General features: G+C 42.7%; 12 protein-coding genes across 26 annotated transcripts; 5 read left to right on the forward strand and 7 right to left on the reverse strand.

The window, feature by feature from the left end:
* Window positions 1-6,883: 6,883 nt before the first annotated feature.
* Window positions 6,884-33,350, forward strand: LOC308115043 (vinculin). Its single transcript, XM_080472380.1, has 21 exons — window positions 6,884-7,253; window positions 18,385-18,455; window positions 20,534-20,684; window positions 21,525-21,633; window positions 21,857-21,979; window positions 22,090-22,250; window positions 25,312-25,402; window positions 25,507-25,654; window positions 26,224-26,377; window positions 26,477-26,652; window positions 27,308-27,498; window positions 27,997-28,196; window positions 28,743-28,871; window positions 28,972-29,121; window positions 29,282-29,390; window positions 29,481-29,783; window positions 29,873-29,997; window positions 30,100-30,285; window positions 31,395-31,598; window positions 31,690-31,794; window positions 31,885-33,350. Exons 1-21 carry the CDS (start codon window positions 7,086-7,088, stop codon window positions 32,029-32,031), a joined length of 3,201 nt encoding a protein of 1,066 aa, XP_080328506.1. The 5' UTR covers window positions 6,884-7,085; the 3' UTR covers window positions 32,032-33,350.
* A 278-nt stretch (window positions 33,351-33,628) lies between these two features.
* adkb (adenosine kinase b) lies at window positions 33,629-156,405 on the forward strand. 2 transcript variants are annotated; one of them, XM_080458843.1, is made up of 11 exons: window positions 33,629-34,031; window positions 37,306-37,380; window positions 37,491-37,544; window positions 51,689-51,767; window positions 85,261-85,433; window positions 88,847-88,955; window positions 120,124-120,294; window positions 138,937-138,972; window positions 145,489-145,603; window positions 154,743-154,829; window positions 155,131-156,405. In XM_080458843.1, the coding sequence occupies exons 1-11, from the start codon at window positions 33,988-33,990 to the stop codon at window positions 155,253-155,255; spliced, it is 1,068 nt and encodes a 355-aa protein (XP_080314969.1). In that variant the 5' UTR covers window positions 33,629-33,987; the 3' UTR covers window positions 155,256-156,405. The 2 variants fall into 2 exon arrangements, with proteins under 2 accessions (XP_080314969.1, XP_080314970.1); XM_080458844.1 differs by lacking the exon at window positions 33,629-34,031 and adding an exon at window positions 36,547-36,665.
* A 3,500-nt stretch (window positions 156,406-159,905) lies between these two features.
* Window positions 159,906-184,984, forward strand: kat6b (K(lysine) acetyltransferase 6B). 4 transcript variants are annotated; one of them, XM_080474823.1, is made up of 17 exons: window positions 159,906-160,218; window positions 162,359-163,223; window positions 166,934-167,042; window positions 169,424-169,539; window positions 169,764-169,845; window positions 170,348-170,477; window positions 172,037-172,998; window positions 174,162-174,283; window positions 175,392-175,504; window positions 175,634-175,775; window positions 175,921-176,082; window positions 176,587-176,680; window positions 178,221-178,452; window positions 178,738-178,897; window positions 179,322-179,612; window positions 180,416-180,704; window positions 180,831-184,984. In XM_080474823.1, exons 2-17 carry the CDS (start codon window positions 162,606-162,608, stop codon window positions 183,656-183,658), a joined length of 6,450 nt encoding a protein of 2,149 aa, XP_080330949.1. In that variant the 5' UTR covers window positions 159,906-160,218; window positions 162,359-162,605; the 3' UTR covers window positions 183,659-184,984. The 4 variants fall into 4 exon arrangements, with proteins under 4 accessions (XP_080330949.1, XP_080330951.1, XP_080330948.1 ...); XM_080474825.1 differs by having other exon boundaries at window positions 172,037-172,092; XM_080474822.1 differs by lacking the exon at window positions 159,906-160,218 and adding an exon at window positions 161,463-161,733.
* Window positions 184,985-185,580: 596 nt separating this feature from the next.
* dusp29 (dual specificity phosphatase 29) lies at window positions 185,581-186,925 on the reverse strand. Its single transcript, XM_080474207.1, has 4 exons — window positions 186,810-186,925; window positions 186,431-186,650; window positions 186,118-186,341; window positions 185,581-186,038 (listed from the first exon to the last, which is right to left on the reverse strand). The coding sequence occupies exons 2-4, from the start codon at window positions 186,610-186,612 to the stop codon at window positions 185,824-185,826; spliced, it is 621 nt and encodes a 206-aa protein (XP_080330333.1). The 5' UTR covers window positions 186,613-186,650; window positions 186,810-186,925; the 3' UTR covers window positions 185,581-185,823.
* Window positions 186,926-189,703: 2,778 nt separating this feature from the next.
* On the reverse strand, window positions 189,704-191,415 carry LOC308114802 (dual specificity phosphatase 29-like; the record flags this gene model as incomplete). The annotated part of the gene is made up of 3 exons (XM_080471985.1): window positions 189,704-190,162; window positions 190,817-191,034; window positions 191,288-191,415. 3 exons carry the CDS (start codon window positions 191,413-191,415, stop codon window positions 189,963-189,965), a joined length of 546 nt encoding a protein of 181 aa, XP_080328111.1. The 3' UTR covers window positions 189,704-189,962.
* Window positions 191,416-191,847: 432 nt separating this feature from the next.
* LOC308114773 (dual specificity phosphatase 29) lies at window positions 191,848-197,779 on the reverse strand. 2 transcript variants are annotated; one of them, XM_080471929.1, is made up of 4 exons: window positions 197,501-197,779; window positions 195,701-195,888; window positions 194,688-194,908; window positions 191,848-193,937 (listed from the first exon to the last, which is right to left on the reverse strand). In XM_080471929.1, exons 2-4 carry the CDS (start codon window positions 195,853-195,855, stop codon window positions 193,711-193,713), a joined length of 603 nt encoding a protein of 200 aa, XP_080328055.1. In that variant the 5' UTR covers window positions 195,856-195,888; window positions 197,501-197,779; the 3' UTR covers window positions 191,848-193,710. The 2 variants fall into 2 exon arrangements, with proteins under 2 accessions (XP_080328055.1, XP_080328056.1); XM_080471930.1 differs by having other exon boundaries at window positions 195,701-196,044; window positions 197,501-197,587.
* Window positions 197,780-197,840: 61 nt separating this feature from the next.
* Window positions 197,841-201,043, reverse strand: LOC308114783 (dual specificity protein phosphatase 13A-like). Of its 2 annotated transcripts, XM_080471951.1 has the most exons (4): window positions 200,758-201,043; window positions 200,525-200,562; window positions 200,345-200,428; window positions 197,990-199,865 (listed from the first exon to the last, which is right to left on the reverse strand). In XM_080471951.1, exons 1-4 carry the CDS (start codon window positions 200,883-200,885, stop codon window positions 199,654-199,656), a joined length of 462 nt encoding a protein of 153 aa, XP_080328077.1. In that variant the 5' UTR covers window positions 200,886-201,043; the 3' UTR covers window positions 197,990-199,653. The 2 variants fall into 2 exon arrangements, with proteins under 2 accessions (XP_080328076.1, XP_080328077.1); XM_080471950.1 differs by having other exon boundaries at window positions 197,841-199,865; window positions 200,345-200,562; window positions 200,758-200,993.
* samd8 (sterile alpha motif domain containing 8) lies at window positions 199,905-211,093 on the forward strand. 4 transcript variants are annotated; one of them, XM_080471822.1, is made up of 6 exons: window positions 199,905-200,157; window positions 206,378-206,953; window positions 208,321-208,416; window positions 208,504-208,621; window positions 208,698-208,848; window positions 209,472-211,093. In XM_080471822.1, exons 2-6 carry the CDS (start codon window positions 206,397-206,399, stop codon window positions 209,774-209,776), a joined length of 1,227 nt encoding a protein of 408 aa, XP_080327948.1. In that variant the 5' UTR covers window positions 199,905-200,157; window positions 206,378-206,396; the 3' UTR covers window positions 209,777-211,093. The 4 variants fall into 4 exon arrangements, with proteins under 4 accessions (XP_080327948.1, XP_080327947.1, XP_080327945.1 ...); XM_080471821.1 differs by lacking the exon at window positions 199,905-200,157 and adding an exon at window positions 204,490-204,622 and having other exon boundaries at window positions 209,472-211,091; XM_080471819.1 differs by lacking the exon at window positions 199,905-200,157 and adding an exon at window positions 204,507-204,669 and having other exon boundaries at window positions 209,472-211,091.
* LOC308114793 (dual specificity protein phosphatase 13A-like) lies at window positions 202,711-204,180 on the reverse strand. Its single transcript, XM_080471973.1, has 3 exons — window positions 203,977-204,180; window positions 203,668-203,885; window positions 202,711-203,593 (listed from the first exon to the last, which is right to left on the reverse strand). Exons 1-3 carry the CDS (start codon window positions 204,108-204,110, stop codon window positions 203,388-203,390), a joined length of 558 nt encoding a protein of 185 aa, XP_080328099.1. The 5' UTR covers window positions 204,111-204,180; the 3' UTR covers window positions 202,711-203,387.
* Window positions 211,094-211,892: 799 nt separating the features above from the next.
* On the forward strand, window positions 211,893-216,168 carry LOC308114739 (non-selective voltage-gated ion channel VDAC2-like). 4 transcript variants are annotated; one of them, XM_080471858.1, is made up of 9 exons: window positions 211,893-212,069; window positions 212,882-212,977; window positions 213,093-213,142; window positions 213,907-214,059; window positions 214,149-214,201; window positions 214,280-214,507; window positions 214,608-214,758; window positions 215,175-215,232; window positions 215,342-216,168. In XM_080471858.1, the coding sequence occupies exons 2-9, from the start codon at window positions 212,911-212,913 to the stop codon at window positions 215,431-215,433; spliced, it is 852 nt and encodes a 283-aa protein (XP_080327984.1). In that variant the 5' UTR covers window positions 211,893-212,069; window positions 212,882-212,910; the 3' UTR covers window positions 215,434-216,168. The 4 variants fall into 4 exon arrangements, with proteins under 4 accessions (XP_080327984.1, XP_080327983.1, XP_080327986.1 ...); XM_080471857.1 differs by having other exon boundaries at window positions 211,894-212,046; XM_080471860.1 differs by having other exon boundaries at window positions 211,919-212,069; window positions 212,906-212,977.
* On the reverse strand, window positions 215,758-220,850 carry LOC308114760 (catechol O-methyltransferase domain-containing protein 1-like). Of its 3 annotated transcripts, XM_080471898.1 has the most exons (8): window positions 220,412-220,606; window positions 220,243-220,301; window positions 218,866-218,990; window positions 218,668-218,773; window positions 217,206-217,324; window positions 217,040-217,094; window positions 216,763-216,896; window positions 215,758-216,648 (listed from the first exon to the last, which is right to left on the reverse strand). In XM_080471898.1, the coding sequence occupies exons 3-8, from the start codon at window positions 218,968-218,970 to the stop codon at window positions 216,496-216,498; spliced, it is 672 nt and encodes a 223-aa protein (XP_080328024.1). In that variant the 5' UTR covers window positions 218,971-218,990; window positions 220,243-220,301; window positions 220,412-220,606; the 3' UTR covers window positions 215,758-216,495. The 3 variants fall into 3 exon arrangements, with proteins under 3 accessions (XP_080328024.1, XP_080328022.1, XP_080328023.1); XM_080471896.1 differs by lacking the exon at window positions 220,243-220,301 and having other exon boundaries at window positions 220,576-220,850; XM_080471897.1 differs by having other exon boundaries at window positions 220,243-220,412.
* Window positions 220,851-250,803: 29,953 nt separating this feature from the next.
* On the reverse strand, window positions 250,804-253,528 carry LOC308115477 (zinc finger protein 503-like). The gene is made up of 2 exons (XM_080473022.1): window positions 253,078-253,528; window positions 250,804-252,471 (listed from the first exon to the last, which is right to left on the reverse strand). Exons 1-2 carry the CDS (start codon window positions 253,330-253,332, stop codon window positions 251,035-251,037), a joined length of 1,692 nt encoding a protein of 563 aa, XP_080329148.1. The 5' UTR covers window positions 253,333-253,528; the 3' UTR covers window positions 250,804-251,034.
* Between the last annotated feature and the right edge of the window lie 33,577 nt (window positions 253,529-287,105).

The raw sequence follows: 287,105 nt of genomic DNA on the forward strand, positions 1-287,105 counted from the left end.
GAGTCCGTTGGGATTGGCTGCATGCAGCATCCCGCTAAGTTAAATGAAGCGACATGGAAGATGGATGGATTATTCCCAGAGATCCGCAGGACCACTGCAACATCACAAAACGGAGCCGTTTCTAACATCACTTTGATATGAACCATGGTGACATCGTGTTGTGATGCAATTTTCATTTTGGCTGCAGCAAAAAAATAAAAACACTGGGTGTATTTTTAATACATATAAATATTCTTTATATATATATATATATATATAAATTGTGTTATTTTGTGTTATGTTGTGGCCAGCAGGGGAAAGCAAAACAAAGGGTAAATAATATAACAACGGTATAACTGTATGTCATCGCCTTGTTTAGGTTACACTTTCTCTGGCAAACCCAAGCGGAGCTATTTTCAATATTCCTGTCCAGCAAACACGAGGGGGTGTTCACACTCATTTGGAGTGGAGCTTTTTTGTCCACACAACAAACCCAGTCAGGTATCCACTCGTCCTTCATCTCTCTTCACTCCATCAACTCTTGTGGGAAATGCCTGCCTCTTTTGCTGCGAGATGCCGCGCATATGTCCACCAGCAAAACACCATCTTTGCCCATTTGCCATTTGTCATTTGACCCAATGTTGCTGTGAAAATAGCTTTTGAGTAGCACGTACACACACACACACACACACACCACACACACACACACACACACACACTAGAGCAGGGTCCTGGAACCGGCGCTCCTCAACAGAATGCAGCTGCTATAAATATCATTAATTACACTTTTATTTCTGCCATAATGTCAAACTGTGAAAAGCTCCTATTAAAAAAAATCACCTGCGACAGCTTAGCTGCAACAGCAGATGGCTTGACAAAATATGTGAGGTCGCAGAAAGCATAAATATTATTCTTACTTAAGTTCTGCTTGATGAAGTTACAGATATCTCTGGTGTGGGAGAACACTCTTGGGTGTTAATTGAAAGAACAATATTTGTAATAGCCTCAATTTTGACATCACGAATATCTTCTTTGTGTGCGAAACGGGAAAAAAACCAAACTGCACCAGTAAAGCTGTCAAATGAGAAAACCACCAGGCACAAATGTCCCGTTCAGTCACATCCTTTAAATTTGAACCTAGACTAATAAACATGCATCATGATGTTGATCCCAAATATAAAAGAAATCTAATGTGAAATTCCAACGTTGTATTTCAGATTTATGCCCGCCAATTTACCCAGATCACAGCCCATAATGCCCTGAAACACCTGCATATTTCAAATGCGAAGATACCTCATAAAAACCGCTTGACAGAATTTTTATTTCTGCGTTACGCACGGGAACAATATACCGTCTCAGTGTGCGGTGAGATGATGTCACACACACACCACAGTCCACCAAGAACAGGATTTACAGTCTGTGCCAGCTTGTTTTTACTGTGCCTCGTATTCCACGATACACAGAAGTTGCTGTGCCTAAATCCTGGGGTACATGACGGCTGGTGTTAAGCTTTGCATCTGAAGCAGTGAAGATGAGGACATTTGCTGCGAAATTTCTTCATCTCAACGTTCACGTCCACAGAATGCTCCTCTTCCAACCTTGCCGGCAGTTTTACATCTTTACAGGCGTTTGTGTTAATGGCTCGCTGAAGCCTATTGATTTTTATTTTTTTAATGCCATACAGATGTAAGAATTAAAAGCACAGTGTGTTCGAGTTTAAAGTTTGCTCGCTGCAGCTTTAATGAAGCACTAAACCTTAGGACCCCGTTAATCAGCCACTACGCACCAGAAAGTCTCACTGCACAGTCAGATAAGCGCTTTAACCACAAAACAACCCCGAGTCACATTGACGACAGCCGCACACACGTGGGTACAATAGGTCTGAAAATAGAAGCGTCATCAAGGGGTATTAGAATTTCATACAAGCAGCGAGTAGTTTTGGGTCCTCGTGTTTTTTTGGATGCAGCTCGTTGTCACGGGAGATGACAATGCTCCTGAGTCAGACACCTCCAGCAAGGCTTTCTTGCTGAGTCTGTCCTGCCGGATGACGCAATAAAGTAAATCATAAGCCATGACTGCATACTCACTGGGATGGAAAAGGTATTTAATCATTTATTTTCACCGGGGGAAGAAAAAAAAAAAAAAAAAGAATTCTATTTGAAATACTGGAAAGGCACATTTTGAGCAAGAAATGTTGGTGAAAAAGTGAAAAACAGTTTGAAAAATAAATTCACAGATGCTAGAAATAATACAGACTACTGGAGAAATGACTTATTTTCTGTTCAAGTCGCCCACAGCGATCCTGGGAAAATCTGAATAGTAACATTCTGTCTGATATTCTAAATGTTTGTAGTCTTAAAAAGGGAAATGTTTAATCGGCTGGATGAAGTTGTGGCCTTTTCTCTGGAGAGTTTTACTATGACTTATCTATTTATATGCATTAGTGCCCCCATGTGGTTTTCTAACATACAACATATTGCATTTATATCCTCTTTCCCCTGCTGCACTGCTTCCCTTCTGTTTGTCCAGCACAGCATTTCTTTAAATAATCTGTAAACATCAACACTCATAAGAGCAACTCTAACATGCAAACGTCATTTTCTAAAAGGATTTAAAAAAAATAAAAAAATGACATGAAGGTGCATTACAACACAATAATTGCTGCTCATCCTCAAGTGAATTGGTTTAAACCTCGTTGTGTCCCGTCACCAAAATATTGATTTACATGTAATTTAGTTTTCTGTTCATGAGCTGAAAAACTTCACCCAGTTTAAAAATAGAACTGGCAAAAAATAAAAGAGGACGACCTATTGTGTAATGATCCGTTCCTCCTTTTTTTGCTTGTCTCGCCACACATAAGCAGGCATCATCAGAAATTAAATCATTTACTCATTTAAGAGTGTATTTTTTTCCAGCTCACTCTGTTCTTTACATATAGTACCAAAGTGCCATTGTCTCACCCTGGAAAGCTGATGTCTGGATTTCAAAACAAAAGCCAGTGAAGCTATTTGACTTTGCTTTGAGTCTTTCTCCTCAGAGAAGTGGAAAACACGTCAAGTCACTCGAAGTGTCGTCTCACAGAAAGAAATCAAATAAGTGAATGTTTTGAAAAGTTCCGTTTTATTTTTTATTTTTTACAAAGCCTTGTCTTCTCTGTCCAGTCTTGTATTTTGACAATGTCGCCACATTTCTGGAATCACTTTGATGGTTTCTCTTTTTTTTTTTTATTAGATTGACAATCATTAAACAGATTAAGAATCCAGTTTTTATCAAATCAATTCTTACTTTTAGCAACAATTCTGATTGACAAACTGCATCAAGTTTCATTTAAAATTTTACATAATCATTCGGTAAAACGTGCAAATTGTGTTCCTCAACATGTTTTACAATAAATATATTGATGTATTCACTTTTGTAGAGTTGTCGCTTTTATTTTATGTGGAATATAACTGTCAAAGTTGGAAAATCCTATGCTACTAATAAAAAGGGCGGTGTATTATCATGGAGTTAGTCTTATAAACAGTTTTGTGGTCCCACTGAATCATGGCAGTATGGTATTAAATGATGATAAAAAAAAAACATCCTGTGTCAAAGCGCTTTCTGTGAAACAGTGAGAAAGTTATTGATGTGCGGATCTGGAACAAGTTTGTTGGTAAATTATCTTTGAACAAAAGCCGATGGAAAGAGTTAATAAATAAACTGTTAATAAAGTTTTGGAAGAGCAAAGGTTTTTACTCAAAAGCACCTGATGGGACACTGATTGTTGATCTTTGTTTATGTAATCCTCTTGAAGTCAGATTAAAGCAGATTGAATATCTCGAGGCACAAATCGCCGTCTGCTCTGAAGTTGGCAAGATTTGATTTGTGCATGTTAAGAATGTTTGACACTAGAATCTCGAGCCGACACAAGAAACTGTCCATTGCTTTCATTTTTGACAGCTTTGTCTTCGGTGTGCTTAAGTACGGTGGCTTATTGGTTCCCTGGTAACATTTTGACAAATGAAATCAGCCTCTGAGGCGCTTCAAAGAAAAAAGGTTTGGAGCCACTTAAATGTAGTGAAATCAATCCCTTGGTTTTGAGATTCCATGGAGCCTCATTATGTTACAGTTTCCCAGGGGTGAGATAAACCTTCAAAACAAAATCAATTTAAAGGGAATGAAATGAGTAGATCTTTGTGATAACGTGCCAACTTCCACCACCATTCGTTCCACTCACTGTAATTCCCGCTTAACACCACAGGGTGGCGACAAATGCTTGTGGAGATTGAAAGTGAAAAGAAACACAAACGCACGCGCGTACACACACACACACACACACCACATTCCCAAAATAGCAATGAAACTACTTCCCAGTAGTTTATACTTGTTATGAATTCTAATCAACTGATTTAAAAAAAAAAAAAAAACCTAAGTTGATTCAATTTGAATGTCCCTTCAAATCTATGAAATACACACAAACTACTGTTGCTGCCACTAAAATACCTTGTCCCAGCAGGACCCTGTCGGGTGTCTTATCAGCCGAGGAGTGGGACAGTAGGGGAAGGTGTGGACCGGACCACCCATCTGGAGCGGCTCTGGACATTCCAGCGTAGAGGCAGGGGAAGGCCTCGTCAGTAACTGGAGAGCTTACAGCAAACAGCAGGTCATCTTTGATGTCTATATTCAGGGTGGACTCATACACACAGAACACTTATCTGATTTTCTTTTTTTCACAAAAGCAGGGTGGAAATAAAAAGTATACAAATGGGTTCGACAATGTCGTGTGTTGGGGGGGGGGGGGTTGTGTTAATGTGCTTGAAGTTGGGATTTCTGAGCTCTGCATTGACATTCAGCATAGTCACCCTTTCACAAAAAAGGAAAGCATATCATCCCCCCTGTATGTTTACACAAGGGTTCAGACGGAGTAACTTCCTCGATTCTTTCTTTTTGGCGTCTTCCTTTTTAGGCAATGGACCGCTGCCTCCGAGCGCCTCTTGGGATTCTGTGGGAATTCCTGAGCTGATTTGCTTGGCAGTTGGTTTACAGGCCCTAAATGTTGTTGTTTTTTCAGGGTGTGAGATTGAGACGGAGGAGGAATTGGGAAAAAATGCAGCATATATGCCATTGACAGCCATTTGTAAATACTTGAGAGTGTACATGCTGCTTAATGAGTGTGAGAAACACTGAGACAATCATTTTGGGGGGGTCACTGCAACTGCTAAGATGCTGTGTAATTTCAGTTTTGGTACCATGTGCATTTTTTTTTCTATCACTGGAACCAAAGTGAGATGAGACAGATTGTTTTATAATGACAGGATTATAAAAATAGCTCAGAGAATACTCATTAATCAAGGGTAGATTATGAGATAAAGCGTTGTGTTAGCACACACGTGAAACCCTACTCATGTTCCTCAAGGGACAGAAAACATCATGTAATTGTTTATGTTGTATTTTTGTCTGTAATATTTGTTTTGTGTGTCTTTATGGTAGAATTGTGGTTCTGTGTGATTGTTTCAATCTGTTTTATTAGATTGTATGAATCTGTTTATCATTGTTTTATGTCTCTTTTTGTCATTTTATCATTGTGGTAGTTTGAATTTCAGACTTCGTTGTTGTTTCTCTGCATTCATTCTGTCTCTTTGTTGTTATTTTATATCATCCAGTCGTTTTTGCTTCAAGCGATCATTATGCAAGGAGGTATTTTATCTAAATTTGTTGTGTGTTCAGTTTGTGCCATTCATTTGTCATTTCATACCTCTGTATTGCTTATGTGTTTGTGTACGATTTATATCTTCTCATCTTAGTTTTTGATTTGATTTGAAAAATAACTTACTGCGTGGTTATTCTTTGTGACTGTATGGTTGTGTGTGTATTTGATGTAGTTTTAAGTTTGCCTGTGATCATTGTGTTTGTCTGTTTTTGTTGTTTTGAATCATTCTGTAGTTTTTTTCTGTATTTTTAGTCACAACATATATACTGTAGTATATACTGTAGTATATACTGTAGTTTTGTGTTTCTATGGGCTTTTTAGATTTATTTTAAGTGGTCATTTCGAGCTTCCTTGTGGTTGTTTGTGTCTCTCAGTGGTGATTCTCTATTGTAGTTTTATGTTTCTGTAATTTCTGCTTTTGGTTTTCATATTGTGGCTGTGAGTCTTTTACGTGTTTTCTTTTTATTTCTTTGTGCTGATTCTGTATCTTTCCAATCATTGTATGATTATTTTCTATGATAATGTAGTTTTTTTTTTTCTTGTTTTAGCAAAACAATTTCTTTGCATATATATTAATTGTATTTACGGCTACTTTCTGTCTTTGTATGGGTATTTTACATTCTGAGTTTCTTTGTGGACATTTTGTCCCATCTTCTATCATGGTTTATGTTGATTTCTGGTAACACTGTGTCACTGTGTGGTTATTTTCAAGGTCTTTAGGGCAGTAATGTGTTTGCATGTGATCTTCTTAAGTTGATTTTATTGCTGTCCTTATTGATGGTAGTTTCAGTCAGTGACTCTGCATTACTGTTTTCTTTTTTTCCCCTTTTTTTTTTTTATAACACTTTCATCTTAAAATACAGACATGAGAGGTGATTCTTTTTTTTTTTTTAACAAAATAAAATGGTGCATAGTTTCTTTTTTAAAATACGAAATGACATACTAGCCCATTTGTCTGCAGAGAGGTGAGCTTTCTCCGCGGTCCGGGCCCGGGACTTGTTAATCTACAGACTGGAATCCCTCTCCTCACGAGCAGCAGACACATATTTCCCTTTTTAGGACATGAGGCTCTATTACGTAATTTTGGGAGCACTCGAAGCTCGAGCGAACTCGCCTGTGTGGAAGTGGGCGGGGTTTTACGCAGAGCGGCAGCGCCGCCGACCAATCGGGGGGCCGAGAAGAACGACCCTGTCGCGTGCTGATTGGTCAGAGGGCAGAAAACGTTGGTTGAGTGTGTCGCGTATGACGGCAGTAGTTGTAGTCTTGAAACCGGAGGGAGAAAGTGTCCTGGAGAGAAGAACGTCTGTCGGGACGGGTTCAGGATTCTGCAGCGGGACTCGAGGGGAACGGGAAAAAAAAAAACTGCCTCCAGGTGGTGGAAGATTTACTCGGGATAGTGAACTAAAAGTTTGTCACCATGCCGGTTTTTCACACGAAGACGATAGAAAGTATCCTGGAGCCGGTGGCTCAGCAGATATCCCATCTGGTGATCATGCACGAGGAAGGTGAAGTTGACGGGAAAGGTATCCCGGATCTGTCGGCGCCGGTCGCCGCCGTGCAGGCGGCCGTGAGCAACCTGGTCCGGGTGAGTAAACTAAAGTCCCCCCCCCCCCCTTCGTCAGTGAAACTGTGGTGAAACTGTGCGGCTGCTGGTGGTGGTGGTGGTGGAGCCTACCTGTCGCTTTGTCTCACCTACCCCCCCCCCCCCCCCCCCCCCCCTCTCTATTTAAACTAATAACTCACTATATGCCTGTTTTTCCCGTGTGTACTAACAAAGAACCCACTAAGCACGCTGCTTATCAAACTTTCTAAAAGTTAATTCATTCGGGGCAAAGGGCAGTGACGCCCTTTCCCCCTCTAAATCATGCCCTGCCTCCTCTGGAGCCTCCGGCTGCCGTGAAGCAGGTACTGAAGCAGGAAACTGCGAATCACTTTAGGATTTAATCACATTACACAGCTGCACCACCCTAGAAAACTCATTTTTATTAGTATATAACCAGTAATATAGATATCAGTCGTTACCATCGTAATGGAAGGTCATTAATACCTCAGTGTTGGGGATAATCACAGGAATTATGGGCTGTTGTGGTGTCCAGATTACAGAATGGAGCTCGAGATCCAAAGTTTACTGGTTTTAATTCCAGTGCTCACATTTGATCAAAGTGGATCCGTGAACAAGGCCCTCGCCCCAGACTGCTCTACTGGGCCACTCCCATCATGTGTAGTTACTATGAATAGTTTTTGTGAAGTGCAGAGAAGTGATTTACTTCACAGGGCATCTTTAATCTCTCGAAAGGGTTAGTCGATACCAACTGAGTTGAAATTGTTAGTAATCTGGATGGAATAGTTTTGGTTGATGTGATATGAATGTTTTTGAATAGAGAAAATACATTTTCATCATGAAACGGAATCTGGGGCAATCAAATCTTTACATTTTGTGACCTGGTCAGCAATTTCAGGGCGTGTTCACAGTTTCCCATTTGATCCGGACCAAAGTTCTCTTCAGGAAATAAAAAAAAACAACCAACTATTTAGTTTGGGCTACATGAAATCTCCCACGAACTCTGAACCGGATATAACAAGCGATCTCTGGTCCCCTTAAAATGCCAGGTCTCGCTTCGCTTGCAAACTATCTTTCTGTATATATATATATATATATATATATATATATTGCGGTTATTTGTGGCTACTGATTAGCCACAAGCTAATTAGCCTAGCCACCAGGGGATAAAGCGGCGGGACTTCAGGTTTCGGTCTGGACCAATCGACGAGCCGTGCTTCTTCTTTACTTCCTCTCTGGTCGGTGTTTGTTTTGGGCGACAGCGCCCCCAAACGAGCAGCTGTTGTAATTGCGTGACATTTTCCAGGCAGTTTGATCTGGTCTAAAAAGTGAATGTGAACGTCACCCGGACCAAATGAAGGTTCTCTTTCTGACTTTATCAGCAATAAAACGGTCTCGAACACTTTAAAGTGTTTATCTCATAATTTACTCACGAACATGACGGAATCTGATTGGTTTGATGTCCTCAGCGAAGATGCATGAAGGATAGATAAAATTATATCTATTGGTTCATTACGGTACTTGGAGAGTTTAAAATGAAATTGTGAGCATGTTTAAAGGCTAATAGGTATAGGCTAATCGTTTTACCAGAGTTAAATTAGTGATAGTTCTTAGTGGGGATGCACCATACTGGTATCGGTGCATCCTTAGTTTTCACTTGCTCTTTTCCCTCAAAGTGCTCAAATTACTTAAGGTACTTGGTGCCACACAAACCAATTAAAATGCCATCAAGCCTGTTAATTATGCATTTTCAAAGTGTCTTTGAAAAACCTTTTGATTGCTCGCACACCCTTGTCCAGTTTCAGTTGTGGTTTCAAGTATTTTAAGAATCATAACTGATGTAGCCACAGTGGCGCTCGTCAGAACCACGTCAACCACACGGTGTCGTTTCCGGCTCAAACTTTATCCTGAAGCACAAACCAACACATGGTAAAGAGTGTTGCAGAGGAAACTGGGACATATCGGGAGCCTGTCAGATACTGTGTTTACTGTGTAAAGAGAGCGACTGATAGAAGTGGAATTCAGGCAGGCAGGGTTCCTGTGCGTTCTCCACTCTGTCAGCCTGGTTGGGTCCCGACCCAGTGGCACTGGTGCAACCATGAAAGAATCTTTAATTTAGAGGGATTGGCTATACTGCCCGCAATTGATTAATTACGGTAGTTGTTGCGTAATCGTTTGAAGTTGACTTCTTTTGTTGCCCGTTTTCTTTCAGTGCCCACTCTCAATCTACAGCTCTGCACCCATTGTGTCCATTATTTCCATGTCTACACTCTCCAGGCTTCCTTCCTGTGTGGAGCATTCGCGAGGTGTTTAGGTGACGTGTGTTACTTGTATTTTTGACAGAAGCCACTCTATACCAAACCAAACAGCTGGATCACAGTTTTTAATGTGCCGTCACATAGACCATTTTGCCAACACCTAATAAAACCCTAAAGCCCGAACTAGTGTGAAAATTCCCCAGCTAATTATATCTTGAGTTCGTAATCGAAGGTAGCAACTAGTGTTTAGGAGACGTGTGTGGGACAAGGGAATAGAGCTGTAAAGGATAGCACACGTACTTAAGACTTGTTTAAAGTTGGGCTGAGAGACAACCAGATCAACGCCACATTTCAAATTATGCCCTTACAAAACCGTGTGCACTGCAAAAGTCAGTGTTGCTTTCACAGCTAATTTGTATAGAATTAATTATTCAGCATGCCATCATTACACATATATTTCTCCCCAAAGCTGTTGTTTTGCCTCACTCCAAAAAGGACCGTATTGTTTATAGTATCTTAATTTGACTGCGTCAGACTCAGAATTTGTCACTCAGAGCAAATAATGCTTTACTTAGTAAGATATTTGAATGGACTTTCTCAAGATGTTTAGGGTGACCGTGACGCGCAAAGAGAAAAGCCAACTTAGGATCTTAATCATAGATATCGTTCATGCAATCTTTACAAAATAGGTCTACCAAAGGCCAACTTAGGAACAAAAAACAATTTCTTTTAGTGTGTCAATTACAAAGGAATGCTGCGATCATGTTTACATATATTTCAACCCTGTATCGACGCTGTTTTCCAACAGAATAATACAATAAATCTGCTGTACATGACATGTACATTCATGTCGCTTGAATGTAAATTACAACTTCTACCAGCTCAAGAACGCAAGTGTCATTTCTCCAAAACAAGGCTGTTTATATAGCATATTAAAAAATCTATTCAAATTTGACTTACTGATTTGAAGGGAAGCAGAATTCTGATAAAGTCAGAAAATAAAAGAATTCAGACACTTTCTTTTTAAGCTGGCCCAGATCCTCTGTAACATGTCATGCTACAATAAAATGCATACTCAACTGTCTCCCACTCGCTTGATTCAGGCTCTTTGCACATTTCTGAACTGTGATCAGACGTTTCCAGCAGTGACCTAATTGAATCCATGAGTAATCTGTAATCATTTCCAGTTGCTGTAGTGACGTTACAGCACCGACAATGTTATGAGATCACAGAAGTCAAAGATCAGATCTTCTGGTCTCCGTCCCATGAGTCATACATTGAAAAGCTTAAATAAGAAAATTAACCCCTTGTGAGGCCCGTATGTTTGACGTTCTGTCACAACGTTTCCCCACTCTTTTATAATCTTGCTTGTGTAAGGTCGTCAGTTTTCACCAATGAAATTTTGTGCACTCATAATTTCTGCACCTGCTAATTTACATGATTCTGTTCAAGCGATTACTTTGGGAGTGAATTATTGCGAAGGAGTCTCTTGTACCAGAGAAGGATGTTTCTCTACAGTGTTGTCTGGGCGAGGTCGTGAATCTGTTTACCTCATTGTCCGTTTGCCAGGGAACAACACATTAAACAGACTTCCTCTTCTATGTGTTCTGTCTCAGGATGCCACCAAAAGCTTAAATACCTCTAATAAGGTGGATTAGCCTGAAATTCTGAAAGAAAGTGGATTACAAGCCATTGTGTCTTTCAACCTGCATATTGTGATGGTTGCTGGTTTTACCAAATCATAAGAATCAGTCATAAAAACCTGTACTTAATGAAGGTTGTGCACGACTGTCTTATGCATGAAGTCCATTGGTTTTTGGTCGGCTGTCTTTATTATGGTCTTCCTTAAAGGCAGAATGTGTTTTCCTCCATGACATCTCATAGTAATTGAATCTCAGAAAGGTTTTGCCACTGGCTATTGAATGAATCACAAGATTACAAAGTTTACCTTTAATAATGTCTTTACTCATTGAATTAAAAAGGGCAATTATCACAAACTTTTTTATTTCAGAGGAGCAGTCTGTTTATGTTTACACTTGGCTTGAAGAATCTTATTGGCTTTCTGCACGGGAACCAAGGCTTACGCTCAACGTGCAGGTGGCTTAGACAAACAAGTTGCTCCTGCAGCACGTTTTCCAGGCAACAAATGGAAGCAGAGATTTCTGGAAGCTCTTGGATGATTGAATTTGTCTTGTGAGATCTGCTGCAGATGTGTAAATTGTTAATTAGACAGGCACTAATCTTATTATTCCAGATGCTTGGAGATAAAAGTGGATCTTGTTCACGCACTATAAGAGTAGCGCGACCACGGATTATTGGAGGTCATGTATGTGTATTTAACCAGACCCTTCAGTAATGTTGAACATCTGACTTGTTGTTTCACATCGGGACAATGAGGTGGACCTCAATTAAAGATGAATGTCAGGAATGTGAAGCTGGAATGTATCCCCGCTCTCAGGGGGGTTGGGCTGATCCTCTTCAATGTGCAACTTTACTCAGATATTGAATTGAATCAGTGAACTATGTTTCCCAGGGAGAAGCTGGAGTTCACATGACCAGAGGAAGGTCTGCGTTGAATCTGTCTTTGACCCATGAAGCCTGAACCGGTCTTACCCCTCAAGCAGGAGCTGACTGCTGTACTGCTGTATTGTCTGGTTACAATAGTTTGAGAACGTTTGTGGTCGTGTTTGAGCAATAACTATGACTGGTTTGTTGCAGCAATACCATGAAGTTCAAACTACATTGAAAGGGAAACAAAAAAACTCCCAAAGCACTCGATGTTTTCTCTTCAATGTTATTGTATTGTTCTTTCCTGGTTTTGTTTCACATGTATTTGGTTTCAGTTTGAAAATCAGGCTATGCTGTTATATACTCGTGTAACATTGTGAGGAAAATGGTTTGTGTTAGTTAGAGACGTGATGATATTGGATGTACAATATTTGTCCTACTCAAGCCTGCTAGTGCGAGCGGTCAGCCTTTAGTGTCCACTTCACAGGCCTGTTGTACTTCATTGTTTTTCCAGCTGCTTTTTATAGGCACAGGATAAAAAAAGATTGCTTGCCAGTGATGAGCCCTGGAACTGATGAAGTCGTTGGAGTGTTTTTCTGTCTTTTCCCGGTTTGCATGTCATTTGACTTCTAGAGGTATTACTATGATCCTCACACTCTTTTGTTTGCAAATGTGAAAGAACCCCCCCCCCCCCCCCCCCCCCCCCGTTTTCTGCAACATTGCTGCTGTTGCAAAATTCCCGCTGTCCTTTACGCAACACCCCAAAAAATGTGGTTTCTCAAAGGTGCTCTCTGCAGTGGTGCAAAAAATATGACGGTACACTCTTTACTCATTCTGCACAAAACATCCCTTTCTTTACACTTTTTTAACAACTTACTCAATGTTGTTGTTTTATTGTTTTGTTTTTTTACAGATGAGAGAAATACAGCAGATGTAAGATATAGTATTTGAGGACCTTTGGTTTAATCTGTGTCTGATGATCGTTTCAGAAATCTTTTTCAGATAGGAAACAAATACTTAGTTTTGCAAAAGTGCTTTGAAGTCATACAGAACAAAGCACTTCCTATTACCTTGTAGTTAAGCTGCCTTTAATTTATTGAGGGACTCGACGGCATGAATGAAATTGCTGTTCACAGTTAGATTCTGTCATCTTGGCAACATATGTGTGCGTTGTCCCCGGTGATATGCATTGTTGTGGGATGAATTCATGCAGCATATTTTCAGTCTCATTAGAGTTTGTCAGGATAAAAGTCACAGAATAGTAAGTTGAAGAGGAAGTGCAGGAAGCCAAGTCAGGAAGACCCGGCAGCTGCCGGCTCCACTCGGAGCACGAGTCCAAGCCAGACGAGGGAAGCCCCCCCTCCATTTGTCAGTGGGGCGTTGAAAGCTTCAGACCTGGACGAAAGATACAATGGGTCAGAGCTAGTGATAAACAGCAACACGTGATCTAATATGCTGGTGTTTTCTAACTCTTAACAGACAAAATACAGCATAAAGTCTCTCCTCACGCTGTGGTATTTATATATGATGCAAATTCCTTTGCCTGGTGTCCAACTGTTTCCTCATAATAATTGTGAACTGCATAAAATGTAATTTGTTTTTATTTCTGCTCGACAACATGAAGGTATAATGTGCCCCTCGGGGCCCCTAGTCTGGAAATGACTGCTCACTTGTGACCTGCTTTATTGACTCACTCGTCTTTTTTTAAGCGGAGGATTCACTGGGACGAGTGCCGCTCCCCTCTAACCCCTGCACAAGCTGCCAGAGTCCTGCAACATGAGACAGACAGTTGTGGTGTATGCTCTCTGGTTGCAGAGGCTGGCTCCCCACAGCCATGCAGGACATTTGATTTGTGACTTTCATCACCTCTGATGCCCCATATGAAGCTACGACCTGAACTCAGGAAAAAAAAAAAAAAAGGGAGAGACGCCACTTCCTGACAGAGGCATCATAGTGACCCTGACCTTCAGTGTAACCTCTCTGCTTCCCCTCTGAGTCATTATTAGTCAACAGCCACTTGATATCTCAGAATGCAGGACTGGCTGGTTCCCGGACTATTGATCAAAGCTAATGGAGTGCTACGCCTTTAAATTCTCATCGGATTACAGTGCAAAGTCACTTGGTTGGACTCATCTTATACAATGAGGAAATAAACCCCCATTGGGATTTAAATACAGTTTATTTTAAAGCATTTTCTGCTGTTGAGGACATTTCTTGTCAGGATTTCACCGGTGGGAGACATCTGTGGTCACCATGACCAACATGGCATTGAGCTAAAACTGCCTCACATATGAAAGGCAGGCTGTGTCTTGGCAGCTTTGAGGCCTTCAGAGCGGCCTTTCTTCTCCTGGCAGAGCGATGGCCCACTGTCGACAAAGACGAGTCTGTTCGGAAGGAGCAGCCACTTTATCAAGCTACTTCACAGAACAGGGTTCCTACACGGCGCTCACGGGTTCCGAGAGGAGTGCCAGTGTTTCCACTCCAGACACAAATGGTAAATGAGACTGACTTCCAGAAGAGTTGCCACAGCAGCTTGGAAGAAGATGACACGAAGGCAGTGCGTGGTTTTAAACAGCTGCTCTTCCTGGACACCGGCATGGTGACTTGCTAGTGTTTTACAGTTTTTACCAGTTTTGTCTCACTGCTGATCCAACATCTTTGGTTGACTGGTCGTACAAGAGTTGAAGGTGTCAATTTCAGCCGTGGGAACTATGGGCATTTTCACTTCCTCTCATAAGAGAGTAATGAAAGCTTTTTTTTCAAAACCAAAGACACAGATGAATTGAGGGAGAAATTACTGTTTTGCGAAACATTGTCAATGGTGGCATTAGAGGGGATGTGTTTGTAAATCATGACAAGGTCTCAGAATAGGAAGCAAGGCCACACATCACAGACTGCTTGACAACACCCGTAATAAACTTTGGTCATAGTTCTATTTTTACAGCAAATTGAATCGCTGCTGCAGGCTGGTTCTGATTTTCAGACAACAGACAAGAGGCTCAATCAGGGAAGTAGGCATTATGGGAAAAACAACAATGACCTGTTGAGTCCAGGACTGAATCATCTTGGTTTCTGGGACTTTCTGCAGGGAGATTATGACTCAGGGCTTGTTAAATGGCCTCCACAGTGTTACCCATGTTGGATCATACCGTCTGTGCTCCGGTCATGTTTAAACTTGACTTGTGCAAATAAATCTCAGTCATGTCTGAAAAGTTCTGTAAGGTTGACGCAAACAAGTGTGGCAGGTTTTTCATTTCCTACGTCGCAGCACTTCATGTTTTTTTCTCCCTCAATGTTTACGTGTCAGGAGCTGATAATATCTGGTTCCTACTAGGAAGTTGGGAGTTGTCTTACGATGCTGCTTGTGTTTTCCAAGCAGCTCTTTGAACTAAACTTTCAATTGCTTGATCTGAATTTTTAATTGGCCTGCTAAGCTTGTTGATGACGGGTACGTTGTACGTCTCAAAATGTTGGAGCTGGACATGAAGATAAGGTTTGAAATTTGGTGAAGTAAGTCTGGACTGAAACGGCTTCCTGATGAAGAATCTTTTTCTTCTTTTTTTAAATGATATAAAACAAAGTGAAAGCGATTTGAAACCAAAAGTGGAACATGACGGGCTTCAGTTGTTCTTGTTCAGTCCAGTTTGTTTCCGAGCAGTCGGCATGTTCCCTGCCACCTCGCTCAGAGATGGACAGCCTCCTGTGCTAAGCTGTACTTTTAGTCTGGCACAACCTTTGGCCCTAATTTATAACCCCTCTGTAATTTAGAGTCCCTCAGGTCCAGTGAAAAGAGACTGAGGAGATGGATGTCTGCTCTGCTTCTTTACTGCCTCCACGTCAACCCCGTGGAATCTCTCTGCTGCTTCCCGGAGTCGGACACGTTTACAAACTCCCTGGAAACACACGCTATACATCACCAAGCCACACCCAAATAAACCAAATACAATTTGGATCCTATTTTCTTTGTAGTTCTGCTTTGCTGTATTTAATCAATCAGTTATTCCATTGAAATTGAACTAATATGTCATCTTACATCAGTTTAGTTTGACATTCTTTCAAAACTCAAAATGTATATCTTCAACCTGATTATTTAATGATGTTAACAGAAACATTAATCGTGTCCAGCTTGCAGGTATAAGAGCTGAGATATTTTTGGCAGTTACCAATGCTGAAACTGTGAGCTGTTACTAAATTATATTTGACAGAGCGGTAATAACAGTGAATGACATTTTTACCATATAAGTTGTAGTTGTCAAAATACTCACGTGACAGTCAAATGTAATACTTTGCCACTGAATGGCGAAGCTGCAAGTGTAGCCGTGTCATTGTGGTCGCTCTTACACCCACTGCAGCTCGGTGTGAGTAGTGTCCTGTCCAGAGCTGTTGTCATGGTGGGGGAGGTGAGTCATTTTGGCATTTAAAGGAAAGGAGAGGCGTTCAGCTGCTTTACACATCATAACTGTTCAGAGGTCTGGTAACCCCCCCCACCCCCCCCTCCAACTCCACAGCTGTCTCTTTAAAATAATTGTTCATGAGGTAAATTGACCGATTTTGTCGGAAAAACTGAGCGAGCAAAGCTCCGTCAGGAGAACGCCGCGGCCACAAAGTCATAACTCATGCATTTGACATCCTATTGATGTATGAAATGAGCTCAAATTACACGGACACTTTGGAGAAGAACACCAGTTTGACTATAAGTGAGCTGGCTGAGCCTCTCCCAGTCTTGTGAAACTTGGTAGTGGAGCAAGAAATGCTGACGGAGGCAAATACAGATGAATGATGAATCGGGACTGTTGCTCACTTCTTGATTTAACTGACATGTATTTAACAAAGGAATAACTTGTGAACATATTATCTAATTATCTCTGGAGTAATTCAAAAACGAGGTCCACTGGTACATTGTGAAAATGTAATCGTAGCTGATAACAGACACCAAACTCTGCACCTCTTAAAAATGACCACAGTACAAAGAAACAAAAATTGGCTTTCCACTTACATTTGTACAACATACTGTATAGTAATTTTTATTTATAGAGTATCTCACAAAGTGCAGTCAAAATTGCTTTTATTTTAAAGTAGAAAGAAAATTGAATGAATAAATAAAACTTGACATTAAAAGCTAAAATAACTGATAAGATGGTGATTGAAAAGATAACTAACACACAATGAAACTCAAGATTGAAAGCACAAGGTAGCATAAAAAATGTAATTATAAAGTGCTTTAAAAGCTAATTAAAATACGACATTTGAGGTCAAGCATAAAAGCCAGTGGGCTAATTGAACGCCTGGCCATAAAAATACATCTTAGAAACACAACTGTGTTTCCTTATATGAGCTAAAAAATTAGGTTCCAAACCACGGAGCATTAAAACAAAATGTCATCATACATTTTTCTATTTCATTTATTATATACTGAGCAGACCCGTTCCAGAAGATCTGACAACACGATTTTTATATCCCCAAAGTAGAAGTCAAAGAAGGTGGAGAGCTATAAAAATAATGAAAGATTCTGAAGTTTAGAACTGGAGCGATGCGATCTCATTCAGAATGTTGTGAGGACTCAACATATTAAGCATTTACTATGACACATAATGAAAGTGGAACATGCTTTGAGAGATGGTATATATATAATTAAGTCGGCAGAACAGGTGGGAAACACTCGTGCATAGTCTCTAGTTCCTGCACGCCACAGAGCGGACTGGTTTTGTGCCTAATAACTGGCTTGATTTTAAGAAACTGAGATTGTTCTTCTGCAAAAGCCCATTTTTCTGGCCATATTAAATCAAATTTTCCATCATCAATAAGAAGCGCTTTATACAAATGGTGTTTCTAAGTCTCATTGAGTTTAATATTTAAGTGAAAGTTTGAACAAATGTGACATAACATAAGAAATAGAATGTACATTTTGCCACAACACTCTACTTGTGTATGATACTGAGATGGTGATGTGAATTCTGTGTATCACATCAGTGAGGCATTGGCTCAGATTGGAATTATATTGCTTACTATTCTCACTGTGTTCCTCCTGCTTGGTTTTAATGCTTTCCTGTCTCAGCCCTCCTGTGACTCTAAATATTGTAATACGACTCTGATTGTGCAGCCTCTGTGACGACGCTATAATGGACCGACGATCTGTATTTTTTTCCAGTGCGTACCGGGACAGGCGCCGGCCCCATGCAACCCTGATTTTAATCACAAAATAATAAATGTTCAGAGCTAAAACTCTGTTTCAAACATACTGGATTTGTCAAGTTAATTAGAATGAGGACCAAATATGATAAATGTTGAGGGGAAAAACGCCATGCTGTTTTATCATTTCTTTTTTCATTTACTTTAAATGCAATGTCACAAATGAACCGTATCTGATCTTGTGCATTTTATTTTTTCAGGTGGGAAAGGAGACTGTGCAAACCACTGAGGACCAGATCATGAAAAGGGACATGGCGCCGGCTTTCATCAAGTAAGCAGCCGAAGATCTATTGGAAGACTTCAAATTCTTCCAATGTCAATATGCTGTATAATGTTTAGCTGGAATACTGTATTTGGAACCCACCGGCCTCTCTTTGGCTCTCTTTCTCTCTTTTATCTGTTGCAGTCGTGGCTGGTTGGGCCCTGGCAAAGGTCAGACATGGCATGTTAAGTGCCTCCAAGTCTTGCCCTGGTGTAACATAAATACTTTGTGATCTGAGAGGAGTTGCAGGGCCACAAACTTTTATAAGACCTCATTAAAGTTGCTCGCTGCTGCTTTCTGTTCATGGCTACATAAAAAAAAAAAGTTGAAATATATAGTTTAGAAATATCAATGTTTTACCGACATGTTTCTTGCTCTGGTTCACCTTGGATCACCTAAAATCTTTCATTTGTGCTGAGCTGCTGTCTGTTGCAGTCCTTCATTGATTTGTAATAGATGACAGCTTACAGTCTCAGGAGGGGGGGGGGGGGGGTGCTGGGAGCTGGGAGCCCCCAAGGTCAGGGATGAAACACACTGACGGGTTCAGGTCGTCGGGCTCAACACATTTGGCGCCTCAAAGTCACATCGTCACCCTGTCGTCATCCATCAGCACATGTGCTGGAATGCGTCCCCGTCACTAAATATAGTGTCTGTCGGGGGTCCGGTTAATGCATGGCCGGTTTTCAGTAGTGCACGCTGAAGGACACTACTGGCTCGCTCCCTGATGAAACGCGGCCGTCAACCTCGATGTCATGCATTTACATTGGCCGCTGTCTTTCGGGAGACTTGATCCTCCACAAGGGCTGGAACTGAGCTCCTTTTGTCCGACCTCCTCGTAGCATCTAAAAATGTGGGAAATAGCTAAATTGTTCCCTAGTTACTGAGGCAGCACTTGGCCTGGAGGCCAGAGTAGGAAGTCGGTGAACTGTGGGAATCGGAACATGTGTCGTTCCCTGGCTTGCTGCCTGTGTCTATGTGCGAAATGGCTGTTGAGATAGTATGCAGGTGGCATGTATGACGCTGGATCAAATGGCTGAGCCTGTGGTTTTTGCTGCTCTGGAGTTGAGTGAGCGCATCACAACTAGGAGGCAACTGTCAGTCTTGAGTTTCTGGGGAAGTAGGGGTTAAATTGGGCCAGAGCTCACCTCTCACAAGGCATCCGGTTCAAACAAGCCAACCTCTGGGTCAGGACTTCAATAGAAATACATTGACTTTATGTCGTCCACCATCACATCTTCACCTCATTGCATCGTCTGCGCAGTATATGACATGATAAAACTGGAATGGCCAGCTCTTTAACTAAAAATAACTTGACTAGATGTCTTCCCGATATTTCAGTTGCAGTTTAACAGTTTCTTTTAAATATTTTCATGGTCAGTAACAACATTATCATGCTGCATCTGAGTCTTGAAGGAAATTGTCGACATAAATCACCTTTTAATTTACTGAGTGTAGTTTAAAAAAAAATACATATGCGTGTTTTTGTGTGTGTCATGCTGAAGCTTTATGCACACTGTAGTTTTCTACTTTCATACTGTACATTGTAATTCAGAGAGGAAGCTGCCTCTTTGGGTTATGATGATTATGATCAGAGGAAGTTTCACTTTATCGTCCTTTTAGCAGAGTTGTACTCATACTTCGTCTTCCTCACTGTTGAATACCATCCGACCAACTACAGTTCTGTCTAATCATGGCCAGTCATTTAAATATATGATGTTAGTATCTCAAATTAAAACCATGTAGAAATATTAATTTCTCCCAATTTAACCCCTGCATGTAACGTGGTGTGGAACCGTTTCTTCTGAGGTTCACACCTTGTCGAGGTCTCTGCATAAACTGTGATGACAAGCTTTTAGCAATGAGAGAACAGTCTTCTGTCACCAGCAGTAACTGTGTGTCATGGCTCGCTGGATCTCAAAGCTTTCATTCGCCTCTGCTGTAGGCAATTTGCTGTTTCCACTTCTGATTGTCTATGTGGCTTCTGAAAGGCTTTTTGTCACCAGCATGACTTTTATTTTAATTTTTTATTTTCCTTTGTGAGCATTTAAAATCTGGTGTTCAGCTCAGTCATTTTCTGCTTTCCTCAGAGTGGAGAACGCATGCACGAAGCTGGTGCAGGCTGCCTCCATGCTCAAAGCCGACCCGTACTCCGTTCCTGCCCGGGATTACCTCATCGATGGCTCTCGGGGCATCCTTTCTGGGACGTCTGACCTGCTCCTGACCTTTGATGAGGCTGAGGTATTCATCCATTTCTTATTTCGTTTGTCAGCAGACGTCTGCTGAACTGAAATTCAACGTCCATCCGCCGGATGGACGTTGAATTTATTCCAGTGGACAGCATTTGCATGACGGCTTCCTGCTCTATACAGGATGTGCTTGTGTTCCAGATGTCAGAAGCATATGTGAGCTGCATGATAGCTTAGTGATCACTCTTTCCTACTACTGTACTAGAGCTGAGCTGAGCTGAGCTAAAAAAAAAAAAAAAGACTAGGAAATGGGCGTTTGAGTCTGACAGAAGACCGCTGATCCAGGCTCTTTTGATATAAGTGCAGGTTCTTTTCCTGGAATTCTTTTGGGTGCTACAGTACCCAAGCAGAAGGCAGCGAGGAAGATGAATGAACTGCAGATGTCAGTGAAACTCCACGTTTCCTACTGAAACACCTTCCATATCTTACACAAGGTGGAAGAATCATCAACCCAGCACATCCCTCTTTTCCTCTCAGGGATGGAGAGTTAAATAACAAAAGTTGCTGCTCAGCATTCCGGAGGCGGACGATGGGCAACCCGGCACTGTCTGCGACAGTCTGCAGGAGTCATCAGTCAGCAGTGCCGTCATGTTTCCCCAATGCAGCTCAGGGATTACTATGTATAGAGTAGTGGTGACCCCAGCGGTCCACATAAAGCTGGGAGTGAGGCAGACAAAGACGCTGGAATGTCAGCAGGCAGCGATATCAGAGTGTAATTGGAGAGAATCTGATGGGGAGGGGGTTGCTGTGTTTGCATAATTACTTTCCTCTGGGACTGCATCACTCTTTTTGAATGAGCTCTTGTTGTGTGTTTATTGCACCATGATCACAGGTCCGGAAAATAATCCGCGTGTGCAAAGGCATCCTGGAGTATCTGACCGTGGCCGAAGTGGTGGAGTCCATGGAGGACTTGATAACTTACACAAAGAACCTGGGACCAGGTCAGTCTGTGGAGGGCATACTCTTGTATATTGTCTCTTGTCATACTCTGATCCATCTAAGCTTATATGCTCCATCTCTTCCTGGTAGATATTATTTTATACATCTTTAGCAATATGTATTTATTTTATTGGAAGGTGTAAATAATAAATATAAATGCATACCAAACACATAGCATAGTTTTGTTTCTTTTCTTTTCACACTTGTTTTGCTGCTTCTGCTCAGGCATGACAAAGATGGCGAAGATGATTGACGAGCGACAGCAGGAGCTCACACACCAGGAGCACCGTGTGATGCTGGTCAACTCCATGAACACAGTCAAAGAGCTGCTGCCCATCCTCATCTCAGGTACTCACACACACACGACCCGCACAGAGAGGAGATTCTGACAAAACGCATCACGTGGATTTAAATCGTCATGTTCAGAGGTTTATTGTCGCCTCTGTTATGAACGTCAGGCATCAAGATTTTTGTGACAACGAAGACGTCTGGCAGCCAGGGTGTGGAAGAGGCCTTAAAGAACCGGAACTTCACCTTTGAGAAGATGAGCGCCGAGATAAACGAGATCATTAGAGTGCTGCAGCTCACATCCTGGGACGAGGACGCGTGGGCCAACAAGGTGGGTTTGTTTTCTCCCCTCAGTTTGTTTATGGCCGTAAAATCTTGCTGGCACACGCTTATATTCTACAGTTATTATCCACGAGGGAGCCGCAACTTTGTCGGTCTTTAAACTGCTTAAAGGGCTCAAACTTTATTTTTGTCTACCCTGTCAAAAACCCAAAAGTAGTCCAAATTAAAAAATGTTTTATATGAAGTTTTGAAATGGTATTCACTTTTACTAAAGGCAAGAATAAACCAGAGACATTGACTCTTCCCATAACACTGCTGACACAGTGGGAATTGAGCAGTGAATACAAAGCTGAGTCCACACAATTGATCAAGTCATGGTAGTTTCAATTGTGTTTCATTATATTTAGTTTGTAATGGTCCATATAATTTATTTAATCAAAATGACCTTATTCATGTTTTGGCCAGTGTGGTTAATGCTTTTGTTTATTTGAATCTGTTCATCCGATAATTATGAAGTCATGCTTTAACCTGCTCTCAGTAACGAGCTGTTGGGTCAGTGAAAATGAAAAGAAAAGCAATAAGTAGAGAGTTAAACCATGTATTTTTGATAAAACATGCATTTTTAGAAGAGATCTTTTTTATATCGCACAATAAGATAATGAACTCAACTTGAGTGCTAAATCAGAAATGTAGCTGTTGTGACATATTTAGATTTTAATTTACCAGATATTTCAAATGAATGCTGCCCCATACAGCTGCTGACGGTAATTTCTTTGAATGTGAATCACATTAGGAAGCCTGGCATTCAACAGGAAGTGACTACTTGTGAGAATTGTGGTGTTGGGCGGGGTGCCGTGTTCGGGGGTTCAGACTCCGCGAGGTGATGCTCATCCTCCTTGACTTTGAAAACAACTGATTTATGTTTTTCATCTCTGCACGTTATCCCTCTCCTGCGACTCCAGAAAATGTCTCTTCGCTGCGCAGCGTCTGTCCTCCGTCTCAGGATCTTTCTGTTGCGCTCAGTTGGCATGTCTAGCTGGATGTCTGTATTTATGTCATTCTTCCTTTTCTTTTCAACGTTTCTTTCTCCCTTCACCCCCTGTAGAAGGTAAGCCTTGCCTCTGTCGCCCCGGCAGCATGTCTGACAGATGAGTGTGCTGTCTTTGTGCTTTGTGGTGCACTTGTGTGATTCTCAGTAGAGAGGCAGCTCAGAGGTTAACTTGGAAGAAATTGTCAGAGTTGTTTCCTTCTACTGATGAAGCTGTGTTTTTGCAGGTTGGACTGTTGAAATCGTGACTTTTTTTTGGATCTCTTTTGTTTCATAACATGGGATTGTGAACCAGTTTCTGTGTGTGTGTCCTCCTTCCCACGTCGTCTCAACCTTGGTATATCCTTTAGCTGGCCGGCGTATTGATTGACCTGACTCATGCTGTATGGATTCTGTTGTCATGAAGGAGAATTCCCCCTGAGTGTTCATCTCTTGCCATGAACGTCGGGTTTCTCCTGCAGGAGGAGCACACACAGAAAATGTGATCTGAACATTTTAGTTTTGTTTTAATGCATTAACAATGCACCTTTTGTTTTCACGAACATAAAAGATGCACTCTCATTTCTATCATTACTAACGTCTCAAACTGTGGCCCATCTCATTCCAGCCATTCCCACCCAGTGTGTGGGTTAAACTCTGTAATAAAGGTGTTTCCTATAGACCTGAAAACACACACTCCGACATACACACACGGTAACTCCATGAGAGCAGCTGCATGTTGAGCATGTTTGAACAGTAAACTAATACTTCCACGACATCGCTTAACACCTCAGTACTTCCTGTAGCCCCCCCCCAGAGCCGCACCCCCTCCACTCTGTCAGCTCCATACTCCCAGCTACGCAAACACGTTCCTTCACTTTCGATTCAACAAGGCCGTTTTTGGGGAGGGCTTTGTCATGTTTCACGAGTGTCTTTCAAGAGAAGCGTCAGTGGTTTGATTGAAAACTTTTTCTGGTTGCTGTGATAAATAGTCAAGATCCTGATTCATGAGTTTATTTAAAAAAAACAAAAAAAAACAAAAGCTAATACCACCGCTCATCTGGTCGTCGTTCATCTGATATGCTCCCCTGCTTTGCTGTGTCCCACAGGGCTGCTTTGTTTTTCCAAACCGCGGCAATGAGATGGCTCATTGTTGAGTTAGTCCCTGTTGGACAGATTGTTGTATTTCCATCCACTCTGGTTGAGATACAATGAAGAATCGTTTGGCTTTCATAGTGTGACACGCTCTTTATTGACAATGAAACAAATGGATGGAAACCGCATGCTCTACATGGTTGTGGCTGACGGATTATAGCCATTGATGAGTATGGATTTTGCTGAGTGTTTGTTTTGAGATAATAAAAATAATAATGGGGTTCAATCATGAAAACGAGCACAGCTGAAGGAGTTCAGGAGAAACTGAATGAGAATTAAGAGGCTTCATTCTCAGTTTAAGTTATCATGACTTGGTTTCTGTATATATTATCTGTTAACATCATCTATACAGCTCATACTATTTACTTTAATATCTTGTACATATCAAAACTGAATTTAACCCTTCATAAGGCTTGTTACTATATTTGGTAACTTCTTTAACTAATTACTGAGATGATGACAATCATAAAAATGATAATTTGTCACACTGAAAAAGGATATAATGTTTTGCATATATATTGGCCCAATGTGACTAATTTATTTATTTTTGTGTGTGTAAAGGACACAAGTAGTAGGACAAAGGCTTCCAAAGTACAAAGTCAGTCTTTCTTAAAACCAGTGAGACATTTTGCAATTTAGGAAATTTCTTAGGTGGAAGTGGGAATTTTTATTTTTGGTCAATTTGGTGTTCAAAAGACTCTGTTTTATACAAATGGCAGGTGAATGTGTTTCTCTGCATTAAATTAGAATATCCTTTTATCACACTTTGGGGTTTATATTCAAGGGATTCAATGAGTGCCCTTTAAAGGGTTGATGGAGAGAAAATGTGTTCCTGGGATGATTAAAAACATTGATCTCATCCTTAGTTTTCTTAGTTTTATTGATTTCCTCTAAGATATTCAGTATTACTGTTGTTTGAAACCCAAAGGACACCGAGGCCATGAAGAGGGCTCTGGGGCTCATCGATTCCAAGATGGCTCAGGCAAAGAACTGGCTGAGGGATCCGAATGCTCAACCAGGTAATAAACATCCGTCTCCTCCAACTTTACTCTGTTGTCGCTATTCTGCACACATGGGCTTGCTGATGTCCTAATTCAATTGACCCACGTGTTTATGTTTGTAGGCGATCCAGGCGAGCAGGCAATCCGGCAGATCCTCGACGAGGCCGGTAAAGTGGGTGAACTCTGTGCAGGGAAGGAGCGCAGAGATATCCTGGGCACAGCCAAGACTCTGGGTCAGATGACTGACCAGGTTTCTGAGATGAGGGCCAGGTATATAAATGATAACATCAGAACTAAACATCGCTTTGTGTCTCTGTGCAACAGGATAACTCCTCTTCAAGATCGCACAATCCATATTTTTCGAATAGACACCATTCTCCCTTGGTACAGATATTTGTTTGATATTTTAAGAAAAAAACTTCCCTTTCATACAATCGTTTTTCCTCCCCCGAAGGATAGCTTGTGTGAGTCAGTAAGCGTTTTCCACAGGATTATCGTGTGTAAGAGTGGAAGTGATATCCCTCTCATATGAAATGAGATTGTCACCAGAGACCCAGAGTCATGCTCGATTAAAAGCAGCTGTCTGGTATTAATCCATAATCTACTTAAACTCCTGGTACTGTTACTCCTCTGAAAACTGAGAAATGCCTCTGAGCCTCGTCTGAGAATAGAGGCTTTAAGTTAGGAAGTGCTATTCTTAACTAGGAGGGAGACCATAAGGCTGGAGCTTTGGTGGAAATAAACATGTTCATTACAGAACTGCTGTGTGTGGCCTTTAAAGGAATACCAATGCAGCAGTTAATGGCATCCATGTGTTTGCTTTGTCCCCCCCCCACCAGAGGTCAAGGAGCATCCCCAGCTGCCATGCAGAAGGCGCAGCAGGTTTCTCAGGGGCTGGATGTGCTCACAGGCAAGGTGGGAAATGCCGCTCGTAAACTGGAGGCCATGACAAACTCCAAGCAGGTCATCGCAAAAAGGATTGATGCGGCGCAGGTGAGTATGTGGACGATTGAATGAAAAGCTTCCAAAACATGACATTAAACCCAATGATGTGATGTGGTTGTTTTTTTGGGTTTTGTCTTTTTTCCACAGAACTGGCTGGCAGACCCCAACGGCGGCCCAGAGGGAGAGGAGAACATCAAGGCCCTGCTCACTGAGGCCAAAAAGATTGCAGACATGTGTGAGGATCCTAAAGAGAGAGATGACATATTGCGCTCCATTGGCGAGATCGCCGCCATGACTGCCAAACTGTCTGATCTCAGAAGACAGTAAGTAATCGCCTCCTGAAATATGAAGCCCATTTATGCTGAAATTGTTCCCCCAGTTCAAGCTCGAGGTGAACAGTCTCCTGAACGCAGCTGGTTCAAATTCAATACTTGAATTATTACTCTTCAGTCATCATCCCAGTCCCTTCGGTTGAGCTCAGTTGATGGAAAACCGTATTGATGTTTTCTTCTACTTATGCAGGAGAAATTGAAACAGGTGTGGGTTTTCAGTTCAGACATCAGAGTCGGTCTGTATCCTCATCATCCATTCATTCATCCATACATTCGCTTTATCCAGGTCATATCCAGGCGCTGGAGCCGATCCTAACTGTCGAGACGGACAATCACACACATGTACAAACACCCGTATGAGTGATTTAGAGTCACAAATTAATATTAAACACATGATGTTTTTGGACTGTGGTAGGAAACTGGAGTAGTGACAGAAAATTCCATCTTCTCGAGATGACATGAGAAATCTTTGGGTCTTTGCCTGGAATTGAAAGAAAAAAAAAAAAGTTAACCTGGCCATGTTGGAGAACTGCTTCGGGTTTGGACGAAACTGAAAAGTGTGAATATGCACTTCGTGAAATTGACTTAACCTACACCTTCCAAATGTTTCTGTTGAATAAAGTTGATGTTTTTTAATTCCTTTCAGGGGTAAAGGTGACACGCCGGAGGCCAGAGCTTTAGCCAAACAGATCGCCACAGCTCTGCAGAACCTGCAGTCCAAGACCAACAAAGCCGTGGCCAACAGCAGGCCTGCGAAGGCGGCGGTTCACTTGGAGGGGAAGATCGAACAGGCCCAGCGCTGGATCGACAATCCCACTATGGATGACAGTGGTGTGGGTGAGTCTGGTTCCCATCGTCCCCATCTTTATTGTCTCTTTTTTGTGTTTCTCCCAAACTCCTTCGCATTCCTTCCACCCCTCCTGTGGTGTAACTGCGGAGCGTGCACTTTGTGGACACGTTCCTTTATAAAGCATGCAGCATTCCTCAGCAATCTCGCGACCTTGTTGTGCTTTTGTACAATAGAGCTGGAGCTGACAGCCTTACAGTCAGTTCCCTGTTGCTGATAAAAGCAACCAGTGAAATTCTAAAATGACCTCGCAGGCTATTATCTACACAAGGTGACCAAATTCAACATTTCCTTTGACAAGCTGACTTTGCATCAAGCTAAAGGTACAACTGGAGCAGTGATGTGAAAAGTGTTCAGGGGCATTTCCCAGTTTATTGTTGTGCTTATTCTGGTGCTTTTTTTTTTCACCGTTTTTAGACATGCACTGAAGTGATAGATGGAGAAGAGCAGTGAACTGATGAATTTTGACATTTGTGTGTGTCCTTTAGGCCAGGCCGCCATCCGTGGCCTGGTGGCAGAGGGCCGGCGGCTGGCCAACGCTCTGCCAGGCCCGGGCAGGCAGGAGCTGCTGGGGAAGTGTGAGCGGGTGGAGCAGCTCATGGCCCAGCTGGCCGACCTGGCAGCCCGCGGTGAAGGGGACTCCCCTCAGGCACGTGCTGTGGCTCAGCAGCTCCAGGAGGCCTTGAAAGTAAGACGGCTCAATCATCCTCATTCAGCTTCACAGTGGACGTCACGGTTCAGATGTGGAGACAAACACCCCCCTCTGCTGGTCAGCAGTGGTACAACATATCCAACAATCTGTAGGCTCTTTTGCTGAAGACCTCAGCTCAGCATCAGCAATGATCGACATGCAGCACTTGAGATGAATTTTCTATGGAAAACTATTTCTAATTATGATCACAACACTCTCAAACAAACAAACCCAAACATATTATCGGCACACTGGCTGACACAAACCCCTGAAATTTAACCTATTAAAGGTTTCTGGTTTGTTATCACTAATAACTGAATATCTCATCTGATTGGATGTGACCTTCATGTTTCTAAAGTTTAGATTTTCACGCTACTTTCTAAGTTCTAAACACCAGAAAAATCTAAAGTAGTAACCATTTTAAAATCTGCGACACTCCCTGCAGCTGTGATCACATTCTAATCTGTACATTATGGAATGAACATCAGATTTTATAACCTCAGTAAGTCTTCTGGTCGTAACCCCTCTTCGTCCTCCTCCCAGGAGTTGAAGGGAAAGATGCAGGAAGCGATGACTCAGGAAGTGTCCGACATCTTCAGTGATACAACCACCCCCATCAAGCTGCTGGCAGTGGCCGCCACCGCCCCACTCGACGTCCCCAACAGAGACGAGGTCGGTGCTCCGCTCGCTGCAGCGAGCCTCCTCCACTGCTGTTGTGATACTTCCAGTTCCAAAAACCCACTGGATAATTGTTGTATTTGATCATGTGTAGGTCTTTGAGGATCGAGCTGCCAACTTTGAGAACCACGCCAATAAGCTTGGCACCACCGCAGAGAAGGCTGCTGCTGTTGGCACCGCGAACAAGAGCACGGTGGAGGGAATCCAGGCTGCCGTCAAGTCAACAAGAGACTTAACACCACAAGTATGTCATGGCTGAGTGTTTGTGTTTATGTCTCCCCTCCAACTCTGCATTGTGAGCTTCAATATTTCTCGTTTCTTCAGCCAAAGGTTTAGTAATTGTCGGTGGACTGAAATTAATTGCCTCGATTATTTAAAAAAAAACAAAAAAACATTTTTTTTAGGTGGTGTCTGCAGCCCGTATTCTACTAAGAAACCCTGGAAACCAAGCTGCGTATGAGCACTTTGAAACAATGAAGAATCAGTGGATTGATAATGTGGAGAAGATGACGGGTAAGAAGATCCTGTGAAAGTTCTGATCACAGGTAAACGATGAATACTGCTTCCCTTCGTAATATTCTCGTGCTCGCTCTGGTTGTTTAGGGCTGGTGGATGAAGCCATCGATACCAAATCTCTACTGGATGCCTCAGAGGAGGCGATAAAGAAGGACCTGGATAAGTGCAGAGTGGCTATGGACAATTACCAGCCTCAGATGCTGGTAGCCGGCGCCACCAGCATCGCCCGCAGAGCCAACCGCATCCTGCTGGTGGCCAAACGAGAGGTGGAGAATTCCGAGGACCCCAAATTTAGAGAGATGGTGAAAGCAGCATCTGATGAACTGAGCCAAACGATCTCCCCGATGGTGATGGACGCCAAGGCTGTGGCTGGGAATATCCACGATCAGAGTAGGTTGACTCTGCTGGCAGCTCAGGCGATCAGTTGAATGTGTGTGGAACCTGTTGACGAGTGGTGATGCATGTGTTTGGATTCCCAGGTCTCCATAAAGGCTTCCTGGATTCAGGTTTTAAGATCCTCAGCGCAGTAGCAAAGGTCAGGGAGGCCTTCCAGCCTCAAGAGCCGGACTTCCCACCACCTCCTCCTGACCTGGATCAGCTGAATGTGAGAAATACAACTTTCCATCACGGCTGCTTTGGCAGCGTTTCCAGAATGATCATTGTGTTGTAGCCGCCAAAGCAAAACCACTGCTTCATGTGTGTCCAGCTGAACGACGAGGCAGCGCCTCCTAAGCCTCCTCTTCCCGAGGGCGAGGTTCCTCCCCCCAGGCCTCCCCCGCCAGAGGAGAAGGACGAGGAGTTCCCCGAGCAGAAGGCTGGTGACATGGTCAACGAGCCCATGATGGTGGCCGCCCGGCAGCTTCACGATGAAGCTCGCAAATGGTCCAGCAAAGTAAGTCTGCGCTGGAAACACGAGCACTGGTACTGCGCCAGAGGTCATTATACTCTACACCAGTGGTATTTTTGGCTTCAAGTACTTTAAAAAGTATTCAATGGCATAAAATTGGTTACTTTAATAAAACTCTCTACACAATAACCGAAGAGCAAACTACAGCTGACATATTCTACGGTTGCTCTTCTGGATTACAGTTAGACTAATATGTGTACGAGATCTTGGAAATAACTTCAAAAGTTTACCTTCATTTACCTGCAAAGGATTTATAATACATTCTGAAAGTATCTAGAGCACGAGTGGCTCTACAGCCCGTCTGCGGTGGCTTCCTGGCAAAATGTGATTGTAATAAACATCTGTTATTACACACCAGACTGAATTTCCAAATGACTGATATTTCAGCATAAAATGTCTTTAAATTCAAAACAAGTAAAACAAAATCCGTCGGTGTTTTTGAAAAGGAGTGAATCTGCTAAAACACAGCAAAAATAAATAATCGAATAAAACCATTTCTGTATTGTACTGTGGAAACTTCAGACAGTTTTTGTAAATATGGCAAAACTTTATCCTCTGTATTATCTTCAAAGTAAAGGTTGAACATGTTTGGATGTTATTCAGTAGAAAGTGACAGAACTGTCTGTTGCTCATGAAGGTTTGCAGAACTTCGGTCTGGACGTCATGAAGTTTTTTTATTTTTTTTAAGGAACCTGAACAAGTTTAAATGTGCAAAGAAAAATCAGCTTGAATTTAAATGTCATCCTTTTGTGACGATTCGTCAACTTGCTAAATACTACAGATTGTCAAAAGAAACACACGTTCTCCATTTGCAGCTCATGATTTCTCTTTGACCTTTGACCTGCTGAACGTCTGATGAGCCGCATCGTTTCTCTTCAGATGAATGTTCAGTCTCGTGATTCTTCTTACTGACTTTTACTGAGACATCATGATCTCTTCTGAGTCGCTGTTGTTTTGTCCCTGATTCTTGGTGAATCCCCAGTGAATGAATTAAAAAAAATAATAATAATCTCTGGCCGTGTTTCTTGTTTCTTTTTTCATAATGTTGAGAAAAGACGATGTAACATTGATTATGTTCTCCTGGCGCCACGTAGGGAAACGACATCATTGGTGCTGCCAAGCGAATGGCTCTGCTCATGGCGGAGATGTCCCGTCTGGTGCGCGGAGGCAGTGGAAACAAGCGCGCCCTCATCCAGTGCGCCAAGGACATCGCCAAGGCCTCTGATGAGGTCACCCGGCTGGCCAAGGAGGTGGCCAAGCAGTGCACCGACAAGCGTATCCGGACCAACCTGCTCCAGGTCGGTGCTGCCGGGCCTTCTTTCAAGGGGCTTGTTGTTGTTTTTTAATCATTTCCTTCATCGTCTGACTTTTCCCTTTGCTTTGTTTAAGGTGTGTGAGCGCATTCCCACCATCAGCACTCAGTTGAAAATCCTGTCCACAGTCAAAGCCACCATGCTGGGTCGCACCAACATCAGTGAGGAAGAGTCGGAGCAGGTGAGCGCCGCTTCTTTAACGTGTCCGATTCTTCAGAAACGCCTCGTTTCAGCCTCCCTCATCATCTTGCGTTCATCTCCTCTGTGACAGGCGACCGAGATGCTGGTCCACAACGCTCAGAACCTGATGCAGTCTGTGAAGGAGACGGTCAGGGAGGCCGAGGCCGCGTCCATTAAGATCCGGACAGACGCAGGTTTCACCCTCCACTGGGTCAGGAAGACCCCCTGGTACCAGTAAGAGAAGGGTCCGACTGGCCCTCCGCTTCATGCTGGTTCTGTCCTGCCGTCCAGGAGGACGACCAATGGACAGATGCTTTATGAGAGCCGTCATGTCAGAGCCCCTCATCCTAATCCGGGCAAAGTCCCTCTCTTCGTCCCACGTCCTGTCTAACAGTTGCTGTTCTGGTAGAACGTAAACGACGGGACCATCGGTGCAGGTTTATGGTTGAGAGTTTTACTGGGATCGATTTCTTTTTCTAAAGTGTGTACAAACTACGTTTCAAATCCCGGGATTATATATATATTGCCATTGGGTATGAATATTGATTATTTTTGGTTCCTGCCCCCCCCCCCTCACCCCGAGACTTTTCTGTCTCTGTACTGATAATTGTATGATTCACTTTCAGTAAGATAAGCACATGAACGTGAGAAGGTGTTACAAGTACATTATAGGCCCAACCTCTGCACACGCGTCCTATATTCAGTGATCTAACGTCTGTTTACACTATTCTGCATTATGAGGAGCGAAAGAGAAACACTGCTCAGTTGGAGTCTTTCTACGTTTATCTGCCAAAGACTTTTAACCATGATCCTCCGAGTGTCTGTCGTCTTCATATTTGAGTTAAAGGGCTAGTTTTTAGTTGTATAATGATTAAAAACCTACTGAACGTTCTGCCTACAGCCAGCGAAGCCTTCAAGTTTTTTGCGTTTCGACTCACTCTAGCAATGTCTAACATGTTGCATTGAGATTATATGACCAGGCTCGTGCTGCTCTGAGCTTTACCAGCTTGTCTGAGGAGGCTCGTCCCCGCCTGCTGTTATTTCTTCTCGTTTCTTTTCCTTCTCTCTGTTGGTTATATATGAATCGCACTCGTCTCCCAGGTAGTCAGTCGTCCAGCCGACGGGTCTCCTTTACAGCCTCTCGTTTGTCTCCACACTAAAAAATAAACAGCCACTGTCTTGTGGCAACTCTAGAAGAGACTTTGGAATACCTGTAATCTCGCTGTAAATGTTTCTGTGTACCGACTGGTGTGCCTTGTGAACTAAACTTTTATTTGTAACTGATAGTTTCTGTCTTTCGGGATGTTTTTGTATAATTTCTACCAGATGGCGTTTTGTTGGACTTGTTGGTGTACACGGTTCTTCTTTAACGCTCCACCCTATTCATGCCTTTTCCTTGTAGTCAAATTCTGCTCTATGCAAACTATGAAAAAGTTAGATTTTTAAAAAAAATATATCTGACAATTATGCAATTTAGTTGGGCTAAAAGATGGGCCTGAACATCGTTTTGCTTGGGCATTGTTCACCATTTTGTAATAAAGCATTTTATAGCACTTGGAGGTGTGTTTGCTGTGTGTTTTCTGCTCTCGCTTTTAACTTAACTTACCTGCATAAACTTACTGGGTTTGAGAATCTGAATTTGTATCTGTACTTGGTTGCAATTTATGGTTATATGGTTTGAATAGAGTACAAATGAAATGCTGCATACAGTACCCATAATACTACCCAATCTGTTTTCTGATAATTATCCTATTTTCTATCCTAATTGTACCAGACTAAATCACGATTACTAGGATTTTCTCAAGTTTATTCAAGGTTATATGAGTCAAGTTTATGAAACACGCCGTTTGTATTGTGGACAGATAAGATCTTGACAATATGTCTCGTTTCTTCTCCATGTTTGATTACAGCTAAAATCATTGTGTGGTTTTATATTCATGACCTGTGGACATTATTGCTGGAGATGACTGGAGAGAGAACCATCTCTGGTGCACATTGCCCGGGCCGGGACACGGTATCCGTGTGATCTGCTCTCCATCCATGAACGTAAATCGCTCATTTCTCCCCGGGAGTGCATGCTGAGGACGGGACTCCTCCACCAGCCCGAGTCCGAGAGGGAAGGAAGCTGCAGCCTCTCCACCCTGAAACACCAACCAGGTGCTTCCCTGGATCCAGCGTGTCGTGACGGACAACGATGTCTGACCAGGAAGCGTCCGCAGCGAGGACGACGGCGTTGAGGTACCGGAGCTGTCATGTCAGTGTTTACCGGCGATGATGCGCGGAGCTCCGGTAAGGGGGGAGCTAACGGCTAGCGCCGGATTCATTCCACGGAGGTGAACTACCAGCAGGGGGAAGGAGGAGGTGCGGCCGCTCGCACAGCCGCTAAAAACCGCTTTTAACTCGGTTTATTACACAGATCGCTCGGTTCAACACCGACACGAATCGCCGCGAGCTGCAGGCTGAAGGTCCATCACATGACTGGGGCACGAACACCGCCGTTACACCTCTCCATTTATAACTGTAAAATCGTGTTTGCTGGCGTTTAAATTGCAGCAAAGGGTCGCTTTCAACGATGATCGTGTGCAATTGAACGTGGCAAGGTGATGAATTAATCCTGCACGACCGCAGATTACAGTTTTTCTTAAAAAATAAATTGATTTCAGGTGTCATAACGTGAAACGTTGAATATATTGAATAGCAAACAAACCGTGCAAATGCAACACTTATACTAAAGCTGTTAAAATGTCTTGATGCACAAGGATTACATATTTGATTCGTGCATTTAGTGTCTTCATCCATATCATGAATCCATATCATTTATTGTAAGATTTGCAGCGCTGTGAGGGACCTAGGATGTGACTCTTGTTGACATTAATGTCCCAGCTTGAATCCGTGAGGCGTTCAAGTGACTCACGTAAAAGACAAACACCGGTAATGAATTCCCACCGTACACTCCTGAGCACTGCAAAATATTAGTTTTTTCCAATTTAATGCAGTTCAGCACAACTGCAAACAAGATGACACATGTTCGTACAGCTCGATTGAAGCTATATCTTGGTCTTAATGAAGAATAAAATAACCTTTTTCCAAGAGGGTCAAAATGTACATGAATTATTTAGTGACGCATGAGAATCACAGCATGCTTAAGTAACTAAATGGCTATAAATTAAATGCATTAAATCAAAATCTATGTTTTAATCATTTCAACCTTAATGTGCACTTTGTTTTAAATTACATAAAGACTACATGTAGCTGATATTGGGTTCAATATGATTAATAGACCTTCTCGCTGTCATGGCTTTTGTTGGAAACTTGCTGAAGACAGGCGAGGCTGCCGGTTGACCATGTCTGCCTGAGATTGCTCAAGTATATGTAATGTGGCAGCTGATAAATTCAACTGCACAGAGGAGTGAACTCCGATAAAGCGGAGTTTTTATTTTCTGTTTCACAATTTCTTACATCGGCACCACAGTTGAGATCTGTAGCTTTACTGTGTAATATACAAGTTGAACCAGGACATGTAAATCATGACAAGATGAACTGATTATTTTGAGGACGTCATACTGAGACAGAAAAGACCTTTCAGAGAAATCACTACCAATATCATGCTTGATGGGACTCTCAAGTGACAGAGTAATAGTGACACGTGCTCACAGATTGTGCTGCAAAATGACTAGTCAACATCTTGAGACCTGAAATGAAAACATTAAACACTTTCACCTCTATTAAAAACTGAAATACAAATTACATATGAAAATGAAATTGCATTAGTATTTAAGGTAGTATCCCAGCAGCTATGAAGTAACCTACTTTCCTAAAAAATAATGTGGATGATTATTATGTTAATGTAGAGACTTCCTTTAAATGTGAGTGTGTTATTAAACTAACACTAACATTTGACCTGTTAAAGATTTAGACCAAACAGACACAAGCATCCCTATATAAGATTCATATCGTTGCACCTGTTTGGTGTGTGTATATTTAGATTACTTTAGATTGTCATTTGAACCCAGAAGATCAGATAACAAACAATAAGTGTGATTAAACAAACATTTTAATAGTTCCGACTGGTTTACTGATAAATAGATAATCCAGTGGCGAAAGTCAAGTCAAATGGATCTTTATTGTCAATTCTGTTGTAGATACAAGACGCGCAGTGGAGTCAACATTACGTCTCGCTTGCACTCCTATGATGTAGACGTATAACATCAAAAATAGAAATAAGAGAATAGAGGATATAGATGAAGGAAATGAGTGCAAAAAGAGTTATATATGGAAGTTGAAAAGAAAATCCAAAATGTGCAATATATAATAGAATGTAGTCTTAGAGTAAGTTATGATTGTAGTCTGTGTTGCACGTTTTGTTTTATTAGTTATTTTTATTCTGTATTAATAAAAACCAACAACCTAAAAACCAGCCAAATGTCAATAAAACATACTGAATGCATTTGATAAATTAAAATAAATATGACTGGTATTTATTTTAGGTCGATTTCATTATATATGCACTTTTAAAACAAAGAAACATTGCATAGGACAACAAAATCATTATATGTCCAAAGACGATGCCTATCACACGTGATGAGCGCACGCGGGTTCTACGAGTTTGTTACAGTTGGTTTCTTCCGATTGGCCTTAAAGGCAGCATGGGACGCTTCACTGTAACTGGTGCTCACGCAAGCCAATCACATCTCTCGAACACACCGAGTCCCGCCCACTTCCTGCTCCGCCGAGCCGGGGTTGGTCAAAGGGCAGCGACACTTCCTGTAGTGAGAAACCACGTTGCTTTGACAGAAGGGAGGAAGCTGAGGAGCATTTTACTTTCACTCTGAGCTGCCGCTGACTTTTTCCTGACAACATGCCAACTCCGAGGTGAGATCGTGCTTAAATATCCCGCCGTGAAGAATTCCGCTGTTGGCTTTGTGCGGCGTGTACTCGCATTACTGGCAGAGGAATGTATTGGGTTGCGATTCCAAGCTGCTGCGGACTGTCGCTTCCTTCCTGTTAATGTATTTCATTTTATGAAAGTTGTACAGCATGTGACTGTTGTCTGGGGTAGACTTTGGTTTAGGTCATCTTATATGATATAAACAAAGTGAAATGACTAACTCAAAGGAAGTCAAGTGTAATAACATTTTATTGACTTGGTTTTTGTTGACACACAAGCCACACAAATCAGTATATATCAATAAAGTCATCTATTTATTTGATCACAGCGAGAACCCCCCCAAAAAAGTCCTCTCTCCTCTTTTTCTGACAGTCACAAATTTCCATTCTTTATTCTGTCAAGAGCCTCATGTTTATTTTCTCCACCCCTGTTGAGAGATGCTCAGATAAAACTAAAGAAAACCAAATCAGACTGTGAGATTTGACTGAACCTGTAAAAGCTTCCAAACTATTTAATTCAGCAAATAGGAAACAGATGATTTTGTGTGTCTGTGTGACAACAGGCTGTTTGTTTCCTGGTCAGTGGGAGTTTGTGGCTGAATACAATGTTTTTGTCTCTCCACAGTACAAACATGCTGTTCGGGATGGGGAATCCCTTGCTCGACATTTCAGCCGTCGTGGACAAAGATTTCCTTGACAAGTAAGCCCCAAATGTTTTTTGTTTTTCCTCGTATCGGCTCTGCTCCATGTCTTATACGTCCAAACACATTCCCCTTTTTTCAGTGACTAATCTTTACTCTTCCTGAACAGGTATGGACTAAAGCCCAACGACCAGATCCTGGCTGAGGACAAACACAAAGCCTTGTGAGTTAAAACCTCACTGGGGTGTCACACTTACTCAACACAAAGTGTTCAGAATCACCTCAAGCCAATTAAGGAATGCTCTGGCTATTTGCATCACACTACTACCATCTTGACAGTGTAAGCTGGGCTCAAAATAACCCCGTCATAAATCAGCCAGAGTGAGTGTGAGCGAGGACTAAATACACCAACATCTGTTTTTAATACTGAATCTGGGCCAAACCACAACAAAACACCCACTTTGTTTGCTATGGAATTGTCTGAATTAATACTAAATCCACATGTTTTGATACTGACCACATTATTATTATTATTATTATTATTATTATTATTATTATTATTATTATTAACATCTGAACAAACAGCTCCCACAGTAATACTATAGCTTTCCTCCAACTGTCCCTGAATACAGCCCGTACCTTTTTAGAATACATATTTAAAATAAAGTACGGTTAATTAGGAAAACCTATTTTTAATTTCTGCCGAACCTTTTATCTCCCATTTCTCCTTTTGTTTGTAACAAATTTAACTTCCACATGTTCCATATTTAAGACATGATGCCAATATTTCCAATCGTATGTTTGTAATGGTCATAATACAATAATTAGTTTGGTAAAATTAGGGATTGAATTATATTTTGAGCATCATCTTGGTAGCATTATGTCTTATTGGACCTCAAATCTGCCAAAGCTTTAGATAAGGTTGATAGTTATTAATTTTCCCACAATTGGTCGTAACAAACAGGGAATGATTGAAACACTTAGAAGGAAAGGAGATTTTAACTTGCCAATGTTTGTTGGTTTTTATTTATTCTATCCAACATATTTCACAATTTATGACTGAACATATCCTGTACATGGAATTCACTTCCTTCTGGGTTTAAATCATCTCAATCATTATACAATCCTTTATGGTCTCCGGTGTTCATGTGCTGTTTCCACCCAACGGATTGGAAATAAAAGCAGTTTTGCCAAAGCAAAGGAGCAAAACACAACTGCATCCAGTCTCTTAATACTTTCCACAAATGACAGATATCTTGCATCGTTTTAATGAAAAGCACAAAGACAAAGATATATGGCAGATTTATATCACGTTTCCTTTTCTACAAATAAACCGATTCTCTGTTATTTTGAAGTAATAACCTTCACTGTAATTTTATATGCGATGCTTCTGATGTTTGTATATTGATTAGCCAGTATTCAAACCGCCGTCCTACTTCAGGTCCACTATTTTCAGCAGTTTATGCTTTTACTTAGGCGAGGTCGGTCGTTTTGAGCTGATACGCTGCTGCAGAGGATTTCATTGCTTCACACTTGGACACATCCGCACCTCCAAGCCGTCCACTCATATCTGATGAAGGTGATAACGGTGCTCTTATCGGCCCGGCCTCTGAGCGCCTCGTCTCCCAACAGTTTAGTGTTAAAGGAGTGTTGGGATTTATGTTTGGTCATTTCCTCAACAGAAGTCATTGATTACTGAACAAGTATTTGAGGACTTCCCGTTTGGTTTACCTTTAGTTACTGCTGCTTTGCAGCCTTAGTTTTTGGCGATTCATTTATTCAGAACTGATGGAGTCCTATGAGCGAATATTGTCTCTTCTGAGCACTAATGTATTTGCAGTTCACTAACCAGGCCACAGAAATGGAACCCCGACACTTAAAGTGCAGACTTAACCAAAGGAGACGGATTCATTAGACAGACTATTTCCATGTTTGCATCCCCATTGATTAGGTTTCACATGTTTTCAAATGATCACAAACTGACTGGAGGTCGTTGTCCGTTCTCACCTTGTGCCACATGGTTTCACAGTGCGGGGCTTTTCTTTTTTAAAACTTGGAGATCTGTAAAGAAAGTTGTGGAAGCGGTCTCTGCATAAACCAGACTAGAGAATGCATGGCTGGTGGATTAGCAATCATATTTTAGATTTTTATCTGATGACTGGAGTTATAAAGTTTTGTTCTTGTAAGGGAGTGTCCGGTGGATGAATATGAAGAAGCATAAAAAAAAAAAAAGACTGTATTGATGATAAAAAAGTGTGGCTATTGCCTATACAGTATAGAGACAGATCAGTACATTAGATCGTCTGTACCTCACAATAGCACACCTTGTCAGGTCTTGTTTCTTGACAAAAGGACACACGTGACCTTGGGCGGCGGCGGTGGCGGCGGCGGCGGCACAAAGCAGCATCATCAGCAGTGTTGTTCTCCTTCAGCACAAAGGCAGCGGCGTTATCTTTAGCCCCGCAGACACTGTTCTCTCCACATTCTGCACAAGGTCAGGGCAGGATTAGCATGCGGCTTTGTTGGTTAATTCCCGCCACAATGCATTTCAATGCATGTCCCCTTCAATGCCCCCCCCCCCCCCCCCCCCACACACAGACGTGTTCGCCATGGCGCGGGTCAGTTCGTATCTTGACAAATGTGTGCGGTCTGGATGGCGGTCGGCGCCGCCGCGCTCTGAGCCTTCTGAAACGCGGCTCGGCGAGTGAAACTCAACGAGACGCGGTGTAATGTGCAAGAAAAGGTCATTCCCAAAGTCACCGGTCGGTAGAGAGAGATGAACAACTCAGCTGAGGTGTTGTGACAAATAACTTCATTACTAAGAAGAAAAAGGCCTCGATAGACTTGGGAGTTCCGTCAACTAACACTATTGCTGTGCTGCTGAATCCACAGAGTGGAACACAATTCATTTTTTTTCTTCCTCCATCACCCTGGTGGGAGAGAGATCATTGGATGCAGTGCACTGTGGCCATGCCTGAATTCAATTATCTAGTCACAGCAGAGTCCATCTAATCCTGTTGTGGCTGAGAAATTGCCTGCTGTACAGTAGAACCCATCTACATCCCGGTTAGTGCTCCCTGGAGACCTCGGGTTTGTTTCTTCACACAATGAGTCACAGCCGTGACTCCTCGTGTGCCTTTAGTTGTATTTTTAAATACAATATGGAGCTGAAATGATCATTTGAGGGCGGCTCGGTGGTGTAGTGGTTTGGACTCTTGCTTCACAGCAAGGAAATCCCCGGTTTGAGTGCAGGCTTTCTGTGCGTGTGTGTGGGAGTTTCTCCGAACTTCCCCTCAGTCCAAACACATCGGTTTGAGGTTAGTTGGTGGGTCTAAATTGTCCATCTAAATTTACGTGTCATCAGTTTCCACAACTGGCTAAAGCAGTATAGAAGACCGATAGTAAGTTGTTCCACATTTTTCCTTTGTTGAGATCAGAACCATTATACAGTTTTGGTTTATGTCAATCTATTGAAAGTATTATGTGGCTCATCGAAACACATGTATTAGTTGTCACATAGAACTCAACTAACTAAAAATTAAAAGGATAACGTGAAAAGTATACCGTTAACGACTTCAGATGTGAATAAAACTTGATTTTCTTCCTCTACATATAGTTAGATATTCGTTATGCCGCATCCTCATTCTGCTGCAGTTGAATTCGAACGAGTTCCCACACACTCAGCCAAGACTTAAAGGAATGTACCATCAGGGGTAATTGTTGACGTTATCAGACAGTTATTTATAATTGCTTCGCTGTGCGAAGCTACAATTATCTATACATAAATATAAGAAATACTCATTAAACTTCTTGATGCAAGTTTGTTAGAAATACATCCATATGACGTCTCTCGTAAACATTAGTGAATGTTGAATTATCAGATCACATTCACGGATTCTGGTTGAAAATATCCCATTTTATCTTCTGTGAATAAATCCACCACTCTTTCCTATACTCTTCTTTACACACACAGATCCTTTCGCCGTGTTAGTATCTCGTGATTCAGATAGTCGTCATGTAGCCGGCGGCCAAGCAAGTACAACAATCGGTTCAATGAAACGCACACCACAAGCAAAAGTACATTATCACACCAACTAGGAAAATGTGCAGAATTCAATAAAAAGGTATAGAACTAGTTCGATCCTGTCACTTTCACTTCATATCAGGGATTGATACAAACGTTGGTAGACGGAGGAAACGTTGATGTAATCGTTACTTGTCATTCTGCAGTATTTCCTGCATGAGCGACTGTGGTCGACGCAGGGTCTCGTACTGTAGTGGCTTCACTTCACATGATATTTCCACTGTGGTTTGGTGGGCCGCAGCTGAAAGCGCCAATCTCCGGCACATGCTGGTTTCTCAGGTGGAAAGACTCTCGTCTGTTTAAAAACACGAGAGGAAACCAACAAACCAGAGCGCTCTGTGTGACTTCCTCTCTGCCCCTTTAAGACTCGATAAAGTCTCTCTTCTGGTTGTTGCTGCTGCCATCATGTGGTTGGAACTCAGACTTTGATCGCTGCCAGTCAGGGATCTTTCATATGGACTTTACTGACGTGCTCAGGCACATTCTGTCTCCATCACAGATGTTTCCGAGAGCAAATTCACACTACTTGTGCATTATTCACCTTCTTTTATAACATTTTTCTAGTTGTACAGATTTCCCTTTATCTTGCTTCCTGCTGAAATGTTCTGTCCCAACTATGTCACCTTTTTCTCAGTTGTGATTTTAACATTGCTTTGCAGAACAAGGGGCAGACCCCTTCCATGTCCAGCAGGGGGCAACAAGGGCCTGCTGTTTCTACCCCAAGAAGTCTCAGTAGGAAACAACATGTCAACATAATGAAAACACGCCTCTTTCTGCAGGAGATTATAATGTGGGCAAATAGACATTTTATTTCTGGATAACTAGGCATTACAAGTACTTTTAAAAGGCACAGCTTGTTCGCCAGCCACCCTCCTAGAATTACTAACTATGTCATATTAGAGGTGGTAATTATTAGTGTTGCAGTGAGCGCATCGTCACCTCAGAGGTGGATAACAAAACATCAGTCGGATCCCGAATATTAGTGTCGTTCAAACATTTGTTTTATGACTCCCACTGTCCAATGATAATTAATTGTTTACTTTCTCATCTCGGGATGATGGCGTGACTCTTTTCAGAGGTTGTTTGCTCACAGCAATTAAGTTCATCAGCGCTCATCCCCTCTCCTCCTCCCTCTGTGTTCCCCCCCCCCCCCCCCCCCCCCCCCATGTCTCCCTCCTTTTCTCTGTTTCTCTGTGCTAAATGCAGATTAGCAGCGTCACAATTGCATCCAGAATGAGAGTAAACTCCTCATTATGCCGTGTGACCCTCTGCTGCATGAATAATTCAGGGCTGCAGCGTTAGTGGCTGGCTGTTATTAGCATTCGAGAGAGAGGGAGAGAGGGGAAGAGAGAGAGAGAGAGAGAGAGAGAGAGAGAGAGAGAGAGAGAGAGAGAGAGAGAGAGGTGGGAGGCTCATATCACTGACAGGGCTGACTCAGGGGGATCAGCGCTGGATTGAGACACACATCACACACACATCATCGCACGACACAGGAGATCAGTAGAGGTGCCTCTCCACTTGCACACCCTGCTGTCTGTGTACATCTTACACACCCCTGCTGCTGCCATGCAGCTCAATCTGCTTACTGAAAAGAAAAACAACAAAGGCCTCTCTCACTGAGTACATGCTAAACACTCTGGCCCCTGGGTGTGTGTGTGTGTGTGTGTGTGTGTGTGATGGATCCCGCTCTGTAAACACACTTGACTCTCCCCATCTTTTTTCATTATATATCTCTCTCCCTCTTTTTAAAAAAAATAAAAAAATAAAAAAATGTATAATTTAATTTTGTAATGAAGCAAATTGCGAGTGCTAGAATGCCCCAGTGGAGTTATCCAAGTGTGTCATGAAGAGAAACACTCCTCGTGTGTGTGTGTGTGTGTGTGTGTGTGTGTGTGTGTGTGTGTGTTCACATGCAAGCATGCGTGCAGAAGCTGCATGTGCTTGCCATGGTGCCACTTCACTGGATGTACATGCTTGACTGAGTGTGTAGACACATTACACCCTCCCTCCCCTCCATTCGTTTTATTTCCCAGCTCCCTTGTCTGTTGCTAAGGCTGAGTGCTGTACCACAGTACTTAAACTCACCTTTGCAGGCCGCTAGAGGAAGGAGGAGGAGAGAAGAGGGCGGCAGCGGGAGGAGGGGGGGTGGGGGGGTCAGTACGTCCGGCTCCCTCCTGCTGCTGAGGACAAAGGTCACGGGCCTGCATCCATCAGCTAACCTCCCAGCCAAAGAGAGAGAGCAGAGATTAATGGCACTCAACTGGTAATTGAGACATCAGAAACATGTTCAGCCGCCAGCCGTGCCGCTCTTGATGTTTTATTGATAAGCATGAATCTGACGATTTGGGGCGCTTGCATAAATCCGGCGTGCTCGCCAGAGCCGGCACTCAACTGTAAGAAATGTGGATCTAGACCTTGTGAATTATAAAACAAGACAACTTTTTTTTTTTTTTTTTCTTTCTTCAAGTCGTTTGAACAGGAGACATCCGATCCGCTTGTCTTTTGACGGGAGAGGTGAACGTCCCCACGGCGCCGGCTGACTCCGCGGCGTTTCAAAAGCACACACACATGCTGCATCATGAGAGATGGCTGATGCAATCATAATTAAACCTCGTCCTCTCCAGAGCTGCAAATACCTCCCTCTTGTTGATGGCAGCTGCCAGCAGGTGGTGCCAGAAGGAAACATCACAAGTCAAAGGGGGTGTAACAAACATAGTGTACATCTCTGTATCTCTGTGCATGTGTACGCACCCCCCCCCCCCCCCCCCCCCCTCTCCCCCGCTCTCTCCCCTCCTCTCCCTCCAACTCCCCCTTTTAAAGAGCATTTTATAATTAAAATGTGGGCGTCTCAGCCAGTACATACAGCATGTTCAGTTCAGAAAAGCATGCTCAGGGCTATTTTTAGTCATCTTTGATCCCCAGCAGCCACACAGGAAAAAGCCACTGATGGCAGCAGCCCTTCTGCATGTAGGCTAGTTAGTGTACTCTCTGAGCCGATCATTTTTCTTACACCTTGCCTTGTGCGGGGGCAGAGATGGGAGGCCCGACTGGTGAGTAGCAATGCTCCCTGTGTGTTTAAAGTTCACACTGGGCCATATGGTCCCCACAGCAGGGGGTGTTGGTGGAATTATTCACATGGAGCGCGCTGAATCGCCAAGATCCTGGTATCAACCTCCAAGATAAGGGGAATGTCTCAAAGGCTTTGTGCTCGGGCATCAAATCTCAATCCTCAAGAGAACACCAGAAGCCCCATCCCTTGCTTACACACTCCCTCTTCCCACTCCTCTCTCTCTCATAGCCTCACACACACACACACACACACACACACTCTCACACTCCCGTTTCCCACATCCACACAGTACAGTGTGACAAACAACGCCACCCTCAGCAGCGTGAAGCCAAAAACCTGTGACATTTTAGAGGGAAATAATATGAACTCATCCTCCATGACCAGATTTTGCCCCCACCACCTAATCCTTGAGTGCAGCCTAATTAAGTACAAACAGCAGTCCTCAGCTGATGCCAACAAATGGGCTGCTGCTCCTGCGGTGGCTTCTGCATCGGCCGATTATTAAAGGGATGCACACATTTGTTGTTTCTGCATTCTAATGCAATTACTCACCCATTATGACCATGTAATCGTGCAGTCATTAATTGCGCATACGGTCTATAATGCAAAAGAAAAAGGGCGGCGGGGGGGGGGGTTGAAATCGTGGCATTTTTTCACACGGGCAGTATTTCTCAGCTGCGTAGGGATTTGTCCAAATGGATTGAGATACCTGAACAGCGGCGATATCGTAATGCTTTTGAGCGAATCAACATTCATCCCTCACTGTAGTCTATTAGAAGATGTCAGAGGACGAGAACAAGGCCTCGCTCGCTGTTTGAATCATGACTCATTTGTGTTCAGTACTTTTATGCGCCTCATTCTTCGCCATCTATTCCCATCCTGCCCTAATGTTCCACTGATAAGAATGTCCTATTCATTCTGCGTTCCTCACCGGTTGCTACACAGAGGCGAAGCGAGAGAGAGAGAGAGAGAGAGAGAGAGAGAGGGAGAGACTCTACAGGCATTGAATGAAAAGCACATCTATTTCTGAGAGGGAGCGCGAGCATGGTAGAAGATAATTATTGATTTGAAATAAGAAAAGATAAGGCTCAACCTTGAGCAGCCTGGTGATAGCACACAGAACAGAATAATTAATGGGCCTGTCTTGTGTCGGGACAAGCTTTCACACTGAGACGAGCGTATTGATTTTAAACAGATAAACTGCGTAACCCTTTGTGAAGGGTTTGACAAACAATTTAATTGGGGGGGAAAAAACAACAATATTCCTCACCCTTTCCATCTCCCTTTCATCACGTCCCCGAGCTGTTTTTCCTCCGCCTGACCTATGGAAACAATTACTGTGCATCAGGCCTTGTACTGCCTCCAGACTACCAAGGAAGGCTGGTGTAGGATGCACACACTGATTGGGGAATCCAATCAATGGTGGAACCTGTCCCCTTTCCAGATGCCGGCGTTGAAAGTGGGATTACCGGAGCCTTTTAGCTGCGTCGCCCCATTCTCCGCTTCTGTCACACAAGAGAGGAAAGATGGATCTGCCTGTTTAAACGTACCTGCCCGCTAGAGTTAAAGCAGGGATAATTTACTGTTCCTGTACGACCCTCCTCCTTCCTAATCCCCAAGGAGAGCGGCAAAGAAGCCCCAGTCCTCTCACTCCTTCCCTTGCCCTCCCCTGATTAGTGATAGGGGCCGTTTGATCATGTTTCCCTGCCTGTCCTTGTGATTTGTAAGCTGTTTAAACGTGAACGAGGCAATTAAATAAGGACGAACGGCGCGTAGGAGAGTGGGTGCCGCGGTGATCATTAACGATGAATTACCCTGGTGTGCACTCAAACGCTCGGGAGGACTTTCAGGCAGACCACTCCCGAGGATCCAGATCCAATCTAGCCATTGATTAACAGAGACTTGTTCTTCCTGCAAAATCACTCGACGGGGATTTTAGGGCACTCATCCGGTCTTATCGAGATAGGCTAACATCAAAGGCGAATGAAGAGGGATTGGGTAAATGGGCTCGCCTTGCCCTCCGTGTAAGAGACTTAGAGGAGCAAATCTTGAATTATTGCCTCATGTAAATAATCTACTCGGCATGTTTTTTTGGGGAGGTGAGAGGGGAACTCATGAGTCACTTGGTGTGGAGAACACTCAAAGTACTTTTGAAGCTCTCATATTTCCCTTGATGGGAAACAACGGTGGGGGCCTCCATCCCCAGGAATGTAAACAACACGATGTTCCTGACTTGTTTGATCTGCCCCAACAGTTTGAACGCGCTAAGCTGGGGAGACGTGGAGCTCTTTGGTTTTCAAGAAGGACTCTCCATATTCTTAGATTGCAAATATTGTATTGGGTGGCCTAATTTTTTCTAATTTGAATGCGATTTGATTTCAGCTGAATAAATAAGTGCTGCTATTAGTCTCGGAATGGGAGGTATGAAATTGAAAAATTGCACACTGCCTTTTCGTAAAGAGTGGTATTTAACCAGCGTGTCAGCGGCAGCCTCGTATAAAGCGCATGTTATATAACGCAGGCTGACCATACATTTGTGGAATGCACGGCATAGCTGGAATTGCATTGCTCTGCCATTGAACAACACTAGCAGGTTTTAAAAGCAGAGGTTACTGGCTGAGGACATTTTGTTCAAAACAATTTCTTTTTCTCTGCTCCCTCCCATCGCAGAGTGAGCTCAGGCTGCAGTAGATGGAAAGGGATTTTCTCTCCCTAAATGGCCATGGGGGCCGTTTACGGTGTCACTACTATGGGATCACATGATGTTTGAGGGTGTAAAGGTCTCGAGGCAGCTGCTCCTTTTCGGATGGGATTTTCGAGGCGTCCAAGAGCAGGGCCCCATGCTGTCTGCACTGAAAGGTGGAGCAAATACTTCTAGCATGGGGGGGTGGGGGGGTGGAATAAAAAAAAAAGAAAAACCCTGCTGAAATCCTCAGAAGCTGTGTGTCTATTTAAAATGGGTTCTGGAGTCCCTCGGCTGCCTTCATGTTATAAACACCCACAGTGCTCAAATTCTTCTTTTGTCAAGGAGTCATAACAGGTGTCTCAGGAAAGATTTTTTTTTTTTTTTCCCCGGTTAGCATATTTTCCACTTGCATGGAAAGTTTTTTTTTTTTTTTTCCTTTATTAGGAACATTCTGCCCTGGGTAGACCCCTCGCCTTGAGACATGATATGCAGACTTTCTTTGAAGCAGTAAAGGTTACTTTCACACTCGCTCAAAATTCGGCCATGCCTAGTTAAACCAGGTTGTGCTCAAGTATTGAACACCTCTGGGAGACATGTGTTGGTAAGCCACGATGTGCTCTGCATGCAGATGGCTCCCGTCTGTGGCGACTGGGGCTGAACGATATGAGGCGAACATGCAGTAACGATATGATTAGTGACGAATACAAACACTTATGCAGACGATGTTAATGTCTTTCGTTGTTGAGATTTTTTTACATACAAATAACGGTGTTGTTTTTCTTGTAATTTACACTAGCTGTGTTGATGTATTTTAAAATATATTTATTTCTTAATGTTTGGTTTTTTTTTTTTGGCCATTTTTTCTTGGTTTTTGTACTTTTGTGTCAATTAATAATAAAAACAATAAAACATTTATTGCAATTTTTTTATGAATGAATTTCAATTAATAAATTTTTTCATATTTGCGTTTCCATGATTTTGTTCATTTGAATCAACTTTTCACATTAATATTTATCGTGCATGTTAATATCACTATAATAGTATATATATATATACAGACAATACAGATAAAAACTTTCTGTGTTCAATCCTGAAGTTCAAACTAGTTCCCCCCCATAAAACACGCAGCCTTTGACTTCCCCTGTGTATTCTTGTTTCCAACCTTAAAAAGAATTAAATCTGCATACCAGAGTCTTTACATAACAAACGTCCCTTGGGATTACTCCCAAGCCTTTTCTTTCCTCAGCAATTCCTCGTACTCAGTTAATTTGAGGTGAAATTACTCGCATTAGTCAGACTGGTATGGCGCACCTTGAACTATTTAGCATGTCATTGGATTTTTTCCCCCCCCTGATGTAAATACACTTGCAAATGGACAGTCTTCAATGTACGGCTGAGAGGGGGAAAGAGCCAAAGACCTCTTAATATAGCGTATCATCTTGACTGCAGTTAGGTCAATTACCTTAGCGGGGTGGACACGTTTATATAGTCAGCCTCCTGGGAGGCTGTTTGTGTGAACGATGTGGAGAATACACATTATTCATGTTCTCAGCTACCCAGATAAAGGCTCTATCTCGCAGCGAAGCTCGGCTTTGCATCACGTTACGCCTCGGCATCGAAGCTATTGATGTTTTGAAATGGCAATATTATGGGAAAATACAAAAAAAAAAAAAAAATGATAGAACTGCTTTCAGTATAGCACTGTAGACCCAAGGGTGTTCCTGTGGTTTATGTTTGAAAATGCAGCGATTGTTTACTCCCCGCTCCCCAATGTAATGTCTGTTTTCTTGACTCATTGTGTTTAGTCTGTTCGAGCTGTTTCTAAACTTCGCTGTACAATTCAGACATCAAACATTTAATCAGATGTGGTCTCTCCCTCAGCAAGTTATATGCGAATAAGGTTTTCTACACGGGGAAAATTGTAAAAACTTGTTTTTCTAATTGCTCTGAAAACATCACCTAAGAAAAAAAAAAAAAAACAAAGTCCCTGCCTATCTCTGCCAAGTATAAGATGAATAGTTTCTTTCATTGCATGCATCTCCTTGAGGAAGGAGTTCAAGTTCCTCAGAAATAACTCTCACTGCTCATCTTGCTTTAATACTGTGCAGCTAACTACAACCATCTGTGAACAATGTTCCTCTTTTGCTTTTATCAAGCTGACATTTAGACCCCAACTGCGTCTTTTCAACTCCAGCAACATTTGTGGTCAAGTATCCTACTTAACAAAATCCAGCATTGGCTTGATGTGTGTGTGTGTTTTTTTTGTTTTTTTCCCTCATCCTCTTTTTCTTTCATGGCAGTTCAAATAAACAACTTGCACCTGGAGTGTCACAGCTGAAGGAGGGCAAAGATGCATGCCACATTTAAGTCGATCATATTTCTATGATTACGCACTGTTGTCTCATTTACTGCTGGGAAAGACGGAAAGAAAGCATTCTGTTGACAGGCGTCCCAGACAAGCAATCAAACAATCCTATAAAAAAAAAGAAGAAATGTATTTGTTTTGTTATCCTACAATTGAGACTGTGGGGAAATTAGTTTCCTAGTGAGCAGAGAGGAATGCGTAGTTCGTTTGAAGTGATGCAGAAGTGTTTAAAGCCGATCGAAATAAGTGATTAAAAGGAGCGTATGTGTTGAAATGGCAGCAGTTTTGTCGAACGTTGGGAATAATTTATTTTATGTGTGGAAGCCAGAACATTTCTCATCTTATTTTACCTTCCGCTCAAAAGCATCAATTAGGACAGGATGACCCGAGTGGAATAGGTTTGATGTTTGTAACCATAAAACTTTATGGTGGATATTTAAAAAAAAAAAAAAAAACAGAAAACATACTCGTCTGCGTACAATAAATGTAGTGTGACCGTAAATTGTACATCCTGAGTTTTATTTCTTCCTTCTCTTGCCTGACTTATGTGATTACGAGCTTGTTTGTCTCTTTTCTCAAAGCAGCAGTAGAGCAGCGCCGCTGGAGGCGGCCATGTTGTTTGTTGTCATGTTAAAATTAGAATTTTGGAAATGCGATGTTTGCAAGTGGGAACGATCCCAGTTCCCAGGTGTATGGAAGCAGCATTAGTAGTACAGACTTGACCGAAACGTTTTTAAAAATTTGTGATCGCAAAGGGTGATTAAAAGGAAAAACTAGCTTGCGGCTAGTATTGGCTAAAGTAGCAACAGAAGGATTGAATACACGTGAATTCAAGTGAAAACAAAAACGCTTATTTATGTTTTGTGGGTCTGTTTACGCGACATTCGACGCCCAGAGCCACTGAAGCACAACTTTTTGAAAACGCTCCGACTCCATCGCTGTGTAGGCGGCGCAAAATGCAACTTTTCTGCCTCCGCTACCACTGCACATACGCACCATGGCAAAAGTAAATGGTTGTTCTGCTCATGCACGAGTAGATAGTCAATTACAACAATGGCGGCCTTCTGAGTCTCATGACTCCTGGTCCAGATTCTTCTCAAAGCCCTCACCCAAGTGGTTCTTACCAACCAGTTTTCATGCATATTGTAATGCTAATATGCTAATGCAGGTTGCAACAGTTTAAATCCAACAGTGTCTTTTCCTTTTCCTTTGTTATTGTTTTTTATCAGCAACAAAGATAATTGTTTGTATTTTCAGCTGCTAAATGCTCATTTCAGTTCCATGGTTGGTTGCTATATTTGTCTGTGTGATTTTAGAGCTTGTTAACACGACTCAAATTCTTCAATTTTATTTATTTTTTAACCCTGAAGCTGAAAAAAGCTTTCTAAACACAGCAACTTCAAATAATTGATGTGAGACTAAACTGAAACAGCCACTTTACGGACCTTAAAACCAATCCAAACTCAATTACATCCCCAAAAAACAGTTTTTTTTCCATGGCTGCCATCCACATACTTTGCTCTGCTGCTCATCCCACAAATGCATGTTCCTTTCAAACGTGGCCAGATTAGTTAGCAAATTTTATATTGGCCATGGTTTATTGTCATCAAATATTTAAATTAATAATCTATCAAAAAATAAAATTCCATCACAGGTTTTGCATCGGTTATGTGCTGTAAAGACGGAAACAAATGTTTTGACCGCCATCCAACCGATATTTTTTTGGTGTGTGGCTCTTACATGTTTTTGCATGCATGGGTTAATTCTCAGGATAATCTAATTTCCTTCCACAGTCGAAAAAACCCCGCATTTGAGGTTAATCAGTGGCTCTAAATTGTATGTAGGTGTGAATGTGTGTGTCTGGGATTCCCCTGTGATGAGCATGTCACCTGTCCAGGGTGTACATTGTCTTCTGAAACACCTTATGTATATTCTGTAAATGAGATATTTCTTTTCTAATTGGATTGATTATGACGTTGCCTCCAGGAAGCAGCCATAGTTATAATAGAGTCTCAGATATAAGTCCTGTTTTTAAATGGTCTTGCTTACATTCGCCTTTCAGCATGCTATGTTGGCAAAAGGGAAAGTTACAGTGGAATTTGGTGTCACTTACTTATCAACTCTTTTTTTTTTTTTTTTTCCCACCCACCTGTTTCTTTCAGATTTGATGAAATCGTCAAGAGGACCAAAGTTGAATACCACGCCGGTGGCTCTACCCAGAACTCAGTGAAAATTGCTCAGGTTAGTCCTCACTGGCCCTCTGCTGTGTGTCTTAGTGTGTTTTGAATATACAGTGGTATGCTTGTAACCTTCGATTTGTCAGGCTGGCAGCTCTGGGAATACAGAGCATCGCTGCATGCCACGTTGACGCATTACAGTTTGAGCTGTTGTGAATTCATCAGACCTGCTGTGGAAGAGGAGAAAGGCGGGGAGGATTAATAATATTTGCAGTGTTATCTAGTTGGCCTAATTTCCTGAGACATATCAAACATCAATTAGAGAGAATTACAAGTAGATGCAATTAATATGTCACAACAAATTATATCAAACAAATGCTGATCTTCTCCCCGACTGTTAGACAGATTCGAGCATCTGAAAGAAATTGATGATTGTCCAAATCTGAAATGGCAATCTGAACTTTAGAAGATTATTCACTGTATTTTTTTTTTTTTTTTTAAGTGAGTGCAGTACGACTCAGAATTTGACATGCAGTGATTAGCTGCTGATAAGGCTTTGGTCTGCTCACAATAAACAAAGAAAAAAAACCCCAGCTGAAAAATGATTCTCTTCCAAGGAGGAGAAATGAGTGCAGAAGCTAATTGAGAGGCTGATGTCTGTGAAAACGCAGAGTCTTTCTTGTGTGTGGTTTTTTTTTGTTTGTATGTGTCAGCGCCGCGTGTAGCACGCACGCGTTTTTCTGTGTGTTTAGCACAAGATAGATGCCAATGAGGGAACAAGAAAGCAGGCAGGCAGGCAGGCCCCCGGGCTGCCACCATCTCCATGCTTTGGAGACGGTAAACATCCTTTAAAAGGAGACGCGGAGCGGTGCACCTCCATACAAACACTCTTTAATTATCCAGATCAGAAGCGTTTGCATAAACCTCAGTCACTCAGACATTAACTATCAACTTCATTGTTTTTTTTCCTCCACTCTTTTTTTTTTATTTTTTTTTTTTAAATCTTCTATGTTTGGTGCATTTCAATAAAATAAAATAAAAAAAATTCACCTGAGCTCACCTCTTCTTGAGCTAAAGCCATAGCTTCATTTCAGCCTGCCCCAGTTAAGATATAGCCCTTCACAGTGATTTTTCATGTTTTATTTAAGAAGACACTGAAGGAATTGACCCCGAGCCGCATATCGGCTCTCTTGTGAAATCAGATGGAGAAGGAGATTTTCATTGCTGGCCTTTGCCGGAGAAAGAGCCGTCACGGCCCGTGTGCCCTCTGAGAAGCATTCAGTCTACTAAATTGCTCTCATAATGGTGTGACAGGCCCCAGACAAATGTTATTCTCCTCTGTTTATTTGGATATTTACCCCCTTCAGAGGGAAGATGTAGAGCTGATTCTGAAATGCTCAAGATAACAAGAGTATTTTCGTCCCACACCCAGAAGTCTCAGAAACAGTTTCTGTCAATATATACCTTGAAGCACTGACTTTTCCACATTTCACTTTCAGGTGAGGGTGTTCTTTTATGAAAAATGTATAATGCATAACCGGCTCCCAGATTATCACATTGTAGCACCTGCAATATGTGAAACTTCAAACCCCGCTGTATTGTGGAAGCTGAACCTTCAAACACGAATGATATGCACTGCAGCACTGAATCCACATCAAAGGGGCCCAGTGACTAAATGAGATGCTCGATCCAGGGCAGGTTTGCTCAGGAGCACCATCGCCGCTGGAGGAGAGAGAGGAGCGTTCAGGGGCTTTTGCGCGGGAATCGCTGCACACGCTGGGAAAACCCAGGGTGTGGGAGGATCAATGCTTTCGCCAGTAGAACTCGTACTTCCCTCCAAAACCCAGCCGCCTCATCGGAGTCTCTAATAGGTTAAACGCCGCCGCTTCGCACGAGCTGGGATTTCTGCACTATCAAGGAAAACCTAAACCTCGGCTTTAAGAAGACGCAGAATCGATGTTAATTGGATTTAGTCAAATGAGAATTGACTGAGCCGAAGCTTAGATGGATAAGTATTGTTTTCCTCTAACTGCCATCTCTGCCCCACCGTTTGATTGAAATCGCCCGTTTTAGCATTTAGCATCAGTACCTCCACTGCCTGTAACAGACCTGACTTCATTTTTTTTTTTTCATGCATTATAGCTTCTGCCTCTGCTTATCCATATTCAAATCACACGTTATGACAAACTACAAGTCCCACAGTAGATGTATCATCACATTTGTACTTCCTTAGCTTTGCACCAGTGCTTCTCAATAAGCCTCAGATCTTGTCTGGATCTAGTCAGCGAGGGTTACAAGCTTGTATGCAGAGCTCTCTGGCTCTGATACTTGAGGAGAAAAAGAAAAAAAAAAAAAAAATGCAACGATAGAAGTGGGTTGGAGGTTGTTGCCTTTGCCCTGGCTCTAACAAACACCATGCCCTGAAGGGGCATCCAACATAAAGGCTTACCTACTGGATGTTGCAGGGCTGTAAGGTAACAAAAACCTGCCCAGTGTTGCCTGCTCACATACAGCCTTCACACATCAAAGGGCTGCTGCTCAGATCGGACACGGCAGGAAACAACAATCTTATTTTATTTTTTTATTTTTTTAAGTTATTTACAAAGTTGAAGGAGTGGTGGGGGGGAGTCGTTGCCTTTTCTGAACACGTGATCCAGAATTGGGTGCCACTGAGCATGTTTATCACAGGTGACAGAAGCGGTGGGGGGAGTGGGCTGACTGGAGGGCTGTATCAAGAAGCACAGTCAATTCATTTAGACAGAACATCAAAGTCCTCCAACAGCTCCTTAGGGCCCAGAGATTGAAGTCTGAGCAGAGACAGGCTCATAGGGAGTTATAGCTGCTGCCAGGGAAGTAGATCCCGCTCTGAGTGCCTCGTGTAAACCGTGCATTCTCATTATGATCCTCACAAATCAACACCATTGACATATTGTGTTTCTTTGCAGTGTAAGCAGGCTTTGTATGCGCTCACCAAAGGGACAAATTGCTTCGTCTAAGTGCCTGAGCAGTAAATGCGTCGCAAAAAGTTACGATTGAGTGTGTTCGCACTCCTTTTATTTAGATTTTTGCGCCATTTCTGGAACTCCGCATCATCAATTTCACTGAGATGTCTGAACTATTGTTTGGAAAATAAAGGCTTTTGAAAAATCTGCTGTTTCTGTCATGGTCGTGATGCCTGTTTAACATTTCCTCAGACTTGGTCAATCGTTGAAGGGGTGAATGGGGCCCAGCCTCAGTTTGTTGGCTCGGAGCTCCTAATTGAAAACGCATGTGCACCACACTGCAGAGAAGTTGTATTTAAAAAACAGAAAAATCCCACAGCACTACTTGAGCTTGAAAATGGTCCTCACCAGCTCATATTTTGTAGGAGAACACTTAAACCGGGCTTGATGTCTCATTGAAGGCTGTGACTTATTTCTCAGGGCAGAAATATTCCATGACCTAATGTTTGGCTTTTACAGCTCGTTTTGTTAAATAAATAAAGAATAGCAGCAACTTGCCTCCATTTGAAAGGGCTAAATGAAGAAATGCCTACGTCTGGTACCACTTAAGGGAAACAGGACAGTTAAGGAGAAATAGTGGAGCTTTTGTGTTGAAACTGTGTAACCGAATGTTCAGAAAAAAGCCTCCGTTTCTTAACTTTCTTTCCAGCGTGCTTGGTGATCGCCATTAAAACAAATATCCTTTATGTATGAATGTGTTCTCAGAGCTTTAGAGACTTTAAATCTTTGTCCGCTACTGAGATTTCTGTGCATTTTTTTTTGGGGGGGTCTTTTGATCACGTTCAGTGAGCTTGTAGTCGGATAGATCGCGGCACAGCTGTGCCGAAATGAGCACGCTAATGACCGATTAAAACCCGAACCCTGGTGGGCCTTTGAGTTTCACGCCACAGAAATCAACCCTCTCAAGTATGCGCCTGTTGTTAAAGCAAAAGCCTCTTGTTTGTTTTAAGACAGGTTAATTGCGAAAGCGCGGTTAGCACTCGCTCCGAGCAGTTTTATGGCACCGGGGTCTTGTCGTTTCCTTCCCATTACGAAGCAGTGAAAGGTCACAGTCTGTTAAGCTTCTTGTGAGAGATGCATGAAACCGAATGGAATTTTTCTCTTTCTACCCCCTTCCTCTTCCTCGTTCCCGTCTCCGCTCATTCTAGACATTCCAGGTGTGCAAGTGTGCACTTCAGGTGTGTGTGTGTGTGTGTGTGTGTGGGGCGAGGATACATTGTTTTCCTCAGCATAAGCAGTGGAAGCAACGAACGCCTCATTCGCTTTGATGAGCGACGTGTTCATGCGTGGGCTTCAATGTCACCCGCCATGAGGCAGCTGTGAAGTCGCGGCTCATGTCTGTGGTGCCATTTACTCAATGATGAAGTGGGGAGATCTCCGTCGGTTCCACATTCACCTCCCCTCTCCACGCATGTATGTACACCCTCTCCTCGCCTGAGCAAGTGTTCCTCCCACATCCACGGTATTGTGACGGTACGCCGCGGCTAATACCCGCGTGCATTAAATCTCAAGCCCTGTGATCACAATCATAAAGGCTGACTGGGTGATTATGCACGACTTTGTCATCACAGGGATTTAACTGCTGATGGCCCTTTTCGCACGGCGGCGCCTTCCTCCTTGTGTTTTCCCAAATTTGACTTTCACAGGAGAAAATGATGCGTTTGATTTAATTTTCTCCTCAGATGTGCAGGGAGCTTGTTGCCCGGGCAAGAAATGGCACAGATTGCCATATAGGTGACATATTACCATCCCCGTTGAAGTTAATTTGCCGTCAAATTTGCGACTTAATTTAAGCTGCCAAAGGGAAGACGTGGGGAGTAGATTGTAACTCATAAGTATGCATTGGAAAGAGTGTTGATTAACATTGAGGGCTCGAGAGACAGACACACTCAATGTGTATCATCTGGCCTCAGAGGCTGGCAGTGGAATTGAATGTGATATCTTGCATAACGTGTCCTTGCTTTAAGTCCTTGGTTCCAGGCTCAGGAAGAAAGGCGGCACCATTGGCTTGCTTGCGTCCTGCTTGGCCGTCGCACAGTTGCCCGGGCTCGAGGCGAGCTCTGAGTGAAATCTGAAAGGACTCGCGAAACAGACAGTAGTCTACATATCTGGCAGCGTCCCTTTATGTCAAATTACAGAATGATATTTTGCACAGAACACTTGGTACGCCTGCCACGTCGCTGGGCACTGCATTTAAAAGCAGGCATCTGTGTGTTTGGGGCAGAGGAGGGAGGGTGGAAAAGAAAAAGAAGTGGTGCTCGCATGGCTGTGGAGCAGTCTGAGAGCTTTTCAGACTGTAAACAATGGTTCATTAAACAAAACTATTGTTGGAGTCATCTGCTGACACAGGTCAAGTAACTGGTGAATGAAAGAATGATTGTGCATTTTACACAACTGCTCTACATTTTCATATGACTCTCGAGCGATGCCCCTCTCTCATATTTCCCCACAGAGTGTCTGTGGCAGTAGTTTTTATTTGGCACATTCTCAGCGTGCTCCCACTCTTGCGGTTGAAGTGTTGCATAGCAACTGAGGAAAAACAGCTTTAAATATTTTGGTTAAAAAGGTTTTAAGAAAATAAAGAACAGCCTGCAATTACTGTTCATTTTTCCCCGAGTTCATAAGTTTAAGGAGCCCGTTCTATTGTGCCAAGTAATAAATGAAATACCAAATTAGGCTTTGTGTGTTGGCTTGGAAAAACTGACAAACGGTATGTCTAGAATACTTTGTCCTCTCGTGCCAATTCAGTTATTCATCTATAGCTGTTTTGTTTATCGAGTAAACGCTGGCAGCTGTCTGCACCTTCGCTAATTCACAACTGTTTTGAAACAAAGCTCGCGGTAGTTTTCGGAGTGCAGCCCGGCTCCATTCTTTTTATTTTTTTTTATTTTCTCTTCAAGCCAGCCGAGTATATCTTTGACAGGATGGAAAATGTGTAGGTGAGTGCAAATTTGAAGTGATGTGCCTCAGGAAAGCGGATGGGGATGGAGCGACGGGGATGGGGGCGCATGTGGAGAGAGAGAAGGCTGGATGACGCACAGCAGGTGACAGACAGACACTAATAGTAATGGCTCTTATCAGTGCTTCGCTCGCTCCCTCTTTTCACATGGGCTCTGACATCCTCCTCCTACTCCACCCCCTCCATCTAGCAGGGGGTGTTGGGAGCTCGCTGGGTTGTGCAGCCCGCTCAGACGGAAAGAGCCTGCCAAACACCGGTCCCCTCACATATAAATTGCATCATTAACATCGCCTAGATTATTCCAAGCTCTCCCACCGGGTTTATGGCAGCAACCGGCTCAACTTAACTGTTTGACTCACTGAAGACATTCGGGTTTCCTCGGTGAGCTGTGCTTAGATCCGCCGTGAAAAACGCCCGTCCCATTCTCTCTGAAGGTTTTAAACAAATCCAGAGGAAATCTCGTCTGTTTCTTTTCACTCACGGCAGCTTAACATATAGTCTAATGTGCCTTATTTGTCTGCGTTCGACTTGTCGCTCATTTTCACCATCACTGATAGTAACCACAACCCTTCCTGCGTGACAACAGACGACTCAAGTTTTGACGAGATTGAAATCAGTATCACGGAATTAATAGTCGTGCAAAGTGCCCACAATTTATAGGAATTGTTAATAAATAATCCAGCATAGTTTCAGTATAGCGAGAAACTTTTCTTTAATATTGAAAAGGTCCCTAAAAGTTTTTGTGTGTTTATTGTTGTAAAAAAGTCATGTTGTAGTTAGTACTCTTACCTCATAGTGAGAAGGTCCTGGATTCAAGTCCGAGTTGGTGTGTGTGGGTTTCCTCCGCGTACTTTATCCTGGATAAAGCTCAAGAAAAGATGCATGGTCAATACACATGAACACTAACCGCCATTGAAAGTAAGTCCTTCACTGTATTCTGTATCATAAAACACTTTAGAATTTTGATTAGTTTTTTTTCCTAAATATGACGTCTATCAAAAGTTTAACTGATGTCCAATTAAAAACAAAACTTCTTAGTTTAGAATGAAACACAGCTACATATTCAAGCAATTCAATCTTTGACTTCACCCAACAACATTCCACCTTCTGCATATTCTTGTTGATCCTTTTTGGATTACTTTATAAAAACTAAAAACAAAGTGTGTTAACTAAAATCTTCACATGTACAACTTGTAAGTAACTCAAACTTTAATTCTAGTTTTAAGTTGGGTTGTGTTACATAATGTGAGAATTGTATTATATGCTGCAATGGATGGAGTACAGATTATAATTATGCATGAAACAAACATCAATATTAACAGCATATTTAGTCAATTGGTTCCTCTACATGCACATTGAGGACGCTGTCTTGGGATTTAGGGAAACATTAATGAGAGTAATATAATCAGCGAACAGCTGAAGTCATTTTCCATACACCAAATGCGACTTGAGCCTTTCCTGCTAATTGCCCCAAGTGATATAAGACAATCTGTGATCCTTCGCACCTCAGAAAGTGGCCCCTAAGCGCAGTTGACATCAGCAGCAAAGCTGGATGAAGCTTCGTCCTCAGATCAGTTGGCAATTAACTCTGTAATTACTATCCGGGGTCGAGGTTAAGCTCGGAGTTAAAGGTTGGGGCAGCAAACATTTTTATATGATCCTCTTACTCTATTATCCTTTCTCACTGCTACAAGGTTTTACCTCATGGGGAGAATACATTACATAAAGCCCCTTGGCAATTACTCCTCAATGAATATCTTCATGGTGTATAGTCCATATGATTAATCTGGAATCTCCTCTGCCCCCCCCCCCCCCCCCCCCCCCCCCCAGTCCCCCCCCCCCAACTGCAGGCCAGGCTCTGCTTACCATGCAAGTTTCATTTTCACCTGAACAAATGGCTCCTTTAGACAAAAAGTGCCAACCTTTTACTTTTACTGGCTTCTCGGGAAAGGAGACAGAAAAAAAAAAAACCAGGTGGAGGGAACAACCTAATGCAGCAATAACAGATATCCCAACAAGAGAAAAAGGTGGGATGGGGTCAGTGTGGTTTGTGGTGGGCGGGGGTGAGTTTTTTTGGATTGGAGACGCTTAATAGTGTTGAATAAAGGAACATTTATTTTTGTGCTTCGGCCTGTAACAGCCTCAGGAAATAGCTCAGTCTCTTGATCGGGAGCAAATCCTATTAACTTACAGTGCTCTCACTCAGGGTAATGGGCTCCACCTTGAGACTTGGGAGAACACTTTTTCCCTCTGACACACTGATACCGGTGTCTGGAGGGCTCTGCGTTGGGTAGTCTAACACTTGGGCAGAGACTAATCAAGTCAAACAATCTGCCGGGCCGGAGCAACACAGAGTGGGGATGTTGATATCCAGCGAGCTCATTCAACAGGCCCCTTCACACGTTCCTAACCCAATACCAAAGGATCAGTGCATGGGATCAGTTCAAGATCAGGTTATTCGAGCCCCTGAGAATTGTAAAGTGATCCCGGAGCAGCTTTTGCTTTCTCAGGAGTGATCAGAGCTGTCGGTTCTGTTATAGACTGCTAGGGCCAGGGCCAAAGGGAACTCCTGGGGTCTCCATTTATTTCTGCCCGGCGAGGGAAGGACTGCAAATCTGTGAAAGTGTTTGTGCTGTGTGTGTGTGTGTGTGTGTGTGTGTGTGTGTGTGTGTGTGTGTGTGTGTGTTTGCAGGAGAAAGTGAGAAAGGAGAAACTCAATTTACAGTGTGCGGGTAACCGCCATCCCAGAGCCAATTGGTAGAGAAACGGCAATATCTTTTAGTAAAAAAAACAAAAAGGGGTACCTCTAGTTTATTATTTTCTGTCAGGAATCTGATGTTTCAGAAATGACTGTAGTTAGTTTAAAGCCGCCACATACTGTAATTACCTTACTGCGAGAACCTCCGGAGAAATGTGAGCTCTCTATCAAAGCATAACTACTCCAATTAAAAGACTGCACTGGATTGAAAATCACCTTTGTGGGTGGCAACAGACTTTTTCCTCTTGCTGAAAAGCATCGAAGTGCTCATTTCCGAACACATCCCTCATGGGTTCTTTTTTTGTTTTGTCTGGTTTTTTGTTTTTGCATTTCCACCTTTTGGAACCCTTTTAAAGTCTCATTTAAACATGTCCTGAACGTGGCCGTGCCTCTTGCCATGTGACTCCACTGATGGATCGCCTTAGTCTGAGCCCTCTCATAAATCCATGTTCAATGGCATGTTCTTCTCCTGTCACCATTACCCCTTGTGCCTGCTGTCATCCAGCTGTCTAATGTCTGCAGAGTTACAGTGCGCACCTGTCACATACAATTTATGGCATGCAGTTTGTTGTGTACCATGGGAGTTCTAGTTTCTTAAGAACTTTTTTTTTTTTTTTTTTTCGTACGTTTGATGCAATCTGTACTAAGGATGTATGATTTGGTTTTTTTTTTTTTCCTCCATCTTATGAGATACTTTCAACTTAAACTCCGTCTTTAATTGAATGATTGCTGTTGATATAGCTGGTTATTTAAGTTCCCATCTTTTTTATTTGAAAAAAGATAAAGAAAATAAAAGTGGATCATAACTCCGAATTTAACAGTCTATTCAATGTAACATTTGTTATGTTAGAAACTAAAATACGTCATTTCTTTCTTTCAAGAACCTCATTAAATATGTTCAGCAAGCAAGAAACAAATAGGTGCATTTGCTGGCGATATAAGAATGTTCAGTGATGATGAATAACATTATTTACATATTATATTGTGAGACGCAGCAGTTTGTATAACACACTCAGTAAAAATACTCCCACATGCTGGTGTGGTAAAGCCCCCCCCCCCAAGCCAACCGAATATTTCTGCCTGAAACCATGTTAAATATATCGGTCCAGGTAAAAATAAAATAAAAAAATCCTCCTAATACCAGCCAAACGTTATTGGCTGTTGCATAGACCGTTTCTGTCAGGTTATCATTCCTGGCCCGAGCCACAAACTACTCTGTGTTGAGACGTTTTACCAGAATTACCAGACTCATTTTGGTTGACGGCGATCGCCCGTGCATACGTCTCAATTTGATTAAGCCATTCCCCCAGACCGATCAGATTGTGAGTGAGGCATTGTCTCAATGTTCAAAGCAAAAGCTATTTTTTTTTTTTCTTTGCTCCTCAAGCACTGACAAATTGGACATACCCGGTTTTCTCCTTTGGACAATGACATCAGTTGGCTTGCGACGAGCCGTCGCTGGCTTTGTTTGATATGATAAAAGGAAGTGAATGCACAGCAATTAGATATTTGTTCTGTGTTATTGTTGCACGACTGCGCCACCGCTGCTTGTGCTCTCAGCTAGGATTATCGCCCCTAAGAGGGGGAAGCATTACAAAATGACAGCCTCTCATGTCGAACAAGTCAAGCTGATTCAGTGAATATTGAAGAGGTTCCCACCACATGTTCTCCTGCATGTTAAGGGAGCAGTGTTAACCTTGTTTTGATTTGCATCTCCTTAGCAATTAAGATAATATGTCGTAATTAGAATTTTAATGTACCGCTGTGAGATTTCTGATAATTATACAGAATTCTCTGCGGTGATTTTCTCTTTGCCTGCTTGTCTTCACAGATGAATTCATGGCTGATTAGATCAGTGCTCTAATCAGATTTGAGTTACAATGTAAAATATCTCCCCGCATGTTTCTGCCGGGCTGAGTTACTCCGTGTAACTGTGAAGCACTTAACGTGGCAACACATACGTTCGGCAGTTCACAATTTCTACAAGCGACACGAGTTCAGATAGAACGCCGAGGTGGAACTCCATCCTGTCAGTTCTGTGTAATTAGGTTAAAGACTGGTTAGTTGAGTTACAGGGTTGCAAGGTTGTCTGAAATCAGTCCCTCCTTCACTCCTGCACTACTTCACATAACGAGACGGATATGTGGGACTTTAGAGCTATGCTCTATCACGACAGCTGTGCGATTGCTTACATATTTTAATTATTTTTTTCCCATGTTTGGTTACCAAAAAGGGTTTTTTTTGGGGGGGGGGGGGGGGAGTCATGACAGCAGTGAAGTGATTGTGAGTGAATCATTGATCTTTCATTGTGTCTCAGGAACACATTTCTTCTTCTCAACATGTCTTCGTCTGAGCCACAGATAGAAGAAGCGGTGACCTTTCGGGAGTGCAGCAGTATGGATTCAGGAATAGTAATGGCCCTCTTGTCAGACTGACTGGTCCTGGAGTATTGAATGGATTGACGGACAACGATTAAGGTTGAGGAGCTTATTTTCCCCGAGCAGCAACGTCTTCAGCTCATACATGATACCTCAAGAACAAATGACAACATCAATTTCAGATGTTTAGAAGCATAGTAGCTCATTTCTATGACTATCAATACACTTCTTTTTTTCCCCCGTTTGGTTCATGTGTTCTCGTTTGAATGCGATCTTCTAGACCAGAGGGGGACAATGGTGCCGCTTGTATTCAAATTGTTCCTGCTTCAGCACACAGAACGATTGATAATGAGCTGATCATTATAATCAGGTAGGTGTGCTGAAGTGAGGGCTGTGCTGTTCAGGACCAGGAATGGCGTTCAGGAACAAGTTTAGGTCCATTTTCAGACCAACTTTGGGTTATTTGTAGGCCTCTATGATGTTTATATTGAGGTAACTGCAGATGGAATTGAGGCATGAAAATAATATTGACTTACAAAAGTAGAATCATGAGGAATGTGTGTATTTAATGTTAATATTTTAAACCTATGAACGTTTTTCACACTTTGCGATTGTCCGGATAGTGCCCTCCCCGCAGGCATAGCCACAGATGCTTGACCATGAGGACGCCGCAGTCCAAACTGCCCGAGCTATCGCAAGCATCTTGTCTTGTAACTAAAGCCCCGTTTATGTTTTCAAGTGAAAACAGAAAACTTGTTGTGTTTTAGGAGTCGGAGCTCAGGGTGCTCAGAAAACGTAATCTCACTGAAATGCTGTAGTAAATACTTCTTCTGCACGTCTGTAAATAGATGGACAATAACAACAGTGTTTCCTCCAGAGTGTCATGACTCCCAGTCCATATTCTCCTTGGACTTGGTAGTTTTATATTCAAGTCGCCAGTAAGGGCAATACAACTTCATCGTCTGTCCATACAAATGTCTGTGTACTCCCCGTTGTTGATGTTTAGAGCTCATTGTTGACTGTGTGCATGTGTGTGTGGTTTGATTCCAGAAACAACCAACAGCGCCTACTTGTGGCCTGGCATGCTACCCTTCTCTTTTTCAGCGTTTCTGCCATTTTCATGTAAACGAACATCATTTCCCGAATGTTGCCATGTAAATGCGAAACCTTTCTGAAAACTCCAAAACTATGCTTTTTCCCCTGAAACATCTAAACACGTCCTCAGTCTCAAATCAGATCATAGGTTCATTAACTGGAGTGATTCTCAAACTGGTGCACAAGCGCTTTTGGCTGCATTTTTTTTAAGTGAGTGTAGGAAATAATCAACATTAAAGTATCTTAGCACCTCTGACGTGGCTCGCAGGTTACTACTGCATACACCTCGGTGGAGGCTGGTGGCGCCAGCAAGACGGTGTAAACCCAAAACATTGAGCTCACCTGTGTGGGAGTTTGCTGTTTTCAGCACCGTGGTGTCGTCCCACTCCAATGTACTGAAGGTTGGAAATCCTCTGGACCTTTAAGTGGCTGTTATAATTCCACTGTGTGGTTGTGGTGGCGGCGGCGGCGGCGGTGGCGGCCTCCTCCTCATATTAGAATTTAACGTGTCCCTTCTGTGAACTTCCCATAGCTAATTGGTTAAGCCTCAGGATAATGTCACACCTGCCCAAGTCTTCTCAGGTGGGAAAAGGTTTAAGACCCTGCGCCGACCAACTTGATGCATTGGAAAACAATAATGTCAAACGCACAGCCTCTGGTAAAGCATATGTCTAAGAAGTTACAAAACGTTGTGACGGGAAAAATACCAGGATGAAAAATAATTGATGTCTTGTGTATAGATGACTTTTATTAGATAGAATTGGTGGGGGGGGGGGGAAACACTCAAAATAAATACTACAAAAACTGAATTTGACAAAAGATAAAACAGATTTCACTGGGCCCCACGGTTTGGCTGAGTTATTTACAAAGTGTGATCATAAGACTCTTAAACCCACCAAACACAGAGGACGACAGATGTCAGAACCACAGTTTCCTCGCAGCAAGTTTTTGTTGTTTGTTTGGACTCCTTTTATAAATTTGATATGTAATCGTTCGCTCACAGGTGGTGAAAGCAACACCGTAATAATCCCGCAAGCATATTTAGCTTGGCACAGCTTTGATGAGGAAGTTATGGAACTTTTCTTCACCTAATATGCTCTATAACGCTGGCAGGTATTCTGCCTGGTGACATGATTTTGTTGCAGTGCTGAAAAAGACGACGGAAACTCAAAGGAATCTGGACTTAAATGCTAAATCTTTTTCTCATTGTACACGTCTGGATGGGGAAGAAACTGCAACATCGGTCTGTTTACAACTGTAGTTCTCCATTATCCACCTGTAATGCAGCTATACTCACTGGCTGATTCTCACAATATTGCAACTGCTTAATAAACATTTATGAAAAATGATGAAATTGAACGTCTCTAGTTTAGTTTCCGTGTCTCGTCCCTCAAATTTATACGTGCCGAATCCATTTCAGATGTTTTTTTTTGTCTTTTAGTTGATGAAACAGACATTTAAGAATTAAAATAAGGTTTTCCCACTCGGATTAGTCCCCGGTCCCCACAGTGCGACACGAGGCTCATTCCACATAATGCATATTTCATCAGTATAGCCAACCTCAGTGCATTATACAACTATCCTTGTTTGTTGTGTGTCTGCCCGTGTTTTCACATTGCTGTTTCCTAGCTGCTTGTTTTTATTCAGCATGAGACGGCAGCCAATATTCCCCTTGGCCTTTTCACTACAACAGTACAAACCAGTCAATATTGGCAGGAGAATATTTTCCTGCCCCAAGTTGCCACAGTATCAATACTCGAGGACGATAACAGGGTCCAGGGTAAATGAACAGAGATCTGCAAAGAAAAACTAAACCTGAGACCTCTTTGTGGTGCGAAATTGGCCACCACAAAGGAATTAATGACGGATCCTTCCAGCATAATTGTCTAATTATGCCGGGCAGATGGGGCACTGCTTTAACTAGGACACATTGTGCTACCTCTCCAGACTCTCCACAACAAAAGGCAAACCAGTGTGACAGCCTCTTCAGCAGTGAGTGGGAGGGAGAGTGAAAGAAAGAAAATGGAGAGAGTGGAGGAGAGGAGGAGGAGGAGGGGAGGAGAAAAAAAAACTGGGTCTGTCACCAAGCCATTCCTCCACTCGATATGTTACCACAGAAACAAATGTATGGTGTAAACACTGCGTGGATCACAGCTCCTGGGAGGTGAATCACTGCAGTGTAATGAGGTTGGTTTACATGCTGCTTCTCAGCTTCCCACCCAGGCTAACTCAATACTTAAACCCTCTAATTAAAGAGAATCGTCCACTCGATAATTGATCACATCGGTTGCCTCGGCATACGCCTTCACCGTGCGGCTTCATGCCACTGTTTATTAGAGCTGTCTGCCTGCTTTGTCTCCGGGGAAGGAAGCGAGATGCAGGGGAAGGGGCGGGAGGGATGGAGTAAAGGTAAACATGTAAAGAAATCAAACTCTCTGCACTTGCATGGTGCTGCTAAATTGGCTGCAGAATGTCACTGTACACTCTGTGTCCCCCCGGGGGCATTCAGAAACTTCTGTGCATGTCATGCAGCATAAATACGGCTGACGACTTATTCAGAAGACGTTAAGCTGTTACAACACTGAAGAGACTGTCTCTCAATCACAGTTTTTCTTTTTTTTTTTTTCTCACTGATGAGCTCCTTGTGGAGCCTGTTTCATTTGTTTTTGCGAATTTAAATCGGCTTCCATTGGTATTCCGAAGTTGCAGTTTTATAGAAGCCTGTTGCTGCAAGTATTATTTCCTTTTGTTACAGAGAAGAACATTAATTGGATGTATACAATGCACAAATACAGCAAATGATGCAAATTTATACAATTGTACTTGCTGTGTTTTTATTAATATGCAATTTAAAGCGGGCACAGTTATGGGTGCAGCAGTTGGTAGCTTATAATTAAGAGTCATAATTAGTTGCTGTACAACAGCTAATAGTGTAAAGTGTATTATGAGAGCCCACTGAGAGTTTTTAATTGTATGACTGAGAGTGAAATAAGGCATATATGAACTTCATTTCATTGAATGTTTGTCCTACATGCGGAATTAGTTATATATATGTATATATATTAGGATAAATGGTCTAAATATGTGCATGCATTAGATTGTGGTGTAACAACAATAAGAAATGTATATGCATATTTTTTTTTCTTTGCACTCGGCTCCTAATGTGCTCTAGTGCCTCGTCAGATGGGTGTTATTGACCCACGTTATCTTTACCTCTGCGGTTTATTGCTTTGTTTTGAAGCAGTCAGACAGGAAGTGACAGGACTGACTATTGAGCATCTTCAGCACCTCTGACTTATAGATTTCCTCCGACTCCCCGTGCTGTGGGGTAATTGCTGAGTTTCAGAAATTGATTTATGGAAAGTAAATGTGTCATCAAGGCTCAGACCTGAACCGCGGGGGTCGGTGGATTGACAGTGTTGAAGGGTGAGGTGACAGAAGAAGAAATAGAGGCTGCTTGAGGACCGAAACCGACAGTAGCGTGTGTTTGTGGTTAATGGGTCTGGAGTAAATACGTGGAGAGCAGATAGAGCAGGTTGTTATGGTTTATGCACCTCCAGAATATGGCCCGCCAGCCACAACCAGCCCGTCGGAGAGGGGGCTATTGTCCACAAGAACACTGGGTAAAAATTCTAAAGAAAACTCTTTTAATTTAAAAAAAAAAACAAAAACAAAATTGTTCTCTCCATTTATTTCCACTGCAGATTGAACTATTTCAGTAAGATTAGTAATATAATACAATGCAGAGATCAGCGGAGGGAAAGTTGTGATAAAAGCAGAAGTAACTTTAGTCAAAGTATTTAATTTCTGACATTAATTTTCAAATTGAATGTAATGACTGCAGTGAAATAGGTGCAAGTACAGCAAATTTGTTGAGCTAAAATGTACTTCTTGATGTTGAGAGTAGATTTTCGAGTTAATCATGCGAGTGAAAAGGTGGCACTTCGGCTTCGCTCAGATGTTCAAATACGTTGAGGCTGTTTTTGATGTTGTGTGTAGACCGGGTGGAGGGGAGGAAACCTCCATCTCCCCCCTGCATACTGCATCCCGGAGATCAGCGGTGTAGAATTAAAAAGTTACTTTATCACCGGAAAGGTACCGTTGACATTAGACGTGCATCCTGGATTCTGCAGATATTTTGTGCATTAAGAATCTTTAGCTACGCATAAAGACAAAACGGTGCAGCAGAAGTCATTTCTGATCTTTCAGCAGATTTCGAGAACTAAGTCAAAGCACCAATTTGTTGCATTTATGGACGGATTTTTTTGTTAAATTTGCAATTATTTTTAAAATTCAACTTTTATGAAAAGCACTTTAAGTATGCAGTCGTTGGTATTTAATGGTCAACGTGTCATCAATTATTAGTGGAGCCCACTTCAGGTCAAATGGGGGCTGCATGTATTATAATGAGTTCAACATTTTCTTTAATGTGAGTCAGTTTGGTGAAGATGTACTATAAAAGTCGCTCTATTGAGGTCATTTGTCTCTGAAAGGTTTTCAGTTTGTTTATTCAGTTTATTTTATTTATCTGTCTTCATCCAAACAACACTTTAGATTTGTTTCATCCTGGATATCTGCACTAAAAGAAGTTACTTTTCACTTTAGAAGAGGTAAAATTGTAATGTTTTAAAATATTTTCTGCTCGTGTCATTAATTGATGAAATCTGCTACCAAACGTGCAAAAGAGGAGCAACTTGCTGTAATTGAGACGTATTCATCCGATTGACTTTTTTGAATGACTCGAGTCACTATTATTAGTTTTACTCTATAAGTTGCATCTCATTTGTATTTATGAGCTTCACGGTCACCTACCCTCGACCTCAGGCAAATAATTACAGTTTTCCTTGGCTTGATGTTTTCGTACAAAATGATCGGATCACACTGTCATGTCTCCGTTGGCGGCCGCCCATTTGGCACCTCACCAAAGAGAAACATATTATTACAAAGTGGGTGTAACTTCCTCATGCCAATCACAAAGTGCTGCTTTGGCATTTCTGAATTCCTGCGGCTGGCAGCTCCTCACGATTTCTCTTGACAGTCTTTTAAAGACGACTGCTGGGGTTTTCCCATTATTAACAAGTATTTAAAATGACTGTACAAAAAAAAATTTGAAACCCTGGCATGCGTGATGGAGTCAGGTACAACAGAGGCTTGTGGTTTTTATTTTATTTAATTTTTTTCTTGGCACGTTGTCTTTTGACTCCAGGCAGAAGTAATAAAGTCCAACACAGAAGCGCGCGATGCGTCCTCAAAGCATCAACGCCGCGCCGAGAAACACTTGAAAGCTGGAAAGCAGTCAGATCAGGCGGCGTGTAATCCTCTAATCCACAGAACATCATCATTGTGAAATATGATTTGAGTAATACGTGGTGAAATGTGTCTCACATTAATAATAGAAACCTGCATCTGTGGGTTCAGGATCAAAATAGACAAGACAATCGTGGCATATGCACTATGTGTTCGATTTAATTCCACCGCAGCAACTCACGAGAAAATGTCATCTGTAGTTATTAGGGAATGTGTGGAGACGCTCTGTGTTTCTCTTTCTGTCAACAAATCCCACAAAATTAACAACAAATTGATCCTGTTAGCTGGCATTGTCTGTCAAGGCAAAGCCTCTTCTAACTTCTTTCTCTGCCCGCGTTGCACCTTTCCTGCATTGAGTCACACGGTTGCTAATACAAGATGCTGGAGAATTGCTGTAGTGGAAATTCACCGGAACAATCGACCAACAAATGCACTCGTGTGAACGTTTATTTATACAACGTTGTCATCTTATGGCTCTTACCATCCCAATGAAATGGAGAGGGAGCGATTAACGGGCAGTGCCACTCGGGTAAGGATAACAGTGGAGAGGAAAAACTCTGTTTTAGCAGGACGAGACCTTCAGACTCAGATGTGGCAGCCATCTGCCTCGGCTGGTCGGAGACGGGGGGGATAGAAAAGATAGAAGAGTACCGACGAGGGAAAAGTCAACAACAAACATCGAGGCCCGTGACCTTGTTTTCAATTTTCATAAAAGAATTGCTAACTATATTTCAGAGTCTTTTGATCTGCGGCTAAAAAAGAGAAGAAAAGCCAAAAATAAAGTTTCCCTGTTGGAAGTTTCAAAAAAATAACAAGGTAAGTTTTTCTTGTGAAACTGTGAACACAATCATGGGATTTAGGATTTTATCAGGCTTCTGATTAAGCGGTTTAAATCAACCAAAGGTGTTTTTCAGACCAGACAGTCGGATATCAAAGAGACAATACCAGCTGTTTAATTGCTCCGCTTCTACACTCCTCCCATTATTGAGACGATAAGAGATGATGATCAACGCTGTCTCCTCGTCCCCCCGGTATGACCTGGATAGACCTGACATTTGACCGGTTCATTCGGGGGTCTGCAGATCACATCCATCACCAACATGTTCCTCTGACTTCTGGGTCCTCCGTCACACCAGGAGCTCAATCTGAAGCCTCGGATTTAAGATGGCTCCACTTTTTCATGCCTATTTCCTTGTGTTCTGAACCGTGCATCTTGTTCATAGAATTAACTTGAATAATATTCTAGGTTCTATTGATGGAGATGCACAATAAAAGGGTAATGAATACCACTGTTCTTTTGAAGTCAAGGACATTTGGGTTTGTGATGTGAAACACCACTCTTCTTTCCAACGTGATACCAAGTATTCCCAATATTTCAAAATGGATTCAATAGCAATACTTTGTACAAAAGCTGAATGAAGTGAGGGTAACTTCAAGGTTATGTGGTAAGAGAAAGGAGTTAAAAGTTTTTTTTCTTTCATATTATGAGCAATTGAAAAGACCTCAAGGCAAACGGCGCTTGTTATTCTTCATCTTCGCTCCAAACATAGCTGCGTTAATGGTCAGCCTTCATCTCGGGGGACATTAATACAGCCGCTTTAACTTCATTAATCATAAGAAGAAGAAGCAGTTCAGACAACCAGCAGGAAATAATTACACATTATAAAATAAGTACATAGAGACTGTTGGTATTTCAACAAGGGAATCGTTCCAAAAACACACAAGGTATCGCAACTGTCAGTGTTTTGTTATCAAGCTGCACATCATTAATGTGGGTTTCTTTGGGGGAACTGCTGGCAGCGATGAGAACTTAATGCTGGTTTAGTGGGCTAAGCACTAAAAAGGAGTTTGCATATTCTCCTTGTGCATGGGATTTCTTGTGGTTTTCCGACTTCCTCCCACAATCCTAAAACAGGCCGGTTATTGGATAACCTCAAAGTATTTCACCCGATGTCAGCTGGGATCGGCTCCAGCTCCCCCTGAACCTGAAGAGATGGATGAAGTGCAGCTATGAATTTGATGACAGTTGTTGTTATTTGTTGACAGATTTTTTCAACTGCCCTTCCTTCCTTTGCCTATAAAGGCCTTTGGGGGCCTTTCACATGTATGGCAATAACCGAGCTGATGTTCTAGGACACGACTCTTAAATTAAAGATATAATATGTATGACAGGTTTTCTTTATTATTATTATTTTTCAGTAGTTGGTGTATAGCTCTGTGTAAGACGCCTTCAGAACAATTGAAGTTTATCTCTTTGTGTATGTCGTCTTTCTGCAGAGGCTCCAAAGTGAAGTTAAGTTTATTGAACTTGGCATCACTCCGCGCTCATTGGTTTAATTTCAAGGGTGCGAGAGAGAGACGGAAGCACTTCGCCATGGCTCCGAGCAGATCCTGTGCGCCGTGTTATTGTAGTGGTGACCTTGGTTCTTCTCTAAAAGCCTTCTGTCGGTGCAGATTCTTACAGGCACACAGCCCTGTAGTGTTGGCGGAAAACTCATTGAGTCTGCTCCGCCAAAGCCAACAGGGCAGAAGGGTGCAGGTGTTGCACTGAAATTGGTTTGCTTTTTGCTTAAAAAGTAAAGTGCGCTTCACCCAGAATGGCTCCCTCTCCAAACAGGCTCTGTAACCAGAGTCTGCTCGCTGTGCTTCGCTTTGGGGTTATGGTTTCCCTGGAATTAAGAAGTCTGTTTACACTGAGCGAAACAAATATGTGAATTGGATTTTGATACTAGACTGTATATATTTGGGTTATGAAAACTGCTCAGACTGTGATATGTGGCCATTCCAGTAAATATGTGTGTGGGAGGAGAAGTTAGGTGAATCAGGCTTGGCTGATGCTCAGTTTTTAAAGATTATTATGCGACTGTGATTTCAAGGAGAAAATAGCCTGAATGAGATCGAATTCTGTTTTCTTGGCAGAAGGGAAGGCTTGTTGGCACACAAGACAATATCTAAATAGAAATCACATTTTTCACTCAAGTTAGATTTAGCTGGAGTACACTGTCCTCCTTTCTGGCTCGGAAACTTTGCCATCTAAAAATGTTGAAGTCGTTGCTGCTCAGTTTCATTATTTTAAAGTTATCGGTGCGCCGGCTGTTCTATCTGGCGAGGAGAATCCATTTGGTAGTACTGTGTACGTAACGCCAATCTGCCCCAGACCTTAGTTTCTTCTCCTAACCTGCAAAGCATTAAATAGGTCAGTAATATTTCCCCTCTTCCTCTTTTTTTTTTTTTTTTCTTCTTTCTTTAATTCTGTGGGGTTTGTGAAAGCGTGCGGGACACAGAACCAAATCATTAGCATGGATGGAATCCAGAGCATTAATGGTAACCAGGCAGAGTCGAATGACATTGTTATTGCAGCCGTTCCCGGGAAAGTGAGGGGAGCCGAAAATTTATATTTGATTTATAGCAGGGTTTGAATTTATGTTCCAACTCTCAATAGGAAAGTAAGTGATCTTCGCCCGGCTTCTCGCAGGAGAGGGGCCCACGGCATCTGGTGCTGGAAACATCTCTGTATCAAACAGTTTCTTCTAGTTTCTCTTTGCACTGCTTAACCACCAAGAATTTACACCTGTAGGGGGATATAGTATTACTGTGTTTATTGGACTGGATTCAAGTCTGAGCCTTGAGAAATTATCAGACGAGTGAAATAAGCTGCTCTTTGTGGGGAAACGTTGTGCAACAGGCTTCTCCACGCACTTTATTTTTGTTGTGCTCAAACTGATTACCTGCTATTTGCTGCCATGCTATTCATGATTGTGGCGATGGAGCTAAGTCATTATTTACCTTCGTTTATTGTTGTTCTGAATTGTATTTAATGGCTTGGATGTCTGCGCAGTATTGCGAGGACTATAGCATGGATATAAAGATCTTTGATTTGTTCAGCTCAAGTGTGGTTATTTATTGAGAGATCTTCCTCCAGCAGCACAGAAATATACTGCTCACTGTCACTGCCAGTGTGCGTTTGAATCCTCGGAACATCGTATCTTTGCATTATTATCTGCTTGAAATGATGATACAAATACCATTCTTTATGGTTTGGTAATAACTGCCTTATTTTTCATGGGGACGCAGAGCATTATTTATCACTGGCAGTGTTCATGGGGATTAATGATGCATAACTCTGTTGGAGTTGTCTGGCGTACAGCACCAGCCGAAGGAATCTGGAAGGTTATCAGAGCAATAAATCCCAAGTTTTTCTCCGTTGTTTGTCACGATGCACTGCAGCAGCCAGTAGTTATGATGGTTCCAGCTCTCCCCGCTCTGTAAGCCGTCAGGAAAATAACACAACTTGTTTAAGCTGCCAGTTGATAAGGTGGAATTTGATCGCAAAACCTCAAAGTTCAAAGCGAGCAACCGTGTTTTGTTTTTTTTCCGTCTTCTTCTTCTTCTTCTCCTTCTTTCTAAATCTCATCCCTATTACTTCGACTGTGTCTGCTTCCAACCGGATGATGGGGTGCGGATAAGGAGCGCGCCGCACACTCCCCACCTCTGATGTTCGTTCTTGGCAGCGAGAACGCGAGCACAGTCTGTTCAGCCTCGCATTTTAACTGTTTTGTCAATTGCCGTCATCCAATTCTGTTATGTCTATAAAGTGAAAATTAAATTAGGTGTGCAGATTGTTACACAAGTTCAATCTATACCCTCCCAGCACCACCCCTTCTTTCATCATGGCTTATTTTCTCTGTTTAATTTATTGACTAAATTGCCCCTTTAACTTGTCAAGCAGGAGGAAGCCATCCATGCATTGTCCATGATCCGGGCAGAGAGGAAGATTCAGTCAATTAGTGCAATGATGGAGCCTTTACTGCGGTGAGCTCACTGATTGAATGGCATCCTTCTCAAGGTCAGGCCCGAGCTAAGAGCTATTTTCTGCTTACCTGTGCAGCCAGCCGGCCACAGAATCTGCACACAAACTGCCTTTACACGGGCGAGCTTAGTAAGCGGAGAAGCTCATCACTGATATTTCCAGCTGGTAACATAAAGAGGAACCTCTGCGCCTGCAGAAAAGGACACAAAGGCATGAGTAATATGATAAGTGGGATCTTACTACAGTGCGTAAAGACATTTGGAATGTTGTTTTTTTGATCTGCGCCAAGGGCCGAACCGTATCCTCCCATTGTGTCCCTGTCAAAGTAAACCGCCGTGTTTAATGTGAATCGTTTTGCTGACCGAACGTGCAGACTGGGTCAGAGGTCAAGCTGGGAGCACAGCTGTTTCGTCTGCTTTTTTTTTTTTTTTTTTTTTGATGATGAATGTGAAGTGTCAGCTGTTTGGGGCCCGATTTCCTCGAAAACACAGGCTAATATAACGTAGCACGACCGCCATCATTTGCTGTCTTAACGTTTGCAGACCAGCATCAAATGTGTTTAAATAACCGTTAAACCGTGCTAAAGCGCGATCCAACGGTGCATCAATTTTCAAGACTAGGAATAAGAATAACGAGGATATCTGAGATGTGCTGCTTCTGCTGAGTGATCCTTGCTCATCACTCTGCAGATGATAAACTGTGACACAAAGCGCAGTCATAGCGCTCATTAGAGCCCGCTCCCTCCCTGCAGTGATGTTTTGAAGTGAATTTTTTCTGCACTGCCACGTTGAATTTAGCCGGGCCTGACCTGTGCGGAGCCTTCAACCGGGGCTGTCGTTTAGCGTATGTTTGCGGAATAAAAAAAAAAAAAAAAAGAAGAAGAGAGAAATCTCTTGGGGAACATGGATCACCCGCACTGTCACCGTATCCGAGGGGGGCGCTGCCACCTCCGCGAGATCAAAGCACCGTGCAAATCCACCACACTGCGTCGAGAGGGGAGTGGTGGAAGCGGAGGCCAGAACGGATTCACCTGTGCAGGGGCCGCCCACAGCTGCGCTCCTACCAGCTGGAGCCCTCGGACCACAGATAGGATTAGAGGCTTTAGCTGCAAAGGTCCCTCATCATCTCTCTGCCCGGACCTTGTGCGGCAACAACCCCTGCAAACACAAATGCCATTTTATGGTCGCTTAATAACGGCCTCATCCTCACTTCATACGCGCTCACACTCCGTAAATCAGCTCATGTGCTTTTATAGCCGCTATTGTCTCTGCAGATAAAGAGGACAACCCAGCAGCCTGGGACTCCCAGCCCATGAATCTGGTGTGGAGGCATTTATTTTTTCTTTTTCTTGCCACCCCCCCCTACATCCCCATCCTCAGATTAGTATCACTGAACAGCCCGCCATTGTGATGCTGCTCCCTGGCTTCTGTATCCCAGCTCAGCCCCTCATGCCTGCCAGGTAAACCCGTCTGCCTCTCTGTTGCCGCGATAGGGGAGTTTGGCTCTGACTGACTGAAACAACATCACCTTGTTTATCCTGTAAATAATTCACCCCTTCCGGGCAACAGAAACAAAATCAAGGTTGTGTGTTTAACAAGGGAGGCGAGGAATGAGAGGAGCCAGGGAAGTAAAAAAAAAAAAAAAAAAAAAGAGAGAAAAATCAGGTGTTTCCTTTTTAGATAAACTTGGCGCCTGGAGACAGCGACACATCCCTGATTCCTATGCAGCGCGAAGATGCTGCAGTGAGATGTGTTAGGTGTGCGAGTGTGTGTGTGTGTGGGGAGGGAGGGGGAGAGAGGTGTGGAGGGGGTTTTATTTTGTGTGCTCACTGAACTTGCCCTTTGATAGCTCTCTGAAGAGGGTGCAGCGATACTGTTGGGGGACATTCTTGTCGCGTTTAACATCAGAACCTATGGAGTGTGTCGGCGCGTCATCCGGTGTGATGCTCATCATCGGGGGCTGTTCCTGGGAGCTGTCACCTCCCCTCTCCGTGACACGCGCGTTGTGTGTGTGCGTGGACATGCGAGATGCCTTCGTTTGTTTGGATGTTTTGTGTTGTCAAGCATCGCTTCTCCCCCTGGGTTAGTGTACCAGTGTGTACAAAAGACAGACTGTTTACCCCCCCCCCCCCCCTCCTTCTCGTCGTTGTTGCAGACCGACACTTTTAATCCATTTGTTATAATTCACTTGGTGCATAAAAGAAAATTAGACAATCACACCAGAAATGCTAGAAAACACCAGAAAATCACTTGGCTGAAACAGGAGCGATTGCAATCAAATATTAGAGAGAGAGAGAAAAAAAAAAAGCAAATAATTTTCTTCTGAAAAGTGTAATGACATTGTTGCAGCTGTCTCTACTGCTGCTTTTCTTGGCAGCGGTTTGAAAATTTCGCATTACGGTTAATGTGATTAAAATGATCAGTGTGATCAGTACGATCATGGCGTTGTCAAATTCAACCGTGAATGTTCTCAAATTAGACTGAAATATTAGACTTTATACTGGCACGTCTCAAAAAATACATTGGAAAAGTTAATTTTCCCTTTGATTCAAATATGTTTTTGATTCTGTATGATTGTAGACTATTAATAAAAAATGTTGCTCAAAATTATATGGAATTACCGAAGGTTTGGACATTTTTTCCCCTATTTTAACAAAACCACATAATTATCCAAATTCAAATTAAAAGAAACGCTTGAAACTTTTTAAGTCATCCCCTTCACTATTAACTTAGTTTGAGTCATCAGAGTCAACCTCCTACACATGTTTATGACAATATATGTTATATCTTTAAGGAGTTTCTGGAGTCCAAATAATCAAGAACTAAGGATTGCAGAGGAAACCACTGATGGTATGAGTGCAGTCGAAAGTGTTGTTTTTTTAAAGAATTTTCCTTTGAGCTTGTTCAGCAGACAAGTAACGATCCTCATTCAAACCCATTTTCACACTTTAGACCTGTAAGAGAAAAAAATAAGAGAAAGTTCGGTTGGTTCTCATAAAATCTATATTTTGAGCTTCTATCTCTAATGGAATTGCCAAAGACCAATGTTTTTAATCTTTTTCATGAAATGGTGGTTTTGTACTATAATTAAAATTTCACCCCGTAGACGCCAGTTTTGATCATATAACATGAACAGTTTTTTTTAAAAAGAAAAACATGATAATCAAAGAGAATTTAAAAACTGCCCATATTTTTACGATGAAAGGACCAAAAAAAAAAAAAATTACAACACAGGAGCATTTACTACAACATTCATGATCTATTCTGACGAGAGGTTAAAACAAAGTAAAACCAGTTCAGATTGGTTTGCAGCCATGAAGGATTCCCTTTGTTCTATAAAAGAACCCCATCACAGTTTGTATTATTTTGCAAAACTTCACGAAGTTTGCGGCGGAAAAACTGCACGCAAGAATAATATTTTTCACTTTAGTTTGAAGGGTCTGGGGTCATTGAGGTTACACCAGAAGTCTGTGGTACAAAACTCGGAATAAACAGTTAGAACATATCTAAAATGTCACACACAGTTGAGATACAGTGGATATAGATAATCCTCAAAAATGTTGAAGTTGAATAAAAATGTTTATAATGTATAGGGGGATAAAAACAATAGCCAACTCTATCTTAGTGAATCTACATACATTTTCTGAACAGGGCACAAGATTTTCAATATTTTAATAAGTACAAGTTGAAGAAACTATCATTGGTAGTCCATTATTGAATATTGACCTAATATACCATATAGACAAAACTCCCCAATTGTTTCTTCCGGCAGCAATCATCCAAGATGTATTTAAAATAAAAATACAAGGCTACATTATCATCCACAGATCTTTGTTTTGTGCCCTTAAAAATAACACACTTTGCGTCTTAGGTGGGAATCAGCCATGAAATGACTGTTCCTTGATTAATTATGTAATCCTGTTGTGGCCTCGAGTGCATTTGGCAAACAGTGGCTGATGCAAATTGATTTGCATTCGCACAATATTTTAAAGCAAAGTGTCTAATGAGGAAAATGTTTCACCATTATGCTTTAGTTCCCACAAAAACAGGTTGTTGTGGCGGCACATGGCAGATTTAAAGATCGGAGCGTGAACGAATAGGACACCAATACCGAATTTGATTGATAAATCGGCAATAGGATTATTAATGTTTGATGTGTGATTGGCTCAACTCGTTAAAAAAATGTGATGTGGTCATCACTTAGGATGATTTATAGAGATAAACATAACGAAACTCTGATTCCATGAGCTTTTTAAAGGTTGAGACGGAGTTCTGTGATCCTCTGTTGTTGCTAAATAGTGTCAAAACAATAGAAAATGATTCATTGTCCAAACACTCGCAGATTGCAAAGCACATTTGAGCATCAGCAGAACATCAGTCAGCTTTATGTTGTCCTGCAGCCAGAGCCGAAAGCCGCGTGACAACTGTGAAACATCCATTACAAAGGCAGACTTGAGTAGTGATACACCAAGCCTCCCACCATGCTGGTGTGTCAGCGAGGGACAAGCCAGGCTACGAACAAAGACGGCCAGGATCTGGGTATTTGAAGCTGATATTGGGCTGGTTTCCCGTCGGGCTACATGCTATGCCTCCCCCTTTGAGTGTTGATTGCAGACAGGAGAATGTGGTTGACTGATCTGAAAGGAAATTACTGGAGAGAGAGCTTATCCATGCCTTTGACTGATAATCAGCTCATTATCGTGTTGATCATTTACAGCTCTCCCTCTCGCCCGCTCTCTATTCTTTTAGCTGTGTCACTGAAGCAGAGCACAGAGACTTTTAATGGCTTGGCATGGAGCCCGCTGTGCTGAGGCAGAGTTAAAACGACCACGCTAGCCCTGGCTAGTCTCCACTTTTACACAGTACAGGTCCCCACCCCACTTATCAACTCTCCCAGGGAAAGGGGGGCGGGGGGGGGGGGGGGGGGGGGGATTTAAGAAAAAACAACAACAGCGACAACAACATATGCAACCCCGCGACGCGAGCCGTGCCCTAGCACCCCAACATGGCTAACTGTGCATGAAATTGAACTGATTGGAGTTATTGACCAGAAGGCTCCAGCCCCTCGGAGGACGGGAGGCGGGGGGGGGGGGGATGGTGCGGGCGGCTTGTGTGTTACCTGATTGAGTGAAAAATCCTCGGCCGGTTGCTTTGATGCCAGGCACTTTACAGGAAAGAGTGATTTAATGGAAGCTGCCAGACCTCATCAATGTCAGTGCTGGCGGTGAGGACCCTCGGCTCCAGCACTGCTTCATATAAAATCGCTCGCTATGACAGGTCCTGATGGACACATGTTTGCTAGTTGTTTTAACTACACAGTAAAAAGAAACACTGACATCAGCCTCCACCTCTGACTCCAGAAAAGAGGCTGTGGAGCGAGGAGAGGCTGTTAGCGGCCTCACCGCCGTGCAGCACCCCTCTCCTATTTTGGGCGTCTCTAAATAGCCCTATTGAATTCTTGCTGAGGTTGATAAGCCTATAATTAATGTGACCATCATTAGGCATGGTCGTGTTCCTCCCAAGAGGAACCCGCTGGTGAGGTGAGTCGAGGAGACTTCTCCTCTGTTCCCGTTGTGAAGGAGTGGCGTGAGAAGTTGAAAGGAAGTGACGGCCGGCCAGATTTCCCCCCCGTGACGTGCAGGAGGCGCCACTTTGTTGTCAACCAGCAGGATAACGCACGGCGTCATCTATCAACTCCCCGCAAAAAGCCCGCTGTGCCACGTCTTCAGTAGATCTGAATTGCATTGGAATTGCATCATTAATAGAGCAGAAATGATTCCCAGCAACTCCGGGAGAATACATTGACCCCTGAGGGAGACTAGAAACAAGACAATGTTTTTACAGGAGGAAAATCTAAGTAGAGGTCCCATTACCACTTCATCAATATACAGCAGCAAGTGGGAGAGAAGATGCGAGGAGGGAGGAAAAGGAGGTGGGGGACAAAAAAAAAAAAAAGGCGAGGGAATGTAATGGCTTATAGTGCTAATGGCAGTCTGAGCACTCAAGTCCCAAACATTCAGCCGCCTCATCTCATCTGGGCTGTGTAATTGCCCTCCTGGAAGCTGCCACGCAAGGCGGCTGCCTCCGAAGTGAAGAGTGGCAGCTGCTGGATGTTGAGGAGCAGGCTGGGGTCAGCTCCCCAAGTGAGGCTCCTTGCAACCACGAGATGTCATAATTAATAGCTATCTGGGCACCCTGGGGCACCACATTTTAGGTGTGTAGGGCTGGATGGGATTATTTGGCTAAATTGGAAGTCAAAATGCTCGATTTATTCTGTGCTTAACATAATGTATACTTATCATCACTTTGCCTGTAGCGAGTAAGTGTAGCATGTCACCCCCACCCCCCCCCCCACACTCTTGCTTTTCATGGATGTTTTCCTCTTGTTTGTATTTCGTTTCTCTGCCTGCATCTAATCGTACCTAGAGATATGTTGCTGGTGTATCATGGGAACCTATTAATCTTTGGGGACTAGCGTTCTCCCTAGTTAAGTAAATATACATGAGCTGCTGTGCGAGATACAAGCTCCCAGCACCTTCATGAAAATCTGTTACTCTCTCTCTTCCTGTCTTCCTCACTCTCTCACCCTCTCTCTCTTGCTCTTTCTCTCCCTAACATGCCGCCTGGGGGCAAATCTCACTCTGTCTCATCTGCTGCTTAATTTCACTGGAGCGGCCCTCAGTAATGAAGCGCCTTGATGTACATTTGCCAATTTCTGCCTCTGCCACTGCGATATAATTGGGATGTGACTAAGCATGAATACCCAGCACAGGGTTGGTTGACCTCTCGGCGACCCCGCGAATCGCGCTTTTGTCATAATGGCGGTATTATCTCACATAATCTGGGAATGGAGAGGGATTGTCTGCAGGGTGCCAGGGATGGAAATGAATTGATATAACTCCTTGCTCCTGTGCGCCACAGCGGAGGGGGATAAAGAGTGCGAGATACATTTTTTTACATGATCATAATGAAGACATTTTCTTCTTATCTATTGCCGCTTTGTGTTTATTGGAGTAGGAGAGCAGCTTCTGGCAAACGCTGGTGCGGGTTTTTTTTAGGGAAGGGAGGGAGATTTGATGCTGTCGCAGGAGAGAGGATTTGTGTGTGTGTGTGTGTGTGTGTGTGTGTGTGTGTGTGTGTGTGTGTGTGTGTGTGTGTGTGTGTGTGTGTGTGTGTGTGTGTGTGTGTGTGTGTGTGTGTGTGTGTGTGTGTGTGTGTGTGTGTGTGTGTGTGTGTGTGTGTGTGTGTGTGTGTGTCAGCCTTGTCCCTGTGTGGGTGCACCGTGTGCTCACATGTTAGTGTGTATGTGTGTCTGTTAATGACCCTGTAAAATGACAAGCTAAGCTGGCAGTGAGAGTACAGCCGACGGTCAGAGAGAGGGTGGAGGAGGTGGAGGTGGAGGAGGTGGGAGAGTTCAGATGGAGGTGTGGGGAAGGAGGGCAGGAGGGAAATAGAAAAAAAAGAAAGAGGGAGCATGGTTGTGAGGTGGGTGGTTGCTGTGATTCACCATGCTGTCATCAGAGGGACTGAGGCCCCTGAGTGGCCCTCTATATTCCCACCTGAGAGGCTTGCAAATGGAGGGGCCGCGCTGTCATTATTTACAGCCCGCAGCTCCTAACCTTGGATTCGGAGCTCATCACAGCGCAGGGAAAATCAGATTGGACTTGACGTGTACCCGAGCCAGTGACCTTGATAAGTGCGAGGTGCCTGCAGCAAGAGGTTGGGGAAGAAGAGCTCGGATTTGTGCGTACGTGTGTTGTTTGTGTGTTTGTGCTTTTCCACCAGGTTGGGGTAGTGTGTGTGTGTGCGTGCGTGCGTGCGTGCGTGCGTGCGTACGTGCGTGCGTGCGTGCGTACGTGCGTGCGTGCGTGCGTGGCATCGCTGAACTATGACTCAAGATGACACGTGGAAGGGCCGCTCGTGGGCCAGCAGGGATACAGCAGACATACGAGCCATTGGGACTGTTCACTTTACAAGGCGCAGTGCTGATTAGAATAGTCGATTAATTCATTTGCATTTCAACAGAGAATCAACTGTTGTGATTTATTTTAACTGAATATCAGCTTAAAATGTACCTGTCGTAGTTAAGAGGTATAAAAGTGAACTCGAGGTGAATTTAGGTTGACGTAGCCATACTGGGGGGGGGGGGACGACGAAGTTACTGAACCATAACCGAGAGGTGGGGGCAGCGAGCATCGCTGGTTTGAATCCTACCGTCGATAGGTCACCGCTGTGGGTCCCTGAACAAAGCCTTTCACCTCAAACTGCACAGGTTTGATACAAGACGCGTGTCGAGTGTAAAACCTCAACGTGTGGATCACATAATCGGCTGTGGCGACCCTGGAAATGAGCAGCCTCACCCTCACTCGATCAACGGTGAAATCACTCCTTTACTATGAACAAATTTACAAAGAAGGACAGGTTTGGAAATAAAACGTAAAAGACGAACCCACATCTGCTTCATCTTCAGTTTATCGGGTTCATCCATCCATTTCTTTTATACTGCTTTATCCAACTTAAGGTCATGGATCAATCCCAGCTCATAATGGGTTTGTTCAGTTCATTTATACCTTTTACATTATTTCTGAACGGTATCATTCATTCATTCATCATCCTTTTATGTTGTTGCTCGGTTCAATCAGTGATAGAATCTTAGACCTACAATTAGCCCGACAAAATCTCACGCTTCAGTCACAAAGCTGTTGTAGGAAATGTAGGAAATTATAAATGTATTTACACTTGAATCTTTTCCACCGTAGGATGAAGAAGCTGCTTTATTAGAAACAAAGGTTTTACCTGATTTGTCGCCACTAGAGAACATGAGGATTTGTATCTTTTAAGAGGAGGCAGCGCAGCGGTGTAACACTCTTACCTCACCATGAAATGACCTTGGTTCGATACCAGACGAGATACTCTCCGAATTTTATGGACCCATTTGAATGTAGTTTGCATATTCTCTTTGTGTGCAGCTTTTATTTTTCTCCAGCCATTCCTGTTTCTCTCTCTCAACTGAAATACCTGCTTGTTCATTGTGTTTTCGTAGTTGTGGGGCAGAATCCCGGTTTGAACCAAAGTAAAAAAAAAATATATATATATATTTTTAACATCTGACCAGAAGAAAAACTGATTCTGCAACAAAACCTCCCCTGTAATATTTTGTACCGAGTTAAAAGTAATTTTTGTGGTATAATTTTACGAGCTCAGAAATCATCAACAGCTTGTAAAATGTGCATAATGGAAGAACTTCTGCTGCAGATTACACATCAGTTGTGATAAACTGCCAGAATACAGTGATTCCAAAGCCGGTTACATCCTGTGTTTGGTATGCCTACATCTGTTAGCTCTGCAGTCCACTCACACTTCAATTTACCTGCCCCAGCGTTGGTTTGGAAGCGTACCTGGCCCTACTTTTTGAGCAGATTCGGTCCACTTGTTTGGTACAGATGGCTGCATTCACACTTCAATTCAATTTTATTTATATGACAACATAGTCCTCTCAAATCACTTTCACAGAGAAAAAATACCCAACTATTCCACATGAGCAAGCAGAGATGAGGCGAAAAGCAAAAATTCTTAACGGGAAGAAACCTGCAGAACCGGAACGGGCGACTTTCTGCGGTTCCAGTTAGGGTTAGGGGATAGGAGGACAGAAAAAGGAGAGGACCGGGACAGAGTGCAACAAACAACAAACAGATTATCATACTAAATCAAGATAATCCGCAAGTTTTACTTTCACCGTCAAGAGATCCTGCAGGAAAGGTACAGAGAGAGAAAGAGAGGACGAACTGCAAGAAAGACAATTTTAGTGACGTGCAAAGCTGAAAAATGGCCGTATGGAGAGTGACAACGGAGAGGGGAGAGGCTTGGTGCATTAAAAGTCTCCCAGCAGTCTAAACCTGGAGCAACTTAACAAGAAAATAGTGCATGGTGGCCCGAACCAGCCCTAAATGGAAGCTTTATTAGATAAGAAAATATTCAACCTGGTCCTAAATGTAGAGACTCTATTAATTCAATTCAATTCAACTTTATTTATATACAGTAGCACCAAATACCTGCCTGATAACTATAACTGATAACTCTTAGAAACTAATAGATAAACTAAATTCCAGTGATGTGACCTCTCACTGCATCATTTTGAATCAACCGAAGTCCTCTTAAGAAGTTATTGAAACACGCTGATGATAGAGAATTACAGTATTTTAGCTTATGGCTTAATTTTTCGGTGTTCTGTGTCAACATGTTCCTGATTTGAGCGAAATTACGCAGCTGCGCACTCGTCTCGTGGGAGTGGAAGGATGCGTTTTGGTACCAAACAGCTCCTAAGAATTTCACAAACTATCAAAATAATCTTTAATTACTACCTGCAGAAATCAAGTAAACCTGTCCTGGTCAGTTTATTTCTTAAACTGACAGCCAACGTTGAGCTTCTCCCGGGTAGTTTTATTTTTCTTCGGATTATTTATTTCCTCTCCCCATCTGAAGGTGTCTCCTTTAGACTTAAAGAGGGGGATTGGTGGCAGGTGGGTTGCGAAATAACAGGGGGACGCATCTCAGGACCGGTGATGAAAATGCATTTTTCTTCCCCTACCAAGATGCTATTTGGCCGTGTGAAATGATTAATTTCACACATATACAGGTCATCCCCAAAAGCAGCAACATCTCATTCACAAGGGGCCCCCGTCAGCAACAAAACAGGAGGCTGCAATAAAATGAGCAAACAGCAGCATGTAGTGTGCGTCAATAAATCTTTGGAGGTTAAACCTGAGCACTGTAGAATTTGAGCATCCCCCCCCCCTTCCACCCCCCCACCTCCCCATCAGGTAAAAGTCACTGAGTACATCAAGACTGCCGAAACTAAAAAAAAACAAAAAAAAAAACGGCCAGCGAGCAGTTCGGGGGAGTGTCCTGTGGTAGCGGGTACACACTCTGTCACACATGCACACACAGTCTGTGTTTGCATAAGAAGGATGAAGCCTTGAATTATGGGGTTTGTGTAAATAAGGAGATGAGACTGTTTTTAGCACACAGGGAGGAAGGAGTGCTTGGATGAGAATAGTGCCTCTGTGTGGAGTGGAATTGGTCTTGGGTTGTTTACGACAGCTCACAGCCCTCATATATCACAAGCAGTATGTTTGCCGTGAAGCTACAGTTTGTGTGCCATCTGCCTTGGCTGAACTTGACCCTTCAAACAGACTTATATTTTGTAAACTGAGCTTCACTGTAACCGGTTTTTATTTGCTCTTCCTCAGTGGATGGTCCAGGAACCCCATAAGGTGGCTACCTTCTTCGGATGCATCGGTACAGACCATTTCGGGGAGATCCTGAAGAAGAAGGCCGAAGAAGCCCACGTCGACGCTCACTATTACGAGCAAAACGAGGAGCCCACCGGCACGTGCGCGGCGTGCATCAACGGAGACAATAGGTTAGCGACCTTTCAGTCACCCCCGACCAGGAGGCGAAGCTGTCGCTCCGGTTTGAAGGAGTCATTTTGGTTCATGTTTGCTTCCTCGGGCAGGCAGTCGAATTCTCTGGGCTGGAAGTCATAACAGGGAATCATAGCTCAGCTCCCACATCAAAAGCAGAGAGAACAGCTTGATCGTGTTTTTCCAGGCCCCCACTCGGTCTCCGCTGCCCCAGTGGGTTGTCATCCATCTATAGGCTGACAGTAGCAATGTGTTAGGGATGCCTGGGCTATCCCAGCTCTCACCTGTCAGCCTTTTCGACTGTAAAAAGGGGCCTTAGCATCTCTGGCGACTCCCACGCTTGCATTATCATCAGCACGTCTGGGAGCAGAGGTCAAAACCCGTGCCGAGACACACAAATATCACTAACAGGAAGGGCTCCAGTTCATGATGGACCAGGTGTGGATCAATAACCTCCTTCTCTAAACACTCCCCTCCTCTGCAGCTACTGGAGTTGTCAGTCAGTCAACGACTGGACCCCGACCGCCCCGGGAGCCAGCCCTGCTGAATGTTCTTAGTGGGCTTGTTTGATGCGGGCTCTGACACCTGAAAAGGTCAGGTGCCGTGCTCAGAGAGACGAGCTCTGTAATATTTCTTACAGGTGTTTAACAGACAGCTCAGGAGGCCAAAGGAAAGGTCGCCGGCAGGGCCAGATTGGAGGGGTGATGGCTTTGAAGGATTTGGAGCCAGTATGTCACAGGCTCCAGGCTTTGATTAGTGCAACTCTTCAAAGAAGAAAAAAAAAATCCACCTCCCTCACTCTATTCTGGCAGTTTGAGCTCCACTCTGCCAAGATCCCATAGATTAAATCATCATACATATTTTTTTAAACGTATTCACTCTTTCCATGTGTACGGTTGGTAAAACTCAATATGTGGTCCCCTGCAGTTATATTGATTTTTGCTCATGTTTAGATATTTGAAATAGTTTAGTTTTATCTGCAAGACTTTCCAAATGTAGTTAATTTGCGATGTTTGTTTTTACAAGATGATTTTCAATCACTTGCTTTTTTCCCCAGATCCAAGTCTAAACCGAGCACTTCCCACCATGACATTCAGCACCATATACCACAGTCAACCGGCTCCATACACCAAATAGTTTAGGTGTTGAGGCCTCTACACACTGCGAGCGTGATAAATGTGACACAAAAATCTCAAGTGGATTCTCATTGCTGGACCGCTCCATACCAGCTGTGATGTGAAACTGAGTAATGTTTGAAAACGTTAAAATCTTTTTGCACCTGATCATTCCTTCCAAATAAAAACACTGAATTTATTACATTTTGGAGACTATATGTGCATGTCCTTATCGCAGGAAAAAAAGAGAGCTATCGTTGAATATTTATCAGGATGTATATGGAACCGTTTGAGATGCTAAAATTACATCCAAGAAGGTCAAAACATAATCGATCTACCGGTTTCCTGTAGTTATTGTCATGCCACTACTGTTGGATCAAACATTAACTGTTTATCATGGTGCGGAATGTCAAAGAGATTAAAAGATATTTGGATCTGTTTTGTTTACCTATATGGCTAAAATACTAACACAATTACTTGTTCATGCATGTGGAGAGTTATAAATTCAATCACACACATAAATCGACAAATGTACATGTCTGTAATTTGTACATACACAGATTTATGTGTGCGTGATATACATGTGTGATTTGTTGCATATGTGCCTTTAAGGGACTGTAAATGTCCTCACCTCCATTTAAGGACGGCCTTCCAGTTGACTGTCATTATAAAAGTAGATTTTGCTCCTGTCCTGTCTTAATAGATGTTTGTCCTTAACGTGGGTTTTGTTTGCCCTTGATAAAGACTGCCAGGCAATGACTGCATTTTGGTCTGGACTGTCTCCTTTGCTGTACAACCTTTAAAACACTGAATAGCACAGTAATATTGCTCAGTGATTAAAACATAACGTTACAATATGTGAGGGCGAAGAAAACTCTTTTTCCAGACATTTCTGTAACGGCAGGAGAGTAACAAACTTTACTTGGAAAAATCCTGCTAGGTGAGAGGCCTGTCTGTGGTGGAGGTGAAAACGGGGACATTTACACTTCTTTGTCGGCGCACAACAAACATTATACACATACAAATTGTACTACATGTGTACAAATACACATGCATACATTCTGTTATTCATAAATCTAAATTTGCACAAACAAACCTCCTCACAGACAAACAACTATCGATATGCACATGTAAATATACACATCCAGAAAGCCAAATATAATTCTACATGCATGCACAAGGCCTCTTGTTATTATAATAGCCCCATCTAGTATGTCTGTCAGGGACACTGCTGGTTAAAGACAGGTTTTTGGTTAATAAAGTCCATTTTACTGATATTCAGTAGCTTCATTGTTTGTTGTTCTGCTCTGTTAAAAAAAAAAAAAAAAGGCTTTGGGAGAAAGTAGAATTTGGTAAAATTGAGACTCATTATTCCAAGAGTAACCGGTTTTCAGAAAGAATTTGCAAGCTCTCGTAAATATTGCAGGACTTCTGAGTGCTTTGCTGTGGACCTGCTTACTGTGGCATTCCGGTTTTACCTCCTGAATGTATACCATCATTAGGTCTATCTGTTGTCTGATAGCGCTCTGCTGTGCTCATGTCTGCTGGACTTCCTCAGTAATGACACTCATTTTGTCTGTCATGCTCGTTCCAACCTCTCGAGTCCATTACGGCGGCTCAGGTCAAACACAGTCCCAATCCTGCTGTCACATCGGAGCCTTCGTCACCGCACTCTGATCAAGTTAGCGCACTGTTACTCTTTCCTTTGACACTAACCACGGCGAGCAGCTTTTTCTCACCATGTGAGAACAGACCCCCTTCCTGCAGCAACACCCTCCTGTCATATGGTCGCCTAACAGTTTTCCCCTAAGTAGCGATGATGGTTGCACTCATTTTGATGGCCTGCTCATAAAGAGACGGCACACGAGGACTGGCTAATGAGCTATGTTAAGATAATGCCACCTGCTTCACTTTCCGGCTCCCACCACTCACTACTCGACTCGAGGGTTCATTTAGTAATGCATTTTTGTTGTTTTGCCACCCTTGTTAATTGTGGACCACTTTCCCGGGTGATATGATAATATGAATAATGTTGAGTTGGCCTTAAAATAACCTCGCCTCATTTCCAATCCTGTCCTTTTTTGGGGCGTGTTTTGATATAACTGAAATATATATGTATTAAGATGACTTTATTGTACTCTGACTCTGACATTCTAAGAAACTATTATCATCTTTTTATATCAGCCAACAACAAAAGAAACTCTAGGAGGTTGTTTTTTTTTTTAAAGGATGTTTTTGAGATGAAATTAAGATGGATGATAAGCGAGGCGGAAGATTTATGGGGTCTGTCTCGGCAGGTCCCTTGTTGCTAACCTGGCAGCGGCAAACTGCTACAAAAAGGAAAAACACCTGGACTTGGACAGCAACTGGGAGCTGGTGGAGAAAGCCAAGGTCTATTATATTGCGGTAAGTGAGACCCTCTCCATTCGAAATGACTGTTCCCCAACTCCATTGCCAGAGGAGGACAAAATGTTAAGAGGCTTTATTCAGGAAATGCCTCTGCACGCCTTCCGCATTGTCAATATACCCATTCATCCTTTGTGGAGTGAGATGAGCTATGTTACCTATTGAGACAATACAGCTCCATTTTTCCTATTTTTCCCCTCGTCTTTGTGCACCAAGCTGCGGCGCGCTGTGAAATTGTTCAACACGTAATGCATTCATTCATTTCTTTTAACGTGAAGACAAGCCAACAGGTGCTGTGAAAGTGTGAAAATTGATTAAGCAAGTTCACTCGGCTTTACACCCACCCGCCCACCCTCCACCCCCACATCCACCCCCACCCCCCACCACCCCACTATCTCCCCCTCACAGACAAAACACGCGCACAGATTGAGGAGGACAGATGTGCGCTTATACATTCACACACACTTGAGCCTCCACTGGTGAGGTAATGTCTTCACTCGCAGCTTCTGGAGTAGGATGGCCTGCCATGCTCGTGTTTCACTGTTTGGGATTATGTTTGATTCCGGCAGATCAACATTTTCTCTGATCTCGAGTCAAGATGATAGCCCTGAAATTGCTCTGCATTCCTCGTCTTTAAGCAGTTCATTATCGGCATAAATCACCGTTGCGGTCTTCGCCATCGACATGCTCCTTGGCGTATCTTCCCAAGTGAAATCCTCAACCCCCCCCACCCCCCCCCCCCCCCTCGATGCCCACAAGCCCTCCAAACACGAGTGCACTGTAGTGCAATAATGACGGAGGTTTCATAATTAGCCGCCCAGTCGCAGAAACAAACACAGGGAGGGAAGGAAAAAAACCCAAAAAGGAAGAATAAAAGCCGTTAGTGCTTGTGCCAGAAAGCAGATCAGTCAGTCCATCCTCCAGAGTTTGTGTGGTCTCATTTTTCGCCTCTGCTTTGCATTAGCAAACATGGCACATCCTCTGCAAATTGGCAGTTGGGTTTTGCCCACATCCGACAGTCTTGCGCGCAGGGAAAAGCTTCCGTGGGATTTGAGGGGGGGATAGAAGGGCCACAAAATGGGTGTTTGTCAGTGCTTGGAATCTAAAACGTGGTGTTCAGCATCCCTCCTGGGCCTCTTTGTCAAAACAGGGGGATCATTCGCTTTATTAGAGTCCCATTCGCACTTCTAAGGTACTTAGCCAGATACACTGCCACAGCTATTCCCACTTAATACTGTGCGGCGTGTCTAGACCGGTGTTCACTAAGGCCTCCTCTCTCCATTAACCTTGTCGAGAGCACTCAGATGTATTTACCCAATTTACAGCCAGATTGTACATTTTCTCCCTCTCACTCTCACTGTACTAACCTTTAGCTGTGCATTAATGTGCTTTGTTGATTTTCATTAAACACACTGCTGGGTGGTGCACGCGGCCTTGTACACCCTAATCTGTAAATTTAATTACCGAAAAGTGCACATGTGTGTGTATGTTAGCATGTTATTTGCTCGCAAATACGTCGGTGTTTGCCGGAGCATGTGTGTTAAAGAGGTGATTGATGATTCTTGGCAGAGGCTCTCAAGGTGCCTGAAACTATGTGGCGTGATTGGATGAAAACAGAATTATTAGAGGGCTCTCGCAGCCAGTCTGGCTCATCCAGCAACAGCGGCGGCCGTGGCGGCAGCAGCAGGGCTGGTGGCAGACGCAAAGCAGGGAGGCAGCACTGCCATTTCTCACAAAGAGAGAGAGTGTTGAACTCCTGCCAAATGTTTGGTGGCAGGCTGTTGCTAGGAAATCTGGGTCCTTAGGCAAATCGTTGCACAAAGACCAATAACAAAGGCGTGAGGGGGAAGAAGGAATGGCTAAACGCATTTCAGGCAGAGGATATCTCTTCTCTCTTTTTTTTCTTTTGTGGGGGGGGGGTTGAATGCCGTCACCGCTGCAGTTATGTGGACAGTTATTTTTTTCCCAACGATTGTAAACATCAGAAATGGAGGGTGATGTTTTGTGGGAAGGGCAGATGAGTGACTCTAATTGGTGGGGGTGATGTGTGCATGTTGGCCCAGTTAGACCCCCCCCACCCCCACCCCCCCACCCTTTTTTTTTTTTTTTTTTTTCTCCCCCGTTTCTTCCATCCCCATCCCCCCGTTGGCCCTCTATGGATACCCCCCCCACCCCCCCACCCCCCACCCCTTTTTTTCCTTCTCCTTTTGCTGTCTTATTTGCCTCCCCCCTTCTCTCTTTCTCTAGTCTCTCTCTCACACACACACACACATACATTTGCTGTTAAGCACACACAGCTTGCACGCACACATTCTGCAGCATACCACTGGCTTGTTTTTCTTACCACTGAGCGCTTTGCCCTGTAATTTGATCTTCCCTGCTTGATGCGTCCTCCATGATGCCACTTTGAATTAACCTATGTCTGCACGGCTCTCCTTAGCCCTGGCTAATAATATGGCCTCTTCCTAAGGCATGCCGTTTGTATTCAGAAGAAAAATATTAGAAAAAAAAAAACCCCAAAGTAGTAGTGCTTGGTCCATCTTGTGGTGGTCATGCACTGTGAGATTTAACAGAAAATGGAGAAGAGGGGAGACGAACAAGACAATTGACTGTGAAAAGGCCTGTTAATGACTGGGCACAGATGGTCAGAAATAACCCAAGGATAGGCGGAGGAGACGTTCGCCTCTGCCAACTGGCCTGATACACAAAACTCACCCAATGAGACACAAGCTGCATAGCTGTTAGGTCACAAACCCGATCACAGCTGGGGAACGCTGTTAGCTCGCGCCCTGTGCTAGGAGCACAATCCCTTCGCCGGCGAGGGGTTAGCCACGCCCGAGGAAAACAGCGAGCCCACTTTTTTTTTTTTTTTTTTTTTTTTTTTAAAACGTCAAATGGCGCAGCAAGTTGAAGCAGAAAGCCTCACACCGTTAACGCTGGCGCACTGCATATAGCATTAATTGGCAGTTGTGTTCTTGCCCCTCGCTGCAGGGAAAAGCTGAGTTCAGCTTCAGCCACTGTAGCATAATATGCAAGAAAAGGAGGCGAAAGCAGGAAGAGGGAGGAAAAAAAAAGAAAAGCACTTTACTGGCACCACAAGCAGCACGTCAGCCTGCTTACACCCAGAGTGGCACACACACACACACACACACACACACACACACACACACACACACACACACACACACACACACACACACACACACACACACACACACACACACACACACTGCTTCTCCGCCCAACCAGCCCTTCAATTTCCAGCCAGAAAAGCAAAGGGAAAGGTTTTCCACACACACACACATCTAACTGACACCTCATCAGCCAGCCGAAGGGCTGATTAGCACAGAGGTGACTGCGGCTGTGTCTCTGTCCAACTCGGAGGACCACGCTGTCCTCACGCTGACCTTGAGATTCCTCTCCCTCTCGTCCTCCTTTCCATCCTCCTCCTCCTCCTCCCTCCTCCTGCTCTCCCTCTCGCTGCTGCTCTTTATCTCTTCCTCTGTCTCCATCCTCCTCCCTCCTTCCTCTCTCTCTCTCTCTCTCCTTTCCTGTCTTTTCTCCCTTTCCTCCCCACTCTGTACTGCACCACTCTTGCACTGCCCCTGTCCTTCCACATAGCCAGGGAGGGATCACGAGGCAAAATGCAGGCAGCGGAGGAAAGGAGGGAGGGAGAAAAGAGAAGTGGAGGGAGGAGGGGGTGAGAGAAAAAAAAAAAAACTGGCAGGCTCTCCCTTTGTCTGCAGGCGATCAGTTACAGTCTTGGTTGCCGATGAAATTTAATCCCCACCGCATTTACATGCCAAGTTTGACTTCTGGCAAGCCTTATTAAATAGATTTGTAAATCATTTCATCTTGATTAGAATCTGTTCTCAAGGGATCAACATTTTTTTTTTTTCTGCCTTGCTTGTGTTTTGCTATGTGTACAATCTGTGCCCACTGGTGTTAAAAATTTGAAAGTCAACCCTCGGTGGTGTTATCTTTCGGGGCGAGGGACTATAAGCAGTAGATTTAGGGGACAAAGAGCGATGGGTGCCAAGTCCCGTCCGTCACCGGCCAAGCCACCGTGTCAGCATGTCTCTCATCTCTGGAGGTCATGTCGGTGGCCAAGCAACGGCTATGATGTCCGCTCTCTTTATTAGGCTGACACCACAGTGTCTCGAGCATGGAACAATGTCATTTCAAATCGCGCCTAATCAGATGGCATTTTCTAATTGCCAGCAAACATCTTATGAATATGAATTCATAATTGTTCAATTACAAGTCGACTGCATCATATTTATTGGCTTATTTATTTTTTTTCTCCCGCTGGCCTGGGCCAATTATAGGATTTCAATCTTGAGGCAATCAAGTGATAAGGGTGAGGCGTTTAGTGTTTGCTGTCACTATATAATTCTCCTGAATGTTAAACATGCATCTGGGAGGGCTGTATTTGTCAGAAGGCTGTGTGTGGAGGTGCACCTGCCTAATTGAGTGGTAATGAGCTGTCAGGAGTGCAGGCTTGGTGATTGGCTCTTGGCGGGGCGTCCTGTGCCAGTGGGACGTATGGGCTGGCCCGGCCCTGCTGGAGGATCAGCCAGCCCCGCAGCCCTGCAGGCCCGAGTGGGCGGAGTGTAGTAAATTAGGGTGGAGAGGCCAAAGACGCTGGCTGCGGAGACATCCTGTGGCTTTCACTCAACTGTGGGATTTATTTAGGTTGTTTACAATTATTCTCCTTCTTGATTTGCTTTTACAACTTCATGTCAGAGTTGGGAGGCAAATTTAGATGTTCAGTAAAAGTTGCGTCACCGACTGCTCCATAAAAGTTCTGTTTTGGATTTAAAACTTTTTTTTTTTTTAAACATATGAAAAAGTGATCAACTCTGCTTTCCAGTAATTCAAATCCACAAAGTTTCTGGTTCCACAAAAATGAGGCAATCCTGACCTGTGACTATATGGCACGATATTTAATCTATGGGTAAAGAATCACATTTTACCCATGATCTGTATCTGTAGTACAACAAACATGTGAACCTGCAAAGTTTGAACCATAAAAGTCTTGAGTTAAGATTTTCCGCAGCTGTTGCATTTTAAAGAAATAATTTCCTCAATCTGATGCCGAGTTGTTGTCCAAAGAACAAAGCAGCTGTGTGACGGTGATGAATGCTGTCACGAGTGAGCGAGTGATCAAAGTTACATCAATAAAAAGCCAAATGTTTTTAACAGTTAACATACAAAAGGCCTCGTTCCAAATCAAGGAATTTAAAACCAAGTTTCACAACAAAATAATGTGTTTCCTCAGTAGATCAGTTAGAATCCTGACCTTTCTAGGTTGTTGGATGATTCAACAAAGTGATCCAATCAAAAATCTTTCTGTTGTCTGAAACATGTGCTTTGTGGTTTAAATAAACTTTTCCTCCAGTTTATCAAAAAAGCACATGGGGCCGACATGTCATGCTAAAATCAAAGCTTTAATAACTCGTGTCACCTGTCAATAATAATCCAGAATGATAATGAATCACTGCTCGTTGGAATTTATTCTGAAGTCTGTTTTTAAAGCATTTAGATGCAATTCATTTATATAAATATATATATATATATATATATATTTTATACTGCCAGCAGTACAACAGAAGTATCAGGATTTATGTGGTTTCACATGAAGTCCCGTCTGATTGTCAGGGACCCTCGTTCGAATCCTGGATGTTGCAAAAACAGCATGTGGTGCTAAATCTATAAGTCTACAGATGAACGGGAGCAGCAGAATAAATACTTACTATGCTCAACGGATGCCTGAAATAGTTACTATTATGAAAGACATTGTGTTTTTATGCAACAGTTAAATGTGTGCATTGCGCCGACTTTCCATCTGTGTCTCAAAACTGCAATGTAATAATGTAAATGCGATGCATTTTGTGGGTGGCTGACACTCATCCCGCCAAACACGCTGCCTGCTCACATGACCATAATCCGGTAACTGGAAACAGATAATTGTGATAATCGGATTTGACATGTTTCCATACACTTCCGAAATGTGATAATCAAAACCCTAGTTTACCTGTTTCGTCCATTATCGCATCTCTGCCGTATTGTCATACAGAATGATTGAACCTCGTGTATTCTTTGCTTTAATTGTCTCGGTGTAGGGTTTAATGGGTGTCCAGGGTTTTTATTTCATTTAACTTAAAGTTTCTCTCCATTTCGCAGCAGAAATGGCTGATTGACAACTTTACTGTGCTGAACGCGAAAAAAAAAAGAAATAGCTTGATTGGCAGAGGAGGCCGTGATCACGTGTAAACATTCACACCAGTGTATTTCAGTCATCAGTTAACATGCCAGGAAGAACATGCAAACATCAGTCGGTGGTAGCCACTGTTTCACTAAATCCAAGTCCCACTGTTAATGGCTTAATTTATTTATTTATTACTTAAAAAAAAAAAAAAAAAAGAAATGTGTGAAAAAGTTTACATGAGTAGACCTCATGTTGTCGTTCTCACACTGAACAGCGTCTATTTTGGTTCCGAGTTTATCATTTATTTGTGTTTATTTTTGTTGTGTGGGGAAGTACTTCAAGAGCTGAGCCAGATTTATTTTGGGAGTCTTTATTTTTAATGAATATTTCCAGCAGCAATAGAAATAATAACTTTAATCCCGTGTATCTTCAGTAATTGCCTTGTTTTTTTTTTTTTTTGGGGGGGGAGGGAGGATAGCACATTTCTTTTGGGGACATAGTCTTCCAGGCTGTAGTTCACATTAGTCTACCAGCATGCAATGATTTTTCTCTTTCTACACCCACGTCACCTTGTAAGAAAACGTTTTTCTTCTGCAGCAGGAAAAGCGCCATGTCCTTTCACCCCCCAGATTACTGTGTGCATCTGCTCCACCGGCAACAAGTCTGTTTTCCTCTGGATGAAATAGTTGGGACTTAATGATATTTCTGCTCGCCGTCACCTTCTCCCCTCGTTCCCTCTGCATCAAAGCACCTGGCGTGCGTGCGCCTTTTTATTCATGAGACCAAGTAGTAAAAAAAAAAATGTTAAAAAAAAAAAACGCCGGATAATGTTTCAGTGCTACACTGGGATGTTGTGGCCGTTTGTGTGAGTTCCACGGCTTAATTGAATAGACTGAGTAATTATTTGTCAAGTAATGCTGAGCAGAAAATAAATAGCCACTTTGCGGCTGTGAATTGTGCCTGATGGCCATGTGTTGATACTCTCACCAGGGAGAGTAAAAACCTGCTCTACTGGCTAAGTATCTGATTAAGATTCACATGATGGAACCGCAGACGCTTTAGGATAGCGTGTCTCCTGGGCAAAGATAGTGAGTAGAGTTAAGTGTCAGACGGTGTTACATTATCACGCTGGAGCATAAAGCCTCGACTGAATAAATATTGCTGGAGTATTCTCTCCACCACAAACCGGTCGCAGCTCTCGGGTCAGCCTGACAGTTTCTCAGAGCAGAAAAATAATAAGAAGAAAAAAATAATCCCCACAGATGTGCGTCTCTGTCAGGCAGATGCTGGACACCGTTCTTTGAGAATTGTTTCCTTCTGCAAGGTTTCATTTTTCCCTTTTATGTTGCTGTAATTTGTTTATGGTCTGTAATAAGCCAGCACATAGCTTCCTTCTGCCAGTTTGGCCATGGCCCATTGTGAACTGCCAGAAATTTTCTTCTCTCCATTTTTCAAAGAAGAATAATGACTTTTGAGCATGAATTAATATTTAATATCTCATAATTCATTAATTAAACTTATAAACCTTTTTTTTTTTTTATATATTCCACACCATTTCTCTTCTGTTTGTAGAAGCATTTTTTTTTTTTTACAAATATGGATTTTTATATTCCTTAATTGTTGTCTTCACCTCTGTGGGGTGAGAGTGCTTCTCACTCACCCATTTCCATCATTAAAAAAATAATTCTGTCAAAGCTAAACCAACTTAGAAGCTTGTTCAAGAGCTCCTCTTGTTCACTGTTTCATTACTGTAAGTATAAATTTCACAGTTTTCTATTGATCTAATGTGGCCACAGACACACAGGCTGCTGATAGTAAATTATGTATTCAACATGCAACATAATGGATTTTTACATTTCACAATATGCTTTATTGTGAGCTTCGGGCTGGTTTATTGGCAGTTCTTGTCCATATTGTACACTGTTAGGTTTGTTCGTGATGTTTGAAGTGGGCTGAGTTTTCCTTTCTAACATTGCTCATAAAACACAGTGTGAACACGTTAGATTGTACGTTTGTGTTGTGCTGTATGTGAGTCCGTGAAGGTCATTTCTCACGTAAAGACAAGACTTTACCTACTGTTTTACCCTCTTTTTCATTGTGAATTTCTCCGTTTGCGGGATGAATAAAGGATCGATCAGTCACTCAATCAACCAATCAATCAATCAGATATGGCATTTGTGTGGCATAATTTCCATCCAAGAAATAATGCCACACAAACTGGGGTTTTATTGTTTCTGTTTTCTTAATGATTAACCAAGTAGCACATTATCAATGAGTAAACTCATCCTAGTTAGGTGAGCTTCTTCAACTACGCAGTATCAATGCACGACTTATTGCACTGGGAGGTAAATGTTGTTCAGCTTCACGTTTAACGCTTGGCTACACATTGGAGAGAAAGTGCATCTTAAAATGACATTTGACCAGAACTTTATTACGAACTATTGTAAACAAGAGAGACTATGGAAACTGCAGATAGTCACACCTGAGGCTCAACTTAAGAGTCATTGATTCGCTTCAAATAGATGTTTTGGGAGAAAACCTGCACACGGGTAGAACATGCAAACTCCATGGAGACTCAGACTCCAACAGTGGGAATCTCACGGTGCAGTGTAAGTGCTATCCACTGCACCAGTACACAGCCCCTGGTGATTCACTGTAACTGTAACTTTTTGCTCCAATTTGAATCGGAATTTTCTTTTCTTCTTATGACATACAGCAAGTTACATAAAAATCCAAAACAAATCATTTGACTCCATAATTTGTTTATTTGCAGTGACGATTTAATTCACAGAACCATGTCGTGTTTTCCATCCCGACCAACTCTGATTTTAAAACTGAGCAAAGTTCTTTTTAATTTCCAAAGCTGGAATCAGCAGAGGCTAAATGTATTTTTGTTTTGTCTCAAATTATTTTATTTTGCGTAATTAATTTGATTATGATTGCGTACACAGTCAGTCAGTTAGCAGTCCCAGCAGCTTCGGCACAAAGTGTTTGTTTCCAGGGTTTCACTTAGCATGCCTGGGGTTAGCTCGTGCACTGGAAGAGTGTTTATTTTTCATACATGGTCCCACTCAGACATAGGCTAGTACTCTGACCTTATCTATTGTTTCTCAAGTGTATATTGTAAGCAGCTTTGGAGGCTTTATAGAGACTTAGCCGGCAGGGCTGCCGTTGCTCTGGTGGAACATTTGGACCTCTGGCAAGTGTCAGATTTTCAGCAGCACATTAAATCTCTTAACCCAGTTCTTTTTTCTTTTTCCCCCCCCCCTTCCCGTTCCTTCTCGCTGTCCCTCTCTTTCTTCCTCTTTCCCTCTCTCGCTGCCATGCTAACAAGCTGGCTGTGATTTATTTTTCATGTGTGGCATCGCGAGCGTCCATGGTTGTTGTTTTTTTTTTTTTCTTTGGGATCTAAATTCTTGTGCCAGTGGTTAGCCTGGTGCCCAGACCCTGCGGGGGTGGGGGGGGGGCAGAGTGAAAAAGCCGCCAGAGCAGCTGCACGTCACCCCGACCGGGCAAACTTCTCCAGTCGCGCAGTCATGGGGAGGCCAGAGACGCTTTGATTAGCATGTCTGTCGTTATTGGCCAGCTTGAATGTCATGCACCGCGAGCCCAGTCGTCTAATGCCTTGGCCGGCCAATGGGCCCGCTCCCTGCAATTACTGATAGGGCTCCCCGCTCCAGTGTTGAGGGGAGGCCAGAGAGAGCGCGCAAAGTGCCAAACGATTGTCCTCGGCAAATAAAAAGCAGACATCTTCCTTTCTGATGCTCTATATGTGCGTGCTTTATTTTCAGATGCTGTGGCGCAATCACATTTGAAAAGCATTTTGCGCTCCCAACATAACGGTTGGGGGGGGGGGGGGCAATCAAAACAATAACTGTGGCTCCTTTTGACAAAGCCCTTGGCTCACAGTTGTCAGAAGATGTAAGCTGACTCATCCACACAAGAAGGGCATGTATCCCTGGGAGCGAGGGGCAAAAACTATGATGAATCTTCCCCTCTGTGCTCGCCTCTCTCCACTGAGCCTGCATGGATTAATTACATGACTAGTAGCTAGTTTAGTCTCATTATTTATTTTTTCTAATGAATAATTTTACTCTCCCTCTCTTGCCTGGATTTTATTCTGCTCAGGACTTTTTCGGCTTCACCCGGTGGAAATAAGAATGCATTGATTATTTTCCATCTAGCAAATATCCCACCAACTGAGGAATAACATGCCTTCCCCCTAATTGGTTTGTTTATCTTGAGCAACAGACTCTGGGTTTGTTTGGACTCTGGCTGGCATCCACACACTGCACCGCTCCTCAGCATGATTACTCACCTTGGGAGGAGGCTGCTGGAGCAAGGTTGATGTTCCCCACACAGACATCAGGCTGTCATTCTCCCCGCTTATGTGACATCATTTGCCAAGACAGATTTGTTACAGGAAAAATAAATTCAGGCCTAAAAAGGGATTGATTTAAGGACAGGCTGCGAGTGGAAAAAGGCGACAGGAGGGATGGGGGCTCCCAGACACATTTCACCACTCAGAGGGCTCGGGCCGGATCCAAACAAGCTGCCAACAGAAGATGGATTCTGGCTTCATGTATAATTGATAAACTGTATGTTCTAGGTGTCAGCTTTAAAGAGGGAGCTAGGACTATATCAGGAAGCTATTTTTCCTCTCTGAGGCGAGCATCATTTTTATTTTGTCCTCCCCCGTTCGCTGGCTTATCTTCTCAGTTCAGAAAGCTCCGTTGAAAATTATCGTTTTCTTTGAAGACGACATTCGGGAAGTGCAGCATTAAAAGCACATCCTGTTCCCGTGCCTATTAGGAGTGCTAGTGCAGGGCAGATAGCCATCTGCAAAGTTGACTGTACATCCAGAGTTATCAGGATGAGCCATCTCACTCTTGACACCCAGCACATTAATATTAGCTATGGGAGAGTCTATCCTGCTGAAAGCAGCATAAAAGGATTAATGCAGCGCTTATCCTTTTGGAAATAATGCCCTTTATTGAGCGGATCTGACACTGTAAAGGCTAATGATGACATTGAATGGATCCAGAATAAGTAATGGCGCATCATCCCATGTCATGCAGCCAGAATAGTCGCTATTTGCATTCCGACGGCTCAAATGGTATTGATTGTGCTGAAGGCGTTGGGTTGTTTTTCCTCTGCAGCAGTATGAAAGTGTTACTCAATCATCAGCGTCCTGTGGCTAATGACAGTCCTCTCCCCGCGGGCCCAATGACATGTTTCGTTCATCGTCGTACTGTAATGCTACGATTTCACCTCTGAGCACTTTGAGCCGCAGCAATTACTGTACATGAAACACAATATGCCAGCGTGTCACCCTTCCTGTCCGTCACACAGAGACTGTGGGATTAATGTGGCTTTGCCCGCTCACTTTAATAGTGATAAATTTGTATCCTGCCAGTCAGCTTTGTGGGCTTTAGCGGTACAGTTTGTACCACAAAGGCTACGACCATTTCACTGGACCGGAGGAGGCTGGAATACCAACTTTGTACCCTATCATTTCCCTAAGGCGCAATGTAATGGTTTTCTATTGTGTGCATGTGTGTGTTTTCTTTTCTTTCTTTCCTTTCTTTAACACAGGACTTGAAGTGCAAAAACTGGCATGATTCATGATTTTATTCTTTTAAACTCCCTCCTGTACACTTGAGCGCTAAATGAGGCTGGATGTAAACAGGAAATGTGCCAGCATGGGGGTAACAGGACCCAGCCACACAGTGAGAATTTAAATCAAACTAAAAATGATTGTAATTCTGTGGGAGAGGGTCTCCTTGAACCCCTAACATGATTTGATTATCAAGAGGTTAAACAACTGTAATAATAAATCTGTCAAATTTTTAATATGATGTGCTGTGTCGTCATTATAACACTGAGGGACAGACAAGTGGCCATTCGGGCCACCTGAGAACATTCGCTCCCTTCTTTCTAGTGAATTGCTGCTTCTCTTCAGTTTCTTTTTTTTCTTTCCTTTTTCGTGAGCTGACAAGATGGTACCCTTATCAATCAAAGCGGCTTCCCTCTCTCACCCACCCAAGGACTTGCGTTGATATGTTCTAAGTGCTTCCTCCTTTGGCGGTTTTAATCGGAATATTGCATGCTCATTTCACCAATGCCTCCCTGTTTCTTAATGGGCTGATAAAGCCCCAATTATCGAGGCAAGCCCTGATTTCTGATTTGCATTACTGACTCGTGTTTCACCACACACGGCGGAAATGTACATGATTGAGGTGCTGAGATGCTGGCCTGCCCTGCCAGAGCCTGACTCGCCCTGTGCGTGTGTGTGTGTGTGTGTGTGTGTGTGTGTGTGTGTGTGTGTGTGTGTGTGTGTGTGTGTGTGTGTGTGTGTGTGTGTGTGTGTGTGTGTGTGTGTGTGTGTGTGTGTGTGTGTGTTGACGTGCATGTGAAGGGACACAGGAGATGGACAGATTAGATTAGATACAGTAGATGCTGCACGGCCCCGGCCGTTTGTGCGCAGAATGTGATTTAGTTGTGAGGTTTGAGCCCACTGTGGGCTCTGTGATGGGTGAGGGGCCAGACTGACAGTGACAGTGGGGTGGTAATGGTTCTGAATGAGGAGGAATGGCCCCTGTAAGGCCCCCGCCCCTCCCAGCGGCGGAGCACAGCAGCTCTGTCCAAACACACTGCAAAATGAATTCTTCTCTACACCTGTGTTAGGTTTTCTTTTTTTTTTTCTTTCTTCTCCCCCCCCCCCCCCCCCCCCCCTTCTTCATAGAACTTGAAATCGAAGCTATTTATAGCTTCACCAATCTGAGGAGAAATTGTGAGAGAAAGTGGAAAACGTTAGCCTTTAAAAAAAAAAAAGAGAGAGAAAATCCAGTTTCTGCTCTTATTAAGTATCAGCAGCTGTAGTAGCGCCACAGCCCATCAGATGTTGAGACATCAGTGGAAGTAAAAAGATGAGAGAGGGGGGGGGGGTTGTTTCACATTTACAGTTTTTTTTCTTTTCCTTTAGCAGCCCCTGATCTGATTGCCAAAAAGGTTGAAACAAGCCCAATCGAAGTCAACCTCTGGATGTGTGATGAAAGTGGCGGACTTATCCGCGTTACTGTGATTGCATATGAAATCCCAGGTTTGTTTCCACAACCACAACGTTTGGTTCACCTGCCCCTTCATGCCCCCTTTCTTTTCGTCTCTGAAACTGAAACATCATGTCTGGAACTTTGGCTGGGGAGCTCTGCAGTTCATGAAAAATGCATTCGCTCGGCTCTTTTTCTAACTCTTTGCCTCTGATACTCTTGTCATATCATATCCATGTCATGTCAGTGTGTGTATTAATTATGTAGCAGGCGCAGTTGAGGAGACAATATTGATGTGTCTCGACGAGACATCCTATGTATATCACTCGCGGTTGGGAAATATAAACAAGGCTTAATTAAGTAGGAGAAAAGGCTTCAGTTTGGCCTTGTGCGTAAATAATTTGTAGTCTGTGTTTACAGGAAGCTGTCTTTATATCTGCTTCTCCCCTGGGCTCCATTTTACTCCGAGTCTCACTCTATTCAACCGTCCTGGTCACTTTTTCCGGTTCAGCTGAGGTGTTTGACCCCGGTCATACCGCCTGGGTTCTATCCTCCTTTCTTTTTCTTTTTTTTCTTTTTTGTCTGCCAGCTCACAATCTCTCAGCATATTGCAGACAAATGGCACCCAGTAGCACCTTTGGAGGTGTCCCAAATTGCAAAGGTAATTTATTTCTTTGCAAGCAGAATTATACACGAGTAAGAGGTCATATTGTAATACGAAATTGCTCAGTCGTTGCGCACATGTCAAATCCTGTTCAGGGTTTTTAGTGTTTCTGTTTACGAGTCCTCGCCGTGCTGTAATCTTATGGAACTGTGATACCACTTAATGCGTTTCCTCGCCAAATGAACATCAGGAGGGACCGCGGCTCGGGATGGTTCCTCTTGAAATACAGCTGTGTCCCTCCGGTCCTCCTCTTCCCTCTGTAGCAAACGCTCTCTCAGGAGTGAAAACCACTACAAACACTTCAGAGATATTAATCTTCTTGCACAACCCCCTCCTCCCATTCAAAAAAGTTGCATTTAACGCGCAGTTCTTTTAATGTAAAGTGGGTATTCGCAGTCTTTGTCTGCCTCGATGAACTACATCATGGGATAAAAGCACTCTCTAAGTTTGTAACCTTGTCGCTGCCAGCATCTGACTCACCATTGATCTCGCGTGTTTTGTAATGCTAGAATTATTGTTTTACAGCATGCTGATTGCTGCGGTTTGGCAGGAATAATTGGAAGTTCAAAGCGTCGATCCGTGAGTGTAGCCTGGGGATAGGTTTCCAGAGAAGCTGACACTTCAGACGTATTATGAAGCCATCACGTCTAATTTGCACAGGCCTCTTTTGTAATTTACCCCCAATTCAGAGGAACAGTCTCCTGCTCCGCAGCACAATGCACACTCTGCTTGCATTGTTCACGCTCATTGGAAGAGACACTGAGTGAATGAGTCTTGGAGCTCAAATAATGTGCAGCACTGTTCCTGTCATATTTGTTGCTGTCTAATGGTTCCTGATTTGTAGTTTCCTGCAAAGGCTTTTTCGGTTTTGGTGCAGAGCAGACGCCGCCGCCGCCGCCGCCGCTGTACAGAGCAAACTGTTCTCTGTGCATCCAGTCCAAGCAACTTGTTTACAAGTCGCTGTGGAAGAGACTGCATGACAGATAAAGGACCTCGAAACGCTGTATCGTCTTTGAGGGATGGTGGGGGGAGAAGGAAACCTCTTCAGAGGAAGGACTGGGGCTTTCCACATGCCGCCCAGACATTCTCACACATATTGAGTTTGTCTGTGTGCATCTTTGAAGATGCAAATGTGTCAACCACATGTAACCAACCACCCAGCGAGAAGCCGAGATGCTCAACTGCCTTTCTCACGGCTCTTAAATGGCTGCCAGTGATCTTCAGCAGCTCTGCGTGTCTGTGAAGCCCGCAGTTCCTTTTTTTTTTTTTTTTTTTTTAACAGACAGATTAGTTTTTGTGGGAAAATTGAATAATCCGCGCACATTCATCACCGAGCGAAAAACGTCCCGTTTAACCACACTGGAGGACGGAGGAGAGAGTTTGGTTGTAAAGTTTTACGAGCACTCATGTTGCGATAGGGATAGTCCACGTAAGTGTTGATAATGATATGGAAGTCATTAATTGGCTGCTAAAGTGAACCAGAAGTTACAGAAGTCGGTAAATAGATTTATGAGTGTAAATTGTCTTGCTATAGTTCACAATAATACAAATAAAATCCCACATATTTCACACACGCAGGAGCTCCTTAATCAAAAGGGTGTTTCTACTCAAAGCTTTCCCGCCAGCTTTGACGTCTGGTGTTAAGGTAGAAAAAGGCAGCACATCATATCCTGACAGAGGAGACGTTCGTAAATTATTAATGTTTTCTCTTGCACTGTCACCTATCGTTGCACTATCCTTCCACTGCCGCATTTTGAAATGCAAGAGTAGTAGTCCTGCAGCGTGGCAAGTCATGTTTCAGGCTCTCATTTCAATATCTGAAGTGAAAGGTCGGGATGATATATTCCGTCCTGTCGTGGTGCCAGTGACTTACATGCTACCAGTTCAAGATGGTACACTTTTACGAGGCCCACCCAGCCTGTCGAGCAAACTGATAATGAATCAATCTCGGTGAAACATTTATGACACCGCCAGCCCCCTCTGCGCACACACCCCTTAACGCCACCCTCCCCTTGCGTGAAGCCAATTAGAGCATCCTCAGTGGCCCCTGCTGTCTGAGTCAGGGAAGCCCCTTTGCATTGTCATATCAATATTCCTCTGTTGATCTCCAGCTGAGGCGAGTCCGGCTGCTCTTTCCACACATGCTAATTTGCATTCGCCAGCATGTGTGGGAGATGGCATGCTGGCTGCCTCTCCACCTTGTTCCCAAACCTACTGTTGCCTCCCTCGCTCTGTCTTTTTCTACTTTTTCTTTTTTTTTTTTTTGAGAGGGAAAGGTTTCTTGATTCCTGGCATGCCAGAGAAGGGTCCTCTGAGGATTACATTGGCTAAGCCCTTATCACTCCAGGAAATTCACTGCCTGCTTAAAAAAGTGGTAGGAGTAGAAAATCAAGGGGAAGTGTTATTCTTTTTAAGTTTCTCCCTATTCCCATGGAAAGTTATTACGGGTTTGAAGAAAAGTCCTTTTTTTTTGGCACTCAAGTTTTCTCGTAACTACATTTCATATTTCACCCTTCCTTTTTTTTTTTTTCCAGGCGGCTGGTGGAATTTTAGAAGTGGAAAATGTGAAGGCAGGTGCTCGAGAGGGAAGGGGGGGGGGGGGGGGGGTTTAGGGAGGGCTGTGCTCACTGGGAAGCGATGTTAAACATCCAGGGGAAATGTTTGTTATTCTAATGGGATACCACCATGGTAACAGCTTTTAGAGACTCCCAAGGCTTTGTGTGGAGTATATGCACGCATTCATCAATCTCGCCTAATTTCTTTGGGGATTAGCAAATATAATCAGTCCTTTCTCCAAGTCGTCACCTGTTTATCGACATGAATATTACGGTGAAAATTAGCAGAAGGCGGCCCCATTGGATGTAGAGAAAGCAATACACGGGCCATTAATATAAATCACAAATTGAAGTGAGTCACTGAATGGATTTCAAAAGTCATTAGTATTCTTTTCTTGCATAATGACATCCCAGACTGAATAGCTCACATTGTGCACATACCTACCTGCTCTCATTTCCCCCGCAGTCAGAACCAAAGCGTTTCTGCTCGCGTTGCGTCTTCAGCTGAAACATGTATCAGACTGAAGTAATGAATTATGTTATTTTCAGACTTAATACTTTTATAGGGGGTTTAAAAGCAATGGAGTGAACTCATTTGCACGATTCGGATGAAAAAAAAAAAGAAAGAAAGAAGGAAGGAAACCCTGTCTGGTGACGAGCCTGCGTGTTTAAAAGGCTCCAGCAGCTCGTAAGCTCATCTCACTTCTATACCTTTTTTTTTTCTCCCCCTCTGCAGATTTCCTTAAGTGGCTTATGTGAATTGCAATTGCCACATTGAAGCCGGGAGTATAGAATACATTTCTCCCCGGCCGTGACCAGCTAACAGCGCGTTGAACTTGTGCGTGTGGTGATGGAGAGGTTTCACACACGGCACCGCAGCGCCGTGGGAGTATAGCCTGACCTAAAGCTAAGCCTCCAGCCGGAACAGCCTTCCATCACACTCACAACACTGCTCTCTTATCTACTGGCATTTCTGTCTGATACAAATAGCCAAGACACGATATAGTTGGCTACATGTCATATCTGGCATTGTACTACACTCTATCTGCCCCACCCCCCCTGCGTTCCCCCCCATCCTCCTGTGAAATATAATGCTTTTAACTCACCAGCTTTTTGCCTTGGCTGTTTTTTTTTCTTCCCATCTGTAGCACAGACAGAGACCAGTGTGTTTGCTCGTCTTGGCCAAAGGCCAAAGGCTCTTTCTGATATAATCCCCACCATCGATCAGACTTTGTTTACTCTAACATGGTTTCTCTCCCCTCCAGCAATTAGAAGGCAACCTTCCACCTCCTGCTCCTCAGACTGGCTTTATACGTTTATTTTTCCCGTAAGTGGTAATTTTTCATGTTGCGGCTAAGCTCTAAGAAGTGGGTGTACATTAAGTAATGGATACTCTTCAACCGGACTGACACTTTAGATACCAAATACTCGTTGATGTTTCTTTGTCTTTGAAGAGAAGAAATCTCCCGTCACCAAACACCGGCAGGTACTGTAGTATCAGCGCATTACTGTGAGGTGATTCACACATTTCCTGTATAGCTCTCCACCGTCTCTCCTGTTTTATTTAGGTTGCTCCACTTACAAATCTCAAGCACTCTGAAATTTTAGAAAAATGGATGTGGTGGTGGAAGGCGAGGCTCCTGTCTGCCTAAGAGGCTCTCATCATAATGAATCGGGCAGCGGAGTCTCCAGTCTTCACTAAAGAGGATCATAATAACACATATTTTACTTCATTGCTAATATTGTGATCACACATAGGAGTTACTGGGACAGTGAATCAAAGTACGTATGAATCTGGCTGAAGCTGATCTTGTGGGCTGTTAAAAACATTTTGTTGTGATTCAAATGGTCTAGTTCAATGTGATGAGCACCTAATTGACATACTCACTATTCAAATTGTTCACGAAACAGTTTTATACGCTACAATCCTTATACATTCTTTACTTTCGCTATCTGTGTTTCTGTCTCCGGTGCTATAAGTACTGTTCACAGTGATAAAAGTGTTCACTCCAATCTACCTGTTAAACTTTACTACTCTGCTATAATAAATCAAGCAGCAGAGCGACTGTGCCTTCCCTTAAGAAGTTTATAATCATATAAACATTTCACTGTATTGGTGTTATTGTGATCACACACTGGAGTTATTGGTTCAGCAGTTTTAGTTGTTGCTTCTTCTCACTCATTCATTAAACCACTTCTTTCAATAATAGGTGTTAGGCCAAGTGTTGCATGACTGCCAAAACCTGTTCCCCCTCTAAGGCTCGCTCGCAGTTCAAAAATGCAAACTTTAATAATGACTCCCTGCTCAAACAGACGGAAATACTGTGCATGCGAAACGACTTCCAAGTAACTGATGTAACTTGTACCGAACTAATGAGTGAATCAGTCATGAGACCGACCCACACACAGCGCTGACAGCTCAGCTAATGTGTGACAGCAACACAACCGCTCGCTCGCTCGCTCGCGACTCAGACATCCTCCATAAAAGTGATGCCGTGGTTGTTTTCCCACTAACAAGCAAAGCAACTCACCTACTTTTGGAGGAATAACTAGCAACTACTTTACCAGCACTGATGGCGAGTGAACTAATCATTTAAGAGGAGCAGTGAAATAACTTTAATAAGCTTAGTGATTAAAAAAAAAAAAAAAAAAAACCACAGACACACAAACAAGCACCGTGAAACAAAATAAGTAAAAACATTTTTTAATTCTAATTACCCCACACATACAGGTCATTTAAATGGAAATCTGAGTACTCAGTCAGTGAGAACATGCAGACTCAACAGAGAAATGCCCCTCTGGCCTCGCCTGGACTCAAATCAGTAAATTTCTCACTATGAGATGGGAGCTCTAACCACTACAGCACTGTGCAGCCTGGAAAAAAAAAATAAAATAAAAAATCACCAAGCATGTAGACTCCAGCCTACTTTTGTTAAACTTCACCAGTCTGATGTTTTTACTTTTAGATAAAAGTGTAAAATCCTGTTGAATATCCGCCGTCAGTGACGGACCGGGGAGAAGCTCCAGTAATTGAAAAATATTGAGAGTGAGAAAGTTTTCATTTTGCGCGGAAAAGTGGAAAAAGTTGGTGTATTAAGAAAACGCCGCCAAGAATGAGAAAGGAACATGGAAGGACGACTCGGGGAATAAATTATCACATGAAACGTGTGGCGTCGGCGTCCACCGAAGCTGCCGCTCAGGCGGAGAAATGAGAAATCGTGGCAGGTTAAAATCATCACATTTGTAGAGAAACTCTTCAACCAAATTTACACCAAATATCCAGAAAGAAAACGTGAATAGTCGAACACATCCTGCCCACTGCTTTTAAGTTTCTCCTTATTAGCATATAAAACAAAAAATACCACACTTTCATTGCTCATTGTCGTGTTTTCACTCCCTTCGATGTCATCCATCTGGAAATTTGGTGCCTCTGTTGGACTCCATGAGGTTAATGCACAGACATGTGCTTGAATTGCGTCTTTTTTTAGCCAATTTCTGAATAATTTGAGTTAAAAAATTTTAATTCAGAGTCACCGATCGGCTTCGAACACGTGTTTTTGGACTGTGGGAGGACTTGCACAGTCCTCCTAGAAAGACCCTCAGAATCGAACTGGGATCTTTCCTCACTGTGAGGCGAGAGCATTAAACACTACACCACTGTGCAGTAGTCATTCATTTCAGCAGGAAACAATATCAGCTGTTGATTAAACGGTTTTCAAACCTTGCAATAAGTCTGAAAATAGTTGAACAAAACCCTAAATTGGCTCCTAATAGGGCACTCCAACATATATGTGTTTGTTTAAAACTTTAAACATGATGTATTATTTCAACAACGTCTGTATACAAATACACTACTATGTGTATACTAGATACACTCCTATCTCTTACAAAGTTTTGTAATACTGACCAAAATCAAACTTTCTAGATAAAAACATTCTCTAAATCTTAAGATCACAGATACATTATTAAGTACTGCTGTTCCAAATCGATGTATTATTGATGAAACACACGCTAAATATGACTCACTAGTCTCGTTAGATGTATGTTTTTGAAAGTTTCTGTGTACAGTGCTCCTTTTTAGTTATTTTTTTTAATATATTATTTCAATCTTTGCTAAAGCAAATTGTCCAAACACTGTTTCTTATCCTTTTATAAGAAATACTACAAAAAAAAAACACCAATCTGAATAATTAGCACAGCTCTTGTTTTTCTATATTTTAGTGTTTCTTTTTAATTTAGCCTTGTTAGTTTGGAAGAACACATAAATAATATAGTCATTTAAATATTCAAATAGCAAAGGAGGAAAAAATCTAACATAAAGATTACTATTTTACACCCTTCCTGAGGCATTGAAAACCATGGAGACATATCTCATTGTCCTCAAGCCCAGGCAGTTACCTTTTAAACTTGAATTAGTCGGCCCGAGTTTACGTGGAAGTGACTACAGAGACATCCAAGGTTGAAACAGGACTGGTATAATACATCTTCATGAAAACCAGTCCCTGTTCCCACAGAGTGGTAATAATACACACACTGCAGCTAATAAGTCTTGCAGTCAGTATTATCAAAGGCAGGCAGCATGCGAATGCCTCTGGACAATTTTAATTTAACATCTAACACGTTTCCTCACCCTGTTACTGTTGGCAGACGACGCCGACGCCTACCAGCAGCATCTGAATTTTGGGATTTTTCAGGTTTTTGTTTGAGGCTTTAGAAAGACTCATTTTTCTGTCCGTCATTATATCCGTCTTAGCCCGAGACGATATTCGTATGTGGGAGAAGCACTTAGACACTGTCCCCCTCAAAGCGTTGAAGTATTAGGAGAGTGGTGCACTGTTTGGGTTAGCGGAAAGCAATAACTTTCACAATGATCACAGACAGGATATGAGCGCGGGAACGGCGGCCAACTTTTAATGGTATTATGATGCATTTACTTAAAAAAAAAGTTGAAAGCTCCTTTACTGTCTTTCCGTCTCTGTCATTTCTTTCTTTTGATCATTGGGTTTTTTTGTTCCCCCCTCCCCCCTCCCCCCCACACCACCCCCCAACTGTCTGTGATTAATCGTGCACATATAGTGAAGAACTCTCCTGTTCAGTTTTCAGCAGACACTGACCCGGTCTCCGAACAATCCAAACACCACAGCAGCCAGACGCTTTAAAGAAACTATTCTTGCATTTTCCGAGGCGGGTAAACTTTCTGCCCTGTTTCTTCTCTTCCTCCCTAGTATGTTGACATTACCTGCGAGCGCTCAATATTTCTGCCTCTCGGCCCGAATAAAAACAATCGCAGTTGGCTCGTAGCATCATCACAGTACCTGGCAGGTAAAAGCATGTGGAATGAATAAACAAGCTCAGAAGTTTCTCAGCCTTGGCAATATTTCTCACCGCTTGTCATTTTATATAGCTGTGTCATTTTTTGCATAATTCCATGGTGCCTTGCCTGGGCTTGATTTGATTTAGGACCTCCACTTTCAAGGAAATTGGGCTCAGGGTATGAAAGTTCACACTTCTTGCCTCCAGGCAATTGATTTCTACTGAGCTTGATTTGAGTGCTGTAGCAATACCCGTACCGAGTGTCGGCACGCTGTTGTGTCACAGAGGTCTGAAGATGGCCAAACCCCGATGCGAGCTCCGTGAGGAAATAATTTCAAAGTTTGCCAGGACAGAAGATTACATGGAAAGGGGGACGATTTAGTGCGGAGACGATGAATCTAAAAACTATTCACGGTTTTGTAAAAGTTATGTAAATAAGTGTGACCTGCACACTTAAAACCAGACTAACTAACCTGAATATATATATATATATATATATATATATATATGTCTTTTACGTCTCTTGTTTTTTACATGCAATGGTGGAAAGTCAAGAAAACATACACTCGGATTTTTCAATTTTCATATTTCTGAAGCACATGTAAACACATCAGAGTGTTATAATCTGATTGCTCACTGTTGTTCTTTGGTAAACGGGCTCATTCACTACTTGTTAGTCCTTAATGTGATATTTTTCAATGATTAGATTTTCACTCATGAATGAATGAATCACTGTTTGCACCAATTTGGTTATAATTCTCGTGCGTTTACATAATGTAGCAGCAAACAACCAGCTGAGGAGTTTGCTGTTTTGAAATGTGCCTCAAACATGATTTGTCTTGATCTTGAGTGTTGTCAGTCTGGGTTTGAGAGGCATCGGTGACGGTAGCTCACCAAGTCGGCGGTTATAATAACACGGTGGCAGGTAGGAAGTTGTATGATTTAAGTAAACTGTGGGAGTTGGCTGTATTTATACTTCTTCCAAAGATTTTGCGTGTTTCTACCCAACTGAGACCAAACTGGTCTGTATGTGCCCCCTGAGCTAAAATAAGTCTGACACCGCTGCACTACGTAATAAAAAAAGTGTGTTTTTCCGAAAAGTAGTTTGTTTTGTAACTGTTATTAACTTATAATAGTTGAAATAAGAAGCATGCATCAGTCAAAATATATTAATCACACCATGCCTGGTCAACGGTTATCTTTTTTGTAACCATGAAATGTCACATTTTAAAGGAATTGTCTAAAAAAATAACTTTTCACATGTTTGTTTGCGCGTTCTGCAACATTCCATCTTATCCTGTCCTGCCTTTAACGTTGATTCTGTGACCGAACCTGTTGTTAAGAGTGTTTTTATTGGGGTGCCATTATGTTACAGCTTCAGTTACATGATTATTATTTTTTCTTTTTTGTTTTGTTTTAAACAGTCGTAAATGATTAAAAGTTCCTTCCTCCTATTTTGGGCGCACAGTGAGAAGTTATTATTAGACTGAATTGAAGCGGCCCGTGTCCTCAGCTCTGAGCAGTGGGCACTGAGCTCCTGCATTGAGTTTGACAGCCTTCACACAATATTGTGCAAGGGCGCTCCCTTAGCTTCTCATGCTGGTTAAATGTAATATGGCAGATGGATAGTATTTGCAGGGAGAGCGGGGGTCTCACCCTCCCTCTCACTCTTTTTTTTTTTTTTTTTCCTTCTCTCTCGTCGTCTCTTGCCAGTACCTCAGACATTTCAAGGGGGAGAAATATGTATCAAATTAACTCTTAGCAACAGGGCCTCCGAGCTCCCTGCCCTTGTCTTTTCAGCAATCAGAGCTTTGTTATTTTAGCCTTTCAACCAAAACCCAAACTGGATTCAATGGCTTCAGCAATTACCTGTAATTTTCCAACCTGGTGCACTAGTTTTCACTGGAGCTGCAACCGAACAGTGAAAGATTGTCTCCTCGGTCCCTCGTTTTTAGTGTTAAGTTAAGTGCTATAATTCATTTACATCCATAGAGTGGCACGTTTGGAAACGTTCACTTCCCAGCAGCGGGAATGTCCGCGCAGATTTGGTTTCTGGCCTCCCGAGGTCCCTGAAACTGGAAACCGCTCCGCAGTGTCAAGCGCTCCGACGCTGAACCTCTGCTCTCTACATCTGACCCATATATTAATATGTTCTTTCAAGGCGGTTCAGGAGACACGACTCTGAAACCTTGACATCTGTTTTCACATGGAGGACTTTCATCCCATTTTTCCATCGACCCCCACAAACTCCCCCTTTCCAGTCCCCATCCTTTGCTTGAACCGTGTACACAACAACAGGAGCTCAACTTTAGAAGTGTGTGTTTGTATGAGCCAGAGTGATGTTTCCCCCTTCAGAGGTACTGAAGGAGAGAGAACTCCTCGCACTAAAATGCTAATCAAGTGCAGTGTGGCAGACAAGGACACTTGAGAGTGTATGCATTAGTAAATTTTAACTCCCTGCAAGCCAAACAGTTTGTTCTGGGCTAATCTCCCAATGATGGAGGCAAGAACAACAGTGGGAACCAGAGAGAGTAGAAATCTAGACTGGCTTTAGAACTTTGAAGCGAGCGATAAAGGGGAGCATGGTTTTCTTTTTCATTATCAAGATAACACAGTTTGAGGAGAAGAAAGCATCACTGCTGGCTTGTTTTTTTTTTTTTTCTTTTTCATTTCATCTCTTCACAGAGGTAGTAGCATATGGTATCTGTAAGGGAGAGTCGGTTGGTGCTATGCAGTGAATTATTTTGCGGATTAGTATTGGCATTTAAATGCTCTTGGCTTTAAATCTTGTCTGTTTTAGATCTTAAGTACATTCCTTGGCATCCCGCTCCCCTGCTCAGGCTGGCCTCTTCCCCCGGCCAACACATTTTTGAAACTGTAGAGCTTAACAAGGGAGCAAAAGGCAGCCATTTGAAAAGACCCTGAAGCTAATCTTGAATTACTTTTGGTGAGGTATCGCTCGAAAAAAGAAAAAACCCAGTTCGTTCAATGTTGTGATGCCAACAAAATCTTAACCTCAAAATGGGGTCAAAACCTTGTTTTTCTCCTCCGTTGTGAAGTAGCGTCCTCCATTACTTTGCAGCGTGGAGGCGTCTGAAGTTAATGTAATTACGGTCTCTGATGGTGATACAAATTGCAGGCTGGCAGTGTGACACACCCTCCCCTCCAGTGTTGCCATAGCTGTTTCTAATGTCTTGTTTTAGCCACGCTGATTAACTTCGGCCAGGTGTATTCTAGTTTTTCCACATCTCTGTACTTCACACGTGCCGCAGTACACCGTGACAACACAAGGGAACTATATCCCCAGTAAAAAAATAAATAAAAAAGATGGTGGTTTTTAATCTAAGGGAAAATGTTTTATGAATACATTGTGCAGCAGTTCGTTCACTGATGCCTCTGCCCAGTTGTTAAAACCAGTGTTCGTGCCCTGGAGATTCCCGCCAACATGATAGCCCTCTTTGCCTCATCTCCAAGCGGCTTTTAAAAGCATGGCCCTCCCTTCTGTTCCCAGTACAGTTGGAATCCCTCCAGCTCAGAAGAAGTGGATGAATTCCTAGATGTCTGATAAGCTTCACCAGAACATGATTCTTAATGGAAGAGAGAAGAAGAAGAGGAGGCAGATGCTATCAGTGTGCTTGAATTGCCTCGCAGCCAGATCAAACATCCTAAAAGTGCAGCGAATGCTGAATCATGTCGCGAGGCTGTTACACATTTATCTTCCTCTGTTGGTTTAATTGAACTTGTTTCCAAATGAAACCAACTGGCCGTTTCAATGCAAACAAAACATCATTAGCATTGTGAAAATCCCAGTTGCTTTGTAGCCCCCCCCCCCCCCCCCCCCCCCCCCCACACACACACACACACACTTGTTTTCCTTTGAAATGAAAAGCCTTAAATGAGTTCTTTTCATCCTTGTAATTTTTTCCCTCCACTCAAGGCACTTTGTGACACCATTAATCACTTACCTCGGTTTGTTTGTCCTCTTTCTTTCTCCTGTTTATCGAGCCAGAGACTAACACAGATTCCCCCTCGCCATCATGTGTGAAGGTCTTGTTTGTCCCTGAGTGTTTGTGTGTAAAACAGCGGGACCTTCAGGATCAGAGAGTAAAATATACCTCGCAACCCTAGCGTAGCATGCCAGAGGGGTCTTGATGGAGATGGAGTCATACTGAGCTAATGAAGCTCCAAACCTCGGCTATCGATCCACCTCGCAACGGTGCTTTACAGAGATAACTGAGGAGTCGAGCAGTGTGTGGCATCACGCGCGCTCTGATCTGTGTGACATCTAATTCTGTGTAATGAACCCTGTGCACCAGAGAGCATGATGGGGGGGCTGTCTATGGTAATGACAGGGATAGCATGGCCTGGGCAGCTTTTGAAAAGCTTTGAACCACTGCCGGGTGGCTCGCAGGGCGTCCCCGACAAAAAAAACAGTTCTCCACTAGAACTAATGCTAAAGCTGTAAAAATATTAAAATCCTGTGACTCGCTCTAATACAATGCACTTCTTTGTTGAATGCCGTGTTCACGAGTGTGTTCTTGGTGCTGTTTTTGGCTGGAGTCTGTATTCCCACTTCTCTCCATTGTAACTGTGCAATTCCCATTCTTGCCTGCTGCTTACAATTGGCAACTATTCTCTGCCTCTTCGTCGTCGTGAAGGAATCCTTTTGTCATTGCTCTACTTGACATTTTTCCGCACCTTGGCAGTAATCTTTTTGTGCAATTGAAGCTCTTCCCTTTTCAACCTGAATCGAAGACCTGAAGCTACATTAGCCTTCCCTTCATCGAACCTCCATGAAAACAAATACGTGACACCGCTGCTCCAGTTTGGGTAATAGATGAATATTGAGCTGCGAGATCACAAACTGTGAGCAGTGAATCAGAGCAATGATGTGGTTTGTGGTCTGCTGGCGTGACATTGTGCTAAACAGGATGAAGGCGCACGGCTCGAATAATGATTCCTGTTTTCAAACGGCACACAAGTGCTTCTATTGGCCGGCGGAATGGTAATAGAAACCATATTGATAAGAGTTGACATGGTGAACTTGTTAGCAAACAAGTGGCTGCGCGCACTCAACGGTCACTTGATTGGCTACAGCTGCACAATCTATTATGATTCAGCAAGAGTAATGGAAATACGTTCTGCCCGCACAAAGGTAATAATAATAATACATCTGGGAGTTTAAATTTAGCTCTGCCGTGTATATTATGTTGATCCACCTCTCAGCGTAATGCAGCCCGGGTTGACATGCTTGTAAACGTAAAAACAAAGATGGAGTTCAAGGGTGGACATCTTTGATTCTAGTTGAAAATGTCGTTCTCACTGCCAGAGGAGCAGATTGGAACTGAGCAGTTCTACTACAAGAATGTATGAGAAGTATGGCTACTTATTTTAAAAAAGTAACTTACATCTATGTAAATTGAAAATAAAATTTACAATCACAGTTTCAAAGAAGCAACGAGACTCAGGCTTTTGGCCGGTAGTTCAAAATGAAAACAGAATGAAATATGTATCTGCACCAATAAATCAGTACAAACTATTAAAAAAAAGTTTTCAGTTTTATTGATCTTCCAGCGCTATGTGTAGCAAGGTGACGGTTTGCTTAATTTGGTAATAATAGTGTAATAATACGGGACATCTCGTGTAGTTATACCCTGATCAGCGGACAATATCATCCATTTTGACTTGACCCGTTGAACATTTTGTATTTAAAGTTAATGTGTTAGAAGCAAGGATTCTGTGTGAAGGTATTTGATAGCGGTTAAGACGACTTTGTCGGAGCATCTTAAAGCTGCGGTTCTCTCTAGCAAAAGAAGGAAAAAAGGGATGAACCGGTGACGGGGTCACAAGTGGCCGCGGCTCATTGATGCATCTCGTCCTGTGAAATTCCCACTGCATCACCTGCGGGACCCAAAAGATCTGCTGCTGACATCCTCCAGATAACACCAGTTACCAAAGCTCACCTGCAGGGGTCTTAGGGAGTTCGTGCCTCTAAGGGTCGGGGGCCCGTGTAGCCGGGGGTCGCTAAGCGGTGTGTGGTCTACTTAATTTAAAAGCTTTTGGCCAAACTAGATCTGAGCTATTGTACTGAATTGTGTGCATCTATTGAAGTGTACATCCAGCAGCAGCAGTTGACTTAAAGTTTTATATATATATATCTAATTTTTTTTACAATAGCCACCTTTCCTTTGTTTTAATCCAGCAGCTCTCGGGGGAAATATGCGGCTCTTCAGCTGCTAATTACTCCGCTGTGATCAGCGGCTAGTCGCCGAGTCTGTTTGGTGCTGTCTGGACAGATAGCGTGCTGTCAGGGGATTTTAACATCTGCCTGCTGCGTCGTAAAACATAGATTAATGCACAAACTTAACCGGTGAGATGAGATTTTAAAAAAAAAACAACAACAACTTTAGATCATGAAGGGAGCTTTTCACATTAAATGTCGTCATTTCATCTGTTGTTAAATCAAAAGGTTGATAATCCCGCTGAGGGAAACCTGTGATTTTGCAGTTGAAGAAATAAACCAGAGCAAAATCTTGGGATTTGATTAAATTTAGTGCAGTGGACATAATTACTCTTTTCACTGAGGTGGTGATGGTTTAAATTCCCTCCATCATTCCTGAGTAATAGGAAGTGTCAAATAAAACCTTCATGACACAGTGCTTTGAACACTCCCCCTTATCCCTGCTGAATTAAAATAGACCTGGGAGGGGGAGGGGGGGGGGAGCTTTTCCTTTTCCATGACCACCTCTGCCTCTGCTGCTGGTGCAAATGAAAATGCCCTTCCCAAAATAGATCATTTTTACCCTTCAGATGTCCACTTTTATTTTAAGCACGGTGACACCATGCCATCCATCACACCCGGCTTTTTAGACGGGAGCAGCCTCGGGGGGGGTGGTGTGGGGGTGGGGGGGGGCACTGATACAATGCAGGCGAAGTGTGTGCCGCTTTCTCGTTATGACTTCTATGGTAAGATTATTAGTAATTTCATCTCAGTAGCATTTAGACATTTTCTTTGTCTGAGTAAAGTGGAAGTCCCCCCCCCCCCCCCCCAAAAATAAATAGGGGGGCATTGAAAATGGATGCCATGCCTCTTCCCTCAAATTACCACTTAACACAGCCAAACATCGCTGCGCATTATTGTCTGCCAGGAAGAAAAAGCATCTCTGGGCGCTTTATTGAATGATTTGGCTGGGTGGAAATTGTACGAAGTGTACTCGGCACTTTGATCATCTTGACCTGGAAATGTGATCGTCTCCCCACTTCACAGGGCTCTCTGACACCTGGGAAACTGGATCTGCTATTCTTGATACGTGATCTCCACCGCAGGACTGAAGACTTAACTTCTCCTGTTTCGTAGTCAGCGGAGACCACTGATGCTAACTGGAATTTCACGTGGCTCAAGACTTTTGGCTTTTTTTTTTTTTTTTTTTTCTCCCACAAGCCACCGGAGTCACGGCTTTTTGAGAGTCTGGTGGAAAGAATGGCTCGTGAGACTTTTATGAACGAGATTCCTGCAGAATTACTGTGACTTTCAACCCAGAAACACAATAAACTTTGTAAAAGTGGATTTTTTTTTTTTTTTGCCATGTTCACATTGTAGCTGATTATTTTTGGCAGATAAGGAAGATATAGACCGTTTGGTTACTTTACGTGGATTCAAACACCATGAGCACGTTTCCTAATTGATTGACTAAGACTCTCAATGTGTCAACACTGCAGTGACTTTCTAACTCAGCTGCCCATTTTCAAAGAAGCAGTAAAATTACAAAGATCATGGTTTCATGTAAAAGTGTGCCTCGTTTGATTCTCCCTAAAAACATGTTATCCTTTGGACTAGCTCGCAGAGAGTTTTTTGAGACACCTAAAATGCGCTTAAAAGGAATTAAACCTGTGAGATTTTGTATTGCGTGGATATAATCCTTTTAGAAATCGGTTATGTGTTCAGAGCGACTTAGTGTGATTGCATTGGCAGTGGTACCGAGGTTAGAAGTAAATTACACAGAGCCAGCGTGTGATTAGAGAAGCTATGGCACGGCTTTTAAAGTTCACCACCCCTCAGGATATTTGATCGAGCCACCAGCCTTTGATCAGTCTTAACATTACGGTAACCATGACAGTTTATTTTCAACTACTGAAAAAAAAAGAAAGAAAGAAAAAAAGCCCATTTGTGTCAGAAAACAATCTTCCCTTCCTCTGACACGTTGGCGCACCGCAAAAGAAAAATGTCAGGGTCAGTGATGGCCCATTAGCCCAGAGTGAGTTCCTTTTGTGCTCCCAGACCCATTGAAAACACCTTTTTAGGCTTGAGCAGATGGTGCCGTGACATAGCAACCACAGGTCGACCTGGGTTTTAACTTAAAGACACTTCCAAAAAGCCGTAGGACATACAAGCCCACCGGAGGAAGGAAAATGTCTGCCCAGAGAATGAATGACACCATAAATGTGTAATAAAGAATTCACCTGCTTTGCACGGCTGTATTGTAATGCCTTGTACTTTTGATTGACTACACAGTCACCCTCTATTCATCGGTATTATACCCTTTTCTTTCTCATGGAGGTCGCTCCTCTGTTGCTGCAAATGTCATAGTGCTTTAATGAGACCCGCACTGTAGTCCACAATGAAAGCTTTTCAGCCAGATTAAATGTATCACTGTGCTGAAACTTTCCTTTCCTCTCCTCCTCCCCTTTGCCCCTATTGTGACACGGTGGTTTTACAGAGCAGCTTGTTGCTGAAAAACAAGGTTAAGAAGATCAGTATCAAAGGAGGAGTGTTTTTGTGTGGCTTGCAGGAGAGTCTCGCTTCAGGTTTCCACCTGAAACACAAAGGTGTTTTCTTACCTGATTTGTATTCATTCACACAATGAGTGGGCCTGCCTCTCTTGTTTCCAAGTAAGGAGAGTCCAGACAAGACTTTTGTTCGCCCTATCATCGGATAGGTGCATGTTGCTTCCTCCAGTACGAGCTTTGGAGCCTAGCCACAGGCTTTGTCCTGGATGGATTTTTTTTTTTCCCCCTGCCCTTTTTCCTTTTCTTTGTTGCTCTGTGTATGTTCTTAGAAACCGTTTCAGATAAACGTTTGAGCGCTGCCATTGCTTTTTTTCCAACCGCTCCTGGCTCAACTGTTTTCTCAATAATATCAAGCCACGACTCCCGAAAACTGCTTTGACAGAATACCAAAACCCACAAATTAGCAGTTTAAGTGTTTCAGTTCATACGAGCCAGTCATACTTACAGTCTTTTCTGGCCCTGGTTTCCCTGTCAAAACACAGATAATACTGCCTGTGCCCATAAACGCCTTTGGTTCAGTTAAAGTCAGTCACACTGCTGAAAACACAACCGTGGTAAACATTGATTGTCTCCTGACTTTTTGTTTTAGGGCTTTTTCCTGACGGTGTCCCCGGAGTCCATCCTCAAAGTGGCAAAGCACGTTTCAGATAAGAACAAACTCCTCTGCTTGAACCTCTCGGCGCCGTTCATCAGCCAGTTCTTCAAAGAGCCTCTGATGAAGGTTATGCCTTACGTCGACATCTTGTTCGGCAACGAGACGGTAAGTGACGGGAGACGTGTTCAGCCTGTGTTTTTGTGTGTCTTCTCGTGTTTACCCACCTGGAACTATGTAACAGCCGTGATCGCGCAGTTTGTTGTTTATATGTTACGGTGCGTTCACTTTTATAGCATGTTTTCACTGGAAAACACGCACAAATACACACACCAGCGGTGCTTCACCTCCACTGGGAAAAACTTGCCCGTGCTTTACTAATGGTTTAATATTACAAAAAAAACATGCTATATATTACACGACATTTTAATATGGTACATTATGATACTGTAGGCTTTGATTGAATCCAAGGTAATATGACAAAATACTATTATTGAACGCATTCACAGACAGTTCTACTTGTGAAAGTGATGAGACATCTATTATTGCAAAACATAAACATGAAGATGATATTATTTGACCTTCCTCCTTCTTACGCGAATATTTCAAAATAATGACAGTGATAGGAGCGCCAACCCTCCTGCATCATCCACCCACACTCTGACTTTGTTTTTAAAATAGGAATTACTGAGTTGTCCTGAGAAAGCACGATCATGGGATATCTTGTGGTATGGCAGCATGTGATGCAGTTCAACTTTATTTTCCATGTACTATGAAATTGATTTAGCATCCTGAGGCAGTTCTACACTAAATTACAGCTAAACAAAAATGTTGCATTTTGACTCACAGAAATATCAGAGACACATCATATTTTATCCCCAAGATGGTCGTCTCAGATAAACATTTTAAAACTTTTCACTATAAAGTGGTTGATCGTGGATCAATAGGCAGGTCAGTAGTTTTTCCGGGGTGATCAGGCTCTAAATGAGGCACTTTGGTGTTATTTTGTTGTCACATCCATGAAGCGTCTTCCAAGATATGCCAGAATGAGTCCTTTCCTCGTCTATCCGTCCATCCTGTGTTCCACTTTATCCACCTTAGAGAATGACTGGAGCTGATCCGAGCTGACTGACTGAGTGAAGGATGTTTACACCCTGGACGGGTTACCAGTCCAAACAGAGCAAACACGGACAAACAAACACTCACATTCACAAACTTTTCGGCAATTCAGAGTCAAAATCTGCCTCAAATACATGTTTTTGGACTGTGGTAGGAACCAGATTACCCAGAGAAAATACATGCAAGTTTTTCACAAAAATGTCCCACATCCCGCCCTACTGTGTGCGCTGGTGATCTACAGTGAAATGCTTTAGTACCTGTGGAACAGATAATTGTTTTTCACAGACATCCATGATTCTTAAAATTATGAATTTTATTGATTCGTTGATTTTTTTGGGTGCCCTCATGAGCTTCACTCTCACTGTATTGTGAAAAGATCTCAACAAATATTAGATTAAACAGAGTGCCTATACTTGGCAGAAGTATCAGCTCTGTAAGTGCTTTATACGTGAAGCTAACACTTAATTTTCTCACCTTGTTTCAGACTAAATCCTAATGCCCCGTCTTCTGTTTGATTCAGCTCTTGGTGCCGCTCAGTATTCATTAAACTTCTCACTTATCTCTGCCTCATAAAGAGATGAATAAAAATTAGCCTGGCAATCATTCATTCTCAGTCGCGTCCCCGCTTCACGCTGGTTGATCTATTGATTTCCCCCCAGCTTTGTGGAAGCGAGTGGCCGGTTGGAGGTCAAGCTGTGGTCACAGACGGCGACGCAGCTCGTCCGCCGGCGGGCCGGATGAGCTGGACTTCTAGGCAGCGCTTGGACAAACTGCACCTTCGGGGGGGGGGGGGGACGGGGAGGGGTGGGAGTGGTTCACTGGACTGAACTCGCCTCCCCGCTGCTAAAGCTACTAAACAGAGTCCTGTCTCCAGGTTAGAGATGGGGTCCACAGAGCAGGACAGAACTGGAAGAAACTGCTCAGCATCTGAGGATTTATTGCTCTTGCTGACTTCAGCTTTTCCCTTTTTTTTTTCTCTCTTCTTTCCACTCCCAACATAAGACCTCTCTTTTACGTATGAACCTCTCTCCCTCTCTCTTGCTCCCTAATTGCTGTGAGGAACGATTCTGTCTCCTAAACCTTGGCGTACAGTTTGCAAGCGTTATGTATTTTCAGGTGGGTGGTACTGTAACTGTTTGCTTAAGAAGTTTGCTCACACCTCCAGTCATTACAGTTTAATGACTCTGGATAATTGCAATGTATGTTTGTTGAAGGAGATTATCTTTTGGAGTCTCTGTCTGAGCTTGCTCTCAGGAACCGAACCCGGCTAAGAACGCCAACGAAGAGTTTGGGAAGAAGAAGAAGGAAAAAAAAAAAACTGAGCAGATTTTCACTGCTCAGCTGCCTCAAGCAGTGAGGTCTTCAAAGGTCTCTATAGAACTAATGTCTGTCCAGAGTGTTTTGACTCCTTTTGGCCTTCCTCTCTGGGAGGAGGGAGCGGGGAATGACTGCTCATACAGTCAGGCCCCAGACCTCCCATTGTGCACAAGCCAGACAAGGTTGGCGGTCATGCAGTGGTGCATGGTGAGTGACGGGCAACAGTGCTGCCTCGCCCACGCTCGCCCCCTCCAGCCCCCTCCAGTCCCCCCCTCCCTCCCCCCCCCCCCCCGGCCGTCCTCTCACCTCAACATCCACCCCCCGACGTGATGGATAAGCCTCAGCCCCCGATGCTTTCATAACAAGTCAGTGACAGTCGGGATCATGTGGACTGACTCCTATAGCCTTGCAGAATGTGCCATGAGGGAAGGCTAATGTGTCTGCCTGTCTCTGGCTTCCTCTCCCACACTTACTGAGTCACGATACAGAGCTGCCCTCAGCGGGGGGAAAAATATGTTTAAAGCAGCTGCAAGCTTTCATGGTTACAAAGTGACTAGTGCTAAATTTGAGCTTTTTTTTTTTTTTTTTTTTTTGGGGAGAATCAAGACTTATATGACATGACTGCGAACTTATTTCAACCAGGTTCCAGCTCACTTTTGATCGTTTGAAATGCTAAAAACAAGTCGTGCAACACCGCAGACGTCAAAGAAAATGTCAATAGCCCCTGTTCCTTCTCCTGTTTTCCCCCGCTTCTGATGTTGAAATGTGTCTGTGTTTCTGACGGAGTCTACCCTCGGTAATTCTGCTATAACTCGATCCTGCTGGTACTTGTTTGAAACCTGGCATCAGCAGGCCCTGCCTGGCCTACCGGCAGCCTCGTGCTTATATAATAGTCTCCCATCCATCCTATAATTACTGCCTTTTTGGGGCATAGTGTAGTGTCTGTTCCTTGGCTGGTAGGGGGTGGAGAGGAGTGCCGTTTCTGCGTTGCCGGGGCCTGTGAGACGGTGCCGACGGAGGAGCATAGACATCAGACGCTACTTCACTTAATTGGCAAACATGTCGTGTGATAACCTGGGAACAGCGCAGGCCTAATTGAGTCCTCCTGTGCTGTCCTCCTCTGACTACCTGACATGGAACCCAGGGCATTACATTTCCCTCCATTTAATGGCCGCAGTTAATTAGGCCCAAATGAGGGAATCATTACCGCTGGAAAAACCACATGCCAGTGGATTCGACGATAAAATTAGCCACAATTTGCTTTTGCTATTTGAGCATAAGAGATAAACCACACAATGGGCGGGGGGGTAGATTGGATCATTACTGGTGGATTTGTGTGGTGGAATTTTAGACATATCATAGACCAATGGAACGATTAATCAAGACGGGATTAATCACCCTGACTGATGTTTTTCTTTAGCCAGGATTCACAGCTTTCTCAATTTAGATTATTTCAGCAGTTTTGACTCTTTTTTTTTTTCCATATCATGGAAAATGGTTTAAAAATCCACTTTTTTCAACCATGAGGGGTTTAGTTTTTTGCCTCACAACCAACACCCAACAATCTCCACACTCCTTGTCCATTAACATGATGTGCCACCCCCATACAGGCGCTCCACATGCTTCCCATTGCTGTCCGATGCATTGTGCGGCTCCACACTCAGAGGGAGCTTATTTATATGGGGCCCAGCCCCGTCTTCCAAACCAGAGACAGCCATTGTAATTGAATACCCAATAGGTGAGCCATTTAACAAAAGTGGAAATGGCATTCGGCTATATATTAATGTGTTTTGCTGAGGCAAAAGGAGCCATCATCATTTGAATGTTCAAGCTGTTTTAAAACAGCATTTAGCCTGCCATCTCTCCAGGCCATTAGAACAAAATGACACAGATTTCTTCCTCCTCTGCGCTTTGTGTGAATCTTCCTCGTCTTATATTTTGTCTGGTTATCTTGCTTATTTTCCCATCCGTCCCTCAGCACCTTTTCCATGATCTAGGTGGAGGGATACAAGCAACTCTACAGAAGGTTATTGTCATGAAAAGCCCCTCAGGCCTTTTGGCTCTCAGCCCTATTTTTCTCCATCTGCATGCAGCGTATGTGTGCATGTGTGTTGGGGGTGGGATAGTGGTGTTGGTGGGGGCTCTAATGATTTTTCCAGGACAGGCTGAAGTGGGTGTACAAGTGTATATATACACGTGTGTGTGTCTGTGTAGATGGAAAAAAAAAAAGAAAAAAAAAGAAAGAGGCAGGCAGAGGAGATACACGGGCAATATTGCGTCATTTCTTAACATCTCACCAGATTCGTCATCTGGCTTTGTTTGTTTGATAGACTGCTTGGAAGGCTTATCTCTGTGGCAGGGCCCGTGGCTGTTTATCGCCTCAGTGACGTGTGCAGGACTGTGGAAGTACGCGCTCTGTGCTGTCAGGATGTGTGGGTGATGGCAAGTTCACTAAAGACCCCTTAGGGTGAGAGGGGTGCTCTTGGAAAAAAAAAATAATAATAAATAGAATAGGAGGAAGAATTTCCCCTTGACGGCTCACCCACAGCGGACTGGAGATGTGCTTCTCAACGGTAGCTTGGGGAAAATAACCCGTCTCACTGCCTAAAACAAAGAGATGCGAGAGCCAGATTAGCGTGTTACTGAAACAGCTTTCCTTTTAGGCTCGTCTCTCTCCTCCTGTCAGAGCTGTCTGCAGAGAACAGGGGAGAACATGAGACATTAACCTCTATGTGTTTATTCACGAGGCCCCACAGGCCAACTGGGAGGGCGAACACAGAACCATCTCTAAAGCCGGCGAGGCGGAACAATCACAATGTGTCATTGGAGGAAAAGACATGAAGTATTAGCTGCTGCTCTCCTTTGTGTCTTTCACAAATGAATTTTAATTGAACGTGCTATTTCTGCGATGAGTCACATGCCTGCAGTTCGGTGCCAGAGTACGCTGACCTTCAGTGTGACGTACAGTTACCGAGTTGTATGATGAGTCATGGCGCGCATTAGCTGTGATGATTTGCTAAATGGAAAAGCCACTTTCTTTTTATTCCTGTTTCTTTCTTTCTTTGTTGAAAATCAAATCAGTGGGTTTTTTTTCCCCCTGAATATTCTCAAAGACAAATGAGTCGTATTGAAAATGTCCTAATTGCTTTCTAATCACTTTTGTCATACAGTTGGTCACAAGAAAAACCATTATAGATTGTTAGCATTAACATAAGATGAATCAATTAGTCGAAATGTCAGGTTTTTGTTCTAGTTTTTTGCTTTCATTGCACCAGCAATTCTCAATTGGTCAATCAACACATTTTATGAATATATATTTTCATCAAGTCTGCTTTGTAATTCAATTCTTGCAACGTTCACCCACAATGTCCATTTTAGTTCATGATGGACAAGTCGTTCACTTTTGGTGCATCAGTTTGGAACCACTTGTATATGATTATCGTCATAAAGCACTTGTTAGTAAAGCCATCTATGGCACCAGTGGTAAATGGATTTCACTTAAATAAGATTTTCCCAATGCTTTAGCAGCCCCTGCAGTGCTTTACACTCTTAATCACATTCATCCATATACTCGCACATAAAATGCAGGCGCCTGCCACCACAGGCGATCAATCCACCGAGACCGACTTGGACTTCAGTGTCTTGCTCAAGGGTGCTTCAACGTATAGACAGAGGGAGGTTGGGGGATTGAACCAGCAACCTTAAACTTGTTTTTACCTTCATTGTTGTCATTTCTATATTGTTAATTGTTAAAAAAAAGAAAAGAAATTATACTACCAAAACCACCATTAGCAGTGCATGTTGGAGGAAAGCAGAGTCCCTGTAGAAATGGACATGAAGGACGTACAAATTGCACATAAAAGGCCCTCCCATGCCCAAACCCTTGACTGAGGATAGTTTTCTTTTCCACTACACAACTGTGCGTGACACATGTAATCATTATATTGCAGATTGTAAAACCAGCAATATGTGGAATATCACTACAGAGACATTCTGTTGAATTCAGCCGTGAGCTGAGTTTTCAGGAATCATTACATGAAGTTCTGTATAGTTTCTCACACTGGCATACTGCAAGCTACTGGCAGTCTCTGTTGGTGAGGCTGAAGTGGGAAAAGTGTATTCAAATAGAGGACAAGTAGATTTTACTTCCTGTATTTTCACTATAATGGAAGTCGTGCATTTGGAGCCATTGGTTTAGTTTTTCAGCAGGACAGTAAAAGTTCTGCTCCCATTTGGTTAAAACATGGAAGAACTCTTAAGGCCATAGGAGGGCCGTGGCCTTATTGCTCATAATACATTTTGAGAGACGTGCATAAAATCTGAACATTTAACATCTACTTTTACTTCTCAGCACTAAAACAGAGGGGGAAAAAATGCAGGTGGTAATTGTATGTTATTATTCTATTATTTTACTGGTCTGACCCAATTGTGATCCAATCAGTCTGTTTTTAGCATCTAAAGTAAAATGACTGTGACAGCTGATCCAACTCGTGGGCTATAATAAAGAATTTTCTTCTGGTTACATCAATATTGCAGCTTAGGAAATTTATCTAATTCCCATACGCATCTGATAATCCCATTTATTTGTATTTGAGACGTGTAGTACAAAAAAATATAGTAAATTCTTGCAGAATAAACTTTCAGGACGACTGTGACTGGGTAAGCAAAGATCTAAGTGAGACTCTTGACAGTTTTGGAATACATCTAGACATACTATACTATATCGTGGTTGCAGCTGCAAATTAGCACATCATAGAAAACCCGCCTCTGAGCCTTGATGGAGTTCGCCAAGTGGTTTTCCAGTTGCTTATGAGTTTAGCTTGTCAGAGGAAGAGAGTGTATTGCTTCTTTTGAAAAGGCTCTCAGCCAACAAAGTTGGGAACTACTTAACTTGATCACATCAAGCGTGGCTACAATTAACCCATCAGTCTTTTGATACGTGTATACGGGCTGGCGAAGGATTCAGTGCAGGAGAGTGGTCGTTCTCTGACATTCCTCTGTTTTTCCTGGCTGTCTGTTTGCGAGTCATGGTACTTTGGGAGCCAGCATGGCTCCACCAGAGGAGTCCGGCTAACCACTGTAATTGTGCCGTGCCGAAGCCGCCTTCCCCAACCCTGGGATTGAACCATGAAATATTTGAAAATGCCGGGGTTAAGAGAGGGGGGTCGTTGGCAGAGCGACGTGAAATGTGAGACCACAGAGCATCTTTAACAAGGAGGCAGATCGAGAGCGGGCCGGGCAGCCAGGGCACACAGTGGAGTCCTCTGAAGGAGAATAATTATGGATGTAAGAGGAGATATTGCGCTGGGAGCAGATCAATAGTGCCCACGTTCAGCTGGTGCTGAGGCCAGTATATTTCTATGACAGCGGGAGATGAGCAGGATATCAGCTTGTTGCTGCAGGGTCTCAAAGAAGTTTGAATACCAGCGGGCTTCGCGGATACCCTCACAGGCCTGATGACTGTCGTCCTCCCAAATCACTGCTGCTCGGAGTTTGTACGGCTGCTTCCCCCATTCTTCAATCCTCTTATCCACAGAAAAGTTGGCGGGAGGGTTGGCCTTTGTCTTCTCATGATTGTATTCCCACAGTGCAGCCTATACAGTCATGTTTTCCAGTGGAGGACTTCCCCACTCTCCGATTGGTCAGAAAAACTCCCGATCGGAGGACGACAAATCAACATTTATAATCTAGCAAAGCCTCATAAATGGTTGTTTGGCTGTCGCATGCATAATGGCACCTGTGGGATTATTTTAGAAATGTCACATAGTTTAAGCTGCCCATTGCTCCTCCTTCAGCTCCACAAAATCATTGTTTTCCCTAATTTATTGTCGTGGTTCCGTGCCAAGAAAGCCCCTCCAATGCAGCCTCGTGGTTTGTGTCGCTCTCCCTGCAACATTAATCACGTTGCTCTGCGCCTACATGCGAAATTATGTCGTCTCCTTGTTGAAAGGCGCCTTCCCTTCACCCAGGTTTTCATCTGGCCCGCGGCCATCTTAGGCCACATCAACAGATGACACATTGAACATCATCTCAATTTTTGTTTGGCCAATTTATTCTGACAAAGCTCTCATGTCCCCTAAGCACACAAATGGTTTGAATTATTTTGCTTTTTTTTTTTTTTTTTCTTTCCCTCCCTGGGTTTTCATTGTCTGAGGCATGCAAGTCCCTCCAGAGCAGATCTTTGTTTCTCATTAGGAGGTAAATAGAGCAGGCCAAATGCTCACATGTTTATTATACACAGGAGGGTATGGTCACTGTTCTCAACAGTTCCCTACAGGGAAAAAAAAAAAAGCTGTTTGCTTTTTCGACCTTTGTCTGCAGCGCCTGCAACCAAACTCATGTTGAATTTACCGGATAATAAGCTGCGAGAAACCGATGGACTCCGAGGACGTCAGGTTCAACCTCATCAGAGGTTTTTAGCACATGTTAATAAAAGGCTGATTTTAGCCAGACTGAAAAATAAATGTTGGAGCAATAATCACTTTTGAGGAGTTTATTGCTTTAAGGGAACAAAACAAAGCTATTAAGAAAGTATGCATTCCTTCATATGAAAGTGGAGTTAAATTAGAGAATAAGCAAGCTGAACTACACAAACAAGCTGGTGCATTTGCAACATGACAGAGGCAGTTATCGGAAAATTAAAAAAAAATATAAAACAAAGTGTAATCCAAGTTTTTGATAACATAATCACATGAACCACAGTTTAAAATTCAGAACCTGAATTAAAAAACTAAGTATTGGAAAGACAATGTGTAGTTTTAAGTGGACAACCAGCAATAACTGTGATTGTTTGGGTTTTGTTTTGATTCACTTGGTCCATAAGCAAACAACTTGTCAGATTTGTACATTCTGCAAGAAAACACACACACACACACACACATCACCTTTATGCACACTTAGAAGTTTAGAGAGACGTGAAGGCAAAACACAAGCAGATTAATCTCTCGTAAAGCGATCAGTATTGTTTTCAGCTTTGTAAAATGTGTATTTATGAAGGATCTCATCGCTGAGAAAATACACTCTGAAGCCGCTGCTTTTTCACTCAAAGGCTTGAGGGAAACTTCAACTCAATGAATGCTAATCATTTCCAAACTGGCTGTTGCTTCCACAACAGATTATTTTTAATACTTAAACTGCAGGATAAATATATGTAATGGCCTTGAAAATATGGCCCAAAGAGGTTGTATTAAGATTGTATTTCAGTTTCCTTCATTATACATGAGTGAGGATCGGCATTACATGAGATGGAGATGCTGAAGAATTCAACCAATTAGACCTTAACCAAAGAAACTTCCAGATATTGATTAAAACTCGCTCATGCAAAAGTAAAACTTCATTGGAAAAAAAACAAAACAAAACAAAAAAAACAGACTTGAGTTCTCAGTTTGTTAAGACGATCATACTTTTTAAAAGTTAGATTGGCAAATGTGCAGGTTGTTCTGCTTGCCCCATCAATTTGTTTTGCTTGTCTTACATAACTCAATATCTCAACTTTAGAGTTTTAGATGGTTTTCTAATTTAAAAAAGACGAGTGCGGACAGATTCTGCTAGACTTACTCATAATTTATGAATGCTTTTGAAGATTTTTGATTAATTTCTACAGAAATAACACTTGCGTTGACGACTACGAAAAGAAATAGATTTAGTGTTTATCAACTTTCTTGCTCCTTGTGTCACACAGATGTTTTATTCACGCGAACTCAACAATCAGCCTTCAACTTTCTGACAATTCATGAGGTAATAACACAACTGTGTATACTACATATTTTTCACATCTGCTGCGAATGGCAGCAAACACGGAGGCCATTGAAAGTTGGTCGACCGTTATTGGACGTGGGAATCGGTAGAATAACGGTATAGTAACATTGGAAACAAAACACCAGACAGTCCATCGTAAGGTAAACGCAGAGAGACAGACAACCACACACAATCACACCTGCAAGTGCTTCAGAGTCATCAAATGGCTCCAAATCCATAGTTTGGATTCTGGGTGGAAACTAGAGTACTCCGAAAAAACCCTCGCACACACAGGTAGAACCTGCAAACGCCATTTAAAAAAAAAAAAAAAAAGATCCCCAAGCCCAACCTGGACTTGAATCGGGGATGTACTCACTATGAGCCAAGAGTACAGCCCTGTAGATGATCAGTATAATTACATCAGACAGAATTTTTTTATTTTTTGTACATATAAAGGAGCAATCTGAGAAGATGATTGAACTTGTAAGCGTTGCCAAATAACTAAGACAACGTTCTACTGCAAAGTCCCGCAAAGAAAGACTACATAAAGACACGGGAGGCAAAACTGGAGCTCATAAAGTCTTATGGCCAAAGTAATACTAATACTCGGAGGGAAAGAAAAACATGCTCTCGAACAAGCGGGGGGAAAGTCGGACAAAAGAGGCAGCGAATTAACCGAGGAAAAAGATCCAGATCCAAAACATCTGGAATAAGTCTTCATGAAAGAGGGAGAAGTCACGGGATGGCCGACGGTCCAGCACAAAAGAACCCTGAGAGTGTAGGAAGAATAAATCAACTGACAATCTGATCAGATTTGAGAAGCGACGGCGATGAGAACGGTCTCAGCTCTGCTCTATTATTGGTGCTTGTTGAGCAAACCAGCTCATCCACTGTTTCCCCTTCATGCACTTCCTTTAGAGATAGCGGGTTTGTGGTAGTCCGACGCTGTGGGCTGACCCCTTGTTAGAGCCCAGAGGTGAGATGTGTGATAGAGCCCCTCAGAGCTGATAAGGCCATCAGTCTGATAACTCCCCCCCACCCCCCCTGCACAAAGCTGCAGCTGCCGCTGCCACAGCTTCCATTAGCCCCGATGGACTGAGTGAATGGCTGCCGGGTCCCCGCTGCTCTATCTGAGGTTACATCCTCCGTCCGAAGCCCCTTATGCAAAGCCTGCTTTCACATGCTGAGATTTCTATCAGCTAGAATATTTATGTACTGCACATGTTTCTGATTGTTTAACCTTTGGACCCGTGCTGTAGGTGCTGCTGCCGTCCCCGCAGGCTGGGAATGAGACCTCTCTGCTGCCCTTGTAGGCAAGCCAAGATAGATAGCAGAAGCTGTTACTCCAGGTGTGTAATGGACTGGCAGCCAAGGGCAGTGTTTGAAATTCGTCTCATGAAAGCTCAGGTCAAACTTGCACTTCCTTTTACATTTGAACAAATCTCACATGAACTATTTTCGGGTTGTTCATTAGAATCCCGTTTCCTCTTTTTCTTCATAAAATGTTTATTTTCAGCTGCTGTCTGATGTGTCAGAAACCACGTATGCCGTTGATTTGAGTGATATGAGTGAGCATATATAAAATATTCCTTGTGAATGAAGTTAATTGTGTAGCAGATTTGAAATGTCCTATTTCTTCAGCATACACACATTTGCTGCTGTTCTTGATCAGAACTTTCTCCACCGTACTTCCTGTTTCAATAAAGATTTACTGCAGAATATATAAAATGTGTTTTTCAAACTGTGAGTCATGAAAACCTACCCAGTGGTTCTGTTGAATGTTGAAAAAACAACAAAAAAAAAAACCTGTTTAAATAAGGTTGATTGTAATGATCGGTCCTTCTGCAACAAAACAGTGTCTCAAAAGCAGGATCGGAATAACTGAAATTTACTGGACACAAATATTTGCAATCAGCACAGCGCCGTTTCTCGGCAGATGTGACATTTCTGTGCATTTAAATAGTGAACGTAGCCCGAGGCGAGCAGAGAGATTTGACAGAAGTTGCAAATTAATATCTTTTTATGTACTGCAGAAGGTGATGCAAATGAAAATAGATCGTCTCCCAGTAACAGCACGACACTTGCTGAACTGTGGACAGACTTCTATTAAATAAATGGGAAATAAGTTATTAACAAGGAGCTTTCTCCCCCCCCCCCCCCCCCCCCCCCCCACACAAATTTGCTTCAAGACATTGGACAGAAAACAGTTGCAGCCAATACATTGGGGAGTACGAGAAAGCCCTGGTATGGATTCTGATTGAAGTGGCAGATGTAAACCTGTCGGTGCACAAAGATTAAACCTGCGAGATGGCATTCAAATGCAGCAAAATAACTAGGTAGAGATGAAACATGCCTCTTAATGGCCCAGTAAAACCCAAAGTGAAATACCATCAGCTGTTGTTGCGTAAATTCCCAGAGGCAGTAAAAGCGACTCCTGCCTCTCTGGAGTGTGTTGTTCCTGCGTGTGTTTACCCTCATGTTTGTGGCATGTCATGCTTCAGCGGGATTGCTGCATTCTCCGGGGAGTCTCAGGAGGGCTCGGTACAGGTGATTTATTCCTCCTAATCTGTCCCGCACAGTAGCAGGCGGGCCGCTTTCCCTCCACCCAGCATGAGTGAGGCGCTATCAGCTTGCAAGATGATATTAATAATCACCCGCGGTTGTTATCAGCCCACATATCTTTGAGGTGGCAGCTTCCTGTTCGGCGGCACCTGGACCCCCGCTGGGTCTGACGTCCTGACATCCAGCAGGAGTCATGTTCGTGACCCCGAGGCCAAGTCAAGGGCACCGACGAGCCCTGCTGATGCTCCGGTGTTCATTAGTCATTCTTCAGCCTCCCCCCCACCACCCCCCCCCCCCCCCCCCCCCCTCCACCACCGTCACCATTATCAGCTCGCAGTACATGCTGTAACAACCTGACTGGAAACACTTGAGTTGAATGCCAGATGTTGTTTTTACTGGGCATTTATGAAAGCTGTCTGACTCGCTTCAGTGAAGTCTTACGCCTGCATGCAGAGAAGCAGGTAAATGTGTCGTATGTCACTATAGTTTTATATATATTTATATATATCTGTAAGTAGTGGTAATTGGCTGAATTATTTGGTAAGCCATGACCCCGTCATGCTCCATTTGCTTTAAAAGGTTTCTGCATTAAGTGATTTGTCATTTTCATTTGATTTGTCGAGACCTGATAAATTTCTTCTCCTCCTCTGGTTTGCCCAGTTTCCGTGGCATACATAGCTTCCACAATAGCAGTTATCAGTTCCGACCCCTTACCGTAGCGCTTTAAAACCCTGATGTCTTTGAAATGAGCCCTTATTGAAATGCCCAGAAAGGAAGGAGGAAACACGGGGCGTTGTTGTGAAGAACGTGTCAGTGCTATACCCTCCTCGGCGTCGTTTCCGCTCCACACATACAATGTCAAATACAATTCAATTTCTGCTTCTGCATCAGCCCGGGCTAACACGGTCAAGCAAATGCTTATTTTCTGAATGGCCTGAGGGAGTTACGCTTTTCAGCTTATCAAGTTTTATTAACCTCAGCACTAAGGTTTGCTCTTTGATTTAGATTCTTTGGGAAACACTGAAATTGGATTTTTTTTTTTCCTCTCTGACTCCTGCTGTGACATATGCTCGACAACTTGTTACACAGAGGAGGAAAAACTAAATGCTTGCTTTGGTTTGTTTCTGAGAATATGTTATCCTGCATGCCAATAACGTCTCCAGTCTTCTTATTCCTTTTCTTTAGGGGACTCTTACATCCAGCAGTGTATGAATCTGTATGAATGTATAACAAGAGAGGGAAAGAAAACAGAGACGCTTGAAAAGCAAACATTCACTGTGTAAGAATCTAGAGAAATAGAACATACTATGCGATCTCTTAAACCTCCTTAAGAGCCATTGTGTTTTTGCTATCATAGACTAAACCACTCATCGCTGCTTAGAGAACAGGCTGTCTTCTATTAAGCGTACCATGTGGCTCAGAACACCAACTAAACAGACTCCAAAGAAGGAATTAACATTTTTACTAGTTGCTTGGCTTCAATTGATGCTTGAAAAAGAAGCTTTAGAGGAGTCTTCTTTTTTTTTTTTGATGATGGGAGAAAGCTGCTGTACCTGGGGGATGAGCCCATGCAGGCCCAGGGACGAGACGCAAAACCCACACTGAAAAGACAAGGGACTGTGAGGTGACCGTGATAACCACTTCACCCGTGCAATCCATAAAACCTTACACACTTCTTTCGACATGATGGTCAGGCTGTGAAAATGGCTGATCCACCTTTATATCGCGATATATAATAATAATGGGGGGAAAAAAATGAACAATTATTGTGCAATTTGCATCTGAAATGGCCTCCTGTAACATTTTTGTCAAAAAAGGCAGATGTTTTGAGTGAAGGTGGTCAAAAAACCTCCATTGCACCAAATTTACAATTCGCAGGTTGCTAATGAACATCATGGAGAGTTGAGCAGCTCAGGCCCCGTTTACACGACAACAAATTCAAGTGTATCCGCAAAACTTTTTTCACTTTTCGGGGGGGTCCGTTTACATGGCACCAGTTTGCGGATGCACTGTATCCGCAAAGTTTTTAATCCGGCTCCCAAGGTGGAAAGATTCTTTCACGGTGCAAATCCCTCCTGCAGAGACTGATGGAGGCAACAGAGCCTGTTACTGAGCATGCACATCTCCCCCCCTCCCGCCTGCACATCCAGTTGTAAACAAACATGGCGGCCGCGTAGTGGTACGACCCGTAGTGGTACGACCCGTAGTGGTACGACCCGCGGTCCATATTCTAGTTTTATGGTCCAGATCAGTAGTTTATTAGTTGAGACTCCCTAATAGCATCTGATGCATCATCAGTCCATATGGATGTCGGGTTCTCTCCATCTTCCTCACGTTTATAGTGTCTTGTTCTCTGCACACACGTCTGTGTAGTTTCATAACAAAATCAAGCAACAGCGCCCCCCAGTGGCCCGGCATACTAACTACATTGTTGTCTCTGTGTCCGCTGCTGCAGTGTAAACGCACTCCTTTTTTTTTGCGTATTAGGTGTTAGGTGTCAGGTGAAACGTTGTCGTGTAAACGGGGCCTAAAACACCAGATGTTTTCATTGGGTGTTGCTACAGCCGACGTTAAAACCTCTCGGTGACCCCAGAAATGTCAGTCGGAGTGAATGCAGCTTTTTGTTTTGGAAGCGTAACATGTTTGCATGTGATTGAAAGAAAACTGAATCTAGCTTTATTTTGCTTTCTTTTAAGCAAAATAAAAGCCCAGAGAGCAATCGTCCCGCTGCTTCTGCAGACTCCTGTCACTTACGCTGTCAAAGAAAACAAAGCGTGAAGCTTTGAAAACTGGCCTTTGCATGAAGTGTGTATTTCTTCTTTCATTTTGCTTGGCAAGAAATTGTAGGACCCCCCCCCCCCCCCCCCCCCCCCTCGACTGGGCTCTGGATTATTAGCTTAAGCTCTCTAAAAATATCCCTTTGACTGTTTAAGCCTCTGACAGCAGCAACATCTCTCACATTCTGATAGCTTTATACTAACTATGGCTGCAGAGGGCTCATGCACTCAGCCCGCCTTGTTATCTTTTACCTTGTTTGCCCGAAGAGGAGAAGGAGGAGAACTTGCAGGGCCCTGAAATCCACAACAGTCCCCCTCTCTCTCTCTCTCTCTCTCTCTCTCTCTCTCTCTCTCTCTCTCTCTCTCTCTCTCTCTCTCTCTCTCTCTCTCTCTCTCTCTCTCTCTCTCTCTCTCTCTCACTCTTTTGGAATCCAACTCAGAGCAGATCATCAAAAGACGAGCACGCAATCACAGCAATCTCCGAACAAATGAGATGCTTTTTTGAGCACAAGAGGATTCTGCCCAGATGTCACTCGAAGCACTCGTCATTGTGGCAACAGCTGTAGAAGCACATGGGCCGTCGTATGGAAAAAAAAAAAAACGTCTACCACAACATACCAAAACAGCACACGTCAAATGCGAAGCGTACGTAGCCCAAAACACAAGATTTTTGAATATTAACACTATAAGCCCCTTAAGGAATCGTGACTTTAATTGCAAATCATTTCAGTTTTATTGGCTTGCATGTATAGGCTCAGTAATTGCATATTTACAGCCATACAATATTTATCCTAGCAATATATTAGGTTTAGCCGAGCTTATAGCACAAAATATTTTTGATGTTGGCATTCATAACAACTCAAAGAAATTAATAAATTCCGAAAAGGGATTACACTGTACACATGTGGCTCATAGACACTGCTTCAATTATCTTTTCTTCTAACACCCACTCTCGCTCGAAAGGCTTTTCTCACAAATATTATAGCTGCTAACTAGAAAGAGACGGAGGGTGAGGCAGAGCTGTGTGCTGCTCAACAGCACCATCGTTGCTCCAGCCTTCATTCATGTGTCTCTTTTAAATCCTTTGATATGAAATATTGCTGTTTTGACAAGACATTTTCCGAGCTGCTCTCGTCCCTGCGACATCCCTCATTCTCATTGGTGATTGAACGTTCCCGAGGAGAAAAGTCAATATGTGGTTGTAAATAAAAGAAAACAAATGTGAGACCTAAGCCCTCAATAGATTGAAAAGGCGAGGGGAGGCGAAAAGAGACAACTACTCTACCTTTACGGATTAGAAAAATGGCTTCTTGACTGCAACAGCTAATTGTCCGGCCTGTTGCTCCGGGTGCGGACGGGCGCAGGGTGATGAATTGACATATTGCCATTGCCGTGATGTTGATCCAACGCAGAGAGCCATGAGGCTTCCCTCCAGGGACCAGTAACCTTATTGTTCCATGTCATCTCCTCCCCTTCTGTTTGAGGACCAGGTTGTCAAGCTCTCCCCAAGGTCACGCAAACACTCGCCCTCCATCTGCAGATAATTGGATTATTTAGAATCAGAGCATCAACTTACGGCCCCGTCTGGGGTCAGAAGTGAATTTAGTGCACAAGATTGTCTTGGACGATTTGCCACATCCTTCCGAGCTGAGAAGCAACGGCTCCTGTCACCGGCTGCAGGACCATATCATTGGCTATTTATTACACTTCACATATTGGACATCACAGCTACCGACATTGTGAATTACAAGCTTGTCGTTTGGTTACTTTGGGAAAATATTTTCCACACAATTCAGCACGTTGGTACCCCTGTAATTCCGTGCAGGAAACACAGATCAGTGAGCCGACCATTCGCCCAGAACATTGCTATTGTCGTTGCAAATGTAATTAACATGATCAAGTGCATAAATCTATAGTTTTTGTTTTCCTGTTGTCAATGTTGGATGGATTCCACTCGTTTCCATTCATCTGCGTATATTGTGAAACATACAATGCTCAGACGCGAAAGGTGTGGACACTCGCTGGTTTACATTAAAATCAATTACGAGTGTAAATCCTCTTATCTACAAATCACATTCATGATTTTGCTGCCAATTTACACTTTATCCTGTGCAATTTTAGATTTTCAGATGGGTTTTTTTTGGGTTTTTTTACACCTTTTCTGGCAGGAATAAGAATCGAGTGACAGACTCAGTTGTTGCAACATCGAATTTGTGTGAATTGTTTATTTTTATGCTCCGCATTTCTTTTTGGGGCTCTACCTATCTTGTTATTGAGCTCCACTATAGGATGTCCTCATTTCTGAGCTGAAAAACATATTTATCTATTTTCATTCATTCTCTGACTGAAGCAAGCTTCTCGAGCAGTGAATGTGAGCGTAATTTGACACCAGCCTCGTCGCCTTGCCTGCCGCTGTGCCCGAAACTGATGAATAATGTGAAGGAATCGGTGACGAGCTCAAATTATTTAGAATCAAGTCTGCTCTTCAGATAATTTAAATCTCTCATGAGGTTAACACTCAAACCACTATTATAATGAACCACCACCGCAATAATGTCACTTATGTGAGAACCTGTCACATTCTGTGTAGATTTCCATTTCCGTCACTGTTTAACTACAGACACTAAATTTCAGCAATCTGTGAGTAGCTGTTTAGCATTTTGGATCTAAATATAAATGTGTGACTAGAACGGCTAAAAATAAATAAATAAAAAATCAAATAACTCTAGTCATACTGCATAAATTTATCTTAAACTGACTATCCTGTTGCGCTGCCTGAAATCGTGGTTCACGTCGATATGTGTAGAAACCCTAAAGATATGGTATACATATCTGTGAAATGTCTGTCGGCATCAGTGCGGAGGTGACGCCATTAAAAAGAAACAGCTTGCATTTACATTGGTATGGGTGTATAAGGTGCACCTGTTCCGAGATTATCTCAATGTATAGCAGGCTGTGAATGCCTGCAGTGTGGGGGGATTCCCGCATACCAGCACATAATCATGGTTTCAGTGCTGGTTTCAAGGCTGGGGGCTGAGGTGGTGTTATCTCATGCTGCCGTGGTAAGACGAGATGATCTCGGGCAATAGTTTAAATGGGTGGGCTGCACGCCTATTAAATCAGGAGTTGGCAAAAGCAACACTAACTCAGGTTACTTATTCTCAAGTGACACTGGCGCACATGTGAGGGGCAGAGGGAAGCGAGATGTCTTTACTTTACACGTCTGGAGTGTGACACTGTGCTCTTATTTGTGCCTCCGTAATTAACTGCTCATTTGTGTGTGCTTTATCTTTTCCAGGAGGCGGCCACGTTTGCTAAAGAGCTGGGTTTTGAGGTGAGTTGACCAGCAATTGCACAGTAAAAAGATCCTAAAGGTTTATTTTTGCTGATAATGAAGTTCTTTTTGGACAGTGATTGATGTGCTATTATACTCTCCAGGCCTTGCAGCAGTTGCTATGGAAACCTGGCAGTCGTCATGGTTTCTTTGTTCAGCCAGCTCTCTGTTATGACGCACTCTGCTAGGTCTGCACCCAACATCGCCTACAGATGTTATTTATTGAATTTTGAAAAGCCTCTTGGGAAGCTGAGAAGTTGGGCATGGTTTCAAGCCTTTCTCTGCAGGCTTGGGGCTCATCAGGTTGCCTGGTTAAAAAGCCTCCTCATTATCTTCTTTGCACTCGGGGATGATACTGTATGTCTTCCCCTCGCCGCTATAGCATTACAGCACACTGAAACACACTGTAGTCTTTTAATAACCAAATTACTGCCACCTGTGGTTTAAGATTATGGAAATGAAGATTACAGAGCTTGTTACCCCATAGATTTTACACTGTGTGTTTTAAAGTGGGGCTGTAAGTATAAAATGAATGTTCCTTTAGTCAATTTTTTTCCCCTCCTGGTATTTTACATATTTCTCGCATTGCTTTTTAAATGCAAAATGATTTTTTTAAAAAAAAAAGAAAAAACCCACACAAATAGCCAGCCTGCGAGTTTTTTCACATGGGCTCAGGTATTTTAAGTGCCTTCTCTCTTTCAGAGGTAGAGCTGCCTTGAATATGGCTCTGCTCTGTGTGAATAATTGTCATCCAGAATCACTAACGGTGTGATCAACGTGACTGGAATAGAAATGCAATCCTGATGGCAGTGACAGGTTTAAGAGCGGAGAAGGGATGAAGGCAGGAGTGGCGGGGGAGGTGGCGACGGAGCGGGGTGGGAAGATGGCGGGTGGGGATGGAGGGGTAATGGAGGGGCCTCACATGGAAAAAAAAAAAAAAAAAACAGAAGAAGAAGAAACACAAAGGGCAAAGTGAAGACTCTTCTACTAGTTACAATTCTTTGACATTTTCCGTGTCAACGTGATTTGGCAGAACACTCTGCGAAATTGCATTGAATGAATGTGATGTCTCAGATAACATCAGTGGTGTGTACTGTACTCCTCGCATTTCTTGACGGTTGTAGTTCAAAGATGTTTTCTTCACAGTTGTTTTTGTTTTTTTTTTCTTCCTCTTGTCACTTTCTGATGGCAATTTTTTACTTTCCTCACACAAGCCGGCCCCCGTGCTGCAGTTATACACTGACAAGTCTTCAAAAATAAAAATAAAAAATCAATATGCACAGTATATTGTTGCCTCGGGAGATTTGATTATAGCTGGAAATAACAGATACATCGTAACAGTTGCATTATATAGAGTTGGCCACATGTACTCAATATATTTATAATTTGATAATAATAATGAAAACTTTATTTATAAAGCACATTTTCAACAGTGTTATCAAATAGGATTACATAACTCGTGTAGCTTCAGAAGAGAATTTACACAATGAAGAATGGAGGCACTATAGGATGGGCTTTTAAAGATGCAATGACATAAAAAAAAATATACACTCTTAGTTTTTCCATTGGGTCCTTAGTGTAATCCATCTCCTGATCCCTATCAAATAATTTCTTGAAGAAATTATTGAATTTTCTTCACATCAGATTTCCTCCTTTTCCTGTGAAATCACTGATGACTCATGCACTTGATAGTAAATCCTCCATTCTGCCTCTAATAGACGCACATATTCAGCTTCACGTGCGTCTCCTCCACACTAACAGCACTACTGGATCCAGATATTGGTTCGAACTGGTTGAGGAGCACATTCAGTGTGATTAGTTCCTGAAAATGTCAACCAGATCTTTAGAGGTGTTTTTCAAGTGTTTTTAGCAGAAATATATAAGGCAGAAGTACCACTCACCTTTGTTTCAGGGCTGGTCTTGAAATCATTTTATCCACGTCTGTCTGAAGTAAACCTTGGCATATTATATACTCAGAAACAAATGACACAAGATTGTCAGAGTACTTCATGCTTCACTAAAGACTGAAACAAGTCATATGCAACATGGATTCTCTTTCCCTCATGTTTTCAGACATCATATGCCTCAAGAAAAATGTCTTATTTCTCTAAGCTATTAGGGCGCATCATACAAAAAAAAACTATTTGAAATATTTTTTGACTGAAATGTTTCTTTCTTTCTTTAATCTCTGATCTACAGTAAATTATTTAAGTATATCCACCTTGTGTTTTTTTTTTTTTTTAGAAAGACCTGAAGATGTTCTAGGATCCTCAAAAACTTCAGAAATTTTAAAATTCCAGTGTTTAACACGCCTATTTCCTCCTGCATGAACTCAATTTACACATTGAAACGCATTCAGAATGTTGCCTGAAGCATTCACTGAGGATAAATATTACGTAGTGCGATAGTGAGTGCAGCAAAATATGAGCAGAATCCGATACATGAATTGGCAGTTGGACAAAACAGTAGAAAAATCTGAAATATCATCACAAACAAATCTGATACGGTTGCATCCATGCAAACATGGTATGGATAACTTAAAGGAGACATATCATGCTTTTAAATCCTTCCTTTTTACATATAAATCATACAGTTGTGGTCTATACAACGCGAAACTGCAATGCTTGGGTCTGAATTCCTCATTATTAGAGCTCCACAGGCCCCTTTTCAACCCCTTTTCTGATGTGCTTCTGAGAGCAACTCGTTTTGGGGCGGTCTCTTCATACCCCGCCTCCTCTCCAGGTTGCAGAGGTGACACTCGGTTCAACGCCACCCTGTTCGGCCATCTTTGTAGTTTGATAGAACAGATACAATTATCTAGCGGCGCAGAAACTTTATATTCACACATTATTTACAAAATGTCAACAACGGAAGATTTGTCCATCCAGCCATACATGTTGGAGCCAGAGTCGGACCCGGCGGAGCGAGATGAAAATGACGATGATGCACCTACAGAACAACGTCTTCATATGGATGTAACGCAATGGTGTGTTACTATATTTACACTAACTTCTCCATCCATGCCCACTACTACAATACTGCCTGTATTACAACGACTATTTAACACAGAAGTTACATTATAATCTAAAACGAGCACACAGCGCTAACATATGAAGACGGTGCAACTGCTAATGCTAACAAAACAATGACAGGGACGTCTTATCATCACACTTTTTAGCGTTATATACAGCTGACCGAAGTGCTCTGTTCGTCGTCTCCATAGATAGAAGGAACTGACCGCTCAATCAGACCAAGTCTTTCGGCAAATCCTTCTTTATACTGGCGGAGGTTGTTGAAGCAGTCGTCCTTAAAGTGCTTCGCGCACACAAAAATGACCTTACCCACAGATGTGGGTACATTTCTGTGAAAAATAAAACTCAACCAGGCACTTCGAAAAGGTTCTGATGCTGGGAGACGGTGTAACGAAGCTTGTGGGTTACTACATCCAACAACCGAACATTTCGACTTATCCTCTCGTAACTTCGGTTGGACTACAAAATCGCAGCGAGAAACAAAAATGGCGGATTGCTCGAAGTGTCGATGTCCTAATTTGGCAGTTCCGCTGAGAATACTGTGACGTCATTGTTCAAAAAACGTAATAGAGAATAGAAAAATCGAAACCGATCGCAAAATATGAGCAAAACAGAATATAAAGATATCAACGGAGCACCTGAAGAGACTACTTTGAACTTTTCTGTACTTCTAAACACTCTAAATATACAACAAAATGCATTTAAGGGCTAAAAAAGTGGATTTAGCATGATATGTCCCCTTTAAACAAACAAAAACTAAAAGAAAATGGCAACTAATATTTCAAGTGCTGATGACATTTTATACCCGTAGATGGGTTAAGAGATGTGTGAACTTATGGGATACGTTTCAAGACGAATCAATTCAGGTCAAACTATTCCATTTATCCATTTTCTTATTTTTATATGCTGTCAAATACAACTGAACTAATCCCAGGTGACTACAGAGTAAATAAGAGGGTACATCACAACGCAAATACAGAGGAGCCCTACAATCAGACGCAGGGGTAGTTTAGATAAACCGATTAGACTGAAGCACACATTTTAGGACTTGTGGTCGGAAGCCGGAGTAGCAGGAAGAAACACCCCAAAAGGCACAAGAAGAACATGCAAACACCACACAGACCCTCAAACCCAACCCGAGACGAGAGAATAAACCACTGCACTGCTGGATGGCCTCGGTTCTTACAGATATTTGACTACATTTAATGAAAGTTTTCAGGAGCTTTCAGCGATGAGTCCCGGCCTTTATCAGCCGTGAGCTCACGTTGGATTGAGGTCATTAAATGTCACTTTCTTGAGTCATTCACAGCCACCTGCTATGACAACTGTGAAAACTCCATACTCTCAGGGATTTCTCTTTCACCAAATTCATAAATAATTCATTCATCATTCATTAAATGCAATGATCTGCGCTCCGCTGGTATGCATTGCATCAAGCAGAATCAAGTTTGGCAAGTGTTCAAATTGTTTTTGACAAAGTAATTCACATTCAGACATTAAGACAATTTAATCATATCAACATGTGACTGCCTTGTTATCCAATAAAACCCAATTTAGGATTATTCTGACATGTTTAACTAAAAGTGTGCAAAATGTACTAATTGCTCTGAGGAAATGTTCTACATAAGCGTGTCTCTATATGCAGTTTGTGTCTTTTAAGGCCAGCAAGGTTAATTTAAGTTCAGTTAAAGTCCACTTATTCGGCCCGTGTGGCTCTTTTGAGGGAAGCTGTAATTGCATATTGTCAGTGTCTGACCCCAAAGCACTTTAAGAAGTACTTTTAATGTATTCCAAAACAGTGTTATCATCGCATTATGGATGACTAACAAACCTGACAGCGGCGCTTCTCCAGTCTAAATACAAGATAAAAGGCTCGTCCTCTCCAAAACAGCAATCAGCAGATCTGAACACAGTCGCCTGATTGTGATCTGTTTCCTTTAAATGCTCAAAGAACTGTCTGCATCACAGCTTTAATTGAATCTCTCCCTTGCAGTGTTTGAAACAGCAGCCTGCAGTGGAGATGATCAGTTTCTCACTGACTGCAACACAGAAGCACAATTTACCACCCTTGTAAAGCTTTCATATTTCACGGTTTGTTGATTTATGTCTGATCAATTGCCTCGAGATCATAAATATTGCCATTTGTCAGCAGTAAACCAAATTGGCCATATCATTTGTCAATTCATTTGTTTTGCTCTCACGCTGAACGTTAGTTTTCCGCATCCTTTTGCCCCAGGATTTTATCAGGTAACGTGTTCCTGCCAGGCAACGAGGAGGAAGTTGTCTTTGTGCGTGATTAGTTGTGTGTGTGTGTGAGTGTGTGTGTGTGTTAGTGTGTGTGCCCTGTTCAATAGCCACGATGCTTACCCTACCACCTCTGGCCCTTAGAACCTTTTAGCTCCTAAACCTGAGTCGAGCGGCTTTTTTATGTCGGCGAACATAAAACCTGAGGGTGACAATGTGCCGAAGCCTCGTGTGGTTTTGCATTCAGTGTCTGGAGGAGTGCTTGTGGTTACATCCAGTCACAGTGACAAATTGCTCTTTTTTTTTTTTTTTTTCCCACCATTGCCTGCTAACAGCCTCTGTATTAACCTCACCATTAGCACTTACTTAGAGTGTTACACCCATTTTTCCTGGGCGCTGGGTCTCCCTGGACCTCTCAGGGCTGATTAAAGGACGTTTGGGAAGCATTTAGAGGTGTAAAAGCTCATTGGATCGAGTGAGCCGGTGTGGCTGGTGGTATTGGGCTGGAGCCTATCTCTCTGATTACTCCCATAATCACAGTATTTGCTCACCCTGAAGGTGCTCAAGTGTTAGCTTTGATACGGATGCTAGAGGCATCCGCGATCCCTAACGCTAGCTCAGTGCGCCGCCGTGTTACGGCGAAGCAGTCCACCCCACTGCGAGACGGCGATAAAGACATTCTACCTGCTCATAGTACATCATGATGAGTTAATAATAAAGTAGCACTGACAGGTGTGGGTTTTTTTTTTTTTTTTTTTTATCCCTCTCATGATCAAAGGCAAGCACTCCGGAGAGTTCTGTCGTCTCCAGGCGAGAATATCCATTCTGTGCAGATGCTGAGGCGAGATGGCCTGTTTCGGGGAGAGAATGATACAGTACACGCACCGCCTATCCCTTCAGCAATGAGAGGGGAGCTTTATCTGACAACAGCATATCTTCACACGCTTATTTTCATCTCACTTAGGGAATATGACATTCTAATATTTTCAGCTCCCCTGTAACTGCATGGAAGCATCATTGAGCGCTCCTATTGATCCATTTCGAAACGGTTCCGTACACCCCATCTGGTTTCATTATCACTTGATCTGTCTGCCAGCTTTGGGAAAATCTGACCCCACTCAGACACACTTGTGATCTTTGATTAACGTCTCAGAAATTGCTCTTCATGATGCCTTTACTCCGCTTAACATATTCACCCTACACTATGGTGTTTTTTTTTGTTGTTTTTTTTTAAAAACAGACGGATGACATCGCAGAGATCGCGAAGAAGACCCAAAACCTCCCCAAGGTGAACACGAAGAGGCAGCGAGTGGTGGTCTTCACCCAGGGCAGGGACGACTCCGTTGCAACCGTCGGTAGGCCCTTCTTTGGCTGTCCTCTTCTTATCTACACATGTTTTCTAACTCCCATCTTCCTTTTGGACATCTCTGCCCCTCATTTAAGCCTCATATCTCAAAACCGCAGAGAACGGCGCATTAAATAGATGCTTGATCGCTGACCGGAGAGAGCAGAATGCTATCGGTAATTTCTTTGAAGTAAAGCTCCAATATTGACACCAGATGTTAAAAAAAAAAAGAAGAATGCTTGCACTACATTCTGTCATTTCAGAGCATAAAAAGAAGTGTGGGGGATGCAGAGAGCAGGCATTGATTTGTGAAGTACTTCTAACTTTGTCTTGGACAGACTCCAGGCCAGTCCTCAGCAATTTTTAATGCTTCGACTCTTTACATCCTGCCCCCCCCCCCCACCCCCACCCCACCACCCGCCTATTTTTTTTTTTTCCTTTTTGCAAAAAGCTTAGAGTGTGACCTTGGGGAGAGGTTGACAGAGCTGCCCCCTGCAAATCAATCCTGTTCCCTTTGATTCGGGCCATATTTGTTAGTGGGACATTAAAAGGCAGTGTCATCATAACCGAGCAGGGGTTGCAGGTTGAAGCAGTGCGAGGAGAGACGTTAGCTTCCGACGACTGCCGGGAGCCTTTGCCTTTTGTTTGGAGCCACGGGGTGTCTCTCCTCATTGCCCTTGCAGTTCAGCTCAGACTAGTCGTGCATGGGGAGAGATGGCCTCAGGTAAAGACTCCGACATATCACTCATCACTGGGGACTGCAGAGAAGCACTGCGACGGGCAGGACTGTGAAGGCTGCAGGACGCCGTCTTCACGTGTGTCCACTGTCCTCAGTTTCACACGACCGCCTGGAGAATGTTCGAGCTGATAGTCCAGTCCAGTGTGTCATTGATGGCATTTGTAATCAGTTGGTAATCATCAGTGTCTTGTCTATTCTTCATATTTTTTTTTATTGATCACTTGTAAACTGGTGCCATTTGGGCCGACACTCTCCCCGGTCGCAATAAAGGTTAAAGATGCACTAATCGATATTTTTATATTAACAGTGGCTAAATTAACTATCTTTTATTAGAACAGGCTTGCTCATAGTAAAGACGCATTATTCAGCTGTATTTCCCCTTAACTTCATAGGAGGGGTTTAATGGAGGCCTCTTAACTCACTGTTATGATTGTATGCACTGCAACTTTATTGGTTTTTGGTTCAATCTCAGAATAGTCCAAGTCTTTCCAAGCCTGAGTACAAAGTATGTTTATCAATTCTTTTTGTCAAATTGTCTTAGGCACGTAATATATGACATGATGTCTGGGCTTAGAAGCATTTCTGTGTGGAGTTTGCATGTTCTCCCTGAGGTAGAATTGAAGAAGAGAGCAAACATAAACAAAAGGAGAATTATTTATTATTCATTTCAAACGTGCAAACCCCACACTGAAGAACCGAGAATCTAGATTACAACGGAGCATATGAAGGTGAGAGTGGCGGAGTGGTATGCACTAGCAGTCAACATTCATCACAAAAAATCTAAGTCAAAGTTGTTAAAGTAAATGGAAAAGTCAGAATTTATAAAGCCATTAGTGACACGGTTCCTCTGTTAAACTGTCACGCTGTGTTAACAACACACACACACACACACACACACACACCTCAGCACTCACCTCAATGTATAAGTTTGCATCTTGTAATGAACATACAACACAACAATGTGTGTGTATGTAAACGAGAAGTTACTGTATGCACAACAATATCTTATTTCTTTTAATACTCAAAACTGCCTAATGACAACATATTCCTGATCCTGACAGGAAATATGAAACGATCTGGCCGCTGTATTTCACTTTTTAGGAGAAACTTGTACTGGCCACATTGTTTAGGGCTATGCCATTCAGTATTTTTAGCACACACACACACACACACACACACACTGAAGAAGTCGCAGTGTACTTGGTGGAATATGCAAAGCAAGAAAAAAAGTCAGTGGTGTATGTTGATGCTCAAACACTCGTCAGCTGTCTCGAGGCCGCCGGTGCTGAGACTGGGAATGAAAACAATAGGTACAGGCGTGGACTTTAAATATGCTCCCGGTGTGTGAGGGGTTATAAATAAGTGATGAAAACTAACCAAACTTTTCAGAAGTGTTACTGGCTGAATGCTAATAGCGTCACAAGTCTGCGGTCATTTCCCAGGGTTCCTTGCAGGGTGTGACTTGGCATTTCATTGCACCAATCAAAAAGCAGGAGAAACCATTACTGCAGACAAAACATCCATCAAATAATTGATCTGCCTTTTTAGCTCTTTATCCAACCTTGGTTTTGTCTGGAGTCAATCTGATTTTATGGGGGGGGAATCTTGAAGTAAAACAGAAGCCACATTTCTTGAAGTTGTCACTTTAAGCATTTGAATGATTATTACTTGAAGTCAGTCTTGATGTTGGAAGATTTCCCTTCACGTTTTATGATCTCGTCAACAGCGTCTCCGACTTTACATCAGACAGACTCTTGAAGCTTCTAAAGCAAAGACTCCCAACGCTGGCTTGACATTATTAATTTGTTTTAATCACGTAGCTTCTCAAATTAACAGCGTGATGTGGCAATATTATCACAAATATGACTGCAATTCAAGACAGCGACAGATAATGCTGGGCTATTCCCTCGCCTTAATTAATAGCATATATTTAAATTAAAACAGCTCATTAGAATTTTTGTTATTGAAGCGGAAAATTCCTGGAAGTGAGTTTCCCTTTTATGAGAATTTGAAAAGAAATCTTTTTAAGGAGCAGCTCGACAGTTAAAAAAAAAAAAAAAAAATAAGCAGAATCCATCCATTGTGCTGGAGGTGATGGATAATTCCCGCCTGCTTCTCTCATTGCTCCTGCATGAAGACGGTGCCGCGCGCCGCTGTGAACTTTATATAAAATACATGATGAATGCCGGCTGGATGAAAGACAATGTGTTTCAGATGTCATCTACAAAGGCAAACATGATAAATGTCATTGACTGTGCTATCATTGCACTGGAGCAGTTACAGTAGTAGGTGCAGCGGAACTGCTGCGTGTGTGTGTGCGTGTGTGTGTGTGTGCGCGTGTGTGTGTGTGTGCGTGTGCGTGTGCGTGTGTGAAAACATAGCTTTTCATGCCAGCCAAATAAATGTCAATGTAAAAAGAGAATTAAAGATTTTCATTTCCCAGAGGCGGAGCTCTAATAAACTTGATCTCTCATTTTGTTTGCAATTTGTCCTCCTGTCAGGATTTGATCATTTGCCAGCCTCTGCGTGTCATGTTAAACCATTTTAGAGTGATTAAGGATGGGAGAATGCCTTCCCCCGTGGTATAATTCTCCAAAAAGAGATGTCAATTTGTTATTGTTCTTTTTCTCCCTGCCCTTCAATCGGAGCCTTTCATCACACCGCCGCTTCAAACGTGCCTTTTAAAAAGCTGGGAGCACGGGGGAAATGGCCCTTTATTTAGCTGCCACTGACACTGCTGAACTACACTGGGCTTTTGCTTATACGCCCATTATAGCAGTAATTAAGATCATTGTGCCCTGAACCTTAACAGTGAGGAGATCTAATAAACGATCATTCAGCAGGGGTTGCCGCTCTAATCGCTGATAAGGACTTGATAAAGCCTGACTCGGCTCCTCTGCGAGTTTTAGAGCCCTCCAGGGGGCAAAGCAGGCAGATTTCAAGTTAGAGGGGGGGGAAAAAAAACCCAAACTAATCTATACATGTTAATCACATGAAGTAGAGGAGGAAGGTAATCCAAGCTGCAAAGGGGAAAAGGGTCTTTTCATTTAGTTAAAGAGGGGGTAATTTGTCTTTGTCGCAAACGTCTCCAAATAAAACTTTGAATTATTTTGAGCTTCACTTGGATAGGTCTCTGCACTGTGTTTCAAAAGCAGGATGTTTATGCCACATGCTTCACAAGAGGAAAAATCAATTATGAGCTATGAGAAAGACCTATTTTTTTGGCATCATGCGTTCAAGTGTTTTCTTTCATGATTCCCTGAAAGGGTATTGGTTGGCGATGATCTTTTGCCTGTGGTTACAGTAATTACAGGCATATGTACTTTCTTTCTTTTTTTTTTCCTTTTCATAACTCAATTGTGAACAAAGATGCTGGTTATGATAGGGAAACAGATTGAATGTCAACTCCCTTCTAACCTGTCACATTTGCCAAGAAAGTGGTAATGTTGTTTTCCTCTCCGAGGCTCGGATTTTGGCCGAAGCGCAACCGGAATCGTTCCAGGAGAAGTATTCTCTGGGAAGTTTCTCACTTAAAGATGCTGTACTTAAACTCTGCCGAGCGCTTTAGCTCATGAATTTCCAGCTAAATATTCATGCGTAATCCCCAGTCCCCCCGGCAGCTCCAGATTTAAAATGATGTATTAATTGTTTCACGTGTGCAGATGATGAAGTGCGACAGGATCAGAGTTAATTTTTATGACCCGTCGACTAATTGATCTACCTGCTTTCTGTCAAAGGAGCAATATTGAGCGCTGGAGCATTACCAAGCATAGCATGTAATAATTTCAGAGTCAAAACAACGCGCCATATGCTCGTTTTCCCACTAAATCCAAGGTCGTCTTATTTGCATGTACAGTCAGTCATTTTATAGCAGAGCATTTTCTCAGTGACTGTTGTGCTGCGAGTTGTCATTGTTATTAAAGAATAGCCAATAATAAAGGACTTAATTGATACTCGTTTCAAAGAGATGTCTGTTGAAAGAATTTCTCAAGTTTAATCAACACCATTCAAGAGTTGTAATGAGGGAATTATGAGTGAATTAACAAAAGCGCACAATTATGGAATACTGGAATGAAGTATCTGAATTCCTTTGAGTTGTTTTCTTGGTTCTCTCTCTCTCTCTCTCTCTCTCTCTCTCTCTCTCTCTCTCTCTCTCTCTCTCTCTCCCTCTCCCTCCCTCTCCCTCCCTGGTGTGAGTTACCTGTTAAAGTGCAGCTATACTTCACTCCCACGTATTCACCATCAATCTGCTGCTCCACTCATTTAGTCAGACCACACTCCGGGAACAAGAATATGTTTCTCGTGTAAAAATAGGTGCTACAGTTTTATTGATTGAAAAATAAAGTTCCCGATCTCATTACAGCAAAAAATGTGAAATGAGTTCGGCAAAGTGATGTTTTGAGATGTCCAACAGGCCAGAAAAAACAAAGTATTTTGGCAGAAGGCTTTTCTTTTTTTTCTTTTTTTTTCCCCTCTTTCTTTTATTGCCATTTCCATGACGGAGTTCAGCCAATGAGATCTCGGTTACAGACGGCTGGGGAGTTTCTGGGCTGTAACTTGAGTTAACATGTCAGTCAAATTTAATAATTTGCATCAATGGGGTGATGTGAACTTTCCCCTAGCAGCAGAATACAAACCCCGGCCATGAATAAAGAGGAATGTTGGATGTCTAACGTGCCATGTGTCTAGAAAGAGTGCTCAGAAAGACTTCATCTGCAAATGTCATCAGCGGCGGTGTGCTGCCCTCGGTGACCTGATCAGATGTGAAAGACTCCGCTTGTAGGTGCTGAAATCGAAATCCACATGTTCACATTCATAGACTTTACACCGTGCTGATAGGATTTCTGTTAACAGCCGACTATTTGTCGCAGTAAACGGAAGGAAAACAAAACTAAAGAATCACAAAAACACAGATTGATGTTCTCTTTTAATATCTTCTTTTTCATTGGGATTTTGATTCGGGATGTTTAAACATATACAGTGGTTTGATGGTGAGAATAGTGACGTGGAGTTTGCATGTTCTCTCTGTCCCCGAACTGGGTAAAGCAGATTAGTGGCGTCAGAGCTCCATTTCTGTGTGACTATACTCCACCAAGGTTTTCAACATTTTTGTTCCTTTTTCATAACAAGAGTCATCAAAGGTGAGAACTGCAAACACTGTTTTTTTTCTCCTCTTGTTAAAAAAAAAAAGAAAGTTTGGCAAATAACCAACAAATATTGAGTGATGGATTCAATTTGGATTCAGTCTTGATCACCGAATAAAGAATTTCTGGAGGAACTAGTTAAGTTAAATAGGCGAAAGAAACAACAACGTAGAAGGAGCTGATGGGACACAACAAATAAAACAACAGCCAGATGTATATGGGAGAGAGCTGCAATCCAATTTCTAGAGTCTAATAAGAACCCAGAAGCAGAAAGTGTTAATTACTACAAGAGCCTGTTTGTTTAATGAATTCTGACACCTCCGGATGCGGCGTTATCAAAAACACGAGTGCTACTTCATGTGGGAGGTTACCTAGTCCTGAACTTTCTCTCTAATAAGACCTGGATCCCTCCGCACTGCCCTCACTATTTGTTTTAACTGCTGGCAACATATTTACACCCACTTATTTCTGATCTAATGAACACCAGCAGAACAAGTGCAGCAGCTTCAAATTTCCCAGCATCCATTTTTTATTTATTTTTTTTAATTTCTTTCTTCCATTCGCGCAAACAAGACCACGTCTAACGACTCCAGTTTCTGAACTATGGAGTAACTGACAAACTGTAATTTGTTATTAGCACTTTTATTTATTTTATTTTTTTAACGTGCGGTTAATCATTTCAAGAGGGAGGCGGATTCTCCACCTTCGTCCGTGGCGTTAATTAAGCGAAGTCGTTATGCTGCTAATTGGCCGGTCCTAAAAGGATTCTTGTCGTATTGTGATTCATCATCAAAGTGACAATCGGCTGCTTTCTTTCTTTCTTTCTTTCTCGGAAAAGAAACTCCTTGTTGTTGTGAAAACAAGGCACAACTCCTAATTTGACCCGTGTTTGCTACCTGACCTGTAACGCAGCGGCGCTCGGCTCCGTCCGAACCACAACCTGACGGAGTTTCTCCCGCAGTCGGCGCGATGCACTAATTTCCTCGGCGTCAGGTGTTGAACATATGCTCCACTGCAGGTTGTGTGTCTTTCGCCCCGTAGTAAGACGACGGAAATGTATTCAAAGATTGATAAGGTGGGGAGTCTCATCTGCAGCTCAGATATTCACAGAGCCCTTGTTGGATTAGCAGGGAGCCTCATTAAACAACTTTTTGTAGTTCCCCCCCCACCCCACCCCCCCACACACTCGTGTTCTCCTTAAACTCCTAACCTTTTTTTCTCAATAAGAGGTCTGTCAGCCCCCTCATGTTCCTTTTATCCACATGTCAGTCTTTTGTCTCCTGCACCTTTTTGAAGGTTCACGTCGGCTCCAGAGCCCTCGGCCCGTTTGAAGATTGTGTGTGTGGTTTGGATTGCTCTGACATAAGTTGCTGATTTAATGTCACTCTACACCTCAAGACTTTGTCATCTGGTAGATTTTTGTTTCTTCCCCTCCTTCTCCTTTAAACTGGAACGCTCTTTGAAGCACACATGCTACTGATAATTGAACCAGTATAATCTGCTGAAGATAATAAAGAGGCCCTCATTTGAACGGATTCCGTTTAGACCTGAAACCACTGACACTAACCAGTCGTGCATTGTTTTTGTTTTATCTGAGCACCCACCCAAAGCTTGTAGGGAAGTTCTTATTGGGTTATATTACCTCTGGGAGCATTTATTCACAGCTACAGCAGATGATCGCTTCAGCGTAGCTTCTTAAATTATATAATTATCTGATTAACAGCGAAGCACAGGCAGAATATTTGATTTGCTCACTTACAGATATGATAGTTTTTTCATAATATTGGAATTTATCTGGTTGAAATGTTTATTTTTTATAGATTTTGAGAAGAAAATGTACATAAATGCATCTGGTTTGAAGTGATGAGAAGCATCACTATGTTCATCATCAATTAAGATTCACCATGTTCACTTCTATTATTCCCAAAAACTGACTAATACTTGCAGAAATATGTATATTTAATGAGTCTGTGTAGCTACACTAGAAAAAATAACTGATAATAGTAGCAAGCATATTATACAAGACACTGTTTTAGTATGTTCTCTGGCTCTTTTCAAAGAAACAATTCAGAAGTACATAATATATGACGTTTAAAGCAATTAGAGTAAGGACAAATATTCAAAGAAATGTGGAGTAAATAAAACACTGCACTGTCTTATGAGACAGGAATAGAAACGTGCAGAGCAAAGCATAAATATAAAAAGCACACATGGGGAAGTGGTAAACGCCTGCTTCCACATACAAAAGGAGTTAGATCGCAGAAATAAAACTACTGCTTTAAAATTCATCCTGGGAGGGACGGGAATGTCTGGATCAAGTTTCCGCGCGACAATATAAAGTCAATATTGAGATTTTAAGTAGTATAAACTTGCAGATGGTGCTACAGATAATGAAACGTCAGTATGATCAGTGCAATGCGCGGAGATGTGATTCAATATTATCTGATACTGACATAAGAAACATGTAGGCTCAATGGGAAAATTCCCTCTGGGCAGCTGCATTGAAGGAAATCCTGCATTTAGAAAAACAATCACCACACATTAAATATCATAAAAACAAATAAATATAAACAAATTTTAAACAAAAATACACACATTTCATCAATGTAATTGTATTTTATAAAACAGTTAAGATAGAAATGCGCCCAACAGTTTATTATTATTGATAGTAGTAGTAGTAGTAGTAGTAGTAGTAGTAGTAATGTTTTAAGATTTTGTCTTGACTGAGTCAGAAATATACAGTCATATTCAATCTCAACTTGGCCAGATAAGTAAAGATTTAGCATTATGAACCAATCGATAACGAAAACTCTTATCTGTGACCAACAAATCAGAGAAGGAGGCTTTTTTTAATTGAGAGATTTTGTCATTTTCACTCATTGGAATGTCGTCCCACGAGTCTTTTCGAAGCCTCTGGTGGACCGCTGTTCGCCCCGTGGCCGCACGTTTAACAAAACTTCAAGTGTCTTGTTAACCATAATTATGTCAGGGGGAATTTCCTGCTTTATTACTGCAAAACATTTCACTGTACATAATCTTATGTATACCAATAATTAGCCAAAAAGCGTCCGTGCCCAAGTGCTTAATTCAAAGAGCCAATTATCTTCAATTATAACAAAAACCCTGTGGTGTGAAATGACCCTTGAATAATGTAATATCAAGTCGGAGTCAAAGAAATAATAAGCTACAACTTGGAACACAAAAGGGAGGACTGCAAACACTGGTGGTAAACTTTAATTAACAGTCTTCTTATGTCCCGGCCACAGGTGAGAGGGTGACCATGTTCCCTGTTTTGGATATCGACCAGAACGATATTGTGGACACGAACGGCGCGGGAGACGCCTTCGTCGGAGGTGAGGCCATTACCATCGACTCAGCTTGCTTTCTGTGTACGTTCCCAATTAACCTTTGATACCGGCCAGCTACGTCGGGCAGTGATGTCTCCAGATTATATGAGCGTGACATTTACCCTGCTGTTTTTACTCTGTACGGCCTGATCAGAGCACCACATAAAACAGCCGTCATTTGGAGCCTGTTGAGGATGAATCCACTTTTTTTTTTTTCCTGGGAGCAATCAGTACCCCCCCCCCCCCCCCCCCCCAACCAAAAAAAAACTTAATGGAGGTTGACTTCTCCCCATCTTTGTCCACCCAGGATTCCTGTCTGCCTTGGTCCAGGAGCAGGCGTTGGAGGAGTGCATCCGGGCCGGCCACTACGCCGCCAACGTCATCATCAGACGGGTCGGATGCACCGTCCCAGAGAAGCCGAACTATCACTGATGCAACCAAGCACTGAAGCACAGTTGTTTTTGTTTTTGTTTTCCACAAGATACCTGTATATGTCTTCTTCAGGGTGTTATGTACATTTGTTTTTATTTACAGTTGACAGACTGCATGGGACTAATTGCTGCAGCTTGACTATTATATCAAGCCTGTTTTAAGCAACACAGATGTTTTACTGCAGTTTAAACCAACAACTAATATTAAGTTAATGCTTTGTTTAATGGAGTATTTCACTGAAGTCTTTCTTTTTAATATCACACACTCGCTGCCTAATGCGCTGAAAAGATGGTGGAAAAAGTCTCAACACATGCGAATACCCTCTCCGAATCTTAACTTCTCTCCAATTCATCCATATTTTCTCCCACGTGAAAATGATCTGTGTGTGTGTGTGTGTGTGTGTGTGTGTGTGTGTGTGTGTGTGTGTGTGTGTGTGTGTGTGTGTGTGTGTGTGTGTGTGTGTGTGTGTGTGTGTGTGTGTGTGTGTGTGTGTGTGTGTGTGTGTGTGTGTGTGTGTGTGTGTGTGTGTGTGTGTGTGTGTGTGTGTGTGTGTGTGTGTGTCCCAGTTTCACCTCCTCACTGCATCGCTGGAGGTCGTCTATTTAGTGATTTATTTGGAAAATACCACAGAAACTGATCAATGGTCGAGAAGTGCATTATCCTGCAGGACTGGTTTTGAAAAGTTTTCTCCGGATACATGTGGCTCTGAAAAGTTTGATTCATGGACGAGTTGCAATCGATTCTGGTGGTGACCCGGAGTCTTCTCCAAATATATAAATATATACTTTTAAATGTCTGTAGAAACTTCTCAGACTGTTCCTGCTGCGTAGTCCCACTTTTCTATTGTTGATTGCCGCGCTCAAAATACTCAGTTCAGTAAATTACTTATTGCACTTCTTCTTGTGGAGCCCCTGAGTTATGAGGACACAATAACAACTCAGAAGTCAAACTCTGTAAAACTAGAAGTGGAAGCTGTGAGCTACGAACCTTGTGGAGCCAACTTTCCAGCCTGCAGGGAGTGAGTTCTGTGATAATAGACATCCTGAAGGAGGTGTCATGAAAAGAAAATGGCCTTTTGTTTTACTAAAGATACAGGGGGAAAAAATAATTCTTTTTTGTTATTGGTATACAAATAAACAAATATCAAACCCTTCCTATTATGATGCTGCTACACAAACACAACACAAATCAGAATTGACGATATGTGGAATTCATGCGGCTCAGAACAGTTGACAAAGTTACTTTCCCCAGTTGGGAGTATCGCATGACGAGAAAATGAAAATCTGCAGTTAAATATAAACATAATGTCATAATGATTCATGTGGCGTCGATACTATGGGAGTTTTTTTGCAGGTTTGTATCGGTGCAAGCTGGACTCTTTTCCTCTTTAACGACAGCAAGGTTTCAGGTTTATTTAGGTTATATTGGGTTTTTTTGTTTGTTTTTTTCATAAAGTGCCTGAGAAATCCGATTTCTCACGTAGATGCACAAACCTCATTGAGGTGCATAACACCTAATCCCTTCCTGGTGCTGTGCTACTTTTCATTTTACTTAGAATCCCTAACTTAAATTACATATTTGGAAAAACTTGGTTTCAGCGTCCCATAAATCAAAAATATTGCAGGACAAACATGTTCTTACGCTCGTCTTGTGCCAGATCACAAGCGATCAGATTGATTTAAAGGGTTAAACACACCAGGAACGTCATCTCAGCCAGTGGATCAATCCCATGATGCTTTGCACTGTGGCTCTGGCTGATCCAACGTGTTTCATTCTTTTAGAAACTGTAACTTTAAACCGGAAACGTTCTGTTTTCTTGGTTTTCACTGCGTGTGAAGCATCACGTGGTGAATCATGACGGTGGGAAGCAATATAATCAGATGGTCGTGTTTACATGATGTGACATTAATTGGATCTGTTATCACTTACAGTTTATGTATATTTATGCTGTCATATCATACTGTGCACTGTCATTTTGAAACAAACAAACAAACAAAGTGGGTCCTCGACGCAGCCCTGAGCTCACCTTCAGATACCGACCTGAAGGGAGCCAGTCTTTCACTACTTCAGCTCCACAGAGTTCCGAGCTCCTGAGGCAACTGGCAAGCAGCATTAAGAGTTTGATGTATTTTTCCCCTCCTGGAAGTTGGACCCCCGGTTACTTCATTAGACTGTTGTTAATTCAACAGGTGACGTTTATCTGAGGTGCATCCCAAAAGAGAGTTTGTGAACTTCCCCATTATTGAATGAGCCAGAGGCTCCCTCGTGCTAATTAGTTTTGGACAGCTCAGCACTCTCCATTATGGGCCTGGTGTCCTGGCTCCACTTAGCCCCCCCCCCTGCGCCCCACCCACCCACCGACCCGGTCTCTAACTGGACTCTCGGGGTGCAGAGCTGCGCTGCGGGGTTACAGGAGATCATTTTTCTCAGTTTAAGGGATTAGTGGTTGCTCTTCGCTGCGATCATTAGAAGGACTTGAAAATTAGGCTGATCCTTCTCGTACCCAGCTGTGCTGTCGCTGAGGGTTGGAGAGGAGGAGGAGGAGGAGGAAGAGGAGGAAAAAGGAGAAGATGGGGGGTGGATCAGAAGAAAAAGCCCCTCCCACCCTCTCCTACTCACTGTGGGGCCAGCAGATATGTTAGACGGTGTCTCAAGTGTTTAGTGGAAAATAATACAACACTCGTGTGTTCTGCAAGGAAGTGTGATTGGGAATAACATTTTCATTGTTCTCTTGTGACAACCTGTTACATCATATTGTCTTTTATTTCTCTTTGAGCGTATCGGTAGGAATCCAGTATTTACACTTCCAACACAAGAGCTCTGTTTCCTGTAATGAGGCATAGTTTATGCATTTATGCTAATTGGGGCCATCTAGGTGAAAACATTCTCCAGCCAAAATGTTATTAACAACTTTGAGACACTTTTTTTTTTTTTTTTTTCCCCATCAGCATTTTTTAAGGTTTCACACAGATGCGCTTTGAAAAGGACCACATTTCTGATTGGGCAAGATCACACTCCATGGCAGCTGGTTCATTTGCTTCTCAAGATGACAGATGGCAAAACACAAACACAAAAAGAGGGAGCCATGATTAAGTAATGAGAAAGCCTGCCACAATAAGGAAACTACTAAACATACTTTTCCTCACTTTTCTCTGTAAACTTTTGCCTTGCTCAGTGAATGCGAAAAGGTGGAAAACAAACATAAAAGCTTTGCATTTAATTTACATTTTACAATACGATGTCGTCTGTGTTGTGAGCGAGTGAGTCGTTTGCATTTTTAAAAAACTGTTTAATGCCGGTTTTCGCTGTGTGGCAGCAATCAACAAAATGGCTTTTTTCCTCTGCAGGTTTGAGTTTAATACACTGTAAACAACTTTGCAGACACCAAGATGGGTAACTTGACTTTGTGGCGGTTTGCCTCTAAAAAGTGGATTCGTGGATATTATCTTTTTTTTTTTTTTTTTAATCCAGCCAAAGGAGTAACTGGGGCCCTGGCCAGTGTTTTGCCCCGCAGATGGGCAGCAGTGTTCGTGAACACCAGTGTGGCAGTTGGCAGGGATTGAGGAGGGGGATGGGCAGATTGCAATGGCACATGCTCCAATTCAAATTATCCCTGGACCCATGCAGCAGTGGAGGACCTGCTGGGGCCCAGGGTGGCATTCATTATAACCAGACACAGACAGGTTTTGGTCAGTGCCTTCATCCCGACACCAGTCCTATAACAGCCGGTAAATCTCAACGCCCTTTATTCACGTCTCACCTGCTTTAGCAGGTTTTTTTTTTTTTTTTTCCTCCTTTCATCCGCACTTGAATAACATTTTACTTTCACATATTTAGCACTAATCGTCAGTAAGTAGATTAGAATAAATGGCGAGGGCTGAAAAGGCAGGAAGATGCTGAATGATATTAATCCTACAAATGGGGCAAACGCATGCAGGTCAATAGAAAACATCAAGGTCATCAAGGTAATGAGAAGAGTGTTTGATGAAGAAGCAACATAATGGTGAAGTGACAAGACGATTAACATGACAACTATTAAATGGATCCAAATCAAATTACTCATTCAACTTGTCTTTTTACAAGGGTTAAATGTTTTCATTTCAGATCTTTTAAAAAGCCTCTTGCACAGTACTGTGTGTGTTTATAATCTGATGGGAAGTTACCAATTATCTCTCTAATTACATCCGCGTTACTGCATGAAAAATGAGCTTTCTGGCATTTCTAATGTTGCTAAAGAGTTGGTGAATGAGCGAGGGGAGTGCAAATCTAAAAACTGAAAATTTAATGATCTACATTATTGCTAACAACTATTGCTTTTCCTTGGGCTTCGGGAAGTTAATTAACAGATTAGGGTCTTGGTGTATAATATCCCTTATGGCTGTGGGTAATATTGACCAAAGAAGCTCATTAAAGAAAAAAAATATATATATAAGTGTTGATTTATGACACTGAGTCAGAATCAATCATATTTGAGGATAGCACTTCATATGAATGAAGTTTAAAATGCCCATAGGGTATTGATGTTAATAGGGTGTTACGACATAAAAATGTTATGTAGCCTAGCGAGGCTGTTCCACTGAAAACATGAAGTGTAAAAAAAAAAGGAAAGAAAACAGTTCCTCCAGGCTCATCACTGGATGTGTTGATGGAGGGGGGGGAAAAGTGAAATTGACAATATCATTGTAGGAGCGCACTAAAGGGGCGACGGTCCGCTCCACTACACTGAAGTAGGATGTCTACAGTGGAGGAAGAAGAAGGGGGAGGGTACCACTTTGTCACAGGCTGCTATGTAGATTAACCTTTCAATTAGTTGTTATCAGGTCCTCTCCATGTCTCGGCGCGAGCTTTTCAGCCTTCGTTTTAAGAGATCAAATCCCATCAAATCGCTCGGATATCTCGCTTTATCCATCGACGTCTCCCCGCTAATGAAGAGGAGTATCCGAGGGGGGGAAAACTTGAAGAGGTAAAAAAAAAAAAAAAAAAAAACTACCAGCAAATATTTACGGTAGCCTGTGTGCCCCCCGTTTTTCTTTTTAACCTCTCTCTTTTTTTTTTTTTAACCTACTAGTTCTATGTTCATCCTTGCATGAAAGTTAATTTGTTCTGCCTTGAGATCGGTGTGTTTAACGTCTAACAAAACGGTGCAAAGAGATAAAAAACCCCGAGGAGGAGGCTGTGTATCATTTCCTAATATAATGTAGAAAACGAGAGCGGAGCGATACATGATGAAGGGGGCTCCTCTCTCCCAGCTGCCGTGTTTAACTTGTATTCCCCCCCTCCTGGACGTCTTCTTTTTTTTTTCTTTTTTTTTTTTACCCCTCCAGGGCTCACTATTTGTCCTCATTGGAGATATTTGATAGTTAATGGTGATAAAAGAGGTCATGCCATCATTGTGCGGCGCAACACGGGGCGTTCATAATTCCTGTCGCGGACTCGAGGGGGGGGGGGGGGGGGGGGGGGGAACAGACACTTTTTTTTATTCCTTAAACATCTTAACATAACGTGTATTTATCGCTGTGTGTTTCACGGAGTTTGGATGTTAAATATCAGGAGGATTGCGACTCCTCTCTCGGGGAAAATAATGAAAAGGAGGCAGATAAAGAGGGAGAGGAAAAAGGCGACAGCTCTCGCTCTTTCTTTTTTTTTGCCTTGCAGGAGTCTTGAATATGCTACCTGGAATTATTAAAATAATAATAAATATGTTATATGTGATGATAATGCGACGAGTTCCACTTTAAATGAGTGAGTGAGCCTTTGCGGGTTTTATGCAAACAAATGATAGATTTAACAAACAGCCAATTAAAGTCTAAAACGATCCAAATCACTTTCAAGTGTAACCAACTGTTTCAAGGAGGAATCCTAGTAAAGGTGGGCCGGTGTTAAACGCCCGCGAACGACGTTAAATATTCACGTGGTTCGATCGTCCCACGGCCACTTTCACGCGTGTCATCGTGCGTTTATAACTCGATGGTGTCCCGTCGCCCGGTTTCGGGCTGTAAGCGGAGATATTGGGAGTGTTGCGGGTGAATGATATCGGTTGATCGGCGGAGGCACCTTAAGAGGCGGGTCAATGGAGGGAAGTGACAGATCACACAGCCAGTGCCGCGCCGCTCGCGCTCCGCTCATACATAAAGATTGACATGTGCTTTATCAAACCAGAAATCGGATCTCGTCTCCGCAGCCAATATTGAAGTTGCTGGGGAGGGCACATTAGTGTAGGTGAGGTTTAATGAGACTCCATTGGATTGTAATCAGCGTCATGTCGGATTCATGTAAACTACAACATTGTAACAAAATGGCGACTGTTTAGGTGACATCAGTAATGCTGGCAGCGCTGTCATTTATCCGCTCAACTCCGGCGGAGCGACGCTTCCAGGTTCGTTACGCGGCTCGTCACCGGCTCCGCTCCTCGCGGCTCGGCGGCGGCGGACGCGGCTCGGACGTTTAACGGCAGCTGTCAGGAAGTGAACGTTCGACTGTACGTGTGACAACTAACGGTTAAAACTTTACGTGTGAGCCCCCTTTTTTCTGTCTCTGTTGTTTTCTCCTCTTCTTCTCCCTCCTGCGTTAGATAACGAAACGCTCACGGAGGTGTTCCGGGAACACGACGTGCCGCGGGAATACATGTCAATTTATGATATATTCTTCTTCTTTTTTTTTTTTTTTTTTTTTTAATATATAAATATATATATATATTGTTTTAATGTCGAAAAGGTTTCCAGAGATTCTTTCTACATCCCCCTCCAGAAGTTTCGAGCTACCTGTCATGGCCTGAAAACTCCACAGTCCCTTCTGAAAATGGACATCTGCTCTGCTGTGTGGATTATGGTGTCAGACTATGGATTAAGTCACTCTGATTTCTTTAGCAGCCATGACAGCGCCTGCATCTGTTTTGATCCATCTGTTTCTCATGTTTTAGCACATCTTAAAAGTCCTGCATTCCTTTGGCTCAACCCCTTTTATATCCAATGTGCCCATGACATGTTTATGATGTGAAAAAAAAAAAAAAAAGAAAGATGAAAGTTGCATGCAACTTTGCAACCAGCAAATTATCTTTGACCAATTTGTATTTTTTATTTTTTTTTGTCTGCTTCCTTTTTTAGATTCGCTCTGGGATCTCAATAAATCCAGCTCAAGGTCAGCTGGTAAACAACCATTGTGGGATTTACTAGTGCCAACTTTCCCTCAAGTTCACCGTCAAGACACCCAGGATTGAGGAAATGTGTGGATGCTGTCGTGGAACATAACCTTTTTTTTTGACCTTGTTAAGGATGTGGATGTACCGATTTTTCAGCAGCAGAAAAGGGGAATCTGTATGGATCACATCTTTGTGAGGCTAATTGTTCAACCATGGTAAAACTTGCAAACCCTCTGTACACGGAGTGGATTCTTGAAGCAATACAGAAAATCAAAAGGCAGAAGCAGAGGCCCTCCGAGGAGAGAATTTGTCATGCGGTGGCCACGTCACATGGACTGGACAAGAAAACAGTCCTTGAGCAGTTGGAATTAAGTGTTCACGATGGCTCTATCCTCAAGGTTACTAATAAGGGGAGTGCTTCCTACAAGGACCCGGGAAATCCCGGAAGAGTTGGATCAATCTTGCCTGCAAACACATCTGTGCCATCAAAGGAATCTATATGGAATTCAACCGATTTGCGCCATATTGATTGGAATAAAATACTTAGGAGGGCCATCGAAGGCCTGGATGATACCCACGGCTCCTCGCTGAAGAACATCGAGAGGTATCTGAGGAACCAGAATGACCTCGCAAACATTATCGACAACCCCGCCTTCCGGCAGAGGTTGCGGCTGGCCGCCAAGCGGTCGGTTAACAACGGCAGGCTGTTAAAGAACGGCCCGCGCTACAAGCTCAGCCACGGCGGTGTGGAGGGACGGAGCTCCAGGTGTCCGAGTGCTTCCCACTTGGTCCTGTCGTCAGTGACTCTCCTCCCCCATGAGCGAGACCAGGTATTCACAGCTTGGCCTCCGCACTCTCACCTCTTCACATCTATTCCATCGAGCTTTCCGGCCTGTTACCACCCAGCATCCCTGTGACCCGTGTATCAGAAATATTTGCGTTGATAGTGCCGGTGATGTGTAACCCGAGCTCTAACTCCTACCACAGCTTTGTTTTGGGTGAAGTTAGAGCCTCTTGGAACTTTAATGATAGCATTTATATGATCTCACCACGGAGGAAGGGTGAAAGTTTGGCCTCCAGTGAGGGGAATTTGCTCAATAGAAATTTTACGATTTGCGGTCTTAATCTTTGAGACTCGGGCTTGGCAGGTCAGAAACACCGCCATCTAGAGTGTGTCCCTTTGGGGGTTGTGTTTCTGTTGGTCTCCATAATAAGAGAGCCGGGATAATCAGAAAGTCATGCTGACAGTGTGTGGTAGGCAGTCTGCTGTAGGCTTCCCACAGGTTATGTAACTCGAGCCTAATGACCTTAAAGGATGTGGCTGGCTGTCTTGTGAGTTTCAAAGCATTAGTGGGGAGAATTGTGATATTTTATTGGTGATTTGCAACGGGGTTGAGAGAATTTCACAGAGTGGAGAAGAGTACGTGCCGCTGTTATGACCTTTGTGCCAACTGGGAAGGTCCAGAGAGGAAATAAAGGCACATAAACAAACTTCCAGGTTGCATTGTTTCCACTGCTTCTGGCACCTCAGCGGTGGGTTATAGTTTGTGGAGATTGTGTCTTTTTTACTGGTGCTTAGCACTAATGCATGCTGCAGACAAATGTCTGTGAAATGACAGCAATTTTTGCACTTGCTTTGCAATTTTAAGACACTGTCAAGTGCAGCGGAGAGCCTGATGGAAAATAGTTTTCATTGTGTAGCCCAAAGTGCAGCTTGTAGCCGTCCAAAGAGTTTGTTGTGAAGACTTCTTTGGATATGGTTTGCTGCGGCTCCTGAAGACAAAAAAGTGCGGTCTGCACAAAATGTGCAGCCGAAGCGGCAATCGGGCTATAGAGACGTCACCGCTCTCCCCACCAGTTTCACAGTGAATAATCAGGAAGCGACACCTTGATACTGCAGCCACAACTGTGACTGTGTCTGTGGTCAGGCCAAGAGTGAAACCGAGAACTGTTTAGAGACACAGTGTCCTGCGACGGTTCTCATAGCCGAGGAAGGCCTGCTGTTTTCCATTTGGAACATTTCAACCTATTGCTCCGGGCCTGATGACATCACCTCGCCAAGTCCAGGTTTACCGTTCACTTCAAAGGATGAGACATCTCTGTCTGCTGTGTTGTTGAAGCACAACGAGAAGGAGTGTGTGTGAGAGAGTGTGTGTGTGCTGAGAAAAAGAGATACTTTGAGGTAAAAAAGAGCAGTCTTGGTTTAGAGTTTATTAGATTCTGAAGAGACTCTGGCAGGAACAAAGGCAAGGAATGAGGGGTTGTTTTTTTTCCTGCTGTGTTATGCAACCACTTGAGCTCTCTCTCTCTTTCACTCTCTCTCTCTCTCTCTCTCTCTCCAGCAGCAGTGTTCTAATAGGACCCCACCCCCTCACTCAGGACAGCCTGCTCTTTTGAAGCAGCATAATTTCCTGTAATGTACTTAATTTAGAATCCCCAAGTAAATCATCAGCGTCTCTTCAGCTGTGTTTGTTTCTCTATTTTCACATTTCTTTGTGCCGCACAGATTGCAGATTGCTGTTGGTTTTAATCACCAGACCTAAGAATATTCCTAATGGAAATTAATCCACTTCCTGAATCAGACTTTATTGCTCAGTCAGTGGAGAATGCATCATGGAGTCTTATTAAGACTTTTACATGGAAAAAAAGAAAAAGAAAAATCAGCATTGCTCAGGAGGCTACACAAACTGCACATTAGCACTGATGAACAGTTTCAGACTTTACATTAGCTTCACATACATATGTAGTTCTCAAGAACTCAAACTTTCTTCTTGAGCAGTAAAAAAACTAATAACCCTTCTGCATAAACGGGATGTAATAACTGAAGTGTTCACCGCACTTAGACGTTTTCTGTCAGATGCGTCTTTTAGTAGTGATAAAGTCACACAGCTTGTAATCAACACTTTTTTCTTGTATCAAAAGAGTTTATCTTGGTGCCGGCTGGGAAGAAAAATAGTGAGTTTATATGTGAGATGCAACATTTTCAGAACAAATTAAGAGTCTAAATTATCTCAGAATGTCTTATAACGCTCATTTCTAGCAGATCAACAATGTGCAGCTCAGATATCCAAAGATATTCAAGTTAAAGTTGTAAAAACCAGACCAGAGACATGATATAGGTCACCTTTGAGCCACTGTCAAATCCTACAAGTGGAGCCTCACCATTTACTAGTGTTTCGCGTGTTTTTATGTCCATAATCACATCATTGTAAGCAGCAGTCGGCTTCTAATGCCAGTGCCCACTTTCAAATATTGACCTGGCAGGTTGGAAAATAGAGTAATCATTGATGTGGCAGTAAACCGCCTCCCCTCACCGTAACAACTAATTGATGCAGCCCCAAACAGCCAGAAACAAAGACCAAACTGCTACTAAATCCTTGCCGCTCTCCTCCCCGGGGCTCAGTTTTGGATGATGCGACAGGTTGAAAGGATGCTCCTGTCTCGTGTGGGTTGATGAATGGAAAAACCTTTAAAAAGAAATTAAGATTGAGTCTCGTTGAATTCAGATACAGGTCGGGATGAGGTGAGAACTACGGGAGATTTAGAAGATGCAGATTTGTTTGCGGTTGTGACGCCGACGCGTTTCATGGAAACAGGAACTAAATGTTTGCATCCCCCGAATGGCCTTTAAAGTACGAGTCGATCGGCGAGGCTTGAGTGTGTAAACCGATGATGAGGTGGGTCGTTTATCATGAGACTCCGAGTGTTTTTAGTTTGTTTTTTTTCCTATTAAGAACTGATGAAGCAGAAAAGGAAGCTGAGGCGTTTTGGTTGCTCTTCCACTGCCTTTTGAATATGATCTCATAGTTAAAGGGGACAAGTTTATTGAAGCCATATTGCAGCTGTCTGAGTTTTGTCTGGCCTTGATTGCGGCCTCAGATTTTGTAGCTTTTTGACTGGTTGCTGCACATAAATGATGACGCGGACTCCTCTTCTGCTGTCTGTGAAGTCGGCCTCTCTTCACTCTGAGTGATCAATGTGGAAATCCTCTTAAACCTTGAGCTCATATTTTACTTCTTCTGAACTTAACCGTAAGCCTTTAAATGAGTGTTTGTTCTGAGACTTGCAACATTTACAGTGGATCATGGCAGTAACAATGAGAGGATGTTTTATTATTCTGGTAATTTGATTACATGCTGGTTAATCCTTTCAGACTGGAGTGCAAGCTTCAAGAATTGGATTAAGCCCTTAAACTACGATTACTAAGATCACTTACTCATTCAGATGTAATGGATAAAGGAGGTGGATCTCAGATGCAACATATCTCTGAGGATGAGATTCATTTATTATTCATTCCTAGTCTGTGAGAACTCATTCTCTGTGCTTTTACTTCCAGCTGATATTTTTTGTGGCTGTTTCATTAAATCCACACGCTGGTTTTCATGTCCTCGCCTCAACCGGCAGTACGGCTACAGTGATCTCAAGAAATCCCGACAAGATTAAATGACCAAAAACAAACAGGCTTTCAGCCACTAACATACGCAGCCTGTGCCCATTTCTGTTTTTTAAACAGTTTGTCTCTGTTTGTGTTCCCACCCAGCTTCGGGTCGACCCCATCCCAATATGCAGTTTCTGTCTTGGAACGAAGGAGTCAAATCGGGACAAACGGCCAGAGCAGCTTCTGTCCTGTGCAGACTGTGGGAGCAGTGGTAAGTCGCCCTGTGTAACACTTGAGTTGTTGGACATTTCCACAGGCCATAACATTCTGTAAACAAGACTGCAGAAACAACAGTATACATAGAGAATATTGGTTGCATGTCTTCCTAAAACTATTGAAGCATTGGAATAGTATTTATACCGCTGTGCCTCATTATAAAGACAATTTGAGCTTATCCTATCTGACAGGTCACCTACACTAAGGTTTACACAATTTAAAGTCACCAATTAGCCTCAGACGGGTGTTTCTGGACTGTTTGAGGAAGCTGGAGTTTCTGAAGAAAACCCAGGCATCCACATGGAGAACACGCAAACCCCACATAGAAAGGTTCCCGAGCCCAGCCGCACACAAACAATCACCTCTAAACATTTTCAAATCTATTGTCAAGTTGGAGTCATCAATGTATTCATTGAGCTTGGCTTTGTATCGTATCAAAAAGCTAAGGTTGCTGCTGGAATCCCACACAGGAGCAGGGAGAACATGCAAACATCACTCATAGCTGGATCTTTCAGAAGTTAAGCGTGGCTAACCACTGCAGCACTATGCCATCATGCTCCTTTTTCTATACTATTCAATATTATCCAAAATAGGAAACGCCATGTTGACTGTAATAATAAGATTCTCAGGCAAATTCACAAAACATAATCATGACATTTTTAAATATGGTTGTAATTTGCACAATCGCAAACCCAACTCGTAGTTCTTTTTGTGCCTTGCTTCTTGAATCACAGGCCAGTTACTCTTCTGTGCCGCAGAGAACACAATTAAAACTGCCAAAGCATAACATGTAAACATTCAGCTGTGTCTCTCTGGTGAGATTGTTAGTGCAGCAGGGAATCCATTCAATTGTAAATAGTATAATATGAATGCAAGGTTTACTCTTTCTGAAGACACTGACCTGAAGTGCCCCTGATTGTAGTTTAGCTCAAGTTAATTATTGCGGCTTGATGATTTACCCCCTTAGTCTGATTTGTAACCTCTGGCTGTGGAGGACGTCTTGATCAAAACATGTTCTCTCGGTCCTTTTAAAGGTTAACCCTGCTTGCTGGTTTTACCTGATACACAACAACTGGTGCAGGGTCAGAAAAGTCTGGGTGGTACTCATGCTCTAGAATTTCTGTACCAGGAGTGCAGAGATATAAATAGGCTGTGGGAGTGTGTGTGGGGGGGGTATACTCCGATCAGAGGAAGCTTTGTCATAAACAGTTTGGGCTGAAGTCGCACGTCCGTTACATACAAATGTAAAAAATCTTCCCATCGGATCAGAGGATAACGTCACATCACAGGAAAAATCACTCAAGAAGAGTATTTTGAGTAGCATCTGCCTTTACCTCGCTGCAGTAGAGTTAAAACATGGCACAGGCTAATTAGCAAGCTAATCTTAATGGTAAGATTACGAAAAAGCTGTCTGGTGGTTAATCTGTTTCAGTCACAGTAATCACTGGACATGGCAGTTAAAGGAATGTTAGTGGGGGGAAAAAACTAAACAAAAAAACCTTCCGTTTTACAATATATCATCAAATCCTCCAGCCTGGGAAGCAGCAGTTCTCAACGTTGGTGAGGCAGATGTCACATCCTGCCATTTATATTTTCACTTCCCTTTTAGTGACCTATTTGAAGTACAATTGTTCAGATTGAGTGAATGAGGCGATCCAAATTGCGGACAACCTTCAGAGGTGCAGATGCGTCGAGTGACCATTAGAATCTGAAAGCAAGTCATTTCTGCTCTCCCGGGTTTGGTTTATAGAGCACTCTCACTTATATACCCTTTTCCAGCTGCAGATTGTTGCCATTTCTTTTAGTGTTCTTTTGTTCCACAGAAAACTGCTAACCCCCCCCCCCCCCATAAAATTACCTCTGCCTAGGAGTCATTTATGTTTGAACAATTATTTTAAATGCCGTAAGGAATTGTTCTCCTGGTGACATTTTTATAGCTTAAATTTGACTAAGTAGCGTCGAGGTGGTTTTCATTAACCACTCATAGTGTACACAAATTGTGCTCTCACTGTAAAACAGCTGTTTTACAACCATGAGAGGGTGGCGGGTGAGAGAGACGGCGAGCTTTTACATGACTTTCATGGATCGGCCTCCATTAGAATGAGTGCTGCTTCTGTTTCTGCCTCATTAAGATCAAATTATCTGTAATTAGCGGCTCAGATGTTTGATCATACTGTTTTTAGACATGACTTGTGGCGGTTGGGAGGGGAGTGTTGTGGACATACAAGGCACGCCATTGTTTTTAATGATGTAATATGTTAATATTTAACTTGGCTGTCTCTAATAATGGCAAACCTTGTCTGTAGCTCAGTGACAAAGTCAACAGTCCAGAAAAACAAAGACCAATGCTAATTTGCATTTTTGATTATTTTGAAGGCCATCCATCATGTCTGAAGTTTTCCCCCGAATTAACCTCAAATGTGAAGAGATTACGGTGGCAGTGTATTGAATGCAAAACCTGCAGCTCCTGTCGAATACAGGGGAAAAATGCTGTGAGTATAATGCATACATCTTAACACACACCATTTTGAGTGTTGTTGGCTTGAAGGTAGATCCCATTTTGTACATCCCAGAGGATTAGTCGAGATTTGTAAAGCCTCTCTTGGGCATAATTGAGCTTTTTTTTTTTTTTTTTTTCTTAAAGACTTTCATTGATGGAGGGGTTACATGTATGCAACTGGGACATCCCTCACTCATGCCTGCTGTTCCCTTTCAGGATGAGATGCTATTCTGTGACTCATGTGATCGGGGTTTTCACATGGAATGCTGCGATCCGCCGCTTTCAAGAATGCCAAAAGGTGAGGTGTTTACACTGTCTGGCTTCTCCGTTTCCCCCCTCTGCTGTCAATTCAAAGCCTTTTCTTCACATACGGCCGTTTGGGGCTGTCACTCAGCACACTGAGAAGCAGCGGTGGCTTATTAGGAGCTTTGCATGCATATCAAATTATTCCAGCATCCCCGGGGAGATTTGCTATCTCTGGATTACAGTACTGACCCTACAGCGACGCTTGTAATGATGGTGCACGTACTGTAGTAGGATATTTGGCAGGCAATTCATACAAGTCACATAGCTTAGCTCAACAAGCTGACACGAAGTCTATTTCGCTGGACTGAGAATTGACCCAATGTTTTTCTTATGGATTTTCGCTTTGTGCTGAGTAATTGATTGTCATTGTGAGCTGGAGGGATTCTTGCCAGCTCTCGGTATTAAAGGAAATGTTTCAAATGAATGTACTGTATGTCCTCTGAATTGATGAACCCACCCAAACGCTACTCTCCATTTTTTTGGACCCCCTCCAGGAACCTGGATCTGCCAAGTCTGCAGGCCAAAGGAGAATGGGAAGAAACTGCTGCACAAGAAAGCCGATCAGATCAAACGTCGATATGCAAAGCCAATCGGAAGGCCCAGAAATAAGCTCAAACAAAGAATGTAAGTGCACTTTTATCTGAATATCAGCAGTTTTTTTCTTTTTAATAAAGTGGAACGCCTATTTGAGATAATCTATTGGATTAGCTGCAAAGATTTGAGAACACAGGAGTTGTGCTGACACACTCGTTTGCACTTTTATCTGAACAGTAAAATGTTTGCAGCTTTGTTGATCAATGCAAACGTACATCACAACGGACAGAAGCCGATTGTCTTACTCAACACTGACTGTCTGTTGTTTCAGGCTATATGTAGCACCTGAGCATTAGTCCCGTCTGTAAATGTCATGAAAATATTTATAAAAATCACAGGTGTGTAGGATGCACTTCTTTTTGAAATCTGTGAAAAGACTAATCTGTTAAAAAAATCACCTGGGATAACGAGGCTCTTTTTAAAAGTTCTCATTACTTCTAAATCCACTGGCTTTATCTCTTAATCTGGAAAGACTCCACATTACCCTCGAGGACATTGGCTAAATGTCTTTTCCTGTGAAGCAACACCTTTTTATAAAGTTATTTTTTCTGAATTCCAACACAATTGTCGTCACCGAAGTCCATATTTCATTGATGACTTCCTGGAAAGTCACATGACCTGCATTAAGCCAGCTGATATACTGATATCGTTCTTTTTGTCCATAGTTTGAGCAGCCTTAAAGCATTTTACTCTGTTAAGTCACACAAACACACACACACACACAAACACACACACACACACACACACACACACACACACACACACACACTCAGTACGGCTGCCGTCGCAGGAGCTCAGCCTCCATTGGGAGCAATTTAGAGTTCAGTGTCTTCCTCAAGGACTTCAGCATATTGACAATGTGAAATCGGGGATCAAACCCCCACGTGACTGAACAAACAACTGAAAAAAAAGTGTGATTTATAGTCTGGAAAATACAGCGGTTATAAAAGTTAGAGGAAGACTTTGAACACAAACTGAATAAATGTAAGAAACCTTTTTATGTTTTTGTGGATTCATATTATTTACATATATATATATATTGCTGTTAAGCTTTACAGGTAGCTGAGGTAACACAATATATATTTACTTTTGCATATGTTTTTCAATGTTGACTGGGAATTTCTTTCTGAATTGTTAGAAAGTATAGATGCTCGATAGATTCAGGGCTGCAGGAGTGAGTCTTAAAACTGAAATATAAGTTTGCAGCTTCTGCTCATTTCAGTTTTTTATTTTATTTTATTACACGCCCGAAGTAACACCTGTGTCGATTCATCAAGGTCATGCAAAGAGAAAAAACTGTCGAGAGAGATTGCAGAGAAAATCTAATTATGAGGTGGATGCTAATATTGATTGAAGCCTTGTCGAATTCAGTGAGGCTTTTTTGAATGCATTCCTTGGATTTGACCTAAAAAAAAAAAATCAACAACTTGTGTGAATTTGTGAAGATTATTCACTGAGCTAAACCTGTTATGTCTGAGAGCTGAGCTTGTCATCCCTGCACAACATAAAATCCCTGATGATGATTGCTGCTGATGCATTGGGTGAACGCTGACGTTCTGTGGTTGACTCTGCTCTTCTCGTCCCGGCAGGTCTGTAACCAGTGGTGACGGCTCCATGGTAGCACTTGGAGGAAGGGGGTCACCTGGTAGGGGTCAAAAGATTACCGTCTGTTCCACACCTTCATCTGGTCATGCTGCATCTGTGAAGGACTCCAGAGACAGATTGGCCGTTGCAGGCCCTTGTTGTGCGGTCGACGCCACCCAATTCACCACTTCCACTCCCACCACCACTCCCCCTCCCACGCCCACCCCCACCCCAGCCACACTCACTGTTAACAAGAAAACCAAAGGGCTTATCGACGGGCTTTCCAAATTCTTTACTCCCTCCCCTGTGGGCCGCCGCTCGCGAGCTGTATCCGTAGACTCGCCCGCCAAACCGTTAAGCTCTAGGGACAAGGGTCCGCCCCAAATTTCCAAGCCACCAGAGCCGTTTGCCTTCGCTGCTGACACTTCTCAAAAGATAACCCCCTCGCCCTCTGCACTTCCTCCCGCTTCCACTTTGCCGGGACTTAGCCCCCCCCTGCAGGTGTCCAACAGCTCCACCTCCGCTAACTCGCCCCAGAGCTCTTCCAGCCAGTCTAGTGTGCCCTCCCTGAGTAGCCTCTGCAATAGCAGCCAACTTAAGGGACTTTTTGACGGACTCTCTCACATTTTTACTACTCAGGGACAGTCGCGGAAAAAGAGACTACCTTGCTACGCTCCGCCCACGCGCATGCCCCATAAGCAGGATTCTCCCCACGTGTCCAAATCGGGACCCCAGCGACTGGGAAAGAATGAGTTTAATAAAAATAGGTTACACTCCACATCTGCCGGGCCGGGCCGACCCAGGGGACACCCGTTTAAGATGGTCAGCCATTTCAAACGTAACCCTTTCCTTAAAAAGCACAGGACACTAGGCAGGCTGAGGTATAAAGTGAGCCCCCAGAAGGGAGCCCCTTCACCAGGAAAGGGAGACTTGACAGACGGAAGAATTAAGCCTGAGAATAATCATGGTAAGCAAGGCTCGAAATTCCAGCCAAGACCTGCGTCTCCACACCTATAAGCTTCTTCTTCTTCTTCTATTTTTTTTATTTTTAAAGCTTGACTCTCGCAGTTATGTTGTTTTTTTGTTGTTGTTGTTGTTGTTTTTTCCCAGAATAGAGCTAATATTTTCTTTGAGACGACAGCCTCAGCATCCTAACCGACTGCTAATCTTCCTAATTTGAATTCTTTTGAGTTTTATTAACACAGTTTCGTTGCGTTTTTGACTTGGCTGCGAAGTTTCACGTGGCTTCCATCCTCTCGCCCGTTGGCTTTTGTCATAGTGCATGGCCCACTAACTCCCTCATGTTGCTCCTTTGCTCTGTCCTTGACCCCTTTGCAGTAGTGTACACGTTGTGATCGCTACCTCGTAGAAACTGTAGTCACATTGCGCCTCTTCCTCATCCCACCCTCACTCTTGAAACCACTGTCTCCACTCAGCCTCACTTCCAGCGGTCATTAGACACATACAACCCAGTGATTCACCCACCCAAGTTGACTCAGAGCTGACATGATGATTATAGCCAGAAGTGCAGTAACCCTTACATTTCACTGTCTTCAGGAGTGAAGTCGCAGTTTGAAGAAAAAAAAAAAAAAAACATGTTGTACAAACAAACGGATATATGTTTCGAGAAGTTCCTAACAATATCCTGCACAAACACCACTCTCTCCAGCAGCACATTTCCATAAATATGTTAATGACACATCACTTCCACTTGTAATGGGTTTTTGTTTTGGTGGTTAAGTCATGGTGTTGATGTCTTTCATAAAATTACTGCCTGCTTTCCAACATCAGTTGCTTTTCATGTCGACACTCGCTCCCTTCACTGCATCTGCTTCTTAATTCATGGGAAACTGTCTTGGTGGATGACTAAGCACATGAAAGCGGTTACGCAATTAGAGTGATTTAGTTTCACTTCATTACATTAGGGATTTTCATATAAACATGCAAAGATGATACATTATGAAATTCCTCAGAGACACAGCCTCAAACAGGCTCAGCAGCAGTACTCACAGTATAAGCACATTTGCATAGAATGCATTTATGAGATTATTCAGCCACGGCTGAGTGAAACAGGCCGGTGTTGATGGGCTTGTCTGATGTGTTGATGTTGTGTTATTGTGCCTGTAACAGACCACAGCGGCGAGCTGCATGTGAAGCAGGAGGCCCAAACCAACTTTGTGGCCATGTCTCGAGACCACGTCACGGAGGACGACGTTGACACGTTCGCACACGTTCAGGAAATCGCAGCTCAGGTGAAAACAATGGGGACAAAACAAGACGCTTATATTTAGATACATGATAAGCTCTTAGGTTGACATGATGACCACAAAAGCATAGACCAACAGTAAAACTGTATGTGATGTGACTTCAGCAAGTTTTCTCAAATGTACTGTGTTGCAGTTTCAGACGGCTTCGAGTCCAAATATCCTCAATATCTAATTACTTGGCATTATAAAAAATTAAAGAGCGAGTCCGGTAAATATGAAAAAGCCAGCTTTGTTTATACTAAATAAATCACACGGTCTCCAGCATTTATTTATTTTCCTGAGGACTTTATAATAAAAGTTTAATCTCGAGAGCCTCACATTATCATACTATGTCCTTCCTTCCAGCACAACGCTCACCAGCAGGGCCACGGATTTGTTGTTTTAGTCTGACATTCCAAGATATTATTCCAGTCTCTCCTTATCGTCTGTTATCATCACTTCTCTCCAGGCCTGATTTACTCTCCCGTTTCCATGAGTAGACATTCGAGTCATTTTTTAGAGTGAGCGAGCAAGTTAAGAAAATATTCATCCAGGTTAAGTCTTCCTATTCTTCAAAATGTCTTTTGTTTTAATAGCTTCAGATTTAATATTTCCCCACATGGGATTTTTTTTTTAATCAAGTTTCAAACCGACATTGATCTCTGAAATACCTCTGGTATTAGTATATCATTAATTAACAGTTGTATTTGGGTCTTTATTAATGTACATGGATGTTTCTTTACCAGGATATAAGAAAAAACGAATTATAAAACTATTGATAGAATTTCCCGCGTCACATTTTGACTGTTTTAACAGTTTAATATGTAAAATGGCTTCAATACAAATAGATGTTTTTTCTAAGAGTTACAAAGTCATAGAATACTGAAAGCCAGGCAGTTACCCACATGTTGCGAGGAACTGGATCGTGGTAATTATGTGATCTGTTTAGTTTTTTGTTGTTGTCTGTTTTTTAATGTGAGACCAGTGGAGCTCAATTCTCTTCTGAATTGTTCAAATACAACTATTCAGACTTTTGTTGAGAGACTCATCGAGTCACATTGAATTATCTGGGTCACTTTCTTTATCAATTTGCCTTTGTGAAATCTTTACCCAGAGAACTGGATCTCTGCTGAACACAGACGCCATTCGGTGCCCCGCTGTCATTGAATTTGGGAAGTACGAGATTCAAACCTGGTACTCGTCACCTTACCCGCCTGAATATTCAAGGTAATGCTGATTTATTGTGACTAGTAACTCCCGCTTCTTTGTTAATGGAGTTGCATTTATTTCAGCATCCTATTATGAAGCCTTTCATGCCGAGGTACAAACCGCCGCTCTCCCTTTTGTCTTCATCAGATTACAAAAGCTTTATCTGTGCGAGTTCTGTCTGAAGTACATGAGAAGCAAAAACATTCTCCAGAGACACACAAAGAAGTGTGGCTGGTTCCACCCGCCAGCCAATGAAATCTACAGAAAGGACAACCTTTCCGTATTTGAGGTCAGCTTCCCTTTACAGCAATAAAGCAATAACTCTATGCTGCATGAGATCCCGCTGAATGGGTCTGGGTGGGAGGAGAGAGAGAGAGAAAAAAAATGAGAACTGTTTGAACAGTGTCCTCTTGCTCTTTTTATTCCGTGTTTAGGTTGATGGAAATGTCAGCAAACTATTCTGCCAAAACCTCTGCCTGTTAGCCAAGCTTTTCCTGGATCACAAGACCTTGTATTATGATGTGGAGCCTTTCCTCTTCTACATACTTACAAAGAATGATGAGAAAGGCTGTCATCTTGTGGGCTATTTCTCCAAGGTAAGAATTACAGAGTGATTTTATGGGAAATGAAAGAATACCACAAATCAGTTCTGAATGGTGAAACTGATACAGAAAGTTCATGCTGTAATTTGTCAATTTTTGTCGTGATATATTAGCTTCTTCACAGTAGTGCTAAAATGATGATCTGATTATTCTCATTAGTCACAAGAATGTTTGTTCCAGCTTTTTAAATGTTGGGTTTTTTTCTGTTCTAAACTGATCATCTTTGGGATTTGAAAAACACAATTTTGTGACTAAACAACAAATTGTCAAAATTATCAAAAGCAATAACTGAGATATTAACTGGTAATAAAAGTAATCTGTATTTGTGGCGTGTAATTCTCACAGTGATACTTTGTATTGTGAATTATTAGCCCATGTGTATGTGTATGTGGCGTGCGTGTGCACGTGCGCAGCTGTAGACAAGGACAATGGCAGGTGCAGTAAATTGCCAGCTTCAGCAGAGCTCTGACATACTTGATCTGTTTCTCCTTCCCTCAGGAAAAGCTTTGCCAGCAGAAGTACAATGTCTCCTGCATAATGATCATGCCTCAGTACCAAAGGCAAGGATTTGGAAGGTTCCTTATTGATTTCAGTAAGTTCCTTAATGCCTTTTCAGACCACCTAACTCAGTTTTTTTTTTGTTTTTTTTTCCCTGTCGGTCATTACACACAATTTCAGATTAAAGGGTGAATTTGCTGCTCGTGGCAAGGTGCTGTTATTTTGTTAAGACTTTGAAGGAGCCTAATCAAGAGCTTTCATGTACAGTGCTTAGGCAATCACAGAAGATTAGGAGTGAGAAACATACCATTGTGGCTGCATATATTATTAGATGGCCAGTGGTATTTCACCCAGGCACTAGCTAAGGAGCTTTTTCCATTGAAAATACCTCAGTACTCGACTTGAGAGAGGCATTGATGCTACTTTCATGTTTTTGTCTTGTAAATGCACCACATACAATATTTAAAGCCTTGTGGTCCACTTATGAAAACAGTTGCTGCCTAGAGTGGATTTCTGTGTTTAGGCAGCCTGTTTTTTTGTCATTATATGCGTTTTTATTATTTTCAAGAGTTGTCTCTTTGCCGACTTTGTGTGCGAGGAAGAGAAGGAGGAGAAGTGAGTGCAGGGAGGCGGGCGGTAATGGAGCATTTGATTTCCTGTTCACTTTGGGAACCATTGAGACACAGAGATGCGAGAGGATCTGTGATATTGAGAGTGTGCTGATAACAAAGACAGGGATTAAGGGAGATTGAACACAGCTGAGTTGGAAGCTCTTTGAAGGCTTTATTGGAAAATGTAGCTTTGGAGCTGGAAGTTGTTTAGATTAAGATTTTCTGTTATATTGGATTGTATTAGAGGAACCCTTTGTCTCAGGTAGCTCTAAGAGCAGAGCGTTTGTGTCTCTGTGTGAGAATCACGTATCAAAGCTCTCATTGTAGCTGCTTAGTTTTGCTTTATTAATGATAATATACTTGTAAAGTGACACACAGAGTGAAAAATTACATTTTCAATTAATTTGTTTGAATATTTTTCCCTGAGTGTTTGTTATCACAGGCCCCTTTTCTTAGCTTTAGTAATGAATATTGTCGTGATTACTGGAATATTATGTGTTCACTGTTTGGTGATTAGATTTGCTTGTTTGGTTCTCGGTAGTGGGTGCACATTAAAAGACATTAATTAATTTCATGCCGCTCATAATGGATGACCCTTGACAGGGCTGCTATAAAACTAATTATACACAGATACATATTAGTATAAATTTTTTCTTTTTTCTTTTTTTTTGTGTACGTTATCTCTCCTAAGTGCAGTCTCCTGTGAGCAATGACATCCAGCTGCTTCTCTTGTTTCGCTCTGTCGCTTTGTTTCGTCTTTACTCCTCTCTTTCAACCTCCTCTATTGCCCTTGCCAGCATGTATCATAGCTTCTGACAGAGGTTGAAGGAGTGGAAAGCTGATTGCCTTTTTCCTCCCTTTATGCTATTTGAAGGTGAATCCCAGCCACGGTTCGGTGTCACATCCTTACATGAATATATAATCCATAAGGGAGGGGATTGAATGGAAATCTAAAATAACCCAGCAGCAGCCTCAAGCTTGACTAAAGTATTTTGTTTTTGTGTTTGAATTGTGTCTTTTTAGGTTACCTTCTCACCAGGCAAGAAGGACAAGCCGGCTCCCCGGAGAAGCCTCTGTCAGATCTGGGTCGCTTATCCTACCTGGCATATTGGAAAAGTGTCATACTGGAGCACCTTTATAAGCACCCAGATAAACACATCAGTGTTAAAGGAATAAGCAGGGCCACTGGGATGTGTCCGCACGACATCGCCGCTACTCTCCAGCAGCTCGGCATGATTGACAGACAGGATGGCAGGTCAGTTTCAGAGCCGCGGTCTCCTTCAGCCCGTGCTGCCGCTTCTGTGTGCTGTCTGACTTATCCAGGCCAGCGGGTATTTTTAACAGCATATCCATTAATGCCGCTGAATATTGACAGAAGTAAGTCAGGTTAAGCACCCCCAAGGACATGGAGCACCTGCTGTCCCAAAGAGCTTGTCTTTGTGCTCATATTTAACCACCCATCACCTCCCGTCTGCGTGGTGTGCTGCTTCCCGCTCAAGTGCTGTGCTTTTTTTTTTTTTTCTTTCCTGCTTTGACCCAGGATTGTGCTGATCAGAAGAGAGCGATTGATTCAGAGGCACATGGAGAGACTGAGGACGAACCCTCGTCAGAAAGAGGTGGACCCAGATGCACTGCGCTGGACGCCCTCCACGACCCTGAACGCCGTCCTGTCTGAGGAGGAGAGAGAGGCGGAGATGGATGTAGGTTGCTTTTTTCAAGAGACACCGGGTGTTTGTTTACACTTGCCTGCAATGCTGTTAGTGAATATTTGTTTGATTAGCCGGGGAGTTCAAATAGATGCCGTTAATGGGAAATGCATTCTCCCTGTCAGCAGGCATCTAATGTTGTGCAAAATTGCCCTAAATCAGTTCACTACATAATTGATAGTGCTGAATATTCCATGAAATGCAATCTTTCCACGGTTGCTTAACACAAATGTTTTCTTCATGACGGGCAGACATCCAATCAGGATGGTGCTTTTATTATCGGGAGAAACCTGCGGTGATTCATTTGTCATGATGTTAATTCCAATATCTTGTTTTCCCATTAGCCTCATTGCTCAGATGCTGAATCCAAGTGCGCGCCTTTCCCAGAGATAATGCGTCTTGTCTGTTTAATTACCAGGCTGAGCGGCTGAAGGAGCAGGCCAGTTGCTGGGAGAAAGAGGAGAGAGAGGGCTACATGATGACTCACGGCAGCCGGCAACCTCTCACGAAGGTCCACTGCAAAGTTCCCTACAGGACGTATGAGCGCCGCCACGCACCTTCCTGGACCAGGCGCATCCAGCAGTTGGACGAAGCAAGTGATGACGAGGCCGATGACGATGACGATGATGACTCCGACGCCTCTGATGGCTCGGATGGCTCACCACCAATCCTGACAAAAGCTCATGCGATGCTCGCAGCCAAGAGAAAGGTGACTTTTAGTGTTCGTTAATGTGACTCATGCTCCCTCTGCGTACGTCTCTTGTGTGGAGTTTTATTTTAGAACTGAGTGGAGTTGAATCTATATCTAGATGTTTTCCTTCATTAAGGACCATGTTGTGTACTCGGATGAGATGGGTGAGGTTTGATAAATATTCATGAGTTGAGTTGTAGGTTTCTGTGGTTTTCTCCTGTCATCTGGAGCCTCCCTGTGTGCCTGCAGCTGGAGATAATAGATTGTGTTTTCTCTGTTGGTGTCGAGACAGTGCAGGCTAAACCTTGTACTATTGTCAATGGTCATGGTTAATTTACTGCCCTTCTCTGTGCCTCTCACATCTGTTCTGTCTATATGGCACTGCCCCCTTGTGCTGGAGATAATATTACAGCTGGCAACATCATGTTATTGAGACCTTCTTGAACGAAAACCGTCTGGAAACCAGAAAAAGAATGACAGTGGCCGCCGGAGTTTATTTTATGCATTAGTTGTAGTATTGATTTCACATTCTTCTTATGAAGGATTTGGGAGAGGAGAGCAGTTAAGTCGTAGGCAGCCAGTGGGAAACAACTGGAGAATGTAAAATATAGACTGTGGTTTATGCTTACTCTGCCTTTCACATTTGTGGTTTTCCACACTAGGCTGCATTGCTCAAACATTTAGTCTTCCACTGCGGTTTTGACATTTTTTTGTTCAGCACAGAAGCTTCACGGAGGTCATCCACCTAGTGGCCTAGTTTTCAGCTCGAACAAAACTGCTCCGCTCCGAAGACATTAAAGCCTGTTTTTATTGGTTTTCAGAGAAATATCGTTCTCAAGAAGAGAGGCCGAAAAAGAAAAAGAATCAACAGCAGCGTAACAACAGAAACCATCTCGGAGACAACGGAGGTGCTGAACGAGCCGTTCGACCACTCGGAAGATGAGCGTCCGATGCCCCTACTCGAGCGCACCTGCAGAGTGGGTGAGCTCGAGGAAGAAGAGGAGGAGGCACACAAGGACAAAACACCTACTACACCAGTAAAGCGGCGGCGAGGTCGCCCAAGGCTGGAGAAAAATGCACAGAAAGACAATCTTGAACACTGGGATGAAGGTATCTGCTGCATGAACTCTTCAACACTCTGTAACACACATTTTCTCTCAAAAGATCATTTATAGTGTTGTTCTAAATACATAAATACCGTATACCGTAAAATGTTTCTTTTCTTTTGAAATGTAGGAGCTGACATTCTCTCAAAGAGACCCAGCAAACCTCGTCCAGTAAAACGGAAGAAAGGCTGGCCCAAGGGAGTGAAACGTGGCCCTCCTAAATGGAGGCTAAAGAACGAGCGAAAGATGGGCTTCAAGCTGAACCTCTACACGCCCCCTGAAACTCCGATGGAGGCAGAACAGCATCATATTCAAACTGACGAAGCTAAAGATGAACCAGAGGAGGATATTTTCAGTGCAGACGAGGGCAGCAAAGCAGACAGAGGCTCGGTTAGTCCAGACACGCCAGTGAGGCTCCCCTCGGAGCCTCCGAGTCCCGCTGACGCCGGCTCGCAGAAATCCAGCTCCCCCGAAGCCTCGCCGGTGTGTTCGCCTGCTGCTTCTCCTGGTGCCGTGTCCCCACAGCCCGCAGAGAAAGAGGACTCCCCAGAACCACCCGAAGACAACGCGCAGGAGAGCGAACATGAGGAGGACGCCGCCCCAGAGAAAGAGGCGGAGCGCAGCACAGAGGGGGTCGTATCGCTGGAGAATGATAATGAGGAAGAGGAGGACGAGGACGAGCAAAGGGCGCAGTTAGAGGATCAGGATGCAGACGATGAAGATGACAGTCACAGTAAACCAGTAGGTCCTGAAAGCAGCACGGAACAGTTGGAACAGAGTTGCAAAGACACGCCCAAAGCCCCGCCACCTTTTTTAGAGCCTCAAGAAGACAATGACTCTGAGTTGAGTCAGCAGGTTTCCACAGAGTTGGGTGGTGAAGAAGAACCTCCTGCTGCAGAGAGTACTGAGGATGCTGTTACAAAGACAACAGTGATTACATCTCAACCTGAGGAAGCTGCCGTAGCTTCAATAGCTGCTGTAGACTCTGATAATCCTGCAGACTCCGACTCAGAAGAAGAAAACCCCAGCAGCCCTCGTCCAGATCAACCGCCGCCTCCGCCTGCAGAGAGGCGAGCGCTCAGTCCCCTGCTGAGGGAGGATCCCCCAGTCTGTGCAGAGATTGACTCAGAGACAGCCCAAGCTGTTCAGTCGCTCACACAGGAGACCGAGCGGGAGAATGTTTACCAGGACTGTGTTGAGAGCCAGGAGCCCTGCAGGAACCTGCAGACCTACACCCACGTGGCCCAGAGTCCCCAGCTCACCTCGCTCGATGACTGCCCCCAGTCAGACCACAGCAGTCCCCTCTCCTCCGCGCAGTCCCATCCCAGTCAGTCGGTGCGGTCTGTCAGCAGCCCAGCCGTCTCCATCTTGGACAGCGGATACACTCAGATCAGCCCTGACCACAGTGCCATCTCGGTGCCCTCGCTCCACAACATGGAGACAAGCCCCATGATGGATGTGCCGTCGGTGTCTGATCACTCCCAGCAGGTTGTGGACAGTGGCTTCAGCGATCTTGGCAGCATCGAGAGCACCACCGAGAACTATGAGAACCCGAGCAGCTATGACTCGACCATGGGGGGCAGCATCTGTGGGGCAGGCCCCTCCCAGAACAGCTGCTCCTATGGCAGCATCCCCTCCAGTGGTTTGCCCCAGAGCAGCTGCGCCGTGAGCCAACAAATGGCTGCCGTTAACCCTGGCAGCTGCGGGATGATTCAGCAGAACAGCCTGAGCTCCCCACCGCACTGCAACGTCAAGTCGCCGCAGGGCTGCGTGGTGGTGGAGCGGCCCCCCAGCAACAGCCAGCACAACCAGCACAGTCAACACAGCCAGCGCAGCCAGCACAGCCAACATAGTCAACACAGCTCCCACAGCAGGCACGGCCCCCACAATCAGCACGGCCAACACAATCAGCACGGTCCTCACAATCAGCTTACCCAGCACAGTCAACACAATCCCCACAACCAGCATAGTCACCATCACAATCACCACCTGCAGCACAATCAGCTCAGCCAGCACAATCAGCACGCTCAGCATAGCCTTCACAATCAACACAGTCAGCACGGCCAGCAGCAGCCCATGGCTCAGTGCGCCATCCCCACCAACTTCACCACCACCATGCAGCTGGCCGACATCCCCGAGTCCGGCAACCCCAACTTCGCCCTCTACGAAAGGATTAACCACCAGGGGGAATACGGGAGCGGACACTACTCCCAGTCGTCCGGCCTCAGTCTGGCCAAATTGCAGCAGTTCACCAACACGTTCATCGACCATCCTCACTCGCTGCCTTTCAACCACTCGGCCTCGCACCCCATCACGTCATATGCAAACACCCCGTCGCTGTCGTCGCAGCACTCGAGCCTGGTGTCCTTGTCCCAGACTTCTCATAGGGTCCCCAACCCACAGGTGCAGGCCACCATGACCCCGCCCCCAAACCTCAGCTCGCCACCTCCCATGATGCTGCAGCGCAACATGGGCATCCCGCCCTCGCAGCGGATCCAGCCCCAAATGGCCTCCAAGAATCACATCTCCGCACGCTCCAAATCGGCCCCGCTGTCGCACCACCAGCAGCAGATGTACGCCCGGCCGCCACAGACTGTCACCATGCAGGCGCCGTCCAGGACGCTGGCCGCCATGCCACGCATGAACATGAGCATGAACATCATGCCGGCACCAGCCTACAACGTGAACTCCATGAACATGCCCTCCCTCAACGCCATGAACGGCTACAGCATGAGCCAACCCATGATGAACAGCAGCTACCATGGCAACCATGCCTATATGAACCAGTCACCCCAGTACTCTATGCAGATGGGCATGATGGGAACACAGCCATACCCCCAGCAGTCCATGCAGGCTCCACCACATGGCAACATGGTGTACACTCCAGCTGGTCACCATGGTTACATGAACACAGGCATGTCCAAGCAGTCCCTGAAGGGGCCTTTTATCAGACGGTAACTCTCCGCAGGACTGAGCTGGTTCTTCTCACGTGCATTTTGCTGTTCAAACATGCACTGATCTGGCCTTGTTTTCCTTTTTTTTTTTTCTTTTTTTTCTTTTTTTTTTTCTTGTTTATTACCTAAAAACCAGCAGCAGCACTTGGAAAGAATGCAAAAATTTTCATCAGTGAGTAAACTTTAAAGCTAATGTTAAAAAAAAAAAAAAAAAGAAGTATTTTTGTTCCTCCAGATGGGAAGCCTTACATCGTTACGATGAAATTCTATTTAATTAGTGTTAGTGTCTCTGACGTGTCTTTAGGCCGGGTGGGTTCAGAGCTCAGAGGTAGAGATTTCATCGGTGGTCTTGCAGTCGTGTAGCAGCCTCAAATGAAGCCATTTAATGTGCCTGCTACAAGTGGAAAATAGTGGCTGTATGAACCTGTTCAGTGTACCTGTCTAACAGTGCTGACGATTAGTTTGTACTATACTCATGCCTTTGTATATTTAAATTATTGTACTTATTTTGTAAAGTGACAACTAGCATGCTTCAGTCTCTGTTAGTGACAGTGCATTGAGTAGTACTGTACAAGTGTTGTGCTTAATAGCAAGCCATTTTAAAAATATCTGGCCTTTATTAGGTTTCCCCTCCCGGGGAGAAAGATGAAACTATATTTTGTTAATTCTAATAATGTAAAAAAAAAAAAATGTAAACTTAGTCCTGTTTTCTGTTTGGTTTGAGAGGTTTTATTGCTATGTATGTATAATTCTGAAGTCTTTTGTAACAGATCTCCTTGAGGCAGCTTTCTGTTTAATAAAGCAGACTGATTTCTGTCAAAAATAACAAAGCATATCTCAGTGTTTGTACCCTGAAAAATTCTAAAACATTTCAAGATGTCCAGAAGTGTGGAAGAATTTAAAAGAACTAAATGATTATAACGATAAATAACAATAAAGAAGAATATAAATTTAGTCCAAAGTTGATATTTTACATAATGCCTTTAAAGCTACGTTTTCATTCCATCTGTAGATTTGTTTTCTATCTTTATAAAATGTTGGATTTATATTTTACCGAAGTGTAGAAGAATAGAGCCTGTGAATAGACCAAACTAAGCTAATGGATTGCATGTAAAACGCAACTTGTACTTGTGTTTTTGTTTATATTGCTCTTTTGTAGCCTTTGTACTTGTACAGAGTTGCTGGTAAGAACAGGGGGGGGGAAATACCTGGCTATGTGCACACAAATCGGGACAGAATGACATTCTTGTATTTATGACTTTTCTCCTTTTGTCAGTCACTTAAAATGCTGTACATTTTAGCATAAGAATAAATTATGATTGACCATGTACTTGATTGTTCTCCTTTTGATTGGAAACCTTCGGCAGCCCGAGGCGGGACGCCGCACTTGATTACGAGAGCTTTGTGGGGAACTGTGTGGCTATTTTCTCTGCAGACGAACAAAGTATTTTCAAATAAAATTAACAGTTCATCAAAAGGAAACTTAACTTCAAGTTGGTTGTTCTGAAACTACGATGAGGTTTTTCACTCAACGAAAACTCGACTCCATCCAACAGATCAGCCTTTCATGGCCATTCACGGTCAATAATTAATCATTTTTAGTCTTTGAGACGTTCAAATGTTGCTGCATCTTCTTGGAAACTTGTATTTTGACTTATAACCCAAAATGGCCAACGAGAAGTTTTCAGTGACAAGGGTGGGTTTCAGTCTTTCAAACATAAGTTTGGTGGTTCAATCTCAATCTCTGACCCAATAAGAGCACCTTGTTAGGAAGCCTTCGCCACTGAGTGTGTGTGTCTGATCCTGTCAAGCACTTGGAGACGGTTGAAGCGGTGAAAATGTGCGGCGTTAGAAAAGTCCATTCATCACATACTTGCCTTGAGACCTGCGTCGGCAGAGGGAAAGCTTGACTCAACACCTGGTGTTGGGATAGACTCGTGTTTATTGACTCGGGGCTTGTTACGCCGTTACTCCAATGAATTGACTCATTCAGTTTTGAACAATCTGACATTTTTGGCTTGAGTTTTTCTTTCCTTACGTGAGAACTGAGTCTCGTCTAAACACTTGAACTTCACCCAAATGACTTGGACTAATGTCGAAGGGCTTCAATCTTGCCTTGTGATTTTCTGGACTCTACATGAAGTTGCTTCCAGTAACACAATGGTCGCGTCATCGCTCGTCTGCACAGCCCTGTCTTTTCTCCTGGAGGTCCTGGTCCAGCTCTCGCAGCTGTTTCAGGAAGCCCCAGTTGGGGATGATCCGCCTGCGCGTCTTGACTTGCTCGATGGCGTCGACCACCGTCATGTCCTCGTAGATCATGAGGTACGCGAGGAAAAGCGTGGCGGATCTGCTCCTCCCCATCACGCAGTGCACCAGCAATTTATCTGGAAATACAAAGGGAAACTCATCAAGATTGTGACAAGCAGAGTGCCGTTGAGCTCTCACTTTCCTCCAGCGTCTCACTCTGAGGGTTGCTCAGTGTTGTCCGAATGAATTCGGCAGCAGAGTAGAAATGCTGGCTGAGGTTAAAACTTGGGACGTCTTCTGCGACCACGCCGTAGTAGATGACGTCCATGTCGCTGTAGTAATCCGCGCCGGTGTCCACATTGTTCCACGTCCCCTCTGCGGCATTCAAGATGTGCGTAATCCCCATCCTCTTCAGGTTGTACCGGTCCTTTGCAGTCTCTCTGAAAAGAAACCAGTGTGAATATCACCTTAGTCCCCTATTTCCTTTTCACTCTATTTAGTAATTTCATTCTTTTTTTTTTACACTTACTCGTCCCCAACATAGACATTAGGCCAGACCTCGTTGACGTGAGTGTAAGCTACACTCCCACGGTTGAGGATTTTCTCCAGCTCATACCCCCCAGGTGTGACATAATCATCCACTGGACCGGATTCCTCCGCTGCCTTTGTAACATTTATCTTGTTGCCAGTCTTCGACTTGCGAGAAGCCATTTTCTCACCGTGGCTTCCTTTCACACATGATTTATTTGCTTAAGGAGAAAAAGAAAAACCACACTTGCTTTTTTTTTTTTTTTTTTTTTTTTTTAAACCCCCTCTCTTCCATTTTCCCTCTGTAGCCATGAAAAAGGTACTGTTTTAGTTTTTTTTTTTTCTGTTTCTTTACATGCACCTCCGGCAGCAGCACTCACCGAGAGATTGAAGTCCTTCCTTTTCCTACTCGAGATTTTGGTTTTCATCGCTCTGGCAGTTTGTTGTGAAGCGGCACTTAAAGGCAGAACGTGGTAAGGTTTAGTTCTGGCAGGCTGAAGTCAGGGCACAGATTGTGTAACTGCTCTGTGACGGGCATCAAATGCGGAGGATATTTTTAGGGCTGTGATGTGGCGGGCCCCTGACCTTAGCTGCCATGTTCTGTGCCCGTGGGGAAAACTTCTGCCCAGCCAGTCCCTGCCATCCACTTCTAAACGCACAACTTTAATCTGCGCTGCTGCCAGGAAGCCGTGCTTATCCAAACTTTGCACTTGCCAAAGGATACCCACATTCACTGGAGTGAACAGGGCACTCCGAGCTTTTGCTCAGCCATATGAGCGACTCCTTGAAATCGTGTCAGTCTCTCTTAGCCTTTCTGCATATCTTCAGACGCGGGGAGGAATCGTGTAAGCGCAGCCTCACAACACCCGTTAAAGATGTTCTGCATCTTCTGGAGCCTCTCGAGGCCAGAAGAGAAGTGAAATGTGTCAGACTGTTAGACAGATGAGGTTTCTCACAGGATGGCGCGTGTCTTTGATTCGCCATTATATGATATGCACGGTCCATTCAGTGATCTAAAAGCAAGGCCCCAAAGTGAGAGTGTGATGATGACTGTATTGCAGAATGGCTGGATGAAGCTGCTAACATGTCAGATGGAGTTTTCACACCATCAGCCTCCTTTATTTTTCCCTCATATCTTCATACTCTGCCATCATTCATTCTGACAGTGAAATCATTAAACCTGTGATATCCAATTCCTTTTATTTTGACAGCATCTCTCTCTCTCCCAGTGAGCTCTGGAGAGCATCTCTTATTAAGATGGCTTCAGTGTTTCATCTCTTTTCAAAGTCTGACCTGAATCTGTATACACTCTCAGAACCACGCCGGCATATTTTTGTCATCTTGTATCAAGCCTCTTTAGACACATCACAGTTTTAACTCTTCGCGTCTGGATTGCAGCAGTTAAGACGGAGTATTTTGAGAAATATGAATACGTAAGTGGAGCATTGTTTATTTATAGGCATACGAGTCTTTGTGTTGTTCAAGTGCAGCAGGGGTCCTGCAGTTGATACAGATTGGGATGTGTTATATATACGAATTTAGAGGATGATTGTGGTGTTTTCGGATGTTTTAGCGCTTTACATACGTGACACTCATATTTCTATTATGTTTCTGCTGACTGTCTTAAGTGTTTTGGTGCCGAGATTGTCAGGCAGCAAAGTCTAAACCAGGTCTGAAGATGTTTAATGCACATGAGTCAGACTCTTTTCAAGAATGAGTACACAATCAAGCTGTGTGGATGTTTTAACTGCCTCGGGTTTGTTTACCCTCTTCAGGATTTCACTGGAGGAGAAAAAAAAACAACAACTATACAAATGTTCTTACATTGGGACAATTCCTTTGTCAGTCAAGTTTTTCATGTTAGTTTTTGTGCATTTGAATAGCGCACCAATTTAAATTGGTAAACATAAGTTATACCTGCTTTACAGCCTCGGGTGATGAAAATCTGGAATTAGTTTGAAACCAATGCAGTTTGCTTCTCTGATTGCTCAGTAACTCAGACAAACAGTCACTTCCACAACCAATACAGCAATGCAGAGCCAACACTGGCTCAGGGAGAACATGCAAACTATACAGGGAAAAGCTCCCGTCGGCAAACTTTTCACCATCGGACAGCAGTCCTGCCCTCTGCCCACTGTTGACTTCATCAGTTATTGCAATCATATTTATGAAAGACAAATACCTAATAGCACTGAAGATGACGATTTAATGACAGGTGGTCACGTATATTAGGATAGAAGGAATATAAGGAGGCAGAAGTGCAAAGTTTAATGTTGTTCTCCCTCTGATTTCTATCTAAATCACGTGAAACCGGAGCTCGAGCCATTGGTGCATATCGTATGTACAGTATGATGTGTTTGCTTTGTTCAATAGCTGTCAGTATTTGGAAAATATTGCTAAATTCTTAAACCACAAATCATACAAATTGCATTGTTCCTTCTTGAGAGCTGATAAAACTCCAGACATCATCACCTTTGTGATCCGTCATCCTCAACATGTATTTTTATTCTTTAGGTTTATGGTCTCGATGTTAACTGTTAAACTACTTCCTCTTCTACGTGTCATTGATGATGCTAATGCAGCTGAATAAATGTTCCACACATTCAAGAAAGGCTGAGATGTGTTCATATGGTGGCTCATCATGTTTGGAATGTAGATAATAAGAAACATTACCATTGAGCTTCAGTTGGTAGAGCATGAGACTCTCAATCTCAAGGTAGAGGGTTCATGTCCCACGCCGGGCGCCACCGTCCCGTGGGCTGACCACTGTCCCGTGGGCTCACCACCTTCCCGTGGGCTCTCCACCTTCCCGTGGGCTCACCACCTTCCCGTGGGCTCTCCACCTTCCCGTGGGCTGACCACCTTCCCGTGGGCTCACCACCTTCCCGTGGGCTGACCACTGTCCCGTGGGCTCACCACCTTCCCGTGGGCTGACCACCTTCCCGTGGGCTCTCCACCTTCCCGTGGGCTCACCACCCACAGGAAAGGTTCTTAATCGGTGCAATGTGATCTGGGTGACGGTGCTCAGACTGACACCCGGAAACGGATAAGCAGGAGAAAATGGTTGGATGGGTGGATGGATGGACCATCGAGCTTGATGTCTGTTGATTTGTTATAATTTGATAGAAATTGCCTCGAACTTCTTTCTTTGTCGTCCCTAAATGGTTTGTTTCACAGGTAACGGTTGGATGAATGATGGTCATTTTAAAACTCATGACAACTAGGTATCAAATTACGTACTAGAAATTACTTGTTAATTGTTTTCCTTTATTTTGATATGGAAAAACATCAAATGTATGTCAATTAAAATTACAGACTGTAGTTATTTTATTTTAAAAAAAAAACATAAATTCATAAATGTATCCCCATTCTCATTACGTGTCAGTTCATTATACTGTAATATGTGTATATACCTGTATACACACCTATCATTGCAACCTGCAAGGTTGAAAAAACCCAAAACGTTGTTATAAGCATGTGAAAGCGTCCATTAAGAAGAAATGTGTCCCCATAATGTCCCCCCCTTCTTGGTTTCATGTCCTCCTCTGCCAGATTAGGTTTGAGTCCAGATGACAGAGCTGATTGAGGAATCCAGCGTTTGGCAGGATGTTTCTGTGCCTGCGAACCGCCTGCAGAGCCTCCACCAGGGTGAGTCCCTCTTTAATCATGAGGAAGGCCAGGACGAGCGTGGCTGAGCGGCTGATGCCTCGAGCGCAGTGAACCAGAACCTTACCTGCAAAAACAAAAAGACCAGAGCAGCTTGAAAAAGTCGTGAATATAAGCAGTCATTATGTAAAATTGTGGCATGAATGGTAATAATTGTGAATAGTTTGACTTCAGGTCCTTTTCACTGGATGACACATGGATTGTTATTGCAATAGTAAAAATGCTGAATGTGTGTGATCCATAACAGTGTGACAGGAAGTCAGCATACACACACCCAGAGCTATTACAAGCAAAGCAGCTAAATGTAATTTGGCCATCATTAGGACCATATTTATTTATATCTTCCTAGACATAAATGGGGACCAAATACGAAATTAAACAGCTTTAATTTGTTTAAAATTGCACTAAAAACCAAAAATACTTCATTTACAGCGTGAATGTACTTGAAGCCTCCAAACAGCAGCCGTCAGCAGAGGCCACTTGACAGTTTAGTTTTAGTGGATAATATATTCTCTCTTTTCCACTAGATTCATGCAGACGGAACAGAAAATCTCTCTAGTGGGGTTGTGATATTTTGATTTATTTGACTGTGTTTTCAATTTTCCTGCTTCTCGACAGCTTCGGGGTTTCTGTGCCATGATGTCTTGGACAGTGATGTTGCTCCACGCCTCGACTCATGATGTGTTTCTTTCATTATCCGCGCCCTCGGATGGACTTGTACCTTCCTGACTCAGAGCGCCTTGGATGAAGTCGGCTGTCTCCGTGAAGAACGGGCTCAAGTCAAAGTCTTTGCAGTCTGCTGCCTCGACTCCGCGATACAGTATGTCAGTGTCTTTGTAGAAGCATGGCCCGGTGTCAATATGCTGGGGGCCATCTGCGGCATTCACCACATGTGTTATTTCCAGACTCAGTAACAGGGCTTTATCCCGAGCTGTCGCCCTGCAAATGACACGAGAGAAGATGACAAGGAGTGTGCTGTTTAGCGATTTATCTCGCCCGCGGACCGCTCTGGGGAGGCATATGCTTGCAAATGCATCAGCGGTGACTCAAGTGTACAGATTCGCGACTTTTTTTTTAATATACATATATATTTGTCCCGTCAGTTGGCCAAACACACGACTTGTTTGCAGCAACAGTTTCACAATCAGATCACCATATTGCAGCGGGGCCCCAAAGTGAGAACGCCACTTACGCGTCTCCGATGTAGAGGTTGGGCCAAACCTCATTGACGGCTCCAGTGGGGCGTCTGTTCCTCAGCAGAAGGCCGAGCAGATCGCAGGTGGGCGGTGTCTGATACTTCGGCTCCTCCTCTGAGCTCATATCTGCAGCTCTCACCTCACTGTTTTTGTATAATTAACACCATTTATATTCATCTCGATATGTCACGAACGTCTAACTTCCCCCAACACTTCATATTGCACAAAGGGGGGGCGGGGGAAATCAGAGCGTCTATCCTCTGCTAGTTTTCTTGCTGGCAGGCATATGGAGAGGACAGTAAACTCTAACCTTGGTGGTGCAGCTCCCTCTGTTTTCCATCTGAGCTGGATATGAGTGTTGGTGGGAGGCTGAACCCCTCTGGAACGAGACAGCTGAACATACCAGAGACTGGGCAGAAGCAATGTGGACTATTTATTGCTCAGATGACTGTGATAGAAGCCAGGCTGCTTGTGTTGTGACAAACCCAACCATGGAGTCGCTGCAGTTTTAACGGTTGTAACAGTGCAAGCGATTGAAAACATGGAGAAGAGCTGTGAGTTCAACCAGGTCGATTTATTCACAATAAGGTTCGAAGCTGTTTCATGGGCTTACTTTCAAAAGAAATCTTCTAATTCACAACCACAAACGAGATAATGATGTACAACAATTACCAAAATATAGAGAAGCAATGATTAATATCAACACTGTCAAATGACTTGCAATGGACCCATTGATCTAATCTGCTGTGTCAGAAAATTAAATAAAGGCAGATAATAAAGGACAGATGATTTAACAGAGGCAATATGAGATATTATAAGACTTTAATTTATTTAAAATGCTGCCATAAAACTGAATCATTGTTCTGACTTGTTATCTTAAAGACGTGCAACAAGCTTCATGATTCATATGAAGGGGATTAGTGGTTTGAGAAACTTATTTCATAAGTTTCCATTATGTAACATTTTAAATTGTATTATTTAGTTATTTTTATATATGTTCTGCACTAACGTTTGGCCATAAATATTCAATCAATCAGTTAAAATGTGAATACTTTCTCTCCCCATGCCATTCCAGCTGTGGAAATCGTGGCCAAAGCAATAATAAAAGGGTGGCCGTGACTTATTATCTGATTCCCACGGCGTATTGAGCCATGTAGTCACTGATCATGAATCCATGCATTACTTACTGATGGCCGGGACTCGTGGCGATGTTTTCATGACATAAGCATCCTGTTGCCTTGGTAACTCATGGCCACAGCATGCAATGGCACATTAAAAAGTCATGGCCACATTTTACAAAGTGGTGGCCTTGTAATAATGTTTTTTTATCACACATGGCTATAAGGTACAAACTGACTACTGTGTTTCAATAACAGTGTGGCCACATATATTTGTTTGATGGTATAGTTCTAAAGAAATGGATGCTCTTCTCTTTATGAAATAACAACACATCAGGGAGTCGTTGTGGGTGAAGGAGTGCATTGCGTTGCTATTGTTGGGTTTCTCCAGTTTCCTTCAGTAAACTCCTCAATGCAGAGCAAATCTGTGTAATGCAAGAATAATGAGTGTTGAAGTCTTTTCGTCAAGGACACGAGACGGAGGATCTCGTCAGCAACGTGAGATTTGAACTCTGCTGGTTCCCGGTCCTTTGACTTGACCACTCTGCCACCAGGTCACCCGTTCATCTGTGCATCGCAAAATCAGAAGAATGGAAAACACGTCCTCTCGAGTAGAATATTTTAATATGTGATGATTAATAAAACAAACAACGAAAAGGTTTGAAGTTTTTCCTTCACTGTGTAATGAATCTGAAATATGTGGAAGTGCCAATGGGAACAATGTATTTTAAAACCCAAGAAAATCTCACTTACTGATTAAAGTAGCCTTTATTTATTATCTGTTTTTACACTTTGTCTATTGTATAATTTCATGAATCACATTGTGCACTTACATTTTAGTTTTGAGTTTGCCTTATACTCTCGAGGAAAGAAGTTTATATTTGCATGCCATTGTTAATGTTCATGATCTTGTCAGATTTATGTTGTCAAAATTTGCAGTGATCTTAGTGACTGTTATAATATGTCATACAGTTTTATTGTAAGGAAAGCCCCTAAGGTTTCATTAAAGTCTTAACAGTTCAATTCAAGACCAAGGAAAACAAGTGTGAAGCTGCAGTTCTAGCTGAGGAGCAGTTCATGGAAAAACACTCTCTCAAAGTTAATATTTGTGTTTTAACTGCAGCTGGGGGGCAATTAGATTTGCCTAAACACTGAGTGCAGTTAAGTGAGCTACTCTGGCTCTGTCCAGAGGCAGTCGTAGCTTTAGGCCAAGAAATAAGTCACATATTGGCCTTGTTCACTGTAGGAAGTGACTCAGAGTCACACTGTAATGAAAACATATGGGCTGATGGGTTTTATTTTTAAGTCCGTCCGTTGACGCTCCGGCTCACTGATGATCCCTGGTAATGCAGCTTTTTGTCGAGCTCCCTGAGCTGCTCCAAGAAACCATTGTTTGGCGAAATGTTCCTGTTGGCGCCGACCGCTTTGATGGCGTCCACCAGGGTCATGTTCTCATGGATCATCAGGTAGGCCAGCACCAGGGTGGACGAGCGGCTGAGGCCCATCGCACAGTGGACAAACACTTTACCTGCAGAGCCAAGAGAGACACAAACTCCTGACTTTCATTTCGGAGCTCGGCCGTCTCCATGCCTGTATTTACAACCTCGCGATCAGCGGATAATCGTGGTAAACTTTCGTCCAAACGTCTAGTTTGTTACTCTTCTGTGGATTAAAAGCCGTGCACCTCACAGAGGGCTGTTCTTCCTACTTCCGACTAAAAGTTTTCAACAATATTGCAACAAATGTTTCTACACACGGTAATCCCTGCTTCCTTATCGGGGCCGAGGATTAGGGCGCAGAGGAGCGCGTAATTGAACTGTCTTGGCTTCTGTGTATTTCTGCCGAGGATTACTGTAGGCCCCGCCACACACTGGAGCCCCCGATCAGCCGGCATGTGAAGAAGGAGGCCTCATCTTATTACTGTCATGTCAGATACCGACTTCACTTTGCATAACAGGCCAGGCAGGCACAGGCCACAAACATAATTGTGTAATTTCCATGTCCAATAAAAGTGTTGCTTACAAATTACCAGGGCAATCCATTTAAAACCAATTTTCCTGGCTGAGGTCTGAGCTTATGAGAAGATTACCGTAGGGAGAGATATTAGCTTGATATTATGTTTAGTGTTTGATTTGCATTTTAATGACTAATACAACTGGGGGCTGCTGTAATGGGAATTGACTGACAAATGTTCCTGTAGCTCGCCTTGTCTTCCATAAGTCAGTGTGTAGAAGTGATGAGCAAGGGGGAGGGTGTGGTGGGGGTGGGGGGGTGTTACCTGTGGGCGAGCTCAGAGCCGTCTTGATGAAATTGGCCGCCGGGTAAAAGAAGGGACTCAAGTTAAAGGATGGCATGTCAAAAGCTTCCACTCCGTGATAAGTGATTTTGGTGTCTCGGTAGAAGCTGGGCCCCGTGTTCACGTTGAACTTCCCGTCAGCAGCGTTGAGCACATGGGTGATGTGGTGAGCCTGGAGTGTCCTCTTGTCTTTGGCTGCATACCTGAAGGAACAAAATATACAATATCATTTAGCGGATTAATGTTTGAAATGGTACTGAGGTGTCATGACTTCGACAATGCACATTTACCCACTTTTTAAGTGCTTCGTTTGTCTTTTCTTAACTTGATGAATAAAACTAATTGGAACTGCTTATCAGCCAATTCTCGTATTACCTTGCACCAAAGGTATTTGTTATTTCTCTGGAACAACTTGTCCCCAGTGCATAAAAAAACCGGAGAGTAAAAGGTCTGCTCAGATAAGCTGCTGTTGAAGCAAAAAGTTAATGTAAAGGCTTTGCTCTGCAAAACCTAAAAAATATTTACCTTCACAGTGTCGTCTGAAGAGATAAAACAGTGAGTTTGGCGAAATGTTATGTGAGTCAGACAGGGACTCACAGTGGACTCTGTAGTAATCTTTAGTGGGTATCGACACCAGAACCCCCATTAGTTAGATAAGCAGAACAGAATCGACGGATATTTCACTTAAATGTGAATTCATAACTCAGTAATTCAAAGTTTAAAAGAGGTGGAGTAGTTTTCTAGATTTATATGAGGTGTTAACTCCTCCTAGGCGAAATCCAGGCTACAATATCAACTGAGTGATTAGATGGATGGGGGATGAGGCTGGTGTCAAATTACAGTCCGCAGGCTGAGTTTTGAGACTTAACGGTGGAAAAGAGGCAAGATTGAGAGAAAGCTACTGAGGTTAAATTATACTCGGTACTGTTCATGCAACCAACTTTTTTTTTTTCTTTTCTTTTTTTTAAATTAAAAAGAGAAAGTTCCAGCCTCACATGTCTCCAATGTAGATCCTGGGCTGAACTTCATCCAGATGGTTACTGGTCCCTTTCTTTGTCCACGTCAGCCTCTGGAGCTCTGAAGCTGGAGGGGTCTCATACCTGCCGTCTGCCCCCTCAGGCGACGCCAGGCAGCCGAGGCCTCTGGGCATGTCTGGATCCTCCACTTTTTTGCTTTTCACAACCTGTGGCCAAGATTAGCGTTGGTCATTGTGGAGACGTTTGGACCACAGCGATTCTGGGAAGTCATTCTCGGGGTCGCGCGACTCTTCACGTTGCCCACTTCCAGTTTCGGAAAGGACATGTAGTTTCTGTCACCATCTGCGTTCCGTGTCCCAATGCTAAATAACGCATGTGAGAAGGACCAATAAACATAATTGGTCTTTGGTAATGCCGAGAGATAAATGCAGAGTGGGATTACAGGGAGGATCGCCAATTAGAACATCCAGTGTTCACACTCTAGCCTTTATATATAGACCGTAATTATGCCAATAAATGCACTCCGTGGTGGTGAAGAGCCACAAGATCACATAATTGTAAGCTGACCTTTTGATGCTCTCATTATTTTATTTCCAGCTCTGGAGCTCTTGCTGGATGTGTTTATCTCCAGAGATGCACAAAATTGATATTCAAGGACTGTAAACAGCTATAAACAGCTTTTCATTTCCGGCAGGCAAGTCTAACCTGTGCATTTACAATTTACACACTGGGCTTTAGAGAGAGACCCATTCCATGCGTCCTGTATACATTAGCATCCATTTAGGCAGGTGTGTGATTGTGCTGCAGGCTGAGGATGTTACGGGCAGTGTGTGTGTGTGTGTGTGTGTGTGTGTGCACTGGTACAGTAAAGAAACCGATGGCAGCTCAGTTTTTTATTTGCATTCTTCATGTTGCAGAGGCACGATGTGGCTCTGAGGGTTTGGAGGCTCGCTGTCGTGTCCACGGGGATGACTCATTGAGACAAAATCTGTTTCAGTGACCTTTTGTTAAGCTGCCGTGGCATATGGAGGTGCACTCAAACATCATGATGGCTTTATCCATCTCTGCATGAGCGCTGTTACACGCGCCCCCACTCAGAGCAAGTGAATGCAAAAAAAAAGAAAAAGAAAAGAATTCTGCACCTGACCCACCGTATGTGTTACATGCATATATGAGTGTGTGCATCTTAAAGGCAGAGTAAAGTCTTCTTCGCAGCAGTACAACATGTGCCCAGAGTACCTGGAGGCACTTCTTTCTCCTCATTGATCTATAAGTACAACCCTTCCCTCCCTCCCACAGTGAGGGGCAGAGAACTGATTTCCCTGGTGCACATGTTGAGCTGCAGCGCTGCTTTCATAGCCTCCCCCCCTCAGGCTAACCTGTCCTTCCTGCTCCACTTCTGTGTAATTAAAGATGCTATGTATGGGAAAGTGCCCACGGTTAACACGGAGGGCAAATAAAAATGGCTTCTTATTTTTTTTTTTTCTTTTTCTTTTTAACCTCCTCCGGGCCTCTTCTCGGTGGTTTTATGAATTACGCCTCCCTCTTTAGGTTTTGCACATTGCGGTTCATCTGGATTTGTGGGCAAATTAATAAAAGAAGAAAGCAACGTAATCAATCAGGCGTTGCAGTCTCATCACAAAACACACACTCAATTAAAAAAAAGTGCTTTGTAAACATGTTCACCTTGCAAGTAAAGTATCACAGCACAATAAATCCACACGTCCGAGAATATTCACACCGTACATACGGTTAGATATTCCAAACATGGAAAATGTGTTATAGATTTGTAAGAACACAGTGTTAGTAGACACTTGCCTGGAAACGTTGCTTTTCATGCTCTCTCTGTACCAGAGCTCACATGTAGGTCGACAGCACAACTGTCTGCCTTCTCCTTCGTAATCTACCCTGCAACCTTTTTTGCTATTTTAACATCTGAATCTCGGCCCAAAATAATTCTGGCATCATCTTCTGCATTCCTTAAAGGTTACCCGAGCTGCCAGCACAGGAGGGAGGATAGGAGGCAGGTTTTTTTTTTTTTTTTCAATAGCGAGAAAATGAGATCAGTGCTGCTGGAGTTGAGCTCAAATCTAACACAGTCTTTGGTTAAGAGTTTCCCCTCTAATGAAAGCTGCATAAATCAACACCTCAGTCTTTTGGTCAAGATTTGCTTTTAATCTTTTAATGTTCTGTGTGTATTTTAAGTGTTATCCCTCAGTTTTATATGAAGAAAAGACTATCAAAGGCATTGACATATTGACATACCAGCATTCCATAAAAGTAAAAAAAATGCATACAAATAAAAATCCTTTGCATAAAGTACAAAATTTATTGTATCTTTCATTTTATTTTCTCACAATGTTACATTCATGCAGTTCATCTTTCACATACTGCTGACTCATCATGTTTTAGAAGAGTCCCACAATAAACTGTGCACTTGGTTGGTATGACACAGACATTTCCAGGCATGAAAATAAAACAGTAGAAGCTGTTGCTGGCGAGCCATTCTGCCGAGCAGATGCGTGTGTGTGACTGACACTTCTAATTGCTTCGACAAATGAGCTCTTTGACAGTGAAGAGACGTGAAACCCTGCGATGCACCGCAGTGATTGATTCCACTGTTTGGGCCAATACAGCAAAAAGAGTCTCTCACTGTGATCTGTGACGTGTCGGACAGATGCCGTCGATTGATTCCCATTTATTTCTGGGGCATCTCAAGAGTTTATTAAAAAATGGCATTTTGGGGAAAATAAAAATGTTCCATTAGAGATTTTTGGTCCATTGTGAAGCAATAAAAAGTGAGCTGCTCAAAGAAACTGTCATAAAATCAGTCTGATTAGTTTTCATTGCTCAGCTCTTTTGGATTCAGTGTGAATTTGTTCTGCTCCCAAACTGTTTTAAGACATTTCTCACTGTCTCAAAAATGAAAACATCAAACTCCATGTTGAGGAATATAGTAAATGTCAACCAATGAATCTGTTCCTACATACGAGTCCACTAAAATGGTTTAAAAAAAAAAGCAGAATTTGCTAAAAATCTCCAAAACACCAAAAAGTGTTTAAACTATGAGAGAAGGTAATTAAAACAAAAGCAAGAAATAACCAATAAAAGGGTTAATAAAGGCTAAACATGCTAAAATAAGTAAATGAAGCTAAAACAATGTCAAACATTCTCAACAATAATTATGAATTTCTAAAAAAAGCATTCCAGTGTATTGTTTTTGAGTGAATAGCCTAACTTCATACGTGACTTTATGAGCTGTGTTATCCTCATTCTGAGGTTTAAACTTGCTTTGCAGCTCCTTTTTGTGTTTAAAGTTACAAAAACAACTGTTTTGGTCAGATAAATTGCAGCCACCTGCCCTCGTCTCCACCTGCAACTCAGAGCCAAAGTTTACTCAAACACAAGTCAAGAAGCATCAGAGGTAAAAGAAGGACAACGCTGAGTATCGAAAGCCTAGTTGTTCCATGCATCTGTAGCCCGATTCCTTCAATAACCCCAACCAACAATCATTATTCAAGCTTTTTAATAAGCCGGCCGCCGTCCTGAGCAGCGAATTCAATGACTGCCAGTCACCGCTTCACCACAGTGGAGTTCTACATTTACAAAAACCAACCAGGAAAAAGAAGCACCATTTAATCAGAGGTAACGTTTGGTTGATCACAGTATTGCATCGCAGCATTTCTGCATACTTGAAAACCTTGTTTGTGTCATGATGAGGTGACGACACTTCACCTGCTGTTGGCCTATCTTGATTTTCGTGTCAAACACTATCAATTCTTTCATTAATCTTCTAATACTTCACCCAGCCAAGGGTCGCAGGACGCTGGAGCCCACCCCTGCTAACATTGCTCGCCATCCTTTTCTACACCGCTTTATGCAGTTTTCATGTCATTATCCCATAAAGGTTTCTGTCTGTGCTTCTGCACCGGCAGTCTGACGGGGATCCTCGGCAGTAATCCCGTCATGATTTACAGGATCTGACACGTTTTCTTTTTCTTCATCAGCTGAAGGTCCAGGTCCAACAGCAGAGCCAGGAAATTCCTGTTGGGGTAGATCGCTCTCTTCTGGATCAGCTTCTTCAGAGCCTGTTTGAGCGCGAGGTGGCGGTGGATCATGAGGTACGCCAGCACCAAGGTCGACGACCGGCTCATTCCCATAATGCAGTGCACCAGGACTTTCCCTGAAAGAAAGAAAAAAAAGAGAGAGGAGATGAATTCAGGAGAGGGAAGTGAAGGCAGGATTAGTGAGGGGGCCTCAGTCTTATTAATATCATACATGACTGCCTGTCTCACACTGTGGCCTGTCTTTTTGCCTGCTGTGTGCTAAAAATAGCACCTACAATTCATTGTCTTTGTTCATTTAAGGTCTCTTTGCAGAGCGGGCCCCAACTGTCTCTTTAATCCCAACTGGTCCTCGCTTGATCGCCTCTTTGAAAGGAGCAATGGCCACGTTATAGACTCACATTCTGCAAGGTAAGACTCCTATAATTACTACTGGCTGAAAGTATACTTCCATACCATTACAAGCTGTGATACCATGTGGAGACAGGTGACTTTGAAGGGACGATATGATGGGGGGAACAGGTTTGCGTTGTCAAGGGCATCACATGCAGAAATAAAAAGACATTTCATGTATGTTGGAAGCCTGCAGGAGCCTTACCGTCAGGTGACTTCAGAGCTTTGTGGATGAAATCAGCTGCGGGCTTGAAGTAAACATCCAGATCAAAGTGTGTGGAGTCATCTGCTGGAATGCCACAATACACAAAGTCGTTGCCATAAAAGCTTTGGTTCCCTACGCTGCCTCGCTTGGAGTGAGCAGCGTTTAAAACATGAGTTATACCTAATTTCAGCAAGGTAGCCTTGGTTTGGGCTACTGCCCTAGCAAGACAAAGAGACAGAGAAAGGTTCAAGCCTAAGCAGCACCGAGATGTAACATGACAATGACACGATATGTGGCAGAAGTTATGAGAACAGAATGAGCTCAGGGGAGGAAAAGTACTTAAAGCGTCCCCGTTTCTTTGTAAAGAACCGTCATCGGGTCTGCTTTAAGCTCCAATTACAAAGAATACTTACACGTTGCCTATGAATATGTTTGGCCACACTTCATCAATTTGGTTTAAGTGCAGTTTGCACGAGTCCAGAAGCTTCTGCAGATCCTTCACCGTCAGATACTCCTTTCTCTTGGCTTTCAGGGCTGACATTTTGAGTCCAAATCGATCGCCGCTCCAAATGTTTGCAGTATTAAAGCTGTTCCCTTCTTCCTCCTGCTCAAGATGATCCGTACAGGCAGGTGTTTATCTGCTGTCACCGGACAGTTACCCAATTTAGTGCTTAACCTAGCGTGTAGTCTTACTGGAGCAGAGGGCAGAACAACAAGCAGTGCAGCCCGGGCTCTGCTTTTCACGCCCGCTGCAGGACTCTAATTTAATAAGCCTCAAACAGTGATGAATCATTCCATAAAGCAGTGATAATTGGATGTTATTACGGACAAAATGTTTAAGTGCGTTGCTTCCACTGGATGACAGGAAGTCCACTGTAATTCAGCATTTTATACTCTAATAGCTTCATGCGGTTAGTTTACGGCTCTGACATGAATGTCTTGTGAGAGGATGTGTTAAAAAAATAAATAAAAATTGTAAATATGAAGCTGTGCTGTTGGCTGCACGTGATGTCAAACAGCCCTCACACTGAGCAAATGTCTCTTTTAACTCTCCTATTATGTTGCAGGTCAATTTCACCCGTTTTAGCTTTTAAATGGGAGAAGAAAACCCAATTAACTTCTCTTTTACGCCATGAAATGTAATGACTTCTCTTCATTCAGGGTCATGAATGTGTATGTAAAATGTGAGCGCAGTGATGTGTTGTGAAGTGTGAGTACTGCTGTTGCATACAAAACCCGCTCAATACATGTCTCCGGGTGGTTTTTGACCTGGAGACAGTTATTGACTGATTATTTAGAGTGCAGATTCTGTTTATCGATGATTCTACAACCCCAGAGTGTGTGTGCATGTGCGAACATGTGTGTGAAACGGAACAGAATCCTCCCTGATGTGTTCATGAAACTTTGCGTTCACGATCCATAACTGCTGCTGAAATTTTTATATGGGCGAAAGAGTGGAGAATAAAAAGGCAGGTAAAGGCGGGAGAATATTTTATTAATGTGAGTTTGATTTAGCAAACAGAACAAGACTGAAAACATCCACGGCAGGCTCCACTGTTAAAATAACCAAAACATCCCGAAGACAATCACAGAACAACGGCAGTGTAATTATATTTAGACACGTTTGCTTTTTAACCTTGAAATAAATGTTTATTATTCAAAAGAACTGATTCCATGTTTTTAACATCCAGTTTCTGTAGCAACAATTATTTATTTATTGGAACTACAAGCTTATAACATTATGAACTAACTTCAAGAAAAGTTTACGATTTGTTCTTTTTTCTCAGGAAAATTATAATGTGAGTGAAATATTATTACTGCAGAAATTAAAGTACTCTCAAAGGATCTGGAGCTGACTGCACTGTTAAAAATAACAAGAAAATAAACCACACAAACTCTGTGTTTGTAATAAAAACCCCAAACATTAAGAAGATTAATATCACTCATGTTAAAACTATTAAAACGTCAAATCAGTTGTATTATATTTTAATGTCCTGTTACTGTAGAAACACTGTCGTATGTAATGTATTTACTTGCTCGTGACTTTACTTCTCAGTGACATCAAATACAAACAAAACTTGCCTTTATAAACACTTTTACGGGAAAATTGTAACGTGTTTTAAAAGGTATTTCCGTAGAAATTGAAGTTACCTCTTTTTTTTTTGTTCTGAACAGAACATTAGTGGACTACTGGTTAAAAAAAAAAGTCTCATATAGGTTTGTCTGAGCTTCTTCAAAAACAACTTTTCTTGCAAACACAAGATAAAAACTGAGATATTAACAAATTAAAGCGACAGATACGTCATACAGTCTTAAGTGGCAGTGAATCATGCTTAAAAATCTTCTTTTTTTTTTTTTTTTTTTTTAAATTAACATTCTTCAACAATCCAACTTTCATGTCCAAAAAAGGAAGAAAAAGAAAAGCTTGTGAAGCAATAAATTCAAAAGCACACATCAGGAAACTCAGGAAAGTAATGCAAACAGAGCGATCCAGTTTACAGGATTTACTTCCTAGTAAATCCACCATCCATCTCCTGTACAGCTTCATTCAGCTCAGAATCCTGGGTGATGGATCACTCTGGACAGGACAGCGCTCCCTCGCAGGACAAACACAAAGACACACAACTGTGTTGTACTGCTGCCATTTGACAGATTGGTATTTAAGGACATTTTTTCCCAGTGTAGGTTTGGACCACACTAACATGAACAGAGGGAGCTCATTATTCCTGAGACTGGGAGAGCTGGCTGACTGGCACATTTATTCAACCCACAACATAATGAATGAGGTTCCTTCCTCGTCATAGCACAAAGGCTTAAATAGGTAATTCTGTCTTATATTCAGTCTCTAAAATTGATCCTGCCTGCGGCCGAGTCGACTGTACTGATCGCTTATTAAAATGAGGATCAATATCGTGTGAACAGGCCGGATGACTCACGTCAAACAGAGCGCCCGAGTCAAATACCATTTCTGAAGCAAGCTGATTAAAGTCAAAGCACTGCGTGGCAAAAATAGGTTTCTCCTCCTCTAAATTACGACACAAAATTACTTGTGAGGTTGTGTTGTGTTGCACAGTTTCATCTCCAAGGAGCAAAGTTGTTTAAGGAATCCTCTGTTTGGAAAAATCCACCTGTGCTCTTTGACCTCATTGACGGCGTCCAGCAGGGTGTAATGATGGTGGATCATTAGGTAGGCCAGGACGAGGGAGGCTGACCTGCTCACTCCTACTGCACAGTGGACCAAAACACGTGCTGAAAAAGGCAAGAGATCACACACAGCGCTGGGCGATATGCTGGGACATCAGAGCATCATGATATGCATTTACCAGTAGTTGAGTCGAGGGCCTTCTGAACGTACTCGGCAGAGGGAAAGAAATAGCGAGACAGGTCAAAAGACGGTGAGTCATCAGCAGGCACTCCATAATAATCCACTGTGGATCCATAGAAGTCATGACTCCCCTGACAGTACATCCTCCCATGAGCTGCATTCACAACATGAGTGATTCCCAGCTTCCACAGGCTGTAGCGGTCATTCGCCACTGACCTGTGGACAGAAGAAACAGCCACCCTCAGAAGGAAGGGAACGAAATGAGCTGATGATCTTGCTGCTATCGAGAGCATTGTTGCAGACTTACATGTCCCCAATGTACAGGTTAGGCCAAACTTCGTCCACATGATTACCAAACCGCTTCCCTCCATACAAAACCTTCACCAGCTCGTTTACAGGAGTGAGCTTAGAGACCGCGCTGTTTTCCTGCAAAATGCTCATTTTATTTTTATTTTTTACCACAAAGTTCTATTCTAAAAAGAAATCTTTTTGAATTTCGAGTCTCAACACTTATTTTCAACCCCTGTTGAGGTTTTAATACAACCATGATGGTATTGACAGGGACAGGTGCTCCTGGTCTAAAATTAAAACGGTGACACATATTTTAAATGTCAGCCAAAGCCTCTTTTGCATAGCGCAAGTAATTATTTTTATTTTTTTATCCCTGCGCTCATTTTGTGGCAGTGTGACCTTACATTTGTATAACCTAGAAATAAAATTGTTTTCAGTCATAACAGTCCTAATACCGATAAACATGTTGCAGTACCCATATTTCACCAGCAAGTGTCGCTGTTGGCTGGAGCCTCTTTTTCCTCGTGCGCTGCTCCTCTGAGTGTTACCGCTCCGTGTTGTCAACAGTCATGCTAACCAACACGGAGCCGGCCTGCGAGCCCGCCTTATTAATGCAGAGAACGCCTTTGCGGTCCCCGCTCCTTCTTGCGACATGTCACTTCGTAAGTTAGCCGAGTAAAACAATCCTCCTGTTGCCTCTCGGCGCGCGGTAAGTGAGCGCAGAGCACGCGCAAGAGCACGCGCAGAGACGGAGCTAGCACAGCGGGCTAACAGCCTGCTAACAGGCTAACTAGCGCTGAGACTGAATTAGCCTGCTGGAGTTTGTTACAGTCGAGGCGTTTGTTTTGCGTTTACGTTTGTCATGGTCGCGGGGTGTTTATTAGATTTATTTAAATTTTTACTTCTACATACAACTAGGCCTGATGAAACATCTCCACAAAGAACTTAGGCTAATTGGCTGAGTCGTTGAATTAGCAGCTCTTGACCCCTACACGTTCGCTAGTCAGCCGGTGCTGGAGGATTTGCTGCAGGTGCAGGTTTTACCGTCGATCTGGAGCTCATCTCTGAATCTCTTAAACTTCCCGAGGCAGACAAAGTCAGGGTTTATAACCGATAACATTTGTGGGGTGATGTAAACGAGAGTTAGACGTGTTAAATGAGCCATCTCCTCTGTCTCTGTAAACATAAAACAAGAGTTTAACCGTGTGACCTGTAATTAACGAAGCAATGTTTAACCTTATTTAGTATAATAAAGTGTACAAGCAATCCAGTGTGGGAATGTCGTTTTAGTCATGCCAAATGTTGCTAAATTGTCTGTCTAATATCTTAATTATGTTTAAATGTTGTGAATATTCTATACTGATGTATACTGAAACAAAACAAACATTTCATTTCATCTCAAAAATATGACCAAGTTTTCAAAAACACAAGACAATAAAATCCCGATTTATTACAAGTTTAAATGCTGGCTTTTGCCCCCTAATAGAAATCACATGAAGTTTTCTTCATGGTCCAGAGAAAACAAACAATCCAACTTGTTCATTGTTTCACTCGATGACAAAGTGAACTTTGTTCTCAATACTTCATTTGGAATGCAGGAATAAGGATTGGTACATCCCCTAAACATCCCACCAGTATTAAAAAGTCATATTGATGATGTAAAATGTGGGATCTATGTTAGAATATATGCAGCAGGTATGATAGAAATAAATTGAGTTATCAAGATTGTAGAATAAACAGGTTAATACTTTGTCATGCTCAAAATCCAAGGATGTTATGAGAGTATTCTTCATTTATGGAGTTGTTTCATTCAAATATGCTTATGAAGATCAGTACACATGTTTTGCAATCCTGAACTGTTCAAATTACGCCATGAATGAAGTTCAGTATTATCACAGTATGTTTTGATTTTGTAATTCAATGATGATGCAGAACGCTCGGTTTTTCCCAAATCTGCGTGTCCATTTTACCCATAGCTTGGGCAAAAAAAGATTAACTTTAATAATGGGTTATTTGTACTTAACCATCATGAGATAACTGCCTCAAATAAATGTACATATATATATATTAAATTAACATTTTTCTTGAATGAAAACAAATGCTCCCAGATTGAGGGTGTGGTGTTCATTGTGCAAACTTGACATTGAAAGTCTTGCCTCACCCGGTTGCTCAACATGTTCAGCTTTCCCCGTTTGGCTCAGGCATTCCCTCGACCGCCTATAATTTTCAGAGTTTCTTTTCTGACTACGTTGCGAGTCTTGCTAGGATTATTTGGAGTTATTCCTGCTGACTCGGTAGAAATGAAGTACCCACTTCTCTTTAACATTACTGCTGGTGAGGAAGTCGTTACGTTGTCAGGATGGTAGAGCTCACTTAGTTTGAATTGCACTTAAAAATGAAGATTTTCCTCTCCCCAGCCTTCAGAGTGAGGACGAAATGACCCAGCTGAGTGTCCGCCGCTGGACGCCCAAACACGTTGCCAAGTGGCTGCGAGAAGAGGGCTTCTGCGACTATGTGGACCTGCTGTGCAACAAGCACCGGCTGGACGGCACCAGCCTGCTCGCCCTCAGCGAGTACGACCTCCGCTCGCCTCCTCTGGAGCTCAAGGTGCTCGGGGACATCAAGCGTCTGATGGTGTCCATCCGCAAGCTTCAGAAGCAGAACATTGACGTGCTGGAGGAGCTCGGCCTCCCATTCGACGGCCTCTCTCCCACCGGCTCCGGAGGCACTCTGGACTGGCTTTGCAACGGAGACCCGGGCAGAGACTGCGACAGCACGGACACGGCTCCGGTGGGAGAGGAGTACCACCAGTACACCAACGGGAAATACAAGCAGCAGATGAGGCGCCTCGATCCAGAGTACTGGAAAACAGTGCTGAGCTCTGTCTATGTGGTGTTCGTGTTTGGGTTCACGTCTTTCGTGATGGTCATCGTGCACGAGAGGGTCCCTGACATGCGTACATACCCTCCACTGCCAGACATCTTCCTCGACAGGTGGGTCTGGGCACTCGAAGGACACTTGTTAAGTCTCATGACAGCATTGATCAGCAGTGAAACGCCTCAGACTTAGCGGAACAAAGCCAAATATTTTTAGGGACTGTCAGACTATAACACCAGATGGTGGACATTATAACTGGCCTACTTCTTCCTTGTATGTTTCTATAATTGTCCTCGCGTACCCCTGATGGGCGAGCTGTGATTCAAAGAGATCCTTGAGAGGTTTTTTTTCACTGACCTACTTTGAAGTGAGACCGGTTTGTTTGTGTGCAGTGTTGAGCTTTGTGTGGAATGCCTCGGCTTCTTGGGAGAGCTGATTTCACTGAAATGCCTCTTGTGTATCCGGAGGTGGGATATGCTGAGCCAGGCTGTTTAGGCGAGACACCACTCGTGGTAATTCCTTCTCAATCTAGTGGTATATTGTACAGCTCAGGTAAATCTCTTACCACATACAATCAATAATTCAGGAAGTTACTCCTGTTTGTGGTTGACAAGGGAGAGATCCTGCACACTTGAGTGCTGCTGCACAGATCAGGAGTGTCAAAACTAATTTTAGTTCAGAGCCTAATTTGATCTGGAGCAGGCTGGACACGTAAAATGTCAGCATAATAATCTTTAAATAGAAACAACTCCAAATGTTGGAAAGTCGACGTGAAAGTTTCAATTAATATACAAACGGTACGTTTTCAACATTACTCCATCTGTAACCGCGACACCCGCTGCAAAATACAGAGAAATGACAAAAAAACCAACCCAGATGTCTTCTATTTTGCAGAGCTTTTTCCTTTTTCTTTTTGATTTTAGTTGAAACTAAAATGACTCAACTGCTCATTTTTGACTATTTCGCCTGGAAAAAAGATGTGAAATCGTCTCTGCAACAGTTTCTCTTGAGGTGAACGTTGTTAAAAGCATGACACTTTCAGCTTTCCGTGTGTGTTTTCACAACATTCACCCTCCAAGCAATAACAGAGCTCCTAAGTAAACCTGAAACATCAATGTCTCCTATTCAAATGTTTTAAGTCAAGTCTTCTGAGTAATTTGCATGCTTTGTCGTCATGTGAGTTGCATTGGATCTTTTCAGAGGCGTTGTGACCTGTGCCCTGAGGCCAGCAGGAGGTCCCACACATGAATATGAAAACTTTCAGATCAGTTGATTAGTTAATAATTGTTAACAGATATTTAAGTAAAGTTTCGCTATGGAAGTCAGAAGGTAAAGCTTTAAATGCTCCCATTATGGAAGTTAGTGTGTTAGATTATTGACTACTATATGATTAAAAATGGATTTAATAGTGTTTTCAAGTAATTCTCTGTTGCTAAATGGATTAATTTAGTGTTTTGAGCACTGCTGTCTTCCTCTCCCACAGCGTGCCTAGAATACCGTGGGCCTTCGCCATGGCCGAGGCGTGCGGAGTGATCCTCTGTAACATCTGGCTGCTGGTTCTGCTGCTGCACAGACACAGGTAGAGGCCCGGCTTTTCTTCTCTAACGCGTCGTTCTGTCGACGTTTTCACTCAAACGGCACTTTTTGTCAACCTCCCACGGCGCAGGTCCATCCTCCTGCGGCGCTTGTGCAGCCTCATGGGCACGGTGTTCATGCTGCGCTGCATCACCATGTTCGTCACGTCGCTGTCTGTGCCGGGGCAGCACCTCCAGTGCTCGGGAAAGGTGACGCACGACAAACTTTTCTTATGTCCCAACTTTCGACGAAAGGTGGGTTTTTAACCGTTTCTGTTCTTGGTAGATTTACGGCGACATGTGGGCCAAACTGCAGCGAGCCGTGGCCATCTGGAGCGGCTTCGGGATGACCCTGACGGGAGTGCACACGTGTGGCGACTACATGTTCAGCGGCCACACGGTGGTCCTGACCATGCTCAACTTCTTCGTCACAGAGTGTGAGTTGCCCCTCCGGCGAGGTTTAACGCGACAGTTGAACTTTCTATCATACAGAAGCTGAGGATAAATAACTTTCGGAATAACTTAAAACCAAAAAGTTTATTTAAGCTGATAAATGTAAGGGGAAAAAACAGTGTGTATGTCATTGGAAGATTTTATGTGCTCACTAGTCAACATTCATTATTTTGTGCAAAAGTTTACTGCTGTGTACTTTGCAGTGTCTCTTGGTTGAAATATTTATCTAATAATTTCTGGTCAACTTAAAGCTAAATGGATACTAAAGATTAAATACGAGCTTTATAAAAGCTGGAATAACCTTTTAAAATGTTGAAGTGGCTGCCAGATTCCGTCTGTGTTAACATCATGAAAAGAAATTATGAGCTGTTATTAAAAAGTATGACATCAGAGGGTAAAGCTGTAAATCAGAAGTGGTGGAGACACTTCAAGACATTGTCCCTATATTGCCACCTAGTGTCGTTCACCGGTACTTCAAGGAAATGTTTCTCTGGCTGGAGAGGAGTCTGTCCTTTATAAATGTACAACAATGATGGATGGAGCTTTGACGGGTCACCAGTCCATCAGGGAGACAATTATCCACTTTTTTCCCCCTCCTTTCCTTCAGACACTCCTCGAAGCTGGAACTTCATTCACACATTGTCCTGGGTCCTGAATCTCTTCGGCATCTTCTTCATCCTGGCCGCTCACGAACACTACTCCATCGACGTGTTCATCGCCTTCTACATCACCACCAGACTCTTCCTGTACTACCACACCCTGGCCAACACCCGGGCCTACCAGCAGAGCCGGCGGGCCCGCATCTGGTTCCCCATGTTCTCCTTCTTCGAGTGCAACGTCAACGGGCCCGTCCCAAACGAGTACTGCTGGCCCTTCTCGAGACCCGCCGGGATGAGGAGGCTGATCGGCTGAACGCGCCGCGGCAGCGGTAGACAGACGCGTGTTTAGCCTGTGCTGTTTTGTCCTGTTTCGTCAAGTTGCCAACTGAGGAGTTGTGTGACAGCCTCAAACCACAAAGACACCCGATGTGACCGTGTCAGGATACACCGACAAACTCTAAAAATATTTTGGGACGCAGCCGCTAACCTTCGTCCCCCGATCAGGCTGATTATGGAAAAACCACGAAACCATTTAGTTTGTTTAGGCTCCAATTATCGTCCAGTGAACACAGTCTGTGGTTGCTTATTTATTTCTCTTGAGTAAAGACCGCGTCCTGTGGCGTTTATTTAATTTTCAGTCCCTTTCAACTTCAGTTACAATCGTCGTCGAGTATGTGGATTCCTCACAGTTTTAGAAAGCCTCTCAGGTGGTGCTACACCAAACTCTTAAAAGCAGCCTGCCAATCTCTGTGCAATTAAAACACCCGATCGTTTTAAGAGATTTTGACCCGGATTCACTTCTGGATTTAGTAATCTTTCAAAAAAAAAAAAACTACCGTTAAAGCAATACATTGAGATGTACTTCACACTGTGGAGCCGATGTAACTTCTCAAGAACGGATATCATGAAAACCTTCTGCATTCCTCAAGTTTCACACTTCTATTACTTAACACTAACAGAACATTTAACAGTTCATTATTTGATTGAAGAAAATGTCACCTTAGCCAAAAGGACTTTTCCAGCTGTCTTAAATATAATTCCATTTGCCAATTACCTTGAGTGTTATAGGTTTTTTTTGTGTAGAAATGTCCCGGAACATTTGTTGACCATTGAAAATATGGATGATACTTGGTTGTTTTTTTTTTTTTTTTTAATATAAACTGTAAAGTAAAGACCAAGTACTATGACATTTCCCTGATAAAAAAAAAAACCTTTGACATTATTCTGTAGTAACAGAGCCCTTTTTATGTATTTGTTTATATTAATTTATTTCATTTTATAAATGTCAACAGGTATTTTTATATTCTGTATACAGAGTTACAGCAACATGCACAGAAGGAAATATGTTTACAGTTGCTTTGAACTATGTACTTGTTTGAAACACAATGTGCTATTTAAGTGTAATGTTGATTTCAGATTGTCCTGTACATTTCATTGACTGAAAGCTGCCACAGGAGGAAGGGATCGCTGACTGGATCGATGCATCGTGTCCGAATCATGATTACTAACTTGTGTTAACTGCCTGACCCGTTCTAAGGAGAGACGATGTGACCATGTGCTACCGCAGAGCCACAATAATTGTTTCTTCTGCTGATCATTTATGTTAATAAAGAACTGAAAGCAGACTGATTTTTATTGTCAACCCACTTGTTTCACTACTAGAATATACTTTCATACATTGCTTAAAGCAAACATTTACTGTACTTTTAATCTCTAAATGGGGTTTTTGATGAGGTTTTGCAAAGAAATGGTTTTATTGTTGCATGTTGTGAAATCATGCTTTATTTAGAAATATGTTTGGAAACAGTTGATTGTTAGTAATTATCAATCTCATTTAATACACAAATCTTGCATTGTTTAATATATCCTTTACTCACAAGAAAAAAAAGAGTACTATTAAGTTGTGTTTTACACACCTGAGGGGAACAAAGATCTTATTTCGTGTATAAAAGGCAGTAAATCATTTTAATGAGTGGGGATTAGCTTTAAGACAATTGTATTCTTACTTGTTTTTGTGGGATTTACAAACCAAATGTTTATATGTACAGATAAACAAGCACACAGCAGAACAAAAGCTAAAGATAAATATTAAAAAAATACAAAGAGACAAATATCAGAAATGTGGATTTACACTTAAAACGAAAATATTTAAAAGTCGTTCTTTTTAAATATATGAAGACAAAAACAAAAACAAGAATCTTTCAAAAGTCAAGAACTCATGCACGTCACCACATTAGCGTATTGGTTTCCATGGTGATTTAGAGGCCTCTAGCAATGCCTGTATGCGAATCAGGATACAAATTAACAAATAAATCCACTTTTTTGACAAAAATAAAAATTTCTATGATGAACGCTGAATAAACTTGGTTCGATGATGTGTTGTTGTCTCAAATCTCTAAAGTATGTGTCGCTTTTCGGTCAGGCAGATTGGACGGGGTCCTGCTGAGCTGAGGTCAGGACTGTGTTGCGGTGTCTCTCTCCTCCAGATCTCCTCCTCGTCCTACGCCGGCTCTGCGCCTTTATTCTGCCGCTTTTCGGGCCTCACAAGTTCACTACAGTGTGAACCAAAAGCAGTAACTGTCGGTGAGTCTGCGGCTGTATTAAAAGTAAGGTCGCTCAAGCTGTATTTCTGTTAGAGATTAAGCGTTTTGTCTTTTTTAGCTAGCTGATTAATGCTCCCCCCCCACCTTAGCCACACGCTCGTGCGCGTCAACTCTTTCGGTCCACACTGAAATTAAGTCTCCTGGCTAAATGTTTTAAGAGTGTTTGCGTCAGGTGCGTCTTGGCTTTGACATAAAGGACAGATGGAGGCGGACACTATAGCCTCTCAGCCTCCGGTTTAACCTTGACCATGAGAAGGCGTGACTACTCTCTGCACGCACAGTGCACCACATGACCCTGGGATATAGACTTAAAAATATATTTACGATAAAACCTTCCGAACTGGATCCACGCTATTTGACGAGATGTTTAATCTGTTAGATTGTATTCCTCGTGTGATCTGATATACTCAAACACTTCCTGCCGACTCAGGTCTCTAGAGAAGTTTATAGCTCTGGATAGATAACTGCCTTTATTTTAATTTTATAAACGCTAATGTCTCACCACTACATAATCACTACTTATGACACTGAAAACAAGAATAAGAGAAAGATCTGTTGAAAACACACTATATACATCATATGAAGTCTTTTTTTTTGCAGCATAAACGTGAAGCGTATCATTCCACTGTTTATTATTATTAGTTATAAATAAGACACGTGGTGCATTTTAAATATTTGCCATACAAAAAAGGAAAAAGATCTTTGTACTTAGTTGCATTAAGAGCATTTGAAGCAACCTCTCATTACGTTTTCACTGTAGCCCTAAATAATAATAATAATAATAATAGCATACTGTATTATATTTGTTATTCCAGCCTCTCCTCCACGTCTCCTGTTAGGCACAATGGCAGTCCCTCCAGCATATGCAGACCTGGGAAAATCAGCGAAGGACATCTTCAATAAGGGATACGGTAACTGGAAGCAAGATTAAAGGCCTTTTTATAAGTGTGTACTTGGTGACCTGCGGAGGACAGCTCTGCAGCTTGGAATGTATTCTGAAACCCACTGAGGTGTTTTTCACTGCAGGCTTTGGGCTGGTGAAGCTCGACGTGAAGACGCAGTCCTCCAGTGGAGTGGTGAGTTTTGTGTACACACAGTTGTGGTCTGCTTGTTGTACTAGTACGTATATGCTGTACCTGAATGTCAAAACGGTACAAATGATAAGATGTAATATACTTCCTCAAATACTAACCTTGGTACATAACTTCATCTGTTTATGTCAAAATAAGTTTGGATATATCGTTAATATGTATTTATGAGCAATAAAAGAGTGATGCGCCTTGTAATTGCCATTTATAATGCTGCTGCTGTGTGGCTGGCAAAAACATTCAATAAGTCCTCTTATGAGGATTACTTATTAGAAGTAAACCTGTCTCTTGGTGAGTTGTAGATAGAGATACTAGAAAATGTGGGCATCTTTTGACCTCACTGTCTTAATGGCACCAGACGCTGATCTCCTTTGAGCTCCTCCATGAGGTGCCTCTCCCACCCACTTTATGGGACATTTTTTTCCCAGTTTTTGGGGGATTTGTTCGGAAGTGGTTGGTCTAGTCGTTAACAAAAGTCGAAGCAACATATTCCCGAACGTTCTACGCGTTTTGATGTGTCGGTGCGCCCAACAGTGCAGGACTAGTTACTCGCAGAAAAAAAACGTCTGAAAAAAAATTCTAATTATAAAATTGAACAGGCGCCGAGGATAGTAATCTTTGCGTTTTGCCACTAAGGCACAACAATATTTGAGTAAGCTTCTATTACTGTGTGTTCTGGTTGGTCATAGCGGTCATACTGAGAGTGGTACCCACTGTGAACACTTTGCTTACTGTCGCTTCATTCTCATCAGGAATTTAAAACGTCCGGCTCGTCCAACGTGGACACCAGCAAGGTCACCGGTGCTCTGGAAACCAAGTACAAATGGGCTGAATACGGGCTGACGTTCACCGAGAAGTGGACAACAGAAAACACGCTGGGCACAAACGTTTGCATCGAGGATCAGGTAGATTCCCAGAAAACCTTTCTACGCCCTCCAGCATTCTGTGAATGAAACTGCTTGATCTGACTGATGGAGGGATTTTGTCTTTTAAGATCACCAAAGGACTAAAACTCACCTTTGACACCACGTTTTCACCAAACACTGGGTAAGAACCAACCTCCAACTGACCACATTGTTTTCTCATTAACTTCTCATTTTTCACTGTCTTTTTCTCATTTCACAGCAAAAAGAGCGGAAAGGTGAAGACGGCCTATAAGAGGGAGTACCTTAACGTCGGCGTCGACGTCGATTTAGACTTTGCCGGTCCGACGATCCACGGTGCGGCAGTGGCCGGCTACGAAGGATGGCTGGCAGGCTACCAGATGACATTTGACTCGGCCAAGTCCAAAATGAACCAGAGCAACTTTTCTGTGGGTTACAAGACCGGCGACTTCCAGCTCCACACCAACATGTACGTGTGCAGCACTGCAAGTGTTTCAAATGAACGGGATGAGAACCGTCGTGGGAAAACGTGCATTTCTTGATGTTTTGCTCCTTCGCCCTCCACCCAGAAACGACGGCTCAGAGTTCGGTGGATCCATTTATCAGAAAGTGAACGACCAACTTGAGACGGCTGTGAACCTGGCCTGGTCTGCAGGCAGCAACGGCACTCGCTTCGGGATCGCTGCTAAATACCAGCTGGACTCCAGCGCCTCCATATCGGTACGTACATGAAGAACAAACGGGTCCGTAAGATGAGATCACTGCCCCCACTATACTCAAAAACCAGCTTCTTGTACTTCATTTATTCTCAAACTGTGGAAGGAGAACCACCAGTAGTACATGGAGGAAAGTCTGATATCGTTTTCAATAAATCTTAGAAGATTATCAGAATAGTATAAAACTTTACATTAAAATTTTGAAAGTTATAAATGATAACTTTAGAATCAAATGACACATTATATTTATAATTCTTGTTTGAAGAATAGTTTAATTATCCATAGCGCTCAGATTTTAACAGACAACTTGTCAACTTTGGTCTGAAGTTAACTCAAATTTCTTCACGATACATGAATTTCAAAAGATGTGAAATGAAGCAGCGCAGCGGGAGGGTTTACTCCTTATTGCTTTTTCTGCAGGCTAAAGTGAATAATTCAAGCTTGGTAGGAATTGGATACACGCAGACTCTGCGACCTGGTAAGAGCAATATCTACAGTACTAAGCATGAATATAAGACTAGATCCCCCCCCCCCAAAAAAAAAGAACAACCAGAAATGTAATGGATGGACTCTTAACTTGATTTCAGGTATGAAACTCATCCTCTCGGCATTAGTGGATGGGAAGAACATCAACGCTGGCGGTCATAAACTTGGTCTTGGCCTGGAGCTGGAGGCGTGAGCTTCTCCTCTCCGAGGTTTAGGAAAACAGGAGGAATACGGGCAGAATGTGGCGCGTGGACCGCAACAGCTATTTCAGTGACGAAGCCAAAACCGAGTCAGAATCCTAGTCGACAGGCACCAGACGAGATGGACAACCTTCCCACCGACTTCCTTTCATCGTGGTTACAAACACCCAGTCGTGTTACAATCGCACGTATTCCTCCTTTCGCCAATTTCCCCTCAGTGATGATAGAAGAAACGCTCCTGCTCGGTGTGGAAAAGTGTTTAGTTTGACCCGCCAGGAGTTTGGTCCCAAAGGAAAGTGGTATTTTTCGCTGAAGTGTGATGATGTAGAATGTTCACTTGAGCTTGTTTTGCACAGTAGAAAAACCTTTATTTAAGCTCCTTTTGGTTTGATTTGCACATTTACTCTTTAGTGTTGTACTGCCTCTTGGGAGTTCCACTAGCAAAGATATATTAAGATTAAAGTCAATCACTTGGCTGCTCTTCACTTATTGTTTTCTTTCCTAGAAGCGTAATCGTACCGTGTGATGAGTTTTAGAGCACCGTGACATCGAGTACCTGCTTTTGAACTGCAAGACGATGCTGAATGCGATTTTTTTCCCCTCATTGTGACTTGAGTGAATGACCGAGTGACTCGTCCACTTTTCTTCCCCCTCATGGGCTGTGACACTAATCAGGGAGCAGTTTGTGTGTTGGCGTCTGTCTACCTTTACAATAAAGTCCTGGAATGAAAATCAAACCCTTTTATCTCACTCATAATTTTGCCCAAGATTCCGTCTTAATGTGCCTTTCACACTCTGAAAATATCATTTAATAAAATACAAACCACCGGTGTAGTTAATGATTTTACTCAGTGAAAGCGTAGTTACTGTAAAGTAAAAGTATTAGGTTCCTGCCGTGTCGGAATGTAGAAAAGTGGCACAAAAAAGTAGGAAAAAAAAACCTCCTTTACATATTAGTCTATTCAACATGAGTACAGACTAAAGTTCAGTGAATAACCAGTGTCACATATCTCCTGCTTCAGCTTTAAACTATCTGTAGAAACGACAAAAACAAGTTATAGTTTGAACGCCAGCGTCACTCCGTCTCCCACGGTCATCATGCTCAGGTTGACTCTCACGTCTCGGTGTAGCTTCTTGTTCAGCTTGTCGATGGCCACGGTGTCGGCGTCGTCAGGCGAGGGGTTCAGCACCTTCCCGCCCCAAAGCACCTGCGGCATCATTTAAAGGGTTCAGTGCGACAGCTCCAAAAGGGTTAAAAATCTGTATTTCGGGGGGGGGGGGGGGGGGGGGGGGGGGGGGGGGGGGGGGGGAGACGTCCTTACGTTGTCGATGGCAATGATGCCTCCTTTCCTGAGCAGCTGCAGAGACTTCTCATAGTAGCTGTCGTAGCTGGTTTTGTCGGCGTCGATGAACACGAAGTCGAACGTCTCGGCTTGACCGGAAGACAGCAGATCATCTGAAATTCAAATAATAAACTTTAAGTGCACGTTGTTGCACTGTGGGAGGAAACATAGGACACCCAGACAATAGTCTGTTACTTGTATTTGTCAGGAAACGGTTAATAAGTTACAACACTGAGCTCCAGTGGTCTTCCTCTACCTAGAGTTTGCAGCGCCGGTTGAATGCGGAGATCGATTTTGCTCTCGACTCCAGCCTGCGAGCAAAAAAAAACCCCACAAGGATATTTTAAAAGAGTGCGGTTCAGGGTGTGCCTTTCGACGAACCGTACGCAGAGTCGCGCCGAATGGACCGGCGTGAGCCGCACCTCCTTCCAGAACGGCATGCCGATGTTGGGGTACTCTTCCCGAATGTCACACGCCACGATAACGCCGTCGTCAGGTAGAGCCAGAGCAATGCTCAGTGTGTTGTAACCCGTGTAGACGCCTGCACATGCAGAGAGATTAAAAGAGTTGATAAGATACCACCCGAGGCAGCGTTTACAACAGTGCTAATGGAAGGAAAACTGATAAGAGCCATCAAGATAGAAACGGAAAGGAATGAGCAGTATTTGAGAGCATTAAAAATAAATAAATCAGGAAAATGGTGAAGTATATTAAGTAAAAACTGCAAAAAGATAAAACCCCCAGTATCCAATTTATTAAGTCAACATGTAGAGCCTAAAGTGGTTCTACACTGCTTCAATCCATCATATACAAAAGTTGACTCATAAATGTATTTAACTTTTTCATTGTTTGAATATCAGGAATCACTTTACATTGTAATTCAAACACACAGGCAAGACGCTCAACCGCCATTTTTAATTAAGTGTCTTACTCAAGGACACTTTGATTCATACGCCAGGTCAGGATACGAAGGACTATATAAGAACATATTCCCTTTATGTTCCAATAAGATTGTCTGCTCTTGTAATACTACGATCTTTCATTCTCCAGGTCCTGCTGCTTTTGGAACTCTGCTATTTTTGAAGAATTGCTTTTGCACATTAAAGCGCCCAAGAACTGTTTTATTGTTTTATTTCATTAAATCCCCTTGAGCCAAACACTGAACCCCAAAAGTCGAGCAGCTTGCCTGGCAGCTGTGTGTGTGAACGGATAATGACAGTTATATTTAGGTTTTTTTTCCTATCTCTGTAAAAACTTTTGTAAGAAATCTCATGCATTTCCTCAGCAAACAGTAAACTCAATAGAAACATGTTACGTTGAAGAAATCAGATGATAATCACATGACTACAACGCCACCATCATGCACTGCCTGTTGAGAGCACATGACATGTGACATTAATATTTGTTCATTTATCAGCACTGACCATCTTTCCTCTACATTTTCTCTTCTGGAGGAAAAATGGTTCCAGGGGAAAAACTTTCATTTAATACTCTTTTTTTGTGTATTCAATGGTTGTTTTTTTTTATAGCAGGCACTTTAATATATTTGTCATATAAAAGAACAACAGCCACTTATGCCAAAGCCCTTAAAGGTCCTGTGAAACCAGTATCAGTGATATTTAACACTGTGTATGGGCATATTCTTTAGTAAAAAAAAAAAAAAAAGAACTGCCAGATTTGATTGACATTTTCAGCAACAAGTACAAACAAACTCCTAACTGAAGCCTGTTTTGGTCCAAAACTGAAACTGCTTTAAGTCTTAACAGCATTAATGCGGTCGATGCATCTGCCTGTCAAACATCCCAGTGACCTGCTTTATTTTCTACCTGGGGATGTACGTGATGTTGGACGTGCGGCTGGATTCATCTAATGAGCCTCTCTTACCGATCTCTATGGCCTTCTTGGCCTTGATGAGTTTTGCCAGATTGGCCATCAGCTGCGACTGTTCCTGTGCGACCATCATCACGTTCCAGGAGTCCTCCATCGTCCTCTGAAAGACAAACGAGCTGCATCACTTTACAAATCCGCAGACGGACACGGAGTGATGAGACGTTCCAGACGCCGCCGTCACCGCTGCCTCACCAGTCGGAGTTTTTTCTGTGCCGGATGTTCCCTCATGGAGTGACTGAGGACATATTGCATCAGGGGGTTGTCCTTCCCCCCGCAGTGACTTTTGGAGATGCTCATTCTGGAAGCTTTCCTTTTTCCTGAGGAAGAACACGAACCATGACATAATATTAAGAGCACGATGATGTCAGCGGGACGGCCGACCATCTCTCAGGAAGCTGGACTCACTGTTCAGGAGTTATTGGATTTAAAGCACATCAAACTTAACCAATATCAACGGGGTAATGGGATTATAGATCCAGCAGCAGCAGATGAAGACGTGCTTGCTGGAAATCATAAAGGCAACAAAGCTTGAAGTACCAAGATAAGGATTTACACGACATATTAACGTGCAGCAGATGGTTTCTCCTCAGAAGAGGTCACTTCAGGAACTCGTCTTTACATCTTTCTACCAACTAGCATATCTATTACATATCTATTTACAATGCAGAAAACCGTTGTAATTGCTGAGGGAGTGTATTGATCGATTCATAAGCCACTTCGTAATTTGAGAATTGATTATCCGGCATATGTTCTGTTGTAATATTAACCTGTATTTTTTCTTTCTTAAATCAATAATTCCACAACACAGATTAATTCTTTGAATGTCAATCCTGCCAGGAACTTGTCTCAGGGCTGTATTTTCACAGTGATTACAATCCGAGCATCTCCTTAGTTTAAGTCTGGATTTGAAGCATTCCTGTATGTACTTTTCATGTTCTCCTTGTACATGCATGTATTAGTGATCCCATGGACTTTGGATATGAGCACAGGCCCCGAGTAAACAAATGGGTTTGATCAACCTTTGTCTTAATAAACTTTATAGGACTCACACGCTGAATAGGCTCATAAAATACCATCTTTTCTAAAGATAAGTTGTGCTTTCTTTCTACAGCAGTGTCGCACATTCAAACTAATTTTAAAATGGCAGTTTAAACAGGTGATGGTTTAAATAAAACCCGATCTGTGTCATTTATTCATGACCATCCAAGCAGAAATACTATTCTAAAAAAGGACAATGGCCGAACTGACAGGAACAATGTTCAGTAACATATGGTGGAGGATATTCTGTGTCACGGTAAACTGAATTACAGGTTTTCTTTCAGTTTCGTTCACATGAGCCACATTCTTTTATTCTACTCCTGTCACATGCTTATCATGTTTAGTGCAGATCAAGATGAACATTTAAAAACAAAAACTCGACATTTAGACAGTTGAAAATACAACGCTTCACACACACAAACACACACACACACACACACACACACACACACACACACACACACACAAACACGTGCCTGCAGGATGGGCCAATCCCACAAAATCAGAGACATTAAACACATTCGATCTTACCGAACCAGTATCCAACGACAAAAACCAGCCCGATACTGACGGTGCCCGCCAGTAGCTCTCTGGAAACATGGCGATAAGACATTGGTTTGTGGAGTAATCAGACTACAAAGCGATTAAATTGAGCGTATTTGTGGGGCTTCCGTGTCGAGTATTACCGCTACCGTAATACCTCGAATATAGGAGACGCCAAAGCTCCAGTGTGACTGCACGCGGAGAGAAACGGCGACAACACGCGATTAATCAGATGACCCGGGCAGCGGGGGGAGAAAAGGGGTGAGGATGAGGAGGGTATCCGTGCCACCCGCCTGCATCGAAGCACGGTACTTTACTCACCGCCGAGGAGCGTCCCGGAGCTACGTGCTCTGCAGACCAGCACGAGGGAGAACAGATTCGAGCCCTGCGCGAGCCGAGAGAACCAAGATGTGAAGAGGTGCGCAGTCATGTAGACCTAATAACGGTCATCTGACCGGCTGCCCTCCCACGATAGGACACACACACACACACACACACACACACACACACACACACACACACACACACACACACACACACACACACACACACACACACACACACACACACACACTGGGGATTTCTTGAATCGTATCAGCAGGGAGTTTGGTTTTCATCACACTCTGCGCCACAACATAGAAAAGTTTTAAAGTTGAAGTTTAAACGTTCTTATTGGGCTGTTTGTGGCCCTGAACTAAAACGCGTTTGACACCCTTTTCCTACTTTGGCTTGGTTTCCTCCAGTAGTCCAAAGTATTTATTTGAGGTTAATTAGTGATTAAATCACCAATTAGCCCCATTTATCCTTCCAACTGTAGAACAAAGCCAGATTAACCCACACATAAGGGTGAACAGGCAAACACCAGGTTCAAACAGGGGTCCGTCCCACTGTGAGGCAAATGTGACAAACCACTACCCCACTGTGTAGTGCTGTAGAGGCGGGGTGGCTTGTAACACATCTTTAAAAAGCGTTAAAACCATCCTCTCACATACAACTAATACCACCTTCTTGATTGTAATACTTTTACAGAATGCCGAGGCAGTGGAAAAGAAAGACTGACCGAGGTGTGCCTGCAAATGTTTTAAGAAAAAAAATCCTCTGATGAGGTCACAGAGAAGGGCAAGTCAGGCAGGTCAGAGGCGAAGGCGCCTGGGATCTGCCATGTAACACCGAGCAGATACTGCAAAACGCTGCAGAAGCTGGGAGACCGGGGCTCCAGCGATCGTCCCAGTGTGGCAAAGCAACACGTCTTCTCTGAGGCAGCAGACCTATATTATGGACTTATGGATTACGGACTAAGCATATGCCAGGCAAGTCAGTATTATGACAGCTTAGACCAGAGAAGAATCGAATACCAGCGTAGGTGTACGATAAATTGAAAAACTGTTTGTGTCTTTGTACTCAGGTTTTCTATTCCACTTTCTTTTAGGTCAGAACGTTTGCATTTTAATATATAACATGAAACACCCACACACATGAGATGAGGAGCAGATGGCCGGGCCTGACTGGTTCAGCACCGTTCTAGATTGTTCTTGGATTTAGAAAAACCTCTTTTAGAAGCATATTACATTGCCTGTCTTCGGTTTTTGCTTCTTTTGTCTAATCGTCACAACTTACCCCAGCACGTGTTCCAACCTACCCCGGGAGTTGGGGTCGGTTTGGAACAAAGGAACACCATGTATTTGACATCACCTCACGCTGTCTTGTGATATTCTTGCGGAGGTTTGAATTGGAGCCATTTGTAGTAAACAGATGTGGGCACTTTGTATGGAAGTTTGAGAAGTCTCGCTCAAACATTCAGTGAGTTACGAGTGCTGAAGCAAAAAGTGTTCCAACCATCCCCGGCTCCCCTGCGTTAGATCTGTGCACAGAGCTTGAATAAAGAAACATGACATTTCTGTGTTGTTCCTGTGATGGACTGGTTGACCTGCGGGACAAATCCTGCTGATGGAATGACCTTGCAAACGGGATTCTTCAGTCAGAGGAGAGGACGTGATGCAACACTTTCTCTTAAAAACTGAAGAGCAGAAGGCAGCAGGGCTTGTTTTTATGTTCTAAGGGAAAAACCTCGGGATTGTCTGAGTTCCACTGAGAACAAATTGGGCTGTTTGTGGACAGTTTGAATGTTCAAAAGACAGTTTTTTTCATACAACCGTTTGGGTAACTTCTATATGTTCATATGTTCAATGTCAAAAGAAACCCGAGGATACCGGTTTTTTTCCCCTGCCAATTCTAAAACAAGGATATACAGTATATATATATATATATACCCTGATCACCAAATTAGAGCTTTGGTGTTTATTTTATATAACCTGTGATAGGTGTTTCAGTGTTTTGGTTTCTTTTGCAGGGTTGGTTATGTTGCTCGTAGTGCAAGTACATCAGAGAAAGCGCCGAGCTCGGTGCTATTGTCCATTCTGACGATTGAGAGAGATACTATGCCTATAATTTAGAGAAGAATGTGGGTTCCTCTCGTCATCGTGCTGGAGTTTGGAATTGTAGTGTAATTACCACCCAGAGTGGGGGTAGTGTTATCAGAGTGTCTGTGTGGGTGCGTGGCCCTTTAACAGGGTGGGCGTGGCCTGGCTGGCTCGATCAAGGTCCGTGAGGGAGCGCGTGTGTACTGATGCGGAACGGTCCAGAGAGGAGCTGTACGCATAGAACAAGTTAGTGGCAAATAAAGGGAACAAGTGTGCAACTCGGAACCGGCGCCCCGGGTCCTGTTTCTTCACCGGCTGTCACGGAAGGGGAGTTAACTCCGAAGCTTGGGACCGCTTCGGCCCCGGAGGGGAGTTGGTCTCCCCGGTTTCTCCCGCGGTCTGGAGACCCGGACCAGGGAAGGTTAACTCTGAGTTCGACAGGCTCAGAGGTTAGAGATGCGACCTTGTGCCGAAACAGTTTGCTGGTTCGAACGCCAAGGCAGATGGGTTACCATGCTGGGTCTATCTAAGTCTGACTATGAGAAGTTCTGACTTTAGGTGTAAGAATCATCGGTACCAGACGTGTGGCTGGTTGGACAAGTCTGTCCTGCAAGTGGGTAAAATAACCTAGAAAGGTTCTGTGCATTGTGTAGAAAATATCAACGAAGGAAACGAACTTCTGCAGAATTTTGCTGAGATCCTGTGTTCTGAGAAGCAACACACATTTCATGTTTTATAATAAAATGTAAACAATGTGAAAGTTTCCAGGATGTAGTTTTTTGTTGTTGTTGTTTTTTTTTGCACGTAAATGATTGAAAACAAATCTGTGACTATTTAGGAATCACTTTATTATGATTTATTGGTCCAGCTACTTTGAGATGGAGACAGGCTGCTTAGTGTTGCTCACAACTGCACTGAGTTTGACATCCAGCCATTATTAAAGTATCCTAAACGAAAAGAAGACACTCTATTTATGTTAAGCTTTGCTGTTATTGTTCACGGTTTGAAGATTCCCTTAGTTTGGGTATTATATCTATAATGAAAAAAAACCCCAAAGTTGACTACTTCCTGCTGACAGGTGGGATCTACTTCCTGCCTGACTGCCTGCAGCCTCTCTGGGTAGGTGATTGATTGTTTGATTCTCTGAACATTTAACAAAATGACGATTCACTGAATGCTAAATGTTTCTGTTCTGTTCTTAAACCACCAGGCTGAGATGCTCGCTGTTAAACACCGATCACAACTCACCCTGTCAGTCAAGGAATCACTAACTAATCACTGGTCTTCCTGAAACCTGGTGGAAGACAAACCAAAACAAGCTTTGTCTTGGAAGAACCGCGTTTGATGGACTGGAAACAGACAGAAACAGACGGAAACATCCAGAAACAGACAAACAGACAGAAACAGATAGAAACAGACAAACATACAGAAACAGACAGAAACAGACAAACAGACAGAAACAGATAGAAACGGACAGACAGAAAAAGACAGAAACAGACAGAAACAGACGGAAACATCCAGAAACAGACAAACAGACAGAAACAGATAGAAACAGACAAACAGACAGAAACACTCAGAAACAGACAGAAACAGACAAACAGACAGAAACAGACAAACAGACAGAAACAGACAAACAGACAGAAACAGACAAACAGACAGAAACAGATAGAAACATCCAGAAACGGACAGACAGAAAAAGACAGAAACAGACAGAAACATCCAGAAACAGACAGAAACAGATACGGACAGACAGAAACATACAGAAACAGATAGAAACAGACAGACAGAAACAGAGAGAAACATCCAGAAAAAGACAGAAACATCCAGAAACAGACGGAAACATCCAGAAACGGACAGACAGAAACGGACAGAAACAGACAGAAACGGACAGACAGAAACATCCAGAAACAGACGGAAACATCCAGAAACGGACATCCAGAAAAAGACAGAAACATCCAGAAACAGACGGAAACATCCAGAAACGGACATCCAGAAAAAGACAGAAACAGACGGAAACATCCAGAAACAGACGGAAACACCCAGAAACGGACAGACAGAAACATCCAGAAAAAGACAGAAACGGACAGACAGAAACATCCAGAAACAGATAGAAACAGACAGAAACAGATAGAAACAGACAGAAACACCCAGAAACATCCAGAAACAGACAGAAACACCCCCACTGCGCAGCTGAGAAAACTACCAACATGTTGAAAGATTTCATAAAGATAAACTTCGCTGACTTAAGAGATAATTTTAACTAGTTAGATTACAATTCACAAGTTACTTCACAAAAGTAGTTGAGTACATCGCCACTCCCGAATATGTTCCAGTACAGTATATAAGTACATTGTTGATGTTGATCCTGTAAATTAATACCAACTATTTCCTCTTAAATGATGTTTGATTTAAATAAACATTTCTCAGATTATTTTAACCAAAATTTATGGGAGAGCTGTTAGTGTATTTTATTTTGATATATTTCCTTCCAGTAGATTTCACAATGTGCTCGTTATAGCTGTTGGGTGTGTTTTGATGATCAGTTAAGCTTTTAAATGAAAATAATCAGAACCTATTACTTTAGAAAATATTGTTTATATGCAGGGCGATGTCTTACATCCGACAAATTAATGCTGTGTAATAAAAAATACAAGATTTCCCTCTCTGTGCTGCAAATGAAGGTACAGGGATACATCTGGTGACATTCAAAGTATTCATAATGTATAGTCTTAAAATGACAGAGTTTTGCCAGTACTGTTACAGAGTAAAGCAAAGAAGAGCATAACAACTAAAACCTAACTGGAGTTTGCATGTTTCTCTGGGTACAGCAGTTCCTTCCCACAGTCATAAAACAAACCACTACACGCATTTGAGACTCTCCGTTGCCATTAAGTGTAAATGTGTGTACTCAGAGTGTGTACTTAGAGTGTGTACTCTGCCTTCAGCCCCAACAGCCTGTCAGGTCGGATGAAGCCAAAAAAAAAAGATGGATGGAAACATGAAGATAGACGTGATGGGAAGGTGAGTGGAGAAAAGTTAAGTTCAAGCTCCTAAAGGAAAGGTGAATTGTTTTCTATTGCCTCTTCAAACATTCCTTATAGATTTAAAACCTTTCTTTCAAATAAATGTCAGAGGAAAAATATTTTTTTAGTGACACATAAAAACTTTTTTTCACTTAAAACTGTTGAAAGTGTGTGTATTTCTTAATATTTTTTGTATATCGGGAAGTTCATACAGGAAAATGGTGAAATAATACAATTATATAGCATTTTTTGACGTAGTTACATGTTTAAATATTATTTGTTCCACTTCCTGTATAAAGCAGAAAGGCGGAAACATGTAATACAGGCCTTTCACCACAAAGGGGCAGTGTTGTCTTGACTGTGAAATCCAGCAGTGGCCCTCGGACGTTTTAGTTCTCGCATTAAAAGTGTTTTTAATTGAAATGTTTGGTATTTAAGTGATTTATTGATACACCCCGGACAAGTCATCAATCCATCAAACGCAGATAAACCTCTGACACATGCAGAGAAAGATTAAAAACAAGCCTGGATTCAAACCAGGGATCCTCTGACTGTGATGCCAGAGCTCCAACCACTACACTTCATCACTGTATAACTTAAAGAGTCACAACTTTATCTGAAGCCAGGGGATCGTTTCTGTGCTTTTCGCTCTTTAAACTGTTTTATTTAGGGGGGAGGAAGTCACGCTGCCACCAGTGACACGTGTGATTTTAGTGACATCACGAGGAGGAAACAGACCAGAGTGAAACAGATTTGATGACGACCGGACCACACGTTCACAAACGAGGCACTTTAAGATTGCTAGAGTCGAACCTTTGTCCTGCAATCGGCCTCAGAGAACCGATTATTAGAATTAACATCTTATTCTCACCATATCAATGACTCACACACCAACAATCACACCGATGAGAAGAAAATGACACTTGAGCTTTTCATTTTGAGAAATTTCATCTTTCCAGAACACGAGTTGAAGCGCGCCCCATTAAACGAATGACAAACAGAATCATCTGTTGCGCACAATAATTGATTCCACGTGTATAAGATAGAAACCTTCATTTAGATAAACTTGTGTTTGATTGTTTTTAATTAATTTCCCTATAACTACACAATACTTCACGATTAGAAATCTGTCCTCTTAAAGATACTAAAAACTAAATTAAAATCAACTTAGAGAGATAATCATCTGGTTTGTTTAATTCTGCGGTGTGGTTTAATACTCTGATGATACACAGTACACATATTTACCATGTTCTGCCATGTTCACTTTTTTTGTTTTTAAGAAACAAAGGGACTAGCAGATCGCGATGTGTCCACTAGAGGGAGTTTGTGTCTTCTGAGTCATGCTTTCCTCCACACAGTCACATTATTCTGACAGAGAAGCTGGATCAAATATAAACTCTCTGTCCTGCTTGATGACAGTGTGCAGTAGCTGTTCAACTTAAAAAGAAAAAAAAAAAGACATTTTTTTGTGCCGTTGATCCACCTGACGAGTTCTGTGATGCTCTCTCTGCTCTGCAGCGTCTTGGCAGCTCTCCGGCCTGTCGTCTGGGCGGCGGAGGATGAGGAGACTTACAGCCGGGCTGCCGAGGTGAGGAGCCCGCCCGGGGGTCAGGCCTCTTGTGTGAGTAAACACCATAACAATCAGGCAGGACGACACGCTTCCCGGGTCGGGGGATTTTTCCGCCGTGCCAGAACAACGAGCCACACTGTTGGGATGATTGAATTTTATCGTCCGGCCACGACTCGAGTCTTGCCTTTGAGAAGAAGTGCTTTTATGATGTCACATGCCGGGGATGAATGATGCTCTCCGAAAAAAAATGTGGGCCTTCTTTGTCACTGTGATGAGGCAATGCTCAGTTTTTTTTTTTTATCACCGATTACTGGGAAACTTTATGAGTCAATTATCTTTTCTCTACATAGCATTTCATGGCTCTTCGAGATTTAAATGACATCCTGTACCAACCGTCCACCTCGTTACTCGCCGCCACACTCCATCACCCGGGCAAACACGGCTCACAAATTTCAGACCAGAGAGCCGAACTCTGCTCCTCGGGTTCCTCTTCCCTCACAGACAATGAAATGTCATGTAAGTCCACCCGTCTCCACTGCAGAATTTGACTTTGGCAGCCGTCTTTCTGTTTGACTGACAGATGAGCGAGCAATACAACTCCATCAAAAAGTGCTGGCTGACAGTCTGATTTGACAGCCCTCTTCAGACCAAATATACTCCTTGTTCCTGGCACTACATCAACTTGACAAGATGAAGAGTGGCCCAAAGAAAAAAAAGAGAAATAAGATTGAGATATTTATACTCTGATTTAAGTTGCACACTAAAAACGGTGCAAAAGCATTAATATCATGTTCCCATTAAGCTCCTATCCTTTAGTTACACGGGCCAGTGAGAGGAGGGATTATGGAAATATAGAAAATAAAAGACCGTCCGAATGAAACGCCAGTTCAGCTTTGCTTCATCTCTACAGCCGGATATCGTGTCTGGATGGTGTGGGAGAGGAGGTCGGTTTGTTCTGCCCCGACCGATCAATAACTGGTATCATATCAGTTCTCCCAGCATCGTTCTCAGTCAACACTGTGAAGCTGATCCCACAGGAGCCGTTAACTTAATGCAATCCCATGCCAAAATATGTCAACGACTGCTGTCAATCCATTAAACTGCACGGATTGATCAATTATACGAGGTTTGCACTATTGTTATGATCACGGTTCTTATTCTGGCTGCTTATTTCTAATCATGCTCACAGAAGAAGACGAGTTTCTCCAATTTTTCTGACCATAGAAGTGAATCTCAATTTCTTTTTAATATAATTAATTAAAAAAAAAAGTTTATCTCAATCAATAAAACTTTCGTTATTCATAATTTTACATTAAAGGTCATGAAAATCAAAGATATGATATCTCAAATTTGTTTTATAATTATAATATCTACACATAGTACACACATTGTCTATATTATAGACATATAGACATTAGTACTTTGCAATTTCAATGCCATAAATAAAAACGACCCAGCAAATAAAAGCGGAGACTCCATAGATTATGAGGCTATGAGAATATATATGTTTTAGCAGAAGCAGTTTGAAAGCCTTAGTTCAGTGTCTGCATTTATCAACAGGACGGTGTAACATCTTATTGGATTGGATTTATCCATGTTGAGTTTGTCTCATTCAGAAACTTTTTTTTTAGCAATAAATATTAAAAAAGTGTGATTTTGGCCAGATATTTATTTTTCATTTAAAATGATTCGGATTTGAGTGATTTCCCCGTAATGGATGAACTATTTCCCCGACCCGTCAGAACCTGTGAACAAAAATAACATGGATCATTTCGATGGCAAAAAAACCCCAAAAATAGTAAACCTGTTTTAACTGCCCGTGTATTCCTTGTAAGTTAAATGTCGTTAGTTTTGGTCGGGAATGTTAGAAACAGACTTTATTTCCCAACAATCCCTCAGTGACGTACCAAAATAACTAATCAGAGGAGCTTGTGCATCAGTCCAACCCTGGAAGTTATCTCAGGTTCGGAGCAAAGCTACGATGAGATATTGTGCAACACAACTTCTTATTCCCTGAAACAGTTTCAGATTCTCCTGCATAGAATTTAACCCCACAGAATAAGTGACGCGAGTGATTTCGTTAAGGTGATTGCTGACGTGGCGCTCGTATCCTAACGTTCACGCAAACTTTTAAACCCACAGACCTATGGGTGAACGTGACCCTTTAATAGCCATTAAATTACATTTTTGAGTCAATTATTTATCCCTCTGCGATGTTTTCCTCCCATTAGCAGGGGGTTCTACGTGAAGTCGTGATCTAGTCACCATAAATATTCTTGTACTTGTGCCGTCACCACTCGAGTGTGTAAATCCTCATTATTGTGATATGCCTACATTCTGCTCTCCCATTCAGCTAATAAAATGCACAGACCTAAATGATTCATGGCAACCATTTACATAATTTATAATTAAATCACGACCCGATGGCTTGGAATTTATTAACAGTGAAAGTGCACGTGCCGCGATCGCGATATACTAATTAATATCTTTAGTTATCGTTGACACATTGCTCACTGGGCTGGCGTCTGGTTACGGGGCAGGAATAATGCACTGCAACAACAAATTATCTGTGCATTTAAGTGCGAATGTCCCGGAGTGATGGCCACAATATGCATTTGCCTTAAGAACTTAAAGGGGGAATCAGCATTATCAGAGTTGTCACATGTTCTGGCTAATCATTCCCAACGCTGTAAAGATCCCAGCGGATGCGTTTCATCCTCCAGCTCCCTCCACGGTACGACTGCCGGGCGCCTTTAACCGGGCAGTTACCGACATTTCTCCCACAGTACACGCTCGCTCGCTGGACGCCGTGCACACTGTCGGTTATATACTTCACGACGTAAACAAACACAACCAAAAGCTGATGTTTAATATGTGATTACTTCATGTTTGAATTGGTTTTTTTTTTAACTTATTTTTATTGAAAATCTTCAATACAGGTCAAATACAACAAAAGAAAATCCAGTAGTATCAGACAAAATGTAGGCACCTTATACATTACTCCTTATATCTTTAAAGTAGAGCCAGCATCACAGTGGGGGAAGAAAGAAGAAAAGAGACAGTTTATAAACATATACACGTGCATCTTCCTTCCTTTCTTTCTTTCAACATGGAATAGTATAAACAAATCAACCATTAGAAATGTATCTTTGTATTAAGGACCATTTATCCATGAATACATCAATTTTCATTTGCAGTCTTGCTGTTAGTTGCTCCATATGGTACACTTCTTTTAGTTTGTTCTTCCATTGAGTAATAGTGGGGGGCTGAGGTTTGAGCCAAGAGACCGTAATCATTTTCTTTGCAACTAATTTAATATCATTTAATCTTATGTTGTTGGGAAAAATTCCCAATATTTGAATTGTTTTTTTAATGCTGAAATGTTCTGTTGGAATTAATCCACACTGAGTTTTCATGCTGGTCGTCCAGAGGGGTTGTCTTCTCACTGCTGTTTGTCAGTATCACGGTGAGAATGCTGCTCTCATGTCGGTGAAATTTGGCGGGAGATTTGTGTCATATACTTAGAGTAAAATTTTGAGTTAATGCACGATTACTTTATTTTTATGCTGCAAAAAGATAAGGCATTTGGCAAACAGAATCAAGGAAACACAACCCGAAAATGTAAACAAGCACTTGTTTAGTGCGGCGAGTCATCTGGAGGGTGCCCACACGTGGCGATGAAACTGGACCTCAGGATCTACATTCACAGATATCATTAGGCTGTTTTAAATTTAGTCGTGTGGGCGCGGTCAATAGCTGCGGTCACATGTTCCATAAGTAATCCAATTCAATCCATGTAAACACCTCTATTAGATTAGATTTGACCGGATCGGAGGAGGCAGTGGATCCCCCGTGTGTGATCCGATCAGATGATCACACACGCTGCTTTGAGGAAAATGGCGGATTAAAGCAGAACCGGTCCCTGCAGGAGACAACGCAGCTCCTAAACATATTAAGACTTACTTGATAAGCTCATTGGACGAGCGGTTCAAAATAGTGACCGGTGTTTGTCGTGAGTCTATAGATTTCTACCGCTGTGATAACGACACACTTAATTGACTGCAGCTTTATCCAGAGTTGCCTGATTATTGAAAAATGGCGTTAACAGTAATGTCTCGCTCGAGAGTTTCCGTCCCGGTTCCGCTTCATCATCCGTCGACTTGCACTCACAGCAGTTGTCTTTGTAACGGAGTGATCCATATAGCACGGAGCTAATTATTTTCTTGGGACTACTTACATAGTAACTGGAACTCTGTTTTTTTAGAAAGTGTTGTTGCTCTTGGCTTCTCTCAGACTAAACATCAATCTCCAAATCAGGATGGAGGAAGGAATCTTCAAGGTGGTGTAAATATGGGAAATTATGACTGAGATGAATCGATTAACGGAGTAAATATAGTCACACCTCAGAACAGCTGAGCAGCATGACCGCCGGTGCCAGTTGGCATTTCTTAGATTTACTCCTATAAACGACGTTTGCATGACTTAACAACGACTCCTTATTTTAAAAATAACCAACAACAACAACAACAACAACAACACAGCAATCAGGCGAGTGAACTTGTGCACTTTTTACTCTGCGATCATAAGCTCAGTGTATTTACATCTCCAACGAGCGAACACGCAGCAGCTCTCCCCACCACTGAACAAACAAAGGGGTCCTCTTCCCTAATGGTCCCTGAGGCCTCGCCACTATCTATTGATCTACTGTCACCCAATTTCTCTGTGACTTATGCCCTGCTTAATTCCCATTACTGTGCACACTGAAGCCTTATCGGGGAGAACAATAGGCCCGTTGTCACTGAGGGCAGAAAATATGAGCAGGCCTGTGACGGTGTGAGTGCAAACTCATGACTTCAACTCCCCGAGCCCTCCCGGTGACCTCCGCGCTCATGTAGGCCAGTCGGAGGCTCGGCATCAGAATACCAAACTTAATTTTGACCCCCCTTTCAGATGAATCAGAAAATTGGATCTTGTTCGTTTCATAAAAACGAGCCCCCGCCAAAAAATACGGAGGGGGGGGGGGGGGGGGGGGGGGGGGGGGGGGCGGTTCCTCGGCCATAAAACTGTCGCTGTGATATGTCTCGAGCAGTGATGATCCTCAGTTCCTGCATGGCCCCCTCTCTGCCTCCTCCACTCGCTCGCCGCTATCTCTTCGTTTCAATTATATGTTTCTCTGCTCTTTTAGACAAAGAGTAATAAAGCTATAAATCGTGTATCCAGCAGAAGGTATGGACATTCTGTCTCTGAACTGCTGTTGAAACTGCCATAAACCACCCACAAAGTCAAAGATAAGGATTTACAGTTATTTAACATCATCCTTGTCCCCTAAATCACCCTGATAAGAGAATTAAGTGATGGCTATAGGTTCTTTGTCCTCTAGCTATTGATTTTTTTTTTTTTAACCGAGAGGGCCGGTGCAATGTTTTTATTGAGCATCCTATTTGCTTTTAGCTTAGGAGTGGAAATGGAGCTATTTGCTTTGTTTTATTGAGCTCCAGGATCTGCACTGAATTAATTCATCTAATAACTGAGCCTCCGTGTTGTCGTTCCTAAATGTATAGAGTCACAAACCATTGCGCGGTTGAGGCCGTGCAGAGATAAGTGACCTCCTCGGAAGGCCATTGAAGCAATCGTTATGTATTGTCAGGGCCAGTTTGTGTCTCATGCCAATTGTTTTTTGTTTTTACGTAAGCTATGATTATTGTGCTCTTTTACATTCTTCTACTAACCCGAAATGATCGTTTGTTTGCAGCCGCCCCAGACAAGGCACATGGTTTGATTTACAGGAAGACGTCCATCTTCAACAGTAATTGGTATTAATATCAAATGCAGCAAATAATCTGCTTGTTAAAGAGCCCATTGTTTCCCTAAGCCTGGAGTATATGTCCCTCTTAGCGCATAATGTCCCAGTTTGAACAAAGACGTGTTTAGCTTAGCGGAAGTTAGTCACTCATTTCAGCATGAAAACACTTATGTCAGTGCCTCCGAGACGGCAAAGCTTCAGCCACTCACATTTAATGATTCAGTTGCTGTTTAGCTTCAAGTTCGCGACCCCGGAGCGATGATAAATGTCAAGCGCAACAATATCCTGCTAACTAGACATGCCACTGCCAACCAATCATCTCATTATTGACTGGACAAGCTGTAATGTGACTCTAAATGCTACGTTACGGCATATTTATCTGTGTAACCATGTGCGCCAGTCGCTCGGTGTGATTCAGTCGGGTTCATTTTGCTCAGGGCGCCGTGCGTTTCTACTCCAGATCACACAACAGGCTCTTAAGGCACTTATCTGACTGTGTGTCAATACTGTTCTTAATCATACAAATGTCACCGTGCAGGGAACAGCTCAACTGGGCTGTGAAGCTCAGGCTAGAGAGGGCATTTTCAGCCTTTTTATGTCTGATTCTATATGTTACATATGCCTCGTGGTTCCAGCTTGATTCGGGTGCCTTTTTTCTATGGAGTGTGCATGTTCTCCCTGTGTTTGGGAAGGTTTGATTTCGGTACTCTGATTTCCCCATTACAGTGCAAAAACATGCCATTAGAGTAATTGGTGACTGTTAATTGCTCATAAGTGTTAAGTGTGAGTGCGTGTGTGTCTCTGTGAACTCTACACGAACTGTGCCGGACTGGCCGCCTCTCCGGGGTGTAAGTTTGCTCATCGTCGGATGGGACGGGCTCCAGGCCCCCGCCACCCCGAAATGGATAAAGCATTAAAATAGATGAACGGATGGGCTCAACATTATTAATATACACTCATCTGCCACTTAATTATGGCTTCTTGTGCAGTTAAAGTGATCCAGTCCATCAATATAGACTTCATGTGGACTGTTCAGCTTTACATTAGACGCTCTGACAGGTTTCTATTGAAAAATGTTGCGCTAATTGAGTCCTTGGACGTACATGAGATGGATAGGATTACAGAAACATCAACAACACACATCAGTAATGAACATAATAAAAAAACCAAAAAACTTTTATTCTACATTTAGATTATATAGTCCCAATGTTGTTCTTATCCTTATGAAAGGCAGAATCAATAGGAAAATAGACTGATCATCAAACTTCTAAAATAATTGAATCACGTGAGACAGGAAATAGAGATTATTAAGAAAGCAGGAATGTAAAGCCTGGATTAATACATGATTGTTCTGAGTTTTGGGCAGATGTGGAAAAAGGATGAATACTAGAAAAACTGAACTCAGACGTACAGTTTGTGGGAGAAAATCAAATAAAATGTCCTTATTTTAGTTGCAGACATTTTTCATTTTAAAATTTTGCACATTATTGCACATCCTGTTTTCAATGACTTACATTCTTGAAATGTAAGAAAAACAATCCTGACCCTTCTTTACTAGTCATCAAGTACTAATTGGATTATCTTTTAACCAAGAGCATGCTTACCTACATTCATCTCAATTTGCATTCAGTCACATCGCCTTGTCCTTATTGCTTGACACAGTGATGCAGTTGTTAGCATTAATCTGATTGTGAGATTGTCCCCTGCTTCGAGGCCGGGTTGGGCTTGAGTGTTTTTCAGTGGATTATATTCCAGATAATTTTATTTGAGGTTAATTAAGGCATCTAAATTGCTCCATAAGTGTGAATATGTGTATATGAGTGTATGTCTCTCTGTGTTTGCTGGTGATGGACTGGCGATTTGTTCAGAATGTACTTGGTTTTGCCTTCAACCATAATCAGCTGAGATCGGCTTCACTGCTGCACGACCCTGAGTTGCATAAAGTGTATATGAGATGGATGGATGTTTTTAAGTTTGATTATTTTTTACCTCAACATTGGAAAAGTGTGCATATTTTGAAGGAGTTGCTATCCCATGTCTGCAATCCTTTCCTGTCAAGTATTTCATTTGCAATGTAAATACATTTTGAAAAACTAAATTTCCGCTGCAATAAGATGAAACCTTCTTAGTTTAAAACTGATAGCACACAGTCCCACACTGACATGTGTGATGGAAGTTATTTATGATGGTTTCTGGCTGCCGGGTGGGTGTCATACTGCTGCCATATATCACCTCCAGACAAACCTAAAAGACCACTTCCCTATGTTTAGCCTGGTCAGGTTTTATTTTGGTTAATTTTGTGCACAGACCTCCCAGTTTGTCCGTCCGATATAGCATCCATAGTCCCTAACAGGTGGCAACATGGCAGCAACGCTCACAGTGAACTTTGCTCCGTCATTAGAATATTCCTTCGAACAGCTGTCACACAGTCGCACCCAGTTTAAAACCGCAGTAAAACCTTTTATTTATCATGGTAAACACATTCCACGCTAATGTTAACAATGCCCTATGTTTTTCAGCAGGTTGGCCCCAACCGGATGCAAACTTTTTAACAACATCAGCTTATGGAGGAACACCATGTTACTCGGGGTGAAGAAGCGGTTGCTCCGTTTCCTCGCTTATAAATGATCTGCAGATCAAACCACAGATACAATGAGGGACATGAAGGAAGACCTGCCAGTCAGTGTTGGATGTTGTTGCCATACAAGATAAAACACCCCAAATTGATGTAAAAATTTTGAAAAGGAGATAAAATGCTAATTGTGATAACAGCAGTATGCCTACATGTATTACACATATTACAGTGTATGACTATATAATTATCACATGTGCTTGAAAAAATAATGACCGGATCCAGTGACAGATATTTAACAGTTTGATAATGAGCAGTTTTCTATATGCGGTCTTTCTGTTACGTACGACCCTCTGAGAGTAAAGAAAATGAGTTTGACACGCCTGACTGAAAGAGCATGAATTAAAAAAGTATCTGTAAACATCACTTTAGGGTGGTTTTAGACTCCATTGCCAGCAGTTTCTGGTTGATAAAATCATATTGGTAAATTTTGACAGCTCATTCCAGTTATTGAAATATGTTGTTTTTTAATGTAGTTTGGAAGTTTTTCCATAAATAAGAGCATATTGGAATATTTGTGTTAACCTGACCACATAACTTACCAGAGTTGGATTGGAACCTTAAGGCCAAACAATTACTGAGAGTGTTTATACATTATTGCCACGCAAACACAACAAATGACTCGTCGCTAGTTTTTTTTTCATTTCAAATTCCTATCAGTGAACATGGACAGTAAATCAAAGGATATAAAAAGTGTCATACATGTCAGCGTACCGTATGCAATTGCCCAGTTGGAGTCGACCATGCTCTCACCTATTAGTCAACAGTGAAAACAAAAAGATTTCAAAGTCTACAACAATATTACCAGGCAGGAATTCAGCTCAAATTTAAAACTCCCAAACAAATGAGATTGGGAGAGTCTCCGGGGTGTCTTCTAAACTTTGCTGCTCCCATCAATCACGGATATTACCATGCGAGTCCATACAGGACTTGGACAAACTGCTTCTTTAAGCATTTCTCCGGGAGGCATAAAAGTGTATTTATGGTCACCACGGGCAGGTATAAAGGAAGATTGGCAAACATGAAAATCAAGTCCTCTCCCGGGTGCCATCTAGCTGTGCTCAGCTGTGTTAAATCATAGATGGAAAGAACAACAGTCTGGTGGCACAGCGGTCCGGCCTGACAAAGCACCGCCCTGGGCCTGCGTTTTACATTCTCTTCAAAGCCTGTTATTGGAGTCAGTGTTTTGTCTTCATACCTGTTTTCAGCTCTGTAATGAACTTCATTCATCTTATCCCACACATCAATGAAATGCTCCGCTTTAGAGTCGCACTTTACTGCGTGTTGCACAACGCTGAGATTTAAGGCTGCCGAAGATCCTGTTTGTGCACTTAGCTGATGTGGGATTGATTTCTTTTATGAATATATGAATCACTGAAGGTCATTACTGAGCTGGACTCTTTCATTAAATTGAGCTATGCCTCCTGCTTAAACACAAGGGTTTCTAAGAGCAGTCTGCTAAAGATGTACCGTACCTCTATGGGCATTGAAAAACAGCAAAATGTAACGTATAGCTTCATTTATCCCACCAATGCCGGCAGTCGATCCTCAGTCGAGAAAGTAGGTGACAACATTCTCAAGGAGCCTTTTAATAATTCACATGCATACAAGACGTTGTAAATACACTTATAAGTGAACGAGCACAACCTTGTTATTTGAACGAGTATATCAAGAGCAGTAGAAAACTGTAAATGTAATGATGCACCTGTGTACACATATAAATGCCAGTGTACCTTTTAACGCCTTCAAAAAAAAAATCCCTCTAATTGGGAGGCTTATAGCGAATCGGTGCAAGTCGCCCGCGCTAAGATATTCCTCACACACACATGGGCAGTATTGACTTTTCAAATAAAAAGACATTAATGTAGATAACAGCCATTCTGAATCCTCATTAGTCACCGGTAATCTGGAAACATGGGCGATATATTAAGAGTGGTGTTCGCAGCTAGTCATTAAAGGAGAAATAAAAGACAAAATAAATCCAATCTTGGAACGCCTGCGATTAATCATGTTGGCCACTGCTGGCTGGCTGCTTAACAGTTTTATTGAGTCATTTATGCTGGTTTCCTCGATAATCCATTTATTCTGAATAATGCCTCCCTTCATGCTCAAAGTGCTGCGTTCAGGTGATACCGCTATAAACGGCATTCACAATCTTTTTTAGTCTTTTCCCCCTCGAGACAAACATATATCACACAATTATACATGAGGGCTGACAGAAGAACAGTAACAATTGCATATTATTCGCGAAAGCCTTTAATGAAAGTGTTAATTAAGTATATTTTCAATTATTTCTTAAGGGGATCATAAAACAAGATATTATCGTGAATAATTTACTGCAGTGTCTAATTAGTGTTTCTTTTTTAATGTAATGTTTACATCGGGGAGCAGAGAACTTCTAAACAAGAGGCACAACACATGCAGGAAGGTCTCCTGGTGTCTCTGGAATAGTTTACAGGCCTGTGCATGATGTCATGCGATGTGAGACAATGGAGCGATAAGCAGTGATTAAGATGTTCCAGTGTATAACACGAGGGAGGATCACATGCAGTCGCCGTGGAGCATAATTCCCCCCGTCCAGACTCCTGAAGTGGCTCTGTCAGCCGTGCACCTGCACCTCAGGGAGCTAAGGAGACTCTTGAGATATGATCGGAAATGCCGGGACCCAGAGTGGCCCCGACCCCACCTGACCCCGCCGCCCCTCCACCCTGAGAAGCTCCTGGTCAGTGTCCACACGCGCCGAGTCGTACAGGCGGCCCCGTCAGTAACATCCCAGTATCTGTCTGGGGGGGGGGGGGGGGGGGGGGGGGGGGGGGGGGCTGACTGAAACACTGAGCAGAAGAGCTGCTGACAGCCAAGCATGAACTTCTCCATGGATATGAACAGTCTGTTTTCTGGCCTTGAAGGTTTCACAAGTGTTTGCTTTCCATGCTGGCTGCTGTGTTCATCATTCTTTCAGTCATGCAATATGGATTATTAATGGGTAGGCAACGCGCCGGTGAAAGAAGCAGAGCTACTCGTGGGTGGTCATGAAACAGTCCTGGGAATTTACAAGGGAATTATTGAAAGAAATCTTTAACGTCGTGCGCTTTAATTAGCAGTGGCATTTCAATGGTCGGCTGGAGAGTTGTTGGTTGTTTATTCCAAGATCGGGTGGATTCTCATCTCTTCATGTCAATGTGTGGAAGTGTCCTGAGGAAAGTGGCTCACAACAGTGGTCAACTCCTTACTGTCTTTGCGAATAAGGAAATGTGATCATGTAAGACATGTTGACGTTGCTGCAGCACTGATAATGATTATACATTAACTCAGTAAAACCTGTTCACCTGTTAAGTTGACCTTCGCCAACGAAAGTTGGGCGACCAACGAAGTTGGCTTAGAGGGTTGTTTTGTTTTTGTATGTATGCATGAATGCAGGCAGGCTAACGGCTAACATGCTCGCGATGCTAATTTCGGTCAGCACACAAACGTGGCGTTGGTGAAGCTAAGAGCTCTACCGAGGGCATGTTCTCGTTTTGTGTTTGATCAATGTCTGTCAGTCGTTTTGAAAAAAAAGAAAAACAAAACAAACAAAAAAAAACTTTTAAATGTAAGAATGACTGGAAAAAAGTTCAAAATATTATTTATTTATTTATGTATTTTTTAGCCCAGAATCATTTTTCTGTAACCTGAAGGCATCTTTTGGTGATAGACTAAAAACAAACGGGCATATTAAATTGAAATATGTACATTTCCTGGATGGGTAGCTTGTCTACCACTTTCTGCTTTCACTGTAGTTTCATCATCAGATGCCTCGACACCACATTCAACAGGTTTCAGCTTCTTGGGCTCAAACTTCAGCTTGTGAGTTGTGAAGGTCGTAGATGGACCGAAAGGCCGACTCCACCGGTACTGTCAGGGATCAAGACAAAAGATAAGTTGAGCAAACTACACTGGAGAAACAGCCACTCAGATATATTCAGCAGATTTAAATGAAATTTGCCGCTTGGTTTGGTGGAATATCTCATTAACTAAACAAAATTAGGGTCTCGAGCAGCTGTTACTTTGCAAGCCGAAGGTGAGCGGCCTGTTGTCGTTCAACGTGAGCCGATGCACAGTTATATATATTTAGCAGTGCAGATTTTGAGTGTTCTCAGTAGCGCCTCTGGAGACCTTCTCACAAGGTCTTTACTGAAAGCCCGAAGCCTATCAAGTATCCTGGGCGGCACCAGTCCTAGCACCTGACGACATGGTTCTGCAGGGAGTTACTGCTGTCACAATAAATCAGATACAGACAGGATACAGTATAATCACGCCGGTGTCCCGTTTCACTCGGCCTCTCTCTCTCTCTCTCGAGCACTTCGGCAGAGTCTACAGCGCTCGTTGCACCACAGCTATGCACATGCCCACAGTGCTTGATGGTTGACTGGAGAGGAATAATCCACGGGAGATAACATACAAAGAGCTGTTGAAGGTTTACGTTGCAAGCCTTTTATTGCACACAGTGACGTATTGCGCTGCCAGCAGCTCCTTTTATTCCTCAACCTCCCTTGCCCTGATAGTAGACGGAGTAAAAGCATGTCTTTGAGGGACAAATAAGCCCGGAAGGTCTGTTTTATATCGTAACATGCAGCTCATACCCTACAAGCAAGGCGTTAAAGACGTGACGACGTCTGAGAACAAAGAGCAGCGCTCTGTAGCCGTACGAAGCCCACACTTCAAAACCAAAGTAAACCGAGACGTCTGAACTATCAGAACGAGGCCCCATGTTGTGCTTATATCTCAGCCTCCCCGCTCTTCATAAAGATGAATCATAATGTCTAATTCGCACAAATTACCCAAACATTATGTAGTTCTCTCATTTTCAACACTGTTTAATCTGTGTCTGGAGTATTCGCTGTCACTTCATGTTGCAAACACTCCTTTCACTCTGGCAGTTCATTGTCTTTTGATGGGCCATAAAAGGCTTGGGCTTGATGGATGATAACTCGGGGCGTCTCTCTTTGTTGTGGGATGTGACGACTGAGTGCATGTGAGATGTGAGGAGAAGATGCGGTGTGAATGGGATATGTCGTTGATGTCTTGAGCTGACACTGAGGCCCAAAGCACCGGCTTTGATCTCTGTGAATGATCGTAAAGCAAACACAAATAAAAGATTCCAGTGTGTTTCAGTTTCCACCGAGAAACTTTCACGTTTCTTTTGTTTTTTTGTTTTTTTCTGAAATGTTTTTCCAAGAGGCTTCTCAACGATTGTCGAGTGAGAGAGACCTCAACGAGCCTCTGCAACAATTTCAAGTCTGACAAATTGGGAACGGTGTTTCTAGGAAGCCAGAGAGCGCTGTGGCTTCTACCTGTATGCAAAACATGATTTATCAAGAGGAACGGCGGCTCATGTCATTGCCTTCTGATCCAGTCCAATAAATACTGAGCGCTCTGTGTGCCCCGGACTCCCCGCTGACCTCGCAACATCTGCTCAGGCACTTACTACTTAATATATTAGCTGTTAGAACAGGGCAGGTGTTTTTCAGCCAGAGAACATGGAAACCAGATTGTGCCTCCGGTTCACGCAGTTGAATGAAAATGAGTCACAACCAGCTCTTCCCATAAAGTGAAAACACAAATAATGTTGTGGCATGGCGGGCAGGTGGGAATATTTCATAGGTCTGCTGGATGGTGGCAGGAAAGCTGGGAAATATAATGGACTGCAGCTGGCATGAGGAATCCATTATGGGGTACAGATCCCTCTGATAAATATATAAATCACTGTTATTAAAAACAAAGGCTTATTTTACACTATGAATTGCTTCGCAGTATATCGTAGCCATTTGTTCCTGCTGTGCAGCTTTCGGGGTCCACATGAGGCTCTGTGAGCCGCTGCTTTGATGTTTAGTTAACCATCTGAGCCTGATGGGCTCCATGGCCGTTACATTACTGATTTACAAACAACACACTGCACAGGTCCAATCCTGCCGGTGCTCAGAATTATAGGCAGGCATTTATCAGCAAATATTTAGAGCTTTAAGGTGGACCTATTATAAACTCAAAGGCATTAAAAATTTATTGAAAGACTACCCAAGGAGGGAACTTTAACCGAGGTGATTACGGAACATGTGATGAATAAGTGCTGCGATGCTGAGAAGCAGTCTGCTGATTATGGCTTAAACACTGAGCTGGGGGCCGTAGAGGAATCCCCTGAGAGAATAGTTTGATCATTACACAAACAATAGCCGTCTCTTATTATTGAATGTGATGTGTGCTCGTTATTGGTCATATTGCATCATTTACTTCATGTTGTATAGTCATTCAGTATAATATATCGTAGTTATGGCTCAATCTCACGGAAATCTCAAGTTTGGTTTTCTGGTTTTCATTCTGATGATTGTCACAATTATATTTAGATTATTTAGACTCGGCAGTAAAGTCCACAGGATATTTTTTGTCAGTGCATAATATTAGCAAATCTGTAAAGCAGCTTTCCATTTTGATGGATTAGATTACAGATCGCAGGTATTTTGCGGCAACTCTGTTAACACAACAAGATATTTCAGCTAGAAACCAGACCAATATGCTTGAGGAGGGTTTTTGTTTCTTAATTGAAAAGGCGAAATGAATAACGACGAGGTGACAGTGGTGGACCAAGTCGAGAGCCAAGACCAATTTAGATTTAACACATTTGCACCAGAAACAGTTTTAATACTGGCTGATTACTTGTTAGAATAACTATATGTATTTCGGGTTAAACAAAAACACACTTTCCTGTCTCGAGTGACCAACAGCACTTTTTTAAGACAAAACTGAGACTTTTGTGTGCTTGGTTTTGGGTACTTGGCCATTAGAAGGGTATTTCTGATTTTTTCCTTCGTAAAGACTAAAAGTGTTTCATGTGCAGCCCCAGTCTGGAATGGATCACTCTTTTGGGTCATTTCTTAGACCTCCATTGATGCCCTAACCCTTAAAAAAACAACATTTATGACCCTAACTGTAGCATTGGGCGAACGTTCCTGCATTATATTGAACACATTGTCGTGTGATTTGAGCCAACCCCACACATAAAGCCTCTCTGCCAAAAGAAACCCTCAATAGTGCCCTAAATCTCATAACTCAGGCTAAAAATACTTTCCAAAGGCACTATGCTCACTTGTTTAAGTTGTATTTGTTGTATTTACATTTTGAGTTTTTGGGTTTTGATCATGATCACCACCGACAGGCAACCTTTGAGTGAATAACTCAATGTTAGTTTTGGACTTTCCCAAATATTTATGGCCAATAATAAAAAAAAAAAAAGACTGTCACCAGCTATATGCTTCAGGGTTTTATTAATAAAATAGCGATTACTCTTCAAAAGTGAAAGAACACACCATTGACTTTAGCCAAATTCATGTCAAGTTTGGTAACGATTCAGTCATAATAACCAAAAGGCAAACAAGAGCCACATACAGCACTCCGAGCCAATTTAGAAGAAAATCCATAAACAAGCGCTTTCATAGGCTCTTTTTAACGACACGTGAACCCGATATAATCTGCAAATACTCTTGTTATTGCTGTACGGCATTGAACAATCACAAAGACGTTTTATTCAAATATATATAATAGTTCTTTGTATTAAATCATTTACTGTAATGTCTGTGATATAAGTGTCCAGTCACAGCTTGACCCTCGGATAGTCAAGGTCATGGTCGTATTTGAGGTATATTTATGAAAATCTAAACTACTGCACACACTTGAAACGTAAATCTAGCACATGCATCTCATTATTACTCATCACAGTGATTTTATCAGTCAAAATCACTATTATTATTCATTGAAATATTACTTTCTTTGGGCCCTCTGTAACTTCTGTCAAGCTCACAGTTGGGTTAAGAAATCATAAACATAGCTGAGAATGGCTGTGGAGTCTGCACTCGTGCTCACCTGTGTGGGTGTAGCACAGACTGAAACCACATTTCAATTCTCCTGTCAGTGGAAAAATGAGTAATGTGCTGCAGATCACAGCCTCGGGATAAAGGCATATCTAAAGCGCTGCTTGAAGGATATCAAAAAACCCAGGACACCTCAAATTGACCCCTGTCATTTCCTCAACGATGTATACGCTTAGTTAAAAAAAAAAAAAAAAAATGTTTTGTGTCTTTTGCTCTCATACTGTATGAGTTGAGCTTTATGTTATACACGGCGATCCGCAGCCATCTGGTTTTCATTTCCTGTGAGGTTCAAGATGGTAGGATATTTAAAAAAAAAAAAAAAAAAGGAGCCTCGTTTGAACTGGGGGCTAATGTAGTCAGGATGGAATCTGTCACTCAGTCTATTGCATGTTGATGACTCAGGGCAGTTTCAGCTGTAAGCAGTCCATGATTTATGGACACCGAGTGAACTCTTGTAAGCAAAAACCGGCTCGGAGTTCAGAGCAGCGACTGGGCCCTTTTTGGCTGCGGCTCGCCTGCATTTACTTTCCATTCATGCCAAAGTATTTCGCACGGCAATTAGCTCCGTCCTCATTTGGGTCTGCAGTCCCACAGGGTTAGCGAAGCCATTTATCATCCTTGGGGCTTGGAACTCTGTAGCGCCGTCTCAGGTAGTTTTTTTGTAAACAACCCGTTGGCCCCGGCTCTTTTTACATTCCAGCCAATGAGAAGGCGATACAGTAAGTTTTCGATGGTCCTGCCCATCAATTCCTCTGTCGCAGGCGTTGCTTATCCTCTACAGGTGCGAAGGCAAAAGGGAAACGTCATTTCACACGGCTCATTTGTCATATGGTAACTACATAGCTGCAGTGAATAGAGTGATGACAACATGCGCCCCCTGCTTTTTTCAGAGGGTCAACTACTTCACATTCACAGTGTGGACTTAAGTCTGAAGACTGAAGAAAATGACTAATGGGGGCTGTGCTCTTTCCTTTTCTTTTCTTTTTTTTAAGAACGTTAATGATATTAAGTCTCATACTGAACCAAATTTATGGAGCTTTTTAAGAGCAGACTTGACGTTTGGCATGTGTTTACACAGATACAGATGTAGGATATGTGTCCTCGTTAGACACACATTAAAGAACTTCTTATGTCGCTGATCTATGCCTTCAGATATATTGAGGCATAAGCGCCGGCTCTGTTCAAGTATTTGTAACGCTTCCAAATGCCTGCAGGGTGTCATTAAAACACATATTTGAGCAGGCAGGGCCATAAACATATGCTGGATACATTTTTGTATTTCCTCGCCGAAACATCTTCAGAGGCAGCCAGGAAAATAATTGAACTACAGCATGTGCATTTTTCTATTCTCACATCCATCCTGGGAGAGTCATTACTTCACAAAGAGCTTGCCAACTGATTCCGAATCCATCACTTGCTGAACCGATATATTGCGGTCTCTGTCACTACCATGTCTTTATCAATCAGAATTAAGGAATTAGACCGAGCCCTTTGGTTTTCTCCTTCTTAAGTGGAGTCGCACTCTGCCGTGCAGGCCCAGGGGTTACAGGCAGTATCAGAGGGGACTAATTGTCAAGGTTATGACTCGGTGGATGATTGATGTGGGGCCAGGCTGTTTTTGTCAGTCTGTCAGGTGGCTGGAATGTTTAATGTTCTCATTATTGGTTGCTCTGTTGTGTATATTTCTCTGTCAGCGCCGCTGAGCCATCTGAACTGCCAGAGCACTTCAAAGGCCTGCAGGTCATCCGTCTTCCTCCTGACGCCCCGAATGTTCAGCCTCAGCTGAGTGCTGGTGATTTGTTATGACTTGAGAGCCAGCTGACAGACAGGTCTCCTATAAAAAAACATGCACCCATTTCCCTTTTGTCGTGCAGTGAAAGCATCACTGCTTCTGTAATGGAGGTGTGTGTGTGTGTGTGTGGGGGGTGATTGCCACAGGAGGCTGGCACCTGACAGTTGTGTCATCTCACTAATTTGCTGACAGGATGACACAAAGTATTTTGTCTTCAGTGTGGGTTTTGGTTCTGGTGTCACAGACTCCTACAGGTCACCATCTGTTGTGGAACGCCACAGGGAACAACGCCGCGGACGGATCACTATATTAAGGCACATTTTCATATTCATCATTAGTCCAGGGCCCAGTGTATGCAATGTTACGACGCCGGGCAGAGAGCACCATGGGAGGAATGCTGATGGCTGCAAAGCCAGCCGTGCAAGGAAAAAGTGAGAGGAGAGCTGCTAAAGACAAGACGAGGAAAAAAAAAAACAACACAATCCAAATCTCAATTCTTCTCCCCACAACCCTTTACAAGATTGATTGTTTTCTGCTGATCTAATTTTGGATCATACAAAAACAAGCCATTCGTCTTAAAGAAAAATGATGTGCCACATGGTGCAGATGGAAATTTTTTTGAAAGCTGAAAAAAGATTAAAGAGAAACTCCACTCCTCAGCCCTAATTACGAGCTGTAGATTACTCTGTCGATTTAACCAGATGGCAGGCTCGATTCTGCAGGCCCTCCTGTATATTAATGAACAGCAGTCTGTTATATTTGACTTAGGTAAGTGAAATGTCCATCACCTGTAATGGTCTGCCAGCTGGCATTATGCATTTTGCACCACTTTGGGTCCACTTGGCATTTTTCATTTCCAGCGTTATTGAAGGAGCATTTTTGTTCCCGATTTTCCATCATTGTCACTGCTGTGGTAAATATATATATATATAAATATATTTTTTTTTTCACCAGGAAGAAAAGTCTCTAAGTTGTGTCCACAGCTAATTTCCTCTCATAGGTCAAGGCAATAATTCTGGCACTAAAACTGTCAGGCTGGGCGAAGCACACCAGTTCGATAGTAACTTGATTAAGTTAGCCTGTCGACATGACTGCAAACACGGCAATACAGTATGTTAACAAACCTAATAATAGGAATGGGGGAGGCAGAGTGCAGGGGACGTGTCTGATATGGTGACCTGAAGGAGAAGCTTGTGTGGTTTATTGTTAATGTGCAAGTGTCAAAGTATAGCATTTCTTTGTCTTCTTTCTTAGCTGGAAGAATGGTGTTTCTGGACCAAACCTCCCTCATAATGGCTTCCTGATCCGTCTCTTTAGGCCTCTTTCCCTTAAGAAACTGATTGTCTTTGTCTCGGGATGTCAGCGTTAAGGGGGCTGCTGAAACCTTAAATAGGCAACAAACATGTGTTTGCCAGCTTGTGCACCCAGAAACTCCTTCCATGAATATGCCAAGCCTAATTTTAAACCAACAGTGGGGGAATCTGGCTGCTTTTCCCAACCGGAGAGCACGAACAGCAAAGGAAGCACAATGCCAGCGTGTCATACATTTAAACACAGTTAAATTAAAGGCTGTTTACTGTTCGCAGGGGCCATTCATCTTACTCAACGTTGCTCGGCTTCTTGCAAATTTGTCAGTAAGAGCTTCCACATGCCAAGATGAGGAGGGTAGAAAAAGTTGGGGTTATCAGAGCTGGTTTTTACAGCGCGTCTCCTCAGTCAGCCTGTAGTTAATTAGCCACCTCCACACAATAAGGCCATAAGTCATTAATCACCCGGACCCGAGCAGAAGTCGACTCGCTGTGAGCAAGACGTTTGGAGACAAAAACTTTTCCGCGTATGACAGACTTCAAAATGGCCCCTGTCAGTGGTGTGTAAATTATAGGGCATGTTGAGTGCTGAAAGACAAGGGCCCACTGTTTAACTCACTGTTGCTCTTTCCTTCGCTTTGTGTGTTGACAGGCTCTCCTCAAGAGAAAATTCCCCCCTTTTCCCCGTTACCCATCAGCCGGCTTATAACTCAAAAAGACGCACTTCATACAAGCGCGCGCCAAGTCATCCACATAAAGACAATCGCAGTGTACCAAGCTTATTTCTTTCATTTTATGATGCCACGCTGGGGTTAATAGAAGAAGACAAGCTCCAAAGGTCAGTGGCTCAGTAAAGCCCCGTGCTAACTTTGTATTCCTACCGTTTACTTTGCTTGTCAAAGGAAGGAAATGATGGAGTGATGATAAATATGGAGCTTGTTTGAAGAAGCCAATGCCTTTCTCCTGCGAAAATAAACCACTGTGTTCCATTGGATGATGGAAGACACGCTTCTCAGCTGATTGAACACGCAAGAGGTCGTCGGCTTTTCCCTTTGTGTCTATAAACACAGATCGGCTTGGCTTTTCCTGAACACACAAGCATTGAGGAAGGTTTATTCAAAGCAGCAAATGTTTATGTAACGGCGGAGGAAATCCCCTGATTGGAGCACTAACGTGGTCGACAAAAGGGTGTTAAATTCATTACAAGACTCCAACATGTGTAACAAGTGTTTGGAAGCTGTTTGATGTATGTGTCTAAGGCATGAACTAATTCTGGGAAAGTCAGTTTTTCATATGTGGCCGTGGGCGTTCTGTCAGGAAAAAAAAAAAAACATCATTTCAGCCCGGCGGTGATGATGTCCACGGCCTTCAACCAGAACCGACCGTGAAACAGCGCGGCACATGGCGCGCAGCTGCGCGGCAGCGACCGTTTTCTACATCAACATGTGTCGGCATGGAGCGGCGCCGCGCTGACGTGTTCCTCCTCAGGTGAAAAGGCTGCGAGTCGGTTCAAAGCCCAGCAAGTGGGGCCGCGCCTGTGATTCAGCATGGACTCGCAAACCTGCGGTGTCTCATCTCATGACAGCGTTTTCACATTCGGACATGTGGGAAAGAGATCCCGTGTCACAGGGAGGAAGACGGATAGGCTTTATCATGGTAAGACAGATATATGTGAAACCCACTGAGCCGGTTGATGTAATAAACAGAGATGCATGAATTACCTTTGTCCATATGATGCTGCTTCTGCCCTCAGTGACCTCAACAACTCCTTTGAATTATAGCTTTCTGAACTTAAGGGGAAAATGCAGGGTGGAAATGGAAACCCTTGGAGGAAAACTTGAATATATTTGACCACCTAATAGTAGATTTGGCTACAGAAAATAATCTGATGACAATCCTGATTTTTTCTTTTAAACACAAAAGATGTTTATATAGTTTATACTAAATAAAATGAGTTTCGACCTTGGTTGTCATTTGAGCCCACTTGTGTTAGTTTTTAGGTATTCAAGGACTTTCTGTTAAACAAATACTTAAAAAGTTACATTTTTCAAGTGAAATTCAAATGCAGTCCACGAACTTTCAAAAAACTAATTTCTAATTCTACAAAATAGTGGAATATAAGCACATCTTACCCTCCGAAGCAGCTTCCCTTTAACTCCCCAATTCAGCCTGTTGACTTTTTACAGTCTCAAATAGCAATAAATAGATTAAACTCAAGAAGTTATAGTGTTTTCTTAAAATAACTTATATATTGCCTGCCAATGTACAAGATTCGTCGACAATTATTTCTCTTCTGAGCACATATTTTCACTACACTGGAGGAGTGCTTTGTTATCTGGAAATATATTGATGGACATTTTTGTCTTTGTATTAGTAACAGTGTGCTTCAAAAAGTTTATTAATTTTGATTGCAAATTTAGGGTTTTATATGTGAAGATAAACACTCATAACAACCTTTTTGAAATTCAATTGAAATATGCTTTTAACAGTTAAGAGTAAAAAAGTGTTACAAGTTCCTCGAGCAGTTTAAGTATTTATAATTTACTGAGTTAATATCCATATTTTCATTTTTACACACACACACACACACACACACACACACACACACACACACACACACACACACACACACACACACACACACACACACACACACACACACACACAATCAAGCCATTAACTGATTGAGAATGTGCTGAGTAATTAATTGGCTGGTTTCTCTGCCCTTACATGTGGGGATGTGTGAATTTAAACTGCTGCGTCACACATCAGTTCAACACATGAAAAACACATTCAGAGACGTTATTCCCATTTGTTCACTTCCTATTAATGTGCTGTTTGTAAATGAAAAGAGATGCTTCACATATGATCCACGCCGGCTTCATGGACGACTGGTTGCAGTGCTGAATTGTGGGTTAGCAGCTTTATTGCCATCTATCACGGAGCTATGTTTAGGACTCATCTACATGAGGGATGGCTGGATTTGATGGATATGACATCTGACCATTAATGATGGTGATTTTATTGCTGGAGAACAGCCTTGATTTACTGAGGACGGATAATGACACTGTTGGCTTGATTTAGTTGATTTGTTTTAAGGGGCTGATTAACTAGTTAGGCCTCACTTTATTTCATGCTCTCTGCGTCCTGGCTTCATTACAGCGATCACAAAAGCTGTGAAAACGTCCCACATCTGGTGTCATCGTAAATCTTTGTTTAGCGAGCCCCTCGCTGATATCAGTGGCTCGTTTGTCTTTGTTAATGAAACAATAATGCCTGACCTGGTGATTGAGGAGATGCACGGTGTTTTGATGACATGTAGACACACACACACATTGCACATTCTGTAGGCACAGCACCGAAGCTTATATCCTCTTGTCACCATAACTCAATAAAAACAAAAGCATGCATGCTAACAGAAGCCCTGGTGAAAAGGTTACACTTATTGGCTCTCCCTGCGTAGGCCTTTCTAATCCCATTTTCACAGTCAAAACGTCAACAAAACAGAGAACCATTGTTATGAAATATAAATGAATGAAGCTTGAATTCATCACAACTACTCAAAGTAATATTAAATATTTTACTATTTGCATTTATGCTTGCTCGAACAAAATATGAAGCAATTTAATAATTTTATATTGAGTATTTCTTTGGAAAACTTAATTTGAATCCTCTTATTTCTTGTAACCAGACAAATATCAGAAAACAAAGTAAAAAAATAAAATGCAGGTGACAACTTCGAGTTATGCATATGAAGTGATTCAACAGTTATTTATGTAGCCCAAGTAAACACCTACATTTGAATCGTTCCCCACTGCTCTGATGCTGAGCTGCCTAAAGCTTTTTAAAACACCATGCAAGTACAAACATCAAACTCCTAATAAAATATAAATCACTGCCAATTTTGAAGGAATCAGTCTGATTGATTTTTCAAGTCCAACACTGTCAAAGCACTCTTCATATAAGGCCCCGCCATCCCTCTGACTGAGGCAGAATTACAATAAGCTTCACTTTACAGTCAAAAACCCAAAATGGATTCAGCATTAAAAAGAAATAAATCCACTGAAGAAAAGTCCCATCTCTTTTTTTTTTCTTCTTTTTTTTATGCAGCCAGTCAACACAACCCATTTTTCATCTTCTGTGTAAAACAACAAAATAAAATAATGCACATCGAGGCTGTTGGCATTTTATATTATAATTATTTTTTATTTCAGTCACGCTTGAAGCTATCGCAAATAAATACACTGATCCCCACTCGGATCCAGTCCCTGCATGAAGTACATTATAAAACTCATTGGGCCTAAATATCCTTTATAAATGTATAATTCTTTGTGTCTACTGGTATCCTAAGGCTGAGGCTGTCGTCAGTCTCTGTCCATACAAGGCGTACGGGGAGTAATACGGCCCGGTGGCCGCGGGCACAGGCACCGGGGCCCCGGGCGCGGGGAGCGGGCTCTTTGAATAGGGGTGGTAGCGGCTGCTGAGTCCGAGCGGGTGGTGCGGGCCCCGGAGGGCCAGCGTGCCGGTGCCGCCTGGGCCGCCGTTCGGAGGCATGTGCATGTGACACGCCATGGCAGCGGCGGCGGCGGCGTTCGCCAGAGACGTCGAGCCCGGGTACCCGGATATCAACTTCTCCGTGCTGGCGAAGGCCGTGTGAGTCCGCAGGTGGCTCAGCAGCTCCTCGGAGGAGGAGAAGCGCTTGTCGCACGGTCCGTTAGCGGAGACCCAGTTGCACACGTGCGGCAGCGGGTCGTTGGGAAGCATAAAGCCGTAAGGATACAGGGGGTGTCCGCTGAACGACGGGGCCGGGGAGTGCACGCCGTGCAGCGGGTGCGTCGGGTACATGAGCTGGTATCCGGACTTGAGCGCGGAGGCGGCCGCAGCCGCCGCCGCGGAGTCGTGCGCGCAGTTCGCGCTGGACGCGCCGGACAAATGGCTCGTGCAGTGGTAGCTCAGGCAGTAGGGGTCTCTACACAGACTGGCGGACATTAGAGTCGGCGGGGACGCGCCGGCCAGCGGGCTGTTGCCCGCTTTACTGCAGCCCAGCGAGCTGGCTGCAGCGAACTGCGCGCTCAGGAGCTGGCTGCTGGACTTGGTGGGGTCAAGGGTCATTCCGTGCGGGAGGAAGGGCTGCGGGTAACCGGCATAAGCACCCGCTAAACTTCCAGGATAGGAAATACCTGCAGGGGGCAAAGGAAAAACTGTATGACCGGGCTTGTAGGGAGAGACAGGGGCCACGAGTCCAGAGCCGAGGACCGAGGAGGAGGAGGTCACAGATGGTGAGTCTGATGTAACAGTCTTGGATCCAGATGTGTTATCTTGGTGCTGGTTGCCATCAGAGGTAATTCCACTTATCCTATGACTGCCATTGCTCTCTGTAGTGCTGCTCTTATTGCTGTCGGACTCCTTCTTGTCCTCCTTGTCCCCCGCTTTGCCATCAGACGGCAGTGGAGACACGGAGGTGATGGAGCTGGGGCTGCCTGTCCTGGGCGTGAACGGCTGGCAGGTGGCGCTAGGCACTCGGAAACTGTTTTTATCTCCACTGAGGCTGCTGCTCGAGTCCTTCTTCTCAGACGATTTGGAGTACGGTTTGAAGCTCGATTTGTCGTCGGCTCCGATGTCGCTCATTTTCAGCGGCCCGGACTTGGCCTCTTTGTCACTAGATCCATTGGAGGTTACGGAGGACAGCTTTGAGGAGGACGGCGGGTCCGGTTTGCCGATCTGAGAACATGTTTGGGCCAAAAGGGCCAGTGGACTCTTTTTGGCATCCAGCTGAGGAAATACAAAACAAAAAACTGAAAGTTAATGACATGATCAAACACACTCTCATGGACACAAAGATGCAGTCAAAGATACGCACAAATGAACCTTACGCGTATTTTACGCACTGCGCATAAAGTTATCGTAGGACGAAACTCAAAACAACTCAACTGAATACGGCATGTAAAGAGACAACATGAACACACACACAACACACACACACACGCACCTGATATAAACAAGAGAGAAAACGACAAGATTGCAACATTATGAAATAAACCATGAAACATTGACATCAATTTGCTGAAAAACGTCAGATTTTTGATCCTATTCCAAAAACAGTTTACTCCAATGAGAGGAAATAATAATCAACTCAGAATAAGGATGAAAATAACAGCAGGAGAGCATTCATTGCTATTCTGCACTATGTCTTATAATTAACCTCCGATTTCAATAAAATCAGGACCACAATTTGTCCACTAAAGTCAAAGCTCTGGAGTCCGCTTATTTCACAGATACTCTGTAGTAACAAATCCAGTCCGTGCGCGCAAACGGGCTGATTGTGTTGCCCCAAAGCCCGTGGCCGTGTGCGCAAACGTTTTGACTAAATCCACTCACCTCGATCGGACTGACAGGGGTGGACGGCAGAGGTTGGAGGTACTCCGGGTGTAAAATGTGTCCTGCCCGTGCCGTAAGCATTTTCAAAACCTTTATGGGGAGACGACTGGCTTGGCGAGAAGGGTCTGCGGGCGAGACAGAGTTGTGGACGGACAGTCGGCTGATCTTCGCTACTCCCTTCTCCCACGATGAGCCGCTCTCCCACGCTGGATTTGTGCTATTTCTCAGGACAGAGCCGGTGGGCGATGTGATCATGACCCAATTCTCGTATAAATGGTCGGAAAATACATGTGGAAGGTAAATAGAGTCAGCAGTCGCTGCAACAAACGACGATAAAAGCCAGAAATGAAAGGAAAAACAGTGTTAAATCCTTAAAGACGCAGAGTGTGAGAGCAAAATCCGTGCGCTTCGCAGTCGCGTTGCTTCATCCCCGGCGTCGCTGTGACAGTGTGGCTCTAGGTCCGAGAGCGGACTCGGTTTACGTGGATGGTGGGCAGGAGGGATCACTCCGCCTCCTCTCCGCCGGCATCTCAACTAGTCCGCAGATCGCTGCCTTTGCAACCTCGCAATCAAAAAGAGGTCTTGATATGAGTCCGGGTAATGTGACGTTTCCCACGTTTCATATTTTACGCACCCCCAATGTTTTTAATATCACTGTTTTTATACAATGCCTCTTTCTGTAACTTGCGCTTTGACGCATGCGCTGCGTTTGGGTGCTGTTCAGTTTTGGGATAGGAGGACACATGACCACAACGTGCAAAATACTTTTCATTAGTAGGAATTATTAATAACAGTTTGTCTCGAATGATTGCTTTAAGAGTAGGTGAATTGGTGCGTTTTCTCAAAATACTGTTTTGCGTTCATTTTCCTTCTAAAATATTTTTGCATTAAGAACAAAACATCTAATGTCTGACCTCCCTTTCTGACAGTTTTACAATCGAGGAAAACAACTTTACAAGTAAATAAGTATTGATTTAGAAAAAAAAGAAAAAAATATAAAAAAGAAGTAAGCATGTGATGGGCTTCAGTGGTCACATTCCCTCCAGCGTGCATGGATATCTATTGCCATGTTTCACATTTTGTGCAACTTTCCCCCCTCAGTCACGCAGCCTGTCATCTGTCAGTTCTCTGTCCTGCACGCCAGCTATCTGTCAGCTGTCTGCACTTTTTTGTGAGGCTCTTCTCAGTCAGATTCAGGTCAGCTGTACTGTAAAGTGAATCCACGAGGACTGAGTAAGAAAAGGTGGATGTTTCTCTTTCCTTCCATCACACTTCAGGCCTTTTTTTTTCTCTCCTCTTAATAGTCTGTCAAAAAACTAAACAAGCCTTTTGCTTTGATAAGCTTTTCTTATGTATTTTTGCAGTGGGCTTCAGAAAAAAAAAAAAAGATTTAGTACTGGGCATTTTTTTTCTTCATGAAAATTAAAAATATACCTCCACATTTCCGCCACATTCATGCCAAAACTGCTTTTTTTTTTTTTTTTTTATTCCAAGAGCGCTCTTTTGCCTGCCATTAATCATTAAAGCTTCCACATTTCTTCCCATCGAAATAGACCCACTTATCTTATTACTCAATAGCCTATAAATGTCTTGCTGATCAGGCGAAAGTTAAACATATGCAAGTGTTTTTTGATTGATAACAGGGGTGCTGTTTTCGGCAACGGCTGTCAGGCTCTGACACAGCGCTTTGAGTTATTAGGGCAGAGAAGGGCGACCATAAATTTCGACCGTCAGGCAAAAACTCCTTTATTGTGGACGTGATGGATGGCTCGCAGCGGCAGACACCAAATTCTCGGCTTTATCCTTAAATGGCTGCACTTTTTTTTCTTCTTTTTTTTTTTTTACTCCCCTCGCCGCAATTCATTACTTTTAAACAGTGAGCTTGAAATCTCCCGCTAGTGTTTCACACAAGGACACGTTTATGGATCACCCACGTCCATGCAAATAACACGCGTTCACAAGCAGCACGAATGTCGGTGATCATAAAGCGGGGGGGGGGGGGGGGCATCAACTGCGCGTTCCGATCAAATATTAAGGATTTATGAGCGTCTTTAAAGGATTGATGCATTTTTTTTTCCACAAAAGACGACTTTTTATTCACTCCAACTTTGTCAAATATAAAAATGATTGAAACTTATAAGATTTCTTTATTAGAGTGAGTATATACATCATCTATTACAACAATTTTATATATTCATGATCTGCAGCCACAATGATAATGAAAAAAAAAAACAACAGTTTTTCCAGTAATGATCCTTAAAAACTTTATTTGCTCAGTTTTACTTTTTGCTTCTATATGTCCTTATCTCTACCTTTGTCCTTGGCCGGGGGAAATACAAAGTGATAAATAAGACCCTGGCGAAACGGTGAACTCCATGTAGGCTAGCAAAACCCTATAAATCATTTCCAGAATTTTAATTTACTTCTTGAAAGGACAAAGTCATATTTTCTTGCTTTCACAAGTTTTCTTTGAGTTAAAGCAAAATTAATTGAAGTGCTGGTGAGATTTTCTTCTCCATTGTGCCTGACTTACTTTACGTTTTATGCTTCATTGTGATGCCGGCTCTCTGTGCTGAGGCTGTGTCTTAAGAGTGTATTAGAGACAGCCCCACAAAGTATCATTGGTGTTGATTAAATATTGAAATAAATGGCAATTAAAGTCACTGTGAAAGGAGATTCTATTATGACTGTACTGTATAATGCATAACTATAATGTGCATTGTATAATTCAGCTCTTCAGGGCAGTGGTTTGTGTGCACTTCAGGGTTGATTAGACAGATATATGCATATAATATTGTATTTCAATGTGGCTCTATATTAAATATTCCATGCATTTGTTTTATGGAATGATAACTTACGTCAGGATGAAGTTTAAAATGATATTTCAGTAAAATGTGCTTTTCGTTCACTCTTCCAGATACATTTGAGGGCACAAGTCGTACAGCAGCAAGGTAAGTGCCTCCTGCAGCCTTCATATCCGGCTCTCGTTATACCTGCAATGTACATTGAAGCCATCACAAAGGCACCTGTAACTTAAATTAATAGAAAATGACAAAGAGTCGGTCACCAAAGCTCTTGACATATAGCTTTCAGGAAAAAAAAAAAAAAAAAAAAAAAAAGGTATGGTTGATAAATGCAGCATTATAATGTCGGGCAAATGGAATAAGAAATTCCCTCAACATGACATGAAAATTCACCTTGTGGCAGCAGGCACAGGGCGCGCCACGTCAGCAGCCAGACAGGCCGACTGGATCTGACAGGTAAAAAGGGGAGATGATGGTTAGAAGGTGCTATTGTTTCTTGCCACTTTCTTGACCTGTCAGGTCCCGACGCAGAGGCCTGGATCGAGGACCTCCTTGTCACATGAAAACAGTCTTAAAAGGCCGTTATCCAGACTATGGTGATTGCTCCTGTTTAATTGATTTGCTTTGCACTGAGGCCTGTCACATTAATAATGGTTAAGTACAGGCCCAGTGTGTCACCCAGAGTGGTGCGTCTATCGGGAAATTAACAGCCTTAACTAACTGATGTCTATGAGGCAGGAACTACAGGATCATATGAGATGCAGCAGTTTTTTTTTTTAAAATAAGGAAACTGTGGTATTTTTTAATATAAGAGTTTTCTTTTTATGCGCAGCGGCTGAACTGTACGTGAAGCTTTTCTTTCCTCCTATACATTTTTGAAGAATGTCACAGTTTGACCTCTTCATTTAGGTAGCAGCACATAAATATATGGCTATATTAAAACTCCATCTCATTATGAACTACCATCCAGAGTGAAACAGAGAGCTACCCTGACAAGTAAGTGGTGCTGAGTGAATAAAACTCAGATTATGCTCTGCAGCACTTCACAGGAGCCTTTGACAGGTTGCACTAGACATTAAGTCTGTCGGATATTTCATGACTGACTGACAGTTTAAAATTGCTCCCATCACCTTGATAGCATGGTAATGCACCTTGCATGTGGACTGTCTTTAAAGTGCAGGAAATTAGACTCCAAGTTGAGAGTCCCCTTTCAACCAAATATGACAAGAAAATAGACTGCTTTTCTTCTACACCCAGAGAGGGAAAAAAAGGCCCCACAGAAGCTGGCACAGAATAAGAGGTTATAGGCGAATGTGTCAGGAAGTATTACAGATATTATGTGTTTAAGACGGGACATTTCAGATACTTAGAAGTCATAACCATTCCCCTTGACTACACCCAAGATATTTTTTTCCTCCCCCCATCTGTGTCAAATACTGGAGCGTTGACTTCATTTGCAAGAGCTCAAGTCGGAGCCGACACCAAGAACTTACACTATCTCGCCGGAAGTCAGACGACGGGAGTGCAGCATGACGGAGGGAGTTAGAAAAGTTGAGGTGCAGCCAAGATCGCGAGCGGTGAAGGGTCTTTTTCACTTTGTCTCCTCAATTAGTTAAAGCTGGTCAGGAGTAGAAAGTAAAGCCCATGGAGATTATATGCTGTCGTCCACTTGCCATCAGGTAGGTGAGGATCCTGGCGGGTTGTAGTCATGCTGTAGAGAAGAGTTAACTTCACCTACCCTCCCTGGTAGCACTGGAACCAGTCGCTCAATTCAAGCTGACAGCTGCCATATTACCGGCGCACAACTTTGTGAGAACTTCAGGACGCTGCGGTGTTGCACTCGTCTCCGAGCTCGAGGAAAAGAAGGAGCGGAATTAGTTTGTGGCTTGATTTTGCTCATTTCAATTACCATCAGGGTTGCAAACTGCAATTATGTTGATGAATCTGTTGATTATTCCTGTAATTAACTGATTAGTCGCCATGAAATAGTGACAACTGTCCACAAAGCTCTATTTGAGTTAGTCTTTGCCTAATCACTTGAAACACCAAACCTTAAGATATTCATATTATCACATGAAACACACGAAAAAAACCCTCAAAACAGAACTTTTATATTCTTATTTAAAAATGAAGCTGCTGTTTTACTGTGTCTAGTGTGTCCCACACGGCATTTGTTTGTGAAGCGGTCGGTGTAAAATCGTCATTCTCTACATGGACACGCATCCGGCACGCAACACTGAAACCTCACATTTATTCGTCTAGATTTAATTTATGGAGCCTAAGTCGGGCGAAAACGTACACAGGTAGCGTGTTATGATGCTGGAAGCACTGTGCAGGTGGGGATGAATGTCTGTGATGGGCAGATTATTCAGACTAAAGTAGGCCTAAAGAATGATCTTGTCACATTTCACAGGCAGGATTAGGGATACACAGGAGGAGCGCTTCAGTCAGGAATTAGCGTCATGTGGTCGGCTGGAGACAAGCATGCAAGGTATTCGCCGAGACAGGCTTGGACACTTACTGCTCCATTTGTCTACTTAGTGATCAAATACTGAGGCTGATGGTTATTTCTCTGTCATTTGTGGTTTATGTGATATGTGCTCATCTGTGTGTATATTTCCATGTTGTGAGATTGTGTGAATATGGAGGATCAGGACACCCTGTGGGCATCCGCAACCAGGTTCATTTTCCTTCTTTTTACACTCATATTACATGCAATTATACATTTGAATTCGCAGTATATCAGATGCTACAAATACCATCTTGATGTGCAGCCCGTAGCGGCACCTACTATTTTTATGTCTTGCATTTTAAATGGGAGAGAGTGTGAGTGTCTTGGGGCTATCAGAAAGAGCTATTACTGTGATGATTGAAAAGTGAGAGAGCAAGCGAGCTAAAAGACAAAGTAGAAGAGGCCTGACAAATGAAATCAAACTTCATAAGACCTGCCAGTGGTGTCAGTTGTTATCCATATCTCAAGCGCATTATGGTACTGCAACGCAGCGTACTGCCTTCTCATCTGTCGGCTCAAATTCATCACATTCTCGACTGTTTCTTTTAAGTCACAAGTGTCAGTGTGAAGAGGAGTCTTAATTGACAACTGAGTGGCACAGACGTGGACCGCAGCCTTTATTTTGGTGCCAAGGAGGGTTGTGTTGTTTTGATGAGCTATTATTGGCAGAAGCCAGTAGCAGATAGCAGTCCGCCTGGAAATGGGAAGTGACATCAGACAGAGAGGAGCTTGTCATTGTCCTCAGGCGAGTTCAATCTCTCTGTAAGTTCGGAACAGCCTGTTGAAATGTCACTCAGCACACTTTCTTATCTTTTGAGAGAGAAATTTGGGTTGATCTGGTGAAATTATTTCGACATCTGGCATCTGGTTTGTGAAAACCAAAAAGAGGCTGGCATGTCTTCAAGAATATTCTTGCTGGTAAATTAGATTTGTTTAGTGGAACACAGAAAGCTATCGCCAGCCTCCAGCGTTCATATGCAGAACATTCAAGATCTGGAGACCCAAATTTGCTGCGTTGTTTATTTAACATTGTATTTATCTGAAAATTCACCCAAAGATGATTATAGCATTAGGTAGAAATAAATGCTGTAAAAAAAAAAATCTGCAGCCCAAGAACCCATTCATGTGATTCTGCTTGTAAGCAGCGAGCTTTTAAAGTCTTTATGGTGTTTAAAAACTTGAGAAACGTGAGAAAATATAGACAAACTATGGAATTATCACCGTTATGAGGACCTTACCTGAAATTCCTGATGAGGTGGCGCCATTGTGAAGTCCAAGCTGACATTTAAAAAAAAAACATATTTATTTGTCCTTGTTTGAGAGTATTCCCAGTGAAATCTATTCAATAAAGAATAAAATGTCATTGTTAGGGATGCTACACGAATAAGTGAGAAAACAACACGTCCCTGTTGGGAGAAAATACATTCAAACCAGGAGCTCCTCTGTTTTCAGAGACGTTAAAGAAGCTGATGTGACGTCACTCAATGGAACAGCTGACATTTTGAATGTTACTCCAAATGGGAATTAAGAATTAAAAAATTTCCAGTTATCAGCCACATGAATTGTTGGAGTTAAAATTTTGACTTGTATGTTAGGTTTTCTTCATTAATGGCTGCTGCCGTCAATAATCTACCACTCTACAACTGTCCCCAGAAGATACAATCTAAAGTTTTTCCAAAAACTGTAATGGTAATGTAAATGTAATTTACTTTTTTTGTGGGAAAAGGTGGATTTTTCTTAATAAGCACATATCATATATGCACATCAATCAGTTCTTTTGGAGAAGAAGTTACACTACAATAATAATAGTGACATTGCTGAATGCTTGTGTTGATTTTTTTGCTCACAAACATCTTAGTGGTCACATTATGCATCAATAACTTTCTAATGGTTTTCCAACAGTAATAATCGTCCCCATACCTGGAATGAAGACAGTCTGTCCTCTCTGTCCCTGGCTCGTTTCAAGTTTTAAAAAGTGTGTTGCTCCAAGCAGCCAATCAGAAATCAAACCCTATATAGTGTCATCGGGGGTTTAGCCAATCCCAATCAAGGTAGGCCCTCCCTGACTCTCCCACAATTAGGCAGCTCTGCTCTGGCACATGGCACCGCAAGAAGAAGTACTTCCTCCTCTTCCCAAGATGGGCATGTGTGGGCGGAGCTCATCCAGCTCACACAGACACAGCAGATTCGGAATGCAGCTCCTATGATCCAATATTCAAATGGGGGAAAATCAAGGAAAAGCTGGATTTTAGGCAATAAACTTTGAATACAATGTTTCTGAACCAACGAGACCATGTTAAAGTGTTGAACAACTGGATTATATGACACCTTTAAAATGTAAATGGAGTGGTAGACCTGCTGTTTATCAATTAAAATCTTTGTTTCACGCGAAACCTTTATCTTAATGGGAAAGAAATTGAAAGCAACGTCACTGGATGGACATCCAAAACATCTATTCATAACATCTATTCATCATGCATATAATGTTTGCAGGAAAAAAGTTCCTAATATTATTACCTGTAAATTGTGTTGTATAATCATGATGAAAACAAAGTGTGCTAATATGCTAAACTTAAAGGCAGAATGTGGTAAATGTTACAACAGCTTAACATTGGCTTGTCAATGTAATTCTGGTACTTAGTTTTTATTGAAGTTCAAACTATTTACATGTATTTGTGAGCTCTATCAGTGGCACTTACAGGGTCACTGTCACATTAGATTTCTATCGTTTCATTTTCACTCTCGTCAATTATAAAGAAGTGGAAGTAGAAAGCAGCGATCTTTAAACCCGATTTGTTGGATTATCTTCCTACATGCTGCTGGATGTAAGTGAGTATTTGTCTGTAATTTAAGGGCCAGATTGCACGTGTCATAACAGCCAGTGTAGACAATTGTTCTTGATACTATAACCAGCACTCTGAGCACATCTGGCATTTATAACCGGCTCCCAGTAAATCAATGAGATGTCTGTAACGCCGAGCTCGATAGAACCACTTCATAATCACAATGTTCTCCGCTAATATTCACTCAGCTGGAGTACAGTGTAAATAAATAGCTCTCGGCACAGTGCACCGTACTGTACATTGATCACGAGCACGAGACCCCAGGCAACAATGCACAAAAGAAAAATGGCTCCCTTATTTTCACTCATCGGAGGCTCTGTGCAGCCTCTAATAGACAGAATCAGAATGTCTGCCGTGGTGTTGGAGGCTTTATGAGACCATTACTGCTTTTTATTGTGTATCCCTGGACTAATGGCTTTCTATAGTTCGTCTGATTTACAGCCTGTCAGCTTTGTGGCTGTCCATTAAGAACGGGAGGTTGACATCCAGCCAGTGGTTGGTGTGCCCATTGTTAAAAAGAAGGAAGCAGAGTCTCACTCGTAGACGGCAGCCTCCTAAAATCTGCACAGCGCATTTCACAGCTTCTTATTTTCCGACCTGCGTTTTTGTATGCCCCCCCCTACTCCTGCTTCGCAGATGCTTTTATTAAGTCATTAAGTGACATAAGTGACACACGTCTGCAGCAGGAAAATAAAAGTCTGTCGAATCCATTAACATGCATTAACACTTAATGTGTGAAATCAGCTGCATTAAACTGTTTTTATGGATTTTTTTTTATAATAGCACATAAACTTGTTGTCCTAGTACTTAGACACACCATTAAATATTAGTTTGCTATTTGGATTTGACTCTCAGCTTTGATTTCCGTGCTGTGTTTATGGATTGGGTGGTATCCTTTTATTAAAGTGTCGTATGAGTCATCCATTCATAGTCCAAGATTACTGTTGCTGGCGTTGCTGAATTTGGTGAGCACACGGGTTTGTTTGAAGTTTTATAGTTTTGGCCAATGTTTGAATCATATGTAATAAAAATGCCTTTCCAAGGAATATATTTGATTTAGAATTGTATTAGTCATGGAGCTGAAAAGAGGCTGAAGGAGGACGGAGACGTGGACGTTTTCACCTGCAGGTTTTCACTGGATGGACATAAGAAATGACACGGTCAGTGTAACCGCTGGACCACCAGACTGGTTCATGATCACATTTAGACAATTTCCCTGATTAGCCAAGCTTTCAGGAAACAAAAAAAGCTATATTAAGTTAAATTAGCCCAAAGAATCTTTTTCAGCATCTCCTGCAGTTAAAAAAACAAACAAACCTTGTTGCTCAACTCACATTTTTTGTCATCAGCCCATATTCCTGTGCAATGGAGGATAATGTAGTTTAATAATGTGGCTTAACTCTGTCAATGTTAATTTGTTATCACTTTGTTGATCAGTAAAATCTAATGGAGATTATATCCCAAAAATGAGAAAAAAAGGTTTTAAACTGATAAATGAAAATGTGATCATCCTCTCCTGTTAATGTTGTTTTTCAACTTAAACACGAGTGGTCAAAGAAGTGAAATGAAGCGTAACGTTTTCTGGAGAGAGAATATACTCAATTAGACTTAACACAGGATGTACCACTCAAATAAAAAACAAATCTACAGTGTGCAAGAATAGCTGAAATCTTCAAAAACTACTTCAGTACCTCGTGTGGATGTATTTTTTGCTTCTGGGCTCCAAATAACCTCGTCTGTCGAGCATTTGCAGCGAAATAACAAGTACTTTTATACATTAAGCGGTTCAGTTTTTAAAATAGACATCTTTAAACATACAAAATAAAACAGCATTGCTGTACCAAAAGACCAATGCAAAATTTGCAGTCTGTGAAATGACTATTGGATTCTGTACAGATTCAGAAAAACCCTGCGTCATTGGATCAGTCTTTCATTACCCAACTCACGAAGTGCTCAAATAGCTGTTTTCTTTCATGGGGTCTTTATACAACTGGTACACAATGAAATGCATGAGCGATGCGGATCCGCTCCCAAAACTACATATAAACTAGGAAGTAGTATTTGTTGTGGAGTAATGCCGTGAAACGTCATGAAAATGATTCTGACATTCTGCTTGGATAGCGTGTGGTAGCTCGCCATGCTCGTTCACTTCCAGCATTAAATGAGTCCTGGTATAGTTTTGTATTATTCCCTTTCTGAAAATGTATGTGGAGTTTATATACAGTGCATAACATCGTAGGCCTTCTTTCCTCAGTCGAGGTATAAGTGGTTAAACGATCCCTGGCTGGATTCTGTTAAGTAGTAACAGTTTGCAAGTTGTGTTGCCTTGTTGACACGACTTTCAGGTACATTTAAGGGAATAATTCCATTATTGATAATCTTCAGTGCAAATGATATTAGCTCAATTTGTGCTTTCCCTTTTAAGAGAAGGACAGCAAATTCAATAATGAGCCAGGAGTTTTTAGAAGACCACACCGCTGATTGATCGCAACAAATTATAGATCTTTCCAAAAGTAAAGAACCACCAAGTTGGAAGACAAATATCAGAACTCTACTTCATTTGTTGCGGCTGCCGCTTGACAAGATGGGCACATGCAGACAAACAGGAAGGAATGTTTAATTTAAAGGGGATCGTAAACAGATCACCGTACAAGAAAGCCACCTCAGACTTTTATCTCTGTTGGCTCTTGTCTGACCTTTTATACTGTATTTTTTATTTACAGCCAGACTAACTTTAAAGCCCCCATTGAGTCGCAGGACAGTGTTCTTACCTCACATAATCTGTCCCGAATCTTCCATAAACCTCTCTTTATTAGCTCATACGTGAGGATCATCCACGTGGAATTAGGGTGAAAAGAAATTAACCGTGACAATTTAACTTCCTTCAGATGTTCTGAGAGGAAATCACATCATACAAAACACGATCTGCAGCCGCTCTGCGCGATACCACGCCCGATTAGCAGCGTTTACCCACGAAAACAGCACCGATGCATTTCCAGCGTCGGCCTGTTTTTCCTCTAATTGTGAGCGTTCTGTAGGAGGCACAGTCGGGGGCGAGGCAGGTGATCCCCGGTGGGGGTGGAGCTGGTCCTGCTTCACACAAAATCAATTCTGGCCTTTGGTGTTGGCAAGCCGGCGGGGGTAGGGGGCGAGGAGGGGGAACACATGTCTGACACCTTCTGACTTTTTCATGAGGAACTGTTTGAAGTTTTAAACCCCCACAGAGGATTCTTGCGGCGATGAATATAAAAAAGGGGTGCAGCTTAAAGCTCAGGCACATTATCATCAATGAAGTCGGTTACGCACTTTGATGAGGAAAAATAAAAAGTCAAACAAGTTACAGTTTAAGACCTGGGAGAGCTACAAACAATATTACACGCTTCAAAAGCTGATTTATTTGGACATCACTTTAATGGGTCTTCAATATCGGCACGTCTTTTCTTTCATGACGGACATTCTTTCATTTATAAGCTCCTCTTAAGTCGTCCTTGTCTCAAGTGGGCCTGTTCACGCGCTGCGGTGGGCACAAAGAAGAGGAGCATGACCTCAAAGCATCTTTTGTTGCCGAGGCAGTGGAGGGTGGTGACTTGGATTCATGTGATGGGGTGAGGAGGTGTGGTAGGTACTGAGGAGGGTGGGCTGACAATGACAGGCCTGAGTTCTGCAGTCCTGGTGGTCCTGTCTTTCAGCTGTTCTTGTAATAACTTCACATTGCAAAGTGTTTGGTCGCAACATGTTCATCTTGGGTCCAGTGAGCCGTTTCCGATTGAATCTTTTAGGAACGGGAGTGTGTTGGATATCTGCTTTTAAGCTGTCCCGAACGCCAAATCAGCCCCACCGCCTGTTTGACCTTTCATTCATTTTCCTTGTTTTACCACTGCGTTTCCAGACTCTAGTTTTCCTTGTTTCCTTGTGTGGTTCTGCAGCAGAGCGTGGACGACACCGGTGATTTTAGTTTGGTCGTTTAATTGAACCGTTGGAGGCTTCTAGACTGAAGTGTTTGGTGTGAATACAACACATATTGTGCTGCATGAATTGGGAAAGAAAGAGTTTTTTTTTAGCCCTCACCATGAACTGCAAGTCATTATTTAGTTTATTTCGTAGTTCTTTTCTTTTGAACAAATCTGTGATTTTGTATAAAAACAGTTTGTATCTGAATACATTTTATAGCACAAGTTAGGGTAAGATAAATAAGAATCAACCAAATGAAGTGGTGTGAATGGCCATTATTTAGACTAAAGCATAAACTATAGTAGTAGTTGGTATAATATAGAAAGAATAATATAGAAAGAAGAAATGAATAAAACTATAAATGGGGAGAAGCAAAGATATAAAATGACCATATCAAAAGTACAAACTGACGCAGACAGCATGCCAGGCCACAAAACAGCTCTGTTGGTTGTTTTTGTTAGAAAAACACACACGTGTGCAGAGAACCATCGACTATAAACACTAACAATGCTGCGTACACGGACACACGATGAAGTTGGCTTGGTATTCCGGGTGACTCTCAACCATGAAAACTACCAAATATCAAGAAAACATGAACTGGGTGTCATGATGACACTCTGGAGGCTGCCATTGTTGCTACTGTCCATCTACTTGTGCAGAAGAAGTATTTACTCCGACCGCGGTGTGCACGTGCAGAAGCAGCATTTCAGAAAAGTTACTCTTTCCCCGTTTGCACGTAGAGTGAGTCGGTTCCTACCTTGGGAGCTGTTTTAAAAAAAAAAATTCAATTTGTGAAGACATTTATTAAAATGACTGAAGTAAACATAAAACAATCTGTATCAAACTGAACATAGCATAAATGTTATTAATGAAGTAAAATGTATGGTCTGTAATCAAAGCTCAAGCCGTCTAAAAGTTAATGTGGAATTTGTTGATACTAATGAATAATGTCAGATTTTATTGTTCTGAATCCGTCTCTTTAAATATGAGCACCAAAAACTTTCAGTTTGACAGGATTTCTATTTCCTTTTTTTCCTGGAACATTTGTTAATGTTAACGTTAAGCAACGTTTATCAATTATGGTTCAAAAGATAACTGGACAAGTGGCTTATTTTGCTTTGTTGACAATATCCTCTTTGAGCTGACCTGAATAAAACAATCCCCGTGTATCGGCAGTCTAATGCAGATGAGAAGTTATTAAAAGGAAGTTATCAATGTAACATACAAAAACGCAAAACTCATTGCATATCATGCATACAGAAATGCTGACGTGGCTCTACTAACATGCATTTTCACAAAAACATCATGTGCTTTGAGTTTTATAGACGTAAAGAAAGTTATATATTATTTTAGTTTTGTATCCCAATTCATTTTTTTTAATAACTCCACGGTTAAAGAATAGGAATGTGCATTTCTTATTCCAGATTTGTAAATCAAGTTTTTCCATCTTTTTTCTAAGTGGACAGTAACAGAGACCTGTGACACTGAGCAGAGCTCCGGACCAAAAGAAAGTGTCATTTGCTGACTTCCTCTAACAGATGCTGGTGCTCGTCTCGGGGAAGTGCAATGTCCTGGATCTGGTGGCACTGCAATATAACTGCTGTATAAATAGATTCCTGTGACAGAGCCATTCATCTCCAGCCATGAACACATCAACATTAAAAGACAGCTCACCAAGACCTCTGCGCTTGTTAGGGCAAGATCAGCAGTCCAGATGCCCAAGATGTAAACTCGTGAAGGGAAGATTAATTTGTCTGTCATCCCCGCCTCTGACAGTAGTTATAAATCTGATTTAGCTGTTGAGCAGGGGCCATGAAGAAGGGCAGCCGGACATTAAGATTTCAAAGGAGTGATATCAAGAGGACTAACTTGTGACTCCCCCCCCCCCCCGGCTACAAACAGGTCAAAAGTTCCCGCGGAGCGTACCGTGCGGCGTGGCGGCGTCTCAGCAGACGTTCCTTCGTCTCCTCTCTTTCTTTGTGTTTATTTTTCCAAAATGGTGGCAATCATGTGAAGGCGCCTCGGACGGGGAAGCGTGCAGGGGATGTCAAAGGAGCTATTTAGCAGTAGATGGATGGGAACAGGCGATACGAGGTGGTCACATCCTGTGACCATCTGCACTGGAGTCATGCTAGTTATTCAGATCGCACGCAGATGCTCGGGCATAACATGACACTCTATGCAGATATTTGGATGCGTGACAAAGTGTTTAGCGCCACGGTTCACGGGATGTCAACCTGATTATGACATGCCAGCCTTTTCTGGTTTGCTTGATTTCTTCACTGAAGACTCTTTCTTTTCTGTTTCAATGTAAGCTCCTAGTTTTGCGAAATTCACTTTATCCTCTTTTTACAACTTGAAATTTGTCAGTGTGCACAAGCAGGGTTTCCGCCTGTAGTTAAATGAACTCCATCCTCTGCAGACTTCCTGATTTTTAAGCCATCTGCAGCTATAGGTTCTGGCAGTGTCAACATTTTCCCGTGATGAGGACATTTACTCCCCCCCTTTTTTTTTTCTTCTTCCGCTAAACCTATCAGAGGGTTAAGGAAACCCAGGCATATGCTGATGCTCAAATTACTCCATGCATAACACACTGCTTTAAGATGCTTAAGGTGGGGATAAAATGTCATACCACATTAAACAGCTAAATGACCTGATCACAGCGATGTGTAGGTGTAGTGTGGGAGGGAGGGGCGACACACCATGATGAATCTCTTCCTTTGAAGCCCTTTTCTTCTCGCCGTGCCTGTGTTGCTTTCACTTGGATGAAACTGCATTCTTTGTGGAACAAACAAGACAGTTTTTGTGACGGGAACAAAGAGGCAGCGGCGTTTTTTTTAAGGAAGCCTATTGTTAGCTTACGTATGGAATATACACAGCAGTCTCATGTACTTACATACTTGTGTAATCTGGTTTACTGCAAAAAAAAACCAACAAAAAAACATCATGTATTTAAATATTCCACTTAAGTATTTTGTGCTTCTTCTGTGACTTCAGATACAACTCAGGACTGCAATTACTGTGCTTTCAAACAGCTTTGAAGTTACCTCAAACATGTTTATTTTGACATTATAGTTTCTTTGTAGATTTGGCTTATGAATACACGATTTACACAATTCATTCAACAAATACATTTCAGCAGGGAAGAGATTATTCTACAACCACATAGATGAATAGCGTCTAAATGAGTAACTTTGAATTTATATATATGACTTGTACATTAATATATTCTAATGATAAGTACTCTGTATTTTGACTCAAGTAAAGCTTTACATTTTTACCTTCACTGATGTTATTATTTCTACTCTTTGTTTTTATTACAGATACCTAAAGGTTCAGTAATATCTCTATTGTGGATCGATCAGTCCGACTCTTATGAGTTTTGTCTGTTTTTTCAGTAACTTCAGGCGTCGCTGCCTCTTCTTCTCCTGTTGAAATGGAACAGATTGTCTGGTAAGGTAGGTAAATACTTAAACCTGTGGTACAAAGTGGTATTACAGGACCGAATGACATGTTTGTTGGTCATTACCTCTGAAATAAATTTCAATGAAATTGTTGTGAGTTCACATTTTGTTGATTAATTCTGTTTTTTTTTTCCCCTCCTGTATCCTAAAGTGGCTTTAAATTACTTAATGTCACCAAATACTTGAGAAAACAACTTTTAAATTGGTCAAAATGAAGGTTTTTGTTAGTTTTTTCTTCTTTCTCATGGTGGACACTGAATGATACTTCTGCACGGATACTGGATGATCCCACTGTTTGAAATCGCAAGTCATTTTTCATCCTCACCTCTGGTAACTTACTGACTGTTAATAAAGAACACTTCAGTGGTCTCCTCTGTCCAGTAAATGATCATCCTTTACAGTACAAGGTAAGTCATAACATACTGCTTGACTTAAGTGAACCTAATTACATTAATGATGGCATCAATTACTCTGCTGGTGTGGTTTGGCTTTGCCGGTGCATATTTTCCCTGCGATGTGGCGCAAAGGACACTGGGAATTTTGATATGTCGGAGTGTGCAGGGCCAGAAGCAGGATTAATGGCTCGCTTGCATACATCCAAGGTCCTTCAGCAGTAATTGCAAGCAGAATCTGACTATGATCTCAGCAGCGGTATGCAACATGCCAAAACAGCCTTCCTTTGACAGATTGCCTTCCCGGAGTAATAACTTAAGCACGTTCGTTCTCTCAAATTAGGCATCGCATGCCTCCCACGCCACAGAACAGGAGCAATGACTTCTTTCCACCTCCTCTGGTTATGCATTGCATGATATATTTTCTTGCTTTGACAGATCTGAGTTGAAATCAGTTTTTGATTCATAAAATCTGCTTTTGTTGGCTCCTTCGCCTCACTTGCATTTGACAAGTGTTGGGAGGAGAAACGCTCTGAATAAAATCTGCAATATTAATCTCCTTTAGGTTTGCCGCGTCGACCTAATGAAATGCTTCGCGAGAATCACGCTCCACATCTCTTCGGGGTGTTTTTGCTGTTGTAGCCGCTCTGCTGCGTTAGCCTGCGGGCCCTGTGCAGGAATAAATCTCACTGTGGTTCTCTCTCTCTCTCATTCTCCCAGTTGATAGTTTGTGTCCAGCCTCAGGACAGAGGGACTCCTATGTGCTGCTCTGTGGTGGGCTGTGTTCTCTGGAGCAGTTAAAAGCCTGGCAGCTCCACCCCATGACTGTCCAAACACAGTCGACTCTAGGCATCCACATCAAACAGAGCTCTCTGCAAAGCCCATTGGAAAGTTAACCACGGGGCGCTGAGCTTATTTATTTATTTTCCACATATAAAAATGTGTCTGGCTTCAGATTCTTTTCAGTTTTCGTCTTTCTTTTTTTTTTTTTTTTTTTTAAAAAAGGCAAAATTCACTCATTAGTGTTTGTAATTGACGGGACAAAGCTGTACTTGACGAGCAGTTTTGACGCGGCACCCGTCGTTACTCCGGCTCGGCTGGATCGAGTCGAAAAAAAAAAAGCAAGAGCTCAGAGCGAGTAACGAGAAAAGACAAGTTAATGAAAGATTCTTTCAGTCTGCTCCTCAGCGGCGCTCGCAACGGACATGTCCAAGCGAAATGAACTTTCCCCGCAATGTGTGCTTTACAGCGCGCGCACCGCGATCACTAATTCATCCCGCCTCGAGATCCTTTGACACTGACGTTCGAGGGTAGACGCTATGTGAAAATGTAAATAAACTTTAGAGGAGCTTTGGGTCAGTGTGGGATGAAATTTATAGTTTTGGCATTTGCTCCGCGGTCATCATTCATCCCCCTGTCAGGAGCAGAGGCCTTGATCAGCAGAGCCTCCAGTGGCCCTCGGATGACCCGCAGCCTATCTGACCAGCTGTGGTTCAGATGCCTCAGTCTCAGATGTTCACATTTCTGTAATAACTGAGACCATTAACCCTGTTTGTGCGGGAAAAGCCCCGGCAAGAATTCAACTCGGTGTGACTGTCTCACTTCAGGAAATGCCTTTCAGATTCAGATCTCTGGAATGAACCTTTGGATATTGTGTCATACCTGGAGGCCTCCACGGAACTTATGGGGCTAATGTTACTGTTACTAGGCGGGTTAAATTAGATCATCAAGATCAGATGTTATCAAAGGGAAGATGAGTCTCCTTCTCACAGACTTTCTTGTCACACATGCTTTATCTCAGTTCAAGTGGTGATTTACTGTTGAATGCCAGACTACCTAATTCTTGATAATACAAAATATTATTATTAATGGCTGTATTGATCTAGAAACAATAAAAACACACGTCTTCATCTTCTAGATGGCGTCCCCATGACCACTATATTTTGCCTGTTGCTGCACCTTGGTGTTTTTTTGAATGTGCTTTGAATATTTAGACGTTTTGGTCACAGATTTTTGGAAAAAAAGATGTGGCTTTTGGGTTTTCAGATCTTTATTTTTTAACTAATATCACTTAAATACGAAACTATATTGAAAAGTAACTTAATAGTACAGTTGCATATTAAGCCATAAAAGACAAATGCCTTTTATGGCCTCTAAGATACAACTATCCTTCAAAAAAAAGAAATTACCAACATTTCGGCATGGTTGTCAATATTTCACCTCGAGGTTTGAACTTTACATTTATTCTCAATAAGGAAGGCGAAAACAAATCTCCATTCTCACATTAGTTGGTCCTATTAGGACAGCATATCATTTTAGACAAGTGACAAGGTGCCATATGTGGGATTTTAGGTGAACAGGCCCTTTAAAGAGAATATAAGAAGGCAGGATTAACAGCTCCAGCAGCAGTCACAGAACATACAGTCCTGTAAAAAGCCCAAATCAAAGTCGGATAAAGAGAAGGTGGCCTTCCAGCAAAGTGCCAATTATTTTAAATTGCTCCATTAAAAGCAGCAATCACAACTGTCATGTTAGCATCGCGACGTGGCCTCACACTTCTGTGCGGTTTTCTGTTCGTTTGGGCGCGAACGCAATGTCACAAACACATGCAGACTTTCATAAATCCATGAAACAAATGATTTTGTTTACCGACTGCCTGCCATAACACGCATCAGGCTGACAACAGGAAGGCTTGGCACTTTCTCACTTCAGCCCGGGAGAACAAAGCCTCTCGCTGTTTTTCCTGCCTTTAACAGGTGAGCGCTCCAGCTATTAATTTGTGTAGGGCCACCTACTTTAATTGGTCTTAATCTGGAGTGAGTGGCTTTGATCTCCCTGACAGTTTGACTGCATTAGCACGAGTGTGGAGGCTAATCCTCTGCGTAGCTTGTTCTTTTGGCGCAGCCAGAGGCCTGTCCAACGATAATATGTCAGCTGAGGGATAAGCCCTCATCAAACAACCAGGTCTAAGCTTCTGGAAAATGGGGGTTGAAGGGCCACCATCATGCTGTGCTTCAAACAAAGATAGAGATGTAAACCAGCTCTGGCTCGCCGTTTGTAAGCGCTCCGACCTCAAGAGGGACGTTCTCTGTGTTTTTGTATTTTGGCCTTTATGCAAACTTGTTTTCGAGCTCAGTGTCTTATGTCCCGTGACCACACGCTCCCTGCTTTATGATAAACTCTATTACACGGTCGTCTGACCTCAAGCGAGTACAGAACGTCACAATAAATTCTTTATTTTCCATTAACCCTAAACTGATGCATGATCCACATGTCCAAACGGCGGGTTTTATCTGCGTTGTGTCATCTTATTAAGAGCTAACAAGCATATGAAGTGTTTGTCCTGAACTCGCGCTGAACTCTCAGGAATTATGATAACCATCTCACAGTCGACAATATCTGCTTTCAGGAAAGGAATAGAGAGATAGTGTTTGAAATGAAGAAAACAGCAGCACTTGTGCTTACCCAGTGATTATATCACACATCATGGTGATTTACTTATCACGACTGGCATATCTCGACTTCAGTGGATCTTTTGTTTTTTGTTTTTGTGATGGAAAAATGTTAACTGAGCTTTCAGTTTATTTTTTTTTTTCTTTTCTTGAGGTTGCATGCGAAAAGGCCAAATATATCAGTTAAAACGGATTTCAAAGAGGACCGCTACAAAGCAAACAGCCTCACAAAGGATGTTATGATCATGAATCAATGTTAAACTCCTTGTTGTTTTGCTGCTTTTGCTGCGTGTACGTTGAGCTGTTTTGAGTGTTTTGCTATGCATTGACATTTATTGGGTCTGTTTCTCGTAAGCTGAGGATATGTTGTTTGGACCCACAGTGAGGCAAACAAGATCGAGAATTGTAATTCGAAACTGATCCTCCCAGTTCTTTCAGATTGTGTGAAGCCTTTCAAGGAGCTCAGTGGAGTCGACTGTGTCTTCTTTGAACAATAAGCTATAGCTACAGGATACGGACCGCATGCAGCAGTGTCTGTCTTACTTTAACAAATGCTTTTGGCGAGTAACATCACAACCAAGCAGTTACCACCCCAGAGGTAACACAGCAACAATCTGGCTTTATACTGCAGTTTGCACATATTATACAAAGAAAATGCCAATAATCACAAGTCATGCTAAGCTGTTATTCTGCCCCTTATTATCACTGCAGCCGACATGTGTTTGGACCATGATATTCAAATTTAAATCCGTTTTGGAGGCCAAACAAAAAGAAAAATGCCACCAAAATAGTTTTGTCCACAGAATGATCCATTTAATTGTTTGTTTTTAACTGATGCTCCTCCCTTTGCTGCCGCAGACTGATGATATAAAGTGAACAGTGTGTGCTGCAGGTTTTGGAGAGTCATATTTCTGCAGTTTGCTGACTCTTTGGTCATAATTGTGCTTCTGTTGGCATGTTATAACGTAAAAAAACAAAGAAAGCCTTTCACATTGAGGATAAATAAGTTGTATTTGTATTTGCACATTAACAGGATACCTTTTGTAATGAAAGCAAAAAATAAAGACAAAAATGTATTTTATTGAAAGTTTACTTTTCAGGAAAATAAAAAAATGAGTTAAATACAGACTTCATATCTCCTATTTACTTTTTAAATGTTTCCTTATTTGATATTCTAATATGTCATTATTTACTTGACAAAGTAAATACTTACAAACCCAATCAACAAATGTGAATAATGTGTCAACCTTTAAAAACGATATACACTTTCTAACCATCATGCAGTACTGGGGATGAATGTGAGTGTGATTTTCACTCTGTGTGAGAGGTGACCATGCTGCTTGACGGTAAATGAATGACCTTCGGTCTGGTCTTCTTCTGAAGTATTCTAAATCACTATAGAAAGGTTTATTCTAAAGCTGTAAAACATTATTCAGACGTTTGTATAGACTAGAGGGGGTATTTCCTCCCTCAAGCAAATCACATTTTCCATATCGGTAGCAAAAGTCCGCCTTCCACCTGCTTCCTTTCTGAGACGTATTAGTGGTCACCAACGAGAAAAAAGAGTTGTGCATTACTGTCACCAAAACCTAGCTGAATTGTTTCTATTGGCGTACTAGACAATCTGACTTCCACCACGCTATGGTTAGACACTATGGGTTGCATCACGAGGGCTGATGATGACCGTGTGGCGACGCTATCATCCTCCAATCCCATTATTCACGGTTTCAATCCATCTCTGCATGTTAATTCATGTACCATTTAGCATTTTAGTGTCTTCGGTCAAGGCGATGAAGGAGAAGCGTTGTGGAGGCTCAGTTTCCATTGGTTGAGTTAACATTTAAAAGAGTGAAAGTAACTCCTAATGCAGAAACTCCAAATCACTGCACTCACTTAACTAGATATTAATATCAGTAACGAACACAACAAGGCAACACCTCCACCGAGTGAGGTCACTTTGATAAAGAAATGTAATATATTATTGCTTTTTCTCCCTTACCTTCGGAAATATTATCATTACCTGACTACGAAAAAGTTCAACCGTGAAAACTAAGTGAGTTGTGAGAAGACGACGATCGAACTGAGACAGAAGAAGAAAAACAAACAATATTTCCGTTATATTCACGTCTACTGCAAGTAAAACTCAAAGAGCTGTATAAGCGCTATAGCTGTCTTACTTTTGGCCAATTCACAAATGTAATGTTAAAACCCCCAAATGTGGTTACGTATGTTGTTTATAGTTTGAAAAGGCCTGAATGATGTAGACCAGATCCTGTGATCTGTAGTTGCCCCCATTGTAGTTGTGGCTATTTGTCCAATCTGTCACGCGTCAGAAAAGAGCAAAAGAAATATCCAGCGCGGCGGGGACACTTTTGGAAGGTGACTCGCCACTCGTGAGCACAAGCTAAAGATTAATCAAATGTTATGTGTCGTATCACCAGCTGGCAGCACCAGCCTCTAAGCCTCTGAGTGAGTAAGTCCACAGAGAAGCCCGTGGCACAGCTGAGTTTGTCTTGTAAAAGTGCAGCTGTCCAAGACATGACAGCTACAGCATTAGCAGGGCCATTAAGAGGTGTAGAACATTTCCAGGGAAACCATTTGAAAAATGACAACCCCGGGCACTGCTGAGATATTAATTATGCGCAGCACCCATGGAAAATAGGCGAAAACAGTTGGTAAGACAAAAGACGCCTTGTTTTCTCACAACATGCCTTGTTTGTGCGTTTAATAAGCAATAAACAGGAGGGAGGAAAGCTAAATTCTCACTGCTGCCAGTAGCAAACAGTTTGGAAACACGGCTGACTGGAGTAATGACTAATTACCTATCTGCTTGTTTTCTAAAATTAAACAAGAATTCGCTCTGAGATTGAGAAAAGATTCCTGAAGGGAGAGTTCAGAGGCAGGGTTGTTATTTCTTCTTCTTCTTATAAACAGTTTGACCTCCGGAAAGAGAGAAGCTGGATAGACAAATGTGTCCCGGAAGACTTTAGAATACAAGCTGATGTTTGACAATTATCTCCTAAACTTTTAGACCTGCAGAATGAATGCTGGATGAAGACGTGTTACTCGCACTATACGCTGTGTTTTGTTTTATTATACATATCTTTCTGCATCAAAGCATTTAAATTGTTTTGTAAAAGAAATCATCCATCCATCCATCCATCCATCCATCCATCCATCCATCCATCCATCCATCCATCCATCCATCCATCCATCCATCCATCCATCCATCCATCCATCCATTAAACATGATTAATATTATAATTCTTATGGTAAATAGTGCAATTTTTTTTTTTTACTATGAATTATGGTAGAAGTTACCTGCAGTATAAATGCTAATAAGCACTTTTTTTTGGACTTAGATATTTTCCATTTCTACAAAATAGTTTCTCAGATGTGCAGGTGGTAAAGCTAGTGTGCAGATTTTAGGGTAAAAACGGATTAATTGTCTTTAAACTTCCTCTAACTAAGGAGAGAAGTGGAGGTCAGGGTGAGTTAAACTTGTTTTCAGTGGTGGAATACCGGCTTTGAAAAATCACATAATGAAGATTAAACCATTAACGTATGGAATATTTTCATCCCTTTATGCGGAAAGTGCTTTCATAATGACTAAATCTGCCTGTAGTATTAATTGGGGATTAATTTGCCATGTTTTCAGCAAGTTGGAGGTATTAACTTGGAGCCAACAAGGTGCCTCCTAATTAAAACCGCAAGTCCCAGAGTGCGTTATAATTCCCATAAGAATGTAGTTCATTAATTGGTCATAACTAAACCCCGAGCAGAGTTGATTACAGTGATGGCAGCGAGCCTGGTCTGAAGAGTTTAAACTCCAAAACTATTGCATATATAGGAGCTATTTCCTGTCCTCTCCTCAAGGGAACGAGAGGAACTGATGATGGCCACATAATATCTATTCGCGGGGCCTCATAAATAAAGAGCTGCCCCTGAGTGCAAACTATGTTTATTATAGCTGCCTGAACCTCTGTGCCAGCCCTTGGAGTTACTTATGCAGATAAATGCAGCACCATTCATCATCACTTCTATTCATAAATAGCCAATAACTCATCTCTCTCCATATGGAAGATTAGACCTTGGAAATGTGACTGAAGCACAGGAAGTATTCAGTTCATGAAAAACATGAGTGATCACACACACAGCCATCTCCCCTTTACTCATTATATCTTATTCTACATGTCATTTCCCTGCTTAGCTATCATCTACGAGGCCCATAAAGAACCGTGTGAGGAGCTTCTCAGTGGTATGCTGACTGGGAGCAGATGAGATTTTGTGTTTTTTTTTCATACTGTAGTTTGCTGGTTCGCAGGGAAGAGGCCACAGAGGTGCATAGACTGATGAGAAGGGATGATATATGTAGCGCCCGTGTCCCAGCTCTCCTCTGGCCCATTGTCATTAATCACGGCCATTAGGCTCCCCCTCCACCGCCGCTCGCGTTGTCTGCGCCCAGCCATCACAGCCTCCCTTTTGTCTCATATCCATAAAGGGAAAGGCCGTATACTTTCACCTCACCTCCCGCTGCAGGGATATAAGGGTTGCTAAAAAAGAAAAAAAAGGGTGCTAACACGTGTTCCAGGGAATTAAAAGTTATAATTTATCTCATTATGGCATGGTCGGCGTTTTGCCGCAGAGGTGCTTAATTCTGGCGGTTTAGCATTCTCCAGATTTCTTTCTTCTGCCCCGACTGTGGTGCGGTTCGCCGTTTTATCTTAGAAATAAGTCGATTTGTTTTAATCTGAGCACTCACATTATCGTCCTGTTGTCTGCGAGCTAATCAGCAGTCAGAGTCGCTCTCTTCTCTCCAGCACAGTCTTCACATCGTTAAGTACCCCCCCCCCCCCCCCCATCCTCCATGTCATCAAACCCAAGAGGTCTGATATGATAATATGTGTGAAGTGAAATGTGAAAGCAATTCATATCACTTTCCAAGGGCTTTGAATGTTTGATTTGCATAACTAGAGAAAATGATATTAGATGGGCATATTGATTTAATTTCATCCTGGAGCACTGTTAATTATGGTATCATAAAAGTGTCATCTCTTTATTATCAGGTTCACAATGGGGGTTGATGGCTGGTGTTGGCAAAGTACTCGCATTGCTATGGGAAGGCTATCATCATGGTATTGTTTAGCATAATTTCACATTACAAGGTTGGGTCATGATATGGCAGAGATATTTTCTTTATTATCTTCCCCCCATCGGACTTCTTTGACTTTAAGGGATTAGCTGTATCTCTCCTTACTTTGTTCTTTGATACTGCATGAATGCAGCTTGTCGTTTGATTGACTGGCTCTGAATGGTTTACATCTGCTTCACTTTGCATACATGCATCAGACCCCCCCACCCCCACCCACACCGCCACCCCCACCCCCACCGCCACCCCACACGAGCAAGCATTACATCTTAAACATCATATGGCCAGAAAAAGAGCATGTATTCTTGCTTTCAAGTCAATGAGTAACATGTGTCCTGCATATGGCCTTTGTGTGTGTTTTCATATCATAAAAGCTGCAATCTGCAGGGGATTATGAGATAGCTCTCCCCCCATATAGCTGTGCATCCCACTGCTGCTTACTAAGAAGATGCTGAGCAAACAAAGTATCTCAGTTCTCTCAGCTTCCAGCTGAATTCAGATCTTTACAAATGGATTCCCTCAGTGCAATTTATCTAAATGAACAGTGATCATTATTCTAGATCTACCCCATTCTTAATGCTAGAGCGCTATTGAGCAGATATCTCTTTAAACACACCAAATAGGTGGTCTGGGCTGAAGGAAGGCTGAGTACATTCATTACTTCTCTTCCCTCCTTTTTTTCTTTCTTGGGGAACACAAAGCTGTGCATAATGTGCAATCTGATAAGTGTTCTCCTGCGTGCGCCAGCCAACCCCCCCCCCACGCCCACCGTCACCCACCCGCCCCTTCGTCGTCCTATACATCACTGGCCGGCTCAGCTGCGGTTTGCGAGGGGAGAACTCTGGGATTGGTGTGGCTGAAATTGATGAATAGGCCTGCAAGGGTGAGAAACTCCAGGGCCAAGCTGTAGGTCCATCCCCATGGCATGTGATGCTGATTGGCTTTGTCCTGTGCGGCCGCTCTAGAGAAGCGGACATTAAGATTAAGTGATGCTGTCGTGTCGGAGAGCAGTGCACTGCATCATCCCGGGGAAGAGACAGCTGCGGTGGTTAATCCTTCATCACCAGGGGAGCGCTGCCAGAGCAGAGATATACAGCCAAAGATAACCCTCCATAACTTCTGCTAAAGATCAGAAACTTTGAGTTCGCATCCATCTGTCCTCAATCCTCACTTAAAAATGAGAAATGAGCGGAGGCAGTGCTGCAGACAGTGGAAAACAAATGGGGCAAATGACATCAAGATGAGGTGAATGTTTTAGTGAGAGGTAATCCCTCTTTAACTAACGGCGAGTAAAGACGAGTCATTGTGCAGCACATACTGCAGCTTCTGTGAGTGCCGGCAGAAGAAACCGGGCAAACAAACAGAAACCCATTCACACAACTCCCGCAATCACTCCGGTGTCAGCGGCTAACGGACAGAAGTGTACTTTATCACACATCCTGCGTTGTGGGGAGTCCCAGTAGATTGGAAATCTAGTTTAAACAGACAAAAAAAAGGCCACTCAGAGCGGAGCTAAAGTGTTCTGTATTTATGTGTCTGCACGTGGTGTCAGCATATTTTAGATTGCTGGGTTTGCATGTTGGTTGTTGGTTTGAAGTAGCTGTCATGATGTGATGGATGAATATCATCATGTGGAGAGTAAAAGGAGAGGTCTGAGCTGCAGCAGGCAGCCGACATGTTATATTGCCCAGGACGGCCTAAAACGACATTACAACGGGATCCGTCTCTTTCCTTCCACTTCACCTCCATCGCCGTCTAAAGCCGGCGTGCTTCAACTAGCCCATTTTACATTTTCATACAACTCTTACTCCTGCTTTTCTGAATATGGTAATTTCCTCCAGAAAGCCTCGGAGATCCTGTGGGATGATATATTTGGTGTGGCGGAGGCATACCTGCAGAGAGCACTTGTGACAGTGACATATTAGTTACAGTGTCTCCTGGAATCTGATAACTTGAAATTTGCCACCTTGTTAAGTTTTGATTTATGTGATACCATTTTACTAAAGTAATTGGCCTGGCCTGTTGTAGAAAATAATCAGCCTCTCCGCAGAACAAATGCTGGGCCATGCTAATGAGGCAGCCCGCGTGCTGAACTGATGCCGCCAACTGACAGTTATTAATGATTGTTATGATATACAGACGAGTCGAGATTGGACTGAGTTGGTTGAAAAAAATGTGACATTTAAAAAAAAAAATAAAAAATACAACGTATTGGGAAGTGCTAATGAAGTAATACACTGCTAGGAAAACAATCATGCACATTGTCAAGGCAATGTGTAATTACCCAGCAGCCACCCTGGCTGGCTGTTTGGCAGGCAGGCTGGGGGGGAACGCTGAACAACCTGGCTGGTAATGGATGGAGCTCTGCTGGCAAGGGGTTATAATGCACTCGGCAGTGACAGAGGTGTGCAGATTGATGAATTAATTGGGTCTTTCTTGGGACATAAGGGGAACCACTGCGGCATATGCTCGGCTTGTTACTTCGGAAAGTCTACTGACCCTGAAAGTGAAGCCATCCCACGCAGGGAGCTGTGGTTCTTTTTACTGCTCTTGCTCTTTTTTTTTGGGGGGGGGGGGGAGGTCGATTTCACACATTGAAGTGTAGACAACTGCAGTTTGTTACAAAGCTGTAATAGTTCGATATTGGTAAAACTGAATAAATGTGGAGGACAGTTCAGGTCTATAGACTTTCTGCAGGCAGCCCTACGATTTTATGCGTGTAGTTTATGTGTTTTATTCTTTCATCATGGAAATTGTGAAAGTTTCATTAGCGAGAATCACACAAATGAGGGGTTTTCATGTTGGATGTCCACTTGCAAAAGACGTCTGCTCCATTGATTATTTACCCCCCTGTTTTCAATCGCAGGTAAAATGCCTTACCTTCAACATCTGATAGGATGTCTACACTGTGGTACAAAATTTGCAAATCATTACATCCCATTTTTTTTTTAGAATTCAGGTAGAAGTAGGCAACTATTAAAAACTTGGTTGACCTTATCCATGAAATGGACAAAGTAGGTTGAAACCTTGTGTATGTCCTGGGTTTTGAGTGAATTGAAGATGGTGAATCTGCTTGCTGGTAATGTGCACTCTGAGCTGAAGACCTTTACCTGCCAGGCCCTGAGTAACATGTAGTAACAGTAACAGCAACCAGTAGCCCAACATGAAAACGACATCGTCACTTTGTGTGACTTGGTGTTGCTGATCCAAGCAAACTATAGGTGAACATAACAAACACGCTGGTTCAAAGTCACCGATTAGTGTCAAACCCATTTTTCTGCAACTTTAAGCAACTTTCAGGTCAACTTCTACATGAAGTTTGCTGTTGGCTGGATTAACTCACTCTCAGGCCATCTGGAATTATGATTCCTAACACAAGTAAACAGTAACAATAAAGTTTTTATGGAATTGGAAATGTGTTTTTATTCCTAAACAACTTCAAAAGGTTGTAATTTGGTGACTTCATCAATCAGACATTGGATATTTAGTCAGCCAGTCCACTTTCACTGATGCAGTCGTGTTTACATGACTCGCTCTGTTGTGGTCGTCCTGAAAAATGAAATTAATAAACAAACATTTTCTGGATCCAACTTTCCAGATGTGAGCATTTTTTAAATGTTCTCACTTTAATGCCCTTGAATATTGGGCATGCGGACCTGCAGTTTAATTTACTCAGCTATAATAGACAAAGTCAGCCGTGAAAATGATTATTAATGGAACATTTACCTCAGTAATGCGTCACATTTTTTTATTTTAACCATCAAAATCAGACAGAAAAGCCTCGGTCTGATAGAAACCAGTTGGTATGGATGTTGGATCAAAGTGCCTCATGACTGACTTCACCGTCCGCCTGACTGTTTCACCTCTGCCGTCCACCTGCAGCCGCGTGCCGAGGTTTTCCACATAGTTGCCATTTAATCACCGCGCCGCAACACTCTTCTGTCAAACCTCTCAAACGCTCTTACTTAGCTCTGACTCTTGTTGAGTGAGAATGAAAGTTCTCACAGCTGCTTACTGTCACTGTGGTCTTACTTCAGCAAGTGCCCATTGGCTGCGACCGCCGCCCCCCCGCTCATCTCCCATCAAGCCTGTGCATTAGGGCCGACTGCCGACCGCATCAGTGGGCCTCCTCGGCCCGCAGAGTGTCCCAGGCCCATCACCACGAATTAAACCGGAGGCTCCGGTAGTGGCGCTGCTTTTGGTGCCACTGAGCATTACACTGACACAAGTGCTGAGGATCTTTGTCAGCTATTATTTCAATACATGAGTGTGTGGTGCCTTGTCCATCCCAGTTTCTTTGATGCTCTCATATCCTTCTCCTCCTCCTAATTGGACCGATTTCACTTTGAAGTAAGCGAATAATCTCATGGATATTGATAGTTAATTAAGCTCACCTCTTTCAGTTTTTCCAGCATGCGGAGGTTTTACAGCGTTTGTTTTCTTGCTGGGCGCACGACTCCCTCAATACTGTTTAATAATATATAACTGATCTATGTCTGCATTATAATACAAGGAGCTACATAATCAGCCAGATGGGAACTGATGTCAGGGTTTATAGACGAAAGGATACCAGAGATTCGGTTGAATCTATGTTGAAAAATGAGCCTTTTTTGGAAATCCATGTTAGATTAACGTGACGTTAAAACACTGTTTTGGGTTAAGTCTCCTGAACTACTTTAAATGTAGTCATTAAAATGTTTCCAAATGCTAACCTGTCAGCCTAAGCTTAGTGTATATGGCTTTATATTTGGTTAAAAACCATGTTTGATGTCACTTTATCTAATTCGGGGTCACAGGGTGTTGAGCATGGGCAGATCGCCATGGCATAAATATAAATACATTTAAAATAAATCCTCATCAGAACATCCCTCCGATGGTCTTCATCTCCTCTCCTCTCTCATGGTGTATTGTCACAGGCTGTTGTGTCTCCCAGTCGACTTTCTTCACTTGAGCTGTTAATCATGTGTCTGACATATCTTCAGATGTGGCCCTGCTGTTTTTGGGATGCCTGAGAAACGATAAATCCAAACACATTTTACGTCACACTCATCACATGCACCCCTATCCTGCTTCGCTTACCCCTCTCTCTCTCTCTCTCTCTCTGTAGTTTTCTCTCCCCGTCTCCTTCTCCCCTCCCTTCCTCAATCTTTACACTTATCAGAAGAGACAGGTGAGTTAGTGTGCGCTCAACTTCAAACCAGCGTAATTGTTTTTCATACGGAATGAGAGCTGCGGACTAGACATGGATTGCAGAGGAACAACAGGGCTGATTAGTGAGGGTTAGATTTGCTTGCTGGACCATTTTGACACCTGTCTCCCTGCTTTGCCTGGAAGCTGGACCTGATCCCTCTATACTGTCAGTCACACTGGTGGGCAGAGGGCGACACGAGAAGGCGAGATAATGGATTAAATAAGAGTGCTAGACTTTTCCCCTTCCATCAGTCTGTGCTGTAATCACAACTTGTCTTAAAAGTGTCCGAGATGGAGCGATTATACTGTACCAACGTTATCTGGACACAATATCTAAAGAGCCATTATGTCAAATGACTTTTCTTTTCCATTCCAGTCGTGATGTGATGCTACTTTTAAGATGACTGGGAAGCTTCAAAGAGTTGTAAAATTTGCTCTATGTTTTAACAACATTAATATTAAGCATATTCAAAAATGCATTCAATAGCTTTGAGCCCTTATGCTTTGGAAAACTAATGTACGATATTCTAAATATGCATCCCATCTGGCTGCATCTTGTTTACAGAACACAGTGGCAGCTTGGGGTTATTAATCATGTTTGTCTTAATTACCCCGTATAGCTGCTCCATCCCCAACTCAGTGTTTGACCTTTTTTCTGGATCCTTTCAAACCATTAATCATGCAAAGATCAACGCCAGCCAAATAGGAGTAGATTGCATCGCATTGCCTCAGCTACTCATGGAAGCACATGGTCCACTTAGAAAGAAACTTATGTGTAATTATCTGCAGCAACCAAGTATCAGCACAGCTGGTTTTTCCTTTTTGCAACTCACATTTAAAATAGTGAAGTTGAGAAAAGTTTCACCGCATAAAGTAAATTGTTTACTGTTTACCGCTCTGTAAAATAAACCGGAGTTGCCTTCGTAAGCCTTCCCTTTTATTGCGTCTCGTGTTTTGCGAATTGATGATCGCTGACATTTCGAAGACAAATAGTTCTTTTTCCAAGTGCTGTTCCTGGTTTGGTGCCATATGGCCTGGAGCAGAGTCACTCCTAATGTTAATCTGACAGGTAAATGAACGCCTGTGTGTGGTCTATCTGTTGACGAGGGACAGTCGAGTCCTGTGGGCTTCAGTGTCCTTGCCAGAAAGTCAATACCATTTACCGAGAAGTCTTACGCCAGACATCTTTTAAGACATTTTTGTATTTATTACCACCAGTCTGAAGAATGAGATATTACCATCTTTGAACTGATCAGAGCTTCAGCTCAAGAGGCTTAAATGACAAATAGAAATGAGCAGGTTGCCGTTTCGAAAGTTGAATTTTATTTATAATATCACACGTCACAACTGGCAAAGGTGAAAGTCTTGTCATCATCCGAGTCGTCCAAACGGCTGACGGCAGACGTTTGCATCACACTGAGCTGCGTCATGGAGGGCGACTCCCTTTTCCACTCCTCCTCACCTCTAGTTGGTTAAACAGATGAACTATTGCAGGACAGAGATTAAACAGTAACTGGGGTTGCCACTGCACTATGTGAATGGGATTTGACAGACGTTTTATCAGTAAGCCAATTAACATGATTTATGGTCGGGGGGGTAAGCGTGAGACTTGCCCATAAATACAAAGGGTTGGCTGAGTAGCTCCTTCCAAGGCGAGATGTTATCAGATTCCTCTCCATTCCGCTTTGCTGGCAGAGAGTCAGCATGCATTTGTAAATGCAGCTACTGTGCATGGAGGGTTCCCCCCCTTTCCCACTGGGTCAGGAGTTCACAGCCCAGCCTGAAGAGTTGAAGAGAGGGGCGTGAACTCCCGACCTTCTTAATGTAACAGGGCTGACGGTGTAAAACCAGGTCTTATCAGGCGTCTCCCACCCAAGTGCCTCTCGGCTCTGTTCATCGCATGACAGGAAAAATGAATGGAAATCCTGTTATTCTGGCAAATTAGCGTGGAGGTACCTGATGATTTAGGAGTTCGTAATCCCCTCTGATTTTAGTAATGTGATGAACGCAGTGACTGACAGCAGCTGTCGAGTGTGAGCTAAAGGCTGGACACGTGGTTTACTGGTTTAAGCTTTCACTCTCAGGCGGTGTGGAATTTGGGCCTTTGCCGTGAGTTGAGATTCAGTGTTTGCCTGGCAAAGATTTACTGTTTCCCAAAAATGTGTTAATTGGGCTCTTGTCTTTTTCTGGGTGATATACTGTCTTCAGTCACACATTCGGAGGTCGTCAGGTCGTCACTGTTGTTCAGGGTTTAGTTCACTTTGACGGTAAACACAACCCAGCAGGGGCATTTGTCACTACGGAGAACACGACCGTCAGAAGAAACTAAAGTTTATGCATTAATTAATCACTCACTTGAATCTAAAAGTTACCATCCTTTTCTAATGGCATCAGAACAATGAAATAGTCCAAACAGCTCTTCGGAGGGACATAAATAACAGAGAGTAGCGCATTATTGTGAATAACATACTATAAAGTAACCAGACTGCTTTCAGAAGAGGCAAGGTTGAAGAAATCCCAAACAATGAGAGTCTTATAATTGAACGTTTTCTTTACATTTCTAGCATTCGAAGCCCATGGCTGTTTTTCTGGGGTCCTTAAGCATTATTTCTATTGGGGATTTCCACTACAGGTCATATGTGACAACATAGCTTGTAGTCTGTGGCAGAATAAAGTGGCATATAATTACAGGAATGGAGGAATGTATAATCGTATTTAAATTAAGTATTTGGATATTAAGCTGCATGGAACACTGACTGTTGGTACTCGTGGTGCTAGCCACACTGTGGCCGATAAAATCTACTGCTGTTGGGATCCTGCGCTGATTTCAAGTGTTCAAAGGACTTTTAATTTCCACAATGTATTTGCGTACAGTGCTCAAATTACTTCGATATAAATAATGCGGAATGTTGATTTTTTTCTGTGCAATTTTATTCCTTTTGCCAAGTGACTAATCTTAAAGTTTTATTTTAGTCAACAGAGAAAAATTGTATGCCATCAACAATTCATTTCTGTACAAGATATGACATCACATTAAACGGTACCACAAAAGTCGATTAAAACCATGAACATACAAACAAACTGTAAAGACAATACAATCACCTCGGAATTGGTATGGATGTGCTGCTGCATTTCTACAAAATAAACTTAAACCTGAGGCATTTGAAAGACTGAAACATTTCTCACCATTGTTATGAAATATACAAACATGATTACTTAGAGAATACTCCAGAGGTCCAGATTGACACTCCAACCTAAGCAAGCGGAACAAACCCAGATCCTCACTCCCAGTCCCAGAGCTTTAATCCAAATAAATAGACTGGGTCCATCTTCTCACTCATTCACATCAACGGTAAGTGAAAGCCAAACATTCACAAACTGTCCATGGCAGTCTGTACTCAAGTGAACAATTTGACATTTGTTAAACTTAGATTTTGACAGTAAAACACTTTCATTCAGATTTTTTTAAGGGGTATTACATTTTTTTGTTTCTATTTTGAAAATGGGTGAGTCAGCATTTCTTTAATTTATGTCACAAACAAATCAAAGTTTAAGCATCAAGATTAAAAATGTATCATCATGCATCATTTGTAGTGAGACGAAGTGGAAACCCAAAAAGTTTATCCTCAGAGAAACAGAACTCACCGTTATAGAACACAACAAAGAAACTGTAGTTCACAGAATGTGGTACTGCGGTCACCGAAGTTTATGATGGTCAAAATGTGGGTCCCCCCAAGAAAAGGTTGGTGACTGATACCATTGGCAGATTTTTTCATTAGCAAACTTACACTTCAAGCTTCATTTACCATTTGTTTTATTAAATAACCAACACTTTTCTCCTGACAAATACTTAACTCAGAAATCTGCTGAATATCTTCATTGCTTGTGTTATGATTAAAACAGCCACTAGGGGTCAATATAAATCGTATCCAGTGGTCAAAGCGGGTAGAAATGATGCTGGATAACTATGGGACAGATAAAAACCAACAACAATTGAGCTAATATTGTCAATACCCCAAGTCTCACAAATTTTATTTGCTCAGAAACACATTCAAGTTCCTGTACCAGAATACACACGGGAACATTTAGGAGCTGGTTTAAGTTGTTGAGGTACATCTCTCATCGGTTGTCCATACCTTTCTGAAGGAAATTCGTCATTACACTCAGACATAGATGTATTTCCAGCATTTAAATTTCGCGAAAGATACCCAGGTTTTGACATCTTGGCGTCGCAGAAACGCCCGACGATTGACGAAGCGAGATCCCGTTTG

This window comes from Lipophrys pholis (genome assembly GCF_963383615.2).
Source record: "Lipophrys pholis genome assembly, chromosome: 1".
NCBI classification, from domain to species: domain Eukaryota; kingdom Metazoa; phylum Chordata; class Actinopteri; order Blenniiformes; family Blenniidae; genus Lipophrys; species Lipophrys pholis.

What these genes read in the sequence shown, in the direction of transcription:
- LOC308114760 (XM_080471896.1), bottom strand. Translation starts at nt 220,684, where the DNA reads ATGACTGCGCACCTCTTCACATCTTGGTTCTCTCGGCTCGCGCAGGGC. An exon ending in GCATGCCGTTCTGGAAGGAG is followed by an intron (nt 217,095 to 217,205) that starts GTGCGGCTCACG and finishes TTTTGCTCGCAG; the next exon opens with GCTGGAGTCGAGAGCAAAAT. An exon ending in GCATCATTGCCATCGACAAC is followed by an intron (nt 216,649 to 216,762) that starts GTAAGGACGTCT and finishes ATGATGCCGCAG; the next exon opens with GTGCTTTGGGGCGGGAAGGT.
- LOC308114783 (XM_080471950.1), bottom strand. Translation starts at nt 200,885, where the DNA reads ATGTCAGCCCTGAAAGCCAAGAGAAAGGAGTATCTGACGGTGAAGGAT. An exon ending in AACATATTCATAGGCAACGT is followed by an intron (nt 200,563 to 200,757) that starts GTAAGTATTCTT and finishes TTGTCTTGCTAG; the next exon opens with GGCAGTAGCCCAAACCAAGG. An exon ending in AGCTCTGAAGTCACCTGACG is followed by an intron (nt 199,866 to 200,344) that starts GTAAGGCTCCTG and finishes TCTTTCTTTCAG; the next exon opens with GGAAAGTCCTGGTGCACTGC.
- LOC308115477 (XM_080473022.1), bottom strand. Translation starts at nt 253,332, where the DNA reads ATGATCACATCGCCCACCGGCTCTGTCCTGAGAAATAGCACAAATCCA. An exon ending in CCCCTGTCAGTCCGATCGAG is followed by an intron (nt 252,472 to 253,077) that starts GTGAGTGGATTT and finishes GTATTTCCTCAG; the next exon opens with CTGGATGCCAAAAAGAGTCC.
- kat6b (XM_080474823.1), top strand. Translation starts at nt 162,606, where the DNA reads ATGGTAAAACTTGCAAACCCTCTGTACACGGAGTGGATTCTTGAAGCA. An exon ending in TGCAGACTGTGGGAGCAGTG is followed by an intron (nt 167,043 to 169,423) that starts GTAAGTCGCCCT and finishes ATTATTTTGAAG; the next exon opens with GCCATCCATCATGTCTGAAG. An exon ending in TACCCGCCTGAATATTCAAG is followed by an intron (nt 175,505 to 175,633) that starts GTAATGCTGATT and finishes TGTCTTCATCAG; the next exon opens with ATTACAAAAGCTTTATCTGT.
- LOC308115043 (XM_080472380.1), top strand. Translation starts at nt 7,086, where the DNA reads ATGCCGGTTTTTCACACGAAGACGATAGAAAGTATCCTGGAGCCGGTG. An exon ending in CCGTGAGCAACCTGGTCCGG is followed by an intron (nt 7,254 to 18,384) that starts GTGAGTAAACTA and finishes TTATTTTTTCAG; the next exon opens with GTGGGAAAGGAGACTGTGCA. An exon ending in ATGGCGCCGGCTTTCATCAA is followed by an intron (nt 18,456 to 20,533) that starts GTAAGCAGCCGA and finishes TGCTTTCCTCAG; the next exon opens with AGTGGAGAACGCATGCACGA.
- LOC308114773 (XM_080471929.1), bottom strand. Translation starts at nt 195,855, where the DNA reads ATGCCCAGAGGCCTCGGCTGCCTGGCGTCGCCTGAGGGGGCAGACGGC. An exon ending in AGGATCTACATTGGAGACAT is followed by an intron (nt 194,909 to 195,700) that starts GTGAGGCTGGAA and finishes TTGTTCCTTCAG; the next exon opens with GTATGCAGCCAAAGACAAGA. An exon ending in GGCTCTGAGCTCGCCCACAG is followed by an intron (nt 193,938 to 194,687) that starts GTAACACCCCCC and finishes TTGGCTCTGCAG; the next exon opens with GTAAAGTGTTTGTCCACTGT.
- samd8 (XM_080471822.1), top strand. Translation starts at nt 206,397, where the DNA reads ATGACCCAGCTGAGTGTCCGCCGCTGGACGCCCAAACACGTTGCCAAG. An exon ending in CCAGACATCTTCCTCGACAG is followed by an intron (nt 206,954 to 208,320) that starts GTGGGTCTGGGC and finishes CCTCTCCCACAG; the next exon opens with CGTGCCTAGAATACCGTGGG. An exon ending in CTGCTGCTGCACAGACACAG is followed by an intron (nt 208,417 to 208,503) that starts GTAGAGGCCCGG and finishes CCCACGGCGCAG; the next exon opens with GTCCATCCTCCTGCGGCGCT.
- adkb (XM_080458843.1), top strand. Translation starts at nt 33,988, where the DNA reads ATGTCTGACCAGGAAGCGTCCGCAGCGAGGACGACGGCGTTGAG. An exon ending in GACAAAGATTTCCTTGACAA is followed by an intron (nt 37,381 to 37,490) that starts GTAAGCCCCAAA and finishes CTTCCTGAACAG; the next exon opens with GTATGGACTAAAGCCCAACG. An exon ending in ACTCAGTGAAAATTGCTCAG is followed by an intron (nt 51,768 to 85,260) that starts GTTAGTCCTCAC and finishes GCTCTTCCTCAG; the next exon opens with TGGATGGTCCAGGAACCCCA.
- dusp29 (XM_080474207.1), bottom strand. Translation starts at nt 186,612, where the DNA reads ATGGCTTCTCGCAAGTCGAAGACTGGCAACAAGATAAATGTTACAAAG. An exon ending in AATGTCTATGTTGGGGACGA is followed by an intron (nt 186,342 to 186,430) that starts GTAAGTGTAAAA and finishes GTTTCTTTTCAG; the next exon opens with AGAGACTGCAAAGGACCGGT. An exon ending in AACACTGAGCAACCCTCAGA is followed by an intron (nt 186,039 to 186,117) that starts GTGAGACGCTGG and finishes TTGTATTTCCAG; the next exon opens with ATAAATTGCTGGTGCACTGC.
- LOC308114739 (XM_080471858.1), top strand. Translation starts at nt 212,911, where the DNA reads ATGGCAGTCCCTCCAGCATATGCAGACCTGGGAAAATCAGCGAAGGAC. An exon ending in CGCAGTCCTCCAGTGGAGTG is followed by an intron (nt 213,143 to 213,906) that starts GTGAGTTTTGTG and finishes CATTCTCATCAG; the next exon opens with GAATTTAAAACGTCCGGCTC. An exon ending in TTCCAGCTCCACACCAACAT is followed by an intron (nt 214,508 to 214,607) that starts GTACGTGTGCAG and finishes CCCTCCACCCAG; the next exon opens with AAACGACGGCTCAGAGTTCG.
- LOC308114793 (XM_080471973.1), bottom strand. Translation starts at nt 204,110, where the DNA reads ATGAGCATTTTGCAGGAAAACAGCGCGGTCTCTAAGCTCACTCCTGTA. An exon ending in AACCTGTACATTGGGGACAT is followed by an intron (nt 203,886 to 203,976) that starts GTAAGTCTGCAA and finishes TTCTGTCCACAG; the next exon opens with GTCAGTGGCGAATGACCGCT. An exon ending in GGCCCTCGACTCAACTACTG is followed by an intron (nt 203,594 to 203,667) that starts GTAAATGCATAT and finishes TGCCTTTTTCAG; the next exon opens with CACGTGTTTTGGTCCACTGT.